Raw genomic sequence first — 287,480 nt, forward strand, 5'->3', positions numbered from 1 at the left:
TTCAGCTCCTCTAAGTGTCTTTTAGGAGAGATTATAGTAAGCTGGCTGACGGCGCTCAACAGGAAGGGATGACGACAGGCGCTCTGCGCCTTAAGAGTGTTGAGAGGGGACCAGCTGCAAATGCAATGACACAATCATTTGGAAAGGCATTTATCCACACAAGAAAATAAATTGCATGAGACAACTTCACATTTTTTCATTTATTGTAAAACACTTTTACATAAAATATATTTTTTTATCAAAATCTGGTTTTAAATCTAGACACAATCGAATTTGTGTTATCATTTGTGATCATGTGTGACATCTCGACATGAAACCAAAGACCCGTATTTACGTATTATTCTTTTGAGCAGAAGCTTACGCTTGAGAAATCGTATATAATGGGATCAGTGAGCCGAGGGCTAAAGCTAAAACTTTGTCCATTGTCACACATTTCGAAAAAAATATCAAAATGTAAATAGATCCGATTCTATTTTTACACACATATGCAACAAACTGTTTCAAAAGTAAATATTGTAAATATTGTTGTAAAAAATAATGGAAGCCAGTGCTGATTTAACTAAACTTTGTTTGGAAAGGTGCTGTATAAATAATAGGGCCGGGACTCGATTAAAAATATGAATCTAATTAGAGGCTTTGTAATTAATTAATCGAAATGAATCGCATTTTAATTGCATAAATATTTGACCTGAGAACAGTGAGAAGTAATTTTTTTCACATGGATTTTTATTTTTGTTCAACCAATTCCAGCAAACAAGTGTGTTGTGTTGTGGATCCCAGCCTGAGAATCTATGAGAATTGATGTTGGATTCAAAAGCATCAACAGGTGTGTGGTGGAACAGTGCAGGGAGATAGCAGGAAGGCTGAAGTGTGGAGGATCCTCAGTTCAAACCTGCTCTCTCAGAAGGAGGGTTTGGTTGCAGTCAGGGCTTCAAACTGTAAACTTTGAAACAGTTTTGAGGTTTAGTAAACAATCCCAAGGTCTTATATGAGAAACGGACACAATGAGGCATGTGCTTGAATAGCACAAGGGAACAACTGAAGGGCTGCAGGCTCCAACCTGCTGTCTGAGGTTGTGGGTTCATGCCCCTTCATGCAGACATCACTTCTGCTTTGAAAGAGTTTTGAGGTTTGAGTAGCAGTCTCAAGGTTAAATACGAGAAACAAAAATTTTGTTTGTGCATGGTGAGGTAGTGCAGCACAAGAGCTCAAGAGCAGAGGAGCTACTGTCCTTACCCTGTAGGTTGTGGGTTCAAGGCCAGTCTTGGGTTTGAGCCTTTGGCTTTACTTCAGGTTTGAGTAGCAATCTCAAGGTTAAATACAACAAACAAAGAGTTCGTTAGTGTGTGGTGAAGTAGCACATCGGAAGAGCTGCTGACATAAGCCCCTGCACTGCACTTGAAGGTTGTGGGTTCAAGCCCAGATGTGGAAATAGGATTTAAAAGAATTTTAAAGTTTAACTCACATGCTCAAGGTTAAATAGGAGAATCAAAGTTGCCAAAATGTGACCAGGACTGGTAGTGTAGGGGTGCAAGCTAGAGCCCAGAAGCCTCTGTGCGCACCGCCAGTGGGTACAAATCCCGCTCGTGCCAAGTCTTGAGCACACTACCGCGGAGGTAGTAGTGGGGGCATTGTCCCCACGGTTGTTTCTGAGAAGTGAACCCTAGGGGTTATGCAAAAACACAAGGCGCGTTCACTTGAGTTATGATGGCATGGTCAAGAATGATGAAGAATCTTTTGCTGATGAATTGAATTTGATGTTAATTGCTTTAGCCTTTTAGCACTTATTAGCCATGCTACGTAGCCTATAGGGTTCCACCTTTTTGACGGGTGAAGATGAGCAGATGTGTCTCATTCAGTGGTGACACTGACATGAAACTTATTACAGCCTCTGAGGGCATTTTTCAAGACAATCACATGTTTGTCTACTTCAGGGCATCCTGTGGACAACCTTAAACTGACAGTCTGGCACTGGGTGTAGATTTGCTTACCCTTTTTAGTGCATCCACCCTCCAATTCTCTGTTACATTCAAATTCAACTCACTTGTGCCTTCACCAATGCAGGAAGGATGAATACCATGGTTGATCCTCCAAGATGCACCAATCCGTCTCTGGGGCAATATCCCATTAGGATTTTTTATAAATGTCAGTTACCCAAAACTAAAAAAGGATTTAGGAAGAGCCACCATGTCCCTTGAGGGTTGAACCCAGATAAGGTTTAAAGTACAGAAATTTAGGGCAATATTGTGAAAAAAAGTCAAAATATGTAGGGTCAAAAAATGTCACAGAAAAGATTTTTTTAAATAATAGGTAAAACATTATTATAAAAAAATATATGTAAGGTCAATATATATATATAATTTATATATATATTATTAGGGCCGGGACTCAATTAAAAATATCTAATTAATTAGAGGCTTTGTAATTAATTAATCAAAATGAATCGCATTTTAATTTCATAAATATTTGACCTGAGAACAGTGAGAAGTAATTTTTTTCACATGGATTTTTATTTTTGTTCAACCAATTCCAGTGTAGAGATGGCATATTTAGAAATATAGTACTTTCAGAAATTCAGGTAGCCTATAGGTAAGTAGACCTTCTGTAAACTATGTTTTTTTTTAAGTAGACCAATACTTTCAAGTACATTCAGAACATTGGTTATTTTGTCAGACGTGGACTTAGTTACCCTGGTCCTTAAACCAGTCATCTGGTGCAGTGTGGGTTGGGTGTGGGTCCTTGTACGTCCACGCTAGCTGCTAATTGTGTTGCGTTGAGGTGATACTTGAGGCTCGATGTGAATTCCTTGTTGCACAGCTTGCACACAACCACGCTCTTATCGACGCTTCCATCCGTGTGTTTATTATAAGAAGATTTCCCATTCACGGGGCCACCCGACACGGTCTCGTCAGCTTCTTCGTTCATGTTCACTGTGGTTTGTTGTTGTCTGAAGTCATGAACGCTAGTTGGTGCTCCAGTATAATCGGTCCTTCCGAAACTCATCCAGTGAGAAACGTTCCGCGGTGCAAAAAATAAGTGTAAGAATGCGTAAAAAATGTGTTATTTTTTGTGTAATTAATGAATCTTAATTCACATTGTAATTAATTAATCATAATTAACACGCTAAAGTCCCGGCCCTAGTATTTACGTATTATTCTTTTGAGCAGAAGCTTACGCTGAAGATGAGAAATCGTATATAATGGGATCAGTGAGCCGACGGCTAAAGCTAAAACTTTGTCCATTGTCACACATTTTGAAAAAAAAATCAAAACATAAATAGATCAGATTCTATGTTTACACATATAAGCAACAAACGGTTAATAAAAAAAGTTATAACTTTTAAAAAGATAAACCAATATATGTGTAGGAAATTATTTTTAGACTTAATGACCTTCAATCCCTGCTCTCCTGTGATTTGGCTGAATATGATGGAACCCGTAAAGTAGCTGAAAGACTTTTGGAGGCCATTGAAAGCAGGACTCATCTGTTCTTGATTTAAATTGTACATTTTGTACATGTTATTAACAAATATGTAAACAATTTATTATAACAGTCTTTGAGGTAAAACATACGAGTTTATTCAGCTCATCTCTTTGGCAGCTGTCTCCCAGGTTCTGGTCCAATCAGGGCGGTGATGTGGTGAAGGTGACGTGTCGTCCCGTGGTTCCAATACAACAATCCAGGGCCTCTTTAAGCCCCACTAACTGGTTCCCTCCAACGCTCAGCTTCGCCCTGGGGACGCAGGCGAGGACATCAATTAGCTACAAGGACAGCACAGAGTAGTGTGCCTGACATATGGAGAGCCTTCCGCTCCTGGTTTGAAGTGGGTGGAAGGATGTGACTCACGATGAAGCAAGTCAAACGGTCTTCCTATCATCACTCCAACCTTGACTCTTGCTCATTTATTCAGAGATATTCAAGAAAAGCCTCTTACTGTTTCTCTGTAGTGACCGACTTGACTTCTACAACATGCCACAATGCATCAGATCTGTACATAACTCGCTGCATGGCTCAATGTCCCTGGAATACAGCCTGAGCCGGATCAGCTGAGCCAGAACAAGCCACAAAAAGCTTTTGTTGGATAGGTGGAGATTTATACTCCATTAAAAAGCCAAATCCTGTTTGTTTCAAGTAATAGCTTCGTATACGCAACAAAACGGTTTTTCACATCACGTCGAATTGTCTTGTGTATAATTGTACAGCTTCCTGAATGAACCTGGGGGACTTCACAGAGACACAATGTGCCAGCTTTGTATGTGCAACACAGAATGTGGACAAAGGAGCTTCTGTGTCAGCTGCAGCTTCCACAAGCCCACGGCCTCAACAGCAGCTATTTGGGAACTCGTTTCTGCAGCTGAATGTCCACATAAAACAAAAAAGGTCAAAACATGTGCATTTGTTAGGTTGTTAGTCACAGGCAAAAGATGGAAATGTCTGTCGCTGTGAGCACCAACACGTTTACAAATTGGCTGCTTTAAGTCCTGGCAGCGGAGACACCGAGGGAGCTTGTTGCTTGTTGGTTTCCTCCTCTGCTTTGTTTCCTTTGGATTGTTATGCAACTTCGGGGCGGAGAGAAGGAGGAAAGAAAGAGGCATTTTTAACTCCGACGGCCCATCCGTTCCCGTCAGTCCACCCCCCCCTTCTTCATCCAGTAGTGCAGCCGTGTGTTTTTACAGTCACAAAGGTCTGCTTTTTTACATACGAACACGCTGCACGGACAGCGGCGCCGCGTGAAAGGCTTCCTGCCAACGTGGTCGCCGTGTTAGAACTATGAACTAAGAGCTTTAAGCTCTCACCGGGAAGGATCTCTGAGCTCAGTGACGCACATGAGTTGCCGGTGACCCGGAACGTCGGTGCACACACACAAAGAGGCGAGGCGGCGCTGCTCCTGGGAGTCACTCAACAGCCTCCATGTGTTTGATGGGACACTAAGGGATATTCCCAGAAGAGAATGATTAGCATGACTCAACCGATCAAGCCAATCGAGTTCTGCTGCTATGGACACATGAATTAACTCCATGGCAACCGACCGGTGACGTTCTCAAACTACTGCTCAACATCAGAAGAAGAGGAAGAACAGTAGGCGAAAATGTGTGTGAGGCTTCCCTATAAAACTCTCAAATGATCATTAGTTTATCTTTTTGTGTTTATAAAGTTACGCACCTAAAAAGACTGACCATCCAGTCATAAATAATAGAATTAAACCTGAGTAATAATATGGAATAGAGGACGAGATGAATGCTTCTCTTCCATTTCTAACAAGACTATAATCAACGTTTTGTTTAATTGCTGAAAGAATTACTCAATGACCCGTGTTAAGCCAGAGCAGTTTCTCTTTGATGTAGCTTCTAAATAAAATAAAAACCAATCAGAAAACAAATTGAACTTAGGTGGCGTTATTCTCTCTACTTTGATTCATGCGTTTGCCCCTGGTCCTTCTCTTTCACGGTTACATTTAACCACGTATGCGTTTTGATATTAGATAAGGCTGAAAGGGTTGGGCGCCATGATAAGGAGCAGGCGATACGCAGGCTGGACGTCACATGCACACAACGTCAGGGAGTTATCAGCTGTGATAACCCAAAGCGAAGCCCTATGGAAATGAGTCGGGCATCGGCCCCTGATGACACGTCCACAGGTGAAAAGAACCCAGCAGCAGCCCCACAAACATGATTATAACCAGCATCACACATGTTCAAATCACATCAGACGTCCCTTGCTGCACATATTCTCGCGTTTATAAATAGCTCTCGGACTTAAAGGTGCACAAGCAGACAGCTGCAAACGGGTTTGGGTTTATTCAATTCTCATCCAGTGAGAAAGAAAAAGGTCAAATCGACATCCTGTATTCAAACACACATCTTTCCCACCTGTATTACCAATCATTTAAGAGTCTACTATACACTCCGTGTGCTTGTGTATGCTGCACATAAATTACTTTGATTAAGATTTTTTCTAGCTTACCTTTTCTGTACTGATTGCTGAATAACTGGTGTTTCCATAAGCAACAGAGAACCCAGCTCCTGGAGAAAGGCCTCCCTCGAGCTTTATATAACTGATGGCATCATACCGCCGCACCAAAATCAAATATTTACCACTACGGATAATGCGCTCACCAAGTAAAGTCCTACATCCCTTCGCAGTGAATGTACCAGATGAAATATTTAGGATCATCTCAGACTCAGCTGATGTCTCTCAGAGGTGCTGTGATAAAAGCTAGAGTGCCCGCAAAGCTCAATAATACAATAATCATTTTAAATGTAACAGCAACCGCAGTACTAAATTAAAATGTGTTTTTAGGTGCCATTCGATCACTTACTGTTAGTAAAGTCAATATCTTTTATGTGGTGATATGTGTGTGACAGTCAGGCCGCTGCACCAAGAGATGACACATAATGACTGGAAAAAACAAATAATCGGTTGAATATATAAGAACTTTGGCTCATTTCCATGGAAGCAGCTGTGTGTTCAACCTTATGTTATGTTTGCAGCAGCAATTTAGCTCCAAAAACATAGTATGATGGACGTGTTCATGTATGAGGGATTTGTCTTATACTGCAAATATCAAAATGGTTGGTGATTAACCTTCCGTATTAAAACTAACCAACAAACAATGATCGTTTCTGCAAAAGTTGTACGGCAACAGTTTGGTAGCATTTGTATCAAGTCAAATATTTGTCTCTAACATTACATTGTATGTACAACTTATATATCTTTAGTTCTGCAAGATAATCTATGAGGAGCAGTAAAGGGAAATCCAGTATTAGGATAATGCCATTAGCCTGGTGAAGTGTCCTGCTGTAATCCGGACGTCACTTGTGACTCTACGTTAACCTCATAAGAATTTAGGAGAGTCCTGTTTAATCTCCATGTTTCAAATAGAGTGCATTTACCTCTAGTTCACACTGCCACTAGAAGTAGTAGTAAGTAAATCTTCTTGTCAATGCAGTAGATTAATTCCATGGAAAAGGCCTTCATTGTTTATGACCACCAAGCAACTGATTTGAGATCCCGGCATTTAAATGTGAGCCTCGCTGTCCCCTTGTGTGATAACTATGGGTTTATTACATTACATAAGTACAAAGCCCTTTGATGGGTGCTGTCCTCGTTTGGAAATGTTGACATGTCCACCATTATCATCAGGGCTCTGCTGGGGGCATCTTCGAGGAGGGCTATTATGACAAAGCAAAGGCTAAGCGGCACATACCTGCACGGCACGCTTCAACACCAGAGTTTGGAGAATAGAGTGAGAAATAAAAGTGTCTCATTCGTGTCAAAGGAATGTCACGGCTATGAGCATAAATCAAACTGAGAGACTACATGACAATTTAAGGGGTTGCTGGAAATATTAATGAATATGCATTTATTCCTAAAAGGACAAAAAGATATCTTGGGATACGTCTTGTATGTTAAAACGTATGGAAAATAAAAAGCACAGACTAAGAAAAAAACATGTCTTCTAAGACAAAGAGAACAAAGAACAAATTACATTAATAAAACCTAAAATAAAATGTACAAATAACCTATTAAAACTAAAGTTGAATGACGGCACCAGAAAATGGATGTTCCGTCTCTCACACACAAAACAAAAGCGAGCACATTGATTCACACGAAGAGATAATTAATGCTCTGGAAGAACAACTTAGATAATTGGAGGTTGACTTGGCATCCCAAGAAACCAGAATGAGCAACACTGGCCCAGGGAGGGCTGAGCGTGAGAGTCAAACATATGGGGTAAACACCATGAGAGACAATAAAGGTGAGAACGTTTACAGGAGCTAAAGAGTGTGGAGGACAGTGGGATTTACTCAGGACGGGAGGAAGCCGAAATAAACCGAGTGTACTGAGTGTTAAAATGAAAGGTTTAGAATAACAACTAACTAAATAATGGAATAAATAAATAGGATAAAAAAACAGGTGAGATTCGAGCTGTGTTGTGAAAGTGAGACAAGAAGACGTTTCTACAACAGAGGTGCTACCGAAGTCATAGCGTAACAGCACTGTGTTCTGTTTCAACCATTATCATTGCTATCTGTGTGTGTGCGTTTTGTGCGCCCTACCTGTAGTCTTGTTGTGAGAAACAATCAAGAAGGTCTTTTGCTGTCAATTTGGAATCCAGGACAACCATCTGAAACACAAAGCACGTGAGCTGGCCGGGGGGAGTTAAAAGAGACAAAGACCACCGCGCTGGAAAAAGGTCAACGGTACTTTAATAAGTGGCACCCAGCTAATTTAATACCAATAACATCATGTCATGGCACCAACCTCGTTAGAGCGGATGAGGCAGAGCAGGGCCGAAACTTCCTCCAAACCAGGGGCTGATGACAATACCCTGAGATGGACAAAAACACACACCATATATTAGAGGGATAGCCTTTGTTCCAGAATATGTAACAAAATGACAACACAGCACTCTCACCATATCCATCCATCACCATAAACCCAACAGGGACGCACAAACACGGGGGGCACAAGGAGCGTAAGGTAGAAATTGTCCCTAAATGATCCCTATTTAATGCCCCTGAGTGAAAATGAGGCCAGGAGACATGTGTTGTATTGAACCCTGTATTCATTATGGTGCAAATTATCTCATTGCACTAAACCAAAGACTCGTTCAGCTTCCTGCTCCTTTGTGATGACCCTTCTGACAGCTGGATGGTTGCAGATCTGTGTGAAATGTAAGCAAGTGCAAATATTTTTGGATGCCACTGCAGGGCCAAAGTTTACACTAGGGAAGCTACTGTAAGTAAAGAGCACTCATGGATACCTTTTAGCATTTCTCGTTTTTTCCAGAAGGCACTGTGAGAAACATGTGAGACACTGTGGAACTGTACTACAGTGTAGAGCTGTCGCGTCGTGGTAAACGTGACTTGGCAAAGCTTGAAGGTCAAGCAGAATAACAACACAAGCCAAATGGGACCTGATAGCTGAGTGTATACAACACACACAGGGAGGAGAAGGCGGGTTAAGAACATGGGAAGGACAGTCTCAGGAGGTTTCTAAGACAAATGTGAGACACATAGGGGAAGGCGTGAGGAGGGATAGGGGTTTAACATCATGTGGGAACAATGACCATATTCAGAGTTGTCACACAAATTCCTGCTCAGAAACGTCTTTCTAGTCTTGAATTATTATTCTCATGGTTTATAGACCAGGCTTTTGCATGATAGATGGAGCTATGCCAGACAAATACAAGTCGTGTATACAAGGCAAAGCTGTATAGAAAATAGTATGTGGAGATGAGACCACTAACATCAAGCAAAACACATTTTTGAACCCTTTCTGCCCATGGTAACTGACTTTCTACACAACACCGACATATTATCTCCTTCCTAGTTAATATTAAAAGAAACTTATGAGTGAGAACTTAACATTCAAACATTGAGGAACCCTATCTTTAATTATAAATCATGTTTCTGTTCACCCACCAAGTCTAAGTCAAATATTCACACTCTTTCTAGCTTACTGTTTGGACACCAACATCTGCTAAAGGGAACTAGGTGGATGTTTGGCAGCTATTTGCGACACTACGCTCACCAGCAACTTGATAACTTTGTGGTGCGTTTTAAGAACTCTTGTAAAACAACAATGATGAGTTCAAAAGTTCAAAATTACGCTCAGTAGAGCACAAGGTGATAACTCTTTTTGGGTTCATCGCCCAAGACGATCATCCTCTCATATACAAGTTGTCATATGATTCATTGTGAAAAATAAAAAGACTGACAAAAGTGACGGACTGACAGCACCGATACGCACGGGCCTGAGATACCTGCTGAAGGCCTGGAGCAGCTGTGAGACCATGGAGGACAGCTTGTGCAAACAGACCACGGCGTCCTGCGGTGGCGGAGGACCTCCGACCGGTGGCGGCCCCCGCATGGTGTGAGGGTCAAAGCCCAGAGCTTTGAACACTTCCAAGCTGAAACATGACAGAAACAAATGACCGTAGGGGGCCGTGGAATTAAATACAAAACCAAATAAACAACCTCTAAAGACACGTCTGTGCTCTCCTCATTTTCTTTCAAAGAGCAAGGCATTTGCTTTGTGAAAATCTGTAAAACAATAACACATCAGCCTCATATGTTCTGTACAGTAGATTCACCCCAGAACATCAGTCAAATCGTTATGACACCCACCTCATTTGAAACACATAAGACCAGATGTTCTCAAACAGGGACCACACTTCCTGGTGAGAGACCTGAGCAGACTTTTCTTCTTCATGATCATTCATGAGAATGTCACAGGCAGGAGGTTCCCACTAAACACACAAACACACACAATGTATCTTTCAAATCCAAAAGGGTGTCATATGAATACGACACTCACTATTGCTTCGGCAATTATTAGCAACTAGTTCAAATCTAATAGAGACTAGATTAGAGAAGAGCTATGTTGATTTAAACACAAAACACAACAGAAAGAGTAGTAGTAAAGAAGTTAAAACTTCTTGAACAGATCAGAAGTTGAATATGTTTGAGCCGTGAGTGCACGTCAATTCAATTCGCCCTTTGCTGACCTGAGCTGGGAGGTTGTTGTAAATGTTTTCCATTTTTGAGATGGCACTGGGAACAAGTGTTGAACTTTTCCCAAATACTGTCACGAGCTCCTTTGCTTCTCGGAGGGCTGCGGATGCGGCGCTACAGTCTGCTGTCCCAGCTGAATAAACACATGAAAAACACATGTGTGCCAGCAGATACACATGAAGATATATACATACATTGAGTTATCAGCTGTTTTCTGCTGATGATGAGTCGGATGAGGATGTTTTGTGTCGGTAACCGTTTGAGAAGAACTGGTGTGAATATGCAGATGTAAAGCAACAAATCCAGAAGCGAGGGACACAGTGACCAAAAACAAGTCGGCTCAGACTCAGACTTGTGTGTGGTTGCGTTTTTATGTCAGACTTTGTTTCCAAGGTACTGAATACCTAAAAGGATGTTGTATGTTCTTTACATTAATTCCCTCATACTTTAAACACAACAGACACATACTTATCAATATTCCTTACCCTCATTGTTAGTTCACAATAAAATAACAACAATCTATGGACTCTTACAGAAGAAATCCCTCTCACTCATCATTTGTGAGCCTTTGACACTTTTTAGGAGGCTGTGGCACAAAGACACTCTTCAGACACCTCTGTGAGCTCAACTGGGCCGTTTCCACAGATCTGAAGTTGTATGCAGTTGAATTTCTTGTATACGGTTATATTGCAAGTAATTGTTTATTTTTTTGTTTTATTCAATTATTATTCACATTTAAATTAATTTGCTTTAAGAAAATTAGTATCAAATGTTTTCAACTACATTGTAGGACTTTATCAAGCATCATCAAATACCAGCGACGGAGGAAATGCTAAAAAAAAAGCTAAAAACTAACCAGGCTTGATTTATTTGTCTAAAAAATGTGGAAAAGATTATTCTTTTTTCACTGAGTTACATATTAACTTTGGTGGTGTCTTAGTCTTTGGAATATGCCCAAGACAGGCAAAACTGTATTTAGGAATATGATAATTAATAGCATACCTTATGTGTTGGCTTTATGTTTTATCAAATCTTTACTAGCCTCTACTGAACAGTAGACATTATTCAGTATAGAGAATTGTTAAGCGGTTTAAAGCCACTGATATACATAAAAGTCCTTCCCCCTCTTTGACCCACATACCTGAGTTGAAGAATTCAATGAGGTTTAAAACAGTTTGAAACTTCTCCCGTGGGACAAATTGCCCAAAGACAGCAATCCAGTGCTTTTTCAAACACTGCAAGACATCTTGAAGGCTCCAGGGGGGTTTTAAGTAAACTATCTGTGAACAGAAGAAAGAACAAGAATTGCCCAAATGCATACAATCAACAATTTTGAACAACAATGTTCCAAATCACAGTCAACCCAGCTCTTCGATAGCCCACGAGAGGAGACAATACAACCACCCAAAACCCATTTTCCAACCAAAACATCTAAATTGAACTAAATTGAATCAAAAACACAAACCAGAGGCTTTGAAATAGTGTTAAGTTAAACCAAATATGCACCTTCAATCGTTTCATAAATACCAGATATTAGTTTGGAATCTTTTAAAACCATTTTCAAAACACTAATTCAAATATAGTCTGAACGATAATGTGAAACTACAATTCACAACGTTACCTCTAGCCAGAGGTCGTCGAAGGCGGCCTTCATCTCCACCTCCAACACATCGGACAGCACCTCTCGCAGGCAGTCCTCTAAGTCACAAATGCTTCTGGGGTTCCATTTTCTCTTCTCTTCCTCTTCTCTTGTGCTCAGTGGCTTGTAATCTGTGTCACATAAACACATACATACTGTAGGTGGATACAACCAATTAACCAATAATGCAGGACAGCAGTTTTTGTTCTCCAAAATATTTTATGCATACATCTGCAGGAGAAGCATAGGGAGCATAGAAGAGCCCAGTATACACACTAGCTAATATTTCAGCTGTTTTGCTAAAATGTCAGCTAACTAAACAATTAATTTAGATGGACTGGACGTGAAGCAAATACAGTGAGGTATGTGCTGTTAACTATTACATCATGATGGAAATTGGCAAGTCCTTTCCTGCTTTGCAAGAAGGTACACATTAATCCTCGGCCCACCTTTCTCTTCCACAGACCAGCCGGTTCTCTCTCGAGTGTGTGGCTGCGCTGGTGTCGAGCTACTGCTCTGCGTTCGTGATGGGAGGTGAGGGTTGGCGCAGGGCATGATTGGAGTATTAATGTTTTGCAGAGGATGAAAGCCATGGCCTGACTTTTTGTTCGCTGCCTCCAAATCATTCATGCTGAGGGCATTCACTCCACTCAGTAGGGCCTTACTGCATAGGTTCTTATCATTACTAGAGAGGAACAAGGAAGGAATGTTAGTTATTTGGCTGGTCTATATAGCAGTGATAACACAAACAACATTAAAATGCATCTTTTTCTAAATCTGCCGAGAGGTTTGTATTATGTAATTCAGAATGATCTGACTTAGGTTAGCTTATCAGCTGTGCAACATTAACCGAATGTCGGCCCAGTAAATTCTTCTGTGATTTGGCGAAATGATCCGTAAGAGTGTTAGGAAATGGTGGCCAGAGAAATAGGTCAAAAGGAAAAAAATGTTGAAACAATACAATGGCCGTCCCTTCTATGCAGGACCTCAACTGAATTCTTCATGCTCAGCACATCTATTCTTTCCCAATTATTCTGTCTGGCCCTCTCTCTCATAAACTGGAACTATCTGGCTGGGCCTAGTCACAGTCACATGCATGTGCATTAGTTGCAGAGGAAAGACACTCTGCAGCAGCAGCACATGCCATCGGGGGAGGAGGTACTCACGTGCATAGAATGACAGCACACTCTGGGTGCAGACTCTGGTACTGCAGGCAGCATTGCAGCACCCTGTCATCATTATTCTCAGCATTAAGACCATCTGGGGACATGTGGGTACAAAGAGAGAGGGGAAGGAGGAGGAGAAACCAAGCGAGAGAGAAAAACAAGTCTGTTAAAGTGACATGTTTAATTCAGTACAATGGGAGCTCATGGTTAGTGTGTTACCACAACAATCAACAGAGTGTCCTTTTCCTTTTTCAGAGATGAAGAGCCCAAGATGAATATTTCAAGAGATGCACTAATTGCTTATATGCTCCTGAATAGTTAACAATATCTCTGCTGAAACAACTTTTTTATCCTTTGGCAGAGATCTTAACACCACTGTTGATCAATATTATATACAGCTAAGATGTGGGTCACCTTATTTAACATGCATTCCATTGATGATGCATTATGAAGAAATAGCTCATTGATAGGGCCACAAAGTATTTGTGAAAAGGGGGTGGGCATGGATACATGGAATATAGTCACCGTAATAAACATAGAAAAGCTCTATATAAGAGCGTAATGCAAAATAGTGTCAATTGTCAAGATATTCATTGGAGAATGCACATGTCAAGCACTGAACCATGCACAATAACACAACTTTAACTGCACTTAAACGACTTTCCATAAATAAACACTCACTGCTGCTCTCAGAGGCCTGCTGCATAGACTGCCCCCTCAGGTGAGGTTCCCGATTCTTCAAAGAGTTGTAGATGTACGAGATGGCAGGAATCGCAAGGTGCGCCACAGAACCGGACGTGCTTCTCCCCCTTTTTAGGGAATCCAGCTCCTGAAGCACCACCCAGGGGATCAGGACTACCGGGACGCCCATGGCTAAAAGTGTGAGGAACAAGTATTTGACATTTTTAATACACAGCATTTTAATATTGCAGCTGAAAATAGATCTTAAAATAAATCGGAAATAAAACTTTCTTAGAGTATGTTTTGTATATATTTACTCAACAAAAATCACATTTTAACTATTTACTGTGTTGATGTTATCTCTCTGAATTGGTGATTTAACGTGAGCTCTTTTTTGCATACTAGGATTACTTTCCTGCTCCTCAAGTGGGATTAATCACTGTATGACGGCTTGACATGTTCATTAGCCCTGAAATATTATTAAATTAATCAAAAGGATGTGGGAAATGTAAGGGAAAGGAATAGACAGTTAAACATGTGAGATGTGTAATAATAACTAAGCCACTGCTGCTAAATAACTTTTAGCATTTGGCTCAAAACTGAACATGGGAGTGAAAACTAACTAGATTTCTATGACTTATTACACCATTTTGACATATGAAGTAACAATAAATCATTCAAAAGAGAACATTAGGTATTAAAATCATTATAAACACCTCTGAGGCCGTGAAATCGCATCTTTTTCACATAGTCCAGGTGACTGAGGAGAATATTAGTGTCCAAAACAAGGATGAGGTCCTGCAGAGGAGGCCGTTCATCTGTAGAAAGCAAGTTCATACATGGTAAAATAGTTGCTAATGACTGTCATTAGTTAACAACATAATAAAGTCAGATCAAATTGGACATAACAATTCCCTTGTATCTTCTGTAGGATTCCTCTTTACCTTCATGCTTTACCCTTCTAAATGTCTTATATCATCTAATTTTTCAACCAAACAATTAAACGAGCAGTGTGTGTCTGCACCTTCCTCTTCTGGAGGGTCTATTTCCATACAGGTAAGTTCCCCATAGCTCTGCTTAATGTCCAGCTCCAATCGCTTCTCGGAGCGGGCGAGGTGAAGCTCCTCAACCACCAGCATCTGCAGAAAAACACATTTTGGAAAACCCAGTAAAATACCAATGCCCCCTTTCCATTTGGAAATGTTTTAACAACATAATAAAGATGTAATTTCAATATTCTAGCTGACAACAGGCTTCCTTTAGAACAGTATAAAATATTTTATTTTCGAGAAAGGAATGTAAGACATTGACTTGTTCAGATTAAATGAGTGATGTGTTTTACTACCTGGTTGACCCACGGCTCGGGGTCGGCTTGAGGCTTAGCTGGAAGTTGGTCTGACAAAAACAAGCCCTTATCTTTCCCTTCAGATGAGGAACTATGTGTAACATCCAAAGGGTCGTGAGTTTGATGGACAGTTTCCCGCACGGCTTTGCTTCTGGGTGACCTGGAGTCTGAAGGCTCAGATCCATGTTTGAGATTTCCGTGTGAAGAACCATCACCATTGTTGTTACTGGTGTTAGTTACTTGTCTTTGTGGAACCTTTTTTAATATCTTAAAGTGAAAAGGCAGAGATGAAGCATGACATCCTATTTGTTGCTTAACAGATGTTGACTCGACTTGCTTCCATGACATCGATGTGAGCTTCCGTGGGATTTTTCCGACCATCACATTTGAGCTACTAACTGAGGTAGTCTGCTGGGATGAAGGGGAGGAATGCTTTGTAGTAGAGACAGGTGAGGGTTTTGCCTCTGTATGGATCTTTTGGGCCTTATTGTCTTGATGCTTCTGGCACATTTTCTTAAAAGTGTCTCTGCTCTTCTCCAATGAAGAAAGAGTGACAGAGGAGGGCTTGTATGGTTCTTTGGTCTTAACCGTGTTGCTTTTATTTTCAGTTCTCTTGCATTTTGCCGTTAGTGCATCCTGCCTCTGATCTATCTGTTCAGCAGAAACCAGAGTGGGACTCATTTTCTGCTTTTTTAATGTGGATGTGCTACTCTGGGAAGATTTGGAATCTGTCGTGCCTTCAGGTATCTTCTCTGTCCTCTGAGGAACTCTACTTGCATTGATTGATAGTTTCAAGCATTTCCTCTCCGCAGTCTTACATGTACTTAACGTATCATCTTTACCCGAAATGTCACTTTTTGGTTTCGAACGTTCTTCTTGCTGATCAACAGGTTTCAGGTTTTTTGTTTGCGTTTTTGCTAGTCTGTAGACAGGTTTTTTTATGCGGCGGGTGCTTCGGGAAACATCTTTGGCGGTACTTGAAGTAGACTCTTCTTGTTTTGCTCCACAACTCCTTGCAGAAAGAAGAAGCAGAAGAAATGTCACATTCAGAGATTCATTCAGAGACAAACAGCAATGAATTAAGTGAATGATAGTCAACTAGATAATATCTAGATGACTTATTTGTTAAAAGGCCTGTATACTGTATCAAACCTCTTCCGACTGTTTCCGTCTTGCTTCTTTCCACTTCTGTCCTTTTTCGTAACATCTTCTTCATTGGATGGCTGAAAACATGGGGAAAGAAGTTTGACAAAGCAGTTGATTTGTACCGTATCAGCTAACCAGAAAACATTCCTGATCTATTGAAAAATTATTAAAAGTTTTTTCCCCACAAATGTGGATATTATATCAGAATATGTAATTATTTTTTGACATTAAATTACATGCAAAACAATAATTTATCCGTACAGACCGCCCATAGTAACAAAACACTATTGAAGACCTTCTTACCTTCACATTTCCTTTTCTTAAAGTTGGTGACTTCTTGCACGTTGACTTTTCACATTTTGCTGCCTGACTTCATGTTGAAGAACAATAGAAGACATTATATTGACAGAAAAAATATATATTTAAGGGAATTAAACCACATTATAGAAACACAACTTTGTTAAAAGTGAAGTATAATGTAACTAACCTCTCCTGACTGTTTACATCTTGCTTCGTCTTTTCACTTTTGTAATTCTTAGCAACCTCTTCTTCCTTGCATGGCTGAAAACATGGGGAAAATAAACATTAATATAGAAGTATTTTCTGACATTTTATAGCCAGAAGGATTAACAGCAAGAATCATTTTCAAATAATTGCAAATGAAATCTGTTTTTTTTACTTTCACACCTACTACCTACTACTACGTCACAGTATTTATTCATAACAGAACATTAAATAACACGCATTGCAACAGAGGATTGTTTTTACTTTCTTACCTTATAAACTTCTTCGCTTGATGACAACATCTTGCGCTTTTGTTTTTTTTTTGACATTTTCCTGTGAATGTAATTTTTTGAAAACGATTAAATGCTCTGTCTTTCAAAACAAACTGGTTTGACCCAGTTTTAATTTCGTAACGTTAGCTAACCCACACCAAGCAGTGTGAACTTCACGTTACCAGTTAACGTTACACGGGAGACGGACTGCAGCTAACATGGTGTAGTTACACAAACATAACGTTAACTTAACTTTTTAAGTTTGGGTCAAATTTACACTCAACCCATATTTAATGTAAAACTATAAAACGGTGAGTAGAGGTTGGAGCTGACATTCACAACACACAAAAACTAAATGAATGTTACCGTAAATATAACACGGCTATAGTTTGACTCAACGCTCACTGAGGAAAAATGAATACACACCTGCTAGCAAATTCTCTTATCTGGCGTCTGAAATGTTCTGGCACACGAACTTATATTTACATACAGCATACGGCCCTTCTATTCGGAGCACACCGCAATATAACGTTACGTTAAATGAACATGTTACGTTTAATCGTAACGTGCTCTTCCGCATCGTTCTTCTTCTGCGGCTACTTCCGGTTCTGGTTGCCACGTTACCGCCGCGGCCCGGAGCGGAGGAGCGATGCGCGCGCCCGCAACCTGTGGCCAGAAACGTGGGGTCTGTTGTAATGTGGTGGACGATTTCCCACATTATACAAGTATGTGAGTCCTTCGAAGACAAACGCATCTGCGAACGGGGAGTACACTGCGCACAAGGTCAGTCGGGAGTCAGTATTGTGACGGAGTGGCTTATCCGGTCTTCCTCACACAAAAAACATTCTTTTCACCACGATTACGAGATATTTTCAGTCTGTTCAGTGGTTAAACAAATAGTTTCCCACTCACCATGTTACCTTGGAGTTCCTTTGAATGAATAAATAAGTAAAACGTGCCAGACATTTTCTTTTCAAAAATTAAACAAAACGAATTAAACTTTGATGCAGTAGTTTAGGTACACGCTCTACGTATACTGAAACAACAATTGCAGTGAAATGCCACAGAGTGACACTGCTACCCCATACAGAAACACTGCCCTCCTTTACTCATGATATGCACACCATAATGAGCCGTAATAAGCATTCGTAATGAGCCACCTTTGGTTTGAGAGACAGCTCTGTCGAAGACAGAGACAGATGAACAGTGAGTATTACCAGCTGCATGGAATAATGCTGGACAACTTCAATAATCTCTGACAGGAATAATAATAACATGTACCGATGGTGACAGAGCAGTTCAATGCATTTCAGTAGATGACACAGTTTGGCTTTAGCTCAGTGACATGTTAAATTTGTTGTATTTGAAGATTAGAAACAGCTTGTCCATTTTGTAATTCATAGCGACTGCTGGGTTTAGTCGGGATTAGATGTGTTTATGTGGTCCACTGTGATGAAGGTCCAGAATTCTGATGTCAAACAAACTGGTTCACAAGATGTGATCATCAGAGGGTAAACATTGGAATAGCTTCCCTTATTATTGCAAATCAAGCATCTCTATTAACATGGAAACCCATTTCACAAATGGAAATCTGTCCCAAAGTTATTCGCTGTGAATAAAAATTGACAGGACAACCCTATCAGCCTCACATGTGACCAACTCACACTGGTGACAGAACCATCAGGCTCTAGTGCTCGAGCCAGCATTTTAGAAAAAGAGTCTTCATCAGTGATCCCAAGATAAATCACAAGGGGTCACAGGATTATGGGAAGAAAAAAAAAATGTATACAAAATTGTGTGATTTTCTCCCCTTTAATTTCAGTCAAAGCCTGTAAAAGTCCTTCAATTGAATCTGAGGGGAAATATTAATATTTGGTTCATAACACCATCGCCTATGATGAGATATCTTTAAAGCTGCAATTTGTCAATAGTCGATCAACCCACTATAGTGAGGTTTTTCAGTTGATTACCACAAAAGTGGCTTTGTGCTCTTTGTCAGGTGGTATTAGTCAAAGCCATGCAAGATACAACCCCCCCCGCCCCCACCACCCTAACCCCCACACACTTTAGGCCCCAGGATAGGTTTTTTCCGTTGGCTAGTGTGATCTTGTTGCAAATTGATCTCTAGATTATTGTCTTTTCATTTTTCAAGCAAGCTGAGGCTCCTCAGATGTGCTGCAGGAAATCATAACGGCCAGATCAGGATATATTCATTTTGAGGGTCAAGCCAAAACGGTTGTAAATCACATTATGTTGATACTAACCAACGCAGTTCTTTCTAAAGTCAAGCCTAGTTAAAACGGCAGGGCCAAAAAAAGTCCTGCCAGTACATACTAAATATTTATGCCTTTCCATTTCCCCTAAATCAAAACGTAGGTGACTCTTTCTACATCTCATGGCCAAAAGGGATGACTCCTCTGCTGTGTTACGAGTTTCTGTAAACAAATACGACTGTAAACCATTTGTCCTAAACATCTTGACTTGGCCCTGGATCTAATAAACCACACTTGGCTCCACCGCCCCTGTTGAAAAGTTACTGGCTCTGTGACAGACACCAACCTCAACACATGCCTCAGGTCTTTCTGCTATGAATAAATGTTCTGTGATTAGTCTGTTCCAATAATTACCAGAGCTAATTCCCAGACATCAAATGGGCATTTTTTTTGTTCAGAATAGTAATTGCACACGAGTGTTGAAACAGAAGCCTGCCGTGCCGCTCCTTCACTGCTTAGCATCTCCTCGTGTTAAATCTATTAGTGTGATTATTAGAAGAACGAGAAGTGGGGATAATTAATGATTATGAAGAGTGGAAGATATAACAAAAAAAAAAGAGTATTCGGTCAAGTCCTGAAAATGTGATAATAAGCCGGTACAACCGAAACCAATATTTGAAAGTGGAACAGCTAAATGGAAATAGGATGTTATTTAATGTTATTTAATCACTTACACCCGTTATCACGTCAGGTAGTGGGTAGAGAGAGAGAGAGAGAGAGAGAGAGAGAGAGTTGACGTTGACCATAACCAATGATGGACAGAAGAGAATAAACAAAAGGATGATGGTCATTGAGCTGGTTTGAGGAAGGAGGGAGTGAGTGAACTCGAAGAGGCCGTCAGCGTGAGAATAAAGACGGATAAAAAAAAGGACCACATAACTCCGCGTGGTGGGAGTGTCCGCGAGAGGAGGGGAAGCCGCTCCACTAAAGAGCACGACGTCAACGAGCCGGACACGAGAAAGGAAACGTCTACCGCGCGACTCAGTTCTTTCCCCCCCCCCCACCACCACCACCACCCCCATTTTTTCCCTCCGTGTCATGTCATTCCGTCGGGCCGCTTTGGTGCTCCTGTGCGCGGGGCTGGCCGTGACTTCGCCGCTGCACGAGGACATCCAGGAGAACACCGGCAGCGCGAGGTGCACGTCCAGGTGCCTCAGTCTGCACGTGACTCAGCTGAGGGCTGCGTTCCAAAACCTCCAGGTACCTGCGACCGACGCTTTCTCTAACAGCGTAACGTTCGAGTTACCAAAAAGCAGGTCTGTTGGCATTAGTTAGTTTGAAACTTCCTCTCGGAAGTGAGTAAACAATAATTACCCTCAAATGTTACTTCAGGTGCCTTTCCGATGTTTATAAAGACCACTTGCTATCACTGCATGCGTTGTTGTGTGTTTTTCTAGTTCTATAGATCAATGGGGTCAGTATTGATATCGTTTGTTTCATTTTTGAGTAATCCTATTTTATAGCTTTAAATAATGAATACGCTTTAATATTCAGACTATATACTATGTACTTTAATATTTCCCCTAACATTTTACAGATGTGGATATTGAAGGGTCAAACTAAGAGGTATGGGGTCAGGCATCAATCAAGACCAGTCAAGTGTCAAATTGACACTAAAGATATCAAAATGTTTTTCAAATTCTGTCTTATATTCCACTGAAACACCTCAGTAAAGCAGAAGCTACAGTGCACTAGCGGCTAAATCTGTTCCCAGTGATGCATTTTCCTATACAGACATTAACACTAAATTCAAATTGCAATTTGACACATTATTCAAACAGCACATAAATAGTCGTATTTATTGGGTCCCACTGATATTGATTCACCTCTGACCCATTATGTAGTCGTTACAAAATATATTTTAAAATTCTTTCCTTTCTGAGGGTCGTTACAGAATGAACGGCCATTCTCTTTCTCACAAGAGAACCAGCACAGAGGAAACAATATTTGAACAAATGTTTTGACATTGCTCAGATTGAAGTTGCCCCGTGTTGGTCCTCAGAGGGCTGGCGCAGTTGACGAGATTACTCATCCCAGTGCAATCGCTGGCCCATGTTCTGCAGCCTTTGTAGTGAGGAATGTGATTAACGGGGGACATTAGGACGTTACTAAGTTTGAAAAGCCACTTATTGTTAACGGCTTCAGCATGTGCATGCTGTGTAGAGGGTGGGAAAGTCATTAACCACAGGGTTCAGCCCCAGTTGCTCTGAGGTGTGTAGAAGAAAGTGTGTATTTATGTGTGTGTGTGTGTGTGTGTGCGTGTGTGTGTTTGGGGGAGTGCAGATGTTCATGTATGAAACAAAAGTTTGGTCTGGTCCCCAACCATCCAGAATAGGGCCATGGCACCTGTGCATCTGGTAATGAGGGTGGCCCCTGGATGACTCTCTGAAGTTTGATGCGTGTGTGCATGTGTGTGTGTCGCACGTGTATGTGTGTGTCGCACGTGTATGTGTGAGGTGTGAGAGAGGGACCATTTGATTTAAACTTTAGGAAGTGAAGTGCAGCAGACCGATGTTCAGCATCAAAACGGCAGCAAACCAACTGAATGGGAGGTAGCAAACGGGCCAGAAAGGAAGTTTCAACTTGAAGAATGTGTTCACATTTGTATCCCAAATCCGGAGAAATGCCCCTCCACGAACTGTCGCTCATTTAATCGTCTTATTATTGTTTTGAGGATGAATTCTAAATGTGGATAGCCTCTTCATTCCTCAATTCAACTTCAGCATCCATTTGGGTTTTCCAGTGGAGCTTGTAGTGTATTGGCCTCGCAGTCCAGATCAACTGGGGGGGGGGGGGGGGGGCATGCAGATGTTTGCAAAGATCCTATGCATGATGCCTCTAATGAGGAAGTTTATGTACTCGCAGATGTGGGGAAAAATTGCCTTTTAGAGAACAGCTCCAGTAACTATAACATCAGTGACGGCAAATAGAGCTTTACTCATCCTACACCACACTCGGCCACAAACACACAAACACACGCATTGCTTCCTGTGGCTTCACTGTGTTTTGGGCTCTCACTCTTTCTCTCAGTGTGTGTGTGTGTGTGTGTGTGTGTGTATGTATGTTTGTGTGTGTGGCCAGTGTGTAGCCACAAGAATGTGAGTCACCAGTTTTTCTATTTACACCTCTTCTCTGGGTTTTCCACTACTTCCCCTCATATGGTGCAATAGTTTAACTATAACTCCTTCTGTGTGTGTGTGTGTGTGTGTGTGTGAGAGTATATATATATTCCCAAATTCCTCCTTGATGTAAACTCCTAAAAATAAGAAAAAAAGCCACAGATCTGTTTTTTTGCACATGCATAGCAGCTCAAACCAGAAGGTTTGTCTCAAACGCTCACAGGTCCGTGGTGCTGAGGAACTGGTTAGCGGTCTCAGCCAGGGACTGGTTCCCAGTGTGAGGCTGAATGAACTGCCTGTGCGTTTATGTTTGTGTGTGTGTGTCTCTCCCAGCTGCTCTGCGGTAGGTAACTCTAATCTACCCAGGAGTCGGTCAGCCAACCAGTCACGCTCGGAAAAAGACCAGAGACAAGGGTCAGGTCAGGTTTCACAGAGGGACAGACGGGGAGATAAGTTCAGGTAGACCGCCGCACTCATGCACGAAGACAGACTGGGGGGGGCGGGGGGGGGGTTAAAAAGACGTGAGGGCGGGCAGGCAGGTGTAACAGACATACAGGCGGACGACCTGACAAGTCAATACACTGGCTCAAGACTGACGTGCAGGCAGACAGGTAAGCAGAGAGACAGGCAGTAGACGGGGGGGGGGGGGACAAAAGGCCTATTTGATTCACCTCAGAGATAAAGCATCTGCCTCTTTCTGCGACTTCGGGGCTGCGCTGTCATTCGATCAGCAGAAGCCGGGTGGGATGGTGATAAAGTGGTAGCATTGTGGGAGGGACTCACCTGAAACCAGGACATTCCAAGACGGTAAATTGCAGGTTCAAATACGTACGCTTCTATGTACAGTGAATATTTAGGACAGAATTGTGACTTTTGGTTTCAGGGTGGCACAAACGGTGGTGTTCTGGGTGGAGGTCCTGTGTGTTATGACCCTTGACCCGCCTCTTCTTACTCGTCTGCACTCAGTCTCCTGTTCTCCTGTGAGTTTCAGGTGAAAGCCTGCAAGTGGTGTTCATCTTCTCATCTAACTCACAGCAAGAAAGCAAATAAACCTTATTTCTTAAAATGTGGAACTTTTTTAGTATTGTTTTTTATTGATGGTATTTTACAATTGTGTGGGGAGTGAACTATAACAGAAAGATAGATGTTGTAATGGTCGAACGAGGCAAAATTCAGGACCGAGTAACAACCACTTTGTTTGTGACTCCAGTTGGTTGCAGGATGTGGGTCACCACAAACACTGAGGTTGACTCGCACACACGCACACACACACACGCACACACACACACTCACACGCGCACGTGTACTCTTCTGTCGGGAATGCTCAGACCTCAACATGAGTTATTTTTGGAAGAACTTCACATTCTGTTTTGGGGAAGTTAGTCAGGATACATTAGCCACTCACACTCGCACAAACACATGCACACAACAAACACACAGCGTGGCCGTGATTGCTTCTGGGTCATCTGGGTGTGATTAGCAGAGTTAATGCATCGTGTTGAATAGACTACTGCGCCACACCACAAATACTGACCACAACACACACACACATAAAATCTACACAAACTTTTGTTTCACACGCACACACACGCACACATACACAGTTGCTTTTTATCACTGCATCTGGCAGGAGTGGGATTTATATCTCACTCTCTTTCAAACACTGAAGGGTGTGTGCGGCCATGCACGTGTTTCTGTGTGTGTGTGTGTGTCCCTGCTTCGTTGCTGCTGTTGCGTCCAGTGCGGTCAGGGTATTATTCTTTAACAACGATCACCTTGGATGCAGCATGTGGAAGTCGTCTAGTGCGAGTGTTTCTTCCTCCGTGGGTTGGTTCTGGTTCTTCACGTCTCTCGTCTCACACTCAGACAAATTTCTCAGGGTGGAAAAAAAGTTTTAAGACCTTGGGTTTTTTTGGGGGGGCGGGGGGGGGGGTTGTGAGATACAGCAATGTGTAAATCGATCATAAAAATGAAACCATATTTTATTGTTTTTTTGCTGTCATACCGTAGATCATAAAATGGGATAAATTGATATTCTATTTATTTTTCACGCAAGGCTTGTTTTGTGTCTCTCTCGCTTTAATATGAACTGATTTTACTATATTAAAAAAAAAGAAATACACGGTTTTATAGTTAAATTCCTAACATAGGTCTTTAAGCATAACCAGGAGTATGGTGCTACATACATGCAGTTAAAATATTTTGATATCGACTGTTGAATTTCTTCAAAAATTGAGTTTTAAAAGTTGGCTACCTAATAATAAAAAAACCCCAGCCAGAAAAAGAGATTTCAGCGGAATTTATTGCATCCGGTCTCTTTAGTTGTATTTTCCCAGCCAGTCTCCTTTCTGCTCCTATTAACTAATATATATTTCCACCTACGCCTTCTTTTGTCTGTATCTCGGCTCTCCTCACCTCCTCCCTCTCTCCCATTTCCTCTCAGTCTCCCAGATCCAACTTGTCTTCTCTTTTCCCCGTCACCTCCATCCGATCTTCCCTTTTTCCCCCCAACTTCGTCTAAAGGTTTTCCTCAACATGTGCAGCTGTTTTGCCACATACACACACACACAGCGAGAATCAACACAACTTCACTCTGACCACTATTTAACAGCCATACGGCACACATCAAAACTGCCTTGATTGGCTCTGACAGCAAATATGTCCCATGAAATTGACTTTGGATCAGTGAGCATATGCGTTAATCCACGTGTACGTGCACTAATGTGTGGGTTGCAGAGGGATCTGAGGTGGAATGACAGAAACAGGGGGATGTTATGGCAAGGAAGACAGAAAAAGAAAGGGAGAGTAAAAAAGATTAAGATCGGGGATGAAGATGTGAGGCCAGCAGCGGGGGGGGGGGGGGGGGGGGAGCAGCTTTACATCTCCCAAGTGAAAGTCTGGAGATGTTTAACTGTCCTCTCTGCTCTTTCAGTAAAGCATCTACATTATGTCAATGTCAGCATTTTTTGTCCTTTCCTGTCATTTCATGTCAGAAGTTGGCAGACATTTGGAGATGCCGGGGCAAAGAGTTTGAGGGTGAAAATGAGAGAAACAAAAATTGACAGAGAGTTCTTCTTTTTCTGCTTCCTTTCTTCCAAAGGGAGACAGAAAGGTGGACAGAATATAGCTCCATCGTTCTGCTGGAAGACAAGAATTGTTTAAGCCACCTTGATTGAGCTTCTAGGAGCAGGAGAGAGCCAAGTTATATTGCAGTTCATATGGCAGTATTTCTAATAAGCTTATTTATTTATTATATATTATAGCAGTGTATAATGTTTTTTTACATGAGATATTGCTTGCGTTATTAATGCGTTAATGTTTCTGAATGTCTTTTAAAGTTTGTCTTTGGCTGCACTTCCAGTGGATTCAGAATATCAGTCAAAAAGGTAGCTGTATCCTTGGCAACACGGCCCGTCTTTATGTTTCATGTAGCTCCTTGGCGGCGTCCGTTTTGCGTAGTCTGAATGCGCTTTGAAGAGAGGAGGAAAGAGGAGAAAGGCGTTTCTGTCTCTGTGGTGATACCATGACAGCCGGTCCTGTGTTTCTCCTTCCATCCCGCTCTCCTTCCCTCCTGCCCTCCCCACAGACGTGTTACTAATATACTCATCAGAGATTTAACCAGTCATTTTGTGCCTTACTGCTTTCTTTTTCTTCTCCCTCCATATCCATGGAGGCTTGTTAAGCAGCAGTCCCAGTATTATTGAACAGATTACTGTTAAACCAGCAGGGTTAAAGACATACTGACATGGGCAAGAAATACACTTTTACATCTTTTATTCAAAGATTATGTTTGACACACAGAATTTCCGTTCATGCATTTTAAATGGTGCAAAGTTGTGGTCGTGTTTGTTCAACATTTTGGTTGCACTCTTGATGTCCTGAGGCCTCTCTGAAAGCTCCCTGACCACCTGGTCACTGCCGCCAACAGCTGGCCGGCCGAGGCCATATTACGCAGCTGCAGCAGTGGCCAAGGCTGAGAGCACCAGAGGAATGAGGCTAACATGATGTGTAGGGAACTTCTCTGCTCTCTGACCATTTTAACACATTTTCTCAATGGCCAGTTTCTGTAGAAATCGGGCGTGACTAATGGTTAGTCAGTACGATTGTGGGAGCCCTCCCCTTGTCTCACAGTTAGAAAAAAGACATCCGGCCAGCTAATTTAACTAATTTAACTCAGGAATAATTACAATAATTACTTGACAAATCCCAGTGGTTTTTACTCATTATTTGTAAATTATTACAACACAAATCTGATAAAAAAAAAATACCTACAACTTGTAGTGACATTATAAATTCCTGAGCTATATAAAGTACATCCCACGTAATAAAATAAACACTTAAAATAACAAAGTGGAGGAGAAACAATGCATAGCCCCGTCACACTGTGCGCAATGTGACTTGGGAACATCATAAAGATCCTCAACTTATCTTGAGGATCTGAGATAACGCATGCTTATGACTCGGACGCCTCTCAAAATGCAGATCTATTCCGACACAATTTCACAGGGCTTATAAGGAGAATAATTTGCTCATTGTCAAACATCAAAGTCCGACTTAGCTCCTTTTAGCAGTTATTTCACAAATGATCCACTAATGGTCAGTATCTAGTTTTTAATGGTGCAAGTGAAGGAGTCAAATCAACATCTTCTGTTCCGTTAAAGCCCTTAACCACTAATCTCTAACCCTTAACCTCTGCACTGTTACCCCAAGTCTAACCCCTTCACCCTCACTACGCCAGAAGCACAAAGGCTACTTAAAAGAGGAAAAGCCCTGAGAGGTGTGTGTGTGTGCAAAGAGATGAGCTTGGTTTAGGCTAAATACAGCCAGCTCAAAAAAGGGTTTGGGAGTCGTTAAGAAGGCTTATCACACACACACACACACACGCACACAATTACACACACTGGGGACTCCTACAATCCCTGTAGGCACACACATGACAATAGACAGTACACAACTGGCACACAAACCAGTATTGTAATAGTTGTTTAGGTGTTGAACGATGACATCATGATTATTCTGAGGATGACAAAACAAAGAGAAGCCGTTGAGTCACACCGACTCAGTCTCCTAAAAACTGCTGACAGGGTTTCCACTGTCATCCAAATCCATTTCAGTACAATGCGTTGAAAGTAATACATACAGAATAACTCAAAGATACTGTGAAACCAAGGCTTTATGGGAAGCAGTGTTTAAATGAAACCGTCAAACAACTTTGTTAAACACCTCACAGATCTGTGCGGCCTTTTGCATTCGTTACCAGGTGAGTCTTGTCTTTAATGGTGTTTTTTTATAAACGTGAAAGGGACCTGAGGACGAGGGATTGGTTAGATTGTTCTGTATTTTTGTCCCCGGGGTGATGAGATGACATCAGCCTGTGTCACGCTCAGAGTTACAGGAGCCATGTTTACTGGTGGTCTTGACTCATTTAGCAGCAACTGTGCAGACGCACACACACACGCACACACACACACACACATGAAAATACATCTCTCCATTTGACGTGGCCTTTGTGTGGTGCAGCAACCACACACACGCAGTGTTTTATGTAATTTTGTGCCCAGAGGATCATTTAGTAAATGGGAGAGGTTGGCGGTGTGTTGGTCAGGTTTACTCTGGTTCTGCTGACAATATTTAGCTTTCTGTCTCTTGGTATGTTGGACCGAGCCTTCGCTCGAATGGGTCAAATGTGGGCGGGTTTATTTCACTCTGTTTATTTCTTTTTCTGTCTTTACAGAGTGACAAAGTTCTGGTTTGGTGTGAGAACCACAGACGCTGCGCGCAGGTAAATACTCACACACTCACACACACATACAACTTTACTCTTAAATATATTTTACTGACGTTCATTCAAATTCCTGAAGGATTACTCAAAAAGGAACTCTCTGTCCTCAGCCCCAACCATAACCCTGTTCTTAAACCAGTTCCAACCCTAAAACCAGTTCTTCAATGTTGCAATGTAAGACCAGACTGTCAAAACCGTAAAAAAAGTTATGTTTTCCTAGTAAAGGAATCATATTATAGATCATCATGTTTTAGCAACAACAGTATATCTTTGTACTACATTACCATCTAATTGTTACCAGTGTAATTGTTTTGAAGCCATCTTGTTTTTTTGGCTGTAGTAAGTGGCCATAAGTATGTTAGCACACAATGAGATGATCCTAACACACCCGACACCACAGCAGGGTCACTCTCCAAGTCTTTCTTTGTCTCCTGTGTGTGTGGATTATTAACTCTGTGCCACACGTCTTCTGTTGTTTTTAGTTCAAATAACATCCCCCCCTTAATATCATCATCATCCATCCAACCTGGAGCAAACATAATCCCCTGTTTATGCACTTAGCACTGCTTGCCAGGAGGATTCACTGTGTGTGTGTGTGTGTGTGTGTGTGTTAGTTCATTGTTTGATTCAAGAGGAGTTTCCATGTGCTGTATATTTAGCTGCCAGTCTCAGCTGCAGGTCCGGCGTCTTACAGCTTACTGGACATTATTGTTGGGTTTTCAGAACCATAGTTTCTTACAGATCATCATGTTTTAATTCAGGAAGGCTACAAGATGAAAATAGCTGACTTAAAAAAAAAAACGAAAATTGCAATTACTAAACAAACAATGTATCAGAAAGTATTTTATGGACTGAAGAATGATGCTGTGTAATCTACAGCCAAAACAATGTCTGTAAAATATCTGTCCACCATGACGGTTCACTTATTGACCTTAACTTGCTCAATATTAATGACTTGTTGAAAGACTCTGTCTGGTTTCTTATTGATGTGCTTTCTGAACTCTCCATCCGTGGTTCAGACCTAAAAGCTTGATCCGAGCTGAAAGCACACCTGAGTCACTTCTTGTAACACGTCCAGGCTTTTCTGTTGGACAGAGGCAAAGAAAAGCAAGAGACAGGCGTGAGAGCGATGTAGTGCGTGCAGCGTGCACATGAGCAGTGCGTGTGCTGATGGAGGTCAGTCGGGGCTAATACAAGCAACAGTCAAGAGCCCCCAGCCCCCCCCCACACCCCCCCTCCAGAACTCCCACCAACAGACCGTTTTTAGTGGATACCGCACTGAGCAAACTCACTGAGCAGACTTCAGCGATACCTAACCCCCGCAATACCTCAAACACACACACACACACACACACAGCTCCTTTGACCTTAGCCAAACATATTGCTATATCTTTTCCTTCCCTCTCTCCCTTCCTTTGTTTCTGTTCCTAATATTTAGATTTCAACAAAAAACACAGGGAGAAATGTTTGAGAAAATATGTTGTACTTCTGCATTTTATTGCTGTGGCTTTGTGTCTTTCTGTTGTACATGTGTGAAATACCAGTGTGGCACTGCCCTGTAACTGCGCTGTGTGAACCACAAGTTTCCCCTCAGACAGGCTGATACTGCACAGACACGCAGTGTCTCTTCTTGCTCCTTTGAATTGCAGTTATTATTTCCTTACCGTTTTTACAGTCTGTTGAAAGTGGACCCAGCCCGATTTGTAATGGTCCTCAGAGCAGGCCAACAAAAATAAATTAGAAGTAACGCAGTCCTCAGCTAATTTCCAAAGATTAATCAAAGTAATGAAATATGAAGCGGAGGATATCCCTCACTGTTTAATGCTCCCCTGGTGTGTATATTTGTTAAAATGATATGTGGGAGATATTTAAGGCGTATGCACTATGGGAGCATTATACAGCAAGCACAGTCCACTGATTCAGTGAATCATTGGCTAATGCTCCTCATTGTACTCTGTTATGTATTCTACATTTGTTCTATTAACAATTTTGTTAAAGGAGTTAAATGACAGATTCCAACAACAACTTATAACAACTTATAACAGACTAAAGAGAGAGAGAGTTTATAAATGTTTGAATCATTCTCTTGGCCATAGGGATTACAATGCGATCCAGTTGGAACAGCTAATACATGTTTTATGTTCTCCTCAGGATGGATTTTCCTCAATGTTTGTGATCTCACAAGTTCTTATCATCATCTATCGTCCCGTCCAAATTTGGCTGGTGACCGATCCAGGGTGTACCCCGCCTCCTGCCTGAAGTTGGCTGGGATAGATTCCAGCGACCCAGTGTGCAGGAGAAGCGGTTTGCAGATGGATGGATGGATGGATGGATGGATGGATGGATGGATAGTGAGCCGCTAGTCTAGAATGCTTGAATGAAAATGAGTCTTGGTAAAACAAAAAATTACCTCTTCTTTTTTTATTATCTCAATTTTAGAAATATAAACAGTAGCCAATGTAATACCAACAAGCATCCAAAATAACTGGACACATTTAATTTGAAATTGAATCATGTCACAAACCAAGGTGCACAGCCACGAAAACCGTGAGGACAAACAACAAATGCTTTATTTATTAAGGCAACAAAAGAGGTCAACTAATGTTGTATGGAGTAGGAACAATGTTCACAAAATTCGCTGAAACGGGGCCCCGTGGTGTTGACAGTGTTGCTGATGAAATCAGGTGTTTCCACTCTGCTGATGAACCTCAGCATTAAACTGCCTCATTGTTCAGAGCCTTTTCTTTAAAGAGCTTTAATGTCAGAATACGTAGGAGACAGTTAAGTAGAGCCGCAGGAAATGTACAATATTCTTAGTTACACAAAGTTAAAGAATTTAAAAAAAGTGGTAGAACTTCTCTAAGGTTACTTTTAAAGCAGTTGGATTGCCTTTATGTAGTACAGTACAAAAGGAAGGGGGTAAAAAAGAGACAGAGGTTAGCATGGTTTCATTGAGGGTGCTTTATCGGTTCCTTTTGTTACGCGAGAGCCCGGAGGCCGTCGATTTGAACACACACCAAGCAGATGTTGCCTCAACACACATGGTTCGTCTCACATCACGAGTCGCCCTTTTTCTCACGGAAATGCACACGGGAGTTCACTAAAACTGAACTACAGCCCTCAATCAATTCCTCAATCTGTCCATCTCCTCCTCCTTTTATCTTGCACGCTCTCTCCCTCGCTGTTACACACATGTAAAGCAGACAGAGTAATGTGTCCCAGGTGTGTGAGGCAGCAGGACGTCCACCAGCAAACAGGTCAGACGCAGAACAAAGAACAGAGCCATCGAGTCACTGTTACTTTGCCTTCTTATCGCCTCTTTATTGTTCATTCCTTGTTAGGAGGGATCACATTACTTGTAATAGCAGAATAGTTCTGGATGCGTAAGTGTCCCGCCATGCTGTACATTAGAGCTCCAGTTGTACTTTTGGTCTTGTGCCTCGGAGGCTGTTTGGTTCTTTAATAAAAAACACTTGTTCTAGCCCACTTCCCCTCTAAAACAGATGGATTTCTGATATATATTTACTTGGGTTATAGGGGCAGTTTTGGCAAAATACCGTTCAAAGTATCGGCTCATGTTCGCCGCGTATTGAGGGAATGTAACATCGGCTCCTGATTGATTCTGTGTTTAGATTCTCAGCCTTTTCATGAGAGAGAGAAAGCGCTCTCAGGGTTTCCTCTGAGGTTATTGTGGGCCCGTGTGGTTTGAGAGGTGAGGAAGTCAACCACTAAACCAACGCAAAGCATTTGTCTCTTTGACTCTACTCCTGATCTGAAGTGAGGTGAAAGCGCACACGGTCTCTCGCGGAAACTGAAAAGGGCAAATTGCACTTTTCCTAGTCAAACATATGCTTCCACACGAGGGTCAAGGCGAAAGTGGGAGTTTCCCAAAAAGAGATGGGAGGGGATGCGTAGCAGGTGCAAACTACGAAGCCAAGGGACGCTGCAAGGATCACAAAATCATTACGCATTACACATTAAGCAGCAATGCAATATTACAGTTACTGATCATTAGGCACAAATATCATCATTGCTACAATTTTTGTTCCCATGCAGTTACACTACTGTCAGCTTGGTGTTTGGGGTTGTCCTCTATGTTTGTCATTATACCTTCAACCTCGACTCTATGTGAGGGAGTCTGCATCCACCACTAAACTGCATGTCACAATGTGTGTCACTAGGTCCGATTTTGAAGGAGTTCTATGTTATGTATTTTTGCAAACTTTTCTATAACTTTCCAGTTATCCTTTAATACGGCGAGTAAGAGAACAACTTAAAGAAGAAACTTCAAACAGAAACCTTGTTTTCATAAGGGATACTTATTAATGCCCAGGAGCAAAAGCGACACGAGGAGTGGACATGCGTTGTAGCTCAGGTTACAATGTCGCTGCATCCATCAAAGCGGGGCCCCGACAGAAAAGGGTTTGGGAACCATGGCTTTAGGGCACGGCTACCTTGTGATTGACAGGTCCTTACCGAGGCGTTGTCGGATCTTAGTTTTCTTGTCTTAGAACTTAAATCCTTTCACAGAGTGTATTCAACTGATGAAATAATTGCATAATTATGGTTTCCTTTAAAATGTCTTATTCAGTGTTTTTGCTTGACTTAGCCCCACCTCTTGCGTCACTTCTGGTTTCTGGTTGAAGACAAAACAAAGGTGTGGACGACCAAAAACGTAAAGCACGGGGATTTCAAACCGTAGCTTACGACCCAACAACAGCTTGTCAAAAGAGAATTTTGGCATCTTTCGTTAGGTGGATGACTGCTTAATGCTTATTGAATTGAATAGCCTTTGAATAACTGAAAACAAGTGGAACACAAAAATGAACAGTTTTCACATTGCAGCCACTGAGCAAACCGGTGACTGTACATGCAGAGTGAGCACATCTGGTCTCAGGCTGTCTTTCTTTGTCTCTGTCTCTCTCTCTCTTTGTTTCTCGCTCCCTTTTCTCTGGAATCGTTTCACTATTTGTCTTTCATCTCCTCTCTACTTTTCAACTGACACTCACCCCCCCCCCCCCCCCCTCCCTCTATCCACTCTGAAACCATATCTCTCCTCCCCTTCCTTGCCTATTTCCTCTCCTCCCTCTCGCTGAGTGCAGCTGTCATCCCTCTATCGTGGCAGTTGAGGCCAGAGGACGGGGCGAGAGACGAGACGTGTGAGCGTGTGTGTGTGTGTTTGTGTGTTTGATTAATCATCATCCTGATCTCAAGCAAACTGTGCACACAAACAGACACGTGCGCGGCAATTAATGAAAGCTCTGTTGTCACAGTGTGGTGGTGTGTTCTCTGGCGGCAACGACCTGTGAGCTCGCTCTCTCTCTCTCACACACATAACTCATCATGTCGCCTTCAAGGCCAGAAGTGTCCCTTTGTCTCTCCGCTCCTCTTACACAAATGTAATGCGTCTACTTTTCAGGGATTTATAACCTCCGACTGATATTTGAGAGAGAGTAATGTGTGTTTTCGGCATTAATCCATCTGCTTCGATTCACCCTTTTCCTCCTCTCTTGCCTTTCCCTCCCTCGAATGTATACTAATATACTTGTGATTATTACTTAAGTAAAAGCAACATAAACTAATTTGTCACATGCAAATGTTTTAGCATTAGTAAAATAACGGATTATAACTATTTCTACCAAAACATAAAGTACTTATTTTGCAGAGCGGCCCTTCACTGTTAAATTAATATATTACTGGAATAAAATTAGGAAATTGAATTAAATGGAATTTCCTTCAGAACAGTTCTTAACTCTTTAAGACCATTTTAAACTTCTATTTCACAAGTTGCTATGTATTAAAATGATAAACAACCAAAAATTAGCCCTGCAGGAAAGAGAGAGCAGATGAAGGATGTCAGGGGAGGTCTTATGTTGAGGCACGGAAGGAGGTAGAGAAAGGCAGTACGCAAGTGATTAGAGGTCAAGGAGAAGCAGAGGGCCGATAATGTGAAGACAGGAGACCAAAAGAACAGAGGATTGTGAGGGGGGAGGGCGGAGGGGAGAAGAACGGGGGAGGGTATGAAAGATTAAACATGTCTGTAACTGATCAAAGCGGTTTGGATGCAGCGTGCGTGCGTATGTGTGCGTGTGTGAGTTTGTGTTCAGTGGATTCCCATTAGCTGACGCCTTAGCGCCCACCTGGAAGGACCAAAAGTAGATACAAACAGTAATGCATACAAAGCATGTAGAACATGACGTAAAACAAACAGCTAAAAATATTACAGACATTAGAAGATTCTAAACATAGTAATAATCAATCATTGACAATGCATATTGTCCAGTGCATCAGTAATCTACAAAGAAGGATCCGATGACAGAATATTACCTGTATGAGTTATATGAGGAGGTAGTAAATTGCACTGATTTATTACATCGTCATTTTGATGAATTCAAATATATATTTAGCGGACATGTGAGTACACACAAGCAATTAAAACGTGAAATAGCTGGCAAACCAGCTTCATTTACCAATTTGTTTACCTGTTCATCAGACTACAAAAGCTGAGAAGTTTATGTTATATAGTCATTAAAAAGAAGACTATCCCTTAAAGATGTGCATTGATTTTCTGGACAAGCATATGGACAACAAAGAAGGTGCTTTTGTCGTTGTTCCCCTTATTTTGAGTTCTAAATTGTCACTTTTGGTGTCCATTATAGCCCACGTAATTCTAAGCTGACTACAGCCCTGTGGAGAATCAATCTGCCACACTTTGAGCCTACACAGTGTTTAATGCTCAGCAGGGAGACCTCGGAGGTGGAGTATCAATTCTAAACCAAACTTTTATGAGCCGACTTGACAACATTAAAGAGCTATCAGGCTTCACGCCCACGTACCCCGGGTGATGAAACCAGCACATGTCGCTTCACGGCCTTTAGCTTGTCGATGCTGAAATTATTCCAGCAACAAGTTACTTTGTAGCGTTTGTCCAATATTTTATACATAAGATGAAATGTTACCTGGTTTTAATGTTGTGTGATGATAACCCTAACGGCATTCAAAGCCATAGGATCTGCAAACGGGTCTATTTGGAGAACACGTTTTCATCCGACAGTAGCTCTCATTGTGTAAAAAATGAGGTTTTATTGCTTTTTGTTGATTCTATTTGTTCCCGGGAATCAGTGAGATGGAATATATTGTAAAAATGATTGAAGCCAGGCACACTGGGAGTGGAGGGAGACAGACGGAGGGAGAGGGGAGAGAGAGGAGGGGGGGGGGAGGAGGTTTGGGGTGAAACCGCAGTTTTTATATGTTGTCTGGATTTAATTTACTAAGAGCCATCATTCACAAGTTCACTGAGGTGGCAAACCAGATGAGTGTGTGCATGTGTCCTCTAGGCCTGTGTATTTCCTCTGTCTTACCTACCTGCTCAAGCACAGAGCTCTGCAATGCTTCACGCCTCAGCTACTTAACAGAATAGACAGTTTTGGAAATATCCTTATTTTAAGGTACACTAAGTTAATTTTGAAGTTAATATGTCTCTGACTATGTTACATTTTGTTTGTTGTCTCTCCACTCCAAATTTAAAAAAAATACAGTACGTGAAGAACATTTTTCTTTTTTTAAAGGATTACATGCGACAGAAAACTTTCTTAAAACAAAGGAATTTATACAAAGTATCTCCTCACAGCAATAAAACCTCCAATCTCATTATTTACATGACATTCATTTCGATTTTATCCAAAGCGACTTACAATAAGTGCATTTCAACCGTAGAGATACAAACTCAGAACAACAAGAAACAAGAAAGTGCAATTTCATCAAATGTATTTCAAATTAAACAAACATAATATGAAAAATGAGTGAGCTCTAGAGGTGCTAGTTGGTGGATTTAGTTTCCATTGGTCAGCGTCGGGTTAGCTGCCTCCAGTCTTTGTGATAAGTTAACTGGTTCCAGTCTGTAACTATATATTAAACAGACAGGCATTCGATTCCCTCAACTAATTTAAACTAAGCAAATAAGTACATACCAATGCGTTTGGTGTTTTTCTTCATTTATCATGTAAAACCCTTTCTTTATTGTGCTGTGAGCTTAATATTTTGTTAATTTTTTATGTTTATGTCCAGTGCCTTCAACCATGCAAAGAACTGTTGGAAACCAGGAAGGTGCTTTCTCCAAAGTCTTGTGAGGTAAGACAGAAAGAGTGTGCATAGTCTACAACGGTGTGTGTGTGTGTGTGTGTGTGTGTGTGTGTGTCTCTTGGTGGCTGTGTCCCTCCTGCACCAGAAAATGACTTTTGTTTTCACCATGAAGCTGCTTCTTGACCATGAATGCCATGACTGAGCATTCCTGTGTCTGTTTATGCAAGCTCCTGTGTGCTATGATTAACATGTTTGTGGTGTTTGAATGTAAATGTGTGAGTTTGCTGCAGTGATAAGTGTACAATGCGTGTCTGGCCCTAAATTATTATTTCTAAAGCCAAGGTCTTCAGATAAGTTTTTCATCACAATAGCTGGAGCGTGTTACCGGCTGGATGGCTGGCTGGTTGGGAACACAGGCTGATTCAGAGCTGTTGTGTTTACATTTTGATGATTTGCAGCCTTGTGCACAGACCCAGCCATACATACACACACACACAGACACACACTCAGACAAGGCTGCCTTCAAAGAGTAAGCAGGACTTTACCAAAGAAACACTTTCACCTCAACTTTGTGTCTTTCTGTGCTTGTGTGTCTTCACATTTATACATTATTTCTGTTGTGTGTGACAACTATAAAAAAATAACAAATCCCCCCCCCCCCCGTTCTCCCTCTCAGAAGCAGACAGAGTGTGTGACGAGCAGAGAGTTTCTGACCTCCCTGAGGTTGTCTCGCCAGGGGGACTGCCCCCCCCCTCAGCGGGCCACTGGATTCGCTGCAGCCTGCGTGGAGAGCTGCTCGCTCGATGGCCACTGTCCGTCCTCCAGGAAATGCTGCCCTAATGGCTGTGGGCACACTTGCCAAGCCCCGGCCAATCTATATAAAGGTACAGGAGGCTGTTTGGGACTTGTTGTAACATCTTGTGGGCTCTATTGTAAGAGGTCGCTGAGAAGTTGTTTTGGATTGTTTCCGTCCGCATGACGTGCCGTGCTGATTAAAAGTACCGTGGCTGGTGTTGATCATTGGTTAACTAAGCTTTTAAAGAAATCTTGGTTAGCTGATGTGTGGTCATTGGCTGCTTGTTACTCATAACACAGAAAATGCTTTTTTTGTGAGGGTTGGCCATCCAATAGTTCAGCCAAAAAAAAAGCCCTAAAAGTCTCAGCCAAATGAAAGCAATGCAATTTGATGTAATGAAGATCCTTAAATATTGCCTGCTTGACTACACCTAAATTCCAGGACGGGCCCACCGTCTTTAAAGGCTCCAGCTTAAGCCTGAGTGGAGCTCTTCAGGAGAACAAACTGCCTGTTTGAAGATTGGTCCGCCATAATAATGGCGAGAAATACTGTAAAGAGAGTAATGTGTGTTTTCGGCTTCGACTCCCTCTTTTCCTCCTCTCTGGCCTTTCTGTCCCTATCGGATGTATACTAATACTTAAAAGTAAAAGCAACATAAACTAATGCCACATGCAAATGGTTTGCATTGAATTGGCCCTATTAGCATTAGTAAAATAACGGATTATAAGCATTAATTGCAACACCACACGCTAAATATATTGCGTATGACATATTTTGTCAACAAACCTTTATTGATTTACTCAACAGTTTTAAAACGAATGACTATTTAATGTGTATCACCTATTCCTCGTGTCACTGAGTTGAAAGTGAAGTCACTTTATTTACATTTCAATCAAAAAATCTGTAAACTAATGTCAACATATCGTCCCATTTTATCCTCAGACGCCTCAAAGTTGTTCCCATTTCTTTCCTTTCCGGCCTTTATGGTTGATTCTTCTGTGATCTCCTCCAGGTGTTCCTCTGAAGCCTCGCAGGGAGATGATCTTTGCCGAGGATTCAGAGGGTCGTGTGAAGGTTGCGTGGGTGTCAAAGTTCAACGTCACCGTGGAGCCCGTCGTTTACATGCTCCAGTCCCGCTGGAACGTCGGGATTCATCCTAGCGAAGACCATGCCTCTCCGTGGACTACCGTTGCCATGGTACCTACTGTAGAGTCTTTATATTGAGGATGGGAATTTTGGTGATATGCAGACATAAAGAAATGTATATTTTGAGTTATTAAAAGAGACCATTGTGTTAATATCTGTGTATAATATATTTAGGTTATTGGGGGATAATAGTTGACAGAGGGAAACTTGTAGCGTGAAAAAAACAAAGAGAACAACATGTCACGTAACTGATTCGAAGAGTCATTGAAACTATACAAATGCTGTGCCTTTAACAATGAAACAGCCACGCAAACTTTATAAGATATCTTTAAATCATAGCTCTAAATCTGCCTCGAGTGATGAAACCTCTCGAATATGGACATGGTTGCTAAACTCCATTTCCACCTCATCAGTCTGCTGCCTTGCTGTCTAAACCTCTCCAACCCTGGCAGTCTCTTACTCTGCCAGGGTAAACCGTACGCCTGTGTGTGTGTGTGTGTGTGTGTGTGTGCGCACCGTGCGTCCGTCTATGTGTGTGGCTGTGTGAGGTTAGGTAAATAAGCAGAGCTTTAAAAGGAACCACAGGCAGCCACAGTCGTTCCACCGGCTGACTCTGAATGACTGAACGCTCATTATAGACTTAAATAGATGGCAGCTTGTGTGTGTGTGTGTGTGTGTGTGTGTGTGTGTGTGGGGGGGGGGGGGGGGGGGGATGAGTTGATTTTGAGTAGTTAATGGAATTTGCACCGTCGAGGAGACAAATCATGTCAATTGTTTGCAATTTCAACGATAATTAGGAAAATATAGTGTTTTTTATTTAAAAAAAAGTTTGGGTGAAAAAATTAAAATATTTAGAATTTTGGGGAAATAAGATGATTACTTTTAATACCATTCTCATGTCTGTATGCTAAATATGAAGCTAGTGGTGCAGGTTAGCTTAGGTAAGCACAAAGACTGGGGACAAGAAAACAGCTGGAACTGTCCAGACATCAGACACCTGCACCTCTCCAGCTTCAATTAACACACAGCATCTAATTTGTAAATGTCCTGCTCACTTCTGTCGGCTGAGCTTTGACAAAAATGAGTCTCCTGGACAGGAGAGTAGTACCATTCTGCAAAAGCTCTCAGCAAGCAACTGTTTAGGTCCTTCCCAAAATATAAAAAATATTCCTTTAAATTTGTGTAATTCCTGAGCTCTTTGAAGAAAAAAAGCATGTTTTATCAATTTTAAGGCCTTTATACACAGATGCAATGACATATATCATGCATGAAAACTTTTCACACCAGCAGCCACCATTTGAAGACTCTTTTAATACAAGTTTTGAATCGATGGGTACATATTGAAATTGTGAGAGAGCATGTACGTGCATGTAAACAGCGTTGGGTCCCGCACCATCTCATTCATTCACATCGCTCTTGAATACTGCTCCCCCCGTGACTCACTCTCAACCAATGAGAACGCTGTGTTATAATGATGGATAGACTTTCTGAACCGTATCCTCAAAGATGGTTGTAATGTCACAGTACACCTTTACATCACTGTAATAACGTAAGAGTTTAAACCACCGGTGGTCAGCAAAAACACATTTTTGGGGGCTTTTGATTTGAAAAGTATTTCACGGCCATGCGCGATGTCATAGTTACATGTGATGTATTTGTATTTGTAGACGCTCTCTGAACAGGTGGTCCTGTTGGATTTGAGACCTCATCGCTGGTACCAGTTCAGAGTAGCAGCCATCAACAGCCACGGCAGCAGAGGCTTCACCACACCCAGCAAACACTACATCTCCACCAAAGGTAGTACAAACGCAGTCTCAACACCTGCTCTCATATTGCTTTTCTCTGAAGACAGGTTTGGAGCCTCGAGGACATTTTCCTTTCTTCTCCTTGCATGTTCTTCATATTTATTTCATTGGATTTGATGGATAAGGTCGGCACTCCCAGCAGAAATGAACAGGCAGTCCACAAAACACGGACAGGAAACACAAAATACGTCATTTCAAATGCACACACACACATATATGTGTCTACATTAAGCCAACCACAACCCCTACTTGTTCAGTCGGTTTAGTGATAAATCCCTGTTGTCGGTCTGCTAGACAACACACACACACACACACACACATGCTCACGCTGTAGGTCTTAGCTCTAATGCTTAGCAGGCTTAGGTCATACTGGTGTTGTGCCAGGATTGGCTAGGGATATGAATCCCCAGCCATGATTGGCTGAAGCATTTGAATAATGACTTCAGGTTGGACCGAGCTTTGGAAAAAAGGGGTCTTTATCAGTTGAGTACTTAAAGGAGATTATGAAGAGGTGTCTTAGCAGTATTTTCCACTGCCCTCAACAAATAAAAAACTAATACATTTCCTCATGTAATAAAGTCAATATACAAAATGAGGAATGTTTTACAGAGATTTTTCTAGCAGCCCCTCGTGGTCCATTAACATTTTAAAGCTAAAATGAAGTGGACATTCTGGTAATTACTTTAGCTTTCTGGCTGAGAGGTGGATTCTCTGGCCTGTATACAAGCTCTTACTAACGGAGGAATTAAGGGTATCTGGGAGCAGTGTTGTGTTTAGCAAACCAGAATTTAAAGAAAAATGTGAAGAAATCAGAAATATATTTCAACCCACTGATGGTGCATTCAAACATTTAATCAATAAAGACTATTTTGATTCAACATCAATTATGAACAATATTTACTTCCGTGAAGATGAATTTACTTGCTTGTGCTCTATTTAAAGATCACAAATGGCAGTAACATTACTATGCTGTCATGTACTTTACTGGGGATGTTTGGTGGATTTGACAGTTTCTCTCCATTTCCAGTCTTTATTCTAATCTCAGCTTACTGGTTGTCGTAACCTGGTTGTAACTCTGAAGAAAGAATTGTATTCCCAAAAATACAATTAATCATCTAAGATTGTGTGTGTGTGTGTGTTGAGGACCAGGGTTAAAGGTTAAAGACACAGACTTCATTATTCAAAAGAGTCCGTCTTGTGTTTCCAGTTCAATGGTTTGATTAGTCGGGGGGCTGGAGGTCAAGGGTCAAATCAGGAAGTTAGCAGATGTCAGCATGGTTTCAGCTCCTCCATTGTGAACTGATGCTAACCAGAAGAGAATAAGAATTCCAAATCCTCCCTTTCCTGTTCAGATATTAGGGCGGCGCTGTACCTGCCTCCAGTGATTCCCAGGGAACGTCTGGTTCAGAAAAGTATTTTTGATGTCTTCATCTAATGGAAAAATGGACTGAAATCCACGCACAGTGAAAGAGGACTCGGTCGGTTTAGGTTCTGTTCCACCGCGGGCGTTGCGCTTATTCCAAACACAAACCACAAACACACACAGGCCAGGTCTTCCAGACTCACTCTGCTGCCTTAACTTTGATCTCTGCGTCGGAGCCCGTGGGAGGCCTGCCATGGGGGATGTAGTTCTAATCACATACATTTTGTTGTTTTAATCAAACACAGGATCGGGGTTGCGTTTCTAATGAGATACAGAGCCAGTGCTGAAAGAGCAGCAGCCTCACGATTTAATCTCGGAGGCCAACAGTGAGTAGTGGAGGTTGCCTTTGGGTTGTGTTGTGGTAGCTACTGAAAAGGGCAGCTTCGGGTTTCTCCAGTATCCCTCAGCTTTGATGCTGTAAATCTAATTGGCTTTGAAGACTTGAATGGGACGACGACAAAGAGGAAATGTTCCTTTTCCCCCCCAAGAATGACATCTCTATTTTGCCGACCTGCAAAGTATTAACATCAAGCTGTTGAACTACATCTGCTTTGTAGGAATCATGAGCTTAACCCCAATTAGACACTGCTAAATATCTGTTTGTCTTTCGTTGCCGTGAGCAACAGATGGCCTCGTATTGGACAGCGAATGTCTCCTCGTCTATTACAGTTTCATTTTGATTTATGGACTGCAGTTTCTCTAAAAGATGCCCTCTCTCTCTCTCTCTCTCTCTCTCTCTCTCTCTCACTGCAGACCCTTCACCTCCAGAACCACCAATTAATGTCAGAGTGAGCAACCAAACTCTGGACAGGACGGCTTCAGAAACAAGCCTGCAGCTCACAAAGAGGTGTGGTAATGAAATTAAATATGATTGTCGGAAGGGTCGAAGGTACTCAATGGTGTTCAATGGTATTTAGCTCGCTGGATCAGTAGCCATGCATCCTTTCAGGGGGTTTTGTGTCACTGCTGCAAGCACAGCTGCATGCAAGATTACCAGCAGTATTCTAATTGAACACCTAATAACAGAGAGGATGATGCATTGCCTGCATGTACACAGAGGGAATTAAAAATACCAACATTAAAGGCAGATGGCAGACTGGCCATGAACGTAACTTCAAAACCCTTTTTCTTATTATCTTGACTTTGTCTTTTTTTCCTGATTCATTATCACACATGTGTTTGCATCCATATTGTGGTGATGTCTGATGACATGTGGTTGTTTCTCCTCAGGTCAGGGGGAAGTGGAGTCACGGTGGCGCTGTTTTTAAGATGGGAGCCCCCGACAGAGGGAGACCTGCCGGTCCACAACTACAGAATCACTTGGATGTCTCGCCACACACACACGGCGCATAAACACACACAAACGCTGCATACAAAAACGCACACTGTGCACAATAAAGTGCACACGCGACATACACACTCACGCACACCAGAACTGAGTAAAAAGGAAAGCAACAGCAGAGTTACTCAAGGGGTAAGGATACATTTTTATAACAATACGTAATCATACTGAGATTGTTTAGGGATTTCACTTTTTATTACTATTTATGACTTTGTCCTCTCTGTGCAGTATATTCCTGTCAGAAACACACATATGGCCACCTTGATTAACTGATGCACATGATATCTCATGCATGTCATGTGCTACTTCATAGCACATAGTGCAACTGCTCATACATACATACGCAGCACAAAACCTGCCTGCCCAGCCCATGGACCAAAGTTTAAAGTTTAAAGCATTCTGGGAAATATGCCCTTTCTTGCCAAGTGTTAAATAAGAAGATTACGGTTCTTATGATAAATTTGAAGGCAGAGCCGGGAGACCATTAGCTTATCTTAAAGATTGGTAGGAGGTGGGAACTTTTTAGGTTGGGAAACGTGCGTACCAGCACCTTCAGAGCTCACGACTCAACAGGTCATATCGCATCTGGAAATCTGTCCAGAAACTGCAACAATGGCCCGTCATGCTTTCACAGGGTTTATATGCTGCTTTCTTTTGCCCAGTAAGATTAACTTTGTGTTGTCTCCAGTGGCAACGTCCCGGTGACAATAAGACTGCAAGAAAAGAGATTTACTCAGTTCATTCTTGTTAATGATGTTAAGGAACATATGAGACTATTTATTTCATACTAACATCGTGTTTTAACCCTAAAACAAGACATTGAAGTGAGTTACACTTCTCAGTTTGTAGGTTTGATTCAAATGAGTCCTTTCAAAGAACAAATTAAAACCACACACACACACACACACACACACACACACACACACTGCACAAGATCTATATAGCTGCACCTGAGACATTTTACAAGGTCTGTAAACCAATTCAGAGAACACTGGTTGTGATTTTCATTAATATTACAATAGCAACTTGTATGTTGTGTGTATTTGAGTTTTGCGTTACATGTATAAATGGGGGGAAAAAAAATATATACTTCAAATATATATAAAAGAATGTCTTATGATCCTTTTGTAGCCATTTATATAAGCCAAATGAGAATTAGGTGGAGGAAGAGTGTAACTGATCAGACATCTGAATTAAAAATGTAAAGAAATATAATGAGCATAGCTTTGATGCACATTGATTTGCACTCTGGAAACTTGACACTTACATTCAACCAGAGTTTATTTAAACTTAAATAGAGAGATCATTTAATTTTTCTCTATGGCTTATGATGTTACCTCATGCATACACACTTTAACTTTTTTACATATGCACTACTTTCTAGTTTATACGTTGTGAGCCTGAACTCAGGGATTGCCCGCTTGCCCCTTACTGTTACAACATATGTTCCTTGTGGATCTGAAAAGGCAATATTTTCTTCAGACAGACATGCTGTTATCTTAATGGGTCATAACTTTGTTAGAGTGCTATGACGACATGCAAGTAGGGGTTCACAGCGTTAAAATAACATGACAATTTTGTCAAATGTAGAGTGACTGACAACACAGAGAAGTGGCTTTCTTGCATTTGGATAACAAGTTTGACTCAAGTCAAAGCATCTGGAAATGTACTGACAACGTGCGAGTCATTGCGGCGCAGAGGCATTAGTGAGTGTGTGTTGAGTTATCGTAGAAGGAAAGCATGAGATGTGTGCAGGGATTGGAGCACATGTCCAGATGAGTGTTACTGTAGCTGCTAGCACAACGTAGGCAAAGACAAAGAGAACCGAGGCTGTGCTCCGTGTTGCTCCATTCAAAGAGGAGCTTCTTAAGAAATACAATAGGTTTCTTTCTGTATTTTTTAAATTATATGTAATGGTGTTTATAACCGTCAAGAGGGTGGATTTTACCATCCTGATTATAGGCGTGATGGTGACGTAATATGTTCACGGTACATGCCAGTCCAGTCAGCAGTGCCAAAGTACCCATAATCACAGTAAACAGCAGCGATATTACAGCTCTGAGGTTATGATTGCCTGTGCAGCCACTGAACATTTCTTCCTTAAATTCGCTGCAACGGGTCCACCAGTTTTAGACGTTCTTAACTGTTCTAATGTGAGTATTCACATCCAGAGTAGAGTAGAAAATTTTAATGCGAGCACACTGGTATGGTCCCTGTCTATCCTGAGTAGTGATGGCAATCCCAGACTGAGCCCCGTGGGGCCATTCATCTCTAGTCTGCTCCTCTAGTGCTGCAGGCAGCAGCATCACAACAGGTAGATAAGGACCACAATAACATTTCTCAGTGAATTAGTTTTCATATCACAGAAAGAAGTGATGTTTTATCAGGAATTTATTCAGCACTGGGGAGATTTAGCAAAAATCCTGAAGTAAAAGGGGAAGTCGCACAAATCGGTGCTTTTAAATATATCGGTCTCTTGCATAAAATATTCACTGACATTATGCACCAAAACAGATATTCGGGATCTCTTGGTTTTACACACACACACACACACACACACACACACACACAGCTGTAAAGGCCATCTGTTTCTTCTATCTTAAGGGTAATGGAATTTGTCTATACGTCACTAAGAAACTGCTTTTGTCTCATTCTGTCTTAAGTGTACACACACACACACACACACACACACAGTTGTTATCATCCAACCATCTCTTTGTTGTGACTAGCTCATATCCGAGCAGACAGACATACCTGATTGACTAAAAGTCTGTTAATGAGCTGTCAGTCAAACAGCAGAGTCATGTGGAACACACCGCTCTGTGAGGATGAAGAGAAGGCAGCAGTATCTCTGTTAGCTAAAAGATTTTGTGTTTGGCATTAAGGACACAGGTTAATGAAAACCATTTATCTTTCATTTGACACCATCTCTATATAAGTCCAGGTCAAACTCTAACAATTGAAAGTGAACGAGGACAGATTGAGATGTATAATAATACAAGTTCTCCGTTGATGTTCCCGTTTATAAATGTGTTATAGGCCCAGTGTGAGCTTTGGCTGCAGGGTTTGCTGCCTGCTACTTCCTACTTCTTGTCTGTCCAGACTGTTGCCTATTGGGGCCAGATGAGGCTGAAAAGTCACAGAGCCCAAATTGTCTTCACCACCATAACTCACACAGGTAAACAAATAAACCACACTTCCCTAATCATTGTGAACTTTGTATATTTGACACAAACTGTATACAACTATATTCGATGATCTCACTCAAGTACACATTTTTCAGTTTAGTTTAACTTGTCATGACAGTAAACGCTGCATGCAGAGTCCACAGCACAGATTTGCTAACAGAGCAATACAGAGCTCCTGAATATAGTGTCTGTCAGCATTATTGGTCTAGCTATGGCTGCACTGTTTAAACTTGCATATGAAGTGGAAAGTGGCTTTTCTTAATGGCGGCAGAGGATTAGAGCCACCTGCAGCTCCATTATCAAGCCACATACCCAAAGTTTTATATGTAACATATTGCCATTAATAATTAGGCTGTATTAATATTTGACCCAGTCCAGTTAGGCCAGATAAAACCAACTTGTGAATCCCCTGGAATGCTAACTACCAGCTTCACTCTTGTTGCCAGTCTATGGTATTCCTGGCACAATATAATATACTTATAAATGACATGTGTTATATAACAGGTTTCATACATCTGGTCAATTCATATATATATTTTTGGAATGTCGCTTGTAATAGAAAAGCTACTCTATAATGCTTACTTTAAATAGTTAGGAAACCACACCTACTTTCAAAGTTTAAATTCTCGGACTGCATAAAAGGTTTACTGTGAAAATGCAAGAAAAAACAGCAGATAATTATGAGCTTGATGTTCAAAATCTTTTGTAACTTTTACTGCACTCTTTAAAAGACAAATCGTCAAATCATCTCCTCTGTTCTCTCCTCCAAAGCTGAAGACTTCTCCAACGAGCTCCCTTTGTCATCTTCATCGTCTCTTCCCTCCTCTCCCTCCCTCTCATCCTCCTCCCCGTCTTCCTCTGACCTTAATCCTGTCCCCCCTGGCAATCTGCGCCTGGAGGTCACTGCCCCTCATTACCATGACAACCAGCTGCAGGTCAAGGTGTTCTGGAAGTGGCCTCACCAGGGTGAGTTCATTTTGAAACTGAGAACAAGTTAATGACCGACAAAAAGCAAGACAAATCTGTAAAAAACCAAAGAAATATGCAAATCTGATTGGAGTTTTAATTCTCTTTTCTCCTATGACATATTTCAACATATCGCTCTGACGGAGAAGCTACCATTTTTACACTCAAATAAGTTCTGGAGGTTGAGTCACATTGTTGCAGTATTTACCCACATGCACATTGAATTAGAACACACCCATCATGCGGTTTAACCAGACGGCTCCTCGAAATCAATCCACCTTCCAGCCAATCAGAATCCATGACTGTCGGTACTCTGCATATACTGAGGCTTGAGATGCAGATTTATGAAAAAATATCAATAAATCAATAAATGAAAAGTTCATTATAAAAGAGAATTACAAGGAATAACACAACTTGAGTGTTGGCGTTCATCCCGTCATACTAACCTGTAAAATTAATAAAAATTAAACACAGGATGTCAACACCTGTCCCCTCGTGTAGTGAATTTGTGTCTCTTTTGCTTCAAAGGCAGGCAGCGGCATCCTGGTCCGTACATATTGCGGTGGCGTCCACATACCTGCAGCACTAACGTGACAAGCACGGAGAGAACAACAACTGTGCAGGTATAATGATACAGGCATATTTTTGTCTTTGTGAAATTGTGTCTTGTTTCTATGAAATTTTGTCCCTCCACCACAATCTTGCACTGCCTAAATTAGTTGTACCATAAGTCTGTTAACTTGCTGAATTATTGGAATATAGGGAGGGGTTTGAAGCCGCAATAGAGATCCTACAAGCAGATCCTAGATCAGGAGGAAACTGGACTCAAAGACATTAGCTCTCTGCCCACTGTTATCTTCAGTCAGCCTTTAAACTTAAGCGATCACAGACTTAGTGGGTTGATGAATTTCAAAGTGCTTTTGGCAGTTTTTCTTAGGCCACAGAGCATAATTTCTGTTCATCGAAGTTCAGTTGGGCCATTCGTCACCATTTGAAGTTGCCAAACTGAAAAGATGCCAAGTGCCGCTTCAAACTACATTGTTTGTTTTAACATGGAGCTAACAAGAGGCTTACGTAATGCAGGTTTGGAAACAATAATAATGAAAGGTGTATATTTGAAGGAAACTTGTAATATGTCAGTTTTTGGATGTTCTCTTCAAAGGGCACCCATTACACCATCAGAGGCCTGCTGTTTTCCTGTAAGTACCGGGTCGCCGTGGTGATGAAGGCTGACCAAGGGTTGGAGGCTGTTGCCTGGGTTACAACACCGCCTTGCTCCTCCATCAATGTCAGACGAGACAAAGCTTTGACCTGCAACACTGAAGGTAAGACTAAGTATATACTGTATATTGTTACTACATTTTAACAGCTTTGCCAAAAAAGCTTTTTTAATGCACACAATGAGCTTGTTTAAATGCACTATTCAGATAACTATCAAAATGCTGAAACTGTGGTCATTAAATCTACTGAGAAAAAAATGTAAAAGCGTGTTCTTTCATAAATGAAGGACATGTGTTGTGTCTTGTTTGTGTCAGAGCGCCTCCTGGCCGGCAGAAAAGTGGTACTGCGTCCAGAACGACTGACTGCAGACTTTCAACAAGTAAATGGCACCCTGCTCATGCAGCTTCGCTGGAGGATATCCCATCATGCACTGGACTCGGCCGCTGTGGAGGGGTTCCAATTCACCTGGACACTGCAATCAGGAGTCAACATGGCAACGAAAGGGCATGAAGACACACTCATCTCCCAGACACAGACCATTGCACCTGTGAGGAACAGAGAGGTTTAGTGTGTGTGTGTGTGTGTGTGTGTGTGTGTGTGTGTGTGTGTGTGTGTGTGTGTGTGTGTGTGTGTGTGTGTGTGTGTGTGTTAATCTTCTTTTTCTTTCTGTTTTTTTTTGTTTTTACTCTGAACTTACCCTGCTTCATCCTCCTCAGTCTCAGCGGTTGGTGATGGTTCAGGGTCTTCAGGCTGACAGTGTTTACCAGCTGCAGCTCCAGGTGTTAACAGCAGAGGGCAGCAACGGGACCTCAGTCTCCAAGACTGTACACACTCCAGCTATCACTGCCTCACTTTGATAGTTAATGGTGATTACACAGGAAAACACTTCTTGTTTTGTGTAGCTGTGGGAAAAATACAAATAGTAACCTTTTCACCATTACATTAAAAATGTGCATAATATGTTTTAGTGAAAAGATAATACCCTTCTTTTTTGTCATATTTCTTCCAGGCCCAATCCCCACAGCGGTCACCGTCTGCCACACGAATCTCATCTTCACAAACATGAACTTCTCCAACCAAATGGTGTACAAATTGTAAAAAATAACTTTACTCATACGTGATGCTTGTTTGAAACACTAAGTATTTACAATTGTCTAACACATGTATCCTTAAACCATATTTGTTCTATTTTTTTTATTATTAAAGCGCAACAATTAAAAAATGACCATGATTGGCATTACTGCCACAGCAATGCAGGACGTGCATGTGCAAAGCAAGACTCCTTGCATATGTTTGTTTGCTGATTAAATGGGAGTAATCAGGTCATTTCTAATCCTCTAACATCACTGAAGCCAAATGTTAGTTCTAAAGAGAATTATAATGCCTTTTGTTTTGAAGTAGAGAATGATATAGCACTGAGCATATGTACAGATAGAAATGTATAGCAACAGGCTAACTGTGTTCATTACAATGCATAATCTGATGCATTATTTTTTAAAGCCAGAGTGTGTGACGTCTTGAATAAAGCTCAAATATATTGTAATAATGTTTTTCATATGTTTAAATGAACAATATCTTCACTTAAATTGTTTTGAATCTTGCAGTTTTGATAGATTTAGTCTTTTCTGCAACATTACTTTGCGTAATAATAAACCCATTACAATACAATATGACATTTAATATAGATAGTCCTGTGTTAAATATTTCTTTGTTTTGCTAAAGCATCAGCACTATTTTCAAATGGCTAATGTCAAGCAACCAGTAATTATCATGTTAATATTGTCTTGTATGTAACCATTTATTTACATTCAGCTAGTGAAAATGTATTTAATCACTTATCTTTTTGACTGTTAGTTTAATTTATTTTTGCCTGTTTTTTTTGTAATTAAATATTACCAAAATACAATGTGTGTTGTCAGTTATTTGTGAGTTAAACATCATGGTAACCGGGACCATACCATGTATATTTAATTATATGTAATTCATCAGTATACAAAACTTGTTATTCAATTAACCACCATCCTTTGTTTTATGTGGCAGCACAGATTCGGTCACACGTTAAGCAAACAGAACGAAAATTAAACAGGAGTAAAGTTGATTGTCTTGCTTTCTCTCATGAAGTTTAAATTCAGGAAAAAATGCCGTAATATTTAACTGGTAAATAGTCGAGGTAGGAGGAAAGAGAGAGATTTGTGGAAGGTAGTTGAGGGGAGCATCCGGACCCAGCTGACGCAAGCAGAGACCGACGCCGTGACGTAATCATAAGGCGACGACGGCTTGAATTGTTTTGTTCAAATCGTGGTCAGATGAAACTTGTGATTTTATAGACAAGGTATTGTAAGAATTTATTATTTTCTACTTCACATCATGCTTTTGTTTTGTACTACATATTGCATCTGAAATTGAGCAGTGCATTACGTCGCCAACTTCCTACAGAAAATGGAGGAAATGTGTGTAGTCGGTGCTTTGTGTTTACGCTTGTATTTTGGCTGCAGTTAGCTAATTTAGCTAGCTTTAAGGGATTACTCATTTGTTCCAAACTTATTAAGCGATTATTAATCGAATTCGTGCATGGTACGTTATGTTCTTAAATCGGTCTCGTATTGATCTAGCAGCCCTGGTTGCAAGTGTCACACTCTCTGAGGTAACGTTAGTTTTTTTTTTAAACTTCCTAACTTAACGTTAATGATTGTATGAATTTCAGCATACGTTTATAAAGATGTAAAGCTGCTAATGGCTCATTTACGTACATTGAATATTTTCAGCTCAAGAATTCTTGTTGCAATGCTCCTCGCATACGTTACGCTGAATGCAACAGTCGTTTCTAAACGAAATAACTTGTCAGTCAATTCACTTACCTAATCAAACTTTAGTCCTTATATACCGCAAAACGTGATTAAAGCTGCAAGCTAAAACAAATGAGCACTTATCCACCTGTTCATTAAAGATTCTATCAGTTCCGTTTTTCAATTGACCCACAAATCAAATAAATGAAAGAGGCATCGAGTAATTTTGAATGAGTCCTGCAATTATTAAATGATACAGCTTATTGAGTCGGGTTTGCTAACATTTATTTAATTTGCACTTCTTTCTCTCTCTGCTCTAATTAAGGGACCATGGTGGTGTTCCTGTTCCGTTTATTCACCGAGGACTATCTTGAATGTGACGTGTTCTAGACTGGGAAAGGCTTGAGAATCCCTTTTCCTCCTACGCATCAAAAGTACTCTCCAGAGGAGGAACGTGGAGGGAACTGTGAGGATAAAAACCAACAGAGGAGCAACATACAATACCTAATATTCACAGGATCAAGAGGAAGGAGAAATAAGTCGTGTGGAGTCTTGGGGATGGGGTTGGAGAGCCAACGGAGGACGTCATGGTTCACAGCGGCTCTGCATTCCCAATGAAAGCATCAACCTCACCTCATTTAACTGTTCCCGCTACGGCCCCTCCTCCTCAGGCTGCTCCTCCTCTTGTGCCTCCTCATGGAAATACCACAGATCAGGACCTGACCCCCGCCGAAGTCCTCGCCACAGACCATACCTCTAACTCCGTCTTAACCCAGCCTTCCACTCTAACCCCCGTTGGCCCAGATGTCCCCTCAACAAAAGCTTCCTCCTGGTCCCACTCACCTACCACCACCACTCTGAGCCAAGTCAATGGCCGAACGTCGGGGAGGAAGAGGACCCCTAAGGCCTGTGACTGTTGTGGCCCCAACAGTACAGGACACAATGTCCCGACCTTGGGCAGATGGAGGGGGAGAGGCAGAGGTAGAGGAAGGGGGGCTGGAAGGGACCTCAAAGACACCCCGAAAAGAAAAGTGCAGGGCCAGCTGACACAAATCAGGTGTTTCGATTTGACTGCGGAGAATGTGGTGGAAGCAAGGGATGAAGATGGCGGCCATGAGAAGGTGCATGCCCCTCCAGTTATGGATGATGCACAGTCCCAAGCGGAAATTGCTCCACCTGTCACAGTCTCCCTGCAGGATACACCACAAAGGAACTATGTTGCTCCAGAGCAAAGGAATACACAAAAAATGGAGAACATGTTGAGAGCAGGGTCAGCGAGTAAAGAAGGAGACAATAGTAGGGATGTGGAGATGATGGTGTCTACAATAGCAGGCCGGGGAGCAAAAGTGGTTAGAGGGAGGGGAATGGTGGGAGCTTTGTCTGCATCAGATACGTATGTAGAAGGTGGAACAGAGAAGGGAGGTTTAGGTGGTGTTGTCTACGGTTTAAAAGTGGACGATGTGTCTCCATTAGTGTTTGTGCAGGGACAAAACAGAGCTGTGGATATGGACCATGGTGGGCAGAATGATCCCACCTCAATTAAATCTTCATTTGGAAATGGAGACACGGTAAACCTGAGTGACACCGAACCTGAAGAAGACACGAAGGGGGGTAACACAATGAAAGAAATGGAAAATGGCCTTCTTTCTATGTGCCGACAGTCTGATGCTTCAAGGTCAGGATCTGCCCAGGACCTGGACCTGGACCTGGACATGCAGGTGGACGGAACTCCTGACGGAACAATCTCGATGTTTCCACTAACTCTGTCCAACGGAGACGTCACCAGTCCAACAAACACCGCCCACTGCTCCACTCTCATGGAGGTGGAAACGTCTCCTCCGACTGTGGTTGCTCCTCCGTTCCCGGGCCCTATTGCAGTTCTCAGCATGCAGTACAGCTGGGCATTAAGAGATCACGGGCTGTACTGTCAACCGGGAACCTGGCTGGGGGTGGCGATGGAGGCAGTATCCGAGAAAACAAACAGACAGGAGCTGGATGGAGAAAAGCAGCACACAGAGAGGCTGGAGCAGCTCACAGATATGATCCACGGTAAGATGTGTTCTCAGCTCTCAGTAAGTCAAAAATGTGCTGAGGCCGGTGCCTTTTCTTATTTGCTAAATAAGGTCAGAATTATAGGGCTAAGACCTAATATGTACGTGTAGGCACTTTTTACAGTGAGTTGCCCATTTCATTCTTCTTTTTTGTCATTGAGTACATAATAAAAAAAGTCCACCAGGCCCTAGAGACATTTTTGTTTTAAGATCAGATTGAAGGTCAACACTGACCCACTAACTTATTTTACATGGTTGAATAAAATGAACATCTGCACATAAGAAATAGGGATGAAATTTTTCTCTTTTACAATTTCAATTCTGTCCTTCAAACGTGTTCTAGGAAAACATGTTGTCGGCATCATTTATTTTTGCATGCGAAGAACTATGCTTAAACTGTTTCAGTGACAAGGGTGAATGAAGTATATCAGCAATGTGCGTTTATATTAATATATTAGAATAACCTACTTGTTAGCTTATAGAGCGTAGGATTCAGTGATAAATATTTCTCCTCTTTCAGAGTTTCTGGAGAGCTTCTACATGAAGTACGGCAGTTTTAATCCTCTCACAGAAAGTGATGTCCTCGAATACCTGAAGAAGAACAGCAACTCTGACCTCAGTAGCAAGTTAGTCTGCACACACACACACACGCACACACACACACACAATCTCGATGTTGACCCTAAACCCTGAACCCTCAGGGCTGCCTGGTAAGTGTGTGAGTCTGTAAGGGTTTGAAATGTTGTAAATGCAAATGGGACAGCACTTTGCTCTCACATATGTCACCATGACAGCGTCAAAAAACACGATGTGCAATTGTGGGTATTTGTTTTATACTTCATACTCCCCGATTTAAAACCCTGAAACACTCAACAATTTGACAGGGGGGACAGCCAACAACCCTCAACGAGTAAACAGGAGCGCGCCTCAAAGTCCATGAGTGCTTGAAGGAGGAGCCGGACTCACTCACTCACTCACTCACTCACTCACTCACTCACTCTGCCTGAATGATTAAGGGTTTATCCGATGGTTCAGTATATCTCAGCCACCTAGTTACTAAAGGCCTATTACAGATGAAATAGTTACAACAATCACAGTGAATCCTCGATTCAGATTTATTTTACAAACAGGACATTGACAACTATCTAAAGACACAATGAACCAAAACATGAATCATTTACATCATCATTTTCATACGATTGCATAACGTTGTACAAGCATAACGTTTCTAGTGCACCCCCCCCCCCCCCCCCTCCTTGTTTTTGCTTTAGGGAGCTGGACATCAGAGGGAAGATGAGCCGTTACAGGGCGGGGCTTGCCTCTGCTCCCATCGCGGGCTTCATGGTGTCGTATAACAAACACACCCTGGGCCTGGAGGACCTTGGCACGCTGGAGGAACAGAACTGGCTTAATGATCAGGTGAAGCTGGATGAAGCTTCGTACAACCTTTTGTTGTCTTTTGTGGCAGAAAGATAGCGTTTGTTGTTTTAGTGATGTCAGATAGTGTTTCATTTTTAGTTTTTTCTTTCTTTCTGCTCAGATTATCAACATGTATGGTGAACTCATCATGGAGGCGACGCAACACAAGGTAAGTGAGGGTCTCATTGTATGCTTAAAAAAAATGTCCGTGTATGAGTTAAATTTTCTATATGGTTTTATTAAGTAAACATAAAATTGATTCATGTATTATTTTCCCTCTCGCAGGTCCACTTTTTCAACAGCTTTTTCCACAAGCAGCTGGTTGCCAAAGGTTATGATGGCGTGAAGAGATGGACTAAAAAAGTAAGGATGGTGAAGCAGTTTGGATTCTCTCTGTAACACTCGTAGTGCTTTTAACTTCAATGTCACTCTTATGTTTCCTTTTTTTAGTTGGCGTTTCAGTACAAGCTTTCTTTCATTGAATCCGCAGTCTAAATTAATTTAGCTAACAATATAAAGTATGTGAGGTATCTTCAGTAATGCGTGAAATCACCACCAATGACCTCGCTGGAATCCGTGCCAGTGAACAAAGTCACAAAGTTCATATGGTGTTTTGGGCTGACTGACTGACTGATTATTTCAGGTGGATCTGTTTTCCAAGTGGCTGCTGCTATTTCCCATCCATTTAGAAATCCACTGGTCTCTCATCACAGTCACCATGGCAACCAAAACCATCAGTTACTACGACAGCCAAGGCATCGTCTTCAGACACACCACCGATGTGAGGGCCTCTGCATGTTGATGTGTTTTGTAGTTCTTTGTTACAGGTCTTTGGTTTCATTTGAATTTTGGAACAAACAAGATCATCAGTAATCAAGTTTTTCATCAAGTTTCGCCTGTGCAAAGGACAGCGTACTGGAATCTGACTTAAATTTAGAGATGTTGACATGTAGTAAACATTTATCAAATCCAAAAAGTACTGTCTCACAGCGGCAAAGTGACGTCTGTGCTCAACATAACTGTGTCTGTCCGAATGTGGCTGCTTCCATGTCAGAACATCATGAAGTATCTTCAGTCTGAAGCCAGGGAGAAGCAACAGGCTGCTTTCCAGAAAGGCTGGAAGATTACCATCATCAAGGTAACTTTAACCCCTGACCTTAATCCTCACGCTGTGCACTTCACCTGAAATCATCTCCGCTGCCTGGCACACTGGATGTCAGTCAAACTCGTTTGAGTTGCCTCGGATTAATGGAAGACTCGGCAACACAAAGTAAATTACAATAGGACTAATTAATGCTAATGAGTGTTGTTGCTTGAGTTGCTTGAGTTGCATTTGAACAGTCCATGACAGGTCTGTTGCCTTCTTCCCCCTCAGGGTATTCCTCAGCAGAAAAACGACAGTGACTGTGGAGTTTTTGTTCTTGAGGTGAGACTTGATCAAATGAAGCTGCCTTTCCTGCCTTTTGCTCATTGGTTTATTATGGACGTCTGCCTGTGGTCATCTTCCCCTCACTGTCTTTTTTTCTCGGTCTGTCAGTACTGCCGGTGTCTCTCTGTGAAGCGGCCTCTTCTCTTCAGCCAGGAGGACATGCCGCTTATCCGAAAGAGAATCCACAAGGAGCTGTGTGACTGCCACCTCAGCGATTGAACCAGTGAACAATGGTCACGTGGACTCGATTCTGCTCGCCTCGCCGTACGGGACCGTCTGTGTTACTGACCCTTTGTGCTCCGGGGGATTCTAACTGCCACTCTGCCGGTTTGACAGCAAGGCAGCGGCTCCTTTTGGACTTTGGAGGACTTTTGGAGTTCATAAGCGGTCTTTGGCTGAGCAGATTTTCTCTTTTTTTTTTTTTTTTTTTACTTGCAAGGAACTACTGACGTGGCCCTCTTCTGACCCGCGGAAGTGCTGGACCCTTACCCCTCAGGTTCCTTTGGTGTTTCACATGTCCCGGTGGATTTCAACCCAACGGACAGAGGGGAAAACCATTGGACCAGCCGGACCTCTCGTCCCAAATGGAGTGGCCTTTTCCAAGAGAGACATTTTTAGCTGTTCGGTGGTGATTGTTCTCCACGGCAGTTTCACAGCTACATGAAAACGGCTGTTTCTTAACATGTTTAAGGGTAGGATGTGTTGATTCAGTGGAGTGAAAACTTGAAGGTTTGTGTTTGGTTTGTTCATGGACTACATATATTTGCACAGTTAAAGCCTATTAGTTGAAGAGTCTAGAATATCCACTGAATGTACTGATCACATATACTTCCTGACTGCCTCGCAGGGTTCAGACTCGCCACCGTACCGGCTAATGGCGCACTAGCAAACAGGGATATCATTTTTCAATGTTTATTTTTTTTGGGAGGGGGGGGGGGAGAATGTAGTTTTATTAAAAATTCCACATTATTTAACTGAATTTTCTCTTTTGTTGTGACCACGTTCTTAAGATACAAGCATTTTCTTTCCCTTTTCAGCCGAAATCCACTTTATGACTATGACCAACAAAAGGCTTCTTTGTAGCTCGTAGCTGCTGATGTGAGGACCAGCGGTTTGATGCATTAACACAGGTGAAGTTCCACCAGCTGTTAACAGAAAAAACAAGTGGACCTCAGCTATTTTGTTTTATTATCTTCTGTCCAACCTAGATTTTGTTTCAGTATTCAGTTGTGTATTTACAGATTGTATTATTGTACTTTTACTGGCCAACTACTGTACATGCTTGCTTTGGCTACAAACCAGTTGTTTCTTGACTATTTTTATTGTTATTAAAAAAAGCCAATGCTGCTGGATATGAGCTTTTTCTCTTCATTTGTTTGTTGGTGACTAGCGTAACTGAACAAAAATGCTGAAACTGAGGCGACGAGATGTACTTACTGGATGGATAATGTCTCTTTCAGCTACGCTTGCAGTGATATTTGAGGTATATTTTCCCTCCCAAAATATCCCCTTCCAACAGATTTCTCTGCACAATATTTCCCGTGCACTGCTTGTTTCTTTTCTTTCTCCTTCATCAGATTGTCTCTCTGAGACCACAACTTCATCTTCAATTTCATCATCTCGAGGGAAAACTAAACACGACAAAGAAAACAACTAAATAACGGATCAAGGCCAATATAAAGCCACACTGCTGAAAACAAATACCAATGCCAAAAGTAAGGATTGGAATTGACTACATTTAGTTGTTATATCTAGGTGATTATAAGGAATATATTGTAAATGATTGATTTATATTTAAGATCCATGTCTGGATTAGTGGGAAATCATCGTCGGTGCTCCTTATCTTATAAATTTTTATCTTGTCTGCACTAAACCATTTTTGGGGTTCAGAAACATAGGCCCCGGGGCTCTGTTGATGTTTACGGAGATGCTGACTTGGTGAAAGAAAAGTCTTCTAATCACTATGCAAGTCTGATGACCTCGGTGCTACATACTTTAACGTCATACTTAGCGTTACACACACCGGAAAATGTGCGGCCTCGCAGGCCAAGTGCTGCAAAGCACTGGTTTATCTCCAATGTGGGTAAACTACAATAAGACGAGCTAATAAGTGTATCTCCCTTTGCGTGAGTGTGGTACTTCACTTTCCCACCATTGAGCTCTGTTGGTCTCCTCCTGTCTCCCTGAGGACTGCGTCTGGAGACCCAGACTTCAGCTTCAATGGAATCCTCCCAAGGGAAAAGTAGACTAAAGTCCCTCTAACGGGACCATGAAAACACACAACTACAAAGTACAGACGGGGGGCAAAATAACGTCACATTGAGGTTTTAAAAGATTTAAAGATTAGAAAGTAAAGAGCTTCAGTGTAAAGAGCCAGGTGTTTGCAGCCACATTAATTTAAGACATTCAAAGTATGTAATGAGTGCCGACAAGTAGGGATGCTTCAGCATCCTGAAGGGAAAGCCATTCATGTTCTGTTTATGTTGGTGCACAGAGAATCTTAAAATGTAACCTGCAATTAAAACTGATCGTAACTTATGAAACTAAAATAGTTTCCAAAAGGAAAACAAAATCAGTGTTTGTTGTCATCTTTGTGTAAAGTGCTGGAAACCTGTGAAATAATTTCTTGCGTTATGGTACAATCAACTTAACAAAAAAAAAAGCACTTGATGTTTTTTTTCCCTCCCCTAGCTGGCTGTCATCCAGTATCGGTGTGATCCATGTCTTATTAACGTTGTTTAATAAAGCCACTGAAGTGACCAGTAAAAGGAATCGTGTTTTCTATGAGGTCCACTAAATTTAAGTTTCAGCAAACTCACAAGGCTGAAAAACTGGTGGTGTTGTAATAAATGTTGAAATAAAAAAAAAGGAAAGGATCTCATGGGATTCCTCGTGATATTTGTATCATTTTCTGATTTAGAGAAAACAAGTATTGATAGAAGTGTTACCTATTGTGATGTCTCTATGCCCCCCCCCCCCCCCCCCCAAAAAAGCAGGCCTTTAAGAAGCACACGATGCCTGTCTTGGGAGCTGAAAGAACCAAATGTGGAGTATTACTCTGAAAAAGGAGTGTTATCAATTACTCGGACTGATTAGCGAGTGCTTCGTTTCCTTGTTTGACTGAAACTGTTCTGCAGGAGAGGAAAGAGAGGGGGAGGAGTGGGAGATGAGTCATGGGGTTAAGATGGTATGAAAAGAGGGATTTATGTGGAGGAAATGAGAGGCACGGCAGAAAGAGGGCATGAAGCTAAAGAAAGTCTTAAAAAGCACAACGAGATGGAAATGGTGAGCAGTGCAGGAGGCGGATTGAGGACGCTTTGGAGGATCTGTTGAGGTCGGCGCTGCTGCAGGGGTCGCAGATACAAGTCAGAAAGTCAAATGCGGATTAGAAGCTTTGCGAGTAGTTATTTAAAACTGTTATAAGACAAATATAAAGTCTGAACTCACACATGTCATTTCCACGGAAAAACTAACCGGCAAAAAAGTAAAAGGGAGAGTTTCATAATAAAAATGTAACGTTCCGAGGCATTAATATAGCAGCAAACTTTTTTTCAATGTAAATATACAGAGTGATGCCATCCTAAGGTCACCCCCCGTCTATGTGTGTTGTGTTACTTCTGTTATCCAGTCGGGGGTTAATGTGGTGAACATCACACACACCCAGTTGTATTTTCTTTCCACACCCTTTAATGAATACTGCAGGTTGACTCAATCCCTTCTTACACGGCGTTTTATGACAAGGTGGAATGGGCTAATCAATTATCTCTTTGACCCATTTAAGAGACATTTAGACAATTCAGGCATCAGACCAAATCTGCACGCTGATCCGAGCTGACTGCTCCATAATGGATGAACGTCTTAATCTCTATTTACCATCCCCTCCTCCGGCAACCTTTATATCACCGTAGTGGCTGCGCTGTTAACCAGAGTCAGGAGATGGATGCAGACGTACACACACATTTAAATAAGCACATTTTGAAGCATTGGTTAAGCAGCTTTTGCATATATTTGCTTATATGAATGCTTCTTCCCCCTCCACACAGACCATACAAGGAGCCCAGGGGTTCAAGCACAGTGTAGATAAACAAACACATGCATGTTTGTTCTGTATTTGTAAGAGCCGTCATTGACATGATACATTTTCTAACTTTAAATTGAAAGGAATAGTTTGAAACTGTGGGAACGCTGATCATTTATTTTCTTGCTGAAAGTTGTGAGTCGTTCAGTGTGTAGCAGTGTGTAACCCTCACAGCAACGTCAACAGCTTGTTGAACTATTTGGGTTCTACAAGCGGGTTCTATGCCTCACTATTAGGCCGAGACCAATGACTAATTAATACTATACATGTCTCACGTATTTCCACTGCTAATCCAAGAAAGCGGTCTCCTGCAAGACACAACACAACACAACACTATTGATTACGTAATCTAACTCCAGGCAAGCAAGCAAAAGAGCCTTTTTCTTGGGACTAAGTCTAAAAAAACATCCCACTGCCCTTTGAACTCCTGAAGACGGGCCGAATATATCCTCACTATTCAAGTATTTTTTCTCCTATCGTCATCCTTTAGCCAACTACGCTGCTGTTTTGCTCTTCGAAACACTTAATTGAAGGATATTCAACAAAGGAAACCTCACTGCACCAAGGGAAACACTGCATCAGTCAAAACTCTCGACTGATTTGCAGAGGACTCTTTTAACTCCAGCACCTCAGAATGTGTTATTACAACAACACTCTCAGTGCTTTTTCTCCACATGAGAAGTGTCTCTGGGTCTCTTCAGAGTTGCCTCTGCTTCATGTGACTGTGTGAGAGGAGACAGACAATGAACACGAATAGAATAACACGGCAGTGTTTTGAGCCAGAGAAAAAGATTATGATGCTTTCTGCCAACCCGTTTTTCCTTCTGATTGAAGGGAAATCCTGAGCCTGTGTTTCATCACTCACTGGAAGACAAAGACATTGTGTTACGTTCCCACCTAGGTTGGAACTCGTTTTACAGGTGGGGGAACGTAAAAACCGGTGCTGGCGCCCCCTGTATAATCAGCAGTGGACAGTGAAGTAGTGTGGGGGGGGGGGGGGGGGTGCAGCTGAAACAAATTAGGCCTGACACGTAAAATTTGTGTTTGGTCCCTGTGGGACATTTACTAGGTGACACAAACAAACAACAACAAAACAAAAGGTACACACATCACCAAATCAGGGAGGAGAAGGGGATTGTGGGGATTGGGGTCAAAGTAAGGAAATAAACAAAAGGTCCCTTTTGTTCTACACCCCTTTCCCTGCCTAACACAATCTATCCCTAACCAGCTCACCTCTCTATTGCAAAAACTACAGGGGTGACCCCACCCAGCTAACTTAGTGTGTGTAACAAAGGTTTACCTACGTGATGGAAAATGTACACCCATGGGCAGAACTACCTGACCCTTCTCCAGAACAGAGGTAGAGTACCATTGGGTCTCACTCGACCAGATCCCATACAAAACAAGGTCAGCCAGGCCATACAACAAAACACAGCCTCTCCTTTCGCTTTCTCTCTCTCCTCTGTTCCTCAACCAGGCTGGTTATATAGGCCACCAGCTCGTTAGCTGATTGCTCCCCAGGTTTTATACGGCCACGCCTCCTCGCCAACAGCCAACCAGCACTGCACACCTGTAAGCCATGACAAAAAAACAAAACACTACCCCCACTCACAGTTAAAGGCAGAGACACAAAACATGGGGACATGTAACACACTGAAACAACTGAAACAGTACTTATTACAGTGTTATTTGCTCTCACAAACCAACGAATCCCACGAAGCAATTAAAAGCAGCCTTATTAACAATATACTGCGAGTCATTTACTTCACAACATTTTGTAATTTCTGTAATCTTCCATTGCAACAGACGTGCAGTTGATCCTACTCAGTTTGTTAAACTACCACCAGTCTCCAGAGACTGAAAACACATTCTCAGATCAGTCCAGGTTCATTGCAGTCATTGTATACTTCATGAACAACAATAGAGATGTCAGATGCATTAACTAATTGGGTAAATTTGGGCAGTTATTCATAAAAGGAAGATGATCTTTTAACCATCAGCAGAAAAACATACTGCGTGTAAGAATGTCCCCCAAAACGTTTAAAATGAAATCCTTTGTATGAACTCAAACAGCACACTCCTTTTTCTCCTAACGTGCTTTCTTATGTCTTGAAGCCTTTGCTGAAGACAAAAAGAAAAACAGCAGTGCAATTTATCAATTTCTCAGCACACATAAGGTTTTTCCTGTCTCTCTTTGTCACAGTGGTGTCTGACACTGAAGAAACACCCTCCAGAGACACTCTGTGGGACACTGAAAAACAGGAAAATAAATAGAAATACTCTGCTGCAAATATCTCAGCATTTATTCCCCCTGGTTATTCCCGTAATGGATCTAAATGTGTGTGCGTGTATTTGTGTGTGTGGTAGAGGGAGGGGGGCGGATGGAGGGGGGTTAACGATTTGAGCAAAAACACGTGGCCGTTGGAACGTGCAATGAAAGCATGTCCTTACGTGTGTGTGACTGGTTGAACGTGGCTGTAGGAAGAAGGTCATGTGTTTTCTTTGTCTGTTCCACTGAGCTGCTCATGTGCAGCTGAACCTGTCCACACGTTTTCCACAGACATATAATAATAATTACAAAGTCCACCTGCAGGATGCTCTCTCTCTCGCTGTCTGATTGCATAATGGTTGAACCAGCGTGACACACAAAGGCAGCAGGTCAACTCTGCATTGCATATCTATTTCTAGATGCATTTATATGAATTCTTGGATTGTTCTTCTAAATGGATTCCGCAGACTTAACATACTCCTAAGAAACCAGTGTATGTGCAAAGATCGTATTTTTATTTTCAGACTCAACACCAGTGGTAAGAGACTCGTGGGGGAAAAGCCCTTTAAGCAAAGACTGATGAAATGAACACACACATGATTTGTAAATGGAATCATACTCTGTCCAGCCTTTTATCTGAAAATAAGACGTGAATGCTTGCTTCATGGTTATGGATATCACTTGTCTTTGTGTCAAAGTATTTCTTCATGCTTTGAGAACCTCCAACTACTGCATAGTTTCAGAAGCTTGTCCTTTTTGCATGCACCGGTTATAGATCTATCTTCTTGTCTTAGTTGTGTAAGTTTCTGTATGTGTGCAAACTTGTCCAAATTGCAACGGTTTAATTAAACATGATTAATGGTTGATGGAGGGGCCACGGCTTCACAATACGTGGGTAAAAGGTGTAAAGGTAAATGAGGATGAATGAACTGCGCCTCTGCATTCTTTGCTCAGCGTGTGTGTGTGTGTGTGTGTCTGTGTGACGCAGTGTCATGCTGGTGAGATCATGCTGTGAGGACTGTGAAGCAGGTTAAACTTGCAAAGAGGAGAGTGAGACAGCACACTGTGTGGGAAAAACCTCTCAGCACGCCTCGCTCAGCGTACATGGGATGTGCAAAGTAGGTAGAAGCTTTCCCAACCAGTGATTCGCATGTGAGTGTGTGTGTGTGTGTGTGTGTGTGTGTGGTGTGGGGGGGGGGGGGGGGGGGGGGGTGGTCAGTGGGCAGGTTGTCGAATGGCTTTGTCGTGAATGTCATGATCTGAAAATAACACAAACTGTGCCTATTCCAAATTAACAAGACCTCATGAGACCAAAGACACCCGCTAACGTCCACGAGCTGCAGCTTTGAACAATGGACACAGAAAGAAAGCAGTGTACCAGTGGGGCCACACAATTAAAACAAAGATAGAGTGCAACATACATGACCAATAGTACAGGCTATGATTTGCTCGTTACATGCTGCTTTGATCAGTGAGATTGAATAACTTTAATTAGTTGATCTCCTCGATTGTGAAGAACATGAAAAATGAAATGATATTCCTTTCCACGTATACATTTATCCTAGTATTTAAATGAAAGAGACAAATGTACAACGACAATAGTGTTTCATTTGACCCTCTCCTACAACCTTCCTTCCATGCCGCTGTAATCAGATGCAGCCCAGAGGGAGAGGACCAATGACAACCAGAAGCTGGTGACTGGAAACCGTACAACAGATGGAAAGAGTTCTTTCAAGTTATCTAAACATCATATGAAATGGTTTGATAGTCATAAACGCAGCAGTGACAGAATGGAGGAGGTTTTTCTGAGTGGAAAGTGAACATTCAGCGCCTTGTAAGAACATGAGAGCGAGTGTGTAGACTTCCTCTCAGTTATAGGAGGATGCGGAAGGGAACAGAGCTGTTGTTGTCTATTAGAATTATTTATTACACGCCAAAAGGTGAATGTTTGTATACATGTGTCCCAGACTACCAGATGGCAATGTCTCCTAATCACGTTTGTGTAACTTAAGTAGAAACACCACACACACTCTGCTCTCTGCCAGTTTGTGTACATGAATAGACACACGTCACTGCATGCACTAAAGTGCACGCACATCATTAATTCAACTTAAAATAAAAAAAAACTCAATGGAATTTGTGGGGAATTAACGAAAAAAAAAAGTCTCCGCATCTGTTCTCAAATATACAAAATGCAGTGTTATAGAAACTGAGACTGAAAGAATTGCCCACCCACAGTGGGATCATCTCTCACCAACTCAGAGAAGACCGGATCTCCTCTGGCTTGGACTCCAGAGAAGAATTACGTCATTACGGTGCCAATGCGTGATTTAAAATAAAGGTCGTATCATGGCAGTGGTCTTATTTTAATCTCTGTAGCCACACAGCCTCAAGCTCTGCTTTGTAGATTAGGATTTAGAGACGTTTTAGTTTAATACATATATATGCAAATATGGCTCTATGCTGTGGAAGGCATTGAATTGATTTTAATTCAGAAGCATCACTTCTGTTTGGTTCCCTCTGAATCCAATGTCCTCCTTTGTTTTTCCTCTTGTTTCTAGTATGCAAGTTAAGCTGAACTGCATTTTATTTGCCACCAAAGAGGGACCGATAACAACTAACAAATAAAAAAGGAAAATACCGCTCAGCTTTGGGAATACAAATGGACCTAAATAGATCTCAATCTGTTCTCACGTAGAGCTGGTGTTTACGTCCTGGCAGATAGATGTTTATGTCCTGATAACATATCTATTCATCCTATGACTGTATTAAAAGCAGTATGACAGATGAGCATCTCACCGTGGTGGCGGTGTTGCATAAACCATGAGTGTGTGTGTGTGTGTGTGTGTTGTGTGTGTTGTGTGTTTACAATCCTCACCTCCACAAAGCAAAGGGGAATCAGATGTTTGCCCACCGATGGCGGGGCCTCTCCCTGCACCTCTCTTCTCTTACCCATGAACTTTATTATGGAACAAACTGAGAGCACCTTTTCAATATCTGTAAAGCCCTGAGGGAGCAGCAAGCAAGTGGTTTGAATAGCTTTGTCCGTGCAGCTGTGTGTGTGTGTGTGTGTAGACGCTGAAAAGAATTGTGTGTGTATGTATTCGTTGGAGAGTGCCCACAGGCTCGTAGAGGAAAGAAGAGAGATTGTAAGTCTTCAGGGTCTCTGCATCCTAGGAAAACAAACCAAACGCACCACATGCTCAGAGGCTTCAAGGAGATATTTCCCTTTTTGTACAAACTGAGATGTTCTGTACGTTGCTGTCAGTTCCACAGCTCTGAGCATAATATATTCCATTTTAAACAAAGGGGGGGTTTTGCGGGTAAAAATAGAAAAGTTCTATGTTATTTTCCCCGCTGGACGACCTCCTCGTCTCCAAATCCCGTTCACAAGGCTCTTGTTGTCTCAGTTGTTGAACATCAGACCAATTGAAAAGAATGAATTTATGCTGCAGAATCGGGAAAAATACTTTTCCACTGATCGCAGATCCGAAAAAATGCTGAGCAAGTAGACGAGGCTGATTCAACTGAATTAAACACCTTCCCCCAAAGGCCTTTGGCACCTCGGTCCGACTAATGTGACTTAGAACCGGTAGATGCAGCATACGAGTCTCGCTGTAGACGTTACTGCAGAGAGATCACACCTCGCGTGGTGAATAATAAAAAGATCTAATGGTTGACTCAATCAAAATCTATTTATAAGCAAAAGAAAGCAGAAGCAGCAGCTGTGGTAATGATAGCCAACAGAGGACCAGATGCCCTGCAACACACACTGTGTACAATAGGGTTTTGCAACACAATGGAAGGATTTAAAAATGGGCCTGTCCTCTTTGTAACATGTGACTGCCTAATGTCTTGAAATGTGAATCCCTGAATATTATGTTTACATAATAATACATGTTTACAATGCTCTCATCGGAGATCCTGTTCTCTTACATAAAAATAGACTTTATACTCGATACAACAGGTTGAAGAGGTCAACTGTGCATTGTTCCCAAATCCTAATTTCAGCAGAAACCTGCTGTTGCAGTTGCTTGAGCAGATTAGACATGTTATGTGTTGACAGAAAGACAAGGGATTAAAAAAAATCTAATTCCCTGTGTGAGTGAGGAAGAAGGATCGCTGTGATGAACTCATTTGTTTGTAAAAATGTCATCACACAGTTAGTTCCAGTCTTTGTTCAAATTGGACTAAAAACTGAACTAATGAAGTGAAGAATGATTTTGCAGATATGTTTTTTTTAGGGAGGCTTTGGGTTGCTGAAATCTACATGTTCTGGTGGAATGAAATGACTCACAACTCCTGTCCGTGGATATTACATAAGTAGAACTTTTTTTGTCAGAAAGAGGATTACAGAATATTTGAGGCTGACAGTTATATTTACTGTCAGGTTGTTTACATTCAGGTGTTAAATTTGAGTTACATTATGAATCACTACTTTTTTGTTAGATGCAGTGAAGGAAGTGACACATAACACACAAAACATGGCACTTAGAAATGGGTGGCAACTGTTTGTTTCCACCGACACAATGTTGTTTTTTTTAATTATAACCAAAGCCATAACCGTGTGGTTATTATTGTAGCGATGAACATAAAGGTTACCTTACAACATACATTTCAAACCCAAACCAAGTCATTATTGTGTGTGTGTGTAAAACGTGTAAAATGATGTCACATTGACCGTGTTCCTGAGATGTCTTCTGAAAGGAACATGCCAACGTGCCAGACCTTTCTTGTGATACCACGTGTACCTCAGGAGGCGATGGTCCCTGCAGTGGTCAGTCGGCCCTAGACTCCAGAATCTGGACCTTCAGGTAGCTGTGCCGTAGCAACCTAAATACCCAGCAAGTTTCCGCTGTGTGGCCATACCTTATACATCCCACTTCTTTTATAACTGATGCCTGTACATATCGACCCAGTAGTGGAGTTGAAATCCCCCCCCCATGTGTTTCTTTGGAGCAGGTGGTCAGGCATTCCACAATTCACCTTTAAAGAGTAAAGCAACTGGAATTGAAGATGTGGGAAACACGCAATTTTCTTCGGGTGTAAGTCTCTTAACCACCACAACCAGGTGCAAAGGTCCCAATGTAGGCTATAGTCTACGTCATCGGTGCCCATTACGTCGATCGCAAAGGCATTGTGGGTAGATTGCATGGCATTGAAAAAAAAGTTGGCGCTAGCCTATCATCAGTCCCCACAATGACATCTGACCTGACCTTTCTCTGACACACGCGTCACTGCGCATGCGCAATACAACTGCGCTAAGTGCCGCAAAACTCTAGCAAGCTAGCGCGTAAGAAAGGAGATAAAAATGAGTGGAAAACCTGGACCAAGTAAAAAGCCGAAGACCTACCACTACCATACGGAGTCATTTTACATTACATTTACATTTTAAAGTGCGTTTGCCTCGGCTGTCAGTCTACAATTGCTTTACCGAAGAAGGGAAATGTGGAGCGCCACTTTCGGACTGTTCATATGTCAACTATGACACCGAGTTCCCTCCGAAAAGCGAGCTGAGAAGGAGAAAGGTGAAGGAACTAAAGTCCCAGCTGTCCGGACAGCAGTCATTTTTCACACCGCTGACTTCAAAGGCAAGGGCGGCCACCGAAGCGTCGTTCCGGGTGAGTCACTTCATCGTTAAAAACAAGACATCCTTGATGGCTGAGGCTTTGACCCAGCAACTTTGGAAGAACATCGCAGATTGATGAAAAAAAATGTACAGAGTTGTATTGTGCGATATAGGTTGATGCAGTAATGCAAGGTACACCAGCGTATACTATATACAATAATGTGTTTGCATTTTTAGTGGGCGGTAGATCATTTTGACTCGGTCATGTCATAAGTAGCTCTCTCAGGTTGAAAAAGTGTGTGCACCCCTGGTCTACGTCATTTCAGTGTAACCCCAGATGTGCTTTCATTCTGCAGGGTTTAGTCTAGTTGGCAGCCCCCCCCCCCCCCCCGTGGAAAGTAAATCCTTCAATACACAACACTATGTTCCAATAAAATATTTGTAATCAACACACAAAAATGGTATGCTTTATTAATTGGCTTAGCTAAAACACTTTTGTTGTCTATTGTTCTGTCTAATTGCATCAATTTTCATTTTTAAAACATTATGGATTATACATTATTATATCGATTTCCTATCATTGATATATTAGACAGTGTTCAGGTACAAAGTGTACATTTAAAGTATGAATGTGATCATATTGAGATATCAGTGTACTGAGGTTAATATGTATGTATATATATAGAGAGAGAGAGAGACGAAAAAGACAATACGGTATTTATTTATTTATCAAGCTCAAAAAACATGTTTTCTTGAGCTCACAGATGCACTCATGTCTGTACTCCTGTTTCACCATCAAACCAAGAAGCATCCTTCTAATAACGACACGGGCGTTAAACGCGCTCCTCGGGGGTCTCGTTCCCGTCCACGCCGCTCAGCGCTTCCCGGTCCCACGCGCGTCCTGCTGCCTCTCTACCGGTTTCCGTGTGCTCGGGTGGAGGGAAGGAGGGAGGCAGGGATGCAGGAGGGGGGGAGGGATGGGGGGGATCACCGAGTTTCACATGCGGTTGATGCGCGAAAGCCTTTAAAAAGAAACCCAAACGCGAGCAGCTCGGCGCGCAGGGAGCTCGCGAACAACGAAGCGGACAAACAAAGCGGGACGGACCGGGATAAGTTTGATTAACGAGACTGTTTTTTTGTTTGTTTTTTTTGTTCACTTTTAATCTCGGCTAAAACATTTTTCTTTTTTTTCTTTAAAAAAAAAAAAAGGATCATGTGCACAGCAGCAGCTGTGTGGATGTCCCTGCTCGTCGGGGGCAGCTGTGCAGTAAACCCACACCAGCAGAGGACGGCGAAGACACGCGCCCAGGCGGAATAACACGTCTTTCCCCGTTTCGGACAGCTGCGGTTTCCCCGTCAGAAAAAAAACCCACGCGTAAAGACGCGTCGGGATTCCCTTTGTCTCCACGTGTGTGGAGGCTGCCGCGGAGAAGGTAACGTGGATCAAACAGCGTTTGGTTGTCACGTGGTGGTTTGTGTTAGTCAGGCGGGGTTGTGTTTTTATCATAAGAAGAATAAGGCCGAGTGAAGAGGGGGGGAATTTTTGGGAGATGTTGAGAAGGTTTCTGTTGGCTTCGTTTAGCTCCTGTCATCGCCAAGTTCACCCCCCCCCCCCCCACCCTCTTTTTATTAGACAGGCTGCCTCCTTTCAAAGGAGGGAAAACTTGAGCAGTATTCCTGTAACACCCATTCCATGCCTTTATCGTTTGGGCTACTCCATTATGTAACCTTTCATTTTTAATTGTGCGTTGGATGAGAATATCATTATTTTCCATGTGGTTTTCTCAGCCATCGATTGTTATTAAACATGGTGGTGACATTTCCATCAGCAAAAAGAAACTGTTTACAGATGTCATGAGTCCGGTGGGCAGAGACACGCGGGGTCAGTCCCAGTGTTGATTTCCAGTTTTGCAGAAAACGGCAGCTTCCCTGTGAAGGGTCGCTTCACATCATCTCATGACAAGACTGTCCTGGCGTGTCCGACTTCTCTTACCACATAATTAGCATTTTCTCTTCTTTTTTTTCTTCTTCTCTTCAGGCCACAAACAAGAGCATGTTTGTGTATTCAGATGCTGAACTAAAACGTCGGTTTAGTTTGGGGAACTCCCCCGCAGGCCGGAAAAGCCAGCGTGAGGATTCCCGGTGGTGACTGACAGAGTATCGACGGATTTCTTTCCTCCGGCAGATCTCCCTCTCCCTGATTTGGGCTTTTCATATACCCTCTGATTCTTCCTCACGAGGCCCTCTGCTCACACATCCCACGTCTCCTTCAACTCTTTCGTTTGCCTCAGTCGCACACTAGACCAATCGCCAAGATCAACTTGTGCTATTTACGAACACTTAATTGGTTTGATTAGGCGGCTGAGGGCGCTGTATGATTTGCTCACTCTCATCGCACACAAATAATGTGTGTGTGTGCGATGATTTATGCACTCGCTCCAAACATTTAGGACACTCGGAGAGCAGTAATCGTACATCCCGATGAGGCCTCTTAGAATGGTGTGCTGTTCATTCACACAGTAAGTGGGCCCTCTGCGGGATCACAACGCATCATTGCTATTCCACGGGAATATCACCACTGGAAATAAATATCAGGCTTCAGACGCTGATGAAAAGCTGCTAGTGCTTCCTCTCTGTTGCCACTAACATGTTTTATTCATATATTGATATATTCTAAAGAGAGAATGCCCCCATCCACTCACCTTTTTTGCATTTATTATGGTGGTGAGAGGGACATGGCAGCAGTAGCAGGATTTAACCTGGAGTAAGTCAGTGAGTGACGGTGCACATATTCTAACTCTTTGCTTACCTCCGGGCAGCAAAGGTCCTTCTGGGACCAGCTGACCTGTCATGACTCACCTTCCGTGAACCCCCCCAAAAGCAGCCAGACTTCACCTTTTGAGCTACCTTCTCCACGAGAGATTTAAGAAGCGCTTTAGCTGGACTTATTCACGTTAGAACGAATGTTGAGTGCTTTTTTGCAAACTGCTGTTTTGACTCATGTAGGTGTTGCTTTTTCCAATCGCGTGGTTCTCTTTTTTCGTTATAAGGGAAAGAAATAAGGAAGAGAACCAGGGGCTTTGAGATTCATGGTCGGCGACTGAATCCAGAAGAGCGCTACAGCCCAATATATATTCATCACTGCAACTCACCTGTTTCATTTCTTAAGCTTTGAAAATCTTGTGCAAACTCCGTTGACGTCTCATTTAGGGCTTGCCAACAACCCGTTACCGTTGCTTTTTGGGAGTACACACGTTGAGGATATTAGATTTTTATTCATGTGTACACAAATCTGCGGTGGCTTGTGTTTTGTTACCTTTGCGTAGCTGCTGTCGGCAAGAGTCTCTGTTGTTTTTCCCTGAAGGTGTTGTGTCAAAGCTGTCAATGATATGCCTCAAATATTTATATTTGTTGGTTTTTATGGTGATTAAAAAGCTGCTGTGTATGAAATGCCGCTAATATCACGTGATTGAGGCGGATTCACGTTCCCACTTTGACTTAAGAAGACGTGATCCTTTGTCTTTTCCACCATCAAATTTGAGGTTAACAGCAGAACATTGCTCTTCTTCTTCCTGTAGTAGCAATTTATAAATCTCCACATCCACCCATCCATCATTGTACCATCTTCTCTGCCTTTTAAAGCGGGCTTCCTCTTTTGTGGTCGATGGAGAGATGGCAGGATAACGCCCACAGCTCTATTGGCCAAATGGCATTGTTATGGTATGTGAACAGTGAATTCGCAGGAGAAGCAGAGAAAATATATGAGAAAAATATCGAAAACAAATTGTAGGTTGTCAGCCAACTGTGTTTAAAACATTGACAGTCAGAGCATGTTTCCTGAGAGTCTGGTTTTGGAGTGGAAGGAAGTATTCCCATTAGTCACTAACGCAACATCTGCACACTTCTATTCTCCTTTTTGACGTAATAGTAGCTGGGAAGTTAGTATTTTATGTCTACTGAGCTCAGATAAAACATGGCTCTGTATTCATTCCCATTCATCACCCTTGAATACAATTGTCGAGCGGTAAAAACAACACCAACCCAAGGTCCACGAAGTGGTTATTATAGTTTTAATCAGACCCTTTGGAGATGAAGATCATCCAGTAGAAGTGTCCTGCACACTGTTCTCTCTCTCTCCGAGGTTTGGTGGAGGCTGCTGCTGCTGCTGGGAGATTGCTTCTTATTCCTGTTATTTAAATCCTGCTTTTATGTTATTGTAAATGCTCGTCTTTTGGATCTAGTATGTAAGGTAAGAAATTCTTTACTAAGTGACACAACACAGATTGTTCATACCAAATATTAATCACTGCATTTTCAGAATATAGTCTCCTTACACACAATGCACATACATCTAGACCAAAAACAACAGAGCAAAGCTATTTATTTTCATACCAGACACACATTCATCTTCTTAGAAACCTTTTTATTCCAACGTGAGCTCTGCGGCACTCGGGGCCGTTACAATTTCTTTGTGAACTTGCTGCACTTCCAAACAAATAATAACCTCAGGCAGAATGAATGCAAGGTGGGCACAAAGGGCTCTGTCTTTGCACGTTCACCCTACTTTCTGTTAAAATAGTTCGAATCAATGGGGTAATAGGTTTATAGGGTAGATTATAGGAATTTTTAATTATCATATGTCAAGAAACGTTTAGCTGGATACTCTGAAAACAGACAGATAAAATGGAGTTTAATGATTATAGTATTAATGTATGTCATATTGATATTTATTATTATTATCTATTGGGACGGGCTCCTGCCTCTCTGGCCAGCTGCGATCCACACCTCAATCACACAGAACTGTAATTGACGCTATGAACTACACCAGGTTGTTTTACTGCTGTGAAAAGGAACATTATTTTTATGTTGGGAAGGTCCTCAGTTCATCGAGGCGAGCCAATTAATGTTGACTTTTTGCTAATGAAATGCCTTGGCAATCAATGCTTTGGTGAATTGCAGCAGATTTCACAGCCTCCAACCAAACTGTTATTTAACCCGTCCCGACTGACACGGCGATGTAAGAGAAACGCATGTTTTCCCGGTGTCATCTGAACACGTCGAAGGCCGACCCGACCCCGCTCGCCTTTGGTGCAGAACTCGCAGTTCTTTAATCAGTTTAGGATTAATGCAAAGTCACAGGGTTTTTCGGAGAGAAATGATAGGATTATCCTGCCAATCTCCAGGCCGAGCCAACCAGATCTCTGGTTACAGTCGGGCTTCGGTTTAGAGGTTCATGTTTAATATGTTTGTGTGAACTAGGTTGTAAAATGATGAGAGGCTCATTATGAAGACGCTTCATACAATGTATGTAGAAGGAAATGCATCCAGGAGTCGCACTGCATCAGCAGCTCTTTTCAGCAATGCGTCCTGTTTGTACATTTTCTCTGTTGAGTTCTGGACGAGCGGATTAACCCATGAGAGCCTTTTGGTTATTGGGTCAACACAAGTTGAGCCCATGAACATAATTCCCGTGTCCAACAGATTTTGTGAAAAAGTAATACTTAGCAGTGGAAATGATGCAGAGCAAGTTCCAACATTATATTATTATGTTTGGGATTTTTATTTTGTTTCATTTGAGTTTCATTTTGCTGTTTGGAACTTTGGGAAATGAGATCCAAAAACCCACTTGCAATGAGCACAGTAGTTGTGGCCAAAGAAGTAAACAGAGATCTTTGCAATTTCAACTTCAATGCAATTAAATCCATAATCGTAAGTCTAAAAAAGGGAAATTTGTAATTTATTCTTTCAAAGTGTTCCTTCATGTGCACTGCACCTCAATAATTAGAGCCACTTTCTCCCAACAAGCATACAGTCATGTCTATCTGCTTGTAATTTAGCCTTGTTTTAAAGAAGTATTTAATGAACATAATCTGTATGAAGTGCCAATAGAGAGAGAGGTTTTTTTTTTTTGCAGATTGATTGCAGCCCTTCATCACAATGACACTGCTTGAGGGAGCAAATAAATGAGGAACGCTAATCAAGTTTTTAAGGGTCTTGATTTGTTTGTGTGTAAGAGATGGCAACGTTCCCACCAGGGTGTGAAAATGGAGAGAAGAGTGTTTGATAGAGAACGACAGAAGAAAAGAGTATTATTAGGGATGTCCCTGAGCTGCTCCGTCACATATATGTTACATTACATTACATTATGTCATACTGTCATACATTACCACATATATGTCATAGTGATGGTCTCTGTGAGGAGGAGAGGAGAGAATTGGTCTTTCAACAGCTGGTTCAAGACCTAGAACCTGCATGTAGGGAGTTAAGAAATGGGTCTTAAAAGTAAGTGTTTTAAAGTCAACTGTTATGTTGCTGGAACCCTTATTTTTTTTAGGCTCAAACCTCGACCAAGGTGAAAAACCACAGTTGAAAAAAAGTCAGCATTCGAGCTATGAATCTATTTCTACTGCTCTTACTTGTGATCGTGGATTTTCTCCTCCACTCGTTTCTCATGTGGGAGGCTTTCAGAAATAGTAGCATGCAAAGTCATGCTATAATACAGTTTCATAAATCCCTCTTCAGTGTGTCACGAAACGTGGCCAAAGAAAAGATAAGCAGTTATAATTTGGCCTATTTCATTCTTTCCTTTGTTTTAGCAGGTTTTAGCTTGTTTTAGGCTCTGATGTTGTGTTTGTAGCCAAATGGAATGAAGCTAAAACATATTGCTGCATATATACAACATTTCCTGATAAATTACACTATGTTTACATTCATATAATATAATGTAATTTGTATTGACTTGTATTATGTAAAAACAGGAAGGGAATTTTCTAATTTAATTTAGCAAACCGCGATGATATCACTTAAGCTTTTTAAAGCACCCTTTGCTGGTTATCTGAGTGCTTTAATGCTAGGTAAAGACATATATTGCTAATATCAATTATAGAAGGTATACAAGATAACTCTCTGATTCATTTCATATTGCTTTTTCTTCATACAGAACGGTGCCGTTATGTTTTATTACATAATTGAATGTAGCACAGCAACAGCGTGAGCTACAATGGGTAAATCAGTATTTCATGCGGCCACTGAAACTTATGTAAAATAAAAACAGACGTATACCGTTAAAGACGTGACGAAAAGCTGCTGAGGTGCTACGTGTCAGCTTGAGACTGAGAAGAGTCAATAACACTTTTCATGAAGCTTCATACGCGATAAAAGATCGATTCATTTACATACCATCAATTTAATAATACAGAATTTAAATGTGTGCATGGTTAATGTATGCAAAAATCAGCACGTCGACAACTCAAACATTTAGAGAGAAAAGAGAGGAAAAAGATAACAAGTCTGTTACTCATTTAGAATAATAATTATTCAAGTGTTGAATTCATTTGTTAGTGGTGTTTTGAACGTGTAGAACTTCAATGTAATTTGTAACTTTGTAGCTGATTTTAAAGATGGGATTTGATCAGATCTGACCTTTGTTCTCAGAGGCTTTACAGATTTTAGAGTGGCACCACATGATTCTCGGCCCACTCCTCAAAAAGAACACGCGCTGTCCAGTGGACCAGAAGCCCCAATATGTGTGACACAACTCCAGACGCTTTACTCGCCCCTCGTTCAAAATGACCAACCTCCACTCTCCTTGGTAATTCTCCAACCCTTTTTGCGACTCTACAGAAAAGAGAACGGAAAATGAGGACCAGAGACAGCCGGCTGCTGGGGTTCTGCATCCTCTCGTCTCGTCTGGTGTCCCACGGCGCCAGTCACTCAGCAGGAGAGTGAGGCGTGGAGCTCGTTAGCTGCGCTGTTTTTGGGCTGATACACGACGTGCTCTATTGTAGCCAGTCACGCTGTTTCTATGTGAACCCAAGCGTGTGTGTGTGTCTGTGTGTGTGCGTGTGTGTGAGCTACACAATCAGATGCGACGGAACATCATGCAGCATTTTGTCTCATTTTGCCATGACATGTGCTGGTTTTATGCGCTCTCCAATGTAAAAATGATTTGGAGAAATAAATGAAACTACCCTTTTTTAATTATAACATTAAACCCTAATGAATATTTTCACAATGGCGAATCAGCGGATATTGGCATAATTACTATTCCATGATCAAATGAATGTATTTCTTTGAGGTGTGGGTTTGTGGTGAAGCTGCTCTGGTTCTGTAGACCTTTTAGAAGTGGGTTTGAAAAGCTGACGGCGCCAACTCTCTCGCTCTCACTCAGTTCCACTGCGAGTGAAAGGCGAGGCCATGTTCCCCATGTGAGAAAACACCCTCATGTGTGTATTATCATTCAGGGGGCATGCATGACTTATCTTGATTGCTCCAGCACTGTCTGCCCTAATGTTCTCAATGAGGCGGAGGTAACGCAGGCACACGCCACTCTCCTTGTTAGTGGCGCTGTGCGTCATCCCAGGAGTAACAACAGCTCTTTATCTTTGCTTTCTAGATGTGTGATAGCGGGCGCAATTTTCATATGTGCTCCGAAACACAAATGTCCCTTTTTTACCTGCTAATTATCCTCTAATGGTGATAGCTGGAATGCATTGTCATCCACACAAAGAAGCCTGGTCTCTGATTATTGCCTCTGTGAAATTGATATTCAAGTCGTTTTTTTCTTACAGAATTGCCTTTCACTAGAACCGAACATGATTGGGAGGCACAACCACCTGCAGCTTGTACATGCTTTTGTATATATATACATATACGTTTACCCTTTGATAGATAGTTTGGGAACTATGCAATCCGCCTTCGTCCGAATTTTCCAAATCCTTCTAAAAGCTTCTTTCTTTAACCTCAAACATTCATTTCCATAAATCCTCTTTGACCTGCTTGTGTTTAGTTCTCTATCTTATTGTCACCTTCTCAACTCCTCCTCTTGTAATGTGGTCTGATTTTCCCTCTTTACCCCGTCGTGCCCACTCTCCGCACTACTTTCTCTCCACCACTGATGCTCACTGCTCCCTCTCCTTGATGTTGAAGGAAACGAGAGAGAAACCATCATGGGGCAGAAAGGAAGGGCTTTTAGTGACTGCCTGAATTGGCTCATTAGAGAGATGCTCATTGACTGTGGAGTCAATCTTGTCTGCTGCTTTTGAATTATGCGCATGAGCCAGTTGTGCTGCTCCAGGGTTCATTATGTGTCATTGAGAGGAATAATTGCAAAAGTGACCATTTTGTTCGAGCAAAGTGCGAAAAACGAACGAGGATTAGCGAGATGGATGGATTATTAGATAAAGAGCAGAGGGACTCGTGATGTTAATCACTTAGTTCATGTGTGCTTATGTTTGATACGTGCCTTCATTTAGATTCATGCTCACTTGTGTGTTTAGATCCAGCCCATTGCTCTACATTCTGTAAACACAAGGTACAGGTAAACCTGTACTGATTCCTATAGATCATTATGCTGTTATACTATATTGGTTATTTATCATCATGTACTAGTTTCAGTGTTGCTATGCACGCAGTTTTATAGTTAGAAGCGACAATTGCTAGATATCATTATTGTACGAGGGATTAAACTAATAATTGTTTACATTATCTGTTAATCTAGCAATTACAAATTGCCTATCACAGCTTGCAACAGAACAAGTGGATGTTCTAACATATCTTTGGTATTCACTTAACTCTGGACAGATGACATATATTTGAGAAGCAACGCAATGTCTCAGTTATGTGTATTAGCTGAAGTAATACTAATAGATATATGTATACACTAAATGCAATTTTCTATCTTCATTTCTTTCCCTTTAAGAAGATGCTGCAACGTGCTCTCCTGTTGTCAAATTGATTCGTTCACAATGATTTTACTCAGAAAAACAACCCAGACTGAAATATTTCCGTTCAATAATCACAAAATTGTACACAATCGTCCCTAAAATCCTTGTTTCAGTCACCAGTGATGAATGTGTTTTTCAGTTGTCCTGTGTTTTTAAAAATGTGACTCTTGTGTGTGCACATTTAACACACATTTAAAAAGGTGGCAACACAAAATTAATAGTAATAAATGTGTCTTTAACTCTAAAATCCTCTGCGGCAGCTTCTCTAATTTGTGGATTGACGGTGTCTATATTCTTGTAATTAGACCATTTTGATGTTTGGGCTTTTGAATTGACAAAACAAGAAATTTGATATTTTCAACTCTGGGAACTCTGCGAAAATCAATTCATTTTCTGCAGAATTATCAAAAAAGGAAGTAATTGTTATTTGCCACCCTACATTTCTTTATATTGCAGGACAAATATTCAGCTGCTAGACATCACATCACATTCAGAACTAAGAGCTGTTCTCCCTGACAGAGAGGCATCAGCAACATATTTCAGAAACCATTTCTATTACTGAAGATAACGTATCAACAGCAACGTCCACGTTCTCACAGCAGCTTGTTCTAAAAGCACATTTGTCTGTTTGTGTTTCCAGGAGTTCATTTTGAAGCTGCGATCCGACAGCGAGGGAGATACTCGAGGAAAGATGAGGAAAAGCCGAAGTGTTCTCACGGTGTCTCTCAACAGTGTAAGTCAGCGTGTCTCAGATGCATCTCAACAGTTACATAACGGGCAGATCAAACAGCCCCATTCTGATGATGGCTCTCATTGCACGCTGAGGATTTAATTGTTCTGTCTGCTGTGACCTAAGAGCCCTCATTAGTGTTCAGGGTGCACGGCTAACACAAACGCATTCCTTGTTCAAGGTATAATTCAGCATGTTCAGCAAAACAGACTGAGAAAAGAGGTGCAGGCGTAAATCTCTGGCTGAGAGACACCGATTTGTTTTTGTAGCAGTTTTGATCACGTACAACTTTGAAGAATTTCGGAGTTTGGTATCTAGAAAGAAGAAAAACACAGAGATGAGAAGTCCTCCACATCCACAGAGAATACAGGATGGTACACTTTCCTTGCAATGCACTCAATCTTCTGTGTCTTTGTTGCTAACCCGTGTTTGGAAAGCCCTTTTCCGCCTCTCTCCTCCTCCATCATATCTCTCTTGCACGAAGCTTCTTTTTTTTTTTTTTACATCCGATGTTCTCCCTGCTCTGTTTTCCTCCTTTCCTGATGTCTGTATGACTCACAGGTGTTGTACATGTAGGCACTGCTGTTTGCACATGTTGTGTGCAGTCTTTTGCAGCTCAGCACCCACGTCTTGGTGTGATCTTCCACCGATCAATGCCACCAGCTTAAATATGTTTTACTAACACATTATAATCGTGTGTCAACGTTCTTTTTCAGCAAAATCGCATTGCCCTTTTCATTAAAACAATGTTCTTACTGACAATATATCAAAAGAATTTACACGTTCAATATACAGTATTGTTCACCCAGCCCAGTCTCACATAATCCTCTGGGAACAGTGGCCTTGTAATAAGGCCTATTTATCTTTTCATAAGAATCACATTCACAACAGACAGTCTTTCTGCTGTTTATTTTGCCGTCGTAGCTGCTGCCTTCGTTGTCCCTCCCCTCTTTCGGCCTGTCAAGGAATGGGGTCATAGAGGTAGGCTGACGAACCAATCAAAGAGCTGGAATTAACAGGCTAATCTGTGGTTGTTTGACTGCACATGATGCATTGTGTGTACTCATTTGTCAATTGTCACTTGGTAAATGTAATGGAGAGCATGTATATGGGGCTGAGTCCCGATTCCATGTATAAGATAATCCAAAGGTTGAGTACTTTTCACAGCCATCAACTGCCTTGAATTTCACAACTAACAGAACACACACACCACGATTTCCTCTGCAAATGAATTGCATTCACTAGAAGAAAAGGAGCAGAACGAGGGATCGCTGTGGATGATTGGTAACATTCCTGAAAACAGTGCTGAAGGTGTTGGTGTGCGATCATCATCATCTCTCTCTCTTTTTCTCTCCGTTGGAACGCTTTTCTTCTTGAGTTTGAGTACGTTCTTTCTCCCACTTGAGAAGCTCACCAGTGTTTCCACCCCCTCCCACTAACTTTATATTCTCTCGACCCGTTTCCCACCTTTTCTTCAGCCGAATTGCTTTCATTGGAGCGACTCCTCGGTTTGCGTTTCAACCCCTGGATGGAACATGTGAAGTGAAAGGCAGCCCGTGACGAGGGCAGCGGCCCGGCCTCCACGGCGCCGAGATCACACAAACACAGCTGGGCTCAGCTTTGGCAGTCGGAGGGGGGGGTCGACACCCGTCACTGTAATGGTCAGCGGCAGCCTGCGGGAGGGGCATCATATGAGCACGACATGCTGTGTGTAGGGGTCTTGATGGGGATAATGATGAAAGTAACAATAATAAACATACCTACTTAATGTAATTGATGGTTATGGAAGCGATCAGTGGGTCAAATGGAGGAGGGGTGTTGGATTGAATAACAGGTGGATGGGCTGGCTATCTGCTCTCAGCTTTGACAGGGGCAGATTCTGACTCTGACGTGGTGGCTGGTGTTACCCGTCCTACACGTCAGTGAGGCTATGACAGCACCACTGGCTTCGTTGTCTCCAGGGACAGCGGAGGGAGGCTTATTTGTCCTTGACATCAAGAATGTCCGCTTCAGATTGAGACTGCTATGTGTATGCATTATAGACTCAGAGGAATAGTTAATAATCATATTGGTTGATGTGCTTTGTTTCTTTGCCTTTACCAACATCTCTACAGCAGTCTAATTAACATACACCTTTATATATCTCTGCTTCCAGTCTTTACACAACGCTAAGCTAATTCCCTTCCCCACTGTAGCTCCATGAATATATTAAAATGTATTAAAAAGTCAAATTCCTTTTGAAAGGTACACAAGTGGCTCAGCATACAGTGTAGCTAAATGCTCCTATGATGTTTGTGAACAGAGGAGCCAATGAAGAATGATCACTTTGTTTGTTGATTGATTGGGCATCTAAGCATGCACAAGGAAAGCAGTGTATTTACAGTGTTAAAGTGTTTCCTGAATGAATGACTGAGGCGTTGTTATTGGCGTTGAGCTCTAACAGAAGGGATGTGGTTCAGATGCTCGGCAGGGATTAGATTTGAGTGATGTAGTGTACATGTGTTAATGATTTAACCCGTCATCACAATGTGTTTGTGAGCATTGAGACGTGTATGTTTAAGTGATTTATGATTCAATATTCACATGAATTGGATCTCTATGGATTCATATCATTGGTGTTGGTCTGAGGTGTCCTGAGCAGTGCACAGATTAAAAGTGAATGACCTCATTCCCATGCAGATCAACTCTCTCTCTCCGTCTCTAGCTCTCTGTAAATGTTGTTCAATTCACCAAAAACACACTATTTCTACATTTACCAGACAGTGTTTGGACGGTCCAAATCAAATGAGGGAATAGTTTGATGTACTTATTTCCACCTTTCCTAATACCTACCATGTGTTTTTCTAAACGTATATGGAACACACAGACATTAGTGTAATCTCTCTTGCGGCTTTTTTTTTCTTACCTTCGCTCTACCCTTTCCCCTCTACAGCTCTATCTCTGTGGCCTTTGAGTTTGTATTTGGGCGCCTCAATCTGAACAGCTGCTCCTTCTCAAATTAGAGCGACTGGAAGCTCAAGGTTAAGACTTTATTTTGCCCTTGTGGCCCCCCTTTGCTCCGTCTTGGTCCCCTTCACTCTTCTCTCCCTTCATTGACATCTGTCTCACCTCCTTCCACTCTCCATGTATCTGGCATAACAAATTCTGTAATCCGCCGCCGCTCCAAAACATGGACAAATCAGGCAAAATGATCCTTTGGAAAGAGGGCAGGGATTGATTCTTGGGAAAAAATGAACTGGGTGACAGCATGGATTCAGTCTGGATCCCAATCTGCTTCTCAAGATTTGTTACATCCCCAGAAAAGCGTCCATGCATGCTGGATAAAGGAAACTGGGTAAATGAAACTGGAAATTGCTTTGAAAATGGCCTTCAGCAGATGATGTTTTCTTGTGCTCTAACCTCGGACGACACACACATCACATGTTACTATTGAGAGGGAAAGGCAGCAGTCAATCAATTTCTTATTTGAGACACGTTTATCGGCCAATTTCTCAGTGAAAAGCAGGAAAGGAGACGTAACGAATCCCCAGTGTTTTATTAATAACCTGCTTCTTTTTAACCTCAGGGCAATATTTTATCATTTTTAGGAGCCGTAGATACATTTTATTAGTCCTGCAATTTCTGTTTATTCAAGAGCGAGCACCCTATTTCTATTGTAGAATGCAAAGATGTGTATTGTTGTAAAAAATACAAACCGTAAAAGAAAAATCTTCTCTAAATCTGAATTATTTTCAAAGCGTTGACGTAGTTGGAGCCATCAGCAATAACAAAAGAATGCATCATCACACATATATCAACCTATTTGTTTCATTCATCTGTTGAACATCCCTTTAGCTAGTTATGCTGCACACGTATATAGATTATATGTATGTCTGTATGCATGCACGTGTGTGTGTGTGTGTGTGTGGAAAATGCACAATATGTTGTTGTTTGCATGTGCACAGTGCTAAAAGCTATGCTCAGCTCTAGAGGAATATTTCTCATTTCATACATACTAATCAGTCTCTTTCAGTTTCTCCCCCTGTGCCTCCCCGTCTTCTCGCTCCCGCTCTCACTCATCTTCCTTTTGCTCTCCTCTCGCAAGCAGTTCCCCTCCCTTTCTTACTCATTCTTAGCTTTACTCCCCCATTATGCAAAGATTTCTCATGCCCTGCCCCAGCTGTTTGCCCTTTTCTTGCCGTTATCCTCTCCCATATTCTGTGTTTTCCCCTCCCGTTCCTTACTTACAGCCCTCCCTGCCTCTCCTCTCCCTCTCTCCATACCCCCCCCCCCCCCCTCCTCCCTCCATAACACATCGAAAGCAGGTGTTGTTTTCTTATCTCATCTCCTCATTTCCTCCCTGTTGTGTTGTTGCCTTTGTGTCAAAACGGCGAGAGTGCAGAGGGGTTTGTGTGTTTGAGAAATGGGAAAGCGACCAGTAAAGGCTGCTCTGACATACCTTCATCACAGAGAAAAAAATCCCAAACACACTACAAATAGTTGTCTAAAGAATGAAATAGTTTAAAGACTGGATGGTTTCCAATATATCAACATAAATCAAGTGATGCATCTACATAAAACTGATGCAATCCAAATAACAAAGTAGAAATGGGCTAATGACTCAAATTCTAGTTATTTCCTTACAAACTGTATCCATGACTGACTTTACCTTCTTTTTTTTTGAACATATTATGTGATTAAATTCTTGACAGCCTTATGTCCTTGTGAGCACATACTCCAGTGTCTTTTTTTCAAAGGCAACCGAATGTTACGCGTCCTCACAAGTCTTTGAGGAGGAGAAAGAAGAAGAGAGATCTTCCTTTAGTCGATCATGAAGTCCTTCAGAGTAACATTCACGTCTCCGCTGTCATGTGATAATGGGAAAGCAAGAAGTTTATTTATTAAAAGCATCAAAGATCAAACTCATGACTCATTTGATGGAATAAGGCTATATGATATGTGATTGACACTTAGTATTGAGCTTCGTTAAACAATTTGTGATTGTGTTTTTTTTTTCTTTCTCTTCTAATATCACAAACCTTGATCTTTCTTCCTTCTTCTTTTACCTTCTCCCCTCAGTGGAGTCGTCATTCTCACTTCTACATGTCCTCTCTATCTCCTCTCTGAGCTATCATAGAAAGGTTTTTTCCTTTACTTCTTTACTAATGACTTTCCGTCTCTCAAAACAAGTGTCTGTTTAGACCAGTCAAAAACAATACTTTCAATTTTTTCATTTTTTATACTTTACCCAAGTTCCATTTCAGAAATATATAACATATCATCGTTCCTCCGCTCGTTAATGGTTGCTTTTAATCATACTATTCTAAACTGCAGTGCCTTCGGCTTCTCTGTACGGCTAAATAGAAGAAGATTAAAGAGGTCTCACGCTGTGAAATACAACTGAAGTCTCTATTCAGTACACGTAAAAGAGTGAGTATTGAGCTTTTAAGAAAAAAGAATCCGTACAATATTATTTGGTCATTCTTCTCTGCACAGGGAAGTTCCTCAGTCATTTACTGTTATTTGACTAAAGACAATTGTTTCCATTATCAATAATAAAAACCTCAGACCTGTCTCTCCAAGGACCTTGCTCTCGTGCAGGTCAATGTAGGTCAATTCATGTTATTGATTCATGTTGTGGGCTTGACTCCATGTGTCGTTGTCTCTCACCAGTTGTCAGCTGGGATTGGCACCGGCTGCGCAGCAATCCTCAAGGGTCTATTTTGTAGTTTATGAATAATTGCTGCGGGAAGCCCTGGATTTCAGGACTATTAACGCTAGATGAACAGAATCAAATATTTGCTATTCCCATCAGAATTGCATGTCAATTTTACTGTGCAACAGAAAGATAAAGGTGTAAGTTATGCCTTGCAACAGCTACAGAGGGAACAAACTAATAAAATAAATTAGGCCAGCAAACAAGGTAGAAGAAAAGAGTCTTTTGAAGGATATGTGTGAAGGGCTGTGAAGGCTGTCAAAAGTTGGCATGACGTGTGTCCCACATTTCCATATGAAGTTGTGCAAGAAATTAGGTTGTGAGCAGAGGTAGTCAAGCTGGTGACGTTTTTTGTAATGCTTTACCGGCGCCTCCTCAACAGAAACAGGCCTGTGGCGCCCCCTAGTGGGCAACTAACGCATGAGCAGGAAAAATAAGCTGTGTAATTAAACCATTTTTCTTTGGATTGAAGGGAAGACTGATTTGATTATGTTTCTCATTGTTCCTTTACTCTTGATTCTCTTTGACTCCTGGTGAATATCAAAAGTGTTTTTTTTATTTTTTTTTATTTAATCAACTCCCTCCTTCATTTCTTTATCCTCTCAGGACTGCAAAGAGCCTCAAGATTGCTGCCTCAGTGAGTCTTTGATTTCGCCGTCCTGCACGCTGGGGGTCGACCTGCGCCATGGCAGGCGCCGTTTCTCGGGCAACCTGCAGCTACCACCGCTGTCATGGCGACAGGGGGAGAAGTCGCGGACGCCTGATGAAGAAATCATGCCCAGGCCAACGTCCCTGCCCTTCGGCGCCCCTCCTAGGATAGACATCACGCCAGTTGACCCTGAAAGGTACGTGAAGAGTCAAATAGACAGCGGAACACAGACCTCCTCGATGGAAACACGACACGCTTGTTGTTTATGACCCGACGTGACACACCCGGAGTAATCAATCCAAACAGTGGGCCACTTAGTTCATGAGAATTCAACACTGTGGAGGCGAGAGCTGTTCATATGTACTAATTAAAGTACACAGGCAGCACTGCTGACACATTAGATAGGTACACGATACTTCTATACTACCAGTAGAGGGGGTGTACAGCCTGCATAGTGTCACTGGATAGTGACGCGCTTTGCCTGGGGGGGGGGGGGGGGGGGATATTGGGTGTCTGGGGTAGATCAGATAGAGATAGCACTCACTGATGATTGAAGGTGAGGCTTTTTGCAGTGCTGTCATGTATCACACAGGTTGAATAGAATTTGGACATCTTATCATTGGATTCTAGTTATTTCATAGCAAACCACAGGGTTTTCCACAGTCATATTGAGCGGACTGGGCTCAGAAAATCTTGTTGTGATCCACGTTTTCACCAGTGACTCATCTGTCATCTTGCATTCAGCCTGTTGAAGATGACACTGCCTTGTCTCATTATATTTGTACTATGCCTTCAGACAAAAAGATACGCTCACTCAGTCGCATGCAGAGACAGGTACAGTGTGCAGATTCAAATAACCACTTATTGGCGGGCAGCCAGGTGTCCAGTCGTGTCAAATGCAGATATGCTTGGCCCTGAGCTCCAGGTGTGTGTGTGTGTGTGTGTGTGCGTCTCAGTGAGCGGCTAAAGATTAATTAAAGACTGATTTTCCCATCTCAGATTGTTGTTTGAGAAACCCATTTTTTCACTTGTCCTATTTAGCGAGTTGTGACTCAGGAAGGAAAACTGTTCAAGTTGACTAGTTTCATTATAAAAGGGGTCAAAGGCCACGACTTAAAGTTATTAAGGAATAATTCAATATTAAAAAATCTAAATACTTATCTTTTACATTCTTGTTTTTATTCCCTGAACCAAAAATGATATGTTCAAATAGCTTGTTTCCCCAAAAGCTGAAAATGAAAACTTCTCCATGGCATCACTTTAATGTGTTTTGTTCTTACCTCGATGTCCGTTTGAGGAAACCAAACCACACAATATCTATAAATAACGTACACAAAAGGCCAATAAGGCATTTTTTTTAAGGGTTTCAGGTATGGTTCATTCCAAGGACATCTGGATAAAACACCCACAAACAGTCAATGATACATTAAAGTACAAAGAGAACACACGTGTGCCTTCCCCACCCTGCCTTACAAGCACCATGTCTCCTTCAGGCATCACTGCTGCTACAGTGCAGCTCCAGGGTCAGAGGAGCTGTCCTGAAGGTCTGATTATTCTCTTCCCCGGTGAAGTCTAGCGCTGATAGACACGTGTGTGTGCGTGTGTGTGCGTGTTATGTGTGTGTCAAACTATTGAAAAGCCTGTGGTCAGCAAAAGTCCTCATCTCCTCTCAATCCCACCTGTTTCTTGGACTTAGTGCTTTCAGCAATTTTCCTGAGCACGGAGTGGAAGCCATTAGTTACATTGGCATTCAGGTTATTTTGGGATTCAATTATTTTTCCTGCTGATGTACACAGTTGTTTCAGAGTGCCTCGTGGATTGTGTGTGTGTGGTGGTTTCTTCTGACTGATGCCAATGACGTGCAGGGGAAAAACATCGTGAGTATCTTTTGTAAGAGTTGATTAAGACAAACAAAACGAACAAGATGAGCGGCAGACAATATTAAACTGATGTTTTGATGTTTCGCTTAACTTTGCACTGATGTCCTTCACGTGCAGGATTAATTATGTTCAATCGCCTGAGCTTGTGCAGATTGAGCCCACACACACACACACACACACACACCCCCCCACACACACACTGGTGATTGGCTGAATGCACTCCATGGTGGTCCAACGGTGTCTAATGATTTATGAATGGCTGTGTGTCAGCGAACAAGCAAAAACCTTATGGTGCCTTTACGCCACGTGAATGCCTCCCATTCATTTCTATGTGGAACAGGGAGGGACACGTTTGCCTCCAGTTTGCAAATTGGATTCCTTCGCTTCGTGCACAGTTAAATTTTATTGAGCTTTGACAAGTGCCATAGTGAGGCTTTCCAGTGGTTTTTATAGTATAATATCGTCCTGCTAACTAAATACAAACTTTGTGCATTTATCTTTCCAGAATTCTTCTGCTTATAAACACGTATCTGTGTTGGTGTTCTCTGTGGTGCGTAACGATATCATTTCTCACTATGATCCCTCTCCAAACTTGATCCGGGACGTGTTCCTCAGCCCGGGTCGAGATGACACTGGTCAGATTCTGGCTTGTCTGCACTCTTTGTGCTCTCTTTGTGGGCTTTGTTGTTGAGCCCTGGCCTCTCTGCTGGTGTTTCCAAGACATTTCCCACACAACCAGCAAGCAGAAATAGGTTCTCCAACATGTTTTTGTTTCCCACCCCGTCTCTTCAACTTTGAATATCAGCAGATTAACATATTGTGGACATGGGTCAACAGAAAAAGCATCATTTTTGATGAATAGTTGGGGCAGTTGGTGCAACTCATTTCCCAATCTATTGGCAGGGAAAACGCTGCCGCGATCATCGGCAACAAGGAAGAAAAAGTCAATATGCATCTAATATGTTTCAGCATCGTTTTGCATAATTTTACAGCCTAACCAGTGGAACATTGGATGGCCTAATAGGATTTAGTTTCATGCCAAATCCTGGGAAAGAGATAACGTGTCCTCCGCAGTTTCACAGCTTTGGAATAGTTGTGGTTAAGAGGAATAATGTTTGATCCGTGTTTACCGCTGCAACTCGGTCCGTACGGCACGGCAATCCTCTCATGTGAGTGTGAATCAAACCTCCGAGTAAGGCGTCTTAATAGGATAACTGTCGTCATGCTACAATATAGTCAAACATCCCAGGGGGACGATTGCTGCACACGTCGCTCTTTTCTAAGGAACAATTATTGCCACGGTCACCTTCATCCTGATGCACCAGTTTGATTAGGATTTCTCCACATACAACCTGTAATCTCTCTGCTATTGTTCTTTGTTCAACAGCTGCTACCCTTCTTTGAGCCTTTATTTATATTTAATATTTGATTGCGTTGAATTCATTCGAACAGACAAATAGTTATCCCGAACAGCCAAACACACACTCCCAATGACCTCCATCAGGCCCACGAGTCAAAGAGTGTAGAGGCTTCTTTCTTGCATGTACTTTATGGAAAGTGACAGGTGGGGCTTGGCGGTACAGCGATGCTTATATAACATTTAACCCTGTACATGTTTAACAAAGTGGAGAAATGACAACCTTTATAAGTACGTTTATGCAGCTACAACCAGTCACCACAGCCTGTAAGCAGCAAAGCAAGACAAAAGATTCATGGATATTTAATCTCATTAATCTTCTACATTGATCAGTAAAAGGTGAAACACACACTCTTCAAGGTACCCCTGAACCTAACAAGACACAATTTTAAATTTGACTTAATTTCCGGTGATAAAAAGAAAAGGCACCAAACTCTCACACTTAAGAAGGCAAAACAGCATTTCTATCCATCAAAATGCAGTGCAAGGTGTGAAAGGTTAGCCTGCAGAACACTATCGGTGAACTAATCTATGAGATTAGAGAGAGCAGAGGACAAGTTCAACGTGTGATCAGGTGCCTAAAGAATGCAGCATTCAGCCTCCATTTGGATAAATACTAACATCGAGGTCCTTGATCACCAAGAACACAGCAAAGGCTGCTAGAGCTCCTTCCCAGTTGGCTGCAGGGCCCATTGTATGTCTCTGTCCATTCTTCCTGTACTGTGACTCAGCACTATATGCTTTCATTAAAGCACTCAAGGGTGCAAAAACTCGCAGTTGCTCTGTAATTCAGCCTCTTTCAATCTTTCGTCACTCTCTCCACCCTCTCATTTGTGCTTTGTCATTGGTTTTTTTTGTCATCTACCTTTTCAGTACAGATTTTTAAAATGTGCAAGGGCCATCATAGATATTTTCAGTAGTAAGCGGGTGTCATTGGTTGATTCTTTTATTTTTTTCTGTATATCTTTATATTACTGCATCACCACCCGCTACAATGGGGTCTATTCATCCATCTAATAGGTCAGGTAGATTGAGAGACTGCGAAAATAGTCTTTATTTTTCAATTCTATAAGGAGCTTTTTTCCCATGGACTGCGATGTATGAAACATGTACACTATTTCTAGGCTAATTGCTTTACAATTTGTGCAGCAATCAGACGTCTTGTGTGTTGTCTCTTGCAGCTTCCGGGCCCCGGATTCACTGATTGCTTACACGGAGTTCTGTTATCCCAGAATAATCCAGATCTCTTATTTCCTTTGCCCCCTGCTGGGAAGGAGTCTGTCACTCGCTTTTCGGCAGAAAAGCTTGTCTTAAGGTTTGAATGGAACTCACTGATCGGGCAATTGTTTAGTCAGTATTTAGAACTAGTTATTATTATTATGAACTAGTTTACTGAATGTGATGGTTTAACTTGAAGAAGTTCATAAAACCAATTTCTCATTTACAGAGAAAGAAAGTTACAGTGGGCCCCTGTATTTATCTACACATTTCAGTCGGATGATGCATCATCATTTGGAGTTTAAACAACGGCCGGTCTTCATTGTGTTGAAGCTGGCCAAATCTCACTTTCAGAATCTCTATATCTATTTCCACAGTTGTGTCCTTTAACTATTCGTCACAATTAACTCAATTTAAATAGGAAAAAATATGCCTTTAGAATACTTTCACCCCTTAATCCACTCACTCCACTCCAATCACCCATTGTGCGTGGGACCAGTAAACATCCATGGAAGTTGCAGCAGATGGTAACCAACCTTGTCCTTAACCCTTGACCTTTGGTAGAGACATCACCGTAGGTGGAAAAGAAGATATACGATACGATAGGAAACGATACAACAACAAATGCCAAGGGTACCTTGGCTTATCCCATTCTTGTTTTTACTAGACACGGTGATCCTTGTTTCCCCCAACAGCATTTTTATCTTTGGCCTTCTTTGTCAATGCAAGTTCAAATATTAGTTTAACAGGTTAAAGTTTGACGAATTGTGCTATAAAATATACATGCGTTGAAGGAGCCAGGGGATGCTCCCAGGATGCATCATATTACTACGAGTGTTTTCTTCTTCATTTTCCCACTTGGTAAGTCTATTTTCAAAGGTTTTTTTTGGCCCGCATTTAGAGAGAAAGCAGACCATGCTTCGATGGCTCCGAATCATCAGTGAGTCACAACCAAAACAAATCAGTCGACAAAGCAGGCAAGCAAGTGCTCACATTTTCAATACTTGCAACCCTGCCATCCGGGATGTTCCCTCTGGATTTGTCTCCCTCATCTTCCTCGTCTCTCTGCCTTCAGGGCATTGCCCCCTTTCTGTTTTCTCTCTCCACTTTCCATCACTCAGAGTAGCCCTTTGTGTGTATGGGTGTATACCCGAGTGTGTGTGTGTGTGTGAATGAGTGTATCTATCAATTCTTTCTTTCTTTTCCCCTCACACGCTGTGGCAATTGCTGGATCGCTTCCATGCAGACGGAATTATGGATGTGTGTGTGTGTGTGTGTGTGTGTAGGGGAGAGAGAGAGAGAGAGAGAGAGTTTTGATCTGCATGGGAATGAGGTCATTAGGTCTGTTGCTGCTGGCTTTTATGTTCGGTTCAGTGTGTTAATCTGAACCAGTTGACCTTTGGTGCAGTGCTGTACGTCCATCGAGCTATTTGCTTTCTCATCTCGATTCCGATTGGCCGTTCCTCTCTCTTGGCGTGCGCTCACCGTCTCTAAAGGTTGCAACATCATCAGCAACGTTGCCACAAATCCTGGCTAAACAAAATAAATAAATCAGACAACCTGTTACTGTGCCTGCCCGTTTGTCGTCACAGCCCCCGCCAGCCAATCCTTTCCAGGGGGGGGGTGTGGCTTGCACCCGCTACGTGCGTGCTCCGAGATCCTTGTGTATATTCTGAATGAAACGGCAAGTGAAGCATTTGCCTGCGTGCTGTGCTCTGCTCCGCTTTTCCGGGCTCTCACTTTGCCAGTTGGGGGAAATCTGACTCGAGGCTCGTCATAGTGGCTCCGTGCCACACCGGGAGTGCCTTTTTAGGAGAAGTGGGGGTTATTTGCAGAGAGGGGAGGTGAGTCAAGCAGTCCACGATGGAGGGTAGAGCAAGACCGGAGGAGGCAGAGAGCAGTTTCAGTCCTTCTGAATCTTTCATAAGGGAAATCCTCCAACGTCAAGCTGCCCGGATGGACTGAGAGCATGAGTTTATTCTGAGGTGTGTGCATATTGAGGCAGAGAAGGGAAACCGAGGGATAGAGCAGGGAGGGGGGGAAATGTGAGTGTTGAGAAGAGGAATTGATCCTGATGTCCTTGAAGGAGCGATATGTGACCCTGCTGTTGGGAAAGCTCCGCTAGGAACCCCCCCATGAACAGAAGACCAGCGGGAAAAACCTGGTGCATCAGCCAGAGGTAAACCGTGAAGAAGGAGGAGAGGGACAGGAAGAACAGAAGCAACCCAAACAACAACAACAACAACAACAGGTGAAATGCCTTTTCCTGTGTGACTGCTCCGGTGTGAGGAAGCCTCAGTCCTTCTGCTTCGGCACTTCAACTCCGCACAAACTTCTGGAAGAGGAGGCGGGATGTCCTCCAACGACCTAAACGTCGATATGGACTCCTGTATCCGGACGTTCAAGGAGCACATGCACCTGGAGCTGGAGCCGCCCAAAGTCCCCGGTGTGGGGGGAGGAAAGAGGGGCGCCACGTCCCCCAAGCTGTCGCCCAGAAGCTCCCCGCGTCTTTTCCGCAAGTTGATGGTCAACAAGAGCATCCGACAGAGGCGACGCTTCACCGTAGCTCACACCTGGTAAGGCCCGGGATGGGGAGGGGAAGCAGTGAAAACACAAAGGAGGGGGTCGAGACACAAAGGAAAGCGGCGCGTCAGGGTCGAGGGTCGTGACGGAGGATTAGCCAAAGGGGAGAGAGGAGGCGGAGCGGGGAAGGGCATGGATGAGGAAACTGAAGAGATAAAAATGGGGTTGAATCGCTGAGGGAGATGAGATGGCCACATTGGGTGCTGCTGGGGAAAGGAAGGACAATGGGGTGTGAGCCAATAGATGGGCCTGTAAGAGGAGAGCTTGGGGGGTAAATCAGACACGTCTCTAAGGAAGAGAAAGAGCAGGTACAGAAAATGAAGTGAAAAATGAGGATGCTTGATCCCTCATGAAAAGAAAATTGTTTTCTGAAGAGTTGAAGAGATGCCAAACACGCTGTCTGGTGATTTGTCATTGGCTTAGATGATTACATAATGGAATGAAATCACATTCACCAGAATTCCCGGTCCTCCATTTTGATGAAGTGGATCCCTGCCCTGTACCTGGGTGAGATGTGTGTGTGTGTGTGTGTGTGTGTGTGTGTGTGTGAGAGGATCAGTCCTCGTTTTGGATGGCTGCATTGTAGAAGGAGTGTTACTGTAGGTGCGTAATGCAACCTGCTGGTCCTTAACCTTCACACAACCCCAATAAACAAGTCAACGGAACGCCACAAAAGATCAACATGAAGTGACAAATGCGTTGCATCATCACGCAACAATCTGGTTCCTGTCACATTTTATTTGTGTTTTGGACATTTTGTACCCCACCCCCCCCACCCTCTCCCCGAGTCTACCTTCTTACATTTTGGGGCATTTAGGCATTAGAGTTGATGGGATGGGAGAGCTTGCTATGTTACGCAAGGTATGGATTAGAGGCTCAAAGGAAAAGAGCTGCTGGGATTTGACTACAAAGGCTCAAGGTGACTTTTGTCCCTCATAAAAACAGCAGTTACAGTTAATTTCTTTAGATCAGGCAGCAGCTGTCATGAGGTCTGTGAAGGTTAAAATCCTAATTTGGAAAAAACAATATATTACAAATATCTTTATATAGCTTGTGTGTGTTTACAATTTTGGGTCACGTGACAAAGCTTGGCTTGCCACTGCTTTTGGGGAGCAAAGGAAAATCGTAATATAGATCTGCTTTTGCGTGTTACTTTATGTTGTATATTTTATGGAAAGAACATAATATTTGTGCTTCCCTCTGTGTGTATGCATGCATGTTCTCTGATCCCCATATGCCAGTAAGCAAGCTTTGTAAATGTAATGGATGTTTTCACAGTCAGAACGGTGGCTCGTACATTGCTTCTCTTTCATTGGAGCCTATTTCTGAGCCGACGGAGAGATTTGTGGGGGGTGGGTAGGTGCGCGGGGGGGGGTGGGTGGGGGGGGTTAAATGGCTTCATTTAGAAATCATCCGAGATGTCAGCAGTGTCATTTGCCTTGTTTGACAACAGTACACGAGCTCGATCCAGGGTCATTACAACACCCATCATAACCATTAATGCCAGTCAGAGCGATTAAAAGCTGAATCATGAAAGGGGCCCTGCAGCGAGATGCCGAGGTTCTGCTCACTCACTGTAAGACGGGTAAGAAGCTCAAAATGGGAGTGGGGTAGAAAAAGAAGAGGCAGCAAGAAAGGGCTCAAAGGGAAAAATCCATGAGGACAGAGAAGATAACTTTAGGGAATAAGGACACTTGTCATCTAGTACCTGGTGTTTTAAACATATTTTTACGATATCGGTATTTTATTGGGCTTACAGTAAGTAAGCAAGTAAGTAAGGAATACACAATTAATCAAAGTACTACGCTGTATACAATGACATGAAATACACTGTGCACTGCCTTAAAATATCATTAAAAGAAAATAATGAGCTGTCCTGGGAATCCTTCGGGGTAATAACTCTCACTCACCTGTGGCAGACGTAAAGAAAGTTATCAAAAAACAAAATAATGAAGGACTCTTTTGTGTCATGGAGGCCTTGCCACGGTCGGATAAGCAAGAATTATGCAATTATGTAATCCTGTTCATATGTATTATCCAACATTTACCACTGCATAAATTAACAGTGATTAACATTTTTATTATTAAATAGAGATAAAGAAACACTTGTGAACCACTGAAGTATTTAATGGAAGTATGACACTATTCTTGCAGTACATATGGAGCTCTTTATACCATTTTAAATGGCTGTCACATTACTTAATAGTTGTTGTGTTTAGAGGTAATACAGTTATATATTTTCATCATATCAGTGAATCAGACAGTATTAGACAATTGTGTTTTATATTTTTATTGTGTTTCAGCTCAATTTTTTGAGTTCACTCTCAACGCTCTGCTTCTTAGCAGCTGTTATTCTGCTCAACAATAAACACACAGAAACTAGGTGATTATAGCGGAGTCTTTAGCAGCTAAAGATTAAAATATTTCTTCGACTCACGACTCGGTGGAGAGCAAAGCAGCTGAAAGAGTAAATTAGGAACTTAAATTTAAAGAAACATGACGCATTCATTGTTGCTAAATGTAAGTGATGTCACAGCTGAGTTTTCAACTTGTTCCTACAGAGAATAATTTCTTGATGTTATTTCACTGAACATAATCAAGTCCTTTCTCTGGATCAACCTTCACCTGTAGCGCTGTCACGTATTGAGATAGATCTGTTTGTGTGTCTTTTAAATCTGGCCTCAAGAGAAAATGGACAGTATTTGAAGGAGATCAATGTTTTGTTTTTTTATCAGCCCCTTAGATTGATCATTGCCCGGATTGGACTGGTTTAGAGGGATTCTTTTTTTAAATGACACAGTCAGAAACCTGTATCTCGCCTCAAATAAAGAGCTTACAAGCTGATTTCGAGAGAGATTTTAATTACAGCAATAGAGAGAAATTTCAAAGACGCATTATCGGATTTATTATCTGCCCTCAAACCTCAAATATTCTCACTCCACAAGTGCGACACGCATGCCAACAATCACAGACACGCACCTTTTATCTAGCTAGACACACCGCCTTTCTCTAGTCATCCATCGTTGTCTCTACATCCTTATCTCAGGGCCTGGATATTGACTTGATGAAGCACTGCCTGGAGTTTTAAATGTGTTGCCAATCCTGAATCAGCGGCACGTTTTTTTCCAAACTCTTGTATAGATCCCCCCCCCCCCCCCGTTGGTCCAGTGGCTGATGACCTCCTGACCTACTGGCACTCAGACGGTGATTCTTCTGTTTGAGCTTATCTCTTTAGTGGTCTGTTTTTTGTCTCCTTCGTGTGTCTTTGTCCCCCCGATGACGTCCGCATTGTCTTGTCTCTATTTTTTTTTTCCTGTTATCTTTTGTTTGAATCTATTTCCCTTTCTTTCTTTCTTCTGCGTGGTCTTTCTTCTCTTTTGCTCTCCAAAACGCCACATGGTGTTAGATCTTTGATGGCCGGCGAAAGGCTTCTGACCTCTTTGTTTTCCACGAGCACAATAAGCACATTGAGGAGAGATTAGAGGGAAGTGAACAACTGCCATGGGAATAAGAAGATGGGAGAGGCAGGCAACATGTGAAACTAAACAGGAAATGTGGATATTTATGATCCATTTGAATACACGTTCATGTATTGCATGTAGCTAAACATTAGCTGACATCTAACTGAAGACAATTACACCTAATTATACGCGAAATGTGAACATTTTCAGGCAGTTTTTCTGTCTCGTGCTACAATGGAAAACGAGTATGCAATTAAATCACATCCTCCTGTGTGTTGACGTCGCTCAGATGAAAGATACCGGAGACGACTGCGGGGACAGATAAGAGGGGAGGGAAGGAACGGCACATGTTGTGTGTGTGTGTGTGTATATATAGAAAGAGGGAGTCAGAAAAACAGATCTAATTTTCCACAGAGAAAATACAACAAGGTCGCTCTACACAGAGAGTTATTCTTTTTAACTTAAAAATGTCCACTTAAATATCCATCTTTATCCCGTCTATCTTTATCCCGTCTAGCAATCTGGCTGCTGTTGACTTGTTTCTTTCTCCATCCTCCTCCGTGACGTGCCCCCAAATCATCGTCGGGGAAGGCTTGACGTGGTCATTGCTTCTGCTCCACTCAGTGTCTTTTGGCCAACTGCTCACTTGAGGAAGAGGCGGCTGGGAGGACAAAAGAGAGACAATTTTTTATCACCAAGTAAATGGCTAAAACATCGATGCCATTGATATGTGCTAAAAAAAGTCTACGGGTACCCTCATCTCTTTCTACGCTACCATGTGGTGTTTTTTTGCTTCATATAGTGGGAATGGTGGCCACTGTGACTGGTAGTTGTTTCCTGCTGTCTCTATCCGCGTGTTGTGACAGAAACAACGAAGCGGCCTTCTTCAATTAAAACAAACGCGGACCCTGTTTAATCTACACACACCAGCTAGTGGGATTCTGTTCCCCGGGTGCTCCTCAAAGATTTGGACTCCTACGGCGGAGAATGAAGAAAAACGACATGGATAAAGCCAACCTTCTTGTAGACGGTCTTGTTATTGAAGTCTTATACAGTATTAAATATATCGACTGTTTCCCAAACAGTTCAGTTTGGTTGTGGCTGGATCAGACTTTTGCCGATGAGCTGTGCACAGCGACGTAAAAAAAGTCCTCGGTACGCGTTGATTTTTATTTAACGTTTTAATTTAAAAAAATCGCAAAATGCATACAGCGCAGCGAACAGCAAGTTTTCCAAATTTAGTAATTTACATTGGCCGCCTTGTAACGTCCGCTTGCATTGGTCCGGTCCACAAAGGTTCTAATTGGCTCTGTTGGTTTTTCCGAGCAGAAAAAAAAAAAAACATTCACAAGATCAACATCCTTCCTACTTGAGTCGCTGACGAATTCGGTCACATGGGCAGTGATTCAGACATCAGCCTGCCTACCTCCCCTTCCTCTTCCCCCCCCCCCCCCCCTCCTCTCACACTGCATGACTCGCTTCGCCATCCTCCATCTCGCCCTCCAATCTCCGTGTACCAAACCAGTCGAGCAGAAAGTTATCTATTACTGATGGGTGGAGGAGGAGGGGGATGATGACTGATGGTCTTGTGTGTGTGTGTGTGTGCTTTCCTCTGTACTCATATGGTTATCTTGGCCAGTGCTTGATTAGCACAGGCAGTTTTTAAGTTAGCACACATGTGTGTGTGTATTGGGCTGATGGGATGGTAAGCGCTTGCACCCCTGGGATGTCTTAGTGGTGGTTTAAGCTACTGTAAAGAACATACTGTACCATAATCACACGGCTGTCGGTTTAAATTTAGCTGATGAGGTGTACTTCCTTCCCTTTTCCCCTCTTCACATTGCTCTTTGGTCAAAGCAGCCATGTGATACTTTTACAGTGACCAGAACAAGTCATGATGAAGACCAACAATCCTGTATTACTCCATTTGTTCTCTTGTAATCCAAAGAAGATATAGGATGTTAGAAACTGTTAAAATGAAAATGTCAAATTCAAATCACAAGAGAAAGACTAACATCTTCATGGGATTCTTAAGTACATTTTTCTTTTTTTCCTTTTCTGTATTAATACTGGTGAGAATTATTGTTGGGATTGGCAGTATTGTAGCAACCTTTTAGGGAGTCACAATCAATCACCAGTACAGACCCCAGTCCTGTTTGATGAAATCAAGCAGGTCATTTGTCATCTTCACCTGTGCTGTCTCTGTGCTATGATGGACTCTAAATCAGGATGGAAAATCCTCCAAATACTTTTATGCAACTACCTCTTTCTCAAAGACTTTAGTTAGGTGTGGCTTCCAGCATTACAGGAAACAAACAAAATGTGTCTTAATGGATTATTAATGTCCTAATTAGTGTCATGCACATCATTCTTTAATACCTTCATCTTTCCAGGAGGTACTACAGCTGTGTCACTGTCCTATGGCTCTTGACTGTGTGTGTGTGTGTGTGTGTGTGTGTGTGCGCGTTAGGTATATATAAACTCTTTTCAGCCCATTCAGAAGGTCACAATAAAAGCTGCATTTGTAAGCCGCAGAAAGCAACAATACATTCCCTCTCGGCCTCTTTTCTCTGTGGCTGCATCCTTTTTTTTCGGCTGGCTACGATGTGCAGCGATGCAGAAGTGGGCTGGAGCTGCTTTGTGCATCATCCTGTCAAACGAGCACCGCCCAGCTGCATCTGGAGACTAGTTATTCTCACCCAACGCATCAGCTAGTTGTTTTGCTTGAATTATCACACAACACACAAAAAAATGAGTCACCTGCATATAACCTAATGCATATTACATTTAGCTAGTACATTCAATATATTTTTTTAATATTTTGTGATATTTGACCTTTCCAACACTAGAACCAATGCAGTCTACACTCCATCCTACCTTTTAGATGTTGTTGTTTCTGGAGGGGTTTCACAGAGTGGTTGGTTTTTAACTGTGTGGCGGCTGTAACTTGTGCTGGGGAATTGTATTGTGTTAATAATTTATTTATTCCTAATTCACACGGAAATCTGAAAGGGTTGATCCCCAATGACTACTTTTTAAAATCTGTAAAAAAAATTAAAAAAAAGTCACTCGGGGGGCGTTTTTTTAATCCCAATTGAAAACATGAAAACACTTAGCTTTAATGCTAAAAATACCAAAATAATGTGCCGATGTGATTTGTTGTAAAGTTAACACCCCTATGATGGAAACATTTCCACAGAGTTCACCAAATTGTCTGTTGTCTGTCTGATTCCAGTCTGAATAACAGATCTGTTACGCTGCTGTCTGATCATTGTCGCGTTATAACGGCCGTCATTTGTGTCGTGATCGTCTCCTGCCTCTTTTTAATCCATGTGGTGCATATTATTGTCGTCATTGCTCATTCCATCAGTGTTCTGTGCGTACACCAGTACAAAGTGAGTGCAGGACAGAGTGTAGACTTTTTTAGCAGAAGAGTCTGTGACTTGATGCCTGTACAGTATGTCCATCTGGGTTTGTGTGTGTGTGTGTGTGTGTGCACGTCCCTGTCTCCTTGACTCATTGTCACCACAGGCCTGTGGGGAAACCACCACCCACACACACTTTCTGAAATGCAGTCGGAGAAGCGGAGTGTGTGTGTGTGCGTGTGCACTGATGTGAATAAAAGTGGACTTGTAGGAAGGCTGAATGGTTTAGTGTTAGTTTGTGCTCAGGGATAAAAGGATTTGTGTGGATTGTTTGTGTCTGGGACGGGGACACAGTAAACTAGAGGGATTATATGGAGGAGGAAGAGGAAATGGAGAAACACATACTCATGTTATTAAGACGACTTTTTTATTGTTTTAAGTTAATGTACTAGTTTAGTGAAACCTTTTATTTACACTCTGGTGTCTTTCATTGACATCCACGGACACATTTGACACCAGTGTGTTGTACTTAGTGTTTTTGTGCTGAAAGGTGTCTTAAAGAAATCCTATATTCTCCTCAAATGACCATTTCTAACTATTCTATTACTCTTTTCTTAAAGGTATTTAGTGATTTAGATTCTGCAATCAGTTCACTGCCAAAAGAGCCATTGCTTAATGGTTGGAATAACACTAATAATGTGTATTGTACATTGTTTGGACATTTAGCATAATCATTTAAGTTTACATATATATGTATTGTTATCATTTGAAAGGCAACACATTTAATTAATTTCTCCTTATCACAGTAGTAATTGGTTGCCTCCACCAGGATGTCTTTGAAATGAGTCCAGTGTCTCTCACACCTTTCACTGGCAGCCCGCTGATCCCCGTCCACCAGGGAGGACGCGGCTTTTGGTGTTTTGAAAGGTGTGTTTGGCTATGAGCTAACAGCTGATGAAACTAAGTGAGTAGCTCTCATACGCTGCCCTGCGACCAGAGACACAGTGGGGGGGGGGGAAACAGTTTGAGCCAATGTGTTTGGCTAACAGCTAACTAGTGGAAGTAAGTGCACACACCTCCATATACACAGGACACAATGGAAGTATGGAGGTCACGGAGTGGCTGGTGTCCACGCCGTGATATTGGATATATATATATATGTGGATATTTGAATATTATCTCCTAAGTGACCGAACTGTTTAAATGTAATCAGTTGATGCATGATCATACCAGTGCGATTGCTCTGTAGACTAATCTAAATTTTAGAGGAACAACTGCTTGTAAAATATCATTTTAGGGCTAGGATTTTGGGGTAGTGACTTCGGAAGGGGAACAAGTACACTGGTTTCACGCCATTTTAATGATACAAGAGTGTTAAACTGTTAAGATGGACATGAAGAAAAAATAATTGAACCCAGGTGTGCTCTATTTATGCTTGTTTTTTCTTTCACGCTATTATATGAAGGAAATGAAATGTATATACTCTCTCTCCGTCGTGTCTGTCTCAGGGTTTAGACTCAGTTTGCCTTCAGTCCGTTTCTGTTCATTATCCCTGCTCTCCAGCAGCGTTTGTTTAGTCAGTGTCACATTGATTTATGCACACACAAACTGTGAGAGGCCCTTTCAGAACCGGGTCAGACTTCCTTAATGATTCTGGTTCCATACTCCCAGACTGTTAGTTCAGTGGGTATATATCCACTTTTGACCTTACACATTTCTCCGTCGCATATAGTAACAGAATAAAACAAAATACAACAATATGAAAACCCATTTATTGGTCTGCTGTGCTATCCTTACTCTTTATAGTAAAATTGAAGCATAGCCTTATTTTTTGTATTGTTGTGTATACCTTTTTTTCCATTTGTATGTGTATTCTATTTTTATTAATCTATTCTTTACCTTTGTTACTTTATGCTTTCTAAGTCACTACTGTTGCTTTAAGAGTATTTTCCATCTATCAATCAGATTTGATATAATTAACCTTTGATTTGCAGGAGCCCTTTTATTTGATTTCTAATTGTGACAAATGCAACATTTCTCATAGCAGACTTTTTAGAGAAAAAGCCACAGTATGCTGCAGGATTTCCAGTTAACTAATTGGCTTCATAATATACTCCCATTTTATCTTTAGAGTCAAAGCTCTATGTCAATAGTTGTCGAGTTCCCCTGCTCCCTCGAGGGCAACTGTAGCGCACAGCATTACACTTCTTGCATGTTTTAATTAATACAACCAATGCTGCTATACAGCTATTATTTCTCAACACAACAACTGGACTATTGACCAGCCCCAACCCTGGCCACCTATTAGGCAGTCTGTGGTCTGTGGACTAAGTGCTTACTTAGGGCAGCTCTGACGCACACATACATCAACAGACTCATTGGTCAGTAGAGTGTACTGCACATCAGTAGGTGTTTGTACAAATTTGCAAAATATATATCTTCATGTGGAAAGTAACGAGAACAAACACTAGCTCTACTGTGACCAGCAGCAGCTGTACAACCCCACAGCAGCATTGAAACGTTACAGTGTGTGTGTGTGTGTGTGTGTGCGTGTGTGTGTGGATTGTGACATTCCCTCATTCCCTAAACCTTAATGTCAACGTTGGCGACAAAGTGGCAAAATCACAGATCAATAGATATGAAGGAGAGAAGGAGCGTTACCAGTGGCGTATGTGTGCACCTCTGATTATTGATTGTATGCTTTGAGTTCTGTAGTGTCCTCCTCTTACTGGTTTTAGATACACGTCATGGTTTTCATTTTGTGTGTTTAATATTCTATACTCTCTCTCTCTCTCTCTCTCTCCCCCTCTTCAATTGTTGTCATGTGTCTACTGTCACTATCTATTTATGCATTCAAGATACCACCTAACACCAAACAAAACAAGATAAGATAAGCAAGGCAGGAAAACCTATTTCACAAATTGCCAAGCGATGCCTTTAAAGAAGCTTTCCTTCCCCGTTTTCTATTCCCAGTCTGTTTATAATTGTCTTATAACAATTTGACACTGATAGTGATGCTTAATTGTTTATTAAACACTTTTTTTTACAAGACTGATTTTTTTTCTTCTTCTCAAGCTATCAGTGTCTTGCTTTTTATGTGTGCATGTTCTTTTGTCATTTATCATTAAGCTAAATTAATTAAGCGTGTACACCTGTCCTTCGGCCCTTTTTCTCACCCTGATGCTTCATTGCAGTCAACTCACTCCTTATTCCTCTGCTGCTCATGTGTCACACGCAGCAGAGTTGAGTCTGCATTGTAGTCATTACTAATTCAATGCCAAAAATGGGCTTTTATTTCCCCCTCTCATGCATGATGCATCCATTATTCACATGTCTTCACAAAAATATTTCTCATCGCAGGCGTGATCACACGTCATGGCCACAAGGAGGAAATCTGTATTGTGCACATGGCTGTTTATAAGATAAAAAAACTTTTGTTGTTATTATCAAGAACATGATATTTGCTTTTAACTCGACATGCAAGTCTTATCAGACGAAGATCTTGGATTTATTTATAAATGCACTTTATAAGACAGCAGTTATGTGTAAAACAAACAATCCATAGACGACATTATGAGATTTAAAAGAGCCGGATTTAATCCCTTCTTTCATTTCACTGTCGTCGTTTTTGAAATAAATTGTCAATCTCACCACAAAATTGCCTGCTGCTACATTGCGGGGGAGCTATCGGGAAATTTCAGCCACCATCTTTCTCTTTCTCACTCTATTTCCTCCTATTTCCACCTCTGGCCCCCTCAGCAACAATGGGCTCCCCTCAGCATTAATACTTTCCACTCGAATCCATCAGTGCTCTAAATTTGCTCAACCGTTTCATTGACTTCATGTTGTGCACGCTGGCTAATAACAGCTATCTTAATTGAAATCAATCGAGGGATGTATAATTGACAGTGGCCAGGAGGGACTGGGCGCTGGTGGCAGTTGATGTATTTCTCAGTGGAAAAGCCTGCTTTCCTGCCCACCCAAAAGTCCCATTGCGCTTGTTTTTCTCTCTGTGGCTCTGCCGTCTACGGCAGTCGTTGACAGAGACAGACAGGAAAGATGGGAGGGAGGCGTAACGACATGTGACATGCCAGATTGGCGGGTACACAGTCTGTGCCTGAGTCATATGAGCTGCCACGACACCATCAAGCCCCACAGTTTATGGCACTTGCTCCAGTTGCAAGAGGATTTATTCAGGACATTCTGAAGATATGTGGAAGGATTGTGGCTTGTCTTTTATCACAGCCATTTTCATGAATAATCCATAGAGCAGTTTTCACAAATGTTTGGCTGACCTCTTTTTACACAAAGGGTGGTTTGATTTGATGTTCATGTAAAATTAGAGGCTGCTTTTTAGCATTTTTGTGATGAGGGAAGATGACAATCCCTTACTGTCTGGGCATAAACAGTTATAAAACAATAAACCCAAAACCTGAGTTACATTTTCAGTCAGTATTAACTTAGTTTAGTCAGTAGGTTAGTCCAACAAAGGTAATACAGTAAAAAAAAGAGCAGCAAACAGTGTATGTTTTTGTGTTATTAAAGAAAAAACAACCTCGAAATGCCGAGAAATAAATCCGATCCATTGAACCACTTGAAGACCATCTCCAGTCTCGCATTTAGAAAATCTCAAATGTTCTGCTGAAATTCCAACTCAACCAATGAACCGGAGGGAGAAATCATCCTGTTGATAAACCAGGGATAATGTTGCTTTCCATTAATTTGCAAATGACTTATTGTTGTTTCTATTCTATTTTGGTTCATCTTGAACCAGCATGAATAAGTCTGTGTGTCTTTTTAAAGGTCTACGATCCCCAAACTGAAGTGTGATATGTGGAGGCCCTGTAATGCAGCTAATCAACAGTCCAGTATTTGGCTTTTTATTCATGAGCAGCGGGATACGACGTCGACTTGAGTAAATACATGAGCAAATGGGCTGGACGATATCAGGTTTGTAAAAGGTAACCCGTAAGGACAAGCAAGGTCATTTAGAGCCTGTTGCCTGATAGAAGGTGTCAGTGGCAAACAGCTGGAAACGAGGAAAGCAGAGTGGGCATAATGTGCTGCAAAGTCTAAGAAAGCACAGAATAAAAACATGTTTTTTTCTCTTTTCAGAGCTGCTTTAAGCGAGCTCACCTTCACATTCAAACAGTCTAGTGTGTGTGTGTGTGTGTGTGTATAGTAGGATAATATTAATCTGAATAATTTCAGGATCTTTCCTGAAATGATTGGGCTCTTGCCCAATTGACATGTGTGACTGAACCACGATGCCCCTGTTGGTTGGTGTGGAGCGGTGGGAGTGGGTGAGGTGCACGTACCGCTGCATTATAAAAAACACAGTAAATGCGTCTCATTTATTAAATAAATGAATGATTTGTGTGTGTTTCACATGTGTTCCCAAATGACTTGTGACAGAAAATTAACAGCACAATCTCCTGGCAGTTTGTGAAACAGTCACAAAAACACACCCGGCTAATCACACGATACAAAAACACTTAGTAAATTCCAACAAATTGGAGTCAATTTTCCATAACAGAAAAATAAAATATTTTGAGAGGCCCCACTTTCTTTGCCCTTCTGCAAACGAAACACACAACCCCCCCCCCCCATTTTTCCACACACTGTCTGTCAGTATGAAGGATGATGCATGGTCACCAAGGAGGCAACAATGGGATGAAGCTGAGAATACGCATGGTTTCCACTGTGTCATCTTGTCACCCTGGTGAACCCTCTTCCCCCCCCCCCCCCGAGGGAGTCATCTCTGCACAATATCATTGTGTGGATCAGCTCTGCTGGGTTTCTGTGTCTGTCAGGTCAACACACGTGGATAAATTTGTGTGCGTGTGTGTGTGTGTGTGTGTGTGTGTGTGAGACGGCGACTGCTCGGTCCCCATGGTAACAACATGAGCAGCGACCATGGGGTCCAGCATCATGTGTGTGTATTCGGGGGAATTGGGGTGAGATGGACGGAGGGTTAATGTATCATGATTACAAATTGGCATATAGAGTGTTTCATGGCTTCTAGGAGGTCTATCTTTGGTCTGCTGTTTTTACAAGTTAACTGATATGAGCACAATTTAAACATTTCAAATTCCAATTTCAGATTTTAATTTAAGTTGAACTAATTGTTACGTCTGTATTGTTATTGGATTGGTGGAATACCTTTGCAGACGAGGCATCATCGCATCAAACTGTATTTCACTTCATTGATGAAACCATTTAAAGTCGAGCTTGGAATTGACATAATTAGGCTAATTTCCTTTCAGAACTCATCTAAAAGCCCCTTCACTCAGTCAACAGGTGTAACTGCTGCTCTGGCCTTAAACATTGAAGTGAAAACCATTCTAGCAACAAATCCACCAAATCCCACCAAATCTCCACGGTGCAATGTTCTGCTTTTCAAACCCCGGGCTACTAGAAGTCCAGTATTTTCTCTCAGTCAGGATGCATTAACTCAATCATCTGAATCTTTCCCCCCCGTTCTCTGTGTGTGTTTTAGCTTTTGTAAATCACTCTGTGTGAATATACTCGGTTGAAGGGCCGAGTTTAGTGGGATTTATGTGTGTGCACTCTGCAGAACTCTCTTTCTGTGCATGTGTAACTTTTTTGGTCCCACTTATATTTTAGTTGCCTGTTTGTTACTAAGCAGAAAAAGAAGTTTGTTGATTAGTCCATTGATTTGTTTGTACAGCTTTGATTTCACTCCAGACGTTGTAAACAAACGTTGATAATATGAACATGAATGAACATGAACAGCAAACCAACCGACTGTTGATACAAATCTAGGAAGAGAATTCCTAATGAATTGGATTCCAAATACATCTCGCTAAGGTATTCTTTTTCTAGTCAAAGCTGCACACACACACACACACACACACACACACACACACACTTCCGCCCCTCAGGAGCAAGATTCTGAATCTTTGATGACCAAGAAGTTTAATTAGCTCTTTGTTGTTTGGTTCCAATGCAACAAAGTGAGTAAAGAAATCTCAGATTTTAAGGTTTTACATTTAAAAAAAACATATTTCCTAGAAATAGTAAAGTAAGATTTGGAGGTACTGAAATATATCACAATAATAATAAATATATCATAATAATCATAAACAATAATCCAATATACGATTTTACGATATAACTCTCTTTAAAGGAGCCCATTCAGGACAATTAATACTTTTTTTAGATTTAAGTTATAATTATGTGATTTAATACATTAAAGTATATTAGAAATTATTCCACCAATAACTTGTTGGAGCTATTCCTGATACAGTGGTTCTGTCGAGCCCCCCTATGATGATGTAGGAACATTAAATGCCCCCCAACCCCAGGGGCAGATAAGCCTCGTTACATTTTTATCCTTTTCCCTTTTTTGGGTTGTTATGTGGTTACAGACTATCATCCCCGTCTTAAGTGGATTTATGTTCTATTGTTGTACTTTTATGCTTTACAGATGTGTGTCTTTGTGTTTGTTCCTGTGTGTGTGGGGGTTGTTGATGAAGTTGCGCCCCCCCCTCCTGTAGTTGCACTGCTTTTTGTGTCACGCTGGCTAACTAAGTGCTGTTACTGCATGCACATTATGACAAAGGAAAAACAAAGTTACTTCTGACAAGGCTTTCATTTTCATGAAAATAAACCCAAAAGTAAGAGACAAAAAAGGAAAAAAGAAGAACAGAGTGAAAAACACACCCAAGACAGGGATCATCACTATTAATTGAGAGTCTAAGGAATATACTTATGAGTTTTCCTCATTTTGTTGGCACATCGTTCTCGCTCCATTCACACCGTGGGGGATCCCACACTGCTTTTTTAAATTTATTTTTACAACCAATTGGCCTAAAAATGTCACACCAGGCCCAAAATGAATTATAACACAGCAAGTCTTGGCTACCCTACAATCTGGGCTCCGTGTCTGTGTGTGTGTGTGTGTGTGTGTGTGTGTACTAACCATTGTGTGCCTGCATGTATTTATAAGTGCTCCAGCACTGTGTTTCAGGGTCACCTGGGTGCCAGCACCTTTTGTCAAGTGTGTGTGTGTGTGTGGCCTGCTGTGCCCGGTTGCGTCCTGTTGGTTCTCCTTGTGAGGAGCGTCGTGCAAAAACAAACGGACCCCTCTGGAACACAAACACAGACTTTTCTCACGCCTCTTCTCTCATCAGAATTCAGCGACTGTTGAGGGTGACGCAGCTGGAGAGGAGGCAGATGACGGAGGCCATTGACTCCGAGCCACCTTAATGGGTGCAATGAAGGTTAATAATGACAGTAAAAGTAATTATTTGAGGTAATTGGCGAGGGTCATTGTGGTGAGTAATGATGCCAACCGCAGCAATAATGAGATTATCCCAGAGGATCATTTTTTTTTTTTTACACAGTTGGAGAGTTTCTAATCAAACTCACTTCCTCGTGAAGTTTAAACTCAACTTGCGACACTGTAGCCCCACATCACGACAACAGAAAACCATGGCTGATAGGCAGTAAAGAATCACGCAGGAACTGATCTGAGGCGCAGCAAATTTAGAACAGCGCTTGATGTAATAGGAATCAAAGACTTCCTCTCATCTGCTATAAATAGCTGGAAATGTTATTGGCTCCGTAGCTCTCAGAGTAAATCATCCTGACTTCCTGCCACGAGCGAGACAAAAAGAGATAAGCTTTTAATTACAGACTTGTTTGCTGTTGTCATTTTCATCACCTAAATATGTCCCACAAGGGGTTATGCGCCCCTCTCTCTCTCTCTCTCTCTCTTTCATCACAAGCCACTGGACCAGGCCGGGTGCTGGATTCACGGCAGGCAGGAGTGCATCCGCTTGTCCCCTTGCTCGTTTTTGCTGAAATCATACCGCCTAAAAGAGGGACATGTACTTGGAACTGGCAAGCAGTTGAGATGGCACGCAGTCAGACCGCCTGTGGTGGCGGTGTCCGTACTTCTTATGCTCCAACACCAGCGGGGGAACATTGCGAGATCAAGTTTCTGTCTTGTCTGATTTTCACGTGCAAAAGGGAGCCCGCCGACCACCTGCAGCCGCAGCGTCGTCTTGGTCATGTTCACCAAAGACTTGGTTGACATAATGTGCCGTTTATAAATCTCTTTCTACGTGAATTGATCCATACTTCAGATTAGATGTGATAATTATGCACTCATACATGTGTTAGGATAAACACTGAATCTTGGTCAGATGGCAACTACCTGAATGTTGCAAGAGTGAAGGCCGTTGTACATAAGGACCTTTCTACACGTGTTCCTGCTCATCTTATTGCACTTAAACCATTATTTTTGACAGAATTGAAGACAAAAACTTCAAGTAAAATCCAGAAAGCAAACACAATGTTTCAATTTATCCCTAATTTAATGAATGTAATGTGCCCATGGCTTCAGAAGCGCATACACTCTGTTGTGAGGCTGAGCTCAACGTATTGGAGTCGGCAGCTCCTCGTGTGAAGATGCCACCAACGTGTTTCCAGCCCCAGCAGTGTCATGTCAGCGTTCTTATCTACAGTTTATGATTTTCTTCGTCTACAGTCTTCTTATTTTTGTCAGTTGTATTCCATAACTTAACTCGCAACACAATCCTGACGTGTAGTTTGCCTCAGTTCAACCCAAGGTTACGTTCTCTAAGCTAACAGCTCTGATTTACTCCACTTTTCCTCCAACAAGCTACCTTCCCCATGTTACCGCCGTTATTACATTTCTTGCTGTTAAATCTGATTTAGTGCTGATGGACCTTTTTCCTCCGCTGGTGAAAGCCCACCTTTCAGGGGGTCCACATTTAGATAATCAGATCAAACACCCCCAGCAGCAGAGGAAAACCATTTTTGACCTAAGGTCCCTTTTCCTCTCGCCCCTGACTTTGTGGACACCGGTGACGATCAGATAGTGGCGGTTTTCAGCTTCCCAACAGCGGTACATTACTCACATCGTTTTCTTAATACATCCCCTTTTTATTCATTCCATGCGACACAGTTTTCGATCCGTCCCAGAAAACCCAAACATGTTTTTGGTCCCTCCTGATCCGCCTTAAGAGCACTCCTGCAATTTTATTTAGTGGTCCCGCCTCTTCCATTTGCTTAAGTGTAACAAACCAAGCGTGAATAGGGCTTGATTTGGAGTGTTTGGGCATGGTAGGCGGTGCCCGCTGTAGTTACGTGGGTTTTAATGTGGAGTGTTGATTTTCTTACACGCTGCAAGTCCCTCGTGAGACGTTTTGTGGTTTGGGTCGTTAACGAAGCACTAGATTAACTCCTCGGCTCATTACGTCTCAGAGGCTACTCGCAGTAACAGTCGTTCCATTTGCTTTTTGTGTGACGAAGTCCGCTGCACAGCACTGGTCTGAGAATGACGTGGCGCTGTCTGCCCCACTGGACCGTGGATGTAACGCAGCAGCCAGCGCATACATTCAGCCTCCTTAAGGATGTCAAGTGCTGCTGTAGGTACCACAGTCACTGAGTGGCTGGGTTATTCCTTAAAGGCCATGACATCATTACATGATGAGTGAAAAGTCATGTTATCGCTGACAGTGTTTGTAATCTCTTAGTTCTTCTACTGTGATCCATGTGCTATGAAACATAATTGAGTAGTCGATTACTGAAGACATTTCATGTGCTTATTACTGTGTAAATAACTTCAAAGTTTGTGTACAAGCTCAGAAACGCTCCCCGGTCGGTTCTCCTCCGACACACTGCTGCAGCATTAGCATGAGGCATTAGCATGAGGCATTAGCATGAGGCATTAGCATGAGGCATTAGCATGAGGCATTAGCATGAGGCATTAGCATGAGGCATTAGCATGTGTATGAAGTGTGGCTTGTTAGGCAGCGGTGGAGGTGTGAGCCTCACAGCTGCTGTAGTGACTGTGCTCGTTTGATCATTTATCAGAGCCCGCGCTGTGAAACGAATGCAAGGCGGACCAGAGGTGGCTCGATTCTGAGGTCGCTCAGCAGTGTTTGACTCAGCTGAACGAGTTGTACGGAGGACATGGTCCTTTTTCCTTTGCTTCTTTTAACTATCTGCCTATTATCACCTTCCAGCTCTGTGCATCCATCCCCTCTCGTCTCGCTCATCGCTATATGTCCCTCCCGTCCCCCTTTTCTTGTCGCCTCCCTTCAGACCACTAATTCCTTGCTGCGTAGGCGCTTTGCTGTTTCAGGGTGCTTTTTGTCAGAAGGCTGTGGAGATGCTTTCGCAGTTACAGACTTACAGACTTACTGTGAGGCGGCGGCAACAGGGTGAAACAATCCTTGCCTGCATTGAGCGGCTCTCTCGTCTTGAGGATGACTGGGTGTGAATGCCGACTTGCCATATGGTGGGGACACCTGCGACATGCCGCACTGTGAGCAAACAATGGTTGGGGCCAGTGATTCATGAAAGTGAGTTTTTGTGAGGGTAAATGCATTCTCTTGATCCGTTTCTCTCGGCCGTTAGTGGTACGTCAGCTTGTTCTTCCCGGGGCGTAGCGCCACTTAGACGTAGAGCACTCTGACCTATTCAATAATACAGTAGGAGAAATCCTGGATGGTAAGGTGAGAGGACAGGTGGATGATGCAGGGACGGAGAGAGAAGAGTGGATGAGAGTGCAGAGAGAGAGAGAGAGAGAACGGGACACGGAGAGGTGGAGGACGAGCACAGATCGGCCCGAGGAAGAGAAAGACTGGCCTGTCTGACGCAGGTTTCCCTCCGACCTGCTCCCGTGTGGTGCTATTTTCATATCAATTGTATGGCACTCTGTCAATGCGTCTCGGGGCCTAAGCGTGAGAAGGAGGCCCCTGTGTGCGGTTGACAGTGAGAGACTTTGTAAGTGAGCGCGTTTGGAATCTGATTCCTGCACTCGGGTTGCAGACGCTACTGTTTTTCTGAGCACCTGCAAGGGTGTGAATGGGATGCCACCGTCACCCCCTCGACGCTATGTGGGAGAGGGCTACACAAGGGTTGGATAGAAAGATGAGCCCTCCACCCCTAGACCACGGCACACATTGGCCTCGTGAAACGTTCTTAGCGAGACGGTACGATGCTGAAACATTTGTGATCTCTGAGAGAGACGTTAAAGCTAAACTCAGAATATTTGCTTTTAAAGCTTAAACTATTATTTCTGAGTCTAGCAGGAGGCCTGGTGGAGGGGGGAGGTAAATTGTATTAATTTGGGCATGTGGATGCTTGGAGTTGAAGCCGTTGTGGTGGAAGAAGAATGTCAGGTAGAAGTCCTGAAGGATTGGAAATATTTAAGAGGCCCTGAAGGACTTCAGCTCCAATAAATTGTCAGATCTCTAAATGACATGCAGATGTGAATGTGTACTTTATTGATTCACCCTTCATAAGAATGCGACCAGCCTCTTACCCAATGCATTTCACCCTGCGATAAGCTGCTCTATAGAAAATGATGGAGGGATATTTGAATAGAGAGCTTTAAAGGAGAGCTAAAATTACAGGATGATGTGAAAATTAAGAATGCGAGTTGTGATGTTTTAGATCATTGATGCACAAAGTGCTGCTCATCCTTTCAATATAGACAGAATAAAAAAACACCTCAAAGATAGAAGTCAGGAGAAGGAAACAATGTCCCAAGTGGCTCCTTTTAGCTGTTGTTATTTGTGGTAAACAAAGTCAGAGAGGACAAAAATAGGCCCTGTTTATAAACCATTATATGATACGCTGCTCATCTCTAAAACACAAAGAAAGACAAACATACACAGAAACAGAAGGACAGATATGGATGATGAAGAAAAAGAGATGAAAGAAGAAAAGGAGTAAAGACCTGAAGAAGAGGAGGGTACACAGACATAGAGGAAGCTGCTGGGAGCGTCGGCAATGGCAACCAGGCCGTGACGTTGGAGGGTAAATATCTGCTTCACACTGTCGCGGACTGACGTGTACACAATTTGTGAGGAGAAACGCACACACACTTGTTCTCCTGTACGCGTACAAACACACACACACACACACACACACATACACGTCGAGATGGCATATGTAAGGTAAAGCAGCGAAACACACATACGGAGCCCTTGTAATTATGTTGTAAACGTTTATGAGTCGTTGGGTTGTCTGGGGCGGGCTTTGTGTTGGACATTTTTTGTGTGTCATGGACACAATGCATCCGAGATCATAATACTTATACACACTTCTTAATGAGATGGCCAAAATGACAGATGTAATATGATACTGAAAGAAAATGTATATGGTGATTCTTTTAATAATGACTGCCACTTAATAGTCCTGACCTCCATTGGAATTATGTGCTGGATACAGATGTCTCTGTAATTAGAATTAATGTCTATATTTTACCTCTCTTTTAAACAGAATAAGTAAAAGCATTTGTATGTAACAACCCAGTGTCGACACCAGCTTGGATGATGTCATCCTTAACAAAGGCGGGAGGAATAAGAGGCTTGTCGTATTAAAGGAGTTATCCTCTTATTTTTCCTCACCTGCTCTGCTCACCATCCATACGTGTTCAGCCAATTAGTCATTCGTCCAAATGATCCCCTCCGCAGCTCCCTCGCATCTAATCCCGTATCACAACACGCTACGTCACTAGATCCTACCGACTCTCAAATGTGGCTTAATGTGAAGTCAATTCAGCTGCTTTGGGTCTCTTTTAATAATTAATTTACTAAATGCATATTTATATACACACACACAGATACAATTACGAATTCATTTTGAAGTCCCGATCTGGGCACCAGGGTGGTTCAGGTGTCTGAATGTTATTGGATTTTGAAGAGGCACAATACTGATCAGCATGTTACTTCCTTTGTTGAGAGGAAAACAGAATATGCTTAATATGCTTGTAACACAATCCACGGGCACTTCAGTCGGTGACATACAATAAAAGAAAATCAAATGAATAAAGTATCAGGAAACTATCACAGTAACACAATCATAGCCTAAGGTGTATTATGAATTCCTTGGCTTACTATAAGGTCACAGCTCCTTCGTAGAGTCAGGCTTACAGATGGGGTTGCCATGGAAATGTCTCTCACCTCAGTGCTTTTGTCTCTCTCGTTTCCTCTCTCTCATGTTTGTTTCTTTGAAGAACTTTCCAGCTAAGGAGTATTTCAAGTGAGTGTATTTTTTCTTCGGAAAACTGTGTGGTTGTAAAATATTCAGGATGAGTAAATTTCCGGCATTACCTTGTCTTTGTTTCGGGATGAATTATTGCCTAAATATGAGACTGTGTGCGTGTGTATGTGTGTGAATACGAGTTGAACAAAAGACGGGTGCGGGGAAATACAGTGTTTGATTTTTAGAAAGTCTGATTTCATGTCAGTTTGTTAACATTGCATCTGCACGAGAAGGAATTCCGGTTCATATGAAAACTCTTTGAAACATGGTCCTGTACCTAGGTAATAAGTTGCTGTAGCATGGAATGGATTTTGCCAGAGTAGACACCCTGTAGACACAGAACAACATCTCGTGGTCAACAGACCAATAATTCCCCTCGGCTCCTGGGTGTCACGCACATGCGTCGTAACGCAAGATGTCAAGAGGCGGATCGAGGGCCCTCTGTCGTCTCTCAGTATCTGCACAGTATGTCTGATACCTGTCTGTCAACATCACCGTAGTTAAAAACGGTGCATGCAAAGGGCCCATGTGCGGGGCCTGTGGAAACAGCAATGGAAGAATGTGTGTTCGGCGTGAGACAGAACTTCACACACGTGGACCGTTTCAGCTGAAACATGCATGAAGTTACTCATCGGCCGTGTGTCTTCTGGACCTTTCTACTGAATCACAATCTGCCTCATCGGTCACTCTGGCTGACGCGTACATGGAATCTTTTTTCCTTTAATCTCCTCATAGAATGTTATAAAAATATAAAAAACGAGGTAGATCAATGCAAAAAGTAAAATAGGTAAAGATATAAACATTAAACAGTTATAAGCTATATCTTCTATCCATCAATTTATCTACAGTTGCAGAATGACAGATTAAACATAAGGGAGACGGCGTGTAGGAAGAAGCGGTTTCCGTGGCGTACAGGGCTCAGTGGCGCCTACCAGAGGGGAGGAGATGTAACGCCTTGTGTGACGGGTGTGACGGGTCTGCAGGGATCTTTCCTGCCTCTGGAGGTTTCCGGGTCCAGGATGGAAGGCAGGCTGGAGCCTATGATTCTCTGCGTAGACACATCGCTGTGGTCCGTTCCGGTCCTGGTTGGTGTCCAAATCCAAACACAGTGACGGGAGAACGGAGAACAGACTGGATGATGGAGGAGTGGAACAGGAAGCCAAAGAGACAAGACGTTGATTTGAAGTTAACATGCTTCTATTTGGAGCTATGGAATTAGGGCAGATAGCGGATATTCAAGGATCTGACGTCAAGATCAAGCGTTTGTTTTTCCTGTGTGTGTGGGTGAAATCTGTCTTTCCTCAAATAGACATTTTCAGGATTTGTTTTTCTTCCAGCTACAAATTACCAAGAAAGGGAGAGAGAGAGAGAGAGAGAGGAGGGCCAACATGAAGCAGACGGCAATGAGCCTGGGTCAACGTGGTCATAGAGCTTTTCTAAGCTGTCACGTTACATCCTGTCTAACGCTTACTTCAGCCATACATCTGGTAGCGAGATGTCCTTTGATCCAAGCAATGGAATGAAGACCATTCCCATTTATTCAGACTGTAAGGGTTCAAAATCAGACGCTGCCCATTCTACCAAGGAGTTTATGGATGATTTGACGCAGACGAAGGGAGATCAATAAGAAAACCTCCCCTTTGTATTACTGAATGTTAATATTAATCATCAATATAAATCATACTTGATCCATCAGTCAGTTCATCAAACAGAAAGCTTTCCTGATTAATTCAAATGTTAATTTCCCGAGCCCACCCTACAGAAAAAAAACAACTTTCAAAGCATACAATGGCCACACCGAGCACAGAGCCATCAATCAAGGGGTTTCAAACCGACTTGTTGCCGGGCAGTTTCACGTACTGTTTTATACAGGCACTTTGAAGGGACTATTATTTTTGGGGACCAGTCTAACAACAGATCTTGTATTCATGGGCAGTTTGCTGAATGCCATTTGATACACGCAGTCTCGAGTGTCACGCTGCACATGGCTCAGCAGCGTCGGCCTGTTGAAACTTTGCAGCTCGCGATGCGTGTTGCTTTAAAAAAAAAAAAAAAAAAAACACGGGATGGTGTGTCTCCCTGCCGGTTACAGTTGTTGCAGTAGTCCTGAACCATCGTCTTGTACCGTGTGCTGCCGTTCCCTGTCATCAGGCCCCATGCCGTGAGACAGACATGTGCGTTGGGACACACACAGAGTGCTATGAAGGTGCTCGGGTAACACGAGCCGGGGAACCAACATGGATACGACTCATCTCGCACGTTGTTGCCAAAGAGGGTGTTATTTTAATGAAATTAACTTATGTGAATTATTTTAAATTTCAAAAAAAGTTAAACTAGCACCATATGAATAGGAGAGACGTTTTGGCCCGAGATGGCCAGATTGCCGTCTTGGTCCATGCAAACATCGTCCTTGGTTACCGCGTGCTGGAGGACCAAAGATTGCATACATGAAACGTGACCTGTACGTGGTCCAGCAGACCCGAACTGCAGCGGGGACTAGAAAGTGGAACGGCATCGTTTTCAGCAGGGAGGGGGGGGTCGGGCCGAGACGTGATGCATGTCTCTGGACACTGAAAACTGACGTGATCCACCCCCCCGATCAAAGGACTACAAGTATTTTCGTGATGGATGAAGTCACATTTTTGTCTGATTGAAGAATTTGACTGCAACTCGCTTTTTGTTTCTTTCTAATTTTCTTTATCGTCTGACCTGCAGTAACTATGAGGTGACTGGGATGATCGTTGTGGGTGTTATTCTGAGGCCCGTCTGCGTTGCCACCCTCTGTTTTTCCTTTGCAAGCCGAGAGGAAGTTCTCAAGTGACCGCTGATGTTGTCCCGATGAATTTCTGAAACCATCCTGGAAAAGATCCACAGCGAGACTCCAGGATGCAGCGCCTGTGCGCTGGCCAATCTGGAGCAGGTTCAATAATGCTGTCCTAGACGTCCATCATCTATGAATCAAATCAAGAAAGTTATGGATTTGAGGCTTATAAAACAAACAAGAAACAAGTGGATTTTTATGGGAACAAAGACAATGACAGCGGCTTCAACCAGTCCGGATTTTCCCATCAGCTCATTTGGCTTCCGTCGCCACTCCTGGGTTTGGTATGTGCAATGTGAAGGGATGTGGCTGAGTTAGAGTAACTTAGAGTCAAATCGCATTGTATTGCTGGTCAAGTTGCGGAGACAAACCTGTTGTTGGTCTGGATTATGTTTGAAGGAATGTGTTTAATGTATTTATAAACTGCACTGGATTCCTTTCAATCAAATTCAAATGTATTTATTCATCACATCATATCCCGTCGGACCCCTTTTCACAGAGAGCATGTTGGCCGAAGGATGGGAGTCACACTAAAGTACAGCACTTTGACAAAAGAGGGTCCCTGAGTCCGTTGTTTAGGCGACAAAACACATTTGGATAAGTTGTAGGAAAGTTTATAATGTTAAAAAACACATTGTGACTAAATCTAGACCGAGATGATTTTTCCCAAACCGGAATCAACAGAAATGTCATTGAACATTTATCAATATCATCAGCATATCAACAACATGCCAAGGACATTAATTTACTCTTATATTAATCCTAACAACAATTAATATTAACACAATGTAATCCTACCGCTCGTTGTGCTTTATATATGCTGTAATTCTTTATTGACAGTGTGTATATGTGTGTGTGTGTGTCTTTTGAATGGGACTGTAATTGCTATGTTAGGGAGGAGAGTGTCATTCTTGTTACACTCAGTCACGTTGTAGTGGATGCTTAAAGGTGTGCAGATTGCTGTTGAAAATTGCTGATGATGATTTTAACTGCAAGAAAATCAGCTGGCTGCGTAAGAGGAGCGTTAGGGTGGAAAAACTGCCCCATTTCAATTTTTCTCTTTTTCCTCTTTTCACCTGCTAAGCAGAAATTTCCACTGATGTCAGCTCACTTATGCACATGTGTACTTTAATCATCAATTTTCTCCACACATGTTTCAAAGAGCCAAATGGAGTTTTAAATACTTAGCTTAAAACGTGTGCTTGGTTTGTCTGGATAATCTTTAAACCGGCCTAAACTCAGAGTCAGTGCTTCTCTGGTGAAATGCTATGTCAGGATTTCATTAACAGGAAAATACAGAAGGTTTCAGTGAAACTTACTCTCCATGTTTCCTATCCTGTACATTTTCCAGGACCTTTCACCCTCAACACTATCCACCATGTTCAGGGTATATTCTGTAGGAGTCAATAGTTTCCATACTGTCCTAAGAAATCTTAAAATGTATTGAAATGTATTTTCCGACTCAATAATGACTTCAATAATGAAATCCTTTTGGTTACAGACATGAGGCTTATTACGACACGCTCCCAGCCCCAGCTGTGAAGACGTTGCTCCAGCTGTTGGTCTGTGAGATGCTGGTCGGCCTTTGTACTGTGACATTTTTTTGTTCTGCTCTTTGTTATTTTTTAAAGCCACAGATGATCGACATGGAGTAGACGAGACCATCAACTCAAAAAATGGCAGTATAGTTTTTCTAGATGCCAGTAGCAAACGGCTCCTGAGTCGTATTCCACCCAAGAGCAGAGGAAATATCGCAGGTTCACCAGAAACTTCTTCAGCTTTGACCACAATTCAATTTCAAATCACATGGCAGTATCACGTGCATCCTCGTTGTTCTTTCAGTCAAGCTAGGGTGCACTTCTACAGCTTTTCTGGCTTTTGCTGGTAAATTTTTTGTTGCGATTTGAAGTCGTACTCTGCCTAAAATACGCACTGGTTATCGCAGCGTGGTACGGTGTTGGCCCTGGAAGGAGCTCTGCTCGCGATCAGGGGATTAGGTTAATCACAGAGCAACCCACTGCAGTGCCCTCTTTCTCAGAGAGGGGGATTTGATTCATACACAGAGAGAGAGGGGGGGGGGGGGGGGGGGGGAGATCAGGACGGAAGGATGTTGTGGTGAGACCAGCAGGACAGAAACCCTCCTCAGATCTGGAAATCGGATGTGTGTGGATAAGGGCTTATTAGCTTTCCCTTTCTTTTCTCTTCTGGCAGTTTGAATTGAGGCCACTGGAAACTATGAGTAATATGTCAAGTGCAAATATTGGATGATTGAAGTTTTGGCTGGGATCCTCTTGCTGAACAGACCTCACCTGCATGATGCCAAAGTGAACATAAATGAATATCAACATAGTCTTTAACTTTAACAATAACAAAAATCACACCGGCGCCAGATAGCAGGATTCATTTGAACACTGGGATGATTAATCATGTTGTCACCAACATGACATGAAGACCGAAGAGTCTCCCCAAAACTGCACAAAGTGTCACTCCACATTAAGTCACACTGGCATCTGTGCAGGACTCTCCTCTGCTAAGTGGAGGGTTAGATTAACACATGATTCAATTGATCAAGGTTGACATGTTTTAATAGAATATATATATATATAGATGTACAAAGTCAAGTTCTCTACAGTGGCGCTGCATGTTGTACAGAATGAACTTTCTCTCCCCCCTTGTTTAGATTTAGACTCGTGTGCTGGCAGCCCACAGTGACCAAATGAATGTAAAGTGATAGGTGAAAGACTACATTTATTTTTTAACATTAATAAAAAAGCTGTCACAGTTGTCGATTGCGACCTCTGACCAATACTCACTTTGCGTCATAATGTCAGTATCTGCCGAGAATAATGCAGGCACAACATTTGTGTAAAATCCTCTTTCTACATGTCATCACAGCTGCAAGCTTCTGTTTTGGCTTTTTTGTGTTTAATAATCTCACCCCTTTCTGAATCTGGTTTTGAGAGGTTTAACATTAAGATGTTTGTTATATTGTCATATCCTTCACAGGAGTGCGACTCTGTCTTGTCCGACCCTCTCACGCCCGTCTTCAATTTTTAGCATTTATATTTAGATAGCTCTTAGGGATCATGTCTGCTGTTTGATCTTGATTTATTGTGAAGCTTGCTTTTTTTTTTTATGACAGAGACAGCTTTCACGTCAAAGGTGATGTTGTGCCTGTCTGGTTCTGTCAAATATATTTACGATTCCATTTGTAACCTTTTGTTTATGGTAGTTCTGATGAAATGTCGTATTGTTTTGTTCGTCTCATCTGCAGTGGGACATTGATTTAAATCACAAGGAGTAGCCAGAGCAGCCGACGCGACAGGCTACTCTTAAGCCACTAAACGGAGGTCTGATCCATGTTTGTTTGTTTTTTTCTGTCTTCACCCTGTTAAACCTGCGGATTAAAAAAAAGAAATGTCACGCGCTGATGCACATTTACAAGCTTATTTTTTTTAGTGTTTAGTGCACACAAGTTACAGAGATCCATGATCCTGTGAATGTCAGGCTTTAAGTGGAAGTTGTAGCAGATGGTCACACACTGCCATCTAGTGGAAGCGGGCTGACATTTCAGTGGAAAGAAATGATGCCCTCTGCTGTTCACGGAGGGGTCCTGCATCCTTTTGCTTCATTCAGTGCATAGTTGTGTCCACATAAACGTTTGTTTGTAGCACAGCAGGACTGAACAGACTGGAATGCGGTGCAGGTGCCCTGCCCACGTGCATAGTTTCAATGAGTGACCTGTGTTTTGGTTTCGTCAACAGATTTGATAATCTAAACATAGAACAGGTGGTTTATGTGGGAAGTGTGTCATGTCACCAATGGTTTGTTTATTATAATGCCTTTCTATGTTTGAATTAAATGTATTTTGACCTGATTGTTTTAATGAATTACAGCAGCACCACGCCTTATAAACACCATCATCCTTTTTGCACATTTATTATGTAGTGCACTATTAATTCAGCTGAAACTACGGATAACAGTGCAGGCTACGTTCATTCCATACATGTAAAAGTGTTAAATTGATTAAAGCTTTTGTGTCTATTCACACATTCACAGCCATGATCAGATTTAAGTCACTGTTATCACAATCTGTAGCAGTGTGATGTCCATCTGGTTCTATCTATCTTCTTCATTGGTTAACCCGTTGAGCGCATAAGGGAGGAATGTCGTTATCATTGTTGAACAAGATACACATAGCCCTGGGGCGTCCACACCTTCCACCTCTCCCATTACCCATCTCTGTGTTTAATGTGGAGCACTGGGACCAGCTGCAGTGTGGGAAACGACCTGCACTAGTTATTCAGGTTTGGCTCCTCCCATTGAATGGTTTGATAACGACCAGGATGGAAATCACAAAAACCGTGTCACCTTGTCATCTAAACATTTAAACATTCAGTTCAGGGATCAAAGAAAAAATATTGTCCATTCCTGGAAAAGAACTAGAAAATATTAGATGGTGGTCATTATGATTAATATTAGTGTAGTAACCAGTATTGGACATCTGAAGAAGAAGCACTGGTTGTTTTATGGACAATGTCCTATCTATATAAAATGTCTAATTGTAATGTGGGGTTTAGATGTGAGTGGACTTTGTGGTATTGGACATAGTCCCCCTGAGAGAGCACCAGATTTCACTTATTTCCCTTCACAGACAGTTAAAGTGGATCAGAGAGAGACGCATAGCACTGGTTGTTCAATAAATGGGTTTCTAGTTCAGCAACTTAAGTTATTTATTTTACTTTATAGAGGATGAACGCTTTCACTTTACTAGTCCTCCCGTTTAGCATAGAGAGTTGTTTATAACACCCTAAAAGGACATATTTACTGTCACCAATTTGGCATTTAAGCGTCTGTGTACACTGTGTATTTGTTCATGCTATGTGCTGAAGAACTGTGTTTTTTTCCATTGCTGTCATGCACACAACTCTGCATGACATTACAAGACATTTTACATTTGTGCTAATTAGCTGTGTGTCTGTGCGTATGTGCGTCCTTTGCGTTCTCCACACATATCGTGCCAATTCAAGTCATCGAGGCTGTGAGTGATAGATGACTCCACTCCAGCACTCCACTCCAGGACTTTGGTGTTCCTCCTTAATCTGCTGGGCCGTGCTGAAGGGAACAGATCTCCATACTCGCTCATACTACACACACACACACACACACACACACACACACACACACACCGCGGGGAGGAAGCATAGCCTGTGACGTAAAGAAGAGTCCGCAAAGAGAGAGCAGAGAGGGTAGAGAGTGTGAACCAGGGCTCAAAACAGCTCGGTGATGTGAGGGACCACTGCTCACCGTTCTGCTGCTGCTGCTGTGTGTGTGTGTGTGTGTGTGATTGAGATCAAAAGTGTGGATACCTGTTTGCTGCGTTAGTTTGTGCCCAGGAGGTCGAGGCTGATGACTAACCTGCTGAGTAACTTTTTAAATAGAGGCTTTCTAACTGTCATGCACTGTGTTGTGTGTCAATGTGTGTTACTCTAATGGTTTTTATTTTCGGTTGTGTGTTTAAGAGTTTTGTCTATCTATAGTTTGTTTTGTGTATGTGTGCTACTGTGTAGTTCTAACTAAGCTGAATGTGTGGAGGCTGGATTCTGGCTCTGTGTGTTCACACTCGGTGTGTTTCAGTCAATTTATTTCGGTGTTTGTGGTTGTGATGCTATGCGCTGCGTAGTGTGTGCATGAGTGTGTGTGTGTCTGCGTGTGCGTGTGTGTGTCGGGGCAATGTACCGGCGTTCACCCTGTGCAAGAGCAAGGGTTCATTTTGACTTCAGTGAGGAAGTCATCAGGAAACTTCACACCACCAACCATCGCCATGGTCACAGGTCAGGACTCACACACACACACACACACACACACACCTACTTCTCTCTGTTCAGACATCTTTCCGGTGTCATTTCCAGCTTCTTTCTTGCCTCCGAAGCCAATAGCTGAACATTTTATTTCATGTAAAGTTGTCCTATATAAGAATAAATCCCTATGTTCCTAAAGTCTTTAACTCCTCCTATTTCTCTTAGGTGTAGTCATGCTTCCTATTTCCCACAAACCAGCGTGTTTCTCATCATTAAAGGAGTCTTCAGGTTGCATGTATGTCATTAAAACATGTTGGACTTTAAATAGTAGTAGACTTGTAGTAGACTTTCAGGGTTTGTGGGACAACAAACTAGAGTGATGTGTTCAATAGAGTCTATTCGGATTAGTTTTTATTGTTTTAATTATTTCCGCTCTGTGAAAACAAAACCTTTGATGAACCACATCAGGTCACAGTCAGCTGCTTTATGTTTTAAACACCAGTGACATCTCTGATATATGCCGACCAGCACATAGTTAAAATAGTGTTTGCTAGTGAATCACGTTTTTTATTTGTGACATTTGAAAGAATGTGAGAAGTGAACATCTCTCTTCTCTTGTACGGCGTAATTGCTGCTTGGCTATAAAATATCACAAACCCAAAAGGTCGTGAGCTGATGACTTAAATCATTAATTTCATCTATCATGTTTAGTGTCAGTTGACTTCAAGAAATATTTGTTAAATGTGACGTTTTATGTATCTTCCGTAGACACACCCATGCAGCTCAATGCCATGTGTTGGATAAAAAACATGTTTGCTGTTATTGTCCTTTAAGCAGCATACAGCAGACCATCATTGGAGAATATACATCGAAAAAGGGTGTCATTTGGGAAAGAAGGACCACTTTAGTGGACTAGCCGATCGTGTTGTGTCACAGATTTAACAATGTAAAGAGCCGGGTCTGGTTATAGTAGTTTATTTTTCCTGCCTGAATAATACAAAAACTTGTGCCATAATTGAAAGGATTACTGTGTAGTGTCTAGGAGAACTATCACAAATTGAAAATAACATGTATTAGGTCTTCATTCATGTCTAATCATACTACAAACTGTTTGTGTTTCAGTTAGCTTTGATTGAGTCTTTTTTTAGTAGCCAAGAACCAACGAAACAAACAGGGCTCTGCTGAGAGCCTTTAAGCATTTTCAACTTACTTGAAGGCCCCTCTATTTCGCTTCGTCTTACAAAATGTTTTTTATTTTTTTATCCGTACATGAAACCCAGTGCTTTGGGTTCCTCCAATTTGGTATTTTTACATTTGTTTCTTATAAAATTGCACAAATAAACAACAAAACTGATGGTGATTTTGAGCACAGCTCTGAGTGCAGGATAATAAGCCAGTGTGAACAACTAGGTTGGGTCTCACCCCAGGAGCACTGTGGGTATTCTGGCTCAGCTGGAGACGCGTCATACAGCTCACTGCAAATGTTTAGTGGTCATGTGATCTATGCAATAGTTAATTACCACAAAAGAATTGCCGAATGTGTTTTTCTTATGAAAGTTGAGCTGGATTTGCATCTTGGTGTGCTGAGCTCTGGAGACATCCACCTCTGGTCACCTCTTTGATTGAGGGTTTCCTGTGGAAAGTACTGGACTGGTGTGCTGTACTGTGAGTGTTTGGATCATTAGAGAGGTATGCGAGCGCCACGTGAGCACCTGAGGGTAAAAGACTCCATTCAAGCTCCATGTGCTTTTGTTTGAGCAAAGCCTGTGACATGGTTAGATGCGTAAATGCAGGATACATTAGTGCGCATGAATGATCGTACATATGTGTGTGTGTGTGTGTGTGTGTGTGTGTGCCTGGGAGGGTTTCTTACATTTTCAGCTGGGACAGGGCTTAACTAAATGTTTTATAACAAAGATCAGAACCCCTTTAATCCACGCAGTCATTCACTACTAGTTGTACTTTACACTAGGAAGTCTTTCAGAGCAGTGCAGAGGAGCAGTGTTCCCCCTAAGATGGCTGTAACGGGTTCATTAAGTCACAGCTGTTTGGAATACACAGGGTCCATAGCTGTCTGAGACTGACCCCGTTAACAGTGATGCACTTAATGAAAGACTATTTTTCATCCTTCATCTCGTACTTCGCTACATGTTCAATGGTTTTTCAGCGCTTCACTTCACTTTGTTGACCCGTTTATTTTGTTGTGCTTGCTTGCTCCCGCACTGTGTTTTAGACCTTCAGGTTTGGCACTATTTTGTTTGCAGTGCATTGGCCCGGACTCGTTTTGGACTCCGCTGCGGCCCATGCGGTTGCGTGCTTTCCATTCCTGGGTGAATCAGTGTCTGCGTGGTGGGTTTGATGTTGATAATGAGGATCATCGCAACGAGGACAACGCCAATGGGATACGAGAGCGTGTTGCTGGGATGGGCGCAAGAATCAAGAAGATGGTGAAGTGGCCGTGATGAGGACTGAGGGCAGGATGGTTGGAGCTACAGTACGACACATTCACAATGTGTTGCATTACATACAAAACGTTTTCAGGGTAAACTTGTTTGGGCTGCTGAAAATTGCTTTTTGTGACTCACTTATTATTTTTCCTCATAATAATACTATTCAATAGTTGTAGCAGGATCCTCCGCAGACCAGGGAATGTAATGTTTATTTCAGTTGCCCTTTTTAAGGTCTGCAGCACCCCCTGTTCTATCATCATCCCTATTATTAACATTTCCTCTCATCTTTTGGCCAGTTCTGCTTTGCGTTTCCTGATCTCTTGTGTATTTAGGCGGTAAATCTCTTTGAAATGAGACCCTCTCCGAGATGACCACGTACCTGCATGTGCGTGTGTGACGACTCAGTGCAAGTCGCAAATAGCTTAGTGGCCTAATTTCTATTAATAATTGCGGCGTCCACTTGGATTCCGCAGTTTTCATCCTTTTTATTGGTTGCAGATTAAAAAAAAGGCCAGAGACATATTTGACACATTTGATTCTCAGCGTGGTTTTAATTTGATGGAATGATCGAGGTTAATTCTTACGATCATGTATGGGTTTTTTTTTATAGTGTGGTTAAACGTTCCCATGATAAATAAAGGAAAACACACTCGTGGGATGGGGGAATATATCAGTGTTTGACAATGAGACGAATGTCCCTCAATGTTTACCTGTTTTTGTAACCTTGGTTACTTAAGTGAAACCCTTTGCTCCAAAGATCTAAGCTCACACGTCTAAACACGCTGTGCCTGAGCATCTGCATGCTTCGTGCCTTTGGACTAGCTCGGGTTATTACACTATTTTTAGAAACGTCTGCTGCAGATTCACGTCCGGGGATATTGCTGAGATCTTTTGGACCGTAACATTTCAGTTGCTATTTTTTGCTTCTTCAGTCCGCTCCTTGTCCTTCTGGGGCAATTTGAAGCTTTGGAGCGCTTCTCAGCTGTTTCGGTGGCAGACATCTCTCTGCAATCGAGCTGCAACGTTAGCAAAATGCTCACAAAATATCTGAACAAACTCCCACTGAATAAAGTATACTTTAAACATCTGCTGGGGGATAAGCAGGAGGTGTTACCGTGGCATCTGGTTTCACAACCCAACAGACAAAGCGTGACATGCTTCCCCCCCACCGTCACACACAGGAAGAAGGGATTCATTTCACGTAAAGGAAAACGCTGCCTCTCCGTGTCTGCGAGAACTAGTTTGTGTTTCTTCTCACACTCGGCGTGAGGTTGTAGTTTCCTGTTTTGTGTTTGACTCCGGTTGAGCAGTGACAGATGTCTACGGGGAGGGGGACAACTCACCGGTTTCAGGGTAGAAGACAGAAAATCCCAGTTAATGCTGACTTTTGGATTCGCCAGGGTAAAAGACACCGTTCTGTCTCATCCACCAGCAACACACAGGATGCTGTGCTAACAGTAAATGAGACCGAAGGCGGGAGGAAACGGCACCATTGTCTTAAGAGTCGGCCATCTGAGTCATTTCCACAAAGAAAATGTGTATCAGAGACGACACCGGTGTTTAAAACATAAACCGATGTGGTTCAAGCAGCTGACTGTGACTGTGGTTCATCAAATCCTCCAAATCCCAAAGTGCTGTCTTCCCTTTTCATCAGTCACTGGATGTTTTGACTTGATTCTCTTCTCTAGCTGACTCCTGACTGCCAAAACCTAAATGAAGACTCTTTATTAGAAGAGAAAGTGTGCATGCAGGACATGTGTTAGTGTCAGAGAATGTGACCCTTGTTGTCTGCTTCATCAAGCACAGTTATGTGGTGATCAGTGACTTAAATGAGTTTAATTTTGCCTTGTGAGTCTCAGCTCACTCAAAACTCTTAAGTGTAGTCTTCGAAGCACGTCATGATTAAATTTCCCAGTTCATCTCTGGTTTGTCATATAGTAAAGGTCTGGGTCAAATGGAGAAACTGCAATTGGCCTGAAAAAAGGATCCAGATCTTGCAAAGAACATAAACTTTCAACAGGGCTTCTGTAGAAGTTACCAATGAATAGAAAATAAAAGTAAAAGTAAAGAATTGGTGACTCATCTTCCGGTCTGATGCTGTTCTCTGAGAATGATCTGGACCTTTGGAAAAGTCCATCCCGTTCAGGCTGGTAAATCATTCCTGACGAGGAGCTTTGCCTTCACAGATGAGTCAGACGTTTTCATGACATCTCCCAGGAATCCCGTGCCGGGTAGTTCTTTAGAATGCATATAGATGACATGCCCCCCTAACCCAAAAACACATAAACGCGCGTCATCGAACCCCCTTTGCTCCTTTTCGTGCGGGTTTGACAGATTATTCCCCCCCCCCCCGTCGGAGGAAGCTGATTCTGGTTCTCCTTATCGCTCAGCGAGCCCTGTTCTCTTTGAGCAGACGCCATGCCGTGGTGGTGGGATGGGTGGGACACAAACACCCCCCCCCCCCCCCCCATAGAAAAGGGTCTTTGTGTCATACCTCTCCTTTGTCCTGTTTAGCACAGACTAAATGAGCTAAATGTTCCTATTGTTCTACAGTCGTGATCGGCCTGTTTTTGTTCATGTACTGAGGTAATTAAAGCCATTAATTAAATGCTGTACAGAAAAGCTTCACCGGTTCAACATTGGCTTTCCAAATTCTAACTTATTTAGCTTTATTTTCCATGGGAAATGAGGGGAGTTTAATACCCACTGGGGTGCAGTCAGAGGCACCCTGGGGGAGTTGGCTGGTGTTTAGTGTTTAAAATCCACTGGAGATGGCTGGTTCGTCTGAATTGATCTCTTATAAGCTTCAGGTTTGAAGTTGAAGTTGCAGTAAATTAACTAAATTGAATTATGACTTTTGGCCTTACCCTACCGCCCTGTGCAGTGTTGTGCCTGAACGCGTTCATGTACTGAACTGAAGGTACTGTATTAACGCGTTCATTCTGGTGTCTGTGAACGGCGCGTTCTTTCAGGTTAACATCGTTCATTGGGGGGTGCCAGATTTCTATAGAAAACACACGGTAAACGCGCCTTAATAAGTAGCGGAAAAAACACCCGATCTGGCAACACCAGCCATTATATATTAGATATGAAGATTAAATCTGATGCATAGCTTCAGTGTTATAATAATTGCTGTCTGTGGTTCTGGGCTGTGGCAATAATTTTGAAAAATAATAGCTTGCAGCAACTTATTGGGAAAAAAAGAACTGAACTAGTTGGAACTGTGAACTTAGTTCAAATATTTTGAAGTTTGAACTGTTCATTTTAAAATTTGTGAACTGAACTTTGAACTAGTTTATGTAGAAAGTGAACTTTCCCAACACCGGCCCTGTGGCCCCTCCGGCACGTTTGCTCGGTCAGCGTTTTTACTCTTAGTGCGGTTAGTGATGAGCTGCTGGCTCGTCGGCATGCTGAGAGGCGACTTTCACCTTTAACCAAGATGCCGCTTCACTATTCTGAAAATGTGCATCAAAGTAAAGTAAAACACATTTCCTAACCAAGGTAAAGCTTTTTTTTACCCATCACATCCCTTTCATAACTGTAAATTATGAAACAAACTGTTCATCACAGACGACCATCGCACCACACACAAAGTCATCTAGTCCTTCGCTCAGTGTTTCCAAACAAACTTCTGCTGGGAGTGTGTGTGTGTGTTTGTGTGTTTCATCCCATTCGGCCTCCTGTAGCAGCATAAAGCTTCATGATAACACCGGTGCCCGGCTGTTACCGTCCTACACGGGACACCTGAGGGACACCTGAGGACACCAGGACGGGACTCGGGACTCGTGTGTTGTTCCTGACTCGTTTACATCACGTATGACGGCGCTGCAGGCGGCCTCTCGCCGTGCTTACTCTAGTATCGCAACGTCTCAGAGAGGAATATCATTATTCTTTTGTGTCACACTGGATGGAAATGATTGATTATTAAGTGGAGGCAGTTCAATGGCTTTGTTTACACTCAGGCTTCTGGTTTAATAATTACATAATTATGCCACATTATTACAAACAATAATCCATGACAGATCATTCACAGGGGCCATTCGTTCTGCATTTAGGAATACTAAGTACATCTTTCTGATATTACTACCAATCATCTTCATGTAGAAGGTAAATGTGATGCTGTTTAGCGCTTATGGAGCCCAAGAGGCGGGTACCAGACAGGTGTTAGCCGTGCGTGTTGGGGATGACCAGGCTGCACTGACTCCAGAATTAGTCTCCTCCAAAATCTGCTAAATAAACGCTTGCACAAATTGTTGCTCCACGTCATATTCTCTCAGAAAAAGGAGGAGAGCTGAATCCAGTGTTATCCAAGCCGTTTCTCTGTGAATCTGGTCATTTAGCATATGAACCTTCTGTAAAATGACAGTTTCCCTTCTGCTTTCTATTATTTCTGACTCATCTCTGCCTCCAGGTCATGATTCAAACACGTGGTTTTTTGTTGCATGGCACACAAAATACACAAATATGTGCCTTGCAGTGTAGACACTGTATGACCAGAAAAGCTCTCACTGTATCCTGGGTTTTTTCTGTCATGTTTACGTGTTACTCATTTTTTCACTTTATCACAATACATATGTAGAGGTTGAGCAGCTTTCATCCCTGATATTGTTATAATTAAAAGAAGTGGGGAGTGGGTTTGGAGCAGTGATAGAAAACCAATAAAATAGACGTTTTACTGTAACTATTCAATTTTTTAAAGATTCATTGCTCGAACTCAGATTCAAAGTCCAGAGAATCCTCTACCCTTCTGCACACAGGCAAGAACACTCTTTTATCAATCTACTCCATAAAGATCCAACATCAAAAATGAAGCAACAATGAGACCACATAGTTTGGGCTGGGGGAGGAGGCGTGTGTTTACTACACAGAAGAGGAAGTGGTGGTGTAATGTAATGTAATAATGTAATAATGTAATGTGGCCATCAAGGCTCAACAATAAAGAGCGCGAGCTGCAAACCGACAAAATGCTGTCAACGCACCTCAGAGTTCGTCCCTCCGAAAAAATGTCCCACAAGCGACGTCTCCTCCTCTCTCTTTTCTCCTTTGATGATGTTTTAATGAGATCCTTCCCCCCCCCCCCTCCCTCCCCCTCCTCACGGAGGCCCGGAGCATCGCTCTTACTAATGTCCATCGGTGACTGGACAGCGTGCACTCACGCGTGTCACTCTGCCCTCTCTCCCCCTGCGCGGTCATGTCACGTCCACCCGTGAACCGTGTTTCCACCGTTTTCTGGTCACGTGAGAGTGAGTCCCTGCGCCTCTCAAGGGAATGTTGGTGATGTGCACGTGAATGAATTACTCTCTGTTTTCCTCATGCTCGGTTGTTTTTGGATTCAGTTTAAGGTTCAGAAAAGGAGCGTCTTAGAGCGGTTTCAACCTGAAGACCTACACCAGGTTGCTGTGCATCCTTAAGTCCAGCATCTCTTGGAAAAAAAACACATCTCTCTCTGCTTACTGTTCCACACATCATCATTCAGTTAAGTCTATAATGACGCATGCATATATATATTGAGAGCCGTGTGTTTCTGTTTTCAGTTTCGATGTGGAGAACGGTCCGTCGGTGGGCTGCAGCCCTCTGGACCCCCAGGCCTCCCCGGGCTCTGGGCTGGTCCTTCACACTAACTTCCCCGGGCACAACCAGCGGCGCGAGTCCTTCCTCTACCGCTCCGACAGCGACTATGATCTGTCACCCAAGTCCATGTCACGGAACTCCTCCATCGCCTCTGAACTGTACGTATAGAAAAACACACAAAGTCGCGCCAACAAAGCCCAAGCAGGCGCATTCCTACCTGTTAAACAACATGTTAAACAAACAGGAACATCATCATTAGGATACAGCACATTGTTGTTGTAACTTGTGATGTGCAGTTCTAGCATCCTTTAGGAAAATATATTAACTTTGAGTAAAGATATACATTTTTTTACACTGAAAAAATCATTTAAATCGCTGTGAGTAGTGTTTGCGGGTGAATCGGTTTGAAGCTGGATGCTCCTCAAACAACATCACCTGTGACGCCCGAGGCTGTCTGTGTGACATCACGTAACATTACAGTCATTTAAATCTCGCATAAGTGTAAGTCGGTTTCTTTTCCTGTGTTATTTTACGAAGATTGGTCACTGTGAGATGGTTACATAACATCAGCACTCCTGGTTTGACCCGGGAACATTTTCCCATAGTCCTCTCCCTCCACTCCTTCAGTTTATTAGAGTAATGAGGCTTGCTGGTAATAGTGCTTCGCTTGTTGTTACTTACTTAGCATCTTTGCTTTTAAAAGCCATGCGAAATTGGCAGAAATCCCATAGGCAGTGTTATGCAACTGCCTGTGGGATATTTTCTTCTGACCACTGTCTCTATTGCATATGTTTTCAGACATGGTGATGACCTGATTGTAACGCCTTTTGCTCAGGTAAATATCTTACTGTCTGTAACCCCGAATGAGCCTGCTGTCAACATTCTCATGATTCCCATAAAGCAGAAGTGGCTCTTATAGAAGCCCATTTGGGAAATGAAACAGACACAAAACTAAACACCATCAAGAAAAAAATACAAATTATTTGGAATACATTGTCTAAATCATAAAAGATCATAATAATAACCTTTCCCTGTATGCTTTTCCAGGTTCTGGCAAGCCTTCGTAGTGTGAGGAATAACTTCACTGCACTGACCAATGTCCAGTGTGCCTCCAGCAAGTAAGTGCTAACATCCCAAACATGTTTTACATGTTATTCCTTTCAGTTAAATACTTCAATGACGTGCTTTGTCTAAAAAAAATATATAGTGAGTCGCCACTTGAGAATAAAACATTTGATTTATGTTTTGGGGACCTTGAAATAGAGTTGTAAATCAAGTTGAAGCCAATTTTAAACAAACTCTTGGAAAACATTCATTGGATTCCCTTGGGGCAGAGTACAGATTGAAACAAAAAAAACAACTATTAAACATTGTAAACAGTATGCAGTAGAAATGACAATATATCACATTTAGCCACAGCACAGCTAAAATCCCCCCAAAAAGTCAAGGGCTTATCACTTATAGACAGCATTTGCAGACTGCAGTTCTACCTTATTGCCACAGGGGGGCAGTATCGAGCTGCAAAAAAGACTGATCGACGACATCTGAAGCTACGGTTGTTCTCAGTGCCCAAAGTCAAGAAGTTCAAGCAGTTTAAGAACAACCACAGATTTGATTAGATAGCAAACTGAATGAAACATATACATTAAATAAAACAAAAGTGAGGTTCTTATATTCTAATATAATCAATCATTTCTATTGCATTAATATCTTTAAGGACTTTTTCTACTACTACTCCCACACGTTGAATGCCTCATTGTGCCTTTAAATTATTTGTTATTTTTTGCCTTGTATTTATTTTCCACTGCATCATAATTGTATCTCACAATTACGCTTGATAGAGACATGCCTCACAGAAAAGAACTATTACCACTAATTCTAGAAGAGGTACAGAGTTTGCTCTTTAAAACATTGCTCAAACCAGTGAACTTTAAAATTTTTAACTATTTGTGATTAAATGAGTTTACAATAATGAAAAGAAATCACTTCCCAAACATCAGAGGTTTGTCAGTTTACAAAGTATAAGTAACAGAGTTTTTCTATAACTAACCTTTTATGAAAATCTCTCCAGCATTTCATGGTTCTGATCTAAGGCCTCATCTAATGATCCTAATCAATGTGTAATTCTGTTGTGTTTCAGTTATTTTAAAATCAAATAGTTTCAGTTTACAATAATATAAAACAGCGGCAAATCCATCAGCTACAAATGAACAGTAGACTGCAGATGCAGATCCACCATGTATTTAGGGCACATCCCCTCTATTCGTCAGGTTTGCATGTGTGTGTGTGTGTGTGTGTGTGTGTGTGTGTGTGTGTGTGTGTGTGTGATCCCCTCTCGGTGATTGATAGACACTCAGATAGCTGCATTCTTGTCTGACCTACATTTTGCTCTGAGTCTCATACACAGACAAAAGCAGAAGCTGAATCCTGCACACATGTATCCAGACTGCAGCATCAAATGAATACGGACACATTTAAACCTGATGACACAAATAAGATTACACCACATCAGTGAACCATTGTGTAAAGGAAATCTATCACAGTGACTTGTTTTCCAATTGTCAGTGTGCACATATGTGACTGAAACATTGGACTGTGAAACAACATTTGTGTCCTCTTAAACTCGCACAAAGCTCCATTACTAAACAAATGCCATAGAAAACAAACCAATAGAAGCCATGTGATGACCTGTGAGTATTGATCTCATTTCAGGAACTTCAACTTAAGCATAAAATGACCCAAATAATGATTCATTGTATTTTCCGTGGTTGGGGGGGTGACCCCAAGTTAACCTAACACAGTTAAAAGAATTTTGGAAATATGCTTTCAATTTTTTTCTTGGAATAATGGATAATCAAAGCTTTTTTCCAATCTTCCTCACTACAACATCAAGTTTTCTTCCCCATTTAGAGTTTTTTACTCTTACACCTACGTAAGAGAAATTTCTCTTTTCTTCAGAATCCTTTGTGTATCAATCGAATATGTAAATAAGAAATGTACTCGATGCAGACAACTCTTTAAACTGGTTATTTAGGGATACATTTATCTTTATTGTCTACCTACCTAACCGTGCTATATTCTATATCCTAACATTGAGCCAGCTCATAATATGATGATACGTTTCTTACCGTTGGTCAGCTGTCATGATGGTGACGCACATACTTTCATAACATTTCATAACATTTCGTAACATTGGTGTTGATGCTCATGAGAGGAACTTCTTGCCCTTTATCAACATGTTTTTCATAAAGAATCTATAAAAAATCGTTGTAGTTTAATGCTTCACCTTGTATACGTATAACCTCATACACGCAAACAGAGGATTCTTTTTTCCTGTCAAAATGTTGCATTAAATGACCTCAGGATTCCTTCCCATCAGCAATGTGCTTTTTAAGGCAACTAATGTTACCTGAACAAAACGCATCAAATGTGAAAAAATGTTATAAGTCGTAAGGGAAATATAAGGCCAGATATGAAAGTGGTATTAATTGTTTCATCTAACTCTTTTCAAGAATGAAAACCAAAATGTTGCATTAGTCCTTTAACGCAAATGTCTGAGCTTTTTAAGCTCTGGGAGAACATTTCATTCAGTATTTGGATTTAAATCACATAGAATAACGAGTAAATTAGTGTATGTATTCTTTCTGATATTGTAACTTCTTTCTAACATTGTTCTTTCCTTTTGCCCCCCCCCCCCCCCCCCCCCCCACCTTCTTTCAGGAGGTCACCTGCAGCACCCACCCAGCCTCCGATCACCAGAGTCTGTCTCCCAGGTAAGAGGCTCAGAGGAAGATCCTGTCTAACGTCTGCAAAGCTGGGTTATCGAACCTTCTTCTGCCACATTTTTTATTCTCTCCTCCTCCTCCTCTTCCTCCTCCTCCTCCACCTCCTCCTCCTCCTCCTCCGTCTCTTCCTTTGCGGATGTACTTTCGCTTTTCTTTGCCATTTGTCATCAACTCCGACGTTGTGGTCCAGACTATTTTTTGGATCGAGTTTATTAACCGTCTCAATGAGCGTGATAACCACTATCTCTACCTTTATCTTTGAAGGGGGGCTCCACAGAAGCCATGCTTCATGCCCAGCATTGAAAACAATGGCATATGTGGCCATTTAGTGAGTGAGACGTTGTTGAGAAACAAGGAAACTGAGACCAGTGAGAATAGTTGACGCACTCGTCTGTGTGACATTAAAGAAGAACGAGAAAATGAACCCTCGGTCAGTAACACGGATGTTTTACCAGTGTCTTTTGCAGAAGTGATCAAAGAATCAAGCCAACTCAACTCAGATTCTTGTTTGCTCACTGGTTAAATGGCCGAAATATGTGAGTTAATGTGTTTGAAAAGGAAGCAGCAAGTTACTCAGTTGTAACTTTGAGTGTTTATTTACTGTGTGTGTGTGTGTGTGTGTGTGTGTGTGTGTGTGTGTGTGTGTGTCTGTGTGTGTGTGTGTGTGTGTTTGTGAACAAACGACTATCAAAACGAGCGTTTCAGGCTTTAATGGTCGTTTTTTAGTGCTTTTGACACTTGACACCTTCAATGTTAGATTTGTAAGGTGTATGATTTGAGTGTTTGTTCTTGCATATATTCATAACCGAGAGTAATGTGTGTGTGTGCGTGTGCGTGTGTGTGTGTGCGTGTGTGTGGTGTGGGGAGGTGTTCCTGTGGCTCTTATTGACGTCAGCATGCGTATGCGGCTTATGTTGACTTCCTGTCAAAGCAGATGGACTGAGTTTTCACTTCCTTCTTCACAACCGCAGCTCATCAGGTGCTCTGAGTGTGTGTGTGTGTGTGTGTGTGTGTGTGTGTGTGTGTGTGTGTGTGTGTGTGTGTGTGTGTGATGAACCAGCTTCAGTATGTGCATTATGACCAACCTCTGTGAGGGCAAACAAGGTCATCTGAGACAAATAAGAAGTAATATTTTATTTAATGTATGAATAGTATGTACAGTATTGGTTGACATTAACATTTCAAAATGGCAGAATTCAGGTAATTGAATACCTTTAAACATTTCCTAAATGCGATGAAACCTTTCATTGTTGTTTTTGGGTCTCTTCAGGGGATTTGCTGATAATAATGAAAATATAAAGTTACACTAGTGCATGAAGTGTTTTTTTTTTTACTTTTAGAATTTTGCATTGATTTCACTGTTAAATGCTTCATGCCAAATGCTTGTGATTTTGCCAAGAACAGGATTTCCACACTTTCTCTGTCCTGATGTCTTGGTGGTCTGCAGGTTGGTCCTCAGACCACCAACCATCAAATAAAGACCCGTCTGTCTCTTCCTCTGGCGCCTGACCCTTTAAAGCTTACTCACGCACTGCCTCGGTTCAGCCTCTTATTTTGTATTTGGCCTTTTTCACATCACATCTTTTTATTGACACTGGAGGAGGAGGAGGAGGAGGAGGAGGAGGGGTTAAAGGCAGGAAGTGTGAGGCAGGAAGAGAAGATCACATTGTTCCTGTTTTGTTGTCTCTAAACTGTTGTAACTTGACGGAAGCCAGTAGCAACTGTGTGTAGCTGAGGTGTGTGTGTGTGTGTGTACGTTTGAGTGTGTGTCAGTGTGTGTGAATCTCTGACAGCCCGCAGGAGAAAAGTAGGATGCAGTGAGACAAAAGGCCATTGTCTGTGCCCGCACACTCACACAATGATCCAAAGAGCAAATACCTGCTGCTACAGTGCTGCACATTCACAGCGTGTCTGACGCAGGTGAAATGTTGTCACGTGTTGGGAGGTCGACGTTCATCAGGGGAAGAGAATAGCCTCAAACGTTTGGGACTTGGTAAACGACACGGCTCAGATGTATTTAGTGTACTGGAACTTCCTGTGTGGCCCACTTTCCCAATAAAAGTAACTAATGCATCCGATTGGACCATATTGATGAATGAAGTTATGCGGTGAGGTGAAAAATTGTCGTTACAACAACCTTATCTTGATTCATATTTAATCAGAACTGCCTTGTGTGTATAACTCAAATATTTAACAACAATGTTTTTGACTTTTCCGACCTTTAGTCCTCATCTTTGGTGTCTTTCATCACTCAGGGGGCTCTGCCTGCGCGTGTGTCTCAAATAATTTCAACACAACAGAAAGCAGCCGTTATGTGTAACGGTGTCATAAAGGAGGCAGGAGACATTCTGTCCCATTCCCACGACATTTAGCTGGCAGGACCACAGAAAGGTGTGATCAGAATTCCTGGTCGAGTTGACCTCTGTGATGAAACGCTGTCATACAGGATACGTGTGGGGCAAAGGGCTCCTGAACACCCCCCCCCCCCCCCGACCCCGCTCACACACATGCACTGTGGGCTGCTCGGTCGTGTGGAAAAATGTCAACAAGTTGACTTTTTAATTCCCATTGTGCCGTTCCATTGTGTTGGTGTTTTCATATGAGGCGAGCAGCCCCCCCCCACCCTCCCCCCCTGTGACATTCTCCCAAAAAGAAGCCTGGCATGTTTTTTTTTTTAAGTTGGGAAATGGTGTTTGGTCATCACTCACAACAATGAGTCGGAGTTCACCCTATAGGTGAAAGGTATTTGGACAATGAGGGCCTCTTGTGCAAAATGGTAAAATAAACACACTGCACATGTGCCTGCTGTAAATGGCACGGTGCACACATGGGTGCTTCTGTGTTAGTCTTAGTCTTACCAGAAAATTATTACGCTTTTGCTCTTGATTATGACTAAATACCTGTAAAACAAATTACCTTTCCATTAGTGTGTTTCTGCTCATTAGCATGTTAGCATGCAGGCGAGATAAACTAGGCACATGGCAGACATTCCAACTAAACATAATCTAATACCTATGTAATCATTTTTACTATCAGCTTGCATATCTCTAGAGGAGATTTAAAGTCTATAAAAATCTATTCAGATTTGTCTAACCTTTAAATTTAAATCTCATTGGGGATGTTATTCCATGAGAGTCTTAGACAACTCTGCGCTCCATGCACCGAGCAGAGGCCCCGTGTGTGCAGGAATCCGACATGCGAGACAGAACAGGAGGAAGGATGAAAGGAGGAGACGAGGAGTGATGAGGTGAGAGGACAGGAGACATAAGGTCCGTCTTGAGAAGGGAGGAAGACCGAGCGAGGAAAGTGCCTGAGAAGATATCATGCTAAGAAACTGTGAGGAGCTGGAAGGTCTGAGGAGACTTTGTGACTTCTCACCGAGTTCACCTGGTCTTTGCAGTGTCAGTTTATCAGTTTTATTTTGCTAACATATAAACTCCAATCTTGCAGGGCTGCAACACCTACAAGTGCTGTAACCACAGAGCCTCCGAGCTGCTGGGATTTACCGCTGCATAAAGAGCCGGAAACATTGAGTGAATCGGTGGTTAATTGTTGTTCTGATTTCTAGTTGTTGTTTTTTTTAACTTTGCAGAGTTTCCAACGCATGACCCCACAGGTTTTGATCATCACGCATGCTTCAGGCAACGTGTGCATCGCGCACGCATATGCTGCACCGCTGCTCTTCTATTTGCTTTTCTATGTGCATCTATTAAACACACAAACACAGAGGCTATTTCTATGCAGGCATTTATTCACCAGGACCTCATAGGATGGCCTTAATGGAACCCACCCAGCTAAAGCCAAAGGCTCCAGTAGCAATAAATCCTTCACAGTGGTGCACCTGTCTTGGGCTTCTCACTGACCCAGTACACTTATATTCGGCATAATGCTTATTTTTGAGCATTTGATGCACAATAAATTACAATTCATTATTGAAATACCATGCAACAGTCAAAAGAGCCGGCACTTTGGAAGCTGTTTACCAAGTGAATCTTCTAGGATTGGATGGATAGGATTTCACTAATGCTTTCATTTAAAATCTGGAATCCCATGTCAGAAACCAATCATCAACATTCCCTCCAGGGCGACAGACCGCCCTCGGCTGGTGAGGTAATGGTAGACGACTTCCAGGCTCGCGCTCTTGTTGTGGCGTCTTTTCAATCAGTGATTTTATGGCGGAGCTAAATGTCACATACACTATCTGCCAAGCTGTCGCTCTGTCACTCACCTTCCTCTCTGCCATGCACGTCCACCAAATGCCAAACGTGAGCTGTTGCCATGACAGCGACTCCGTCCTTTTTCCTCCCACCTCCACTCTATTCCGGTCAAAGCAGCGGCCTACGGCCCCCCCCTCCACAACTCTCTCTGTTTCTCCTTGACCTCACAGGTGTTCAAGTATTAGCTTATAAGTCTCAGTATTAATGTTCCAGGGCGTCTTATGTTACCTGCCCTCTTAACCATTTCCCGCTCCCGGTTATTTAAATGCCCCCGGGGGGGGGGGGGGGGGGGGTGGCTCCCAGATTGGTCAGATTACTGCGCAAACCCCCAAATATTAGGTGGTGCTGCAACCTCCTCTTGTGGTGTGTATTACAGGTTATAAGGTTAGATTTTAGGCCAAAACAAAAAAAAAACGAAAACCCCACTCAAACAGCCAGAGAGAGCGAGAGAGAGAGAGAGAGAGAGAGAGCAGTCACTGGGCAGCAGTGGGGAGGGGGAACCTTAGAGAAAGAACTTTGGGGATGGTGAGAGGGTTTGGGTTTCTCTGACTGGAACTGTTTACAGTAGACAGCTGACAGGAAAGGCTGTGCTATCTGGAGAATCATTTTCCCCACTGATTTACTGCAACTGCTTTTCAAGATAAACAAACAGAGTTGACGTGTGTCCAGACGGTGTGTTTTGTTTGTCCCCGCCTGACTGGAAATGGTCCTCGTGGTGTTACAGCCTTACACAGCAAGCATATGTATTGCTATTGGAAGGAGAGGGTAATGAATGGTTCTTATGTGGCATTGTTAATATGAGCCAAGATGGCTGCTGTCATCACATGGCATCAGCAGTAGTGGGTATGTGTACGATCACACGTGATCACTCTATTTTGATCAAAAATGAATTGTTTCCTACTATGTAAAACAAATGCAATCGAAAATACACAAATGTCCTATAATACATCTCAGCTTCATGACCGTTTCTGTTGATTAGTTTTAGATCTGTTTCACCACCGGAGGCTGTAATCCGTGGTTTGTTTTGAAGGTGAGGCTGGATGAGGACTTCTTTCACTCTGCTGTGTGTGCTGGGGCACAGTGTGCAGTGAATGCACGACAAATAAAGGAGGGTTAGTGTAAGTGTAAGAAAGTGAGTGTGTGTGTTCTACTCCCACAGACACCTTTCTCTCCATAGAAGGACGTACAGCAGGTCGGGATCGTGTCACTCTAATGAGGAAATAGGCCACTGTGATAACATTACTTCCTCATGCTCACACATTACAGATGTACATATTCTGTCGGGTGTTTAGAAACCGCCTTCGGGCTTTTATAAGGGGGCCTGAAACAATTCATCCCTCTTTCTTGAGGCACAGATGAGTTTGTTTGCCGTGGAAGCAGACAAAGAGCAGACAGTGTCTGTCTGACCTGCAGCATGAAGCCCTGCACGAAAACTCTGTTATTACTCAGCTCACAACTCATACATGACCTTGCAGGCAGGTTTTAACACATTGGAAATCCAAGTCTACTTTGCGCATCCATACATGGTAAATATGAGCATATTAGCACTGTTTTTTTGGGGCATGTTAGAAAGTCGTTGTTAGCAATTAGCTACTCACAAAGCAGCTAGCTTGTTTAAAGAGTTTTATATAGGAAGTTGTTATTTTGCACAGACATCCACCTAATGATGAAATTGTTAGAATTCGGTGGCCAAAAACTGACCTTTGGACCAAACCCAGGAGCTAATATGCTGAATATGAAAGATCCCAACGTCAAATTGGCCACCAAACCACATCGGACCACTGACAAACATTGATTCCTAAGTTTCATTTCCTCAATAAAACGATAATTCTGTAAAAAAAAAAAAAAAATCCTCAGCCAATCAAATCTCAATATATGTCTGACGGGCTTGTTTTTCAGGATTGTAAGACCACTTTCATTCCCCAGTGTCTCTTCATTTTTATTTGCATGAGGCCACATCTGCAGCTTGGTGGAATTACGTTTAGGTTTATTGTTTACATGGGAAAGTTTATTTAGAAGCAAAGGCAGAAGAACTCTGGCGTGATGTTGTCATAACGCCACAAAGAGAGGAAGGTCAGGGGTTGGGGACAGTAAAGCCTGGGACTTTCACAGAGGCCGTTCCTACATGATCGATGCAGGGGGCTTTTCACCATTTCCAAAACCATTGTAGTAGTGCATATACAAATGATATCGGATATCTCCACACGATCCTTTTTAAAAGACAGTTGTAGAAGTATGTTTAAGCTATTTCCATCCACGATTAACCTTCTGAGCAGCCCGTCCAAGCATTATTATTATTATTATTATTACTGTCGTCTCCAATATGTGTCACACGTAGAGAAATGCTCTGGCAACGTTTCCGGAGTTCAGAAGAAGAGCGTGAAGAGCGCCTGCCCAGCAATAAACCACATCCATCAGAGTGTCCCCTTTCTCCCCCTACGTTGAAAAATGCACGTCCCACGGTGTGTTCACGTCCACAAGTGTGTGTGTGTGTGTGTGTGTGTTGTGTGCGATAAATGAATCCCTGTCTGTCCACCTTGCATCATCAGGTGAGCCTCCTTGTATGGGACTAGAGCCTCCCATCACCGTGTCTGCGGGTGACACAGCTGTACGTTTGCTCTCAGCAGACAGCGGGCGAGGAATATCACAGCTTTCCTCCAGAGCGCTCCGCTCTCCCACTGGTCTTCAGATGTGACCGTTGTTTATGCCATGTGACTCTTTGGAGACAAGGTGGCGTCATAAATAATCATGTCCCAGTGCGTCTGTGTCATAGACGTTAGAAGAAGTCTTGTTGAGTGTGTGACAGTGTGAGCTGGCTTCAATGCCAACCCTCTTTCTCACAGATCACTGTTGGCCGTTTCAGAAAGAAAAAAAAGCTTGTTTTTGATTGTTGTGGAGACCAACTACTTGGTGGTTGATTTACCTGAGAAATACCGAACATTTAAAGACGTTTCTTTACAAATATACTAAATATACTTCATCGATTTGGTGAAACGAGTGTGTTGGAAACCCGGAGGAAGGTTTTTTGTTTTCCAACGTTGCTATTCAGCTGAAAGGGGGATTTAAGTTTCCAAAAAAGAAACATGCCCCTCCGTCCTTTGTGCTTTTCCAGGAATTGACTTCTTTGTCTTCTGTTCGTAGCTGGTGATCGATGACCCTCAGAGAGCGGGACAAAAGAGAGGGAGAGAAAGAGAAGGATGGCAGCGGGGCAGCGGATTTGTAGACTTATTTTTACACTGAAGCATTATTATTTTTTTGCTTCTCTGTTGGCAGCCTCTATTTACCTTTGTTACATGAGATGAGAAGGTAAATTAAATGAGCCTGAATTTATTATCTCTTTACCCAACAAATACTCCTGACTAAGCAGTTTTACAGTGTTAATTTGTCGACAAAAACTACGACGAAAAATGTTCGTTAACGACCTTTTTTCCCACGAATAAGACATGACGAAAACGGATCTTCGGTCACTGTGGGGGCCGCGGTGGGGGCCGCGGTGGTTCTGGTCACCGTTACGGACCGCGACGTTGGATTAAAATGACTGTGACTAAAATGAATTTGCATTTTCGTCTAAATACTATGAATAAGACTAAATAAAAAATAGCTGTCAAAATGTGTTAATTGGTTGCTAGGAAACATCTTTTGTATGATTGAATCAAGCAGCCAGTTAGCATGAAGTTACTGTAGCAAAACAAACTGTGACATAAATAAAAACATTAGAAGCTTAAAGGTAGGTATTAAATAAGGTATTAACCTCAATGTCCAATGCCCTGTTCGTGGTTCATGAATATTCTGCAACTATAAAAAACATTTCTTTTAGAGTTTAGGTTTTTCATGCAGTTTAGAAGGACGAGGAAACAACCAATTGCGCGTACTAACCTAATTTTAAGTTGTGTGACATTGCAAAAACGAGGTGATAGGAACATATACATCATATACGTTTTAAACAAAAAATCTCCACATGTGTGACTTATTTTGTTAATGTAGTTTTGTGAGTGGGTCTGTGTGTGTGCGTGCATGTCTACAGCTGTGTCGACTCAAATAAGATCTAAAAAGCTGCCAGCATCAGATCCCATTTCACTGTATCCGTGCCCTCAAACTCTCAGGTGTTGGGATTCGGATCGGATTCCCCTCAGAGGGTGAAAGAGGGTTGGAGGTTTCTATGCAGATGGCTTCTGGTGGCTTACAGAATTGATGGCGCACCCATCTACTGGGGTCCTACTGAACAACCACGGGGAAAAAGGGGACTTACTTGTGTTCTCTCTTTGTCCTCAAAGGGTTTTTAAATGCAAGCTGTGGTTAAATAAAGAGTAACCCTGGTGCTGAAAAGCCTGTGACACGTCTACTGAGTCCCAGAGAAGCTGCACTTCCTCACATTCACTCTGCTCGGACCGGTCCATACCCGCTGGCTCCAAGCCTGGGGTTTGGGAAAAGACCCGCTTGCTTCTGTGTGTTTGTGTTTGTGTGAGTGTGAAAAGAGACCCGATTAAGGGGTGGTTGACTCACTCTGATGTTATTTGTTATTCCACTTAACATTGTATTCTACTTGTTGATTGGGTTCCTTATCAGTTGTTAGAAACATATAGTACTATTTATTATTTATTATTTAGCTATCTTAAAATGTTCGGTCGGTGGCATTTTCCAACTTGTAAGTAAATCTTTCAACAATCTCTCTGATTGTTTCACTGAGTTCGAAGCCAACGAGAGAAACATAAAGACCACATATCAGTCCGAAAAACCCCAAAACATATCATTGTGTGCGTGCGCGCGCATTCACTTGTAGACACTGAAAATGACAGAACCACTAACACACGTCACACAAAATCAGTGTCACTTCCCTTTTTCAGTAAGAGGGAATCGCTCCTCTCAGAAGGGGGTTGAATTTACTTCATTTTGGTTGTCGGCTTCCTTTTTTTTACTTACATAAAAAAACACACACACACACACAGACTTTCAATTGTACCTTTTTCTCTTGAATCAGTTAAAGTATCAACGGTATCGGTTATCAAAGTATCGGTTAGCAACTACACAACACATTTCCAAAGTCATGTCCATCCGTCACAGGCCTTTTTGACGACTTGAAGGGCCGAGTGCCAGGTGACTCCCTTCCAGCCGTTGGCGTTTCATTCAGTCCGGTTCCAGGTCGGGTTTTAGCTGAGGCCTGCCACAGAGTGTGAGTGTAGGTTCAGAAAGCTGGAAGCGTGCACCCTGCAAGTATTTGAATTATGCCATTGACGTCAGCACAGCCATAAAGCAGACGGCTGCCCTTCCCCTCAAGTGCTCCCTTGCCAGCAGGCCTGTTCAGCCCAGCGCAGACGGATTCTCGACTGGCTCTTTTGTTTGAGTATTTGGACCCGCAAGCCCCCCCCCCCCCCTCGTTTTGGAACAGGATACAAAATATTATTTCAATAATTATTGTGTAGTGAAATACACCCACCTAGTGTAAGCTAAAATCATCCTGATCATTATCGGCAAAAACAAGGAAACAGGCAAACCACGGCTCGCCTGTTTCCTTGTTGTTGCCTATTTGAATGTGACTTGGCGTCCACTTGTATTTGATATTGATTCAATCAGGACGTTTTATTATTCCAATATGGTCAAAAAAAATAAAATCTCTTTGTGCCTGCTCACCAGTCCCAATATTCTTTATTGGCTTAATTGTATTTAGTGGGTTTAGTCTGAAATGCAGACACACAAACACACACATACATATTATGCCTTTTAAGGTTGTTTGATTTTTTTTTTTTTTTCAGCTGGTATTCATATGTCACAGGAGACAGATTCTTTTGTCGCACGCAAACTCTCTGCTCATAGAAAGTCTCATCAGGCCTACTGCCTCCTCATCAGGTCCACCATGGCTGAACAGGGTCAAGAGAAGGTGAATAAGACCATGATTTTCACCAGTGTAAAAGTGTTGAGACCCAAATGGTTTGTTGCGTGAGCTCAATAAAATGTCACTCCATAAATCAAAGCCCAAATTAACCAGAGGACAAACGGCCTGTACATCTGGCTTGTCTAGTTGCACATGATGTTGTTTACTTCCTGATGGTTAGACATGAAATCTTTTAAAGGCCTTGGTTGAAAGAAGAAGCGTTTTCTTCCACATTGTAAGGATGTAAAATATGTCCTTCCTGCCTGAAACTTTGAAAAAGTAATCTGATTATTCACTACTGATTACTCCTTCAAAAGGCAACTTAGTTACTTTACAGATTACTTGATTTTAAAAGTAACTAAGTTAGATTACAAGTTACTTTACTAGTTACATTCAGCAGCAGCTGCCTCAACCTAAAAATGACAACTGGTTATGCCAACCTTATCTAGTCGAGAGGGGCAGATGGTTGGGTTTGGGGGGGGGGGGGGGGGCTGCTGCTGACCCGACGGGTCGTTGACCCAAGAAATCAAATATATGTTTTACTATTAATGACGTAACGCACAGTGACATCACTGGTTTGGACACAATAAGGCTTTAGATTACTCTTTACTGAAGGTGGTCAGATTAGAGGCATCACTGCTTTTGACATGTAGGACATTATCCTTCATTATAAAATGAAGTGGGTCAACAGTGTAGGTTCGGCTGTCTTTAAGTTTTTTAAAGTGAGACCAAATAAGTTTTTTTCAGCCTAGTCAGCGGTTCTTGTTTCAGAATTGGTGGTTTTTCAATTTAAAGGAGTGCGCCATTTTTGGAAATAAGCATGTAACCTTTGATGTAAAATAGTTCCAATAGTGTTGACGGTGAGTTTTGTAGATTATCAAGAGAAGCAGGAACATGTTTTTTTTTCATGATCAGAAATCAGATGCCCCCCCGTCCCCCCCGTCCCCCCCGTCCCCACACCAACAGCAGACCTGTGTGATGGTAGCTCTACGCAGCACTTTGTCTAACTGGGCTCATGGCCTCTCTGATCTATGCTAATCAGCCCAAGGGGCAAAAGCCAGCCAGCAGGACAATGAGGCCTATTCAGCCCAGCCAGTGCTGTTGCTCCCAAAGTGAGAGTTCAACTCAGGTAACACCGACAAAGCTTGGTCTGTTGCAGGGTGTCTGACTGTACACGTCGGAGATTAGGGAAGCTGACAGCAGGAGGGCGAGCGGAAAGGTGGGAGAAGAATACGTGAGAGTTTGAGAGTGCAGCAGCCAAAACCCACGAGGAGAATGATGGAGAGTGCAGCTCAAGGACAGGACGGTGTTCCACTCACAGGTCCACGGAGCCGCTGATAGGAGGGACAAACGGCCTCGATGACGTCCATCCTTATTATCAGAGGGAGGCAGAGAGATGTTGACAGGAAAACATTTAGACTGTTTACACCACACGATGACGAGCAGTCAGATAACAGTACTGATGCAGACACACCGCTAGCCTTTAGGCCCCTTGCTCCAGATCAGTCCTTAGAATTTTAATCTTGTTTTTTTTTTTGCCTGTTGTAAAGCAAAACCAAACACATGAAGACCTCACCTTTGGCTGTAGGAAACCGCATGATATAAAATCACAATTGGGTTTGCCACATATGTGGGTTTTTATTAGCATGAACTCCTGTACCATACCTTTTTTTCTTGCTATACTTGGATTTCAACATTTTGCTTAATAAGGCAATTCTTTTCTGCTGTTTTTCCAAAGACTGCAGAGGATCTGGAATCAGTGTCCACCTTTTTGGCAGGTTGACTTTTTGCTTTCTGAGCTACTTGATATTGTTCATGTGACAGGAATGTGAACCTGTGAACAGGGCAGTGTGTTTGTGTAAGTGAAGGCACCCCGGTGTCCATTCAGAAGGATCGGACAACAGTCAGCCAGAACCATGCAGGGGTCGGACATGCACATCAGCACACATCTGCGGGTGTCTGATCAACTCCAGTCAAAGCCCAAGCAGAGGGGTCTCCAGTGAACAGTTACATGAACGTACATGAGTGCACTCTCAATCTTCTCGTTGCACTTTCAGCAAGGAATCAAACAGGTGTATTTTTCCAACGTGTCAAACTGTTCTGTTACTCAGATAACCTCATTTTCAGTCTGGTGACATTCAAGGGAGCCCGGGCCAAGGTGACATCTCAAAGGGTGGTAGACAAAGCTATACAGACTTAGTCAAAACAACAGTAAAACACACAGCAACACTGGAAACGTTGACCTGAGCAAAGCGCCGCAACAAATACTGAACTTAAATGGCCCTCTGAGGCCCTCTAAGACTCAGAGTAAGAGCCCGAGAAACGTTGTCTGTGACCAACCAGGAGATGTACGCAAACCTGAAGCATCTCACACATCCGCTTTTTTTAAATCATCGAGTCCGTGTTTTTAATGCGTTCCTGCGGCTCCTGGGCTTCCACCACACGAAAAAAGGCAGCAGTATGTTTCAGCCGCGGCGCGTTCCAGAGCGACACACGCCTCCGGCGAAGGTGAAAATTCACAAGAGGTGAAGCATGCGTAAATCCTTGATTGCTGCAATGTGTTTACAATTTAAAACCACAGGGCAACACCGTCTATTGAGACATTATATGTTTTCCGCTCCTTGTAAATGAGAAAAATGAGCTCTAATAAATTATTTTTTTTAAAAAGCAGTCATGATGTTATTTCCTCTCACAACCCGGACTTACAGAAATGTTTCAATCGACAAACTATTCTAACCACGTAACGGGCCCCTGAAGCCACAACCAGCTCCAGCTTCTTCCCCGTTTTTCGCAATGCTCCCACTCTCAAGTACATTTTGCAACGCTGTACATGTGAAGTCATAATTCGGCTTGTAAGAAGGGAGACAGCCCCCCCCCCCCTCCCCCCACTCTGCTCTTTGATAGGAAGTGTTGCGTAACGCCGCAGAGGGTTTCAGGTCGACTTGAAACTCTGTTTCTGGTAAAGTAATAGATGTCACACCAGAATGTCTCACCGTCTGACTCCGACGTCATGGTCTGGTTTCTCTCGGTGTGTTTGTCTTTTCACCGCCGGCTCAAGGAAAATGTGGCATGAGATAACATCATAAATACTCACGCAATAATTTATAAAACAGAAATGATTATGAAAGGATGACTTCACATCCTGTCCGCGGTGCCCATGGATGCTTTGTCTGCTGATGATGAGCAGCAGCCCTTCTACTCCCCTGCAGCTAGTTTAACATCACAGGAAAGAAACTAACTGTGCACACAAGGGGACGGCAGGTGCAGCTGTCTCATACACACACACTTTATTAATTCCTCTGGTCGGACATATGCCGCACGCTGTCCGTCCACTAGGTTTTGGGTGTGAGCGTGCACTGCTTCTGCAATGAAGTAGTTATCTCCCATAAAGTCCTCCTTCAATAAATCGACGGGGCCACAGACTTTTACAAAATCTCTGTGGTGGAAACCCTATGGATACTGAAGGATATAACGCACTGTTTTCAAACATCCTATTGGGATTCATACTGAAAAAAACCAGTAAGTTTGCTATTAGGTTTGGTCTTTCGTTGTTATAGGTGGTACTGTTACCTAATAAATCTTATTATAAGGCTTAAACTGAACTGAATATGTACCTGACCTCATATGGTCATACCCCTGACTCCTCAGACTATTGGCCCTGCCTCCCCCAGCTGGAAAGTTCATGTTTGATGTAAAAGCTTTAGGTCAAAGCTGGTGCACTGGTGTGTGTCGGACTGGATTGTTCATGTGTAAACGCGTGTTTTCCTGTCTGCTGCTGTGGGACAGACTGTAGGTCTCTGAGCGCTGATCAGAAAGGTCCGTATGTTTGGGTGGGAGCGCTGGAAATCCCCTCTGACATTGTGCTGCTAGTGTGTGTGTGTGTGTGTGTGTGTGTGTGTGTTGGCTTTTGAACGGTATTTCCCTTCGTCCATCCGAGGCCGTGAGATTACAAACTTTTTACTAATTACTAAGTATTTACTAATATACGGCAAACCTTCATGCTTCTTCTGTTGAAAACAAGTGAGAAAATCAAAAGGTCTGCTAATTTCTATATCTGCTAAAGTACATATTTACAGTTTAGACTTGTGTGGAAGGTAGAAACCCTTTATTGTGGTTTATAGCATCAATGTCTAATAAAGTTTGTAAAGTTTGAAAGTTTTGAGATTCAGCTTTTTTTAGTTGTCCTTTACAAGCTTTTTTTTTAATGAATATTTTTTATTGTTTTCTCCGCATTACACAAACATGCAAGGAACAAAACAAAGACAAGGCACACATCTTAAAGTGCATATGATCAACTATAAATATCAGTGGTGAGATTTGTTGTTGGCCGTTATACGGACTGTTTCTCAGCAGGCACAAAAAAGAAATATGCTGATATGTGCCGAAACTAGAATGCTCCCCAGACTGTACCGGCTTCAGGGTTACAACAAAGTCTTCTCCCTCCAGGAATTTCATAAATGAGCTCCAAAGATGTTATATATCCCTTATATATCCTATACTGTATATGTAAGTTCCTCTGCAGTAGAAGTAGAAGTTGTTTGCTCAGTCTGTGAACAGATATCCAAGCAATTGCAATTTTATATATTTAGCTTCATGAAGACAAAGTAGCACCATCTTCTTTTATGCCATTGTTCAGAGTACATTTTGCTGGGAAACACCTGAAAAGACCTAGTTTTGAACATAATGGAAGTTGTTGTTTGATACAGACGGATACTATTGTAACGATCTCTTTCTAGAAACCTTGAAGATGGGAGCATTCCCAGAGGATGTTCACCACATTTAACACGATCATCTGGTGTAACACGCGGTGCAGTGACTCTGGAGGAATGTGTGTTCTCATCACTCATTTACACTGGAGGAGGTTAAATCTTGAGTTCAGTGTTTGGACTTGACACTGTAGGCATATGCCCCGACACTCTTCTACGTGTTCATGTAGGTGTAGAACACCAAGATAGTCTTTTGTCATCTGGGGAAAACTTTGAAATCAGACCGGTTGACCCACAGAGTTATCTTCTCTAAAGAATTTACAGGGAGGAAAGTTACAGAGTTCTGTGTCTTTTGTTATGAAGCTTCTTATCTGAAGATGCTTTTCAAAAAAATGCATTCATTAAAACTTAAGTATGGGTTTCATAATCACACAAGTCTGAAATCTTTCCGATGCCTCTGTCTGCCCATAACTTCACAACCAGGCTTCAAGTTTCTGTTTCCCCAAATGGTTGATATTGGGATAGAAGAGTTCTTTTCCCCAAGATATCTCACACCTCGTGCCATACTATAAGCGCATTGTTAACGAAAGGGTTTGCAGGATGTTTTTTTACTTGTAAGTTTGCTGAGTAGAGGTAGAGATCTAAGGGGGTGCAGTGTTGTTCCAGATGTATTGTACAAAAAAGCTGATTCATTTTAGTTAAGAAATCTGGAGCATTTTCAGGCGTTTCTATTGTTTCAATAATCTTTTCTAGCGTGGAGCGTGGACACGTTTTCATGGGATTATTTTTCAATTAAGATTAAGGTTAACTCAGGGACAGCGGAGCAAGTTAATGTCCGGAAAGGATTTTGGAGATTTATCTGTCTTTTTATCTGCGGAATAAAAACAGAGCCTGGGTTGTGTTTCCTTTATGGTCATGTACACCCTACTCCCCTCTGAAGTAAGGTGTTTGAAGCATTGGCTTGATTATATTTGATCATAATGGTAGTGAGAAATAACTGAGCGAATTTCAAATGCTTCCGTGCTTAGAACATTACTCTTTGTTTTTTTTTCCCATTTGAACTGCACCGAGGAGAAGACTGACTGTTCTGGGCTTTGTTTGCTCACTGGCCAGCGATCAGAGGAACGCTGTTATACAAGTGCCATCGTTAAGTTAAGTGGATCTGGCACCTACCCAGACAATGGCCTTCGTATGCGGGGACCCACGAGAAGTGGGCCATGCGACCGGCTCGATGTCCCCCGGACTCACCGAACCAGATCTTTGTAGGTTCTGAAACAAAAGTTCCGAACGCGGTTGAGAGCCTTTTGAGTTTGAACCCTGAACGCAGCGTCCAACACCGAGCACAGAAACACACGTGATGCCAAACCCAAATTGTTGTTGGTCCCATCAGCAGCCTCGAGCCGTAACACAATCTCTTTTTTGGAAAATACATTACAACTTAAATTCGGGTTTGTGTGTGCTTGGTATGCTAAATGGCTCTAAAGAATACAATCAGACTTAGTTCTTATTGCAAAGAGCTGCAGAGCAGTATATGAGGTTTAAATAGCATCGAATGCTTTCCTTCCTCGGAGATGTTTATTCTAAACGTATGTGTTGTGTACATCCATGTCGTCTATTTTGCCCACTTTCCTGCAATTGATGCCTTTCTTTCTTGCCACATTACCCACACCAACAAATCTACATCTGTTGATCATCAGCACAGCTGCTGCTTACAAGCGTGCACTTGCATGAAGGGAAAAACTAGTGCAAGAACAAAGAAACCTGTATCGTCTCTAGTTGTAGTCAACCGGTCTTCTTCTTGTCTTCATGTCTGATCAAAGAATGAAATGCTTTAAACACACAAGTGCCCATCTGATGAACTAATTATTCTTGTAAATGTAGACATAATATTCTATAATTATTTATTTATTATAACTCCACCACTTTACTCAATAACAATTTGATCCACATACATATTGAACAACAAAAACCTAGATAATTAGACGTTTTTGGAATTGGTTTTTACAATTATTGCATGTAAATATAATAGCGTGAGTCCATCAACAAATCAGGACCACATTTCACTTGCAGCCTGAGCACAGTTTAATAGTTCAAAGGGAAAAACAACTTTTCCGTCCTCTTCAAAGACACAAACCACCTCAAACGTGTTGACAATATGGGGAAGAAACATCTCAAAAGAGCGTAAGCCGTTTTCACATCAGAAGCTTGCCGGCTAAACTAAACAAACCCGTCACTTTCTCCCCCCCCCCCCCCCCCCCCGGCGCCTCCTCGCTGTGGAGGAAGCCTGTGGGCCAAGCGCCAGGTGCCTCGTGTTTGGGAGAGCAAACAGGCTCGCGTCTTTGACGGCGAGGAGATCAGAGCAAGGCACACATTCCACGTGACCACGCTAAGGTCGCCACAGCGCACACCCTGCTGCCATGTTGTGCCCCGCAGCTAGGAGACCCGCAGTACACACGGTGCAGCCGCAGTGTGTGTCTGTGTGTGTGTGTGTGTGTGTGTGTGTGTGTGTGTGTGTGTGTGCCTGTCACTTTAGGCCCACTGGTCATCTCTTCCCACACCCCCCCCCCCCCTGCTTCCCAACCTTGACTTACAGTTGTAGTTATCTGAAGAAAAAAAAAAGAGGTTAACCACGGGATCAGGGTTGGAATATTGACTTCATGCAACACACGGTTGTTTTTCTCCACATCTGGTCAAAGACAAGTTCATTGTTAATTATAAACAGACTTTATTTGGTGATGGAGAGGTTATGGAGTTTATGCGAGCAACACGAACATAGCAAAGGTAGAGAGAACATTTATATTTAAAAAGCCAGCGGCACGACGATAAGCTAAAGATGTCATTGTGGCGTCGGGCTGTTGGATCGATGACGCCTATGACACAAGGAAATACCAAGTGAGCATGTATGAGACAAGAGGATGTTTTACTTCATTTCAATTCAAAGCTAAAGTCCCTTGTAGGCCATTGGTTTTATTTAATAATGTATTGTGTACATTTAGCGCTCTACAATGTTGTTTTATTGGTACGGATCATAATCATAACCATTTTGATTATCTATTAACGTCTGTACTTTAAATATATCCTATTCTGACATTTTATTTACTTTACAGTCATAAAGTAACTTTTGGTTGTTCCGTTCTGGTAAATTTGAAGTATAATTTCCTGTAATTTTTTCTTTTATCTGGTTACGTTTGTATCATGGTGGTGGTTACGCCTTTGACCTACTATGTCCTCACTGCAAAGCAGTAACCACACATTTCTTTGCAACACTTTGTCACTGTTTATGCACCAGACATTTAGGACTAATACTCAAAACCCTGCATGGACTCATTCAAACACAATGTGGGGCGCAACCTGCGTCTCAACCACTGTTCGGACCAAGCAGCGTCCCAATTTGTGGGGCTCATGAATCAGTTGCTTTAAGTCAAAGTACGTATTTGCCTACATTTAGATGTGATGGAAGCTTTACGTGTGCGTGCTCGACATACAGGTGTCTGTTTTGCTTCCTGTGAGGAGGGTGCAGTGCGTTCTGTCACACACAGGCGGCCCGGAGACAAGACTCGAGTGTGTGACTTAGCGGGTTCCTTTCCTTTTGAAAGCTGGGAGTCCCGCCGCCCTCTTCACAGCAACACCTCCTCCCGATGAGAGGAGCGCTGCAGCCGGGTACCACCTCTGGCCCTTCCCCTCCCTCAGCAGCAGCAGCAGCAGCAGCAGCAGCCCGGGCAGGACCCGTGGGTGGGAGTTGGCTGGTAGCTCCCCGTGCGCCCCGTGTTCTGACAGCGTGTCTCTGTGTGCCCGGCCGCTTGTTGACAGATGAGGCGTTCCAGAAGCTGGCCATGGAGACGATGGAGGAGTTGGACTGGTGTCTGGACCAGCTGGAGACCATCCAGACCTACCGCTCCGTCAGCGACATGGCCTCTAACAAGGTAGGAGAGGCTGTTTGCAATTCTGATACTTCCATTCTTCTTCTTCATTAGTGTGGGAAATGTTCAGTGGCATAATAAACAAATCAATGACAGTGACACGGAAGCTGTAAAACAAGAGTGAACTTACCATGAACTTTTAAAGACGAATTAAATGCACAGGAACCAAGAGGTTGGTTTGTTGGAAGGCGCATTGGGCACTGTCAGGTTGAAAAGACTTGATGACACTCATCAGCTGATTAAAACATCACCAAACTGTTTTAATTTTCTCTTTGTGAAAAAAAGTTGGGGCAAATGGAGGAAATGTGTCCCCTCATTACTAAAAAAACAACCATTTCTGTCCAGTCTCTCCTACTGTGATGCAGGGTACAAGGATGATATGAACAAATGTTCTATTTGTGGCACTATTGCATTTCTAAATGCAATAGTGGTAAATTGGACACAATGGTTTCCCGTCTGTAGTGATTGTTCGGATCCTCTTTTTCTCTGTCCACTGGCTATTTCTTCTGTTTCAAAGTTCCTGCTTCCTTTAAAAAAAAAAAAAACGTTTACTCTGGCAAAGTTTGAAAAATGTAAATTATTCATGGACTATGAAGAAATGTAAAGTACAAAAGTAATAATTCATTTTTTTTCTTGCAAAAACGATGCTTTGTGCTAGACGGCATCGTGCTAGATGTGTTCAAGTGGCCACTCGTGGTACTGCAGCGCTAAAATCCCCCGTGGCCCCCGCAGCTCGATTTCAGAGTCATAAAGGTCCGCGGGCCCAAAGCAGGGGGGCCGAGGCAGAAGAAAACCAAGGAGAAGCTTTTTTTTTAGCTTTTGCACTGTGCGAACAATTCTCGTTCATGTTGCTGAATGCCACGTCTCGTATACCGCTCTGATATATTTGATTCAATTGAATTAATTTTATTTTTGTATAGGCCAAAATCGCAAATTACAAATTTGCCTCAGAGGGCTTTAAAGTCTATACACATGCAACATCCTTCTGTTCCGAAACCCTCAATAGAACAATTTCGTCTGTTAATGTAACACGTACATTTCGGCCATGCAATTGAATTTCCAACGTTGTTACACAAACGTGAGACTAGATGCAGGACCATCTAGATCACATTGGAAATCACACCTTGGACCGCTGCAGACGAGCGCTGGATTATAAAAAATTACAGATTACACCTTTTTTGCTGACTCCAAACTTCCAATAGTCTGAACTATGCAGGATTTGCTCCTGGCAGTAAAACTGACATAAATCTGGGGTGAGGGGCAGCTGTGTGTAAGAGAGCCTGGATAACGTTCGCCAAGCCGGCCAAGGGGATAAGCTTGTTATTTCTCAAAAAAATTGGACAACAGGATGTGAGGGATCTCGCAGTGGGTCAGAAACAATAAACTGCAGAGGAAGAGAGGGAACTGTGTGTGTGTGTGTGAGGGATCCATGCAGACCCTCTGGGCAGAGTGACTCTCTTTTCCTGTCTCCTTCCTGGTCCCCCCCCCCCCCCTACCGCTCTCCCTCCAGACGACAATAGAGGTCCCATCATGTCCGTTTGGATGCTTGATGGTTGTGTTTATTTTTCCCATTGCTGTCGTCATTTGGACACACGGTGAGCACAAACAGCCATGCTGGACTGGTTTCAACTGAATAACTACTATAAGCCATTTAGAACATTCACACACAGACAGTGAAAAGTCGACAGAATGACTCATTAAGAGGAAACACACCGTGGAAGTTGCAACGGATTGAGTCTAGAGTTTACTAAATGATTAAAAGTTGTTTGTTCATGTTAACCCTACATTTGGACACATCATGCCATATAATAGCATCATTTAAGCACCTAAAAAAAGCAGTTTGATAAAAAATGGGAAGATTGAGCCAGAGGTTTTCTGCAGGTGTGATGAGACATTCCAAAATGCTCCATCTATGAATAATAAAAGGACTTTTATCCACATGAACCCTGTCAGTAGATGAGGGCAGTTTGAAACATTTATGGTTCTACTTAGTTGGCAGAATATCTCACACTGTTGACTTTGAAGAATGATATATTTTCCGATGTGTTTCTTTTCAAGATGAAGCCAGTAATGAGTTTTTGTTTAGAGAGTTTAAGAGTGAGATATTTTCCGTTGATCACATTAGGCACAATCTCTCCCTGATTCGATTGTGTCCTGACTCCATCAGATAAGGACTCCTCTTAAGTATGTCCTTCTTAAATGCATGAGCTGTTTGAGTGCGTGTTTGAGTGCGTATGTGCGCACATTGACTAAAGCTATGTTGCACCCAGCGTTGTTTTTTGCAGCAAACTAAAACGTCACACCACTGCCGCCTCTGGGCCATGTGACTCAACCTGGCTGACGAGAACAGCCATTGGGACCACTCAACTTCTTTTTGTTTTTAGGATGGAAAAACTGTAATTCAAGCTGTGTCAGACTAAGAAATATAAGTGCGAGCAAGGGGAAATGTGAGAGTGTGATGCTAACAGGTGAAGTGGTGGCTGTCCCTCCTGAGAGGTTACAGGACGTCACTGTCCTCCCTCTTACGTACGGCTGAAAGAGCTGCAAGGCCAGTCGGAATATTCTAGTCCATGCAGTTGCTGCTGATGTAGATTTTTGGCTTTTTGTCTATTTTATCTCATTTAATGATATATATTTATATCTATATATTTAGGATTTTTTAAAACTTTTTGATTACATGTTGCATCTTGGTATGTTACGTTTCCCTTCTATAAACTAGTCAAAAATGATAAGCAATGATCAGTGGAAATATTGCAATTTTGGACTGTTGGAAAATAACAAGAGTCTGAGTTACATGTTTCCGCATAACTCAGTGTACCAACGCAATAAAGCAGTTGTTGTGTTCAAGGAAATCCACTGTGTTCAACAAATAAGGAAGTGTCCTATCAACCAGATTGATCAGCGTGGTATTTTCAGTGTAAACCTCAGAGCTGTGACTCCAGCAAGCAAACAGGCGCAAGAGGCGGGACTAACCCCCCCTCCCCTCTCCCCCAAGAGGGAGTGTGTATGATGCAGAGTTGTCTCTCTCAAACGCACACACACACACACACATTCTCAGTCATTGCTCCACATACTGAAGGTGTGAGGTAAAGCCTCGTCAGACACCGAAGCTCAAAGTGAGTCACTGCAGCGTCAGAGAGCGCCGGCTCGGCCCTCTTCACTCGCGCTGCAGTCCGACGGAGACGCACACGTTCACCGCTCTGCGCCGCACCGTCCACACAGCAACATGGGAGCCTGCTGCTTTGACAAGAAAGAGAGGAAGTTAGGGAAACTAAATGGTTGGAGAAAGGTGAGTTGTCTTTGATTTGTTCTGTAGTTGGTTTTTGGGCATCTTGATGGACTGTGGGATTCTGTTGTGTTTGGACTTGGAGTGCTAAACTTTCCTCGGTTTGAATTTCACAAGCTGTGGTTATAGTTTTTGTAAACACAGTTTTAGTTGCTCCTTTTTGCCTTTTGGTGTTCTTTAAAGATGTCCTCGTCAGAAGGAATTTAAGGAATTGCCGTGGATTCTTAAAGTGAGTTTTAGGATTTTTTGATGTTTTTTATGTTAAAAGCTCAGGCTTTTTGTTGTATTTTTACTTTGTTATTCTGATTCATGCAAGAGGCAGAGGTGCCTGTATTCCGCTTTTGAGCATGTGACCCTGAATTAAGATTTGTGGCTGTATTTTAATACGCTGACCACAGACCTCTTGTCATCGTTTGCCATGTATATCAAACTTTAATTCAGTACAGATCCTTGATGGAAAGTTCTGGATTTTGTATTTCTGTCCAGTTACTACTTTAGTTTGTGAAATTACCAAAACTGGTATCCTTTAGAGATTAAAGGGAAATATGCACATAAACGGTATAAATTGCAGTTGCTGTTATGTTCTCTTTGGGACAATATTAAGCTGATTTCATCCCAGGTTAGAAGGTCCCCTGAAGGCGCAAGCAGTCGGTACTTAGTTGAAATGTGTAGCTAGTGCTCTAAAGCAGGCCTTGAGAGCTAAAAGCATCCTAAGAAAAATCAGCATGTGTCTGTTTCTAGTGTTGTCAAAGGAGATTTTAGTCACCTGGTTGTTTCTAGTATTTGCACGAGTGAGCGAAACTGTCATGCGTGGGAAAATAACAAAAACATTTTTTTTTAGAAAGTGGGGGGGGGGGTGAGCCCCCTGGTACTGTAGTTACTTGTATCTTCATCTAACGGACGCTCCGTGGTCAATAGGTTCCCTGATATTTACAGGTATATTTGCCATTGCATTGATGTTACCAGCCTGGTACATATGACTCTTAATGAATTGCTATAACGTTGATGTAACCTTGTAGTGTAATTGCTTTGTTCTTTCATTCGTTAAGACTCACTACTGTGATGTGTTTGCCTTTGTCGGTAAAGTTGGACTTAATCACGTTTATTCGTGAGTTAAGTTGTGCATTGCTGTTGCTGCAGGGTTGAGAGGGCAATGATCAGGCTGAGCTAGAGCAGAGTGCACCCACTGGTGGCTGAAAGGCACAACTTCAAAAAGATGGAAGTTGTTTAAGCAAAGAATTTGTTGTGCTGTACTTTCATTCAGGTCCTAGTTTAATGAGTGTTTAAATTTCAAAGCATTACCAACAATGGTGAAAATCTACCACATCAAAAAGGGTCAAATGCTTTATGCAGAGCAAAAAACAGAAGAGACACTTGGGGATGGGAAGAAGGATTCCCCTCTGCCCCCCCCAATGAAGAATAAATCCATCAACAGCAATGACGCAATCACACAGAAACAAAGGGGCTGGATGGTGTTAAACGTGCAGGTGACTAGTCCGCATCACCTGTCCTCAAATCTTGATAATAGCATTCGTAGGTTGCTGTGCTTCTGTGTGTGTGTGTGTGTGTGTGGGGGGGGGGGGGGGGGGGCATTTCTTCGGGGAACCACAGCTCTTCAGCACATTGCAGAGAGAGACGTCCCCCGCTGTTATTTCGGGTTTCTTTATATATTATTCAGTGAGCTATTATATAAAGAGTTGCTTCCTCGGTTTCTCTTCTTTTTCTTTTTTTTTTCTTCATTTCCTGCATCCCGCCTCCCTGCTTCTGGTTCTTTCCCTTCAGTGGGAGGATAATCCGGGATCCTCGCAGGGACGCTTTGATCTCCCCCTCATCCTTCCCAACATGTATGCGCGCACAAACACATGTGACTCAGAGGATCTCTGGGAACTTCTGTTTACAATTTCCCACGGATCGCCTCTGAAGCGACATGGACCATGGGTACGTTTTCTCATTAGCGATGCGTTGCAGCCATCCCTCGAAGGGGGGCACAATGAAAAGTCGTGACAAAATCAACAAGAATAGGAACAGGGCGCCATCGCAGTTGGCCGTTGGTACTTATGTAACGGCACATTCCAGTCGGGTACGGGGCGCAGCCCGGTACACTGGAGCGGTATCAACACAGCACAGACACACAGAGAGATTGATGACTCTGTTGGCAAGTGGCGGCTGAGATAGAAATTGACATGTAAGTGGTGGAGAGTGAGGGAGAGATGGAGGGGGGGAGGGGGGGGCGGCGGGGGGAGTGCTGGATGCGAGCAGGCGATATGTGTGGTGTGTCCTCGTGACAGCTCAGCATCTACACCACATGACTGGCTGGGAAGGGAAAGGGGAAGCCTCTCCTCCCTTTTTATCCCATCTTCTCATTTCAAAACAGCCCTGATGCTGTTGCCATGGCGTTGGGGTGTTCCTTTAATTGGGGTATGCAGAGAAAACCCTGAGCTGTTGTTACATACATGGGGGAAAGATGCAATTGTCTGCCATATTTCTCTTTCCTTTTGACTCCGTTACATTCTGCCTGGGCTGTTAAAAGTACCATCCACAGACACCCTGATAACATTTATTATTATCATGATGGGATCCAGATAAGGAACAGGCTTATGAGTTCTGCAGCGTTTGGGCAGAAAAGAGGGGGAGGATGATATTAGAGATAATGGGGATATGCAGTTGATATGCACTAAAACGGCCCCCCTTCCGTCTATCCACCTTCATTATTTTACTGTAGAGGGAGTGCATAGCTACGGCTCCATGAAATTCCTTCACAATGGCTGACTTCATAAAAAACAAATGCCCTTGAGGGGGAATTTTAGGAGCTGGGAGAATATTCAGGGGTTGTAAAGCTAAAAAACATGAAAGGAGGAATTGTTCTGAAGGTATGGATATTATTTGTATGCATATATGTATACATATTATATGTCATCAAGTCCTCCACATCCTCATGTATATGGCGAGCTGTGAGTAGGGCTCCCCCCCCGTCTCCCTACGTTCTGTCAAATCATGTGTTCTGAATAAAGCGTGTTGCTGGGGTCGGCAGACTACAGCAGAGGAAAGAGAGAGAAAAATTGAGAAAGAGAGAAGCAGGTTAGGAGGGGGGGGGGGGGGGCTACAGCAGTGAGAGCAGCAAAGCTGTGGAGGAACCCCCCCTCCAGTCAGATGAACATCGATGCCTCATTCCCTCCTCCTTCTCCTCCTGTCTCCATCGTTGTCATCCTCCTCCCTTCCTCACTCCTCTATAATCCATCGGTGCACGGAGAGTGCCCGGCTCCAGTTGTCCCAGCGAGCCGCGCGGGTCTCCTCCTCTTCTTTCCTGCATCTTTCATCTTTCCATCGACCCTCACACTCATCCGCGAGCATGGCGACTCGGAGCTGGCCCTTTTCCGCGTGCCGAGAGGGAGAGTGAGCCATTGTCGAGCTGCTCTCTTAGCTGCTGAGAGGGGAATCACGAGAGGAGAGAAGAAGAAGGGATCTTTTGTCCTTTTTCGACGCTGAGAGAATACCGTTCGCATCCCTCTCTTTTTTTTTTTTGCTCGTTGGATTACAGTTCTGGCTTTGTGTAGGAACGAGAGAAAGGGTTCCAAAATGCCTGAAGCCAATTACCTGCTGTCGGTGTCTTGGGGTTACATTAAGGTGTGTGGCTCTTATCTACATGGCACCCTTTTCATTGTATTGTACCGCTCTGTGCTGTATGTGTGTGTGTTGCATCCGGGGGCTGTTTCATCGAAATTGAACATTGCAAATATCAATTGTGAAAAGTGGGGCTTTTCAGATTTCTGTGCTACCCTATCTGCACCAAAGGTTCTCTCGATCATGATGAGGCTGGTCTGACAGAATGGTGTTTTGGTGCTCAGGCTCCATCTTGAGCCCTCTGCAGAGCTCTGTGTGTCTGTATAAGCGTGTGTGTGTGTGTGTGTGTGTGTGTGTGCGTGTGTGTGTGCACGCGCATGCATCAGTCTGTCGTAAACAGCTGCTGCTGCAGTGCCCGGGTCTCCGTGTACTGTTAAATACACCAGCCTCAAAGAAGTGAAACGGTTCCTATTGATTCAAACTACATGAAAATTGTCAGATGTTGTTAAAAAAAAAAACATTTTCCTGTGGACATCATTGATTCTTGCACACTGACGCCAATGAAACAGCTAAATAGTCCCCATTAAATGGGACTCAGGGTAATACAACTGGAAAATTGGTTGCCGAGGTGGATTGAGAAGTATAAAAAGATGATGGATTTCCCACTGGTAGAGATAATAATAATCTGCACACTAATATGAGCGAATGTGTGCCCCACAGACATCTTCCTGTTATTAAATAGTATTCGGAAGCTGGTAGTATGAACGGGATTATACTGTGTTTTCCATGAAATATTTCTTCCAGGTCTTCCCTCAGTGTTAACTGACGACATCTCCCCCCCCCCCCCCTTCCTCTTTCTCTCTTGCAGTTCAAGAGAATGTTGAATCGGGAGTTGACGCACCTATCTGAGATGAGTCGATCTGGGAATCAGGTTTCTGAATTCATCTCCAACACCTTCCTAGGTAAATGAAAGTCTTGTGTACACTCACTCACTCACTGATAATTCCACCAATTTGCTTTTAATAACGCACACTTAACCACAGGCTATAATTTGATCAGAGAAATTAAATCGAAAAAAAGCACATAAACAATCAATATTTAGTGGCTCATACAGATCCTCCGGCTCAGCACATGATGTTGCTGTGCAAGTTGTTCTTGCAGGCTGATCTGTGGGGGCGTTCCATAAAACACTGCGCCACGAAGCGTCGTCAGACCTTTGTGGCATTGGGCTCAAAATCAGCATCAAATTGAAGTAAAAAATGTGCAGAAAGGTGTCTTTAAATAGTTTGAATACTGTAAAAAGTGACATTTGAAATGAGATTTGGGCTTGTTGGCCAGAATCAGAGTAGGTGGACTGGACCTGGATGCTGTGGACATGAGTTACACTTTGTGGAGTCATATAAGTGTTAATATTTGTATTTAGAGGCATTGCTTCTTGTTGCCCATCGGCACAGAAATGTTCATGACTCTGCTTTAAGTCAATGAAGGTGTAAATAATATAAACCATCATTAGCGAGACAACCAATACCTACTAATGGGTTAAAGGTTTGGCTTTGGATAGATGTGTTGTTTTCACGGAACCACAACGTCGTCTCCATGACAGACGCACAAAGTTGATGGACAAGTCAATGGGTTTGAATGAAATATATAGATTGAAACACAGCGGATACTGGAAGGCCGACAGGATGCACTTAGAGGTACGAAGGACTATTTATAGACCAATCGATTGGCACCCTGATTGAATGTAAGACTGCTGGCGGATCCCTCACAGTGCAAGAGGAGGAGGGTGAGGAGAGCCAGAAGAAGCAAGCCAGGGAGTCGCTGACTGCAGTTTGGGAGAAGATAGAGGTGGACACAGAGGAACCCCCCTTTTGCTGGCACTGAGATGATATCGGCAGGCCTGGTGACTCACATCTGACTTAACACATGTGGGAGCAGGGACGCCTCGTTGTTCCTCCACCGCTCGCTCCCCATCCCGCTGCCCCACGAGTCCCGGCGGAGATGACTATCGCTTTGATAGAGGAATCAGGAATAACCTGCTGGCATTTATAAAAAAACAACAACAAGTGAACATTAATGAGGAGTTGGGGGGGTGGCCTACTTCGGCCTCAGCTGAGCAGAGTTCTGTTCCATCCTTCCATCTGTTAAGATTAGTGTCCAAAAAGGATCCATTCTGGTGTCCTGGCGTATGCCTGGTTCTGCAGAGGTCAACCCTAGATCCAAATCACACATCACTTTATTCTTGTAGACTATCTGGGTTTGATTGGTGACATTGTGACCGTGGAACCTGGAATCATTCTCTGGATGAATGAAGATCCCATAATTCCTCACAGGGCGATTTCAGACCAGGTTTTCTGACTCCCCTTTAAGGATTGTTGACCGACAGAATGCTGTCTACTGACATGTGCCTCTCCCCCAGCACAGCTGTCCTAGCGAGTTATTATGTCATAATTCCCTTTTTTTAGGCCAGAAGCAATACACTGAGGGGAAAAAATGGCCCCAATCAGCCCCCACCCTCCCTACTGCACCTGCGTCTCTCACAGAAGGGCATGTGGAGGAGGATGAAAAATAAACCCAAATAAGCGTGGGAGGGGACAGACTTGCAGGAAAGAGAATGGATTTTTCCTTCACCTGCTTATTATACTTTTCGTAAATCAGTGTGTACAAAGAGAAGAAATGAAACTATAATATGAGCAAAATGTGAGACAAGGAGAGAAAGAAAGAACGATTATATAAAAAGGATCGTCCATAACACTGGTCGACACATTGCAAGCCAAAATAAAACATTAATAACACGATCATGTTAACTGTGCTAGAAACTAGTTCATATCAAATCAACTGTGGAATGGAGTACAGTATTTTTACAACTACCTAAGTAACTGTAAATGTTATCTGATCTCCCACAGGTCATAAACACACACAAACAGCAGTGGTGGTAATGATGGCTTGTAATAAATCAGGGGGGGCAATATATACTTCTCCTTGTTTTCCACACGGCACATGTCTGAGAGCGCCTAATTGCCCATTCTCAATTAGCACTGGAGGACTGAGGAGAGCGAGAGACAGCGACAGAAAAGCGGAGAAAAGCAGTGAGAGAGGGGGAGTGCGTTAGAGTGAAAGTGATTATTTGAATTACAGCTGGTAATTGAATAACCCTCCACAGGGGAAGGCTGATAGGCCCACAATGAGCTGAGTCAAGGCATGACAGATGAGTGCCCAGTTCACATTTGTGCCGATAGCCAGTCCCTGCAGGGCTTCATTCGATTCTCCTGGGATTGCAGTGAACTCCACGCCACGTCGTTTCCTGTGTTTATTTTTAGATCATTTGTATTTAAACCTCCTTTGGAATGGAGCACTACCTGATGGTTTGCTGTGTATTGTTGGACTTCTTACTCATTTCGTTTGTGTCCAGAACAATTGTGTGTTTGAACACAATTATAAATGCAATAAACGCCCCGCACAAAGTGATCTGATGGAGCTATGAAAGATGCGGCCGCTTTTTGAATGGCATTCTTTGTGGAAGTGCCTTAACTGTGTGGGAGCCCCAGCTCTCAGTCTGTCAATTAGAGGGAAAAGAACAGGAGATGAAATGTGAGCCTACTGCTGAGATGCGAGTGTTTGTGCGGTGGGTTGGGGGGGGGCGGGGGGGACAGTAAGAGAGACTGCCGGTGGAAGACAGGGCAGCATGAAGCAACTGAATCCATAAACCCATCAGGAGCGAGGCTGCAGGTGTTTCTACAGTTCAATTATTAGACCATATGAAGTCTAACGAAAATGGCAACCGCTTCTTTCCCGATAGCGACGTCATTTTATTTTTCATTCTTTTGTCTTTGCGCTCCCTCAGACAAACAGAATGAGGTGGAGATCCCGTCGCCGACATCCAAGACGCGAGAGAAGAAGAAGCAGCAGCTGATGACGCAGATCAGCGGAGTCAAGAAGGTCTCCCATGGGCCCTCGCTCTCCGGCAGCAGCATCTCCCGCTTCGGTGTCAAGACCGACAAGGAGGAGCTGCTGTCCAAGGAGCTGGAGGACCTCAACAAGTGGGGTCTGAACATCTTCACCGTTTCCGAGTACTCCCACAACCGGCCTCTGACCTGCATCATGTACGCCATCTTCCAGGTGACTGGGACTCCACTTTGTTCTTCTTCTTACTTAAATGTTGTGTCGTCGCTATAAAAACGATGCCCGCATGACGCTCAGTAAATAACGGCGTTGTTTTTGGGGTTTTTTTTTCCAGGAGCGAGACCTGTTAAAGACATTTCAGATCCCAGTGGATACATTCGTGGCCTACATGATGACCTTGGAGGACCACTACCATTCAGACGTGGCCTACCACAACAGCCTGCATGCTGCCGACGTGGCCCAGTCCACACACATCCTGCTCTCCACTCCGGCCCTGGATGTAAGTTGTTTCAGAGAGAGTATCAAGTCATTGTGTCACTGTGGTGGTTTACAATCTTTTTAAGTCTGAAAAAAAGATCCCCACCTCTTACTTTGGGGCCCGAGTGTGCATCCACAGAAATTCAATTGAAGTTGAGATGTGAGCTCTTAAATTACACCCCACGTCCCGGACCACGGCTTTGAAGAGCTTATTTCTGTTGACCTCCCTCCGCCCCACTCTAGGAACTTCCCCTATTTCCTTGAATGCCTGTTGCTGTTCTAGTAGCTGATGAGACATTCAGGTCAGAACGCCCCAGCCTCCCGATCAGGATTTACTCTTCTCTGTCTTTTAGTCCACGGAAGCCAGCAGACGTTCTACAAAAAGGCAGACAGCATGTGATTTGGTTGAGGAAAAAACAGGAACAGAAACGTCTTCTCTCTATTTTCTTGATAAAATAAAATAAATATATATTTCTATTTAATTAGATATTACCTGCAATTGTAGCCTGGAAGCTTGGAAGGTTGCTATGTAAAGCTTTGGGTTGTACGTTCCGGTGCTCTTATGATGCCATGAAAATCTTCTAAGTAGTTAAATGGCCTTTTTTTTTTCTCTCTCCCTCTCCCTCTCTCTCTCTCTCTCTCTCTCTCTCTCTCTCTCTCTCTCTCTCTCATAGGCGGTCTTTACAGATCTTGAGATCTTAGCAGCTATCTTTGCTGCAGCTATCCATGATGTTGACCATCCTGGAGTATCAAACCAATTTTTAATCAATACCAGTAAGTCGAACCACCACTTAACCGTTGTCGAGTACTGTTGAATAAGTCATGTGAACATTCCCGACCTTTTTGATCTCCTTCCCAAAAAATGAATAATGTCACGACAAAGAATAAAATACTAAAAAATCTCTTTTTATTGCCTCTGCAGACTCTGAGCTGGCGCTGATGTACAACGACGAGTCTGTGCTGGAGAACCATCACTTAGCTGTGGGATTCAAGCTCCTGCAGGAAGACAACTGTGACATCTTCCAGAACCTCACAAAGAAGCAGCGGCAGTCCCTCCGCAAGATGGCCATCGACATGGTAAGAGATCCTGACTCACGTTCTTTGCTCCTCTCATGTTTTCTTCATTTAAATCACAACCTGTCCAAATGATCCTGATTCTTAGGATGTTTTTGTTTTTTTCTTCTGTTGTTCTATTCAGGTTTTGGCCACTGACATGTCCAAACACATGAGCCTGCTGGCGGATCTGAAGACCATGGTGGAGACCAAGAAAGTGACGAGCTCCGGAGTGCTTCTGCTGGACAATTACACCGACAGGATACAGGTAGGTGTTGGCTAAACAACATCTTTAAAAAAAAAAGCCCCGACATGAAACACAACATCAACAGCACAGTTTTTTAAATTGTATGTGGCCTTGGTTTGTGGTGGAACATACTGTGAGCCCTCCGACTCTCTATCCCCAGCTTTTAATAGCTCTGATCAATAGACAGTGCTGGCAGAGGGTACATTAGCTGGCCTCCTGCATAGCTGACCTTTGTCCCCCACTGTCAATCCTGTTTGCACGCCTCCCATCTTTTTTTGTTCCCCTTAAGTGCTCCCTCTGAACTTCCACTCTGATGCTACCGTTTGTTCTATCAGACTTTTGTGTAGTAGGATAGAAATGATCATTTAAGCTGTTTTTCCCGTTAGCCAATTTTCCCTTTTCACCTGTAAATAAACACTGATACATTTGCAGATTTCTTAGGGAAATTACGCAGGAGACCCAGAGGGGATGTTCGCGTTCCATGATTTTAAATGCAAGTTTCATTTGTAGGTGCTGCGTAACATGGTGCACTGTGCTGACCTGAGTAACCCCACCAAGTCCCTGGAGCTGTATCGTCAGTGGACCGACCGGATAATGGAGGAATTCTTCCACCAGGGAGACAGGGAGAGGGAGAGGGGAATGGAGATCAGCCCTATGTGTGATAAACACACGGCATCAGTTGAGAAGAGCCAGGTATGCGAAAAAGGCCATAGACAGAAATACGTGGATTAATATATTCATAATTCACAGTTCTAAGCTTGGTCCTTACTTATTTGCAGGTGGGTTTCATCGACTACATCGTGCACCCTCTGTGGGAGACATGGGCCGATCTGGTTCACCCTGACGCTCAGGACATTTTGGACACGCTGGAGGACAACAGGAACTGGTACCAAAGCATGATCCCCCAGAGTCCTTCCCCGCCTTTCTTTGACCAGTGCACGCACGGACACGGTGGAGGGACCGGAGGGCAGGGCGGCGGGGAAAAGTTCCAGTTCGAGCTCACCTTGGAGGAGGAGGACTTGGACGGAACAGAGAAAGACGGCGACAGGGAGGAGGAGGAAGACGACGAAGATGAAGAGTTGGAGGAGGAGGAGGAGGAGGAGGAGGACAGTCTGGGAGATTCTCGCTCTCCTCCCCCGGACTACTCGGACGGTCGGGAGCTCGAGGGAGGCGGCGTGATGGAGCCAGCAATAGAGATCGTGACGCATGAGGCGTCGCCCACAGACACATAGGGCTCCCGTCACCGCGCTCGCGTTGTGATTCGAAAGTTTTCTCTTTCCCGCAAAAGAGGGTGGATCCTCTTGCAGCTGTGCTTTTTGACAAGCCAATAGAAGCAAGGGCTTAGTTAGGTCCCGCACGGGGAGGGGGGGGGGGCGTCTTGCACTCGGGTGTTGGAAGCGAGACACGGACGGACAGTTTCGGCGAGGCGGCTTCAGAGTTCTCAGGAAATAATACTGCGAACATTTCAGTCTTGACAGGCGAGACTAAGGGTGGAACTTGAAGGACTTTGGCCAGTTTAGAAGACGGTTACTTTTCTTTTCTGGACTGGCATTAAATGGACAATTGACACTACTGAGAGAAGTTTTGTACCTTAAGGCTTTTTTTTACATATATGATATGATCTAGAGGTAGCATAGATGACCTACGGATGGGGACACATTTGTATAGCAGGAGAAAGTGTTTACTTTTTTTCTGTACCATTTGTCAAAGGACTTTCGTGTGCCTTTTTTACTATTGTCTTTATAATAGTTTTTTATTTATTGAACACTCTAGTATGTCTGTGAAATGTTGTTTTTTTTCTTATTTGAAAGAGCAAAATCTTTTTTGTAAGTTAAAAAGAGAACAGTCTTCCACGTATTGGGCAATAGAGAAATCCAAACAAACGTCGACAAACAACTCTTGGACAAATTGATCTGAATAGAGAAAACTTAACAAACAAACAACAACTATATGCACATTCTGTCACATCAGTTTTTTCGAGCACAGTGTTTTACATGAGGATTTGAATTGCTTTTGTTCACTCATGGTCCATGTTACATGTTGCTTTCAGTTTCAGATCCCACTGAAATATACCATATACTTTCATTCTCCACCTCTTTATACAGGTTCCACAGTCAAACTTTTCATTCAATACAAAGCTTTTAATCTAGAATTCAGTGTAAAATCATTGGGGCATCCGGTAGATACGATTTGTAATGTATACCAGACACAATCAGCAGAAACATAAGTTGCCCAAATCTGTAATAAAGTCTGGAAGGAAGTCTGCCAAGGAAAAAACGCACACCAGTGCTGAATCTATTTATATCCCATAGGTGTGTTGCAGTCTTAATAATCCTGTTATATGGAACACATCCTGACCCAGGACCCGTCTGAAGCCTTACTGCCCCTCTGCAATCAGGCCAGATGATTAAAGGTCCTCTCACAGATCGGACCCTCATCAGCAGCACCATTCACACGGTTTACAAACCCTTCTGGGGTCCACCTAGGGGACACATCCCAAAACAATCAGGCCAGCTATTTTGTCCTCACCAAAAAAAAAAAAAAAAATCCCTTGAGTGCTGCCTCAACTCATTGACGTCAATTTCATTTTCTCCCCTCCCACTTGACCATGTCTGGTTTCGAGGACAGTCGGGTTATCAGGAAGTCGTGGAATTGCTGGATTCAGCGTGGCAGACTTTAGGCTTCATGAAAAAAAAGAGGAATAATTAGGTGCTCTAGTTTTAAATCAAACAAAATAAGAAATATTACTGGTGCTGAGAAATGGTGTGCAGACCTCATATTCACTCATAACTATTTTTTAGGGATGTTTTAGTTGCATCAATAATCACCCCCTCAATTTTCATATTGGTTTACTGATATACTCAAAGGTACTTCATCTAGTTTCACTCCAGCATGCTTAAGTGGCAATCGTTTGTGTGCAGTATGTATGTCTGTATGGGAGGTTTTGTATTGGTGTGTGCGTTTGGATGTGTTGACTTTGTCATCGAGCCTTACCCCCATCACTCCACTGTCTCTACTGTTTGTTGCTAGGAGCTCAAGTTGGTCCTTTTTGCTGTTTATAACAGTGTGTATTTATTCTATACCTTAAGTTTAAGTGTAAATAAGAAGTACTGGCTCAGTGTAAAATCTATTTTAATTTATATGCACTTACATTACCTGAAAGTGGTGGTGTCTAATGCATAGAAGGCTCTGGGTTAGAGTCTTTTTATATATGTAAATATATTCTTTTATATATATAAAAGAATATATAGAAATAAATATATCTAAGTATATATCCGCACAATGTTTTGAATGCCCAGCAGAGCAGCAGCTAAAGAGAGGTGGTGTTGTTGTCACATTAGAATCTTGTAACTCCAAAACAGCCTTTTTTATTTTCAATTTAATTTATTTTGAGCTCATTATGCAAGAATATTAAACCAAAAATGATATTACATTGGCATCACTTTGAAATCTTAATTAATATCCCACATTATTATGTCCATTTCAGCTTTACACTTCTTAGTTAATAGCCAGGAATTTAGAAATGTTTGAATTTTTGAAGCTACAAGATTTCCATCGGACAGCAGCGATCTGGTGACCCAGAGGCGACATAGATGACATGTTAAACTGCATAGGCTTGGATATCGGTTACATGCAAGCTAGCTAAGTAACACAAGACCTTATCAAGGCTTGGTGTCAAAGTTCACAAATGGCTTTCTCTCTCTCGGAGGCTTGTCCCAACCTAAGCTTCTCCATCCAGCACTCGAATGCAGATGGCTGACATTTGAGGCCGGATAGATACAGGCTTGACGGTTGAACACAAAAAGCACCCTTTTTTACACTTAAAGCACTTCATGCAAAAGTAGATAACACAGGGACGGTATTGGTAGCATGCTACAATACGCCTGGCACTGACGTGAATCGTTCTGAATTTAACAACTAAACATGATCGTACGTAACTGATTGTGCTAATGTGTGAAGTCTTTCTGACCAAACTTGGTTAGCAGTTTTGAAATTCAAATGTGTCAGTATTAACAATGTTTATCTATGTTCAAGCTTTTTTTGGTCCTAGTTGTGTCCAAATGGTTAGCCAGATTTAGCACTATCTGCATGAGAAATGTTTTTTATTTTTACTGTCAATAATATGTTTAAGTCTGCCAGTTGGTGGATTATTCAATGTTTCACACAATGTTTGGTATTTTACTGTATATTGTGTTCAAAAATGAATCTGAAATACCTTTTCTATTAAGTCATTAAAGTAAAGCATGAAAATATTGCTTCTGTTTCTGCTTTATTTTTCTCCCTCATAGCACAGTCCAAATTACTGCCGTCAATTTAGGTTTAAATAAATACTGTCAACACAAAATAAACTTTAAATCACAGCAATGTCAGCTCCACTGCATATGTGAAGACTACTCTTAAGTTTCTGTGAAATTTGGCATTTGCATAGAAATGTAAGTAGTGGAATGTAAATTCCAATTCAAATCTAACAGTGGTAGGAGAGCAGAGGTCATTTGTAAATGCTCTATTGCCATTGCAAGCCTTGTAGCTATGAATGTGGCTGCGGGCTCTCATTCCCTCGAAAGTCACTTGGCGCCAAAGATGACATGACCGCAGAGTAACCGAGTTACCCTGATCTTTGGACAATCTTCTGCGTCCCTCGGCACGTCAAGCAATCGCAATATCCTTTCCTTTAACGCTGACTCCAAGCCCTCAGTCTCAGGCTTATTCTGGCTCATTCACATGAACGGCGTCAGAAAATGATTTGATTCAGCTCAGGAGCGACGCCATTTAACAGCGTTACGAGCTTGTGTTGTCACTTAAGTAACTAACAACAATTGCCATTTTCCTTCGACCCAATCGATTTTAAAGTGGTGCAGCACACGCAACCATGTGGCCATTTATAAAGCAGTCTGGACACTGTAAACTGCTGTCTCAAAGGAATCATTCAACTTAATCTAAAAGATCTTAATGGCTTAGATACCAATGCTCGTGTCCTTTCAATCCATTGCCATCTAGTTCATTCATTTTTCTAATTTAAAGGGCCACCCTGATGTAAGAGCCTCGTGAGTGTTAAGTAATCAGATGTTTTTCAACCCTCCATCTCTATGTCCTACTCTCTATGTCTCTCCTCATCTTGCCTCTACTGGACAATGACATTACCTTGTAAGAGCAAACGATTTAATTGGAGGAAACTACTTGCGTGCACTGGACGAAAATAGAAGGACGGAACACGTAGACAGAGGGAGGAGCGGCTGCTATATGGGACGGGTGGCCTCCCCCGTCGCTCCTTTACAGAGGCATGTAGGTCCATTGGGATGTCTAAGTTACACAATGAAACCAAAAACAGAGCAAGGCCTTTCCCACTGCTCAAGGAAAAGGACACGAGTTAACTCCTCCCATGTGTTACACAGATTTGTGACATTTTGAGTCACGCAAAGCAAATGGTTTGCTTGGGAGACTGTGTGTTTTTATGTTTTTGATGTCAAGTTCATAGGCGTGCAAACCAAGAAAGGTCCTGAATCCACATTCCTAAGGGGACACCTTGCACTGAGGTTTAAATTGAGGAATCCGAAGAAAAGTGAGAAATCACACTAGCCTACATTTAATCTTCAGTATCCAATAATTATCCGTGTAGGTTTAGTGTAACATCTTTCATTACTTTTTGACACAAATGATTATTCATTCACTCTTTGAATGCACATTATACGGCTTCAGCTTTTGCGTCATTGGGCTTTTTTTAGCCAACTGTTACGGGCCAGCTGGGTCAAATAGTTGAGCTGCTCTTCCCGGAGGAATACAGTCTTTCGAAATGACAAAGCTGCCAACTTTTCATTAGGAGTTATTAAGCTGTCTCAAGAGACAGATCATTTTGTCACTTTTACAATGAGAACGCATGTGATCATGAGTAAGACATAAAACGGTTGATGCAGTGGCCTCCAGGTTTAAGACAACATGACGCCCCTCGGTCCAAATAGGCTGTATCGAGTAAATTTGTCCTGTGACGGGTACTTGTGGATATTTATATCCCTTTTTCCCAATTACAGGATAGGTGATGAAGAGGCTGGCGGTGCAGAGAAACACCATTAACAGGCTGCTTAAAGAACCATGGCGTCATCTTTATTGCGAAAGCAGTGGTTTCCTTTTTTCCTGCTTCTTCTTCCACAGCTGTGTCCCAAAGCCCTTTGGTAGCAAAACTCATTTGTTGTTCTCACGCACTCTTCCCAAACCATAAAGGTCTGCTGCATATGAGAACAATCCTTTGACTTGCGTGCTGGCTTGTGATGACACACATGCATGTGTCTTTCACTTGTTCTCAGAATCTCCTGTAATTCACAACATTTATTTTTGTTAAAACCACACACAGGACACAGAACATCATGAATGATATGTACAATGGTTTTTAAAGGTAGTTATAACCAATAAAGCAAGGGTCAATCCTGGATGCAGGTCACAGCATGAAGTGGAAGATGCAAGGTAGAAACAGCAATAAGTAAAAGACTCCACTCCAAAGGACATATGGACTACAAAATAAACAAATGATGTTAAAAATTGTACCTGTTTAAAATATGTGCAGAGTGAGGACACACGAGCGAGAGAGAGAGAGAGAGAGAGAGAGAGAGAGGGAGAGGGAGAGAGAGAGAGAGAGAGGGGGAGAGAGAGAGGATAGCAGATGATACGTAGATACAGCTTCTATAATCATGACGGAGGCTCGGTAGTTTTACTGAACTTTGTTGTTCAGGTTTATTGAACAAAACACAGCGGCAAATAACAACTTTTTCTGATTTACATTTTTTGTTAAGATGGCGACATGAAAACTAGAACAGATCCTGTTTTTCACCCTTCACAATAAAACACTTCCGTTTCTTCAAATTAAAACCATATGGCACCTTTTTACCATACCTTGTAATTTGGAAATACGGTTGTACCTATGTTACAATTAATAATCAATGCTTAATGTCTAGAACTGTAAATAAGTCACAACAGCAGACAGGAGAGAGTGAGTTGGGTCTGTGACAGTGTTTTTACTCTCACATCCTATCACAGGGATGACCAAGTTGCCTCTGTCAAACCGGTTGCCATAGCAACTGTGGTTGAGAAGAATACTGAGAAACACTCTCAAGGCATTTCCCATGGGATAATATTGTCACATGCATGCAACGTTTTGTACAGCAGACAAAGATACTCACATACACACTCAGACACACAATTTCAAATGTTGATAAAGAGTATAGCCTAAATACAGTAGGTACTCACTCATATTCCTATTACTGCACTCAAGGTACCCAGGAATAAATAGTATGTTATCAGGCCTATGACTGTTTTGGCAGCACAATCCAAAAAGACCATATGTAATCAGGACTTAAACGATAAGCTAGATGAGTTGTAATTCAGACAATTCAACATCAGCTCATTTAATCACACTTTTTAGTGTTTTAAAAAAACATTATATGAAGTGCTTCAAATGTATTTAATTCAATGTTAGTTTTGTGGATGGATTGACGAGCATTTGACCGTTAATATTATGTCACTTCCGGCGTCCATCTTCATTGGCTGAGCAAATCAGTCACAACCTTTGGATACTATTTTAAAAGATTCTTAATTTAGCAGAAGACGGAAGATCGTCGCCTTAACCTGAACATATTCGCGGTAAGAGTAGTTATTACATTTTGAACGTTAGGTTAAAATAGCCACGTCCCTGAAATACTGTATGAAATATCATAACAGTAGCTGCTGGCGTTAGCTTAAATGGGCTAATGTTAAACACCACTGTGAGCTAACCGAAAACAATTTGAGTAATTTAACCACACTTTTACTGCTGTACAAGGCTTGTTTTGTATTGATTCATTTAGCTGTAATTGTAGTGGGTAACGGGCAGGTGTTGGCTTATTTAGCACAGTTAAATGATTGCTAGACATACAGCAGTGATCCACTGTGGTTAAGGTGGTGCGGTATCCGTGGCTGTACTCGTATTCATGTCCGAGGTTACGTAGATTCATTCTTTTTTTTTTTTAGTTAAACGTCAACATAAAAGACGGTGTAATGTTACATTTGATGTTCGAATAAACTAAGGCTGAGGTTAGAAAACCAATTTAGGAGCTGAAATCACGTTTGTTCTATGGGAATGTACTCTGTGTGGCATTTTATTAGCAATATTCCCGTTACCATGGAGACCCCGCGGAAAACAGTTTACATCTTGGAAATCCTATCATGGTCTCTGATCCATTTTCTGGGCCTTTATTGAAACTCAAGGCAGGGCTTTTGGGTATACAAGTCCCCATTAGTCATGGCCTCAATACATGCAACTCTTGACAATCCCCAAAACACATGCAACTGTGTTACATTACATGTCATTTTTTGTTTTTTTTCTCCAGCCAATTCATTTAGTTTGATAGGAAAAGTTTATTGCATCTTGACGTTTGGCACCATGGAAAAATAATTACCAGATGTTTGTGACATGAATAATCAATTTGAATAATTATAATATAAATATGCCTTCAATGAACTGTGGCATGGGAGCCTCGGGAGGGTTGGTTCAAAGTACAGTTGTGTCTCACCAAAATGTTGTCAACTAATTGTGTAAGTTGAATCAAACCTGTGTTTTTGCATGTGGTGATTCACATGAACTACTCTTGAGTTGTGGCTGTTTTCCATTGCCACATTTCCATCATGTATCAGCGGTGGTCCTGGCACGGACCAGCCACAGTCTGAGCATTCAGCACATGCTTGTTTAATTTACTATAGCACATTTTGCTGAACCACCCGTGTGTTGTTTGTAAATTCAGCCTTGAACCATGAGAGGCCAATGCTGACATAGAGTCTACTGGTTGCGACTCATCTGAAATTGTGTCACCCAGCAAGACGCATCCACTATGCCCCAAATCTTCCCTGAAATGTTTGAGTAAATACAAATACATTTCTTTGTAAGAATCTATCCTTAGCCCCCTTGTGTGTTATTCATGCTGATGGAGACTGGGTGAGTCATTCATGCTGCTTGTTTTGACTTGGATTGTTCATGGGGGAAGCCTCACGTGTGCTAACGAGGAGGAGTATCCGTCATCAAGGCCTGTCTGCATCATCAGGAATAACAAAAATTGGCCAGCCAACTTTATGTTTTTTTCTTTTTTTTTCTACTAAACATTATAAACATGTGACCTTTTTCAAGCATCCAGTTAGCCCGGTATCTGGTCAACGTGAAGAAAACAGAATCTTATAGGCATTCAGAGTAGCTATTAACTGCTTTTCTTTTCAGTCATTAGATGTGATTGCGCAATAGTTGAGAGGCGAGGAAGCTGACTGCTAAAACTTCATACCAGTAAGATCCATTTTAAGGTGTTACAGGTTACAGATGGATACATCTAGCTAAAGGTCCACAACCAACAGGGCAGAACATCTTGGGACCACAATTTCCTTCATCAGCGTGCATCAATATTTTAGTTTTCTTTGAGGTAGGTGTGATAAGAAAATAAATATGTAGTTCGCAAATCTAAAAAAAGAATGAAAGTGCCGTTGGATATTTTTCTGTCTGTCGGCATCATTCATGTTGCTGATTTTGTGTGAGGGATTTCGGTGAGCAGCATGTACGTGGGTGAGCTGCAGCTTTCTGTGAGGGGAAGGGAATACAACACTGAGGAGATTGTGTGGATTAAGTCAGCAATGAGTTACAAAGGACCAGGCATGTTGTGCATTATGGCTAGAAGGTCTACTTGTATGTAAATGTAAAGGCACATTGCTATCAGAGTTTACAGTTGGATGTATATTTGTATTCATTTCCTGCAAAGAGTCAGCTCCGGCAAGGGGAGAAGGTCTTTGATGAGTCGGCTCCAATGTTTTGTGGGTGTACATATGTGGGCCTGCCCTAACATACACCTACTACCAAGTGGATTCTCTTAGTACACCTCAACATTATGTATGTTTTTGTGTATGTGTATCCAGTGTGTATTAAGAGTGGCAATGAAGTATGGTAATATTTGCATTTTTCCCATAACTAACTTGCGAATAGTATTCATCTTAAGTGAGGTACTTGGAAATTACAGTAAAACCTTGGCAAAAATATGCTTAAAGATTAATTGTCTACTTCAACACCCTTTAACTTCCAGACATAACTTAACTTTAACTTACACTCATTTATGCAAAAATAAATTCACATTTTTTGCTATCACGGAAGGTTTCCTGTTGCTGATCCTCCAACTCATGACTCAGGGGGTGTGGTTTATGTACAAATTGCACCTGCCCTTATTTGGATTCACAACATTTGGTTTAGAAGCCTGAAAAGAGAGGGAGAACAGTAACTATGAACTAAGTGGAACTGGTAAACCATGATCACCAATTACTTTGTGATCCACAGTATGACAACCTCTACATCCCACAACGTGACTTGAATGTGCCTCACGAGCTGCTACATTATGTCGGAGGCAGCTTCATTGTTCCCACTGCTTTCAGAGCAGATCTTAAAAAATCAACACCACTATTTTAAGATGCCTCATGAATTATGGGTTCAGCATTGCATGCGTCATTGGGAGGCCTATCTGGGCTCCTACTGGCTTGTCATTGCACATACACACAAGCAAGTTATTCTCCTTTTATTTGGCAAAACAAGCTACAAACAGTTCTCTGTTCCCACCTTAGCAGAGAAGTCGTTGAGTTAAATCTTTTCTTTATGGTGTTTACCGGGGGAAAAAAAGAGTTAACCTTCCCCTTAAAAAAGTATCACAATCAACATTTCCTCACGATGAAAAGCTGTGTTTGAAATATCCCAAAATGCCATTTGGCACTGTTGATCTCATGGCTGTGCTATTTGTGTTGTCTTTAGAATCCTCCTTTTGAAACTCCCTGCAGTGAGTTCATCTGGCTCCATCATCTCAGCCATGCTGTCCCAGCCAAAGCCGGTACTCTTGGGAATGGCCTAATTTAAACTTCTCCACTGTTTATAGATCTAAGCTGATTGTATAGAAGGTTAGAGCTCTGTTTATTTAGGCTTTGGACCTGTGTGGAAATGGTAATTGATGTGAGTAAGAGGGACTTATTGGACGTGACGACATCCTGGAGATCATTAGGGAGACCACAAACCAGACCGGCCCAGTATCGGAGGGATGAGCTCATCTTTTCCATCCTGAAGGACCTGGGTTTATTTTATTTTTTTTAGTACAGGGTTGGCCTTTGAACTGGGTTTGGGGTCAGAGGTTAGTCCAGCTTGACTGTATTTGTTATTAAACGGGTGCTACAGGGCAGGGACAAACTAGGACATGTGAATGTAGTCAAAGAATATTATTTCAAGTCTCTAAGTTGATGAAGTCTAAACGGACTAGTTTAAAGAGGTTCTTGATGGTTGGTTCCAAGTCTCACTAAATATGTTCCAATGTGACCTATATGGCGTGCTACTGCAATCCTTAATAACTAACTGACCCCCTGCTTCTGCCTGATCTCGCACCTGAAGTACAACACAGCAGGACTATTTGCCGCGATAATGTTCCTTTCAACTTCCATCTCTTGCTCTGAGAACATAAAGCTGTGAATCAAAATAATCCACTCAGTGGAGTCCAAGTAAATCCAAATCCACCTCTAAGCAGGCAGCCAGCCAGCCTCCTCGGCTGCATCAAGTAATTAGGAAGTGTGTGCTAATTACAGAGAGAACCTTGATGCTTGATGTAGTGAGTGTATGTGTGTCTGCCCCCCCCCCCCCCCCCTCACCCCTTGGGCAGAGCAGCTACTCTGGTAATAACAGAGCAGTTTCTCTGCCCGGCAATACCAGTGGAGTGTAATGAGTGGCTGGATGGCACGTAGGCTCTCTCCACATGGCACCCTGCCACCACCACTCCTTATCGCCCCCATCAATTCCCCCGCCGCCGAGCCCAGAGTGACTTGTTATTAGTTTGACTTGCGCTCACCGCCGGCTATTCTGTGGGTGGCTGTTTGTCTACACTTAATGACTGATGCTTAATCAGTGTCCCTCATCAAGGCACTTTGGGGGTGGAGACAATGGGAGCCGGGTGGGGTCTACGTAGACGTTGCTTCACCAGTTTACAGGAAATTGGTATGAAGTGCTAAGACGTGAGACGTGACCCGTGCGGCATGAGGCGAGGGACGTCCCAAATAGTGTCCGGCCTTGAGGCCGAAAACCTTAAATTAGTTATCTTTTAAAGCGGCAACATCTTCATGTCGAAATATTTTAATCAGATAATTAATCATGTGTCACAGTCAGTCAGAAGCCATGATCTATACTGCTTATCCGTACAGGGTTGCGGTCCGGCTGGAGTCCATCCCAGCTAACATCACGCAAGGGACGGGGTATCCACAGGACTGACATGGAGACAAACCACCACCCACTCTCACGTTCACACACACCTACGGGAACTTTAGAATCACCAATTAATCTAATCCCCAGAGTCTTTGCACTGTGGCAGGACCTGGTGTTCTGGACCTGCAAACCGATGCAGGAAATCATTATGGAAGAATTGCCAGCATGGAGCAACACTGCACCCCATAGGCGACCGGCATGAGCAGGGTGGGAGATGGGGAACTATTTGATACATTATCAGGGTCTCAAGTGTCGGTTTAAATGCCACAGAGACTGCACTGCTTTTTAGTGGAGAGTGTTTCACCGAGTCTAAGCTGATATTATGGGGGGGCAAAGGGCTTGAATGGTACAAGTGATGGTGTGACTGCAGGTCTGGTGCTGGTAGTGTAATAACCCGACTGCCGTGTTGTAGACTGGGATTTGTATTTCACTGAACCAGAATGTTGTACATATTGTAAAGCTCTTCTGTGGCAAGTTTTTAATGTCCTATATCTGGCTCCTCAAATGGATGAAGCTAAAATGTTTCCTACCTGGCTGTTCAGTGAGTACGAGTTTGTGTCTATGCGAGCTCGCTCATGCTTGTGACCGTGTGTTTTACTTATCCAACCCGGCTGATGAAAAGGGTACTGTGTAGAGGATGAATGCACCAGAGAGGGTAGAGGGATGGGAGAGTTACACCATGCAGCAGTTAAAAATACGCTTTGTTAAACAAAACAGTAGATGGCGCCAACAGCATGTAATACATTAACCTCTTGACAGTCAGTACAGTATAGCAACTTCTCTGGATTGAGAACGTATATTGTCAGCCTCCTCCGCAATACGGGGTATAGGTCACTTTATTTATTCTTTTTGTGTTTGTGTATAGACTTTTACTGTATGGAGTATGTTTGAGTACTTTTGGCGGCATACACTACATGCAGCATTTGCGTTTGCATGGTTACTGTGGAATGTATCTTCTCAAAAGGTACATCAGTGGACATTCTAATACTGTACTGTCAATTAGATAGAACAAGAGAAAGGGAGACCGACCTTTTTAGGGAGGACCAGCCACCAGCTAGAAAGATTAAGGGACATAATGGATTCAATCCCATGGCATTCACATACACTTTAGAATTGAGCCTCTGCGTGTTTATGTCATTCAAATCTTTGCCTTGCTGATTTATCTGATACAGCAACATTGTGAGGATCATTTTGGCTCCATTCTGCTGATTATTCCATAATTCATGACTCGCAATAGCTTGTTATATGAAGCCTCATACAAAAAATAATTTCTATTCTCAACTCAATTTGAAAAATATGCTCTCATAAAGAGCAAAGAAGGACTCAGGAATGGTAAACTAAATTTAACTGTTTTTCTTTATAAACCTGAAACTATATGTAACAAGATTCACTTAAAACAATGGCTGAATATCACCGTATGTTTCTTAGATGTTAACTTTGTGTATGTTGAAAGCTTTTAAGCATTTTGTGGTGCTTTCACATTTATTTTGTAGTATTTGTAAATATTATTGGATTTCTGCAATTTTGACAGAATCGGCATGCATAGGTACACATGTTCTCTTAAAGAGAATTACCTTAAACCTCTCATTAATGTGGTCATCTCTCTCTCTTGCATGTAGAAAAAGCCATCTTCCCCACAGTACTGTGGTGAGGGTCTAACTGTCCCAATCCTGCATAGTAAACTACATAAGTGTGTCTTTACTCATGCAGCTCCAAAACGGAGCTTATAGGGCATTAGGCTTTATATCTCAAATCCCCCTCCCACCCTCCCCCTTTATTCTACACTAGCTGGCATCATGTGGCATGGCAGCATCTGTCAGCAGCAGAATCAATACACAGATGGTCAAATATCAGCCAAGTTGCCACAGACCAGATCTGACTCACGCCCAGTACCGTATATTGATGGTATTACAGTACACTGAGCAAATGTCTGCAATATATTAACTTGAGACCAGTACAATGGTGAATAGATTTTATGATTCTCAGTGAACACCAGACGGCAGTGCAGAAGCAGATGCTTGACTCACAGCCAACGGACTGAGTAGACAAGATGGTGTACAATTTAGGGGAGGAAAAGTGATGTTAAATAGAGCTGTGGAGGGAACAAATACGATTAGTTAGTTAAGGAGACAAAAGATTTCCAAAAGAGAAGAGTGTTGGGAAGTCACAAGATACCGCTTTGGAGTGACAGAGGAGAGGCATGGACAAAGGGGAAGGGAGTTAAAGCAGCAGCAGCAGGGAGGGTGGGGTTCCCTCTCTTTAGGGAGCATCTGCTGGGTGCTAAAACCGAGGTGCTGGCCAAGGGGAGACTGAGGCTGAAAAGGGGGAGAAGGCAAGTGACAGGATGAGTCACGGAAAGGTAGCTTGACAAGAAAAAACAGAAATCTGAAAAGAAATTGGCACTTGAAAACATACACAGTGATTAATGAGAAAAACCGAGATTTGGAGGAAAGAAGTCTCCATCACATGGTGTTGAGCATAACTGTGAGGTTTCATTGAGCATGGAGAGTCACACGGCTGGCTTCCATTTGAATGTTCACCCAACTTTTGGCACGAGCACACCTACAAATATTGATACCCTAGTGAGGCCTCCAGTCTCCCTCATCAGAAAGGGATACACAACTATGACCTGAATGCTATTCAATATTTTAATCGTTTAACAGCATATATATATAATATTTAGTATTATATTAGTTTAGTATTTAGTTATATTTTTACTTAAACTTCATGATCTCCGCCTAAACTTGCAAAACAAAAGAATATATTGTATTTCTATGTATGAGTAAATGTTATTCTTAATACATATTCATTACTTCAAATAATTGTAAACTACTCTAGAAATCCATACAGCGGTGAGGGTCTTATATTAAGATAAAATCAAAATGGTCAATAAGGTTCGCCTAATTGTCTATCTCCTCAGCTTTTTAGTTTCTTAACATAAACATTCCCTCCTTCCCTCTCTTTCTCCCCCTCGCGCCTCGTAGAAAATTAATCACCACACGCACGCAGGCACGCATGCGCACGCCCACACGGATCACCGCAGGCTGTTCTGTCATCGGTCCTTCCTGCTCGTTGGTTGCAGTCGCAGGCTGCGTTGCCATGACGTCACGCTGATCGACCCTGTCAGTGGGAAGGGACAGAGAAAAAAAGGGGGAAACGCACTGGCAAGGGCGCAGGGAAGGTGGGAGGGTGCGCGAGAGACCGCACCTTATTCCAGGGAGGCCGGAACACAGACGGCACAGAAATAGTCACTCTGCAGGGAGGGCACACGGCGAAACATTTTGTGCTGTGGTGTTTTGTTACAGAGTATGTGTATGTCCTCAGCATGGGTTGTCACTTGGCTCACACGTGCACGCGACTTTTCTCCTCGAACAAATACGTAGTGTCACTGAGCAGACTCGACTAACGCTGCACGCATATGAGGTAGGGTGCCATGGAGGGGTGCCGTGCCGTGTTGTGTGGTGTGGCTGTGTTTAGTAGATTCATCTACCCGCTATATATGTCCGGTGGCCCTGTCTGGGCCTCTTACATGGATGTGCTAACATGTATTCGTCGAGCAAGAGCGGTTATTAATGTAGCGTTGTCTCGATAGCCACAGTGTAAGGAGATTCAAGCCGTAAGCCACGTGACCACGAAGAGCTGCAGGGATTGGCTGAGACAATCTCTGACCTCAGCACGCGAACTCCGCCTCTCCTCGAAACTACCACCTCTCCCTGCCAAACACACACACACACATACACACAACCCTCAGTCTCACTCCCAGCCTCTATATCTACTCTGCCCCTTTAATTTTTTATTTTGTAGCAGTTGGCTTTGCTTTACGCACTTCTCAGCATCCTCCGCTGAATGTGTAGGTTAGAGCTGCAGCACCAGCATCCACGGCTTAAGCCCCCAGCTCTGATCGGCAACTAGCCCAGCCCCTACCCCTTCTCTCTCTCTCTCTGTTTCTCTCTCTCTCTCTCTCTCTCTCTTATATATATATATTCCTGGGCTAGTTGACAGGCGACGTCTGGGGGTGTCGGAGGCTCACAGTTAGCTAGGGCGTTAGCCACATGCAGACGGCAGCTCTGCCCATCATTTCTATTCTATCGCTCTGGTAACCCGGGCTTCTTGTCTTCCCCACGCCTCCTATTTTGATTTCAGGCTCTTTGGAGATAGAGGAATGCAAATCTGCAACCATGATGGAAGGTAAGATGATTTTATTTTATTTTCTCCGCTGTTCCTCTTTTTGCTGTTATTTAGGGTAATCCCCCTCCGTGTCCTTGTCCTGCAGTGCTTCAGCCACTGGCAAGCGTTTGTGTCTTTGGGAGGTTCAAATGTCATAAGCTGCCCTGCTATTTTGAGTGCATGCATTCTGGTGACTTGCATGTTATTCTTAGGATAAGGCCACAGACACTGAATGTCTACTACAGACTTGACAATGGCGAGGCTAATTGAACTGTGTGTACCTTTTGTGAGTGTGTGTATATGTTTGAGACCCCCCTTTTCCTGCTTCCCGTGGTAAAGGATTATTTGGATTTATTGTGCAGGAGGGCTTATGTGCCCAGCTGGCTCACTTGTATAAATTCTCTTTGTATTGTGTTCCCTGAAACACATGCACTGACACACACATTCACGGTACTGTATGACTGCGCTGTGTATCTGCTCACACTACATTGCCATTTTCACTCTTGTGTGGATCGTGTATTTGTACTAGTGGGATCATGCGCACATTTACACCCACCCATAGCTGGATGGATTCTCTGTTGGGTTGAGCCTGGAGAAAAGAGAACTGATGATTGTTTTAATTTCATGTCCCTTTAATTGATGACATCATCAGGGGGGGAGGCCAGTGGGATGAATCCCTACAGTTTTACAGCTGGCACACCAAAGCCTCCATCCATTCATTCATCTGTTTCATATGATATCTATTATTTTGTATCTTTAATGTTGTTCAGGCATCTCATGCAATGACCACTTGCCATTTGTTTGAGCAGAACAACAATATGTTGACTCGCACGGAATCAACCTTGGATTATGTAAGCTCCGATAGCTTGTGATACACAGGCAACGTTCTGACACAACCAACACCGGGAAACGTGTAGCTCATTATTGCTTACAATGTTCACTTCCTGCAGTTCTCTTCTTTTATTCTAAGTAAATGGTTTTTCGTCCATGCTCCAAAAAATGTTTCTCTTGGCCTGTTTGTTCTGGTGAATTTAGCAAATGAACTGAATGCCAGGTTTTCTGTTGGCTGCTATGGAAGAATCACATTAGCTCAAACGTGTGTGTGTGTGTGTGTGTGTGTGTGTGTGTGTGTGTGTGTGTGTGTGTGTGTGTGTGTGTGTGTGTGTGTGTGTGTGTGTGTGTGTGTGTGTGTGTGTGTGTGTGTGTGTGTGTGTGTGTGTGTGTGTGTGTGTGTGTGTGTGTGTGTGTGTGTGTCATTGTTGCCCAGCCATGTGTTATTGGCTCTTAGTGATATCTCACCAGAGAATGTCATGTCATCATGACATAGTACCATGTCACTAAGTTAAGAGGTGGCAGCTCTCTGATAAAGTTTCTAGCGCTGAATAATTAAGATTCATTTTGTTTAATTCAAATGTTGAGCCTATTGGCTTGACGCAGTTTGCCTGTTTCTGTAAAGATATCATGGACGGGAATGTGATCTTTTTTTTGGTCCAGTTTTTTGAAACATCTCCCAGTTGTACAGAACTGGCTGTAATATCTCTACTACCATGCCAGCTAGCGGAGGAGTGTAGGCCATCACACAAGTCTCATTATTTTATTGTGGATTGGACAGCATGACTTGGGCCATATTTCATGTCTGTTCCAGTCGTTAACTGCGCAAGCCTGCTAGATACTGGCCTGCGATAACTTTAATCAGTTGAAGGGGTTGATGCAATATGGTTTGATGACAGAATATAACTCTCATGCTACTATATTTTGAAAAGGCAACCATCTGTGACAAGTTGAAATGACTGAAACCATAAAAGCATTGTTTGTTACAAACAAGTTATTGTACAAACTATAAACTGCTCAGAAGGTCATAATTTAGATTATAACTGACCAGGATACAACTGGCTACATCCTCGCTGCCAAACTGTATTAGTAGGCTGCAGCGACTGTATCCACAATATCTAATAAACTTAAACTGACTGTGCAAGTATAGATGCACCCAAGATAAATATGAATTAATGACTAACCCAATGTGATTCATTGTTCATCCTTTGGTATTTGGTTTATGCACACTATGTGCCTGATGGCAGAGTTTAGCTGCATGCAAAGAGTTGATCAGGAATATAAACAGTTGCCTGGGCGAACTATTGTGTCAATTGGTAATCCGGAAAGTCTTGCATTATGATACAAAATCAAAGCCGTAGAGTAACGGTAATATCCCGGACTGAACCCAAAATAAAAACCAAATTCAGTGTTACATTTTCAATAGAGACGTAAGCATCACCTCTACTGCTTGCCCTCTGCTGAAAGTGTGGTGTCCTGTCATTCACAGCGTTTGCCATGAGCCAAGTTGTTGGGTAACAGTTCAGAAGAAAACAAATAGATGGGAAGCAAACCGCTTCCCGTCTATTTGCATGGCTAGCACAGGCTTAGCATGGACTGTGTGAGCGCAGGATTACTTTCAGGTGATAAAATTGGATGCTAATCCTTGTCAGCTCTGCTTTTTAAAGCCCCGTTTCATGACTAGCATGGCAGTGCCTGGGTAACACACCAAAGAAAGAGACACAGGGTTCATTTGTCATTTGAGTTCAAATGGAGAGCGGCAGTATTAGTGTTTCTGATGACAACCCCCTTCACTATGGACACAGGGAATGAAAACTGTTGGTGAACTGTGACCTCCGAACTATGATCACAATGAGGCAAAACTTTTTTTTTTTTTTTTTAATTGCACATTTTTTCAGGGTGGCCCCCCTTTTATAATAGTATGGGAATTTCTTCAAGGTAATCACACGGGTGCAGGATGGGATTCCAGATCCCTTTTGACTTTAGGGGGACGATGCTCTATGGAGGCACAGATATTATCAAGACAAAGAGGTTAATGAACAAAATGTCTTGATCGTATAAAAGTAGAATCTCCTTTTTAAACGGAAATAAAATGACAGTTGACACTTTCTTAATGTCCAGTATCGCATTGGTGACATTGTATCCAGCCCCTTATCATCCAGTTTCCCTTTGCATAGCATTTTGGACATTACCTCTGTGTATTCCTTTAGGCCAAATTATAGGCACGGCTATTTCATTTGTATAGCACATTTCAACAAGCAATTTAAAGTGCTTCACATAAAACCATTCAAACATAAAGCAAGGAAATTTACAGTTAAGAAACGTAAGAGATTGAAAGATAAAATTTGATGAAAATTGCACTTTCTTGGTTCTTTTTGAGTTTGTGTCCTTATGGTTGAAATGCACTTATAGTGAGTGACTTTGGATAAAAGCATCAGCTAAATTACATGTAATTTTAAAAGATGAAAATATACACTATTGGAACTGAAGAAACAAACGCTGATGCTCCCCAAAAAGCGCTTTTGACATATCTTGCAGCACCGTTGTGAGGATAAAGTTATCCTCTTTGTCCCGACAGTGACAAAGCTCTAGGAATGGTCTGTCTCACCTCGTGAAAAAAACAAAAAAAACATCCCAACATAAAAGCTCATATCATTTAGAAGAGTTGTAATGAAAGCTGACATGTTGTGATATTGTTTAAATCCCTGGAGTGTACCAGCGTTATAGGTACAATGCCAGCACTTGGGACAACATCACTAGTCTCAACTGGGCCTGCTTGCTTTAGGTATAATAAATAGGATTGGGGTTCATAGTCATATCTTTAAAAAGCCATAAATAAGTTGCATCAAATGAATGCTTTTTCTGCAACACAAGACTCACTCAAATGAAAATCTATAACGTGATACATTTTTAGATTCTACAAAAAAATCAACTTTTAATCTATGGCTTTGAGAAGTGTGAGAGAAAGAGCAGTGACTTCAAATTGTCGTAAACCGTTGCATCCAATTGGCTCGCGACTCTTCTGCCATATGGTTTCCCAGGTAACAGTCACAAGACTGACTCATCTCTTTATTGATGGTGATCTAGGAAGAGGTGCACATTTTCATTGATTTGGTAATAGTTATTTTTAGTGGGTTGATGTGTGTACAGAATCCTGTTGTTGCACCAGTACTGCACATATTTTTTTGAAAAAAAAAGTCTTGCTAATGGTATTCCTGTTGAAGACCTCTGCAAGGATAGCTTTGCTGCTGCCGTTGCAGATCCAAATGAGTAATCTAATGTCTTGCCATTGGCCCTATCACATAACTCATGTGGGCTGATGCGTTGCACACAGCCTTTTCTGGTCTTGCCGAAATCTCTGGCTGCAACGAAACAAAAGCAGAGCAGAATTCGAAATGCTTCCCCTGTATGGTTTCAGGGTTTAAACAAAAGCCATAGTTAAAAATGCATCGTTTAACATGAGAAAAAAGGTGCGTCCCTAGGACGCATGGATAGTGAATTTACTGCGTCCTTTCAGATTTGAATGCGTCAGGGACGCAGGACGCGTACCTAGCAACATCACTGCATATATAACTACTCACACTTTACAGTAAAACCAGCACATTTACCACATAAACACAGATACAGAAATAAAACCAACACATAAAACAGAGTGTACAACTGTCCTAGTAAGTAGATATTTTTAAATCCTACCGCATACAGTTGGGCTGTGATTGTCTGCCAGGCTTTTTACTTTTTTCAACAGTAGTCCAAACAGTAGTGTGTGCGAGGTGATGAAGGTCGACGAGGATAGTGGCACTTGTTTTAAACTTTCTATCAATCTACTGTGAAGAGTAATGATTGACAAAAACTGTCAATGCCTTCATGTTTTTTAGCTGTGCACAAACTAATGTGAGACTGTTGGTTGAAATGCACAGAAAGGAGGGAGCAGTGATAGACGAGCCCACGTTGGACGTTAGTTTGTATTACTGACGTCTCCTGATAATGACATTAGTCTGTTCACAGGTGGTAACGCGGCATCAGGTGGGTGGATGCCTATTCAGTTGACAAAGTGCGTGTTTTTAGTGCATATTTTCAGGGAGAATGGGTGCATTGTAACTGCTTGAAAAGAGTTCAATGTAGACCCAAAGGAACTTTGCCACAACAAAGACATGCAGCGACAGTGAGACGGAAGGAGGAGACGTATTAGAAGTACAGCACCTCACATCTAGTGCTGGGCAGTATGGCCAAAAATCCATATCACGGTATTTAGAAAGATTCTGACGGTATCCTGTAGGTCAGTGTTTCTCAACTGATGGGTCGTGACTTTGAGTTAGCGTGTTAGCTTGTTAGCTTGTTGTGGCTGCTAATGTTGCCACCAGAGGCCCGACAGACTTTGCAATAAATCGTTTTCGGATCCCAAAAACCATCCAAACAGACACAGCTCCTCTCTTGGGCACAAGTTGTGTTGGTGCATCTCCGGTCTGCAAATCGGTGGGGCGATTTGTATAAATGTACAATTATTAGTGTTACAACGCTTGTTGTGGTGTTTTACCCTGTTAAAGAGTGTTTATTGTGGGTTATTCATTGTTCTAACTGTATTACCATGACCCAATCTCCACACACGTAAGACAAGTAGCTCTGACCGCTGGGTGCTCCTCGATGACGTATAAAATTAAATTCTACCGCCCGCCAAACTGCAACGCAACACTGGTATGAACCGCACGTGAGAAATTCATACCGAACGGCCCTACTCCCAACATCCGTCCGGACACACACACACACACACACACACACACACAGCTAATCTTATGTAATGAGGTCCAAGATTCAAAGCCAGATCAAGAGACATGCTGGTGTAATCTAGTGGCAGCTGGGGGAAGATGAGGGCCTCGAACACTGTAATCAAACAGCTTCCTTGAACGACGAGTTTGTCCAGACGTCAAACTGTATTAGTCAACAACGCCGTGTCATGCTTCTATGATGTAGCGAAACGAAAACTTAAAAGCACTGTGTAATAGACTTTTATTTCTTTGGGTCATAATTTTCCTTGACTTTTTTGTTTTGTACATTTTTCTCCATGCAGCAGTTGCTTTCTGTTATCCCATCGTTGCCCACTGGTTTGTTTCAATTGAAATGTTACACAATAATCTGGAAGTAGCACTGTTGACTAACAGACTGGGGATGCAGTTTTCATCCTGACGGCGCCTACGCAGACATTAGAGGAGCATGCTGTCATAACAGTAGGTGATTTGCTGTCAGACATGTGTGGTCTAATTTAAACAGTGGCTCTCGTTTTAACATAGAAGACAGACTTGGGTTGTGGCTGGTTTACTGATTCATCCTCTGTGTGTCCGTTGGCACACACCACAATGATGAATTCAGGTCATAGCCTCGATTGTCTGGGAGCTGAACTTTGAGTATTAGAAGGTCTCCCTGCTTTGCTCTCCAAGACCTGAAGCACATGAACATTAGGGGGGAAAAAAAGAATTGTAGAGTACCCAATTAGTGGAGACCGACAAAAGAGAGGAAGACGAGCTAGGAGAAAGAAATGGAGATGGAAGAACCCTCTAGAAATCCGTTATCTGGAAGAAGGGACGGGTGGACATGGAAAAGGGGATGAAGTGAGTGAAAATGTCCAAGTAGGATAGCGTGAGAGGAGGAGATGCACAGAGCAGCAATGTGTGTCACGGCCCTGGAGTGAGCGGGCAGGACACTACAATCCTAGGGAAAGGCTTGTGTTCAGTCACTTCCTCCATTTTGATGTTTGATAAGCTCAAGCGGCTGCAATGGGGATTAAGAAATGATTAAATACGGCTGGGTTGACTTGATGTCTTGTTTATTTGTTGTGGGAATGCTTTGCTGATGCAGAGTTGTGTCCTGGTTTTCAGGTACAAGCACCTTCGCACGCATGAGGGTGTACGATGCCACATGAATCCGTTGAACCGTCACACAGCATCCTTCCATCTTCGGTCTCACGCCACCCTACTTTACATGAGTACCCCTCCCTCCTAAAAGTTCCTAATCCCATGGGTATCTCTCATGTCTCATCCGTCTCTCTACCTGGACCTTGTCTTCCAGCACTTTGTTATACATTAAGGAAGGCGGGTGGCAGGGAAACCCCAGAGGGAAGTTGAATTTATTTGCCCATATAATATTAATGTCGTTCGCTGGCAATGCATTCAGCTCCCAAGATGGTTGTTAGTGCTTTGCCCAATCTCATTCAACTCCATGTGATTAAGGAATTAACATAAATGTCTTATTAATATGGCTAATATATCTATGGTTTATTTTCTTCTTTATTGGAGAGAAAAATTTCAACACGAGACAAGGAGATGCCTTGTCCTGTTTTTTGGAGTACCTACTTACTTACACAGAAATTGGATTCACATTATTTTATGTAGGTAATTGGTTAACCTAAATATATTTATCTAATTCGGTTTTACTCCCAAAATGATGTTCATTACAAAATGAGATGTAACCGTAATTAATATCCAATGTATAAATACGTATACAACATAGGCCATGGAATACAAGATAGGCTGCTAACATTGTTTCTTGTTAGGCATCAGTCTCTGTCTCTATGTCCCTTCCCTACTTCCGCTCCCCTTCCATTTCGTAAATATTATCTTTCAGCACTAGTTTTGATAGGAAATGGCCATTTATTTGGCCATGTAAATGCAACAAACCCCGTCTTTGCCGTATCTCAGATATGTTGATGTGGCTACAAGCCAGACCAGTGCAAACAGATGTCAGTTTAAATCAGCGGAGAATGCACTCGCACAGTGACGCAGAGACCCGGCAACAGGAAGAGATTAGCAGCGTTTGGATTCGCACTGGACGGGTTGAAAGACGTTGTCATGGCGAGGGTAGGGAGGGGAGGAAATGTTGGAGAGGGAGAGAGAGAGAGAGAGAGAGAGAGAGGGAGCAAAAACTGTGATGTAGGTATTAATGGATTCATCAAAGAGGGATGCACTGAGTGTTCAGAAGATGTGATTAATGAGAGAAACGCAGCAGTTGTTGACATCCCTCCCCAGCTGTGTGTAGCATGTTCCGAGGCTCGCACTGTTTGTTTTGTGGAAGTCGTTTCATACTCTTGAATTTGCTCTGTTAACATGCACCTATTTGTGTGACTGTTTACGTTAAGGCCGTTGTTGTTGACCTTTTAAGACATAGATGTCCCCTGTCCTTTTTATGTGCAGAGTATTCCGCAGTCATTTGGAGTGCATGTGGGTCGGGTCTGCCCCGACTGGTAAACGGGAAAGGAAACCCCCTGATGCCTCACCAGAGTAGGCATATGCCATTGCAGATCTGAATCAATCCTAACTCCCTTTTTGGGGATTTTTTGAGAAATTGATTCTGGCAAAAGCCAATATATTTGTCAATATTAAAGAGATATATTGGTTCATATTTGCCAATAAGTAGTATTGCAGTACACAAGTTGGGGATTTTAAAACAAAAGCCATTGTTAAAAATGTATCGTTTTCCATGGGGAAAAATGAGGTAGTGATGGATAGTGAATTTACTGCGTCCTGAGCAACATCACTGCTTTATAACAACAATGAATAACCCACAAGAAACTCTCTAACAGTCTAAATCACCACAACACAACAGCTTGTGACACATTTTATAATACTAATAATTGTACATTTTATAAAATGGGTACAGCTCACAACAAGAAGTAACTCTGTTGCTACATGAAAACAGCGATGCAGGAGGAACAACGAGAGACCAGAGATGCACCAACACAACTTTTGCTGGTTTTGGTAAATCCAACATGAGTTACGATAGATCAGAAAAGGATTTATTGCAAAGTCTGTTGAGCCTCTGGTGGCAACACTAGCAGCCAAAACAAGCTAACACGCTAACGAGCTAACGAGCCGGCCAGTTGCGAGCAAGTTGGGCAGCCAACAGCTGTTCGGGTAGCGGCCGTTTTTGGGCTCAATGAATTAATGTGTTTACTTGAAAAAGCAATACCGAGATATACCGAGATACCGTCAGAATGTTTCTTAATACCGGGATATGGATTTTTCGCCATACCGCCCTAATGGTGGTTCCCACAGCCAGATGAGTGGAGAGCCACTACTCTAAACTTCCGGGTCAGTAGTCACCAGGACGTTTATAGAACATTATTTTTGTCTGTTCAAATAAAGCTTATTTTATTCATTTAAAAACATTGTTAGTGTTTCTTAAAAAAAAATATAGCTCTACATGTTCTCTTGCACAAAGCCCCTCGCTATTGTTTGAGCTATTTTTGACTACAGACCCGCTATTGACAATCAGGGTCTTTTGCTGTTCATTTAATGTGTGCAGTTTAATTGGAATATGACCCCGATTATCATGGCTTACTTCTGCACACAACACATTTCTGTTGACGTGAATGGATCTGTCCATTAATATGTGTGCGTGTGAGAGAGATCATACATAAAGCTATCTGATGGTTAATATTTCATTAGCAGGCCTCCCACAGAATAGAGGGTCCATTGATTTTATTTAAATTTTATTTTTTTTACCCCCCCCACACCGCATCAGCAGGGCGACATGGGAGTTTGAGGTCCAGAGAGAAATGGGAAACTAAACCACATGGCACCTGTAATCTGTGGTCCCACTGGCAGACATTACTTAAACTACTGAACTCTGTCGCAAAGTATTTTTGATGTTCTTAGTCATTTTTTCAGCAAATCGTTAAAGTACAACAGGCAGGCCTAGAGTGGGGCAAACTGTTGCTCTAATGGAGTCCACCTTGTATTCCCTGCGGCCTGGAAGCTTCAGTAGATGAATATGTGTTAACATTTGTATTCCTTCATCATTTCTTGTTATTTTGGAAATAGCTGCATCATCATCGGGTTTTGGATGCAGTCTGTTGTCAACCATTTTTCTATAAGATTTTCTACAGCACCAGTTTGAAGGCCACTATGGGAACACTGGAATGGATGGTGTGTTCTCTCAAAGCGGTTCCAGATCTTGTGGTTCGCTGTGTTACTCGACTCTCTCTCTCTTCCTGCCGCCTGTTTCACTGTCACCTTCTTTACTCTTCTTCTCCTTGTAGAGAAAAAGGCCTCTGCCTTTCTACGATGTAGTTCTTTGATCGAGGGCTTTGACTGTGAAAGTACAGAGGCAAAGGTTTAATAAACCCATAGACATTTGGGACATTCCTTTGGCAACCGAAAGCGGACAAAACCTATAATCTGGGTGTGAAGTGGGAAGGGGTGGAGCCAGCGGCCTGCCTAAACCAGAATGAACTGAGATTAGATTTTTGGAAGTAAATAAGGCTGATGTAATCCACAGGAATCCCAACCACGTTTTTTTGGGGGGGGATCCTACTTGAATCGGAGGAACAAGAGATGGAGGCAAAGAGCGTTGGTTGCTGATCTCGTCCATTTTTAGGAAAGACTCGTCACTTCTGTGTCCTCGTAGTGTGCAGTTGACACAGTTTTATGTACGTTTCTTCTGTCATCACCTCCTCCTTTTTCTGTCCTCATTTTCATAATTGTTTTTCTTTCTTCAAACAAAGTCATTTCCTGTGCTCCCCGAGGGACATGGAAGCAGGACGTGACCAAGCTGCATCTGAGCTCCTGATACATATCAACTTTCTGTCAAGAATCATCCGGATAAAAGCACACATAATTGGGGCAAATGATGTACAGGGCAGAAAGGACGGGGCAGAGCCTGCGATTGGCAGCCTTGACCTGGATCGCATTTTCTTTGTTGGACTCGTGCTGGCAGTCGACGGAATGGCCTCGTGGTCTTCCGCAGCTTATTGTCTTTCACGTGCGAGACGTCTATCCGCCTTTGCCATGGCGTTTTTGTCTGTAAATCTACGGTAGCGCGTGTGATGGAAGCCAGCATCCTCGGGAATATTTTCAAACTCCACATCAACGCGGTGTTTGAAGTTCTCAGCCACGGCCCAAGACTCACCCTTCAACCCGGGCCACTTTTCCAGGCTTGTCCTGTGTATGTATTCCATCATGTAGTGGTGAAATAATTTACCTCCTCATGCTTGACTGAAGTAATATGCATATAACAATGTTTGCTTATCGATTGATTAAGACACTTTGGAGCTGGAATCATTTAGTCTAAAGTCTAGAAGACTTTCCGAGGTTCACCTTGTAGCCTAATGTGATTTAGTAAGTATGGAAATCATAGAAGTATCCAACTGTGACATGAAGGGGAGCGACTTGAGCACCAGCAACTGGCCCATGGATCCCAAATCTGCCTCTTGATCCATCAGTCTTGTCAATAAATGGACAGACTGGCGGGAAAGACATCTTCTCCTTTTGTCTTTGTGCCAGAAATCCATGTTAAAAGCCACTTTGCTGGCTTGGCAGCATGGTCATTTGCCACTGAGGCCTTGGTGGGTGCTATTTGGAGCTGGCTGTTTATAGAGACAGGAGTGAGGGAAGGTGAGATGAAACGCAACGGTGGGGCCGAGGAAGAAGAGAGTGCAGCTTAAAATTGACAGATGCTATAATATGTCGTATCATTTAAATAATTGGGTGACTATGGCACAATTCTGGAATTCTATCGATAGTTATCAATCCAAAAATGCACTATTTAAAGCTGGGCTGGCTACAATAAGCTACTTTTTTAAATTATCACTACGATAGCTTGGAAAAAAGAGCAAATAGTCTCATTTCACTTTAAAATGGGGTTTATGTATTGTGTAGTATGGTTTCATAATTATTTATTCAATAACTTAACAATAACCTTTTTCCAACAGACTATCTTTGTCAGAAAAATTCAATACTTTTCAATTGTCGGATTGGGTTCTGTGAATCTGTGGAGGCTGCTATCTACTATTTCCATTTCACAGGCTGTATAATTCATTAATTAATCAAATATATATTGTATTGTCGTCTACAGTTGAAGAAAAGTTATTTTTTTGTCAATAAAAAAAGCTGAAATGCATGAAATATTAGGTCCAGAATTGATGCAACACCATCATTTTGGCATTCTCCAACATCTTTTGTTCATGCTGCACTGCCGGCACGCTGCTACATGGTTTTTGGCTCTGACCCACTTTCCTTAGAGGACGGTGACGTCACTTAATAAAACATAGCTTTTTTTTTTTTTTTTCTCTTTCCAAAGGGTGCATCTGTGCAATACAACAGATACGTACCATCTAAATTGTTGTGTGTGTGTGTGTGTGTGTGTGTGTGCGCGCAATGGGTACTTTGTTACACTTGATAGCTCACAGTGCAGCCACCTGGACAGTAGAGTCGAGGCCTAATTTTAGCATCCGCAAGTACAAAGGCAAACTGACACCGTCCCTTTGTCTCTTCTCTGCCACACTGAGGCAGGTTCTTTCACTGAAACGGTACGGGCCGCCCGGGTAATGACACAGACGGCCTCTCAGCCTCTTCTTCCTTCATCTTTAGGTTAGGCACAGGGAGGTTGGAGAAGTGGTGACTAGCATATCTGTTCTATGACTTTCTCCCTTCCTGTGCCAGCCCGAGGTGTGTTGCAACCAGCAAAGGGAAACTGTTCTGATCCCTCATCGCCTCGTTTGTGTTCTAGCTTCCATGGAGCTCTCCTTGTGTTGAAGCAATTTGTTGACTATTTACATGAAAGAAATCCTAAGACAAGCTGCCTCACATTGAAAGGCTGGCTCGGAGTGTGTGTGTGTGTGTGTGTGTGTGTGTGTGTGTGTGTGTCAGTCACAGTAGCTGCTGTTTAGGAGCATACATGCGTTTCTTTGGCCGCACTTTCTGAGTAAATCACAATATCAGGCCGTCTCCTCGTCTCTGCTTCTTTTAACAAAACCCTTCAGTGTTGAGACGTGGATGTTTTCAGCTCCAGCAGGGTTTGTAATGAGCATAAGATGGAGGCTGCATTCACATAGCTGCACATCACGTGTTTCCTCGTGAAATCGCAGCATTTTTCGGTCTCTACGTCATTGCAGCATTGCGAGGTAATTGTTGGTGCAGCTTCGCAGTGCTCACCTGCCTCCACCTCCTGCCTCTTAGCGCCAGCAGTATGGGGGAATCGTTACGAATAAAGTATTTCAAACCTTGTGTTTGCGATATGCCTGTCTAACTCTCTGTCTCCGGGATGTCAGCTAGCTTGTCTCCCCGTCTAGTACTGTTTTTTTAATCTGCTTGTTTATGTGGCCGCCAGCCTTCGTCCTGCTCTAATAATTACTTGTCTGCGTCGGTGGGTCCAGATGTTTCTCCTTGAGATCGGTCAGCAGTCTGACTCAATACTATATAATATATGAGCCCATCGCACCCTCCTCCCGCCTTTTATTCTCTCATGCTGGTCGCCCACCTGACAACACAAGGTTTATTCATCCACTTTTGGAGTGAATGTCTTTGTGTCCATATCATGGTGTCCCCTTTCGGTTCTGTGACTTGGAGGCCAATGTACCACCTACCCCGACAGGAGCAGACCGAGGCGAGACCAAAGGAAGTCACTAGATGTTGTAATGTATTTTCTTAATAGCATTGTAATCAGGAGTGCATTATAAGTAATATATAGTGCATATATATATTAATAATGGGGGAAATCTAGGTCTTTTGTTATTAAAGGCCAACCCTGCCTTTATTTGCGCCAACGTCTCTGTAGGTTGAACCTCTCTGAGCTGTAAGAATAACACTGCTGCTTTATGTGATATTGCTCCTGTCTGTTGTTACTTCATAGGACCCTTTCTAGAGTTAGCTCCAACATTATCCTCAACTCAGTGTTTTTTTTTTAGGTTCAGCTGTGTTCCCTCTTGTTTTGCTTTATGTCAGTCAGGCTTGTCCTAGAATCACATTACTGTGTCATGAGAAGAGACCACTAATTATGTTAGCACTTGTGCTAGCATCCCTCTCACCGGAAGCCATTAAGTCATTAAACAGTGCGTGCCACTTGCTGTTTGTTCCTTCTCCGTAAATGAACCCTAGCCAGATGCATTCATGTCACTTTTCACATCAACGTCCTGCTCTACTTCAAATTATTGTAATCTAGGATAGTAATTAATTATGTTATCTGGTTATTACGCTTGTCGGTTCATGTGTAATAATACGTGTACAGTACCAGTCAAAGGTTTGGACGATATTTCCATCCGTGGTAAGCTTTGTTCTTTGAATTTTGTAAAAAGAAAAAAAAGTTGTATTGTAAAAGTTCTCAAAAACTAAAAATCACTAAGAAACTGCTTAATAATCCAGAATTTTGACCATGACTGTGGACAATTTGCAAACAGAATTGGATATTTGTGATCATGCACAGTATACACTTTATTTGTATCTTTTTCACCCTTTTTTCTTGTATACAATTTAGTCTATTTTTTTATAGAAACGGGGGCTGGTCATCTAGGGTCCAATGAATATTCATCACAGTCCGTTTCTCTGCATATGCTTTGAAAATGGCTGCAGGGACATTTGCGCTTTCGTGTGGGAACGGAACGGTCAGCCGTCATTCTGTTGGCATATTTCTATGTATGTATATATTTATGACAACAGCGTCTAACGGATGCAAGATGGAATAAGTAAGCGGTGTTAATGAAAGGATAGTTCTGTGTGAGACTCCCCACGGCCAGCAGGCCCCTCCGGATCGATTCAACACTCGGCTGCTGCTGCCATGCTGACGCAAATATTAAAGAAGTAAAGAAAATGCATTGAATGTCAGAAAGAATGACATTGGTCATTAATTGATGAGGTGAAGTTCGTGGTGTTGACACTTTGGAAATAGGATCTAGATACTGCGTGCGTGCGCGCTAGCAAGATGTAGCATCAGGTTACTGCTCTGAGGCTCAGCGTGGACCTGCATGTGCATTCAGGAAGAGATGGTCTGATGTGATGGCTTCACAGCGAGACGAAGAAGAATGAGAGTCGAGGAATTATCAGAAAATAAATGGAGGGGTACAACTGGGCTTTCATATGGGGTAAGAAATAAGCCGAGAGTATTTGGGTTGTGTTCCTTTGGGGTGAATGTGGAGTACGATTGATCAAATGGAGCCAAGTAAATCTGTATAAAAGCTAGAACCGTTAGCCCTTTGGTTTTATCCAGTAGTTAATTGTTCACAGTAAACCACTGTCAATGATATGATAATGATAATGTCACACAATCCAAATCTGTGGATCGTTGGGTAAAATAATTTTGTTTCAGTTTGTTTGAAAATAAGAAGTGGTTATGGTTTTCTTAATTTAGAAAGAAAACTTCTCTTTTTTCTTTTTATACCAGTGCAGATGGCCCACTTTGCTCACGGGATACATTTGTGGTTTCTAAATGTTCAGATTGTTCCATTTGAGACTTTCTTAAAGCTACAACACACTCTCCCACTTGTTGCTTTAACAACACAGTCGTCATTTGAATGGTAGGTCATTGAGTAGCTCCACTAGAGCAGCTCCATGAGAGCGGCTCTTGACCCGTTGCCTTGGTGAGCATTGTTGATCAGGAGCTGAATCAGGTCATACGGGATCCACACTTTGTGTAGAATTACAGAAGTTTTGTGTATTATCAGCTGAGTGACCGTTAGCGGATCTCTTAAAATATTCTTGTGAAAGTTTTGGTGCATTGATTTTTAAAGTGCCATTGATTTATTCATTCATAATGACGCCTTGAGGATTGGCTGTCTGTCCATGTGTGATGACCATGAAGACATCAGATTAGAAAGACAGTGTGTGCCTTCACGCCATGCAGCCACTCACTGAAATAATACATAAAACTGTGGTCTTAAATCTCCCGGATCTACACCCCCCTACACCCACACCCACATTGCCGTTATGCCTTTCATTTGTGTTCTTAATTTGCCATTGTTCTTTTCCTCAGGATTGAAAAAACGTACCAGGAAGGCCTTTGGGATACGGAAGAAAGAGAAGGACAATGACTCCACGTAAGTCCTGATCCGCCATTGCAAAAATGTTAAACATCATGCAAATACAGCAAGACTTAAATGTTCAGTTCGATCACTCAAGTAATGGGTGTGCTTACTCAATCTCTCTGGTATCGTGATAGATGTTTACCCGCTTTGTAACTGCATGAGTCACTTTCCATGAAAAAGGTTTTTGTGCTTCGACACATGAGTGAATGAACGTGTCGGCATGGTAGCACGCCGTGGAAAGGATTTCTTTATCAATATTTTGGCTCCATGTATTAGCAAACCACTTGATTTGAAATGAAGAGTTAATATGTTAAATGAATGTCATTCTGTTTTCTCTCTGCTTATTTAAATCCTCACAGGGGGTCCCCAGACAGAGACAGCGGTGTAAGTAACATACAATATTTAATATCAGCCAGTTCTTTCATTTATTAAATTACTTTTCAATATTCTTGTGTATAACTGGATGAAATCCAGACTGCTGATATGGAGTTCATTTTTATTTTCTGTGTCCTTTTTACCTGCAAGGAACCCCAAGAGGTTGAATCGGTACTGGCCTGTAACTTCTAGTCCTTTTTAGAGAAGATTAAACTAGAATTTAGTTTAACGTCTAGAGCTTAGACTGGTAATAGACATCACAGTACGATCTTCAACTCACCAGTCACCCCCCGGTGTTGCTGTCCCAGCTGTAGTTTCGTTAGCAGTCTCTCCAAGGAGGCGCAGAGGGGGCACAGGATATCCCCCTCAGTCCTTTGGAGATTCTTGACAAGATTTAAATCTTGAAATATTATCCAGCACAGTTGGATGATTAGCAACATGTTGGGATAATAACCCATGGTGAAAAAAAACAGAACAAATAGTGGTCTCTTGGAGGAAAATAGGGACGTGTGACAGTAGCTACAATAGAAATCCATCCAGTGATAGAACAGAATAAGGCATCGTCACTGTCTGGTGGGATTTTAATCAAAGTGTCTCTCTCGCTAGTCTCAGAAGAAGACCAACGGGGCCCCTAATGGCTTCTATGAAGATATCGACTGGGAAAGATATGTAAGTGATACGATTATTTTGTACTGATTTAAAAAATGTATTCACTACTATGTATTCACTAACATCTGTGTGCTGTTGACACATTAGTGAGCAAAAGTTTTAAAATGAAGTTTGTATAACTTATCTTTTACAACATTAAACTGTATTAAACAGCAATCCTACCATTTGATTGGATGTTATGGCACAATTGATCAACATCTTTTTGTCTGTTAGCATTACTTTTGTATACAGCTTATATCACACATTCAGAGAGCTTCATACAGTGTCTTTGTGTTTCAGAACTCTCCTGAGGTGGATGATGAAGGCTACAGCGTTCGACCTGATGAGGAGTCAGAAGAGGGAGATATCCTCGGAACAGCATGATTTCTTTTGAAAGTTAGCATGGCTCTCCAAACATAGATTACTTCCAAATCCAGTTATGGATTGAAATTAGATAAGTTTGTATGTGATGTCATTCACATGGGAAAACATCTCATTCCCCCTCAAATTTAGCCGAGTCTGCCCAATCTGTGCAAAAACATTTGTCATTACATTAACACCTAAAAAGCCAACCCAGGTTAAAATAATTGTCTACAAAATATCAGATTTAGAGATCTAAATAAATGTCATGATGCTGCTTGTCTTTATCACTTTGCAATTTCCTCCTAATCATCCTGAGAATGGGCATGCAGTAAACTTCTTAAGTTCTACAAATCCTGGATGACCTTCATTTAAGGGTTGCATCTTTTTCCTTGACGCCACACTACCGCCTACCATCAAGAAAGCCCACTTCTTTTCCTCTGATGAGTCAGAAGGAGAGGAGGACCACAAGAAGAAGTTCAAAATCAAGATCAAGCCACTGCCGTCGGATCGCGTGGCCTCGGTGCCCTCGGTGGACGAGCTCAAAGCCTCCATAGGCAACATCGCCCTGTCCCCGTCTCCGATGGTGAGTGTCCCTTCATTCCCTTCGACAGTCGGATGCGTGTTAGTGCTGAGGTGGTTCTAATGTGCATGTGTGAGTCACTCGGTTTCTTTCGTCACACTCTTGAATGGCCCATTCAAAGAATAGAGAGATTTAGTGCACGGATATGGCTGTGCATGTGTGTTGTGAACGTTTTTATTTTTTTCCCTAGCCAAGATGCTGCTTGATGTTGTGTGCCGCTTTCTTTCTCTACAATATGTCTCCCACTTTATCTCACTGTTTTGTTTTAGGCAAGGATGGGTCACTATTTACACACTTTAAAAAAAAAATTAAACTAGAACTTCATAGAACTAAGTTGTTTTAATGAGGCAGAATGCGACAGTACCCTACACATTTATTAGTGAGGTCAGCACATTCATGATAGTTTGAATTTGTTCATTCATGAAGCTTGGGATAGTGTCAGTGACCCCAGTGTTTTCCCACTTAGTCCAGTGTTGTTTAATTAACAAAAGACAGCCGTGCCGCCACGGCAGAGACCACAGACCAGGGAGCTGCTGTGTGTGTGAAGCTCCTTTTTGAGGGGAAGCAGCTTAGTTAATGAGTCCAAATTCAAGCCCACATTCTCTTTACCTGGTCTGTTCTCAACAGGGGAACCCTGGAACAGGCTTCCCCTGCCTGTAATTCTTTTCATCTACAGCGAGCACAGTTAGTTCGGTTGCACATTTAAATAATTCAGGTAGGAAAGTAGGCACAAAGTTTGTTGTTATTTGAGCTTCCGGATTTAGAGTAATCCAATCCAGGCTCTGTGTTTTTACCCACTGGCTTTGTCTAAGTGATCAGGCGTTGATAATGGCTAAATAGATAATGGTTGTGTTCATGTGTGTAGTAGATGGGAGATTTGCTTGTTTCTTAAAAATTAATCAAATACCTTTTCCAATTAAGTCATTGTTGAAATGTTTGAGGGGAGGCCGGTGGGGACTGCCAATAGAAAGTTAAATTTGAGAATTTGCTTCTTTACTCTTCTTTACTTATTGGATCTTAGTTGAGAATGTTGAATGGACAAAATAAGTACTTTAAAAAAATCACATTGGGCTCATCAAAAATTGTGAAGGCCATTTTCCCCCGTTGTTATTGGCATTTTATTGGAAGGATTAATCCATTAAACAGAAATATGATGAACAGATCAATTGAAAATGAATACATTTTGGTTGCAGCCCTGTTAAAATTTTCACTTTTAGGGCTGTTATGAACCGTTACTTAACCCAATACAGGACAAACTAAATGAAGTTCCACATAATGTCTGAAATTCATCTAATGCAATAAAGTAATCTCAACTCAAAAATCCTGACGTTGTCATTTCTGGCCTGTGGTTGAACAACTGCCCGTCTACCAGTTCAAATTAGCCTCACGTTTGCCTAGCTAGAGGCTTTCCCTCACAAATAAATGACACAAGTCACACAACCCCTCCCAGTCCCAGAGTCCCAGAGTCGATGTTTGAGCCCCACTTCGGGCCCTGTGAGATTGTGGATCCCAGAAACCTGAAGGTCTCGACAGCAGACACAGTGTTGTTGAGTATGATGGGGGGGGGGGGAAGTGGTGGGGGGGCTCTTCCTAAAGTCCGCTGTCATCTCCACAGTTTTGAGCTTGCTCAGCTCCAGGTAGTTCTGACCACACACACATATATTATGCATGTATGCATCATCATGTGATAGGGACACATAACGTTGGTTAAGAGCTCATTTCACATGAAACCTTGGTGTTCACATCGTGTTGGGAGGAGTAGTCGGTGAAGTCGATGCAGGAAGGGAGCCATGGTACTACTCAAACTCCATCTGTCGTTATTAGCTTCCCACATTGCGCAAAGATGATGTGCTATTCTGTCTTCTAACTATCCCACCCCTCCCTTCTTTTTATTTCTCTCATTCTTTGGCTGTCTCTAATGATGCGAACCTCTGTAGAGGAGTCCGGTAAGCCTTTGCTTTGCATGCTGTTGTGGTCTAAGAATGTTCTCACACCAAATTGTCTCCGTGTTGCTGAGAATAGGCTGACTGCAAAGGGCTTGTTTCAAGTACTTGTAGGCGTTATTATCAGCCTGGCATGAATAGGGAAATGTTATGTGTTGGTGGGAGTCTGTTTCCTCATGGTGATGTATTCATGCAGTATACTGTTTGGCACATGTTGATTTTTCTGCCTTGGTACTTTAAGTGCAAGTGTGCTCAGCCCAAATGAACTACTTCATACACTTCAGGAGGCAAAAAAAGGGTCAGAAATGGAGTCACTTTTATAAATTATTCCGTGTATCGTAAAATATGTGCCGTTGCCGGTGGAGTCAGTTCTACACAAAGTCCCCTCCGTCAACTGCCAGCTATTCAGATATGATCTGGCTCTGTAACTGCACTTTTCATTTTTAGTGGGGCTTTATTGAATTTTAAAAATGAAATAAAAGAAGTCTTGTTTCATTTTCGGATTGCAAATACAGCAGAGAAGATGATTGGTTAAGCAACAGTGTTGCGCTGTGTCCCCCACCAACTTACCCAATAGACTGGATCCTTTCCACCAGCATGTCCCACCCCCTTGCTGCATTGCGTTAATCACTCATGGCTCACTGCACAACTGGAATAAGCGAAAGAGTGAGGCATAGAGGGAGGACTGGTGGAGGGCAGATGGAGGCTTCATATGAGACAGAGGGGACAGATTTTATCAGACATTAAAGAGGCCGACAGGGGGCAGATGCCATGACAGGGGACTATGAGCGAAAAGGCTTTTTTATATAATAAAGAGATGGGTAGATAAATAAATATTAACAATGAAGCAAGGGGAAAAGTTCATAGATAACATTTGAGATGCAGGCCAATATTCCTATTCATTTGAAGGCCTCACCGCACAAGGAATTTCAGACCAAATGATTATGAACCCCGACTCTGAGTTGTTCTTCTCCTCATGTGTAGGATGTCTGCTTTACTGATTTGTCACTCTCTGACCAGGTGTCTCTTCTCTCTTCCTTTTTGCTGGTCACAGAGACGTAGCCCGGTAAGTGTCCTTTTCTTTCCGTCTTCCTGGGTTCAGGCTCAAAAATATGTCCCATGCTTCTTGTACCCTTTTGTTCCTCACGTTGTCTTTGGAGTTGGTTGAGTTAAACCAAGGCTGTAGGCAACGGGTCACAGCTGTTTACGGATTTGTTTCAACATTCATGTCAAAACGTATAGATATATTATATTACTTTCCAGCTCTAGTGTGCTTGTTTTTCATCTTTAATAGCTTCATGCTTGCTCTCTGGAGTGTAGTTGAGGTACCCCTCTCATCATCTTCCCTCTGCCTTTCTTGGCCTCACGTGTCCATCATATGGGGAATTCCCACATGTGTTTGCACAGAAGGGGTGTCACGGCTGGAGAGGCAATAGTATGGGGCTGTTGTCTCTTCAACAACAGAATGATTTCTCTCTCTTAACCTTCTTACTCGTTATCAGGCTCAAACCTTCTCTGGTACCAGCGCTGGCTTCTTAAGACTTCAAAGGCTTTAATACTTCAAACCAATGCTGGCAGCAGTGGTAATTTTCTTAAGTGACACTAGCGATATTACTGTTATGGACTTTTTATCATCTTATTGGGGTCTCCTTAACTTATACTGCATCCTTAGCGACACCTATATCCACACGGTGTACAGCCTGTGACCCATTCCCTCTCTCTCCTCATATCCTCGTATGTCTCTTCTGTCTAATAAAGGCAAACCTCTTCCTGCAGCAGAACCCTTTTCTGTACTGCAGTGTTTGTGTGTTTTTTCGTAATGCCTTCTCTGATGTAGCTTGTAGCCGGACAGGCTGTTCCACGAGTCTCTTCAGATTAACTCAAACCGAGGCCGCAGTTAGTCTCCTGACCTTCACCACTGTACAGCCTACATCAGCGTTCTGTAGGAACCACTTTGCTTTCAGCAATGAAATGAATGGTGGATCATCTTGGACTGCCATTCTATATGCTACGGTTTGATGTGTTTGCACCTGTGTTTACATAAAGGGCCTCTGCAGGATTTTAGTTACATGGACTAATGTTGCTTTAATTGATGTAATATTTCAGTTGTTCGTGACACTGTTTTTACATTTTCTTGTCATCTTGTCCTGTTGCAGGGTTTGAAAAGGAACCCTTCCAGTGAGTATCATTCTTGGGCCACTTTAATAATTGTGAATTGAATTTAATGCAATGCAAGGGTCACACAAGCTAAATTGATATAATTATGCTTCCAGATGAGGAGATTGCCAGACCGAGACGTGTCGTCCCTACTTTACCCACAGTGGCCCCCACACCAGCTCCAGCACTACCACCCCCCAGGTATGCACCTCACTGTTCCCTGGCAAGGGACAGGCTTAATGTTAAGGTGTATATGTGTCTCATAGGGCATGGGTCACTGCTGATCCCTCAATGTCATTGTGCTGCATATACTGCACATTAGAGCCACCAAGCCGTGACATATTCGGTCATGGTTGGATAGGCTTGGCATTATTGACCCATTTAGCGAGGAGTATTATGCTTTAAATACATCTGCATTTGTTTTTGTACATTACAAAAGGGAGGCCTTTGTTCAAGGGATGAAATATAGTTTAATCACATTCCAAGTGAGATATGTAGAAATTTAGATGGGATGAAAAAGAAATGTGGCCTCACTTAAAATGTTCTAACCTTTGCATAGTAGGATTATAGAATCTATACCTCATATATGCTGTTCCCTGTAGCTGTCGCGTCACACATCGCTTTTTCTCATATTTACCATTTTGGCTGTTGCAGCACTCAGAAAACAGCAGCCTCTGAAGACCGCACAGACTTATTTGGGCCTCCACTGGAAACCGCCTTTGGAGAACCAAAGACTGAAGGTAACCCTCCTCTCTGTGCTTTTTTTCTCTCTACAGATGTCTCTGTGTAGGATCTGTTTGTGTTAACAATTGTTGTGTTTTTGTACAATTTTGGTAGCAACACAAGGAACGGGGCTTACTGTCTTTTTAAGGCTGCCACCAAAGCCCTGCTCTTTCTCTTCCCTCCCTCTCACCTATTGCTCATCATTGTTGTTCTTCCTGGCTTACTGTCCAGATGTGGACTCACTCCAACTGTCTTTGCTGAGGTCAAAGTTAAAATTGATCATGTGCACTCTGCAGCTTGTTAATATGCAGACTGTGCTCTCACTAGCTCTGAGCCAATCCAGAAGGATTTAGTGGTACAGGCTGCTGGAGAGCGCCTTGCTGTTATGCAACTACCAAGTCAGGCATAACTCGCACAAAGTCCCTCTGTAAATCTAATAAATCTTCACGGAAAGTTTGGAGACTGATCAGTTTTTTAATGAAGACAGACTGGGATTTGAATATTTCTGTCTAGTTCATTTGTATAAGAGATATATGCATTATCATTTGCTAGTTTATTAGGTTGTTAATACACCCTATAATGTTCAGTTGTTCTTGAAATGAGTTTTAGAGAGATTTTGAGTCCACTATTGGTTCATTTTGAAGGATGTACTTTGAAGGGAGCCTTTACAGCACGCGAAGGTGCCCCTCTGTGTACCAAATAAATAGGCTTTAATCCGCCTGTTCTGTCCCCTCCTGAACATAGTGGGTGTCTCTGAGTCTGATCCTTGGGGGGCTCCTCTGTCAGAGCCTGAATCCTCTTTGACAAGATCTTTCCCCACAGGAAGTAAGTTTTCTTAATTTCGGGCATTTTTTTCGGTGCCTCTTGCCCTCGGAATGACTGCACAGATCCAGCATCTCCCTGCATGATCATCATCATCATCATCATCATCATCTAACCAACAGACCTGATCAAACACTTGTGTGACGATAACAATATGCTTTTTATTACAAACAGACAGGTGTATCCTCTTTCATGTCATCAGCCATTTCACACCCCAAATGGTTCATACTGTTGGTTTATTACGGGGGGGGGGGTTCAGTACCTGTCTGCCATTCCGCACTGATCCATCCTGTCTCGCCTCCTCCTTGCATCTGGAATGGCAGAGACTGAATGTGCTTTGTTGCATGGTTGATGATTTGTGGGAAGTTCTTTTTGTTGGGTTTAGCGGGTGTGGTAAAACCTCCTGTTTTGATCCAAACTTTTAATGCTTTTGTTGCAAAAAGGTGAGTTTTAGGCTTATCTATGTTGCATGAAGCGCACCATAAATTGTAGTGATAAATGTCTCCGACAAAATGAATTGTACAATCAATCCAAATTAAAGATTGTGGATGTTCATTCCGTTATCATTTTATTTCAGCTCCACCTCCACTTCCCCCCAAGAACGTTGCAACTTCCCCCCCATCGACTGGCTCTCCGTCTGCAGATGGCACCGGTAAGAGTATATTATATATATATATATATATATATATATATATTACACCATCACTTTGGGGTAAAAAGCTTTCCATTTGATCTCAACAGCGCGTTTATCTCCAACTTCCTGGCTCTATCTCTGCCATTCTTGCCCTGTGCGTGTGTGTGAACTGATCATCTCTTCAAACTCAGCCTTTGATTGGTCCCTGGTTGTCTTGGTTTCAGATGAGGTAACAGAAGTTGACCGTTCCACCAGGAAGCCCTCAATTGCTGACTTGGATAACATTTTTGGACCAGAAGAGCCTCCCCCTGCTGGCGAGGAGAAGGGTGACACGTGGGTCTGCTTCAGTGCTGAATCTTCCAAGCAGCCACAACTACCAGAGGAATCAACACCTCCCCTACCAGCCTCCCCGCCTCCACCTCAATCTCCTGCCCCACCGTTACCTACATTACCCCCTCCTTCAGAAGACCATGCACCAGCGCTCCCTGAATCACCTCCCCCAAAGGAAGAACCTCTGCCTACTCTCCCAACCTCCCCGTCTTCCTCAGAGGAGCCAACTGCCCCCCCTGCCCATTCATATTCTCCTACCCCAGAAGTCCAAAGTCCTCTCTCACTTGCCACTTCTCCTCCCTATGCACCTCCAAAAGAACTTGCCTCTCCTCCCGCTTCTTCACCCCCTCCAATTGACTCCTCCTCCAGCGTCCCACTGGCCCCTGCTCCAAAAGCGAGCACCCCTCCCACCGATGGACCATCAAAATGCTCCACCCCTCCGCCTCATGTCCCGTCTAAGGAGGAGCAGCCCAAGAACTCAGACTTCACCCTAGCCAAAGAGGATGGAAGTGAAACTGTCCCCTTGCCCAAAGAGGCCAGCCAGGCTAGCCGGAGTACACCTCCTCCACCTCCCCCCCCCACATATCGCGCAGTGGTGTCGTCACCGGGTCCCACATCTGGAGCAGGTGGCTCAAATAGTGGTGAGTAGTCCGTCATGACTCTAACTAGAATATGAGGGAAGGCTTTTTAGAGCTTGGATTGACTCTCACTTGTACACAAATGGAATTATGAAAGCTAAGAAAGAGACAACGTCCTGGTCATCACACCAGCTAAATACAATCCATACAAATAAACAACTGTGACGGGATTGACAGGAGTTGAGACTGGATTGTACGCCACTATTGCACCATGTTTAAATTTCCTGTCAGGGGCTCGAACCATCCTAGTTGTCAAACTTCCATACAGTGAATCGCAAATCTACATTTGTATTGATCCCTGGAAAAGGGGTCATGTTTTGGCCCAGTTAGATGCGACCATTCTGCTGCTAAATTGTTGTGTCAGCACAGATTGTTCTGAATTGCCTCGTATTTAAAGGTCAGACTTCACTCATGAATAATTTTAGTTGAATTTTCACTGCCTATTGAGTGTATTCTTGTTTGCAACTTTCCTAAGGATGGACATTTCAAGTGTCTATTATTGCAGCACACACATGGAATAATTGTGTGAGCAGGGATCCAAACAAACAAGTAAATTCTGAAAAGAACTAAGCTTTTAAAGCAGGAGGTTGTTCTTAATCCTTTATAGAGGTGTGCATCTGTTTACAGTAGAATAATATGCGCTACAGTTGCATTGTTCGCATGGAAGTATATTTCCCAAACAATATTGAAAATATGCTGTCCACTGTGTCTGATCCTATTCAGCCCAAATTTATTCTGCATTTATACTGCAGCTGTTTCCAAATGAGTGAGTGTCTTATAATTGTTGTTATGTAATCTGTTACTTTTCTGTCCTGCAGGTTCCTCCTCGCCGGTGCGACCCGCCACTCCTTCTTCAGTCAACCCAACCCCACCACAGCCTCCTCCTCGCCCTCCTTCACGGCCCAAACTTCCTCCAGGGAAACCAGCTGCAGGAGATGCAGTGGGTGTTCCATTTTATAGTTTAACTACTGATTCACATGTTTGTGTTGTGGTATTTTGCAAACTATTTGGTGCTGATTTACTAATATTGAACTGTGTGACAACAAGTTGTGGTCAATTAAGATCTGGTGACTTCTCTTATAAACTATTGCTCTTACCATCCTTGCATGGTTTAGCAGGAGACCTCCATTGCAACGCCAACTCCCTCAAATACAACAGTACAACTTGCTTTTGGTAAAACTAGGTTTGACGAAAGCTTTCAGGGAACAATAAGAGCTTAATAAAAATTCTTTCAAATCCCTTTTGATTGTTAAATATCTTTACCAATGCCAAGCAATGGTAACATGCTTGATTCTCTCATGCCTTTATTTTTTTTTTTTTTCCAGTCTAAATTGACTTTGCTAAACCAACAATGTTTCCTTCTGTTCAGAATCGTCCGTTCAGCCCGCCGGTCCACTCTGCCAGCCCCCCTCCCGTCGCCCCGTTGGCGCGGGCCGAGAGCACCTCCTCCGTCTCCTCCACCAACTCCCTGAGTGCCGCTACCACGCCCACCGTCAATAAAGAGCTCTCCGTGTCCGTGTCAGGTGTGTGAGCCTTCAACCGTCATTGAGCCTGTCCAACATTAAAAGTTCACTATTGATTTTATGCACTGGCCCTGTCCTTCCTTCCACTCTTGCATGCAGTTGTGTCCGTATTTACCCTTGTTTTTTTTCTGGAAACCATGACAGTTTCTTGGAAATGATAATCTACTAAATGAAGTCAGTAATAAGCACCAACATTTGTTGTGGCATATGACCACCCATCCATTTCAGCAGCTTCTCTCTGGAGATTGATTCTGTAAATCGCGACTGCAACTATTTACTTTTTGTTTTCCATTCACTCATTTGAAATAAGAATAAATAACTCCTAAAGATAATTTGAATACAAGGAATTGTTATCCTTTACATAAACATTGTCTAGTCCGACCATAACTATACCGTCACAGATTGTGTGCACAAACAAAAATGAATACACACCAACTGTGGATGGATAATAGCCAACTATGATGGATAATCATAGTAGATTTAAGAAAGAACACACTCATGAGGCACCAAGATAAAAGTGAAAATAGTCTGTGGTTGGAGGTTTCTTTTTTTTAAATGATCAGAGACGAAAAGTAAATATATATTCAGTTTCAGTGCTTTTTGACATTTTCATCTTGTTTTTGTTTAAAAATGCACTTTTTTTCACGTTCTTTTCAGAATTTTTCTTATGATTGATTTTTCCTTGGTTTGATTTGCTTTTTTTTCTGTTTTGCTGTTTGTTTGTCTCTTTATTTGTCCTTTGGCTTGTCAGAAGACGATGCTTATGTAGACAAACTGCCCACCTTTGAGAGACACTTTGATACGTTTGCAGGTATAGTAAAGATCTCCTCAGGGAGAGAAAGGGGGAAGGGTTGGGGAGGAGAGATTCTGCCTCAGTGTTTTATCTGTTTGATATGTTTATGCATAGTGCACTTAGCGTAGATGGACCCCCCCCCCCCTCCCCCCCACACTCTGAGTGTTGTCGTGCTTCCTCAAGTCAGTCCAAGTGTTCAGGATTCTGGACAGTGAGGTGATTTGTACTTTTTTTTCCCCCACATTCTGTTACAGTTCCATTATTCGTGTAAAAAATATATTTGATCTTTTAATTATCTTTTAATACCTATTTCACACGTCTGCATCAGGTTTAGCTTGCAGAGCAGGAAGGTGTTCATTTTATTCTTTTCATAGTCATTAAAACAGTTTTTCTTCACTGTTTTCCCCTTTCCAACTCTTACCTTTCATCACATATTTAAGTATAAGTATTTAATAGATATGATGGCATCTCTTTTGGAGCTCTCTTTTACCTCTTTTGTTACCCGCGGACAAAATCTGCAAAAGCAGTATTGACACAAAAAGCTGCATCTATTGCATAACATGTTGTCATTTGTTTTTCTATAAGAGTGCCCTCCCCTTTTCCCATCTGCCTGCTCATCAGACTTTTCTCTCTGTTTTATGACTGTGCAGCAGGGGCTGTTTCGCCATGTCACCATGACAACCATGCGTCTTTTATATTTTGTTTGTGTGTATAGTGCAGTGCATTTCCTCCCAGATACCTTTAACGTTCAGTCTGCATCACCAGAGTGTTTGCGTGCCTGAAGAGCTCCTTATCTGTGGTCCCTTGAGATCCATATTGCTAGTTATTCTCTCTCACACACACACACACACACACACACACACACACACACACACACACACACACACACACTCTCACGCATACTGTCAGATTCAGAGCTGCTGCTCACAGAGTTGTTTGAAGTCTGGCATGAGAATTAGGCTGAATTAGACAAGCGGCGGCTGTTTGGTATTCATGCCACCTTCTCTCTGCCGCTGGAGTAGCACGGCGCAGCCTCAACTTCCACCAATCGCCACTACTTGACCCCCTGGCGCACACCTGTCACTCATGCACTCTCAAGCTGGAGAAAATGACAACCCCCCTAACCCCGCCCTCTCCATCTGAACACCTGCCCTTTTGTTCTCTCCACGAAGCGCTGCATCGCTCCATCATCCACCAGCTCTGTCAGTCCATGGACTCAACAACACACTTTCACTGCTGGGACTCTCCGTCACACGGGATACACACACAAGAACAAGCCCACACTGCTATGTGTTACACTTCAAGGCACAGATTTAACATTTGTAAAGTATACGTATGTTTCCTTTCTGCTTGAATTTTTATTTGTTCTTTTGTCATGTTTTAAATACGGTCAAACATAGTGGTGCTTGTTCCAGTCAAACTTCACCTGCACCCCTGGTAGAACCTTAATGTCCTCACTAGGAAAAAACGGGTGGAAACTATTTTTACTTTCTGGGCAATAACAATCTTAAAATAATAGAGATGGCTTAATCCGATTAAGTTAGGCTCAATTTATTTTTCAAAAAAGTATTGACTCAAAATATATTTTTTTTACATATAAAAATAATCATTCAAGGTTATTAAGAAAAGAATGTTTTGTAGAGGAAATATGTATTTTGATTGTGTCCTATCAAGTTGTGTTGTTTATTATTAATATACATTTCCAACTTTTGCTGGCGGGAAATATCTTTGCGATAAACTTTAAAGTTAACCATGACTTTCTGAAAGTGCTTGGTTGTTGTCGCTGTGAGGCTCTGCATGGACTGTGTTCCCCGGGGGATCCAGCCCCTCAAACTGGGATGCGGGGTTTCTCTCCCTATGCACCACGGCCCCCTCCTCCCCAGCCCACTGGTCTTGGTCTCATGGCTGACCCCTGCAGCATAAAATAGATAACGGTAATACGAGCAACCCGACTTAGAGAGAAGCGGCAGTTTTAAATCGCCAGAAATGGGTCTTGAATTTGTTCATGTTGCGTAATGGAGAAAACATGAACTGAAAGGTGCTAAACATGTCGTTTGTAATGGCCCACGTGGAGCAGGCTCACACCCAGGCTTCAGGCCACCAGGCTCCCGTCCTTCCTCATGCACGAAACCACCCGCGGAAACAACCATCCTCTGAGCCCCCTGCCTCGGCTTGTCCCTCTTCGGCCCCCACCTCCACGTTTCACCCCACTGTGACGTGTGATAGACCTGCCATGCGAGACTCACGCTACTGTCCTTCTCTCCCCCTCTCCCCCCCTCTCACACCTCCTCACCCACTGCCCTCCCTTTCATCCCTCTTCCCCTCCCCCCCCACCCCACCTTCGTCCACCTTATCCCCGGAACCCACCTCCCTCCCTTCGTTCCTCCACCCCCTCAATCCCACACAGAAAATGACCAGCCATCCCTTGTATGGTTTGACAGAGGGAAGTTTTATTTAACCTTTGAAGGTAAGTTCTCTCTGCACCAGGGGTAGCGTGCGCACCCCCCCTTGTGAGGCTCATTTGTGCAAGCTTCACGCCCCCTCCCCTAAACTGGCCCTCCTCTTCCCTGTCCTTCCTTTTCCTCCTCTCTATAATCCCTCCCTCAGCCTATCCCACGCCATGCTAACTCCCCCCCCCCCCCCCCCCCCCCGTCATATCTTCCTCTGCCTTTTCTCCCTGACATTGTTCCTTCTCATTTCATCTGCGTTGAGCGCCTCCTCCTTCCTGTACTTTACTAATCTCTCTGTCGTTACTTTTGGTTTTTGGGCTTTTGTTTGATCTTTAAAGCTCTCTGATCCTGTCAGAATAACTCTGCTTTGACAGCATGTCTGGAATAAGCACGCACATCTCTCTCTCTCTCTCTTTCTTTCCTCTCTCCTGTAGCTCTGCTTATTCAATAAAAAGTCAAAGTGTAGCATACTGTGTGAGTAATCATAGAAGAGGGTTTTGTTTGTGTTTAAATGTGTTAAATTCTTCACAGTCAAAGAACAGAGAAATGGTTATCTTCCTCACCAATAACCTGCTGTTTTCATGACACCATACTAACACAATTATTGTTTTCATTTCAATTTTCATATCAAAGTTTTATTTTCATTCCACTGTGTCCATTTCTCACTTCATCCTCACACTACTGGTTGGGGAGAGTAGAGAGAAGGTGGTGGAGTCCTGGTTCGGGAGGTGGGATTAGCATCTACTGCTCTCGGCTTCCGTTGACTGTTGAATACTTGGTTGAAGCTACTATACAGTGACGTTTCATGTAGCCCTGACTTTTGCCAGAACAACCATGAAAGATAGCAAAGAATTCAGCTCATGGGTTGTTTGGAACAGTTGAGTGTGTGTCTTGCCATGTGGAGACTATTTAATGTGCGTTTGTGTGTGTGTGTGTGTGTGTGTTTGTGTGTCTGTGTGTGTGCTGCCTTCAGGCTGCTCCAGAGGGCCCAGTCCTCTCACCATGGGGGCTCAGGACACTCTTCCTGTGGCAGCCGCCTTCACCGAGACGGTCAACGCCTTCTTTAAAGGAGCTGACCCGAGCAAGTAGGTCAACTAACGGCTCCACATATCGATTGACTTATCAAAGTATTGTGACTGAATTCAACTTATTCAGCAGTACTTCAATGATGATGCTGGAGTTAGTAATACTTTAGTGAATCATTTTAGAACCCCAAATTTACATTTATAGGAAGAAGATTTGATTCATTGTTTAAGTAACGCAGTTATTTGGTGGTAAATACACATTGCCACAATTCTAACTTTTCTTATAAAGCATCTGTAGGGTAAACTCTTTTTGAATGACCGTTATGATGGTGTTACAAAACTACAATCAATGTGTTATTAAGCTGTTAACAGTTTACATACACTGTATGATATATTATTCTTTTTATTTAACATTATGGATGATAGTCTTTATTTGATTATTTTGTGTATGTATTCAATATTGGATGCTTTTTTTGTATTGTATTGTAAACTGCTGAAATTGGCTGTTTTCATGTATTGATTATAAATTGTTATTCTCTTTATATGCTGTTAGATGCTTTTAAAGGAGAAGTTGCACTGTAGCGGTTAACAAACACGTTAACTTGCACTTAACATTTTCTTATCTGCTGCTAGGTGTTTTAAATAAACGGTTGTAATGTTAACAATATTACATTTATGTGAAACTAATGTTTTATTTTTCCAATAAAATGTGTACTGTAGAGTTTCTGTGTCTCTAACACATGCGTTGTCTTCCTCCCAGGTGTGTTGTGAAGGTCATAGGTGAGATGGTTTTGTCGTTTCCGGCGGGCATCACGCGACACTTTGCCAATAACCCGTCCCCCGCCGTGCTAACTTTCAGCATAACCAACTACAGCCGACTGGAGCATGTGCTGCCTAACCCCCAGCTCCTCTGCTGGTAATGACCCCACCATCAGCTCACCACCTCACTCTCCAAACAAATAGTACATTCACAATTTGTGAATTTTCCGTTGTAATTTCAAACTTTTATGAATGTTAATAATCTACTAAACTTCATTAAAACCAAAGCACATTTAATTTGTATTAATATCACCAAAATAGCATGTTTACAGCTATCAAAATAATCACCCTCTTGTGTAAATATTTGTTAATGACCACTCTAATCAACTTTTTGTGTGACTCACCAAATAACATTTGAATATATTTGTTTGCACACAACAAATCCTTATCGCACTTCCAGTATGTCATGATGTGTTTTATCAATATGAAATTAATAATGTACAGCATGAACTGATTAACATCATGATTAACACAATAAAAAAACATCAAAAGGTACAATTGTAAGTTTAAAATAATATGCATATAGTCAACAGTTTCACTGAAAATGACTTGCGTTGATTAATAACAAAATGAAAAACATCCAAATCTTTTATTTTTATTTTTTATAACTGGTCTTTTCTAAAATGCTTTACTCAAATCCTTAAAATCGGCGTAAAGCCCGACCTCTTGTGGCTCACTGTGAGATGAAAATGCTTAGCAAATTTTGTAAAACTCGATTTTTTTTTCTTTTCTTTTTAAACTAAGACTCTCTGTGCTGTACTTTGATTTTACGAAATACGAAGACGTCAGATTTCTCAGCTAATTGTGTGCTCACCAGACCATACACAAACTCACAATCCTGCTTTCCTACCAGCGACGCCACCACGCAGGCCAAGGCCGACGCCAAGGACTTCTGGGTGAACATGCCAAACCTGATTTCCCATTTAAAGAAGGTGTCCGAGCAGAAGCCTCAGGCGACCTACTACAACGTGGACATGCTCAAGTATCAGGTCTGCTCTCCCCCCTGGGGAGTTATAGCTTGACGTCTGTAACGTACACCGCTGCTTTGACAAACATGCTTTTTTTTGTTTAGGTGTCAACGGAGGGGCACCAGTCGATTCCCTTGAATCTAGCGGTGAGCTGGAGGTGTGACCCCGCCAGCACTGACCTGAGGATAGACTACAAGTACAACGGGAAGGCCATGACGACGCCGATGGCCCTCAACAACGTCCAGTTCCTCGTCCCGGTCAACGGAGGGGTTTCAAAACTACAGGCTGTTTTACCTCCTGCTGCATGGTACAGATTAGTGTGTCTGCTGATGTGGTGGATAGATATTAATAATTACAGGAACATTATACATGGTAGGGTCTCTACATCGTTCCCTAACAAAGGATTTACTGTTCATATTTGTATGTAGGTTTTGATTTAAAGACTTTATCTCTCATTTGGTCACATGGTCAAAGTAGCTTTCCGAATGTGTTCATACATCCTCTTGTAATTTTTTACAGGAATGCTGAGCAGCAACGAATTCTATGGAAAATTCCTGATATCTCACAGAAATCTGAAAATGGAGGTACGTACAGAATAATACAAGTTTAGTGATATTCTTTACAAAACAGGCTGTGTCTATAGGTTAAATTTGGAAGAATTTAAATGTTTTTTTAAGAGTTTTGTTTAAAATGTATGTGGATAAATGTGGAGTGTTTAACTCATTGGTGATTTGTGCATCTGTCCTGAAACACACTTCATTGGATGCACTTTAAATGGCCTAATGCTTGTTTTATGTTACAAAACAGAATGCCCAGTCTAACTTGATCAGTTTAGCTGGTAGAACTCTATCTGTCTAAAGGGTTGTCGTCATCTTGACCAATCAATTGTTTCAAATGCTTTTTACTCCTAAACCTTTCACTGTATAAAATAGTGGAAACGCTCTCTCTAAAGTCACCATCTTCCCTCAGGCGTGGGCTCGCTGTTGGCGCGCTTTCAGCTCACCGAAGGCCCCAGTAAACCGGCTGCCCTCGCACTGCAGTTCACCAGCGAGGGCAGCACCCTGTCGGGCTGCGACATTGAACTGGCTGGGCCAGGATATCGCTTCTCCCTCATCAAGAAGAGGTTCGCCGCAGGTCAGTTTAGCAGCAGAAACAACCACCAACCTATGTATCCATTTATATATTGTATTTATTAACGGCGTTAGTGTTGAATGACAGCTGGACTTAATCAGCAGATTAAACCCTTTCTAAATCTCCACTGTTGTCAGAAAAAGTAAAGTAATGAATTACTAACTATCACCGCTAGACAATCTGCCTGTTTTTTTTTGTTTTTTTAATCAGTTGGATACATTCAGTTTTTATTTACTGTTAAAACGTGTGTATTGTCTACTATTCGGATTGAGGTTCTGTCGGGTTGCTCGGCACATTTTTTAAGTGGTCATTTCATCGGAATTCAGTTGCTGCAATAAATTACAGATTTGTTGCTGCAAAACTGCTGGTTGACAATAAAAAAAATACCACATAACAAAACGTATTAAAATAAAATGTGCTATGTCTAGTTGTCCTATAGTCAGTGTAGCCCAATACGATTTGAATGATTTCAGTCTTCTGTACCACTTTATTTTTAGTTTCATTACCATTATGTCATCATGCCGTGTGACTGAACCAACAACAGTTCTGTTAATTCACTGAAACGTGTCAATTTGTCGATGCTTTTCAGGAAAATACCTGGCCGACAACTAATCCCTACTCCTGCAAACAGCACTGTACGAAAGCGTCTCAGCGGACTGGGGTTGACACAGAGGACACCACGACTTTCCATTCATTGTTTAACCTTTCCTGAAGCCCCCTGACAGGTCCGCAGCCTCGCCAGCAGTATTGTAGAACTTGCATATAGCATCGTGGAAACTGTTCTAGGTCATGTGATGATGGTATTTGTTTTCATTTCATAACATCTGTATTGCTGCATAGAGACACCTGGGTTACTCCACCCTCTGAAAGCCTGTGCCTCCGTCCCAATCCTCCTCCGCTCAGTGTGTGGTGGTGGTGGTGTTTTAAAGTTTCACTGCAGCTGCCTGACATAAGACGGACAGGTGGAGTTCTAGGCCAGATCTTGAAGTCCGGGTTGACCGGCTGCTTGTCGTCAAAAAAATACCCATTTCACCCCAAAACAACATCTTGTGTGTTCAGACACTCACCTCGACCTCTGACACGAAGTCTGACTTCCCAAAGTAAATTAAAAAGACACACTTAAAGCTAGTTTAAGTGGAAGCATGGCTTAGGATAATGCTTTGTAAGCCCTACACGTTCATTAGCAGAGACTGCAGTCCCAAGTGGCTCACTCTGAAGTTGGCCTTCTGTGTGTCTTTAGCCATAAATTAAATTAATTTACTGATGCATATCGACCCACGCTGACACAGTTGTCTAAAGCTGCCGGTACTACAGGGTCCCACGACTTTTTAATTTAAATGCACTGATCAGTCAATCAAACTGTTATTTTTATTCCTCTGGAATACACACGCATGCAGAGATTTTTACCTTGTTAGGCAGCTGCAATGATGGATCAATTTACTGGTTGAAGAGTAAAATCACTGGTTTTCCTATCGGAACAAAAGAAGTGTACAAAGTGTCATTTTAAATCAATAATATATATCTTAAAGGGCGTTTGGTGTTTTCCTCGTATTGTCAGATAGCCTCTCTGTTGTTCCCAGGACAGCAGTGATAGACTCCAGAGTACATCACAGCATTCTATTTTTATTTATTGATGACAATGATTTGTTGTATAAAACGTGATTCTGTGTACGAATAAAATTTAAATGGTATCACACATCTCAGAACCACTAAAGGTAAAAATGTTGGAAATCTCTTTTGTTATTGGTGAAGTTGGGTAACCTGTGTACAGTAAAAAAAGTATAATTTTTGAATTCATTTCAGATATAATTTTTTTTAACTCGAGTGCATCTGAAGATTCCAGATATTTACGGGTGATGGAGGTCATTTAAAGAAAAAGATAAATAACTTCCAGGATGTTGTGCTTATGCTTTGTGAAAGCAGTGTTAATGTAGAGTTCGTTATACCATGGGCAAGGGTCTCACTTTAAAGAGACTGTGGGACATTTTGGGGATTATTGGTTTGCTTATTTCAAGAGTTGATGCCACTCATATTTGCCTGTTCAGTATGAGGTTGGAGCCAGGATTTTGTTCCCTTGGCACGAACACTGGAAACGGCTCGGGGCGCGTTTATCAAGATGCAACCTTCTTTTCTGGCTTTGGCGGTTCCTGCGCTGTTCCTGTAGCACATCAAATATTCTGGACCATGACTACCCGTGTGGTCGTTTCCATCGGCCTCGTTTGCAGCGGTCAACCTGCTAAACTAAGGTGATGTTACGTTGTTCCAGCTGTACAACAGCGCATTTCAGAGGAGAAAGTTCGTATTGAGCTTAAAGCGCTGCGGTTAGCGTGTCTTGTTTTGGACAAGGCGGGACGAACTGCTTTCCCCGGTGTCAGGTCTTCATGCCGAGCTAAGCCGACCATCTTGTTACTGCAGCTTTTCATTTTACAGACCCCAACTGTTTAACTTCTCCTTTTTAATAAGGTAAAGATAATTACAAAAGAAATCAGTTTTCTTCATGTCATCAACTGGGATGACATCTGTGGTACCAGTACAGGGAAAGGTTTTCTTTACTGGGACCAGCACTTTTTATTTTTCAAACCTCATTAGAAACGCTTTTATTAATAAATTCTAATTTCCCACGTCTACACGTCCAGTTATTCCTCAACGTTTCCCTTCACCCCCCCCCCCCCCCCCCCCCCCCCCACCCCCCATCTTCCAAACAACGCTTGAATCCATGGCTTTATTTTGCATTATTGTAATGGTCTCTGTGAGATGACATGAGTTGAATGAGGTTGTGGAGCGAGGTTAAGTTGACCAAAATGCTTTGTTTTTTTTGTATTTCATGTGCGTGTACCCTGGACAGTCTGTCCTCAGTTAAGAATAAGTTGAATATTTTTTAAACAGATAAAAATGAAAAAATATATTGTTCGATGTGTAACACTGTGCTGATGATGTTGAACTTCCTAAACGCTCTGACACGAAGAACAAAAAGGTGTGTGACGTGAAGCCGAAGATCTCCCTACTGTACTTACTGTATGTCGACATTCTGCTGAACGCAGCCAATCACGGTCCTTTCAGAGCCCACCTAGAAGCATTTAAGGCTAATTTAGAACAAGAGGGCTATTGGCAACATGTCAGTACAATTCAAAGCGATAGATTAGATCGAGCTTTTGAAATGATCGGATTTCTCCCCCTTGTTGATCAGACTTGTTCCTCCAAAAGAGCATTGTGGTTTTTTTTCTGACTTTGCATTTAATCCAGCAACGCAAGGTGACCGTGATTGGTGCCCTTAGCTCCTGCATTGTTTTTGGTGACCGTTGGCTCGGTCATCTCAGTCCATCTGGTTGAGTGGGCCGACGGGGAGCTGTAACCTGGGTGAAACTTGACGCTGTCAGTGCAACCGTCACTACAGAATAATCTACAGAGGCCCAGGTAACCCTCCCACCATCTGTTCTGAAACACTACACCACAACCAACATGCCTGTGCATCTGTTAAAAGATGAATTAAGGATGCAAGGTTTTTCCGATCTTTATCTTTGTCCTGCAGTAATGAATTATTGCATGCAGATCGTGGAGTAAACGTTGGGGCATCCATGATGACTGATGGTACTGTATTGGCGTGTTGTGCCGAGTGTCGGTAACCCGTATTAATGTTGAGAAGCGCGTAGGGAGTGTGTTTATGTTGTGCTATAAGCCAGAATGCTTTTTGGTTCTGTCCCGTTCACCTCAAAACATGTGTGCAAGCTGTTTGTACGATACATAACGATGCTAAGATGAACTGAGAAACTTAGTTTGCTTCTTTCCAAATCCAATAAAAAGTTATAACTGGAACCATGTTTGCGCTTTGTATTCTTCAGTCTTGCGCTTGAATACATACAGAGAAGCAGCTCTGACATGATCTATATGTCTGTTTGAGGACGCGGGACATTAGTATGTTCACTGTTATGTGTTTGATCGCCGTGACCTTTGATGCAGACATTCTTGACCCCACCCAGAGGATGAAGCTTAGGTTTCATGTAGGGCTCCCAATGAGTCCAGTTCACATATTTGATTAAATGACTTGACACAAACGTACACTAACGTTTGACCCGACATTCACGTCTCCTGGTTGATGCATCACGGGGGGACTGGTGAACTAGTGGCATGTAGGTTTATTCATATCACAATAGAACACGTCTGTGTGGCTGCATGTGACCTCCACATGGGGCTCAGAGACCGACGTGATCCACACATTCACGCCTACAATCACAAGTTAAAGTAACAACTCACCAAACATCATTTTTAAAAGCAATTAGAGACAGGGTTGTATGGGTTGGAGCATTACTTTAAATACAATACAGTGATCATGTGTTTTCAAGCCTTCAGCATTGAGAATCAGATCAATCTCTGGGGGGGATATTGGAGAGAGAAGTCATTGGATGGGGGGGGGTCAGCCTCAGCAGAGGAAGGTGAGGTCGCTCTTCCTGCAGCCCACCTGGCAGCACACCGTGGTCAGTATGTTGTTAATATCTCGTCTGCTCATCTGGGAGCCTGGGGTGGTGCTCTCCAAACTGCTCTGCTCCCCTGTGGGCAAACCTGGAACAACAAAATGCAACTAAAGCTACAGGGATGCTTCTTTTTAATTCATTCCACTAGCTCGTAAACACTTTTACCCAAATGTACATTGCTAGAACTCGTAATCGTTTCCAACCGAGTAAAGAAGAGCCGTTTTAATATCGATCTTCGAGTGTTTTTTGTCTTCTCCAGTGTCACTCTTCTCTTTTCTAATCACCGTGACTGATGACTGCCCAACTGTGTTGGAGGGAGGGAGAGAGGCTGTTGTGTGGGCTCCTGAACTCTGATATGTTTAAACCACAGACAAATCTCTCTGCATGGGGGGGGGGGGGGGGGGGGGGCAGCTGTCTGCTTGTACTCCTACAGAAAGGCTCAATTAACAGTGTTCAGCACGTGCGATCACGGGGGTGGGGAGCCGTGCGTGGTTTTTACAAACGTGGAAAATGTCCCTCTGTCCCTTTTGAAGAAGGTCTCAGCACTCAGCATCATATCACGTGAACATATGAGAAATATTGTAAAGAAAACCTTTAGCGGTTATGGGTCCAAATCAGTAGAAAACTGTCTATATCATCTAGTTTGAAGAAAAAATGAATTTGAAAAAAAATCCTATTTTATATATTACTCGTTCTGATGATGTTGGGGCCTTCTAAGGTACTTTGTAGATGCACAAAGTATTCCAAGTGAGAGCCTTTTTATGTATGAAAATCTTGTATATATCTTAAATATATAAAGAGGACTTCCTACTGAAAAGGAGACCTGGGGAGACGTCCGTTTGAGTTGGCAAACTCCGATAGCTTCAGACAGAATTTTATTTATTTTTTTCAACTGGAGGGAGTGCCGCATCTTTCAATGGCAGATATGAACCAAGGGAATAATTACAACCATCAACACCTGTTTATGGTCAACTAATGCCTCAATGTATATAAGGCTACAGCTTCAGAAATACAACTATGTTATTCTGCATTAGTCCCCCTTTTGTACACACGTGTAACAACAAGTGTCATCCCCCAACTGAGGAGAGGGAAATTTAGTCTGACACAAAAAAGACTTCAACAATAAAAACCGAATTTGCCTCACCATCCGTGTCCGACTCGACGGGGAATCTCCTCCAACGGGATCCTCCGCAGGTGTAAACGACGGCCCTCAGGAACTCCCGCCCACATAGCTTCACCGCCTTCACCTCTGCTCCCACCTGGACCACACACACCGCTGCACACAACAGCAGGGGGAACACCACCAGGGCCCGCATGCTGGATGCCTCTGTTGATCCGGTTTGTTCCAGAAACTTCTGGCCTGTTTCCAGTTGGTTATCTGAGATCTTCTCGACTGTCGTTGAATCTTCCTTCTGGATCCGATGCTTCTCTCTCAATGTGTTATATACCGTCCACCTTTCAGCTCCTCAATGCTGGGTGTCCTTCCGCCTCCTCCCTCTAGCTCTCTCTCCAGCCCATCCCAATCACTCACTCACACACACACACACACACACACACACACACACAGACAATCGTTGCTCTGTCATGACAGTCGAGTCATTTTATGTTTCCGCTTGTTTTCAACATCCTCATTTTTAACCATCAACGGCAGAGTGACAACTATCAGCCTTTTACAACCTTCATTTAAGAGTCACATGAGAGGAGTGCAGCCTCTTCTGTGATTATGTGATGCACTTACTTCACCACATGGCTAATTACGTGATGAGAAGTCATTGCCAAACAGATGTTTGGCACCGTTGTCGTTGTCTTTACAGCAGTTTGAGTGATTTGAGAGGTAAAAAGTCAATGTTGACAGCATCATTATGCAGGTCATTATGGTGCTGTTGATGGTGTGCTGCGATACTTAGCGTGACATTTCAGTATGATCATTAAAGTCCCATCCCAGGATGTCAATCATGTTATATCCACAATATAAAAATAGAACAGAATGGAAAGAAGTGAAACGGGGACATGAATAGTAATAATTAAACAATTATTTGCTAAACTTCATGACGACTTTTGGAATATGCTTTCTTGGTTTTGCCCTTTTGATGGTTACTACTACTGCATCTACAGCAACATTAACTGCAAGCTTCTCATGTTCCTTAATGTGCGTGTGGCTCATTGAAGAAAAGTCCGCCAGGTTCCATCTCTGGCTCAGCGACTCCATGCCGACGTGTCCTTGGGCAAGGCACGTAACCCCAAAGGGCTTCCGTAGTCGTGGCTGCGGTGTGTGTGAAGGGTATGAATGTTGGTGCCTGATGGGCACGTCACACTGTGTGCTACCTCCTATCCTCAGTGCACGAATGGCTGAATGATGACGCCTTGTGTTTAAACATTACCGTAAGTCAACTAAGTGCTTTTGGATGAAATTATAACTGCGGAGCTTCATTTCCATCATGGTACACGAGCAAGTCAATAAGCGGACCTTAAATCCAGACTAAACATGCTTATGGTCTTCTTTTCAGGTGAGATTATCATGACCGTATCAGCAGACATTGTTTTATTCATTTAGCCTGGCTGTGATGACGAACATGTTTTCTGGCTTTGGGATACTTGCTCCTCGTCTTTGTGTTATCCCTGAAAACTACAAAGAGAGTGCAAAATAAAAAAAAAACTTTAAAAGAGATACAAGCATGTGTCTGTTTCATGAACTTTTCATGAGTCATTTGTTTCAGCTGCAATGGAGTAGAAAATACTCCCCCACGTTATGATGGGGGGTTGTTAGCTGTTATCTAATTACAACATGTGTTCAGAGGCCATAATGTCAAGACCAAATTTAACAATTGACACTGCAAGGAGAAGCTTTAAAGGTGATGTAAAAAGAGGATATTTTAATAAAAACAAACAAATCAAAAAGAAGTGCAGTTTGAAGATGTTTGACAACAGTGAAGATCAAGATTCATAGAAGAGGCCCAGGGAACCGATGAAGACTGTTTGTGTGGAAGAAATGTTTTAATCGTTTGACTAATATATATACACACATTTTATGGAAACCTTGAACTTTTGGTAATACAAAGAGACAAAAATGAGGTTTGCAGATAAGAGCTGTTGTACTGAAATTGTTCTTATCTCCAGGAGACATCCAGTCTCTGAAAAACATCGTACAACAGGATGCTTTATATAAATGAACGAAACGGGCACAAACCCAATTGTCTCAGGAATACGTCAGTGTACGTGTGCGTTTGTGTGAGTGAGACATCTTGTTTGTGTGTAAGTGTAACGGTCGACTGAGCGATTTCCCTCGTGTCCACCTGAGAGAGAAGAGGCAGAAGGACACTCTGTTTGCAGTGGGAGCTAACTGCTTTGTGTCATTGACTCACCGAAGGAATAATGGTTTCAAATTGCTGACATAATGTGCTATAAAGCCAGAAGAAGTGAACAAACACACACCGCTTACAGTTAAGTGTTCAATAAAAACTCCTTAATTGTACCAAACACTGCACTTTATTCAATTTGATTTTCCACAAACTTTTTCTATCCAAAAGGCACTTTTCTTATTTCTATAAAACAATCAACTTGTTATGTGTCCTTTTTTTCTTCTATATTTTGCACTGTTCCATTTATTTTACCCTCAATGTTAATTAATGACCAACTGTGTACTCCTTCTTTAGTCTTACGTTGCTGGACTCTCCAACAAAGTGTTTGTCAACTGATTGTGTTAATCTATCACTGTCCCCTTCCAGGAAGGCGTTTGTCTCTGTAGTAAATATAAAAGATATAAAAGTCAACATTGGAACTCATGGCAGCACCATTTTAACATAGAAATACCAATCGAGGCCTGAGCTCTTTATGCTGAATATAGAAATAACTATTTTGCAGTGAACTGGGATTGAGTTTTCATTTTCTGGATATAAACAATAGCATGGACAATTAACAACTCAACCTAAAGCCTGTATACCAAAAAGAAAACGCTCCTGATGCCCGTTGCCAGGTGGCAAGAGAAGTTATCTCAGTGAAGCTACTTTTTGGACTGTCAAGGATGCATTTTTATGTGGAGCGATTGTAAACTCGCTATATAATGTACAGCAGTACAATAATGCCATACAATACAACTGTTTCCCATTAAATGCAATTTTATGAAACCCATAATCACACTTTGCAGGAGTTTATATTTGTCATTGAGTTGAGTGAGTGATAATTTGTTGCGTTTCACTGATCTGAGTTCATTCACCCTGCCTCTGCGTGGCTCTCCCTCCACACCCACAGGGGGCGCTGTGGCGGCGCGGCGACCCCCCCGGACAGGGGACGTGAGCTGATGAGGACACCGCGGTGCAGGTTGTCCACTTCATTTGAAATGTCCCTATTTGCTCATCTTCTCAAATAATCTACTCGGAACAGCCAGACAGCCGAACCCGGGGTGAGTGTTGTTTACTTGTTACTTAACTACGTCGTGTTGTGCTAACTGAGGAAGTTCAGCTAACGTTAGCTAAAGGATGTCGTTATTTGTAACGTTACTATAACTTAAACTAACTGTTTCCGTGCTGAGGACACTGCAAACAGCCGTAAGTCGCTTCTACTTTCACTTCCGATGCTCTGCATGTGCTCAATGCATCTGTAGCTTGTTGCATGGATTGCGGTGTTGACGACCTTGACTTCCGCTGTAAAGTCTATTTTTGCAGTAATGTCCTCTAACGCACACTTGGATCACATATCTCACATTTATTTGATTAAGTAAATAAAGTTGGGATCAATGTCTTAATAACGCCGCTGATTGGTCGCTTTTTGGTTTCACCAAGAGATTAATGAGGCAATATCTGTAATCAGTTGATACATAATTATTTATTTGTTTTACTCTCAATCTGAGCCAGCAAAATAACTATCGATCGCTTAATTAATCTGAGAGACAAATGTAGTGAAGTAAAAAGTGATATTTTCCCCTTTAAAATGTTAGGAATTGATGAGTAACAAATGAAAGTTGGATAAAATCTGAAAAATAGTGAATTGCAAATACCTCAAACAAAACTACTTGATTACTGCACTTTGTTACAACTGTGTCTTCTTTTGTATGATCAACAGACTTTTGGGTTTTTTGTTGAACAACTTGTAACCACGGAATATTTGGCTTCTTCATTTGATAAATGACTCAATTCATTCATTTTAAGAAGCGTATTTATTTTTCTATGAGCTGAGCTTCAGTGCTTACGGGTTCGTCTCATCTTCTAGGTCCGGATCTACCATGGAGCTCGCCAATCTCATTCGGCAGCGGGTCTTCCAGCGACTCTGTAGAGCCCAAGTGCTTCCCAGGAGCAACCATTCGGGATGCGCCCAGCATGCCACTGGTCCGGCCGTCCCCAATTCCAAACGCATCCGACCCACGCTTCTGGTGTCCCGCTTGTACCAGCCCTCAAACCTGCGTGATGTCGGCCAGGACGTTCGGCTGCAAGGAGAGGTGACTTGTAAGAGCCAAAGGCTCATGCAGCAGGCCGGGCTCATCCATCCGTCTAGTCCTGGGTGTTACTACTACCTTCCTGGCATTGTGCGCTCCATGGAGAAGCTGGTGAGACTTGCTTATGTGTTACAGAATTAAACACATTGTGGTTATACATGCAAAGAAGACTTAGTCTGGTTCTGTCACGTCCACAAACTTGAATATACATATAGTTTAGTTGGATCTCTTCCTGTTCTCTTCTCTCAATACTTACAGCGTATTGTTATGCACAATAAACACAAAACAATACATGATTGATATTTCCCTTTTTGTTTACTATTCATTACAAAAAACAAAATATTAGAGCAAAAACCACTGTGGAAGTAAAGTTTGAGTATTATTGTATGAACGTATAATAACTTGAGTCTTAAATCCACAGGTGAGATTAATTGACCAAGAGATGCAAGGAATCGGTGGGCAGAAGCTGGACATGCCCAGTTTATGCTCCGCAGACCTCTGGAAGACCAGCGAGCGCTGGGACTTGATGGGAAAGGAGCTGTTCCGTCTGAAGGACCGCCATGGAGCCGATTACTGCTTGGGTCCCACACATGAGGAGGCAGTGACGACTCTGGTCGCTCACCAGACGACTCTCTCCTACCGACAACTCCCTCTGCTTCTCTATCAGGTAGCCTTTAGGCCTCTTGCTACTTGTGTATTTGTCGTAATAATATTGTAATTTATTAATGTTTTATTTATTTTTTTAACTACAGATCACCCGTAAATTCAGAGATGAACCCAAGCCAAAGTTGGGTCTGCTTCGGGGGAGAGAGTTCTACATGAAAGACATGTACTCGTACGATGTGAGTGAAGAAGCAGCTTATGAGACCTATGACTCTGTGCGCCAGGCGTACAACAGACTCTTTGCCCGGCTGGGTCTGCGGTGCGTTCAGGTGCAGGCGGACACGGGCAACATTGGTGGTAAACTCTCCCACGAGTTCCAGCTGCCGGCAGAGATAGGTGAGGACCGGCTTCTGGTCTGTGGAAGCTGCTCCTTCTCTGCTAATGTGGAGACCATGTCATCAGACAGCACTGACTGTCCGCAGTGCAAAACTGGTACACTGGTGGAGTCAAAGGGTATAGAGGTCGGCCACACCTTTTACCTGGGTAAGAAGTACTCTCATATATTCAATGCCACCTTCAGCAATGCACAAAACAAGCCTAGTGTTGCAGAGATGGGCTGCTTTGGTCTTGGGGTAACGCGTATTCTCGCAGCAGCCATTGAGGTTTTGTCAACAGAAGAGGGCATTCGCTGGCCAGGCCTTCTTGCCCCTTACCAGGTGTGTGTTTTACCCCCAAAGAAAGGCAGTAAGGTGGATGACGCGTCAGTACTGGCTACGGATCTGGTTCACACTTTGGGGGAGACCGTGCCTCATTTGAGAGGTGAAGTTGTTCTTGATGACCGCACACAGATGACCATTGGAAAGAGGCTGAAGGATGCCAACAGACTCGGTTACCCATATGTCATTGTAGTGGGACAGGGAGCTCTGGAGGAAACACCCAGATTTGAAGTGATTTGTCAGCAGACAGGTGAGACAATGCTTCTCAGTGAAGATGGGCTGTTAGATCTTTTGGGAAGAGTGGAAACTGTATGAATAAAAACAATGAATGTGGAAATTAATGTTTTGTTTAATCTTAATGTGTTCAAAGACATATGTGGGGGAATTTTATAATTTTAATTTTCTTTTATCCAAAGCGACTTACAATAATAATTTCAACCTTTACAAGAGACACAAACTCAGAAGAACAAGAAACAAGTGCAAGTGCAATTTTATCAAATTAGCTGATTTACAACTTGTTACAGATAAGAGCCATTATAAGTACAGTTTATTTTTGTAGTGTTTTTAGTCGAGGTTTAGTCTGAAGAGGTGTGCCTTTAGTTTGCGGCAGAAGATGTTCGGGCTCTCTGTGGTCCTGATTTCCATCGATAACATACAACTGACCAGTTTGTGTAAATCAATGGTAGCATTTTGTAAATAATGTAAAACAAGTCAGGGAAAACTTGTAAAATAAAATGACCATTTCCAGCGGTGAAAGAAGAACTTTCTTTCTGTAAGCAAAATACCGCATTATGCAGATATTGTAAATACTTCATTACAGGTGAAAATGTGGAATGTCAGAGATAAGGGTGTGCAGGCTATGCACGTGTGGAAGAGGAATGTGTAATTTATTTGTTCCGAAGAAAGCAACATTTTATACATACAGTACTATACTAAATAGAACAAACTTACTACAATATGTTTTTGTTGTTGATATTCGGTTGATGGCGGAACTAAAGTTCCGGCTGGTACTGTGTTTCCGCACGGACGTTATTCGAGTAGTACCGCCGAGGCACATGTGTAAACAAGAAGTTGGCTAACTTCTAGAAGAGGTAACGTCAACATAGCTGATGAGCTAGTCATACTAATCACATTTTACAGTGAATAGAAATATTTCTAAACCACAAAATAGCGCTTCACACAGAATTCTTTAGCCAAAATGGCGTCAAATGAGGTGCAAGATGACGACGACGGAATGGACGAGTTCATGGACAAATTCAAGACCCAGAATTATAAAAATGCGTTTAGTGAAGACAACTGGGAAGAGGTAACTTACGGTAACATGTAACGCGGACGGTTAATAACATTAGAAAAGAAAGATGATTCTACGTAAGGTTAAATGAGCGGTGTCATTTTGCTGTATGCCAGAAACCAAACGTTAAATGCAAACCTTTGTTCAAAGATTCTGTTTTTGTCTCATTCAGGAGTTTGATAGGATACCCATGTTCATGAAAAAAGCCCCTGAAGAAATTGACCCACAAAAATACCCAGAACTAGCTTGTCTGCAGGCCATTCTACACGATGAGGACAGACCCCCTGAAGGTCGGTGTGTGGGTCCCTCAAGCTTTTGAAACACCTGCCGGAGTTGATGAGATTTTAGCATTTCGATTCGTGTCCCCAGAGCAAGCAAAGAGCCTGAAAGATGAGGGGAATGCTTACTTCAAGGAGAAGAACTACGAGAAGGCCATACTGTCCTACACAGCGGGTTTGAAGAAGAAATGTGGAGACCAGGAGCTCGACACGGTCCTCCTCACCAACCGGGCTGCAGCGCACTTTCACCTGGGTACGGATCTCTGGTTTTCCTCTTATGTGGATCCATACGGATTGTTGTGCATGATCCCGGTAAGGTTGGTTTTCAAAGAATAAGTTAAAGCTATTAATTGTTATATGCAAAACAATAAAAAGTGAAGCAGTTGTTGCCAATGAATATCTTGGTTAAACATACTCCCTTCAATATTGCTCATATGAAATGTATTAAAAAGAAGTTAAGTAAGAAAAACATAAGTGAGCCTCAAGGAATTCTGTCGTGTAGACTGCAGACCAGCTCATTCTGGTTTACATCTCTCAGGTAACATGCGCTCTGCGTTCAACGATGCTGCAGCTGCAAAGAAGATTAAACCTGACCACCTTAAAGCCTTGATCAGAGGTAAGAAATATAAGTCTGCCTAGTCCTAGAACCTCCCCATAGAAATGTTGAGAAATTGATAATTATAGCAGAATAACAATGTGTAGTAAGCATAAAAAAAAGCAAAACACGTGTTTGTTTCTGCAGGTGCTCAGAGTTGCATAGAGCTGCGTAACTTTGCAGACGCCATCCAGTGGTGTGACGAGGGGCTCAAAGCTCATCCCACGGACAAGAAGCTGCAGGAGCTGAGAGCAGCAGCAGATAAACACAAGGTACAACAATACATTACTTCAAATCAACTTTGGGGGGAGGCTTCAAAGGATATCTGTATTACATTTTGTCTCTTTAGTGCTGAAAACCACAAATCCTTTAGAAAAAAATGTTGTGCCACAGAGAGCAAAGGAAAGAGATTCCAGGAAGGCCAAGATCAAACAAAAAAAGCTGCTTGCTGAGAAAGAAGCTCTTCTGACTGCTATAAAGGTAAGCATGATATTTTAAACTGAGTATGTGCTCTCTGTGCATCGAGCATGTGGGAATGAAATGAATTATATTGATTATAATACTGTCTAATCCGACATTAATTCTATATACAATAAAGCCTGATTAAATACTTATTATCAGATCATTTATTCTGTGCTTTCTGCAGAATCGAGGCATCAAGCTCCTCCAGTCTGTGAAGCCTCGTCCGAGCAGTTCAAACAGTGAGGATGAGGATGAAGGCTCCTCAGCAGCGATCTCACAGCTCAGCTTGGATGGACTTGGCTCTCAGGAGGCCACAGGCGCTCAGGTCTTTCTGGACGAGCAGGGCTCCCTGCACTGGCCCGTTCTCTTCCTCTACCCTGAGCACCAGCAGACTGATTTCATATCTGCCTTCTCAGAGAAAGACTGGTGAGCTCCTCTTGTCCTTAAAATATCTCCATGTGGTGTATTTCTCTTTGCCATTTGACTAAATGAACTTCAACATTCTAAGTGTTAATTAGAAACACAATTTGCCTGGTTCAGTTTCTTAGATCACGTGGCAATTATGTTCGGAGAAGAACTTCCACCGTGGGACGTGGACAGAAAATACCATCCAAAGGATTTGCAGGTTTGTTTGTTTTACCAAAATGTTATTAGTCATTTATTCCCCAGACAGTAGAGCTGTGCTTCTGTTCTGCAGCCTTGAAGTTACAAAACTGTATTTTTCTTACAAACTTAACCAGAGCCACACACACCAATGTTGTCTGTTACATATTGCTGGGCAATTATTCAATATAGTGATGTATCTCATGACAATGGAATCTTTTTGTGATGAAACCATACATTGAGACCCACAATTCCCTTGTTAAATTCAAAGATAAGAAGCATCAAACATCAAATTAAGTGTTTTTATTCTTATTTCCTTAATGTGATTACTGTATTTTTCTGAATAAATTTAAACATAGTATCTCTTTTGTCACTTTAAACTTCCTTTGCGCTTACGGTTTCAATTAAACTACCATTTGTCAAGTATTTTATTCACACAAGAGTATATCAAAATATGCTGTACCACGTAGTTTTTTCATCAATGAATATTGAATGACCAGAGAACAGTTAACCGTGACGACATCTCCTCACTTTCTAGCTGTACTTTGAAGATGAGGAGAAGGACACGCTCTACCAAGTGAACCAGGAGACGTCACTTTTGAAAGTGTTGACGCATAAACGGTACATCCATTGCGACAGGTTTTCCACCCGTGATTTCATCTGAATTTTTGTCACAAAGAATTTTCCTTTGTGATTAACTGCCAGGTGTTCATTACTTTCTTGTAACTGATATTTAAACCTGAACTTTGCGAGTGATTATATGCTAACGCAACTTGGCATGCTTGCATTGTACAAATTATAGTTGCCATGGCTGAAATGTGTCCTTGGCGTTTAGTGACATTTGAGTTTTTGGAACAATTGTATTGCTTGAAAAAAATCCTGCTGTCATTTTCTTGGTGTTTCCTCCTTGATCAAGTTACAAGTGATACTTTAATTCACTACACAAGAGTTGGATCCTCCTTCTCAAAGATCCTTTGTTTATGTTGAGAAATATTTGTTCCATGCATTTCTCAACTTACTTCCTTGATACTCATTTGCTGACTCACCGTCTTCTGTTTTTTCTTAACAGGTTTTTTGTTAAGTCAGGAAGTCCAAGCTTCATTGTTCTGGTTAAGAACTCATCATTCTCAAAGCAGTTTTTTACAGGAAAAACAATACGGAGTTTGTAAAAACATCGTCCTTCAAATCTTGGGACTTTATTACACTAAACTTGATATTAAACTCCAGTGGACTGAGTTTTCCCTTGAAATACTTAATACATGTCTGTTGTGGTAAAGAAGAGAAGGATACATTGTTTGACATCAAATATGATTAATAAATGAATATGATACACATGGTAATCTCCAAAAGCAGTCCATGGTGATTCTTCTTTGTGCAAAAAGATAAACTGCAAACTAGAAGCAAAACTGATTCAAGATTAATTATATAGAATAATTTCAAACAAAATGACCGATGATTTGCTCAGAACCCAGATCATCAGCCCTCAACTCTGAAAATCCCTCTGAAGCAAAGTTTGACTTAATTTGTGATATTGGGCTATATAAATAAATGTAAGTTATGTTGTTAGCATTTACACTACATAACAAAGTTACACACAACAAGATAAAGAAATATCTCAAATTTAAATTTATTTTCCAAAAAGAAAATGTATTGGACATCATTAGTAAACTAATGTGAGTGAGAAGTCAAAAGTGAGACGTGAAAGCTAGATGTTTACTGTTGGAATACATTCGTCAGGGAACCAGTTTTTCTTCTTCATCTGCCAAAATTCTCTGCAGCAGTGGATGAGCTCAGTGTAGTGAGAGTAACATCATTATGACTGTGTTGCTTCAGTTCGTAGCATCTAATGGCGTGTCCCATACCATCATACGGTAGCCTTTTGTCAATTTTGCTGCGTTCCACACGTTTTTCCACTTAAGGACAAACCGAACCGTCTTTGGACAAACACCACAGAAACGTTTTGGATAAATTTACGAATGAGGATTTAAAAAATAAATGCAGAGATCTTTTGTCTAAAATTGAAATAACTTTAGTCGCTAGTCAACAATATGAGTTATTAATGATCTTTAATCATCACCTGCAAATACATAGTATTAGTATTTCAGTTTAACTAAATAATCAACCTTATCTAAGCTATGAAAACACACCAGACTAATGAGGCCACAAAGCTCAGTTTGAGATAGTAACTGTACCTGGATAGTTCACAAATCCGGCTTGGGGAGGGTAAGCAGCCATCATTACTGGAGCGGGCTGCATTTGGAAAACAGTTGGTTGCTGCACAGTGACAACAACAGGAGCCTTTTTGCGATGCTTTATCTCCCGATGCATCTGACACCAGGAGCACCATCCGCAGCAACAGGAAATGGCAATGTCCTTACAGATAGATCCCTGCAGGAAACGTGAATAAAGGTGTAAATCAACTTTGCCTTACTTTCATTTAACTTTGTGTAAAATCCCGTACATCATACCTTGATCCCATATCTGTTTCGCATGGCAACCCTCATAGTCAGGACGGCAGGAGGCACAAACAGAGGTATCCCACAGGCTGCCAACACGGCCGGGCTGCACACGTCACATAGTGGGAGACAACGATTCTCTCCAAATTGTCCCGAAACCGTGCCAGCAAGGCATGGGCAGCACCAGAAGCCATAGCAACCTAGAACGCACACACAGTAGATACAATAATAGAGGGGGGGAACTTTAAGGGGAGTTGCTAAAGGCTCTACAATACATATGAGACGGACAGCTTTCAATCCTAACACAATAAAACATGTTAAAGTTGTGGATTTGTCTCTTACAGGTACTTGCGTCCTCAAAGCAGTCACAGAATCCACTGTCCCAGTCTACCAAGGGTTGTGTCGACATTTCTCACAGGAAACGACAGGCAGTAAACAATGAATCTATTAATGTACAGAAATAAGAGATCAGCAAAGGGCTTAACACAGAAACAACTGCTAATAACTTATCATACATATCGTACATCTTTTTGTTTAACATTTTATAACAATTTGTTTTAAATTAATTCCGTTATTGCATACACTAAGAGGCCATTGATTCATTCATAAATTCTATGCTGTAACCTAACTATGGTAATTCTGATGGCATTATATGCTTTCACTTAAAAAACATGTTATACTAAACTTACTTTTATATGGTATCCTATACTGTGGCATTCTAAAGTCAGTCTGTTACGTAAAAACAAAAGTCAAAGTCAGTACATCAGTGTCACGGTTTGGGTCCTCTTCCTGTCTTATTTTGTAGTTTTCTTGTCTCTCGTGTCTCTGGGTGAGCTTCACTTCCTGTCCTGTGATTGCCTGAGTGTTCCCACCTGTGTCCAATCACCTGCACCTCCCTTGTGTATTTAAGCCCTGTGTGCCTGTTGTCCCTTGTTGCGTCATTGTCTTAGTCAGTCACCGTTGGTGCACGTCCTTTGGCTTCTGTTTATTTTTTGTGGTAAAATAAATAGCACCTTCTGGAAAACTTGTATCCTGCGTTTGAGTCCTGCCTGCAACCTGCACCGACGCCCCTCTGACAATCAGGTCATGAAAAAAGACTATAGTATATTAGAAATGAGCCAATTACATGCTTTGTAAACTGTCTCAATTAAATACTTTTCAATACTAAGTAATATGCTGCAAAATGCAAAAAAACTATTATCAGTACAGATTTTTTAAAGTCATTAAAGAATACAAAATTATCATAATCAAAAAAGACATTTGTAAAGTCTGTGTCTAATTTTGTTAGCAATACCTTTTTCAGTGCCAAAACTATTTCCTTAAATATATTTCAGAAAAACTAATGATTGCTGATTCAGTTCAGGAATAGTTTGAATGATGCATAGCAAAGTTTGTCTACTGTCGTTGTTTTAATTCAAATCAAAATTCAAAAAAACCCATCAGATGGGGTCATTTAGTTCCAAGCCCATATTCATGTTTTTTGTTTACATTCAAATTACTTAAGAATAAACTTAAAAATCATACAAATTATAATACAGAGCTTGATTTAAAAAATAATGCATTACTATAAATTTACAGTTATGCTTTTTCACTACAGATGCAAATCAATTTCCCACAAAAAAGTTTTCAGCAATATAAGGTGTCACTAGAATGTAAAATAATACTTCAATGCACAGGTTTTCATGTTTCTATAGATATTCAAAATGATAAGAATTCACTATTATCCTCTCATAGTTTAGTCAATAGGAATAGAATCCTGCAGTATATTTACCTATGATCTAACACAGTAGTCTCTTAAAGTAGTCTAACTGATAACATTTCAACGATTTTAATATATATTGTCAAAACCAGCTACATGTTACTTAAGATGTATTTTATGTTAAGGTCTTACCTGATGCAAGTGGACACTTCTGAAGCTGTGAACCAATGAAAAGTTATTCACTGGATCTAGTTCTTATGAATGTAATCCGAGCAGAAGGAAACGAAACTGCAACGTGATCTACCTGATGGTTGGATGTGTTGGATGAGCTTTATACTGATGACTCTCTGTCGTGTGCTTGTTTGAACAAACACACAATGCTGCGAAACCTGAATCGTTTCATGACAACAAATTAAATCCAGATCACGCGGTATGTTCTGCTTCTTTTGATTACAATGTATTGCATGTGTTCAGTTGTTCCATTTTTAAATAAAGGTAAGGCCAATTGGCTTTATTTGTATTCATAATTCATAATAATTTCCAGTTGTCATTCGATTGGTCAGTTAAATACAATGTATTGATGAAGAATAATTCATAGAGGAATGGTCTTTACTCTATTTGGGAAATGTAAAGACTTCTTCCTTTGGACTCTCCACACAGACAGCAGCGAAAAAGACAAAGGAGGGTGTTTTCCAGAAGTAAATGAAGGAAAAAGTCAACAGTAGAAAAGCATCCACAAGACTGCGGTAGGGGCTGACATATTTAAATTAGGGCCGGGACTTTAGCGCGTAAATTACGATTAATTAATTACACAAAAAATAACACATTAAACATTTTTAATGCATTTTTACACTTATTTTTTGCACCGCGGAACGTTTCTCAATGGATGAGTTTCGGAGGACCGATTATACTGGAGCACCAACTAGCGTTCATGACTTCAGACAACAACAAACCACAGTGAACATGAACGAAGAAGCTAACGAGACCGTGTCGGGTGGCTCCGTGAATGGGAAATCTTATAATAATAAACACACGGATGGAAGCGTCGATAAGAGCGTGGTTGTGTGCAAGCTGTGCAACAAGGAATTCACATCGAGCCTCAAGTATCACCGCAACGCAAAACAATTAGCAGCTAGCGTGGACGTTACAAGGACCCACACCCAACCCACACTGCACCAGTTTAAGGACCAGGGTAACTAAGTCCACGTCTGACAAAATAACCAATGTTCTGAATGTACTTGAAAGTATTGGTCTACTTTAAAAAAAACATAGTTTACAGAAGGTCTACTTACCTATAGGCTACCTGAATTTCTGAAAGTACTATATTTCTAAATATGCTATCTCTACACTGGAATTGGTTGAACAAAAATAAAAATCCATGTGAAAAAAATTACTTCTCACTGTTTTCAGGTCAAATATTTATGCAATAAAATGCAATTAATTTTGATTAATTATTAAAAAGCCTCTAATTAATTAGATTAATATTTTTAATCGAGTCCCGGCCCTAATAATATATATATTATATAATATATATATTGACCTTACATATATTTTTTTATAATAATTTCTTTACCTATTATTTTAAAAAATATTTTCTTTTTTGACCCTACATATTTTGACTTTTTTCCCAATATTCTTTTCCCATGACATGACTGGAATGATCTTAGATGGAGCAACCTACACGTCCCTGTCACTAATGCCAAATGCCCCAAATTTCTGTACTTTAAACCTTATCTGGGTTCAACCCTCAAGGGAGATGGTGGCTCTTCCTAAATCCTTTTTTAGTTTTGAGTAACTGACATTTATAAAAAATCCTAATGGGATAATGCCCCAGAGACGGAATGGTGCATCTTGGAGGATCAACCATGCTATTCATCCTTCCTGCATTGGTAAAGGCACAAGTGAGTTGAATTTGAATGTAACAGAGAATTGGAGGGTGGATGCACTAAAAAGGGTAAGCAAATCTACACCCTGTGCCAGACTGTCAGTTTAAGGTTGTCCACAGGATGCCCTGAAGTAGACAAACATGTGATTGTCTTGAAAAATGCCCTCAGAGGCTGTAATAAGTTTCATGTCAGTGTGACCACTGAATGAGACACATCTGCTCATCTTCACCCGTCAAAAAGGTGGAACCCTATAGGCTACGTAGCATGGCTAATAAGTGCTAAAAGGCTAAAGCAAAGCAATTAACATCAAATTCAATTCATCAGCAAAAGATTCTTCATCATTCTTGACCATGCCATCATAACTCAAGTGAACGCGCCTTGTGTTTCTGCATAACCCCTAGGGTTCACTTCTCCGAAACAACCGTGGGGACAATGCCCCCACTACTACCTCCGCGGCAGTGCGCTCAAGACTTGGCACGAGCGGGATTTGAACCCACTGGCGGTGCGCACAGAGGCTTCTGGGCTCTAGCTTGCACCCCTACACTACCAGTCCTGGTCACATTTTGGCAACTTTGATTCTCCTATTTAACCTTGAGCATGTGAGTTAAACTTTAAAATTCTTTTAAATGCAATTTCCACATCTGGGCTTGAACCCACAACCTTCAGGTGCAGTGCAGGGGCTTATGTCAGCAGCTCTTCCAATGTGCTACTTCACCACACACAAATCAGACCTTTGTTTGTTGTATTTAACCTTGAGATTGCTACTCAAACCTGAAGTAAAGCCGAAGGCTAAAAAACTAAGACTGGGCTTGAACCCACAACCTTCAAATGCAGTGCAGGCTTGTGGCAGCAGCTCTTCCACTGTGCTACTTCACCACACACTAACCAACCCTTTGTTTGTTGTATTTAACCTTGAGATTGCTACTCAAACCTGAAGTAAAGCCAAAGGCTTAAAACCAAGACTGGGCTTGAACCCACAACCTTCAAATGCAGTGCAGCCTTGTGGCAGCAGCTCTTCCACTGTGCTACTTCACCACACCCTAACCAACCCTTTGTTTGTTGTATTTAACCTTGAGATTGCTACTCAAACCTGAAGTAAAGCCAAAGGCTCAAAACCAAGACTGGGCTTGAACCCACAACCTTCAAATGCAGTGCAGGCTTGTGGCAGCAGCTCTTCCGCTGTGCTACTTCACCACACACAAATAAAAGCAAAAAAACGTGTATGAGGAGCGGCTCAACATCAATAATGCTGCATAACCTGAGCCTACAGAGCAGATGGAGGTAAAAAACCAACAGAGCACATTAGACGTGTGCTCCTTGTTATTCAGTTATGACCTGTATATTGCAGATGACCTGTATAGTACAGTTAGATGGTTTGCTGAGGGTTTGAGGAGACTTGGTGAGAACGGGACTTTAGTTTGGTTTAATTTGTATCTATTTAAGCTTAAAGCCCTGTTGTGGGTGAGATGTCGGCAAGATTGACTGCAAAAGCGAAAACATTTTCGTCCCATCAAACCATTCAGAGACCTCTTGTGCACAGAATTCAACAGTTGCTGTTTTAAAGTCACACTGTAAAAAAAAACGTAAAAAGGTCGAATGACTGGCAGCAGCGGCTGCCAAACCAAAACTGTAAGATTAAGGTAAAATAACTTAATTCAAATGAAGTGTGAAAAACCATATATCTACAGGAATTTTCCCTTCAACATTTATTTTAAAGTTTTTTTAAGAAAGCAGTAAAATACTCTAAAAATATATACAGTATATTTTTCTGTAAAAAAATTGAATTTGTCATTATTAGCATAGCACTTAAATTTACAGTTGGATTGTTAATTTGCAGATAATATCTATTTATTTTGTGTTTTGTACAAACAGAAAAATTACTGTAAACATTTAAAGTTATTTTTCGTAAAAGTAGGATCTTTTTTTAAAGTGCAGTTAATTGTAGTTGAAGACCAAAGATCACATTTTGATGGATTCAAAAACGTGTCTTAACAAAAAACAGAATGTTTCCTTAAGCAGGCAAAATGTTAAGAACTTACATCTCCATCTGCTAGTCATTAGGGATAGAGCATTGAGGTGTCCCAATGAATAATCAGAATTGGCTTCATCAAAATCAGAATCGGCCCCATGTATATACAAACATACTCCGGTTACACATTGCTCTCAGATATATATGGAAGCCCATTTCCGCCATGCAAAAAAAAGGGTTAGAAAGTGGAAATTATTACTTAAAAAGTTGATATTATGACTTAAGATGTCGTTGTTTGGTAGATATACTTTACAAACCCTCTTAGCGACTTTTTTTTCAAAAGCAGCCACCAAAGAATCCAGCGACCTTATCTGGTTTTATTGGAGACTTTTGTGGAGACTATATACTATATTGATAAGTGCCGATACCACGATATTGGTACGTCGCGATATCGGCGATGTGCGGATGTATCACGATATTGATATGCCTCTATCGCGATACAATGGGATGCGCTGTGAATGAACGTGCAGACTTTAATAACGGAGGGAAACACTGACTTAAATAAGAACAGTAGATGGCTAGCTAGCCGCTGTAGCTACACAAGCGCTAGGCTATCGTTAGCTGCTGCAAGGACGCTGTCTTCAGTGTGTAAATAAAGTTTTCGGCTCAGGAACCGAAATCAAGTACCGAAATCTGCGTTGCGTTTCGGTACGGTAGCTACAAACACTGGCCCTCACTGTTCTGGCTCTCAATTGGTAACTAGTCCTAACACGTCAACACAAATATACAGATACCAATTTCCAACTAAGCTACCAAAACCCTTAATGAATTATCCCAGCCAAAATTCCTCTTGAATAAGAAGCTGTAACCTGCAAATATTGTCATCGGAACAATTTGTCCACTGGAAAAGTAAATTGTTGTGTGTGTGCTTTCAGGAGTTGAAGTGCTCAATCTGCTCTTTGCTGAATAGTGAAGCAGTGCTGGCCTGTAAGGGAACTTTAGTGAAATGGCCTATCTTACTTACAGGACTTATGGGAGGAAAGGATTGAATCGTTCACGAACGACACATCTCTAGCCACTGAGGCCTTGGTGGGTGCAGAGAGCTGCCAGCAGCCTGGCCTCATCCTGAAAGGCCTGTCCAGCGTCAACGTGACAATCAGGATTTAATATGTTATTCTTACTGGAGCAACTCAAACTTTTGTTGATTCTACTTGTCTCAGCCAAACATTCCTAAACAGTCTGTAGTCCTTGTACAGAACGTGGTGTTTCTGAAAGCAGTTTTTACAGGAAAAACAATACGGAGTTTGAACAGTTCCTCAAATCTTGGGACGCTAAACTTGATATTAAACTCCAGTGGACTGAGTTTGCCCTTGAAATAGACGTAATGGAAGATGCATGTCTGTTGTGGTGAAGAGAAGGATACATTGTTTGACATCAAATACGATTAATAAATGAATGTAATACAAATGAAAATCACAAAGACCACAATCTTCCCTCTCCCGGGCCACATCTACCAACTCTGACTGGGGGATCCCAAGGCATTCCCAGGCCAGTCCTGGGTCTTCCCCAGGGCCTCTTCCCAGCTGGACGTGCCTAGAACACCTCCCAAGGGAGGCGTCCAGGGGGCATCCTTACCAGATGCCCAAACCACCTCAACTGGCTCCTTTCAACGCAAAGGAGCAGCGGCTCTACGTCGAGCTCCTCGCGAATGGCTGAGCTTCTCACCCTAGATGCCAGCCACTCTGCTGAGGAAACCCATTTCGGCAACTTGTTCCCCGTGACCTCTAGTTCTTTCGGTCATGACTCATCCTTCATGACCATAGGTGAGGAATGAAGATTGACCAGTAGATCGAGAGCTCAGCTCCCTTTTCGTCACAGCGGTGCGGTAAAGCGAGTGCAATACCGCCCCCGCTGCTCCGATTCTCCGGCCAAGCTCACACTCCATCTTCCCCTCACTCGTGAACAAGACCCCGAGGTACTTGAACTCCTTCACTTGGGGTCAGGACACATTCCATTCCTGGAGTATTTCTATTTCATTTTCCAAAAAGAAAATGTATTGGACATCGTTAGTGAACTAATGTGAGACGTGAAAGCAAGATGTTTACTGTTGGAATACATTCGTCAGTGAACCAGTTTTTCCTTCATCTGCTCAAATTCTCTGCAACAGTGGATGAGCTCAGTATAGTGAGAGTGAAAAACTTTGTAGCATTTAATGGCACGTCCCAGACAGCCATACGGTGGCCTGTTGTCAATTTTCCTGCGTTCAACAAGTTTGTCCACTAAGGATTTTGTTGAACCGTCTTCGGATAAACTTCACAGAAACATTTTGGGTAAATCCACGAATGAGGATTTAAAAAATGAAGTCGCTAGTCAACAATATGAGTTAATAATATCTTTAATCATCAGGTGTAAATGCATTAGTATTAGTATTTCAGTTGAACTAAATAATCAACCTTATCTAAGCTATGAAAACACACCAGACTAATGAGGCCACAAAGCTCAGTTTGAGATAGTAACTGTCCCTGGATAGTTCACGAAGCCGGCTTGGGGAGGGTAAGCAGCCATCATTACTGGAGCGGGCTGCATTTGCAAAACAGTTGGTTGCTGCACAGTGACAACAACAGGAGCCTTTTTGCGATGCTTTATCTCACGATGCATCTGACACCAGGAGCACCATGCGCAGCAACAGGAAATGGCAAAGTCCTTACAGATAGATCCCTGCAGGAAACGTGAATAAAGGTGTAAATCAACTTTGCTTCACTTTCATTTAACTTTGTTTAAAATCCCGTACATCATACCTTGATCCCATATTTGTTTCGCATGGCAACCCTCATAGTCAGGACGGCAGGAGGCACAAACAGAGGTATCCCACAGGCTGCTAACACGACCGGGCTGCACACGTCACATAGTGGGAGACAACGATTCTCTCCAAATTGTCCCGAAACCGTGCTGGCAAGAAATGGGCAGCACCAGAAGCCATAGCAACCTAGAACGCACACACAGTAGATAGACAATAATAGAGGGGGGAAACTTTAAGGGGAGTTGCTAAAGGCTCTACAATACATACGAGACGCACAGCTTTCAATCCTAACACAATAAAACATGTTAAAGTTGTGGATTTGTCTCTTACAGGTACTTGCGTCCTCAAAGCAATCACAGAATCCACTGTCCCAGTCTACCAAGGGTTGTGTCGACATTTCTCACAGGAAACGACAGGCAGTAAACAATGAATCTATTAATGTACAGAAATAAGAGATCAGCAAAGGGCTTAACACAGAACTGGTAATGTCTTATACATCTTGTTTAACCACTAATTTGTAATTGAAACATATCTGAAAATGTCCTTACAGCACTTTTACATTCTAAACTATGTTTAATGACGACATTTTACTGGCATTTTTAAAAAAAATGAATTTCTTTATTGCATATACTAATGTCTTATGCTATTGATTCATTCTATACTGTAACTTAACGATAGTATTTCTAATGGCATTATATGCTTTCACTTAAAAGAAACATGTTATAAACTTTTAAATGGCATCCTATAATGTGGCATTCCAAAGTCATCGTATATTATGTAGAAACAAGTCAAAGTCAGCGGACATAACTGCAAACAATAAAACAGCAAATATCTAAAAGTGTAAAGAACGAAAAAATATATTTTATTTATTGTGACTATATGTTGCATTTTTCAATCTTCAAGACGAAAACCAACTTTAGGTTGATTTTCAAAATGATTCCAACTTTTGGCTCCACATTCCCTTCAGAGTGGTACCAGGCCCTTTTAAGGCCTGCAGTATAATGTCATACAATCCCAAAATGCCTTCATCTTGGAATGAGGCAGTAATCTGTTATCCACCAAGACAAAACAGATAATGTGGAAGGTGTTGTATGTAAACTACAAATTATACACAACCAAAAAGATGCTTCCTCAACTTTTACACAACGACCAGACTTTTCACGAAGACATCAAGCGATTGCTGCACACATCGCACCATGTATCCAACAGAATTAACTTGAAGCCTACCTAGTCAGTCTGGCTGCTCGGGAGGTCGTTGATTCAGTGAGTTGGCCTTGAAAGTCCTTGAAAGATTTGGTATGCACCACAATTATTCATACACTATGTGCTAAACCATTGGCTTGGACAAAAATAAATGTCTGTCTCTCAGAGAACCATAACAGTAGAATGCGGAACAAGACAGAGGTGCCCAGTCTCCTCCTCATGCGGAATGTATAATTCAGACAGAACAGACATTTGTATAAACAAATCAGGATGCAGGATATAAACTTGATCTTCAAAAAACACAAATCTTGACTTTTAACTTTACACCTCCTAAAACCATGAGAAAGGTCAAACAAAATCTACAACAGATAAAATACACACCCCCCCTCTCAAAGGGAAGAAAGTTAGATTGAATTCCAAGCATGGCGTCCAGATCAATACTTGTTTAGCTTTTAAATAAGTCTGCAAAAAAGCGCCCACAAGGCCCTGGTTGCTTCATGCGCACCTTTTACCCTGGACACGAGTACAGGATCACTTTTACCCTTTGCCTTCAGATGGACGCTCGGTGGGATACATAAAACCCAGTCCCAGTCTCCCACCGTCTGATGCTTTATAACTAATATTTTTCTTTTGACACTTTCACAAATTCTACCAAGTTAGCTCATTAACCGTCTATGCCATTTATGTTGGTTTGAATGTACACTTTGTAAACAAAGAACCTAATTATAAATTAATGTGATAATCCAAAAAGACAATTACTGCATGGCGGATCTGGTCAGCTCACAAGCCCGAAAGTGTATTAAAGCCACATATGCAAACATTGCTTTATGCAAATGTTGCTTTATGCAAACGAGAAAGACCGAGCCTTTGGCCTCTTCTTGTTATGTTTAGGCACCACAGTTTCCAGCAGCCTCCTCACGATGTCCAGCCGGCCAGTTCTGATCAGAGCCCTCGATAACTCTGTGACCTCTGGTTCTTTCGGTCATGACTCATCCTTCATGACCATAGGTGAGGAATGAGGATTGACTGGTAGATCGAAACCTTTTCCTTTCGGCTCAGCTCTCTTTTTGTCACAGCGGTGCGGTAAAGCGAGTGCAACACCGCCCCCGCTGCTCCGATTCTCCGGCCAAGCTCACACTCCATCTTCCCCTCACTTTTAAACAAGACCCCAAGGTACTTAAACTCCTTCACTTGGGGTAAGGACACGTTCCATTCCTGGAGTATTTCTATTTCATTTTCCAAAAAGAAAATGCATTGGACATCGTTAGTGAACTAATGTGAGTGAGAAGTCCAAAGTGAGACATGAAGCAAGATGTTTACTGTTGGAATACATTCGTCAGGGAACCAGTTTTTCTTCTTCATCTGCCAAAATTCTCTGTAACAGGGGAACAACTCAGGGTAGTGAGAGTGACATCATCATGACTGCATTGCTTTATGAAGACAGTTCGTAGAATCGAATGACGTGTCCCATACCATCATGCAGTGGCCTTTTGTCAATTTAGCGCCGTTCAACAAGTTTGTCCACTTAAGGATATTTGATGATCCACGTTTGGAGAAACCTCAAACTCAGATAAATGCAGAGATCTTTAATCTAAATTTGAAAGAACTTGAGTCACTAGTCAACAATATGAGTTAATAATGATCTTTAATCATCACTTGTAAATGCATAGTATTCGTATTCGTTAGTATTCATTCAGTTCAACTAAAAATCAACCTTATCTAAGCTATGAAAACACACCAGACTAATGAGGCCACAAAGCTCAGTTTGAGAGAGTAACTGTCCCTGGATAGTTCACAAATCCGGCTTGGGGAGGGTAAGCAGCCATCATTACTGGAGCGGGCTGCATTTGCAAAACAGTTGGTTGCTGCACAGTGACAACAACAGGAGCCTTTTTGCGATGCTTTATCTCACGATGCATCTGACACCAGGAGCACCATCCGCAGAAACAGGAAATGGCAATGTCCTTACAGATAGATCCCTGCAAAACACCAAGAAAACGTGAATAAAGATCTACATCAACTTTGCCTTACTTTCATTTAACTTTGTGTAAAATCCCGTACATCATACCTTGATCCCATATCTGTTTCGCATGGCAACCCTCATAGTCAGGACGGCAGGAGGCACAAACAGAGGTATCCCACAGGCTGCCAACACGGCCGGGCTGCACACGTCACATAGTGGGAGACAACGATTCTCTCCAAATTGTCCCGAAACCGTGCCAGCAAGGCATGGGCAGCACCAGAAGCCATAGCAACCTAGAACGCACACACAGTAGATACAATAATAGAGGGGGGGAACTTTAAGGGGGGTTGCTAAAGGCTCTACAATACATATGAGACGCACAGCTTTCAATCCTAACACAATAAAACATGTTAAAGTTGTGGATTTGTCTCTTACAGGTACTTGCGCTCTCAAAGCAATCACAGAATCCACTGTCCCAGTCTACCAAGGGTTGTGTCGACATTTCTCACAGGAAACGACAGGCAGTAAACAATGAATCTATTAATGTACAGAAATAAGAGATCAGCAAAGGGCTTAACACAGAAACAACTGCTAATAACTTATCATACATATCGTACATCTTGTTATTTAACCATATATTTTATAATTGAAACACATATCTGAAAATGTCCTTCCTACATTCTATAATATGTTTTATGACATTTTATTTGCATTTGTTTTAAATTAATTACATTATTGCATACAGTAATATGTATTTTTATGCCATTGATTCATTCATAAATTCTATGCTGTAACCTAACTATGGTAATTCTAAAGGCATTACATGCTTTCTACTGTCATTGTTTTAATTCAAATCAAAATTCAAAAAGACCAATCAGATGGGGTCATTTAGTTCCAAGCCCATGTTCATGTTTTTTGTTTACATTCAAATTACTTAAGAATAAACTTAAAAATCATACAAATTATAATACAGAGCTTGATTTAAAAAATAATGCATTACTATAAATTTACAGTTGTGCTTTTTCACTACAGATGCAAATCAATTTCCCACAAAAAAGTTTTCAGCAATATAAGGTGTCACTAGAATGTAAAATAATACTTCAATACACAGATATTCAAAATGATAAGAATTATGAAAATCACTATTATCCTCTCATAGTTTAGTCAATAGGAATAAAATCCTGCAGTATATTTACCTATGATCTAACACAGTAGTCTCTTAAAGTAGTCCAACTGATAACATTTCAAAAACATTTTTTTTGACAATTTTAATATATTGTCAAAAACAGCTACATGTTACTTAAGATGTATTTTATGTTAAGGTCTTACCTGATGCAAGTGGACACTTCTGAAGCTGTGAACCAATGAAAAGTTATTCACTGGATCTAGTTCTTATGAATGAAATCAGAGCAGAAGGAAACAAAACTACAACGTGATCTACCTGATGGTTGGATGTGTTGGATGAGCTTTATACTGATGACTCTCAACCTGCAAATAACAGAGAATGTGTCTTGTTGTCAGGAGTGGTGTCGTGTCCTTGTTTGAACAAACACACAATGCTGCGAAACCGGAATCGTTTCATCACAACAAATTAAATCTAGATCACACGCTAAGGGCGGAATGTTCTGCTTCTTTTAATTACAATCATTTCATGTGTTGAGTAGTTCTAGATAAATAAAAGGTCAAGTGGTGGACATGGGCCGTAGGCCTTTGTTAGTTTGAACTCTGACAGTTATTATAATTAAGGGATTAAATAAGGAATTGTCTGTTTTGGGTGTTTCCCAGAAGTGAATGAAGGAAAAAGTCAACAGTAGAAAAGCATCCATCAAGCAAGGAGGTTTTTTGTCTCTGTACCCGTGTTGGACATCTGATGACAGTTAGGGCCTTACAGACTGTGGGAGGGGCTGCTGGTTCCATACCATGAGGCACACTGGGTAGGTGCTCAGCAGGATCCAGGGGGCACTGGACGCATTTACAAACCTTATGGAGCTGGACACCTTCCTGGTGACTCTGCGGGTGTGAAGGGAGGAAAGGATTTATCTGGTATTAGGAGCGCAAGGGGGTGGAGGGGGGGGGTATTTATTTATTTAAATTCTTCCTTTTGTTCATTGAAACACAGAAACACACATGCAGGTAGGATATATCCATTGCTCAGTTAAAGAAGGGGAATTGACCAAGCAGAATCATTTTCATGATGTTATATTTTATATCTTAAACTCAGGTGGAGAAAGTTAATCTGTGAATATATATGTATAGCAAAAAAAACATCAATGCTTTATTAGAAAATATTAATTTTACTGTTAGAGTATTGCGTGTGGCGAACATCAATTAAATGCATGCATAGTCCCACAGGCTTGTGGCGTAAAGCAGCTGAATGCCATAGCCTTGTCATTCAGTCATTGACCTCAATTCCCATTTTTGTTCCCACAGCAATAGACCCAGAAGGAGCAGCAAGGATATTTCATGTTTTCATAAAACACTAAGAAACAGTAACCTGCTTTAAATTCACACAGTAAGATACCGAATCCAACAAGTGTTTTTGTAGGATTAGTAGGTCTTGTCAAAGAGGGGTGCTTTCGTGTCGCCATTTCAGACAACAGGACGAGAGCCAAATACTTTTCTTAAACTGCTTCCTGTGAGCTTCTGACATGTAAGATAACATCATCTCGATCTTTAAAATAAAGATAGCATTCAGTCCAGGATCAAGAATGCTGCGTGACCTGAGCCTACAGAGCAGACGGAGGTTAAAAAAACAAAACAACGGAGCACGTCACCAGTGACCTCCTTGTTCTTCAGGTGAGAACATTGTGGTAAACCAGTCAGACCAGATCTTTAACTCACAGTTTTTATGTATTGGTGGTGTTTTCTTTTTAAACAAAATATTACAATTCTATCTCAGATACACTGCAAAAGAGTAGGATTGTTTTAAATATTGTTGAACTAAGTGAAGACACCACATATTTACTTAAATCCGAAAAATATGGCAAGAATGTAAAATAAAAAATGTAAAACGTTTTTGCCCACAAGAAAATCTTTGCATTAAAACATAATTTCAAGATATTTCAAGAAGTTTGAGGACTTGGTAAGAACGGGACTTTTTACAATACCTTTAGTTTAATTGGTATCTGTTTAGAGATAGACATCTCATCATTAAAGCGCTGTGACACCATCTCAGGAAATGTGTCTTCATCTGGCAAGGCCGATACATTCCTTCACAAGAAGACAAGAAAAAAAAGCAGCTTGTCATGGTGCCCCTGTCAGACTCCTCCCCCTCCAGCTCTGCTCCTCTACTCCTGATTTCCACCAGCTGCAGTCACTCATCCTCATCACCTCATCTCCTCTTAAGGAGCTGCAAAGCCTCTAGCCGAGGTCAGTTCGTTGCCCTTCAACGGTGACTCGCCGGGGTCTCAGTCATGCTCTTCCTTGCTCTCAAACTGAAACTAATTATTGTTCTCGTGCCTCAGGAAACCCCTTCAGGAGTGACGCCAGTGTGGACCTTCTGCTAAGCAGCATCAGGAAGCCTGCAGCCTCTGTCGCTAACCGCGTTAGCACCTCCAGCCACGCCACCAGCCATCCTCAAGGCCGGACCTCGTCTAAGCCAAGTCCCAGTCTTCCACGGAGAAACAATAAACCTTTACTCACCTACAACTTACCTGTCATTACTCTGGGTTCCAGCGCCTGGGTTCGCTCCGCCTGAATATCATGACACAGCTTCACGTCCTCAGCAGTTTCAGCGCAGCCCGTGTGACATGACATGACAGTTTTTCCTTAACAAAATATTACAATTAACTAACTCGGATACGGTGCAAATTAGTAGAATTGTTTGAAATACTGTTAAAACATGTGAAGACACCTATATTTACTTAAATCTGAACTTACAAAATGACAATGTATAATGAAAAATGTAAAATCTTTGTGTTAAAACATCATTTCAAAATGGTTTGAGGAGTCTTTGTAAGAACGGGACTTTGATACAATGAGTTTAGTTTAATTTGTATCTGTATAGCGATAGATCATTAACACGTTGTGACGCATGATTAAGCTTAAAGCCCTGTAGTGGATTGTGGTTAAGATTCATTGCAAAAGCCAAAACATATTGATTCCATCAAACTATTCGGTTATAGTAAAAAAAAACAGAACGTTTCATTAAGCAGGCAAAATGTTAAGAGCTTACATCTCCATCTGTTGGTCATTAGTGATAGAGCAGTGACATGACACGGTTTCTAAAACTATACGTTATAATCAAGATGAATAGCAAAATGCTTTTGAAAACCACAACTAAAGAGCGAGCAACAGGTAAGCAAATTCCTTAATTCCCTCAACCTCCCTGTTTAATCAGAAGAACACAGTTAGATATCAACAGCAGCAATAAAACAGAACTCAACAGCTCCGTCTCTCGGCTTAAAGGCCCCCGTTACAGATGGCCTTCCCTTATGGGTCCTGATGAGTGAAAAACTCACTCATGGTTACACGCTCCTCTCAGTTGATGCCCCGCCCCCCAACGCCAGATTGGGGCCAAATGTCTGAATGTGAAAACAAATACGATTCGAAAGTGAAAAACTTGAAAGATTTTAATGTGAAGTTGGGGGGGTTGCAACTACAACCAAAAAAACAATACAGCAAATATCAAAAGGTTTATATAGGTAAAGAATGAAAAAATATATTTTATTTAAAAAAAACTGGAGAACTAAGTCAAAACTATATCCAACCCAAAAATACTTTTTGTCCACTTATTTTTATTGTTAATACATTGTTGTATTTTTCAATGTTCGAGACCAAAACTTTAACTTCCAGGTTGATTTGTTTTTCAAATGATTCAAACTTTTGGCCTGGATTTGGCTCCATATCCCCATCAGAGTGGTACAAGGCATTTCGATCTGACCCCATAGAACTATTACCAGGCCCTTTTAAGGCCTGCAGTATAACTTTACACGATGACAAAATGCCTCCATCTTGGAATGAGGCAGTGATCTCTGTTATCCACAAAGAAGAAACAGATAATGTGGAAGCTGTCGTATGTCAACAACAAATTATACACAGCCATCCTTGCCAATAGACTGGAAAAGATGCTCCCTTCCACGCACTACACCATGTGTCCAACACAATGAACTTGAAGCCTATCTAGAACGTCAGGATGCTCAGAAGGCTTTTGATTCAGTGAGTTGGCCTTTTCTTGTAAAAAAGTCCTTGAAAGATTTGACACGGACAACAATTATTCAATAAATGTCTCAGAAACCATAACAGTAGAATGCGGAACAAGACAGTGGTGCCCAGTCTCCTCCTGTGCAAAACACAGAAAGACACATCAACGGCATTTGTATAAGTGAAAGAAATCAGGATGCAGGAGATAAACTTGATCTTCAAGAAACAAAAATCTTGACTTTTAACTTTACACCTCCTAAAAACATTAGAGAGAAATATCACCATTTTCCTGAAAATCAAGTAAACTTCTTGCATGAAAGCTGCAATAACAACGAGCAGATTGCACATTATACATTACTTAAATATACAGAGACAAAATATAACCCCCCTCTTTACAAAAATGCATTGATGGAACTCTTCCTTCCTCGGACACAGAAATCAGTCTGTAAAAATTAAAATATGATGTCTGTTATAATTTCAAGCAATTCCTATAGACATTCCCCCGAAACAAAACGCCTGATTATCACTGACCTGTTTCTGCCATTTTCAATTCCAAACAAGGCGTCCAGATGGATACTGTTTAGCTTTTAATTAACAACCCACAAAAAAGCGCTCAAAAAGGCTCTGGTTGCTTCATGCGCGCCTTGTGGAGCGATATAAACAACGTCTATGTAATGGAAAGGATCACTTTTACCCTTTGCCTTCAGATGAAGGTTGTGAGAGTGTCAAAAGAAAAATATTAGTAATAAAAACATCAGACGGAGGGAGACTGGGATTGCGCCCAATGTGGCCTGCTCAGCTAAAGCAGCGTTACTGTCACGGTTTGGTTCTGCTTCTTGTCTTATTTTGTAGTTTTCATGTCTCTTGTGTTCCTGGGTAACTTCACTTCCTGCCTTGTCCTGTCTTCCCCTGTGATTGTCTGCCGTGCCTGATCGTTTCCACCTGTGTCCAATCACCTGCACCTTGTGTATTTAAGCCCTGTGAGTCTCTTGGCTTGTGTGGCGTCATTACATGTCGATGTTCTTTTCAAGTCTGTTCGCAGTTTTAAGTCCAGGTCCCTGTTTTTGTCTGTTTTGGTTTTGCCTCCTTCCTCCCCTTTTTTGGTTGGAGTGATTTTGAGTTTTTTTGACTATTAAAGTCCTTTTATTTTTCATTTACTCTGAGTCCTCCCTCCTTGCGCTCGCACCCGCGTCCTGACAGGTACAGGGTCATTTAATTCCTTATTCCACAAAATGTGTTCATAAGGGTTTTATGTATTCCACCTAATATTTTTATTTTCACACTCTCACAAATTGTACCCAATTTTATTTAAACTGTATATCGAAATCATCGATTTCCCATCTTGTGTTGGTTTGAATGTAAAAAGAAAACGTAAAAATAAATAAATGTGAAAAACTAAAAAAAAAACATTAATTACTGCACGGCTGATCTGGTCAGCTCACAAGCCCAAACGTGTATTAAAGCCACATAAGCAAATACTGCTTTATGCAAACGAGAAGGACCGAGCCATTGGCCTCTTCTTGTTATGTTTAGGCACCACGGTTTCCAGCAGCCTCCTCACGATGTCCAGCCGGCCGGTTCTGATCAGAGCCCTCGATAACTCTGTGACCTCTGCCGTGCGAGTCCTGTAGAGACACCTCAGCACGAACTTCACGGTGTCCTCGGGGTACCTCTCCTCTGCCTTTTGCACCCACAGCTCGAGTTGGCTGATCGCGAGGCTTTGGTCGGGGCCTCCCTGCGTGAACAGAGTCAAGAGGACCTGCAGGAGGCAGCGCAGGGCTGTTGGGTCCGTGCCGCCGGGCCTCTCGGACTCCACTGCCCGTTTGAAGCAGTCTGCAGCGTTCTGCTCCTCGCCCTTCAGCAGGAGGCAGCGTCCTCTGAGCGAGTGGAGGTCCGGCAGGCTGTCGCCCGGCTCGAACTGCAGGGCGCGGGACAGACTCACCAATGCACTGTTCACTGCCCCCTCGTCCACCAGAAGGCTCTCCTGGAGCGCGTCTACGCCCATGTAGTAGAACACCTGAAGGGAAGGAGCTGAAGAGCTGAGCATCCTGTTCCTTTAAAACATCCGTTCAAATGGCCTACTGGTAACTTGTGTTTTTACCTGAGCCATTTCCAGGTGAGTCCGCAGACACTGACGCACACTCAGGACCTTGTCCAAGTCTTTTCTGGCCTCAGTTAGTTTCTGCCGGTCTGGGACTCCACCGTGTCCACGTTTGACCTTCTCCAGGTCCCTGATGTAGAGCATCATATTGATCTAAAAGGAATAATATACACACATCTTATTTTATCAACCGTATGGACATCATCACTTTACGTAAGGTAAAGTATAAAGGTTGCCTTCCCGTCATAAAGACTCAGGCAGAGAATCTGCATTGCACAAATAACCATTTATAGTTCACATCATCTAAATTGCACGTATGTTTGAATTTTGCGCAATTTTCAGCTAGTTTTTAAAAATTGTAATGATGAAGTACTCAAAGCATTTCACATGCCTCCTTAGCGCCTGCATTCAATTGATCGGCTGCAGTACCTTTGCTCGGGTGCAGTAAGCCTGCCAGTTGAGCTCCGGGTCTGGTAGAACGTTTAGGGCCATGTTGCAGATCCCTGTTGCCATCTCATGTTTTCCCAGCAGAAAGAAGAGCTTCGCCAGAAGGTTCAGGGTGAATGCATCATCACTGGCCAGGTTTATGGCCTGCGGACACACACAGTTGTATGTCATGGGGAGTAGTTAAAGGTGCCCAGTTATGGCAAAGTGCTCAAGGAACTCTTTTTCCTTTTTGTGTTGACTCACACTTTCTCATTGGTGACTCATTCTCATTGTTTTTGATACTTGTTTTAGCTGAAAGCCGACACAACTAAACTCACTGCTGATTAGTGATTCATTAGAGATCTGTGAGTTACATTTTAGTAGATAGTAGAACATATTTTATGGGTAAACGTTGAGCTGATTCAGTACATTAATCAACACTTATTAGAACACAATATTTGAACGTTTTCTTTCTTGATATGTGTTGACATGTCTCTGTGTGTGTTAACTTACAGTTCCATAGCAGGATAAAGGATCAGTAGCCGAGTAGCCACAGTCATGTACGGACATGGGCACGGTGGTGAACTCTTCCTTTCTCTCCAACATGATGCCGATGTAACACCAAGTAAGAGCTGAGAGGAAGGAGCAGAATCAGGATGTTTACAATGATCTACTAAAAGCAATGTGTTGTTTCTATCCCTCCCATTAAAGAAGTGATTGTAACTACTTATGTGACAACATCTGAAATTACATTGCAGTTGTTGTTGTTGCTGCTAAAACAAAGTTCTCTACAATGTAAAATCGGAGTGCACGTTCAACATAATGCAGAGAAAACATACTGTAACATGTTTACCTTTGAGTTGCGTTTTCTCCAACTCTAGTGCTTCTTTGAGAAGCTTCAGTCCTTTGTTATAGTGAGAAAGTCTGGAGTATTCAGAGTCTGCTTCGGTCTTTACTATGTCGTCCAGCCTGCAGAGTGAAATGCCTAATATATATTACACAATAAGTGGTGTACTGATTTAAAAAAGGATTGTTATCTACCTTATATAGATGGTTGCCATTTTAAAATACCAGCTTCGTTTTTCCTCTTTTTGTACCTGAAAATCAACAGTATTCTTTAGTCCTCTTTGGTAGTCATTGACCAACAAAGTTGTTTATTATGCAAAAATAAATATTCTCGTCTTCACGTGCATGTCCTATATATACATATATATATGTATATATGTGAGATATGTGTGATCATTCAGGATTATCCACACTGTATGGATAAAAAAAAAGAAATGAAAATATTATAATGATGCATGTTGAGTGCTGATCACTGGAAGAACCCCAAACTCTTTACCAGACGTGTACAGCTTTGGTGTCACTGCGTGTTGTGCGTCTCACCAGCTGACCCCCGTGGCTCAGGGCTCTGTTGTAAAGTGTCAGCGCCGCAGTGAGTCTCTCCCTGAGGTCGTCCTCGCTGTCCAGCTCCACGTCGTGCGGATGGACGTACGCCTGCTCAGCGAGGCAGCGCGCTGCCAGCAGCCTGGCCTCCTCCTGGAAGGCCTCGCCAGCGCCCAACCCCATGAGGTGGGACACTTTCTCCACACACTCCCCTGCATCCAGCTCCCTCCCCAGCTTGTCGTACACGTAGCCCAGGTTGGCCCAGGCGTTGAGGTTACCGGGGTCTTCTTTGCAAATGCTTCTGAAAGGTCAAGAGTCACAGTGAGAGGAGGGTTTGAAAAACATCCTGCCAGTCTTAAACACAAGTGTTCCGTGATGTTACATTTTTTATCTAGCGCCAACATCTAGTTGTCTGTTGTCATGTTAAATGTTATCACAACAGCTAAGAAGAAGTACATAATAAGCAATAAGATGGCAAGTGGAGATGGAATAGGTAAAATACTATTTAAATAGTATCAGACGCACATTATGAGCATCTATACTATATGGGGAATTAGAATAGAAAATACTACAGCTAGAAAAAGTAAATTATAAAGTTTACCGGTAAATCAGAGGGCTATTACAGTGCAATAATTACTGCAACATTGTAGTATATTATGAGTGTAAGTGAGTAGAACATTAAGTCTTGTATCTATGGAGTATCGCAACATGACACTTTTCATATTATATTTCATATGTTATTCTTACTGGAGAAGCTCAAACTACTTGTCTCAGCCAAACATTCCTAATTGGTGTGGACTCCTTGTGTCACAGTGGGTGCTGGAGCAGGTTGCAGGCAGGACTCAAATGCAGGCTTCTCAAAGACTGTGCTCTTTATTTAAATAACCAAAACAGGACGTGCTCCAACGACGGGTAACATGGACAACGACGCGACAAAGGGACAACAGGCACACAGGGCTTAAATACACTAGGGAGGTGCAGGTGATTGGACACAGGAGGAAACAATCAGGCAATCACAAGACAAGGCAGGAAGTGAAGTTCACCCAGAGACACGAGAGACAAGAAAACTACAAAATAAGACAGGAAGAGGACCCAAACCGTGACACCTTGCACAGAATTTGGTGTTTATGACCCAGCGAATCTGTCAGTAATGCATAACATTGTTGTGAATTTGTTACAGGCGACCTTCACGTTGCTGGCTGTTCGACTGAAGCTTGTTAAAGGTCAGTTGTCAGTTGAGTCTGTTGTTGGGGCGGTTTGTGGTTTTCTCACATCATCTAACATCTAATCTAACCTCTGTAGTGTTTCTGTTTAAGTACCTTGCTACCCAAGATCTCTTGTGAATTCATTCATCAACAATGTCTTAAAACAATATTTTGTGAATACTTTGAGTACTGTGCCTTTAAAAAAAGGTCATCACCTGAATATTTCCTCAGCCGTGTCCAGGTGTTCCAAGTGAAAAGCCAGCAAACCCAACAGATTTCGGACAGCATACTGTAAACATCCCACTTCAGCCTCAAGCTCGCCTTGCAGGCTCTCTTGTTTTAGGTAAATGTCCCTGAGTCTTAGCCTCAAAGGCCCGACAGGTTCACAGTTGAGTTTGAGGTCCAGGTGGAAGTGTCCGGGTAAGTAGTCCATGTCCTCCATGAGGGACTCAATGTCCTCTGTGCCGACTGCCTCCATGGCCTTCTGCTTTCCTCCTTCTCTACTTCCTATTAGAACTAGAGACATGAGATGTTGTGAAAACACCACTTTTTAGTGTTTTGACCCAAGATCCTGAACAGGAAAACACCTCTTTCCTCCTCAGTCTACGGTTTAGTCTACTTCGACAGAATTCAGAAACCCTCTTGTAACCGTGCGGTTCAGACAGGTCAAACAGGTTGGGCTTGGGAGTGACCCAGGTTGAGCTGTGGGAAGTGACACAACTATGTTGTTGTGTGTGTGGAAATCTGCTTTAGCTGTCGATACTCAGATATTACGTGTGTTTCTCTGACACTTCAACTGCTCCTTCTCAGTCTAATCCAATAATAAACCAATCTCACTCATTTATTTGCCAAAAAGGAGATTACATAACACGGTTTTGCTCTTTTTTTAATTTGGTTCTTTAACATTACATCTACATCAAGTACCAACAGACAATCCTTGCATTTTATTCTGACAGCATAATAATATTAAGTGCAGAGTTATTTAAAACATGTTTTGAACTGCTGTTCAGTTCGCCCTCTTTGTCCATCCAGCATCAGCTGTAGGCAACCAAAGAATGTGACCCGTCAGGATCAGTGTGACTGGTGCAGCACTGAAGGAAACTCAATGAAACTTCATGTTAGAAACATACGTGACCTTTCATATCATTCAACAAATAAGTGACAATAAATAACTGCTGCAGCTGTTAAATATTTTTCACACTGTTCTGTTAATATTCTCCCTAAACATATCTTGACATATTTCTAATCACTCCTTGTTCTTTCTATTCATCACCACAATAGATAGGCCCGTGTATTACTGTGCACTTGATTGTGTTTTATAATCCTGATTAAATACTAAAAAAAAACACTGTCTCAGTACACGCCCGCAATGACAATAGATTCTGACCTAATGCAGCTGTACAACTGTTGACAGAACATGTTGCCAGCTGAAAGAGATTTGCAGATATTCCGCAAACGATTATCTAGTCAATAAAAACTACGTTGGGAAAATTAGACAAACCCATGATAAGATTTTATTTGGTCTCAGAATGCTTGGGCACACACATCCAATCTCTTCCACTAGAGGGTAAACTTGCATTATAGCAGAACATACCGGGGATCTTAGTTAAGTTAAGTGTTTCAAACCCCCCTATAACGTGCACATTGCATCAATTTCTAAATGGTTAGTCTCCAGAAAGTTGATTAGCTATAGGTCTACCGGTTTCATTCTACGAGTAGCCTATCGGTAAATGTATTATAATTTACTTTATCTCTTTAAAGCCTCACTCTATTGTCAAGGCACAGTAGCTCTCCTGCCTTATTAGAGAGTGTATATGACACAACACTATTCCAAATGTGGTCTTTTTCCCTGTTTCAAGCGATTGTTATTCAAGGCAAATGTCCAACAACCTTTCTACCTTTCAACCTTTCTTCCGATTCATCCCCTTTTCCCTTGAGACCCACTTGTATATGTAACTAATGCATATAGCTGGAAGGCCTCTGCCTCTCTAAGCCACCCATCCACTGTTGACTATGACTGACTTTCCATCCTTCGTCAGCTTGTCTCTGGCAGCCTGAGGGAACGTTTGCAGTGAAAAGCAACTCCTCAGCTCTCCAGAGGCCTTCTCTGACTGCAGATTACACCACTCCAAATCTCCCCTTGTTCTGTCATTATATGTATTAGATTTACATTAGCATCCACCGTTTTCAGGGAATCTCAGCAGAGGAATTTAAAAAATCATTGGACAAAGGTATTGCTTTTCATCTTTTCCCTCATGCATAAGAACTGGGATGCAGAGGCAGCCGCAGTACTCATCGATGCACGTGAGGAGATCCAGGACTTTCAATGACATTTTTGCCTGTTTTTAGTCTCAAAGAAAGTTTTCATCTTTTATATTGGTAGTCCAAATTATTCCAACGTGTTCCTTTATACGCGTTTTATTTTGAAAGTCCTACAGGAAGCGACATGATGTAATTGCAGCTGATTTCGCAGTCTGGCAGTCTCCTCTCCTCTCTCACTCTGCGGCTGCTGGTCGCTGTCATCATGCAGGTGGAATCTGCGCAATGGAGCTCAGCGTAGGGATGCAGCGCCGTGCAGAGAACCACAGACACCGGGACTATTAGTATTATTGCGTCTGCTTTAACTTTGCTATGATATACGGACCTCAGCTGTTTGACACCAATGCCAATGCAGCTAAACTTGGAGTTTGCTTAAAGGCTTGTGGTTGAGCGGTGCTGATGCTGTCAGCTGCTGTCCGGGTGTCCTGGCGCAGTCTAACTCAGCTGGCATCGCAGAGGATGCGGGTCGTCCCCGTGGGAAGTGACTCTCACGGTTTGAAAGGCGACACTTTACAAGAAACGAAAAAGACGTAATCCTGCGGATTGCTTTTGCCCGTTGAAACGCGCGAACGCGATGGATGAGTGCACCGCCGACGAGACCATCCCGGACCTGAAAGACATCGAGGGGAAAATCGGAAGGAAGACCCCCGAAGCTTTGCTCAGGGGGATGCGGGAAGAGGCGCCTTCTCTCCGGGGAGAAGCCAAGCAGACCCACGGTCCGAGTGAAGGGACCGGAAAGAAGGGTTTGGATGAAAAGATCAGGATATTGAAGATGGAGATGGTAAGAATGCTGTTGCGTGTCTGTGTGTGGGGGTCTGTCTGTGTGTGCGTGCGTGTACGTGCGCGTGCGAGAGGGCCGAACGTGTGACTCTTGTTGTTCAGGATGTGTCATTCCTTCTTTTTTACGGTGTATGCTGACATTTCTCTGCTCCACTGTACTTGTTAATATTAAACTATTATCGGCAGGTAAATCTACTGGGGTCGAAAAGCACTAAGATGAATTCTTTTTTGAGCTTATTTTTGTTTCATTGATGTGAGTGGTCTCTGGTGGACAATGGTGGCACTGCTTCTACTGGAGATCACCTTAAACCTAGTTGGTCCTAGTTTCACACACCAGCCGATAGAACAACTCTCAAATTCTTGCAACCTTCAGAGTCTCGAACAATATTTCTGTTGAACGTCTAGAAACTCGTTGTTTTGAGAGCAGTGAAATAAAGATTCTAATCGCTCTATGTCTCTAATCAGTGATCCGTGGTACCATTCAGCTACCAGCTCTGTGAGAACACCAGCTGTTATTGATTCTCTGTTGATGATCAAACTAGTCATTTCACGGGGAGGTCTGTCAATTATTAGACAAACAAAATGACAATGGTTGAATATGAATTCAGAAACTCATTCAAATCAATTCCAGCAGTTTGGATTCAGAATTCAGAAAGCAGATCTGTCGAGATCAGAGTGACACTGATTTGTTAGAAGTTGTTGCCATTATTTAGGTGTGCTGCAGAGGAGGTGATCAAGAGCCTCATTCTGACTGAAGAGGGGACTTCTCTCTCTGTCCAGCTGTGTGTGTGTGTGTGTGTGGCTGCTTAATTCATCTTGGAGAGTGGTGTGGTGTAATGTGAGAGCAGAAAACGATATCTGAGCACTGCGCTTCTCTCAGAATCTGCTTAGTAAGATTTACTGTGACGCATGTGCAGAGTGAATCAGAGTAATGCTCAATGAAAAAGCTTACACGTGCACACACCTGTGCACGTGTACTTTATCTGGATGTTTTCTCGCTGTTCACTGAAAGTCAATTGTTGTCTCTCCTATGGATTATAATCTTATACGGTCCACATCCAAACACACACACACACCATGGGAAGTATTAGGCAGCAGGTGTGTCACAGTCATCTGTATCTGTGTGTGTGGAGCTTGTTGTCACCGTGTCACCACCAGTAAAGGAAGGTGACTGCGCCTCTTGTTTACTGTCCGTGTGCTCTTTAGAATGTATTGAAACAAACACGCTGCCTTTAACGTCTATCTGTTTAAAATCCGTCATGAAACCTAATATTTGTCTTTCTTTACTAGATTGATATGTTTTAATCACCAATTTGGCAATTTTCAGTTCATAGTTTAGCCTATAATGCTAGAAAATTAACGTTTATTTTGTTTGACTACTGGTGTCATCTTATACTTATACCTTACTGACCAAAGGAAGCAGCAAATCGTCATGTTTCACCAGATGATGCTGTAATGGCTGAAACAGTTGATTGATTATCACAAATGTTTCTGATTAGATTTCTGTCATTGATTCATCCACAAATGTTCTGACCCTTTGGTTGTTGGATTTCATGTCAACTGGCTACAGCCTACACGTCATTGCTAATGAATGTTTTACATGCTCTATGTCTGTGGCAGCCGTTTCGAAGCTTCTGTCTGCATTTGTCGGCAGCTGTCTAATGGAAGACACACTCTCCTCTGATCCAAACAGATCTACTGTAGACAGAGACACTGCTGCCAGCCACACACACACACACACACACACACACACACACACGCTTAAGACAGAATGCTGTGTTGGGGCTTGGGTACACAGCTTTCAGCGTTGAACACAGACAGACGGCGCAGTTGGAGGTACATGGAGAGACCGCGGGGACTCTGCAAGGACGTTGTATGTCAGATGGTGAAGGTGAAACGTCAGACAGTGACACAAGGGGACATGTGAGTGTGTGTTTGTGCTGTCCCTGCTGGCAGTGATTCAGCACTCTGTTTGTATCCGCGTGACTTTGGGAGAGGCTGCGTCACCGATCGGGCTGTGCACACGTCATCGCGGCGCACTGCCTCATGAGTATTCTGATAAAAGAAAGGAGCGTCTGACTGGCTTTACCTTGCTGATTCATGGTGGCATATTGATGGGAGGAAATTAGATTAGATTCAATTAATCAAAAAATCAGGTCATCATAATATCTCAAATGTTCCATTGAGGAAAATTTTGTTTTATTACAAGTTGGATGTTATTTTAATGACGTTTAGTTGTTATAATAACCCACCACTATAACCGATGAGTTCATTGCAATGAAAACAAGAACCCAGAGTGGTCAGCCAAATAAAACATTATAAAGCATTCAAAGTACACGACAAATACACAATAAAGCAAATAAATGGCCCTATAAAGAACCATTTCAGACTGAAAGATGGTATCTCCAAATCATGACTTGCAATGTTCATTTAAAAAGTCAGACATTTGACTTCTGCTGTAACAAAATACCTCCTGAGTCATCCAGTGGAGCACAGAGGCATCAGTAATTGTTAAAACAACATGTAAGGGATGTCTTTCTCAATATACAGAATCATTGTTAATTTGGTCATTTTTCTCTATCCTATACACTTACACATGGCATATTTTAAATTGTCCATTTAAAATATGCCAATTATCTATCATCACTGGAGAGACTCTTCCTTCCTTCTTAGTACCCTAGTACTCTGCTCTCATGCTGAATGGTGAATTCGGGACTATTCGATAAATCATTTGATCTTTAAAACGTCCGAACAAAATGCTGATCCCACTGTAGCATCTGAGCGTCGTGCCACCTCGGCGCTGACAGGCGTGGAGCGTGGCGTTTACTGCCAAAAAAACATAAACCTCAAGCCTGAACCCCGCCCCATATGTCTGACTGTGCCAGGTTTACACACACACACACATTCACAGAAAGCTGTGGTCCCTGGTTCTCTTTGTCTGGCACTCGTCCCTGCAGTGCGTGCTTTTATTTTTAGTTCAAGTCAAAAAAAAAAAAGTGAAGGAATAACCAGATGGAGATATTCATAATTCATTTACTATATTTCCTCGTCCTCCATGATGTCAGAGCTGTTTCTGCCAGTTTGGATTTATCTGAACAGTGTGAGTCAGCTACCATCAGATCCACACAGCATTCATCCCACTGCTTATTTACATTCTGCTTCATCTCAGCTGTCCTCCATCCTCAATAATGTTGTTTTTTTCTATATTCATCTATTTGGAGGCAATCGTTTACACTTTACAGTACAGTGTGTAGCCTGACTCAGTGAGATTCAGACAAAACCTTTTCCCCACAAACTTAACCATCCATGTGTTTTGGGGGGGGAGTAAGGGTTGGGCTTTTGGGCATTTAGTGGTCATGGTTTAGGTTCGGTGAGTCAATGTTCTCACAAGTCACATAAACAACCCATTTAAAAGGTTTCAATGCATTCAGCCAAAGTGTGTTTGAGCCCATATGGCAAAGCCACGGGTAACATAGAGGGCTCTAATAGTTCATATATAAAAAACATGAGGATGAAGTATTTGAACATATAGTTCCCAACTTTCTGTTTCTTCCTTGAAATTACACCTCAAATGTCTTTTTCCTTTTCTGATTCTCTGAATTTATGCCACGAGGGGCTTTGTCTTGATCCTTTTCACATTGTGCTGCTGATAATTTTAGGTGAGAAATAAATCAAAATATTCAATCAATGCTAAAATATAATTTTGGCTTTAAACAGATTAGTTAAAAAAAGACCTCTGCAGATGTTATATGGAGAGGAATTTTCCAAAACCGCAGCCATGTTGTTCCTCATTTTCATCGTTTAGCTTTTTTTAAACTCACTCGCGCGCACACACACACACACACACACACACACACACACATGCGACATTTTTTAGAGCATGCAGAGTTCTTTTTAGAGATTTTCTTTTCTGATTTATTTTTTCCGAATGTTTCATACTTTCCACTGTACCACATTTCCAAATTCTCCTGAAGAGTTGTCGATGGTTACATGTCCATTTTGTCATTTTTTTCTGTTTTATTTTATTTGCCATCTCTTTTTCTGTTGGAGCTTTACCATAGTTGTTTACTCAGTGGTTGCTGTGCGCCCACGGGCTTCTGGGATGTTGTACTTCCAGCTATGGTAACCTGCAAAAGTTTACACTTTTTGTAATGATGTTTGCTATTTAAGGCTGGATGCTTAAACATCTGCACAGTCATGGTTGTTATAGTTTGTCTGCTTCCTCTATTTAACGCTTTTTTGTTCAAAACATCAACTCAATGAAAATAATTGATCTACATCTCCTTTTTTTTTTATTTCTCCGCAGGTTCACTTGCGCTCGGTCGACGTGAAGCTCTTACATCAGCTGCTGGCGGTCCACGAAGGCATCGAGGCGCTGAAGTGGCTGCTGGAGGAGCGCAGCACTCTGACGAGCCGCTGCAGCAGTCTGACCAGCAGCCAGTACAGCCTGGGCGAGGGCCTGGACACCTCCTGGAGAGGCTCCTGGAGCAGCCTGCAAGACCCCAACGACAAGCTGGATAACATCTCCGTTGGCAGCTACCTGGACACGCTGGCGGATGACATGGATGAGTACTGCCCCTCCGGGTCGGAGTCTGTCATCTGCTCCACCGCGCTCTTTCCAGAGGCCGCCGCTGGAGGCCGGACAGCGGGAGGCCCCGGGGGCGCGGCTGGGGTAGGGGTGAGTGGGACGAAGGGCAAAGGGGGCGCAGGGGTCCCGGGTGTCTCAGGGGATGCTGTGGCGGCAGATGGAAAACCAGCCGTCGCTGTCAGCTCCGCGCCGGCCAAGTCCGAGGGCCCCAAGCAGCACATCTGGACAACGCCTTCGGAGGGCGTCGAAGGAAGCCCCGTCCTCAAGGAGAAAACCCGGGCGCAAGTGGTTAAAGCCAATGGTGCGCAGGAGAAGACGGTCACGCACTCAGGCAGCCCGACGCGCGCCATCGACGAGAAGCGGCAAAGCGGTCCGACCCCCAAACTCAAACCTTACAAAAATGGAATGATTGACCTCGATACCTGCAAAATGAACGGAAAAATGCACCTGGAGTACGACGCACACTGGCGGTGGGTTCAGTCGCAAGAAGATGTGACCTTTTTGTAAGAAGGACGACGAGAGATGAGACTCAAGCCAGCGTTAAGCAATGCCTCTGTCGACCTCTAAGACTGGATCAATGGTGGACTGAAAAAGTGAGGCCTGTTGTGAAATGCAAATAGTGAGACTCTTCTTGTCGAAAGACACAGGGTTCGACTAACAAGGAGTCACATGTTTTGTCCTGTCTTTGCTTCCTGTGAATGCACTAACTTATTTACTTGCTATAAAACATTGATGTCAGTATTAAGATGGATGCAAACTTCAGGATTTTGACCATATATAGCCAGATTTGGCTAAGCGTATTCAAAAAGCCTTTTTCATTGTTTTTCTTTTTGTTCCCTGATATCCTTTCTTTTCTAAAGCACAGTAAGACGATCCGTCGGAGAGACGAAGATAAGTTTGCTTTACTTTAACTTTAACGCCCTAGCTATGAATCAAACCCAGGGACAAATCAAAGAATATTGTTAATAACTCTACACGCCCTGCAGTGAACCTTTATTAAGGCCACTACTGGAAGTTAGTTAGTGAGACCCCATCAACACATTATGTTTGATTCACAAATGGATAATATACGGTATGAACTCTTTGTTTTAAACAATTTAACTGAAATCTTGATGGTTGTAGACAGTGCTACTTGATCAAATATTAACAAAATATAAGTATTGTCATAGCTGGCTCAAGCTATGCCAAAACATTAGGAGCAGGAGACAGTTTACAAGATGAAAGGAATACATGTTTATTAAATTATAACCCTAACAGAAAGAACTTCAATAATAAACTGAAATCATATATCCAAAAGCCATAAGGATCCTATGAGGTGGGTAGTCAGTAAGTCAGTGTTGTAAGTGTGGATGTGTGACAAAATGGTGTGGTGCGTGTATGCATGAAGAGAATAATTCAACACAACTCAAAACGCATGGAGAATACTGCCGGAGCGAAGGCCGGGGCTGCCTCCTCTCGAGTCCCCCCCTCCAACTGGCAGGAGCCTGGCATATATAGACCTCAGGAGAGACACCGGGCCCAGGTGCTCTCCATTAGCCATCAGGACAATGCCCCACCCAGGCTCACCTGTAGGGAGACAGTTAGGTAGGCACCATCCACACACACTCGTTATGTGTGTGGGGCATCACACCCCCCCCCTTAAAGTCGTGGTCTCACTACGAACCACAGTTCCCCACTCAATACTAACAAAAATACCGGAGTGATCACTTCTATTAACATAAAATTAAAAAATAACCAATTAAGTGCACATCCATCAAATTTACAATGTTAACATTACCTCATACTAAGTTTTGACTAAATCTTAAAATACTTTTAGACGTTCCTAGAAGTTTAACCCTCAGAGTGTAACCACTCTTAGCCCTGCACCACCTGGACTCTCCTCCCCCCTTGACAGCTGGATCCTGATGTTTCAGCTAGCAATAAGGCTGTCAGGAGAAGAACAGGCCAGGGGCCACACCGCCAGTCTCTACAAAAAACAAACAAACAAAAGAACAGAGATTAGATAGGGCTCTAAACAGGAGCACGAGACAATGCATCTGCCACCACATTATCCCTCCCTTCAATGTGCCTGATATCCAGAGCAAAGGACTGCAGAAGCAAAGACCACCTAATAAGCCTTTGGTTCGGACACTTAAGTGAATTGAGAAATGTAAGTGGGTTGTGATCTGTATAAACTATAACTGGTACCCCAGACCCAACATACACACTAAAATGCCCCAAAGCCCACACCAGTGCCAATGCTTCCTTCTCAATCACAGAATAATTAAGCTGATGCTTATTAAACTTTTTGGAAAAAAAACAGACCGGCCTGTCCACCCCTCCACCGTCAGCCTGCAACAGTACTGCACCTGCTCCAAAGTGACTCGCATCAACCTGCAGCTTGAACTGTCGATCCATGCGAGGAGCTGCCAACACTGGAGCAGAACACAACAAGATCTTAGCATTTTGGAACGCTTGCTGACAGCGGGAGGACCAGACAAACTTGACCTTGTCCTTTAGAAGATCAGTAAGAGGACAGACAACAGACGAAAAGTTTTTGCAGAAACTTCTATAGTATCCAATTAACCCCAAGAAGCGCATAAGTTCCCTCTTAGTAGTAGGACGAGGGTAAGACTCCACAGCAGCGACCTTTGCCTGTACCGGCCGGACCTCACCCTGACCGACCACATGGCCAAGGTATGTGACTGTTGCACGAGCAAATTCACATTTTGCCAGATTCACTGTCAACCGCGCTTCAGCCAACCGCTGAAAGAGAGCGCGCACACGAGCAATGTGACACTCCCAGGTGTCACTGAAAACTACACAATCATCCAAATAAACGGCCACGCCCTCCAGGTCACCCACGACCCTATTCATGAGGCGTTGAAATGTTGCCGGTGCATTTCTCAACCCAAATGGCATAACTTTATACGAATAAAGACCAGATGGAATAATAAATGATGCAATCTCACGAGCTCTCTTTGAAAGCGGGACTTGCCAATATCCTTTCAACAAATCAAACTTGCTGACAAATCTGGCCGACCCAACCTGATCAATACAATCATCCATTCTAGGCAACGGAAAGGCATCTGGTCGTGTCACGTTGTTAACTTTCCGAAAATCTGTACAGAACCGAAACGACCCATCAGGCTTAGGAACCAAAATGCATGGCGAAGCCCAGCTAGATATTGTCGGCTCCGCAATACCATTCTCCAACATATATCGGCACTCTGCATCCAAAACCCGCTGTTTGTCTACAGAGACCCGATAAAAACGCTGTCGAATGGGTTTTGAATCAGTCAATGCAATATCATGCTCTATGAGATGAGTTTGCGAAGGTGCATCACTAAATAAGGTTGGGAATTCCGCAATCAAATCAACCAACTCTATGCGTTGCGACATGGAGAGATGACACAACAGGTTATCTAACCTGCCCAGGGTCTCAGTGTTTTTCAAACGCCCATACACCAATGTGTCATCAAATGTGGTGGTGTCCTTGCCCTCACCAACCACTTTAGAGACAGGACCCATGCTGGCTGCCAAACACACAGGCAGAATTTCCTCAGACTCACGACCATAGTATGGCTTTAACAGGTTCACATGAAATAAATGAGAAGGTTTACGACGGTTAGGAGTTGCAATGAGATAATTTTCATCTGAAAGTTTCTCAACCACAGTATGTGGACCTGTAAACTTTGCTTGAAATGGTGAGTTGATAATTGGCAAAAGAGCCAGAACCTGATCACCCGGACTGAAGTCCCTTCGTTCAGCCCGCTGATCATAAGAGCGCTTCATTTTCACTTGAGCCCTTGCCAGGTTCTCTTTAGCCATTGAACCCGCCACATACAACTTCTGCCTGAACCCATTGACAAAGTCAATCAGATTTTTGGGAGGGTCGGGCGCCTTAAAATTGTCATGAAGCAGTGCAAGCGGCCCACGAACTAAATGACCAAAGACCAACTGATTTGGACTAAACCCGGTACTCTCCTGCACTACTTCACGAGCAGCCAGCATTAACCATGGCAAGCCATCCCCCCAATCTTTTCCCAACTCTGTACAATATGCCCGCAGCAACGATTTCAAGGTCTGGTGAAACCTCTCTAGCGCCCCCTGACTTTGAGCATGATACGCCGAGGACTTGGCATGTCTTACCCGGAGTTGTTTCAAAATCTGGGCAAACATGTGAGAAGTGAAATTTGAACCCCTGTCGCTCTGGAGAACCCGCGGAATGCCAAATATGGAGATGAACTGTGACAGAGCTTTAACCACAGCTCTAGTTGTAATGGAACGCAACGGATAGGCAGAAGGATACCTAGTCGCCTTTGGGGGGAGTGGGTTTCTAGAGTGGGAGGGGGCGTCTGGTTGGTTCGACGACTTCGGCCTCTGCGTACAAGTGGAGGACTGTTGGTCAGCTCGCCAACTTCGTCCAAGAACTCCCGTTTCGCAATGGTTGTCCTCCTGAAGCCCCAGGACTTTTTAACCTGAGACATGGTCGGCCTAGCACTAGATTCTGCCTCTTCCGACTGGCTCTGCTGGTCCTCCTCATTGCAGCCATCTGAGAGGCGATTAGCTTCCGTTGGATCCATTTAGGCATCCAAAGGTAACAACGCTTGAATCGTAATGATTATTTTCCGGTTAATAAAGGATTCGCTCAGCTAGCCAGCTAGGTATGCTAGCACAGTCTTCCATTTTCTCGGCATCGTTCTGCCTTTTCGTAATCTCGCGAGAATGATGCCCCACACACATAATGAGTGTGTGTGGATGGTGCCTACCTAACTGTCTCCCTACAGGTGAGCCTGGGTGGGGCATTGTCCTGATGGCTAATGGAGAGCACCTGGGCCCGGTGTCTCTCCTGAGGTCTATATATGCCAGGCTCCTGCCAGTTGGAGGGGGGGACTCGAGAGGAGGCAGCCCCGGCCTTCGCTCCGGCAGTATTCTCCATGCGTTTTGAGTTGTGTTGAATTATTCTCTTCATGCATACACGCACCACACCATTTTGTCACACATCCACACTTACAACACTGACTTACTGACTACCCACCTCATAGGATCCTTATGGCTTTTGGATATATGATTTCAGTTTATTATTGAAGTTCTTTCTGTTAGGGTTATAATTTAATAAACATGTATTCCTTTCATCTTGTAAACTGTCTCCTGCTCCTGATGTTTTGGCATAGCTTGAGCCAGCTATGACAAATGGGGGCTCGTCCAGAATCAGTAAGTATCACATTTTCAAGTTTTGAATTTCAGTTAAGCAATGTGATGCTGTTCAAAAGATTCAAATTGTTTGGCGTTGCGTGCGGGTTTCCGTTGCCGTTATTATAACTTAGACTTTTCATTGGTTGAGTTAATTGGATGGATCAATTAAGTTTGATGACACATCGATGTTAAGTTATTGAGTATTTAAATAAGTACGGGAGCTACTCTTTGTCCCAGGTCAGGCAGAGCCACGTTAGTTTTTTAAACTTTCGTGGATAATTTTTTTTTTTTTGATAGTGTTGGGGGAACGCAGTAGTAGCAGTTGTCTCGGGAGCACAGTACGTGGCTGACAGCGTGATGTTTAAAAGTTGCGTTGTCCCCAGCGTATATTCAGTGCATAATTACCCCTGCCGAACCCCATGAAGAGCTAGGGTTGAGTTAGTGAAGATTTGGTTAGGCAGATAGGGGACACTCCTTTGTTTAAAGTTGCATCGGTGTGTCAAAGCGGTGTCCAATTATCCAACCAATTAATGATGGCTCATATTGATGAGTTTGTGGCATCACCATCAGTTGATCTTTTAAATAACAGTACAAAGGATCAGTTGCTGGAAATCGCGGACCATTACCACATTGACATTGGGGACAGGAGACGTAAATTACCAACACTAAAGATGATTTTAGTTGCTAATTTGGAAGAATTAAATGTTTTGCCGTCCCTGGAGGAAACGCCGGGAGGTGGGGTGGCTGCTGCGGAGCCATTAAGCCTACCTATTAAAGGTGTAAAAACAAATCCAGGGTTAACATTTGACCAACAGAAAGAGCTTATGCTTATTACATTGGAGATGGATAGGGTAAGGTATCAAACTGAAATGGAGCGAGAGAAAGTTGTGCTAGAAAAAGAGAGACTTGAAAATGAAAAACTGAATATTAAGTTGCAGAGAGAGAAATTAGAACTCGTGAAAGTGGGAAAAATGGATCAGAGGTTCTTGGGTGGTGAAGGTGGAGCTTCAAATTCAGAGAACAAGCATTTTGATTTGGTGGGAAATTTGCGCTTGATACCAAAGTTCAATGAGAGAGAGCCGGAAACGTTTTTTTCATTGTTCGAACGATTGGCGGATGCAAGAGGTTGGCCTGATGCTGATCGGACTGTCATGCTGCAATGCGTCCTTACTGGGAAGGCGCAAGAGGCTTATTCAGCGTTATCGGTAACTGATAGTTTAAGTTATACCACCGTTAAAGCTGCTGTTCTTAAAATGTATGAAATGGTGCCCGAGAGCTACCGTCAGCGTTTTAGAGATAGCAGAAAAGACCTAAAACAAACGTACTTGGAGTTTTCACGGGACTTGGTGCTCAACTTTAACCGTTGGCGAGGCGCTGCAGGTGGAACGACATATGAGACGTTATGTGACTTGGTGCTGTTAGAACAGTTTAAAAACGCTATTCCACATCGCATAGCAACGTTTCTCACCGAACAGCAGGTTAAAACTGTTCGGGAGGCGGCCGCCTTGGCTGATCAATATGCTTTGACTCACCGAGATTGGGTACCGCGAGGTGCGCAAAATACGCACCGGGGGGACACTGCACCCAGCCAATATAGTGCACCCAGCTATAATAATAACGCACCGTTCACCAGTAGGGTTAAAACGGAGGATGAGAAAGGTTGGGCTGCTCGTGACAGGGGAAAAACGTGTCATTTCTGTGGGAAGAAAGGTCATATCAAAACTGATTGTTATGCACTCCAACAGAGAAATAAAACAAACGTGAAATCGGCAGCATTTGTGGCACCTGCTGTGGCTGATGTCGGTTCTGGGGGTCCGTTACAGGTGAGCGATAGTAGTCTTGGTGGGGTAGATGTGGCTTACCGACCATTTGTGGAGAGGGGCTTTGTCTCTCTTGTCGGGTCCGGAGAAAAGGTGCCTGTGAACATCCTGCGAGACACGGCGGCGTTGGGCACATATGTTCTGCAGTCTATTCTGCCGTTTTCATCTAAATCAGCGACGGGGGATGCTATGTTGAGCCGTGGGATGGGCATGTCCATAATCTCTTCTCCTACACACAAAATTGAGCTAAACTGTGGCTTGGTCCATGGTGAGGTGGAGGTGGCATTGCGCAAGGAGTTTCCGATGGCGGGCATTGATGTACTCCTGGGAAATATGCATGCTGGTGGCCTCGTGTGGGCTAATGTGCCCCCAGCACCACTGGTGAGTCCTTGTCCAGTTGTCGGCAATGGTCCAGATGAGAGCGAGCGGAATTTTCCGCAGGTTTTTGCGGCAGCGGCTGTGACGCGCGCCAGGGCTCGTGAAATTGAGCGTAATGAAGTTGATACAGGTTCAAAATTTTCTTGGTCTGATGTGCCTATTTCTGTGTCGCGGGAAGAGCTGGTTGCAGAGCAGCTCTCCGATCCATCCATCAACAGCCTGTTTGAAGGAATTCTGACAGGTAGTGAGGTGCAGGATAGTGCTAATGGGTACTTTCTTGATAATGGGTTGCTGGTGAGGAAGTGGGTGCCTTGCGGAGATTATGGGGTGGGGGAACCGGTGTTTCAGGTGGTGGTGCCAGCTAAATACAGGGATTTGGTTTTGAAACTTTCACATGACCAGTCAGGGCATTTAGGCGTAAGGAAAACATACTACTGCATTTTGCAATATTTTTTTTGGCCTAGGCTAAGACGGGATGTTGCAGCATATATTAAAACGTGTCACATCTGTCAAATGACGGGTAAACCAAATCAAGCGATTAAGCCTGCCCCATTACACCCCATACCTGCTATCGGACAGCCATTTGAACATATCATAATTGATTGTGTTGGTCCTCTTCCTCCATCGGCGTCTGGTGCTAAGTATCTGCTAACTGTGATGTGCCAGGCTCCTGCCAGTTGGAGGGGGGGACTCGAGAGGAGGCAGCCCCGGTCTTCGCTCCGGCAGTATTCTCCATGCGTTTTGAGTTGTGTTGAATTATTCTCTTCATGCATACACGCACCACACCATTTTGTCACACATCCACACTTACAACACTGACTTACTGACTACCCACCTCATAGGATCCTTATGGCTTTTGGATATATGATTTCAGTTTATTATTGAAGTTCTTTCTGTTAGGGTTATAATTTAATAAACATGTATTCCTTTCATCTTGTAAACTGTCTCCTGCTCCTAATGTTTTGGCATAGCTTGAGCCAGCTATGACAGTATGAATCACATTTTTCTAAAACACGTGTACGTGTTTCTCCCCAAACTTGCGCCTGGACAAAAAGTAGCAGATATTAGAAAACAAAATAAACCACTACTAAGGTTAGTAAACGGTTTCTCTCGATGACAAATGATTTAGCCTTTTAGCATCTGTGCCTGTGTGGAGGGAAACACCTCCAGTGCTTAACCAACCTGCGATATTGTACAGTCACTAAATCCCATTACAGCCACTCTGTGCGTCAGGTATAAGTTGTGACTTCTAGGCAAATATGGAATATATCAAAATATTTTTTTGCTTCTTTTAACTGTCATGGTATCGTACGTTTTTCTAAACAGATGTTGTGCCTGACGTCTCTTCTCAGACGACTCCACTGCGATGATCTCACTATATTGTTAGAATGTTTGCCTCCACCTGATTTGCTTGCATCATTTAGGAATAGACAAACCGGTCTATGTGAGTCTTGAGCGGTAAATGTATTGGCTGGGTGTATGTTGCATGCTCTATTCTGAGAGATGTATTACATTATCGGAAATGCTTGGAACAATCAGAGAGAAGAAACCACACTCCCCTTACTCCCCACAATCTAATATTGTCGGATCTTCCGGCGTTTCAGTGACTACTGACAGGAAATGTTTTTCCCTTTGAGAGAGAGAAAGAGAGACTTCCTGCCTCAGTGCAGTCCGCCTATCGGAGAATAGAAGCGTCCCAAAGGTTTTAAAGCGTTTTCTGCCCCATCATCACAGTGTTGCTGCCTCTCCTACCAGCCTCCAGTTTGTGCTGTTGTTAATGTGTTAAATCTGTGGGGATGAAGCAACACGTTGAATGAATGCAAGGGAGCATACTACAAAATAGTTACATAACCTTTTATGCAACAGTAAGCGATACCTTGTCAAAAGAAAACCTTGTAAAAAGCAATCAGTACCCTTCCTGTTCATTATGGTTCACACCTTTTTAATACAGTGAAGATTATGTACCAAAAAACACCGATGTTTTCGATACATTTAGTACATATTAAAGTCAGTACCATAAAAGTAAACGTGTTGATCCTAAAAGTTCTGAGCGTAGTGTTTTATACATTTCATGCACTGTAAAAAAATATATTTATATTTATTTAAAATATATTTTTAACCAAACAGCTCAAGTGATTGTTTGAGATGCCCCAGGCCCATGTTGCCATCCCTGTAACAGTTTTTGTCCTTGCAAACATGTAGTTAATCATTTTATTTTTAATATTTGAAGAACAATCTGACTATATATGATATTGTGCCCAAATGAGTATTGGGCTAAAGCTGCATGTTGCAGACAGGGAGAAAAAAACAGGATCAGTGTTGACCTTTGCAAAAATAAGAACTGAAATAAAATAGGGTTTCCATACCCGTCCATACCCCTCAACATATAGCCTAATGATATGCAAACTCTTTGCCTTTGAAGTGTAAGCCTACTGTGAACTAGTTGACTCAACACTTGCCCCGTCCTGGCTCTTTCACTTCATATAAAGACCTAACTTCCTATAAAATACATTTTGACTGTAAGTCAACTAAAGCCGGTTCATCTTTGATCAATCCACTTCCTGCCAGGAACCAACTATAAAGAATCTTTACAGGCAGCTACAGTGAGATGTTAAACTCAGCATCTCCATTTGTTTCAGCCAATTCCTCTCTCCTCCTCCTCCTCCGCCTCCTCCTCTTCCTTCTTTTCTTTTCATTCTTTTTCCACCACACTGGTCCGACGGAAAAGCTCAGCCTATGCCAACACACACACACATCATGCACACACAATGCCCTCTCACTTTGAGACAGCACCATGAAGCCAGCACCATGGAAACAGGCACTGTGGGCCGATCCTGAAGACAGGGAGGGAAAACTCAAAGCTCAAACTGAACCCTGGAACATTGTAAAAATCATATTATTTACATTTGAATGCTTTTAAGGCCAAAAGAACAGCATATATCTATTGCTGGGCGTCTGTTTCAACCCTAGTACATCATCTAACCACAGAAATTAGGTCATTTGAACCTCCTTCCCTTTTTAACATATGTGTTGGCTGTAACGTAGCATTGCATGCCAAAAAGACTGTCTGCTTGGCTAGTTTGGGTTTTATTTCAAAATTTGCAGAAACATATGGTGAAAAAAAAGTAATGCCAGGAACCAACCTGTAAAACACAGTGTATAGTGTGTCTCTTTGAAGCCATGCACTAGCCCAAGTTTAATTTATTTCCATTGGGCATTAATTAAAAAATGATTCGATAGTGCTGACAGCTTAGGTGCCACCATGAGTCCCTTGTAGCCAGATTGTATCTGAAGAAGAGATAATGGGTGCTGTGTGTACATGGATAAGGACAAAATTGTTACTAACTGGAAAGCTGGTGGAAAATAAAAAGTTTCATGTTAATGTAAAAGTATGACGTCAACATGACCCTAAGCTCCTTCTGTCCAATCCTTTTGCAATGTCCAGGATTTATCAGATGCCCAATGCGTGGTGTGTTTTCCTTGGCTTCAGGCCCCCTCCAGCTATTCTGGGCAGCAAGACAAACAGCACGGTTACACAGAGGAGTGGATATCCGCAAGGTTGCCATGACAACGAGAGCGAGCGAGCTTCAACTCTAGTGGAAACATAAAACAATGTTAATGTGAGATGAAAGAGATGAGATAACTGCCTTTTTAACACGTGGGTCTGAATAATGAGCTCGTTTTGCTGTTCATAGGCGATTTGAAACCTGACTACTTTTAGAAAAAAGGTTGTAAGTTTTGTGATCTTAATAATGATTAATTTACTAATGAAAAAAACGTATCGTGGTAGATACATTTTTTTCAATTGCAGTATTTTAAGACTTTTATGACTGATCTATAGATATAACAATATATTGATTGATTTAAGACAGGCAATGCCATTATACAGCTTTATATGAAAAATAATGTATTGCTTCAAAATTGAACTAACTAAAATGACATATTTCTTATTACTTTAGAGAGCTCAGTTTGTAATAATCAATGGTCCAATTTCTTTTTTGGACAGATTCAGTGCAGAAAATCTGCGTTTGTGATATCTGCTTCAAGGGCTCAACACTGTTAATCGTTCCTTCTAAACTTTCGATTTTCCCGTATCCATGCAAAAGAAGATACGGGCCCAAAACATATTATTTTCAATGTCATAATACAGCGAAGGGGAGAAATTAACCATTTTGAGAGTCCTTGAGAGGCAGATATCCAAATGAAAAATTCAGTAAATTCATTTCCATTGCAGCAATATGCACAGTAACTCACTATGAAGCAATTTTGCTTTCCTCTTCTCACATTCCCCACTGCTCTGTTCTGCATTAGCACTCAGCTCTGCCACTCTTTCTATTAGCCAGCTGTAATGCTGTCAAGAGCCTTTTTTTTCTAGTAAAAGAGAGACTTGCTGTGTTTCCCTGGAAGCAGAATAGAGGGGAAACAGTAAGCTGAGAGGCGGTGCACACAGCTCGCAGGAAAAAGCAAGCTTCCACTACCGGCCTCTTTCTGTTTTAGTTTTTCTTTTTATGCATTCACAAATATGCACAAGCGCTTTTTATCCCAGGACTGACGTGAGTCTCTTGGTACCTGACAAGTCCTTAAAGAGACACCATTGAGCCTTTCCCTTCCTTCAATCTTATTCATCCTTGTGTCTATGTTTTTTTTTTCCACATCCCCAACTGCTCAATGACATGGAAGTGAATTGAAATAAACCCCACTGAGTGCACACTGGGCTTTGAACTGGGTCAAGAACTTTACTTAAACCACACACAGCTTGGAGGATTTAAAGATAAAAGCCAGAGAGACTAACTGCTGTTTGCTGGATCAGTCTAATCAATATCCTGCTTAAGTGAGTGGAACGTCTTACATTTCCATCATGAATATTTTATTATGCGCTGTATCCAGAGAGTTCTTCGTTTGTGAAGTACAAGTATCTGATTATGTTAATTAACATGGGTAATTATATTATGCAGTATGTAATTTATATGAGCTTATCTGATGATTAAAGATATTTAATGTTGTGCTTGTGTTTTTATTCCTTTATACGTGTACATTTGGTCTAAATCAACATTCAAAGTTGCTATAAATCACATGAACAATTAGGTTCTGTTGAAACTCTTAGGCCGCTTTTTAAGAACTCATCAAAGTGGTAGAAAGGCAGGACACTGGTGAAACTAAAATGTGGTTGAGTGAGGAGTGCAAAGTGTGTTGTCTCCTTTCTTCCACTTGAGTTGTTGTTTCATCTCGGTGCTCAGTTAGTGCAACTGATTAAATAATGAATAAAAACTCTCAGCTGGATAAAAAGGTCAATAGGCTACTGTTAGGTGAAATGGGAAAAATCCACCATCTTGCTTTTGACAATGGATGCAGTGGAGAAACACCACAGGCATCTTAGCACCAATGATGCTGAAAAAACATGTGAATATATTTTAATTATATAGCCCATTAACCACTTCTTCCACAAGTAATACAGTATACTCGTAACCCTCTCCCTCAGCCTCTAGGAAATCTTAAGCAGTACGGACAATTTGCAGCTGTGTTGACAAGATGAACGGCTTTGTTTTAACGATGGTGTCAGTGTCAGCCATTGATTTTTACTCTCCAGGATGGTAATGCACACCTGGGCTAATTGAGGCAGGCTAAATGTTTGTGGCTGTTGTTGGATGCGTGTGTCAGCAGACTCTAATTTCACCAAGCAGCGACCACAGGCAGCCATGAGACCAACTCAGCGCGATTGTAGAGCAGCAGTTAATTGATAGATTATACAAATAAAACAGCTTCAACCTGCATTCATTTCATTTCTGTTTTTTACCACAGTGGGTGGTGAGTGAATGGAGTGCACGTGAACAGTGTGGACAGGCTGTAAATGCACAGTTAAACAGTGGGAAGGTTTCCTGCTTACAAGACAGGGTGGAGGACACAGCAAAAACACAGGACAGGGTGATGAAAAGAAATTATTTCAAAAATAAGTGTGCTCATGTAGTTGCATCTAACTATGTACAAAATCATTTGTTGATTTATTAGAAAATATTCTATCCACGTGCTCTTGAAAAATATTTACTTTTTCTTTTACTTTTAAAGTAAAAGAATATGGAAGATGTTCCTTGGCCCAGTAATATTCATAATAAATATTTAGTGAGAACTGATATCAATTACACCACATCACAGCAAAGATGCACATACACTATTGATGTAAACACACCATAAACACATGGCCACTTGGTGTTGATTCAGTGTGAAGACATCTACTCCTTCAGACCTTCGAGGTTCTGTCAGCCATTGAATCAGGTTGAGTGTAATGGTTATAATGAGCTACAGACACACAGTACCACTAATCTCCTCAAGTACCCCGCAATGTCATGATAAACCATTCAAAATAGTTAGTCAGCCTCAGTGTGGTTTGAGGGGAATCTATCTATGGGTGTTTTAAACCTCACCACTGAGGGAACAAATATTTTTTGTATTATTGGATCAGCTGTTAAAAGCATGATTCAGATTCTGGTTTTCCTTTTTTGTATTGAGTGGACAGAAGAAGCTTTAGCCAAAAAAGGAAGAGTATGAGCTTTATTATAAATTAAACAAACAGTGAGACTGTGAATCATCGTGAGTTCTGGTGTCTCTAGTGGAATCGAAGCTGACCTTCCTGAATCACATTTGGGATTTGATTCTCTCTCCTCAAGGTGCCGTGTGTCAAACGTGTTTATTTCTTCCGGGATTTATTCTCCACTCAGCTGAGGAGGACCCTCAGACTGGTTTAGCTCCATAGGGGAGTCGGTATGGATCCTCTCAATTCACACGCGGGCATCAGCACACATGTCGAAAAAAGTGAAATAAGGATCACAGCATAAAAGTAGTGAAATCAACTAGGGCTTTATTAGGGCATTATATGACTTTACTTGACCTGCAATTCTATTATAACGGTATGGAACGGTTGTGGATTCCAGCCTGAGAATCTATGAGAATTGAGGTTGGATTCAAAAGCATCAACAGGTGTGTGGTGGAACAGTGCAGGGAGATAGCAGGAAGGCTGAAGTGTGGAGAATCCTGAGTTCAAACCTGCTCTCTCAGAAGGAGGGTTTGGTTGCAGTCAGGGCTTCAAACTGTAAACTTTGAAACAGTTTTGAGGTTTTGTAAACAATCCCAAGGTCTAATATGAGAAACGGACACAATGAGGCATGTGCTTGAATAGCACAAGGGAACAACTGAAGGGCTGCAGGCTCCAACCTGCTGTCTGAGGTTGTGGGTTCATGCCCCTTCATGCAGACATCACTTCTGCTTTGAAAGAGTTTTGAGGTTTGAGTAGCAGTCTCAAGGTTAAATACGAGAAACCAAAATTTTGTTTGTGCATGGTGAGGTAGTGCAGCACAAGAGAACAAGAGCAGAGGAGCTACTGTCCTTACCCTGTAGGTTGTGGGTTCAAGCCCAGTCTTGGCCTTTGGGTATCCTTCAGGTTTGAGTAGCAATCTCAAGGTTAAATACAACAAACAAAGTGTTGGTTAGTGTGTGGTGAAGTAGCACAGCGGAAGAGCTGCTGCCACAAGCCTGCACTGCATTTGAAGGTTTTGGGTTCGAGCCTTTGGCTTTACTTCAGGTGTGAGTAGCAATCTCAAGGTTAAATACAACAAACAAAGTGTTGGTTAGTGTGTGGTGAAGTAGCACAGCGGAAGAGCTGCTGCCACAAGCCTGCAATGCATTTGAAGGTTTTGGGTTCAAGCCCAGTCTTGGTTTTGAGCCTTTGGCTTTACTGCAGGTGTGAGTAGCAATCTCAAGGTTAAATACAACAAACAAAGTGTTGGTTAGTGTGTGGTGAAGTAGCACAGCGGAAGAGCTGCTGCCACAAGCCTGCACTGCATTTGAAGGTTTTGGGTTCAAGCCCAGTCTTGGTTTTGAGCCTTTGGCTTTACTTCAGGTGTGAGTAGCAATCTCAAGGTTAAATACAACAAACAAATCATTGGTTAGTGTGTGGTGAAGTAGCACAGTGGAAGAGCTGCTGCCACCAGCCTGCACTGCATTTGAAGGTTGCGGGTTCAAGCCCACTCTTGGTTTTGAGCCTTTGGCTTTACTTCAGGTTTGAGTAGCAATCTCAAGGTTAAATACAACAAACAAATCATCAGTTAGTGTGTGGTGAAGTAGCACATTGGAAGAGCTGCTGACATAAGCCCCTGCACTGCACTTGAAGGTTGTGGGTTCAAGCCCAGATGTGAAAATAGCATTTAAAAGAGTTTTAAAGTTTAACTCACATGCTCAAGGTTAAATAGGAGAATCAAAGCTGCCAAAATGTGACCAGGACTGGTAGTGTAGGGGTGCAAGCTAGAGCCCAGAAGCCTCTGTGCGCACCGCCAGTGGGTTCAAATCCCGCTCGTGCCAAGTCTTGAGCACACTGCCGCGGAGGTAGTAGTGGGGGCATTGTCCCCACGGTTGTTTCGGAGAAGTGAACCCCAGGGGTTATGCAGAAACACAAGGCGCGTTCACTTGAGTTATGATGGCATCGTCAAGAATGATGAAGAATCTTTTGCTAATGAATTGAATTTGATGTTAATTGCTTTGCTTTAGCCTTTTAGCACTTATTAGCAGAGGTGGGATCAAGTCACTGTTAGGCAAGTCATTGCCCTCGAGTCCCGAGTCAAGTCGAGTCAAAGACGAAGCAAGTCCCAAGTCGAGTCACAAGTCAAAGCCAACAAGTCTCAAGTCGAGTCACAAGTCGTACCATTTTAGTTTCGAGTCATTTCGAGTCCTTTTATTATAGTGGGGACGGGGAACCCTGGGTGATGGTGGACTTATTAGCCATGCTACGTAGCCTATAGGGTTCCACCTTTTTGACGGGAGAGAAGGCCGGATGAGTCAGTAAAGATGAGCAGATGTGTCTCATTGAGTGGTCACACTGACATGAAACTTATTACAGCCTCTGAGGGCATTTTTCAAGACAATCACATGTTTGTCTACTTCAGGGCATCCTGTGGACAACCTTAAACTGACAGTCTGGCACAGGGTGTAGATTTGTTTACCCTTTTTAGTGCATCCACCCTCCAATTCTCTGTTACATTCAAATTCAACTCACTTGTGCCTTTACCAATGCAGGAAGGATGAATATTGATGATTTCCCATTCACGGGGCCACCCGACACGGTCTCGTCAGCTTCTCCGTTCATGTTCACTGTGGTTTGTTGTTGTCTGAAGTCATGAACGCTAGTTGGTGCTCCAGTATAATCGGTCCTTCCGAAACTCATCCAGTGAGAAACGTTCCGCGGTGCAAAAAATAAGTGTAAAAATGCGTACAAAATGTTTAATGTGTTATTTTTTGTGTAATCAATTAATCTTAATTCACATTGTAATTAAGTCCCGGCCCTAATTATAATCTTTTTGGTCTGTGAAAAGAGCGGCCTCAGTATACTATAACAAAGAACAAACAGCTATGATTCAAGAATTAAGGTCAAAAGAGACAAAGCGCAACGCAGTTGTTTCCTGTCAATTTTGAAGAACTGCACATTTAAAATGTTAACTTCTTACTGTGTGCTACTGTAAGAGCTGTTTATGTTTTCTCATCCTCCCCCTCACACATTGACGACTACTCGGATCATGTGGCAGTTTATGAGGACGTTCCCAGACGGACAAATGGGACACAAGCGAGCTGCTACTGTCTCGTGCCTTTTACTCCAGAGGCTCCCGGGACTCTGTGCGACTCGGGGAAATACACAAAGGGGCAGAAGGAGGCCGTGGGGTTCCCACAGAGTGACGTGAGCAAACGTGGGTCAAGGTCAGCAGAGGCCAGAGATGTTGGGAGTTTCCAAAGGTCACACAGAGATGTTAGTAACTCATAACATTGTTGAAGACGGAACCATCTGTTTTGTGTTAGCGTTTGCATGTGTGTGTGTGTGTGTGTGTGTGTGTGTGGGGGGGGGGGGTTAGTTTCCCAACAGGATTACCACAGCTGCAGCATTCAAGAGGGTCGTTGAGGCAATTTTGTGTTCACTATTTGGAAGATTAAAATGCATTGTGTCTAAACAGCAAATTGTGAAAGATACATGCAATTATCAAATATTACAATTTGGGGAAGAAATGTATAAAGCTGACTGTTCTAATCAAGGTTATGTCACTTCAACTTGAAGTTCAAACAAACCTGCTAAAGAGTATTGCAATGGTGGGTTTGAAGAGTAGAATGAATCACTATTTGTTATATTAAGTTTAAAAAGGGTCTTTTCAATCAAAATAAGAAAACCTAAATAAGTTAGTGGTCTGCTTGACAAAACCCACTACAACTTTGACCTTAGTAGGTCTTTTTATTTCACTGCTCAGCCTGGGGCACAACAGTGAAACATGACGGTGCAACATGGCAGACGCTGTGCAGAGGACCTGCTCCTTTTAGCTTAGCTAGCAAAGCGTATCCACTAATGACAACTAGATATTATATTCATTTTATTGTCCAGGATCTGTAAAGTGAACTATGGACTGTTTTGAAAAGGCTCACCTTAATTCACCTCAATAAACAAACACTAAGAAGTTTAACTCCTATATATTTTTGTACATTCATGGTTCATCATTTTCATCATCATGGTTCATCTGATGTACTGTGCCTCATCTGTCTTGTGGAACCAGACATTGTGTCACAATCAACAAACAGTAAGTAAATCTCACTAATTAGTTAATTTGAGAGTTGTTATGAACACATTGCAATCCTAAAACCTCAGATTGGAGGTTTACTTTTCGTTATCTGTCCTAATACAACGTGTGTCTGAGAGGCAATGCTTTTAACCGATGAAGCAGTTTTAAGCTGAAGATCTAAAGTGTATACGGACAGTGCTGCCAGTAGTTTAAGAGGTAATCACTACGTGGCTGAATGGATCTTTGGAGAGAGCCTGCTGGTAATGCATTAAAAAGAGTACAGCACAAAGCACAGAGAGGCTCTTCTAGACTGCTGACACAGCTCATTGAAATGTCTCACACACGTGCAACGTAAGCACAAAAACATATTGCATTAGGATCGGCACTTCACTGCATGCTTCTCTTCTGTAACACTCCTACATCTGTGGGTTAATTCAACTCTAAATATGTCCGAGTAATTGTCTATAAGGGGTGTTCATGTTCAAAGACAAAATAGGCTTTTAACCCATTTGCTTCAACCTACTTTGACAGTTCAAAGATCAAAGGAATACTTCCAGACAGAGAATAGGGAACAAGTGCTCAGGAGCCTGGGGTGTCGCCATGCCACATGCCTGTTTTGGACCTCAAACCAATTAGGCCTTAATTGAGTGTCAGAGTGAAAGGGGGCCATTCAGCTGAACCTCTTACACCCCGTTAGCCAGAGACAATCGTACTTTGGAACATACGTACTGGCTGGTCTGAAGGCATTTTGTCCATCCCCCCCTCCCCCCCCTCCGGGTCTCTTCCCACAAACACAAATGGGTTTTCATAGTGGTTTTGGTCTGGAATCTGGGCTAATGGTTCCCTCTCTCTCTCTCTCTCTCTCTAACCAGCAGAACAATGCGAAACAAAGGACATGCTGTTAGATGGCATCTTTAAGTACCATAAGCTTGGAATTTTTGTTTGTCACCATCAAGTTCAAATGACTCAGTACTCCAACTTAACTTCAGTCAAATTATTATTTGAGTGTTTTTGTGAGATGGCACAAGCTGGAACGAGACATCTAGACTTTGTTGAACGTACTGTTGCATCTGAGGTGAGTTTGCAGATGTTTGGCAACTAATTTAGTTCAGTCAGATGAAGAAACACATAAAAAATGAAAATGTTTTCATCAGACAGTTGGATACTAAGAGCAGCTGCTCCCTAACAGACGTTAGGTTGGACATGGACTACACCCCCCTGATTCAGGCATCAAAATATCACTGCTTGTTGAATACAGCATTTCTGCTGGAGAAGAGTTAAAGTCAAACTCCAATGAGGATCACATATTAGAAACCACTCCTATTGTTTCTTTCTCTCCATCATCTTTTTTCACAATATGAAAATCAAATATAAGTATTTATTGAGTCACATCACTGGAAAATCCTTGCTCTGAAAGGAAATATTTCCATGTGTCTGTTGATATGAATCATCCAACAGGTATCACGTAGCTCAGATATTCACAACTCTGTCAAACAGCAATAGGGTGAGAGAGTGATACGCTCATCTCCCTAAATCTAACCTTTACCCCAGATGTCAGAGGCCTTCAAAGCCAACGTGGATAAACATCAGTAGCTAAAGCCCTTCCCGATTGCTGCACAAATTAATGCCAGGCGATCAATGAGGGATTAACAATGTCAAGCTGGTAAATCTCACTCCTGATTGATGGTAAGAGCCAAAGAATGCACAGTAACACTGTTACTGACCCAGCACGCAGAGATCCCACACAGGACACCAACTAGTGATTCAAGTGATTTTAATGCTCAGCTTAAAAGTCGGGGTATGGCAACTCGGTGCAAAGTCCAAATGGAGACGTCAGACTGGTTGGGGTGACAGGCAGCACCGCAGGGAAGGACCAGGTGGGTAGGCGGATCTGTAGCAGAAGAACAGAGGTCAGACAACACAGACAATAGATTAATAGAGCTACTGGTGGCGGTCTTTGTAGTGCGAGCCGTCGTATGGCGCCAACGTTACCACGTGGTGGAATTCAACGATCTGGCGCTGGAGAGGTGAGCAGCCCGGGTCTAAATGCTGTCGGGGTGATTGCCGGATGAGGTTCAGCTGTGCAGCCTGGCAGGCCACGCCTCTTGCAGGTGGAGCATAGACAGACACACAGGGCAAAGGGGAAATGGAAACACGCAGGATGGGGGAAAAAGGCAGCTGACCCACAACAGTTACACACACACACTTCTCTTTTAGAAGGTCTTCAAGAATGCCACTATTTAGCATAAGTAGTTTCTCATAAACAGGCGCATTTCTTTACAGAGCGTTATTGAACGGTTTTAATTTATTTACATCCAACTGAGCGATTTCAGAACTTGTGGTTCAACTCAATTAAATTTGCTTACTCTAATAATTGTGTTTTGGAAGAGTGGAGAGGATTTGGGTAAATTCTACACCCATACAGAATCGATTGCTGATTCCAGCTCGATCTCTATTAAAGCATCATCGCAGCGTCCTTGCAAGACGTGGCCCTATGGAGGAGAAGTATGTAGGATGTAGGAGGATTTATTGGGTGATTTGGTGATTCATGTATGAATAATTGATACTCTCATGTAATAACAAGTAAAATACATCCAAATACCAAGATGAAAGTATGTGATAAGTGTATGATGCAAATGCTAAACCGTGCAAAGCCTGTAGAGTTAGAGGTTTACCTGATAGACTCTCAGCGGGGCCAAGCTGCAGGTCAGCATTTACTTTTGAGTCTTTTTCCAGACTGTCCTCTTTGCCTCCTCGCTGGTTTTCTCTTTGTTTTTTCAAAATCCAGATGTGATCCAATCCTTCCCAGATGCGTCCAGCTCAAAGATAAATCAGTCACTATATTTATTTTTGTTAAAAGTTGCAACACCGGACACATAAATCTCCTGGCAGGAAAGGTTCTGTGGAAGTGTTTGTGTTTAATTGATGGATTAAGGGACAAGAAAGATGTCAAAAATATCAACAATCCATGAAACTAGTAAACTCTCAGCCAGCAGGCTGAGAAATATGAATAGTCAAACATATATTTATAATAAAAATAATGATTGCTTTTGTTCATCAGCATCAGTGTTGTCTTAAAAAAGTAAAAAAAGCAAACTGAACTTTTATTACCATGAATATTCACGCGACTGTATCAAGTTTGAGATGCCAATTATGGATTATTTAAGACTATAAAAACAGTTTTTACTAAAGATAACATCCTAATTGACCACTCGGAAATATTATTTTGCAAAAACATTTTGTGTTTTGTGTTTGTGAGGATTTCTCGTTTACAATATAAATCTCATGACATGAAGTTCACGACCTTTGTGAAAAAACATTTTCACCAAGATTAATCAACACCGTATTACCCTTCAAAGGGAACATTTAAGTTCATGTGCGTAATCTTTCACCGGAGTCATTCACCACTAATGAAAAAAAGCTCCAAACAGATTACTGCAAAAATACGTAATCTGATTACATCACCTCATTGGCAAAGCGTTTGGTTTGATGCTCAATCTTCTCCTTGGTGACGCTAATCTGTCACAGCGGAGCGATGAGTAGAAAGAACTTTCACATGCGCAGCATATCTCCCGTTTTATGTCACGACCCCATGTCAAGCTGCTACATTCGAAGGAAGCAAGTCCTGTAGGTCTCTTACTACACAGCGTCACTCTGGACCCTTGTTGTTCTGTTTTTTTTTGATGGAGTGGGTTGTAATTTAGTCTGCATCTTATCTTAAAACACCTGTGTGATGGCTTTCAGGTTGGTATCCTCGAAGTGATGATTGCCTTACAGAAGAACTGCACACGCTTTAAATAGTGGGCACCTACAGGATGTGGCCTCTCTCTCTCTCTCTCTCTCTCTCTCTCTGTAACAGCATCACACAGCTGTCCTTTCAATCCTCTCTGCTAAAGTCATGAGCTCTCTGCACCACCGTGGCCTTCTGTGGCTAAAAGAGAAAAATCACACCAAGATCCATGTCCATCGTGGTGCTTTTCTGTCCCCCTGTGGCTGTAACATGTAAACACATGAACAGGTTGATGTGATTTGATAACAGGATAGGAGTCATGTGAAGTTTTTTGTATCTTATTCTCCATTATTTCTTTCCTCCTCTGTCCAATCACCTGCACCTTCCCACTGTACCCCCCCCCCCCCAGCTGTTGTACCAATTACCCAATTATGACACAAGGCTAAATGAAACTACACAAAGGACTGACCAGGTTGAAACTGGCAGTATTTATTGTTAAACTCTATATAACCAATCAAGGCTTTAATCACACCTCTGAATACCTTTGCAGCTCAAAGAGTGTCTGAAGTTCTCTTTTGCACACGTTTGCACTGTTAAACTCCACAATAAACACTTTATTTTAACTATGAAAAATAGACAGAATATTTCAATATGCAATTAGTTTGAAGCCATATTTCAGATCCTCTTGTTCCACAAATATTCTTTTGTCTTTTTTTGTAAACACCAGACAGTAAACTTGTATATGAACGGCCAAACTCAGAATAAGATAATCACATGTCACATACCCTTACAAACTGTACATTTCAAATACATTACCAGCACAAAGTACAAAAGACATTCTTGGTGGTGGTATCGTACAAGCAGATGTTGTTGCACAAACTGATTGCAGATCCTGAAATTGCCTGCAGTTACACACATGTGTGTGTGTGTGTGTGTGTCTGTTTTGAACCTCTTCCATGTGACACCTGAAATGAAGCTGGACTAATGCAGCAGAGAATGAAAGACAGCAGACTTTTTCTTTTACATTACATTGGCTGAAGAGTCCCACATCTTTTCCAAATGAATCAACGGCATTCCCACTCCCGTGCGAAAAGCTGTTTTTATGCATCTAAAATGTTTGAAACCCCAAAAAGGTTTCTACTTCCCACCTCTATACAATGCACGGGTTGTACAGCCTGCTCCTGTCTGTAAGGACTCTGTACATTACTCCATTGAAAGGTTTAACTTTGCTTCTGGTTCACTTACTGAGTGCAGAGGAGCAGTGTGGCACAGTAAAAGATGTCATCTACAGATGAGAATTATGAGGTCTTCACCCACAGAACATAATAGCAGCACTGATGAACACCCAAAGTCAATCGCACATTAGACGTGGTGTTTTTTACCATTTTTCCGCTGCACACCTCACTGAGTGTGAAGGAACGTGCGCAAAACCACTTTGGTGAATGCTGTATCGTGAGGCTTTCGATGACACGACTGATCCAAAGATACACGTTTGCATTTAAAAGCAGTCTGTGTGAGAGTCGCAGATTTGCGGCTGAGCTTTGAGTTGCATCGTACACTGAGCTCCCGTGAACTGGGGCCGGTAAAGCAGAGGAAAGCTTTGCGTCGACGCTGACGGGCCTGCGGACTCGAGCGACTCCACAGGTTCCCCCTCTCTGTTAAAATCTACATTTCTGATCAGCTTAACATTGGTCTTTTCTTCCATCTGTCCCTCATCTTCCCCGCTTTCCTCCTCCGCTGCTGGATAGTCCATGGGTACACAGCACAGGTCTTTCTCCTCTCTCACCTTCTCTGCTCCATCTTCTTGCTCTGATGTCTTAGGAAGCTCCTCCGCGGAGTCGTTGGAGCAGGAACGTCGCGGGACGTCCATTTCTCCTGCTGGGCAGCAGTCCAGCTCCCACAGACCGCCGGGGAAAGATCCAGAAAGGTTGGAGTTGTTGGCAGAGAAATTGCCCTCGTCGCTGGAGCTGCTGCTGCTCCAGTCTTTGAAGTGGAGATGAAGGGGCTGTTGCTCGTGCTTCTGGTCAGAGATGAGCACAGTGGCGTATGTGACCGAAGACTGAGCAGAGCTGTCATTGAGATCTGCTGGTGGATGTTGAGGCTGTAACTGATCCATTGTTTGACTTGAACCGACTAAAACATCCAGATAAGAATGAGCTCCAACTAGGAGGCCCTCACCCTCCATGGCTGACACATGGGCTACGTTGGATGATAGGGAGACCAGTGGGCCTTTGACCAAAGCTGCAGACAGAGCTGGGAGATCAATCCTGTCGACTATTGTGACTTTGGAAATGTGCTCAGACGGCAGGTGCAGCTGCGATGTGAGAGACGGACCTTCTGGAAGTTGGAACAACTGGTCAAAGATGTCAGCCTAGAAAGATGAGCAAAACAGATGCAAAATAAGAAATAATATGAGAAAAAAAAAAAACAGATTGCATTTATGAAAACTTCTCACACCTTGGTAGAAAGATATATTTTTTACCTACAGCAATGCAAGGGTAAATGTGCATTAAAGAATGTGGATACATTTGTTTGTATTTATAAAAGTGATAAGATGAAGAAGAAAAGTCAAACCTGGTTTAAAAAGTTTGGTCAATCTACAGTCTTGGAGTAGCATGATGTGTAACATGTCTATGACACAGGTGTCGGTGTTTAAAAAAGATTCTGAATGCATATAAACATTCTTTAACACTAAAATAACAGCAGTTTCATTATATTTTATTTACCTTTTTTAAGTCTAGTCCTTTGGCCCAGGAGCACTTCTTTGGGTTGGGCACATCCTTCCACACACGCCTTTTCATTCTGAAAAGAGACGGCATCCATCTCTGTGGTGAAAGGCTCTCATCCCCCCCCCCCCCCCCCCCCCACATCTACCTCCAGCTAGCATGAGTGTGATTACACCTTTGTGACCCGGGAAATGTCACACTGCTTCAGCTTTTAGTGATCAGTCTGCTAATTAGACTTCCATGGTTAATCACTTCTCTCATGGTGCTTTGGTAAATGACCAATTTGACCCACGGTGATGCCGTATGATTAATACCACGCACAAGATTAAAGATGAAGATTCTGCACATTCTGCATGCACAGTGTGCTTTGTGAGATTTGATTGTCGTTGCAGCATTGGAACCCCCCCAAACGGATTTTCAAATCACAACTTTTACATTTTGAATTTCTTGTTGTACAGTAAGATACTGTTAATTTGTCTTTTCAAAAGAAGAACAGGAGCCTCTTACTGTTTTTGGGAGACAATCATGGTGACAATCAGGACAAAGGAGAGGAAAGAGATTATCGCCAACATGGTGTAAGCTGCAGGGTCTCGTCTGGTGGCTGAAACACACAAAAAAAACAGGCTTAATAAACTATTAACTTAACAAAAGTGCTGCATTGTGTCATCCTATGATGCTACAATAACCAAAAAGGGTGCATACCTAAAGCGTACATTGGCACCCCCTCTCGATCAGCAAACACTGGGTACAAGTAGAAGCCGGACTGCTCACAGCCTAAGAAATCTCCTGAAATAATGCATTACAATCATTTTGGCTGACTTTTTTCAAAGTAGGACACACTGTTAAGAGATACACTATAAATACACGACAATAAGAGATCCCATCACCTCTCACATAGATGGGGGAGTCTGTGTAGGGGACTCTGACCCATGTTTTCCCACTGCGGCCCCTGTGATGATCAGAGTCCTCTTGCCTTGGAGACCACGTGACCACCATGGACAGAGGGACAGAGACGTTGTCGAACAGACTCCAGGACAGAGACACACAGGTGCTGTTGATGAGTGACACGGCGAACGAACGCACAGAGCGGCCTGCAGGGGAGGGAACGAAACGAGTGAACGCCATTCCTACAGAGGACTTGTGTTACCAACATGGATCTCAATTAAAGTTTTTCAAATCTTTACTGGACAATGACATGTTTGCTGTTTGAATCTGCTCCTGGTGTTGTATAGAGTTACAGATCATTTGGATTTTCAGGAGCAATCCACCCTGATGTAATTACTTAATTAGGTTTCTTAAATATACATATTGTCAATACGTTGTCTCTCTGGTAAACTCCTTGATTGGAAGCGATTTTGCTCACTTTGTTCCTTCCGCCGGGCGAGCGTCCCGTCTCACTCACGTTTTGGTTGTCTCTCCAGCGTCATGTTGATATTGTTGGTGGAGCTCCCCAGATCGTTGTAGGCCTCCACAGTCACAGCCAGGAGCTCCTGGTCCCACTGGAAGCTGTAGGAGGACGCCGTGTCGATCTTCTCCCTCCTGATCACAGAGCCACTCGAAGCCTGGAACTGGACCACGAATCCGTCTACGCAAAAAGAGCGCCCCGCCATGTGGAGGTGCTACGCACAGAAGAAGCAAACGTTTTTTGTTGTTGTGGTTATTCATGTGTCCATTGCGAGGCCGACAATCTCTATGCATTTTCAGTTTGCGTACCTCAAATAGCAGAGTAACATTAGTGTGGTGTCTGTGTGGGTCGTCTTGAAGGACTCTCCAGAAATCAGGGCCGTGCTTAGGAGCTGACAGGGAGACCGAAAAATGGCATCACATTAGCTCGCACACCAAAGGGTTTTATGGTGGAGGAGATGGTGTGATGCGAAGCGCACGGCTTTCTCTCTAAAATCAGACGGTCAGGAGTGAAGTAGAAGGTAACATCAGGCGGCTGCAAGTTGTATCTTTTGAGGATGAATGTTATTTGAATTCTTGAGGGGAGAAAAGTAACGCTGTAGTGCTCTACCTCTGCTGTTCTGCGGCGTGGAGTAGACCGGATCGCTCCATTCGCTCCAATAGCCTTTGCCGTTGATGCGCATGCAGCGGACTTGCACCACGTGCACGTGGCACATGTCCGACACGGCGACCTCCAGCCACGAAACCCGCACTGGACTCTGGATCTGCAAGCATGACATCTTTTTTAGAGCTTGTTGTGGATGAAGGAAATGGTTGAGTCAGGGTTTGTTTCATCCATCTATCTTTTTCATCTTTTAA

At 42.3% G+C, this 287,480-nt stretch overlaps 14 protein-coding genes across 24 annotated transcripts in view; 7 read left to right on the forward strand and 7 right to left on the reverse strand.

Annotated features, from left to right (window-relative positions):
• Positions 1-1,583: 1,583 nt before the first annotated feature.
• Positions 1,584-17,885, reverse strand: swt1 (SWT1 RNA endoribonuclease homolog). 4 transcript variants are annotated; one of them, XR_005120169.2, is made up of 20 exons: positions 17,700-17,884; positions 17,274-17,334; positions 16,985-17,058; positions 16,801-16,867; positions 16,504-16,574; positions 15,352-16,363; positions 15,031-15,145; positions 14,723-14,824; positions 14,007-14,198; positions 13,326-13,419; positions 12,609-12,844; positions 12,142-12,290; positions 11,662-11,800; positions 10,514-10,653; positions 10,134-10,255; positions 9,770-9,916; positions 8,266-8,332; positions 8,061-8,128; positions 3,573-3,732; positions 1,584-1,663 (listed from the first exon to the last, which is right to left on the reverse strand). XR_005120169.2 is itself a non-coding variant. In XM_037470016.2 (19 exons), exons 2-19 carry the CDS (start codon positions 17,328-17,330, stop codon positions 3,624-3,626), a joined length of 2,961 nt encoding a protein of 986 aa, XP_037325913.2. In that variant the 5' UTR covers positions 17,331-17,334; positions 17,700-17,884; the 3' UTR covers positions 2,384-3,623. The 4 variants fall into 4 exon arrangements, 2 of the variants coding, with proteins under 2 accessions (XP_037325913.2, XP_062419621.1); XM_037470016.2 differs by lacking the exon at positions 1,584-1,663 and having other exon boundaries at positions 2,384-3,732; XR_005120170.2 differs by lacking the exon at positions 1,584-1,663 and having other exon boundaries at positions 3,663-3,732; positions 9,757-9,916.
• Positions 17,886-20,584: 2,699 nt separating this feature from the next.
• anos1b (anosmin 1b) lies at positions 20,585-50,281 on the forward strand. Its single transcript, XM_037468586.2, has 15 exons — positions 20,585-20,746; positions 28,400-28,447; positions 36,515-36,577; positions 37,206-37,413; positions 38,338-38,522; positions 40,139-40,268; positions 42,453-42,546; positions 42,930-43,173; positions 46,081-46,219; positions 47,001-47,195; positions 47,724-47,818; positions 48,358-48,520; positions 48,731-48,963; positions 49,133-49,282; positions 49,426-50,281. Exons 1-14 carry the CDS (start codon positions 20,585-20,587, stop codon positions 49,271-49,273), a joined length of 2,100 nt encoding a protein of 699 aa, XP_037324483.2. The 3' UTR covers positions 49,274-49,282; positions 49,426-50,281.
• Positions 50,282-50,612: 331 nt separating this feature from the next.
• On the forward strand, positions 50,613-57,453 carry LOC119216977 (uncharacterized). Its single transcript, XM_037470251.2, has 10 exons — positions 50,613-50,748; positions 51,528-53,251; positions 53,774-53,879; positions 54,525-54,672; positions 54,794-54,841; positions 54,958-55,035; positions 55,316-55,453; positions 55,727-55,810; positions 56,048-56,098; positions 56,210-57,453. Exons 2-10 carry the CDS (start codon positions 51,790-51,792, stop codon positions 56,318-56,320), a joined length of 2,226 nt encoding a protein of 741 aa, XP_037326148.2. The 5' UTR covers positions 50,613-50,748; positions 51,528-51,789; the 3' UTR covers positions 56,321-57,453.
• Positions 57,454-69,014: 11,561 nt separating this feature from the next.
• On the forward strand, positions 69,015-168,715 carry pde4ba (phosphodiesterase 4B, cAMP-specific a). Of its 4 annotated transcripts, XM_037468793.2 has the most exons (16): positions 69,015-69,450; positions 78,383-78,475; positions 84,774-85,012; positions 129,399-129,593; positions 130,234-130,270; positions 130,483-130,553; positions 133,156-133,208; positions 151,823-151,935; positions 159,648-159,741; positions 162,624-162,898; positions 163,017-163,181; positions 163,834-163,933; positions 164,082-164,236; positions 164,358-164,480; positions 164,970-165,152; positions 165,239-168,715. In XM_037468793.2, exons 2-16 carry the CDS (start codon positions 78,434-78,436, stop codon positions 165,689-165,691), a joined length of 2,298 nt encoding a protein of 765 aa, XP_037324690.2. In that variant the 5' UTR covers positions 69,015-69,450; positions 78,383-78,433; the 3' UTR covers positions 165,692-168,715. The 4 variants fall into 4 exon arrangements, with proteins under 4 accessions (XP_037324690.2, XP_037324691.2, XP_037324692.2 ...); XM_037468794.2 differs by lacking the exons at positions 69,015-69,450; positions 78,383-78,475; positions 84,774-85,012 and adding an exon at positions 91,396-91,907; XM_037468795.2 differs by lacking the exons at positions 69,015-69,450; positions 78,383-78,475; positions 84,774-85,012 and adding an exon at positions 120,829-121,447.
• Positions 168,716-173,803: 5,088 nt separating this feature from the next.
• Positions 173,804-217,063, forward strand: sgip1a (SH3GL interacting endocytic adaptor 1a). Of its 5 annotated transcripts, none has more exons than XM_062563271.1 (24): positions 173,804-173,887; positions 180,880-180,924; positions 196,465-196,528; positions 196,876-196,900; positions 197,498-197,560; positions 197,840-197,903; positions 198,307-198,485; positions 201,480-201,491; positions 202,582-202,603; positions 202,699-202,783; positions 203,237-203,322; positions 204,050-204,130; positions 204,705-204,779; positions 204,986-205,732; positions 206,548-206,669; positions 207,099-207,252; positions 210,453-210,512; positions 211,469-211,580; positions 212,281-212,436; positions 213,193-213,328; positions 213,412-213,614; positions 213,827-213,891; positions 214,277-214,441; positions 215,028-217,063. In XM_062563271.1, the coding sequence occupies exons 2-24, from the start codon at positions 180,915-180,917 to the stop codon at positions 215,048-215,050; spliced, it is 2,709 nt and encodes a 902-aa protein (XP_062419255.1). In that variant the 5' UTR covers positions 173,804-173,887; positions 180,880-180,914; the 3' UTR covers positions 215,051-217,063. The 5 variants fall into 5 exon arrangements, with proteins under 5 accessions (XP_062419255.1, XP_062419254.1, XP_062419253.1 ...); XM_062563270.1 differs by lacking the exon at positions 173,804-173,887 and adding an exon at positions 179,826-180,042; XM_062563269.1 differs by lacking the exon at positions 173,804-173,887 and adding an exon at positions 180,029-180,159.
• Positions 217,064-218,574: 1,511 nt separating this feature from the next.
• Positions 218,575-220,388, reverse strand: insl5a (insulin-like 5a). The gene is made up of 2 exons (XM_037470000.2): positions 220,052-220,388; positions 218,575-218,995 (listed from the first exon to the last, which is right to left on the reverse strand). Exons 1-2 carry the CDS (start codon positions 220,221-220,223, stop codon positions 218,856-218,858), a joined length of 312 nt encoding a protein of 103 aa, XP_037325897.1. The 5' UTR covers positions 220,224-220,388; the 3' UTR covers positions 218,575-218,855.
• Positions 220,389-223,163: 2,775 nt separating this feature from the next.
• Positions 223,164-226,614, forward strand: pars2 (prolyl-tRNA synthetase 2, mitochondrial). The gene is made up of 4 exons (XM_037469964.2): positions 223,164-223,306; positions 224,113-224,446; positions 224,757-225,002; positions 225,088-226,614. The coding sequence occupies exons 2-4, from the start codon at positions 224,126-224,128 to the stop codon at positions 225,967-225,969; spliced, it is 1,449 nt and encodes a 482-aa protein (XP_037325861.2). The 5' UTR covers positions 223,164-223,306; positions 224,113-224,125; the 3' UTR covers positions 225,970-226,614.
• A 75-nt stretch (positions 226,615-226,689) lies between these two features.
• Positions 226,690-230,219, forward strand: ttc4 (tetratricopeptide repeat domain 4). Its single transcript, XM_037469965.2, has 10 exons — positions 226,690-226,960; positions 227,118-227,235; positions 227,315-227,476; positions 227,762-227,839; positions 227,966-228,090; positions 228,212-228,298; positions 228,465-228,706; positions 228,821-228,905; positions 229,422-229,504; positions 229,953-230,219. Exons 1-10 carry the CDS (start codon positions 226,853-226,855, stop codon positions 230,050-230,052), a joined length of 1,188 nt encoding a protein of 395 aa, XP_037325862.2. The 5' UTR covers positions 226,690-226,852; the 3' UTR covers positions 230,053-230,219.
• A 161-nt stretch (positions 230,220-230,380) lies between these two features.
• LOC119216822 (placenta-specific gene 8 protein-like) lies at positions 230,381-233,375 on the reverse strand. The gene is made up of 4 exons (XM_037469968.2): positions 233,231-233,375; positions 231,682-231,783; positions 231,352-231,539; positions 230,381-231,271 (listed from the first exon to the last, which is right to left on the reverse strand). Exons 2-4 carry the CDS (start codon positions 231,746-231,748, stop codon positions 231,053-231,055), a joined length of 474 nt encoding a protein of 157 aa, XP_037325865.2. The 5' UTR covers positions 231,749-231,783; positions 233,231-233,375; the 3' UTR covers positions 230,381-231,052.
• Positions 233,376-239,334: 5,959 nt separating this feature from the next.
• Positions 239,335-240,127, reverse strand: LOC119216823 (placenta-specific gene 8 protein-like). The gene is made up of 3 exons (XM_037469971.2): positions 240,024-240,127; positions 239,692-239,879; positions 239,335-239,611 (listed from the first exon to the last, which is right to left on the reverse strand). The coding sequence occupies exons 1-3, from the start codon at positions 240,088-240,090 to the stop codon at positions 239,393-239,395; spliced, it is 474 nt and encodes a 157-aa protein (XP_037325868.1). The 5' UTR covers positions 240,091-240,127; the 3' UTR covers positions 239,335-239,392.
• Positions 240,128-242,524: 2,397 nt separating this feature from the next.
• Positions 242,525-244,313, reverse strand: LOC119216821 (placenta-specific gene 8 protein-like). Its single transcript, XM_037469966.2, has 4 exons — positions 244,189-244,313; positions 243,295-243,396; positions 242,965-243,152; positions 242,525-242,875 (listed from the first exon to the last, which is right to left on the reverse strand). The coding sequence occupies exons 2-4, from the start codon at positions 243,359-243,361 to the stop codon at positions 242,657-242,659; spliced, it is 474 nt and encodes a 157-aa protein (XP_037325863.1). The 5' UTR covers positions 243,362-243,396; positions 244,189-244,313; the 3' UTR covers positions 242,525-242,656.
• A 3,101-nt stretch (positions 244,314-247,414) lies between these two features.
• Positions 247,415-253,727, reverse strand: ttc22 (tetratricopeptide repeat domain 22). Its single transcript, XM_037468598.2, has 8 exons — positions 253,335-253,727; positions 251,915-252,215; positions 251,570-251,625; positions 251,382-251,497; positions 251,042-251,160; positions 250,532-250,693; positions 250,103-250,255; positions 247,415-250,018 (listed from the first exon to the last, which is right to left on the reverse strand). The coding sequence occupies exons 1-8, from the start codon at positions 253,643-253,645 to the stop codon at positions 249,485-249,487; spliced, it is 1,752 nt and encodes a 583-aa protein (XP_037324495.1). The 5' UTR covers positions 253,646-253,727; the 3' UTR covers positions 247,415-249,484.
• A 1,833-nt stretch (positions 253,728-255,560) lies between these two features.
• lurap1 (leucine rich adaptor protein 1) lies at positions 255,561-261,986 on the forward strand. Its single transcript, XM_037469959.2, has 2 exons — positions 255,561-256,219; positions 260,525-261,986. The coding sequence occupies exons 1-2, from the start codon at positions 256,013-256,015 to the stop codon at positions 261,311-261,313; spliced, it is 996 nt and encodes a 331-aa protein (XP_037325856.2). The 5' UTR covers positions 255,561-256,012; the 3' UTR covers positions 261,314-261,986.
• Positions 261,987-283,033: 21,047 nt separating this feature from the next.
• The window catches only part of lepr (leptin receptor), a 14,895-nt gene continuing 10,448 nt past the window's right edge, over positions 283,034-287,480 (reverse strand). Inside the window, exons 13-20 of the mRNA XM_037470379.2 lie at positions 287,233-287,386; positions 286,932-287,014; positions 286,621-286,837; positions 286,106-286,309; positions 285,921-286,004; positions 285,726-285,819; positions 285,219-285,294; positions 283,034-284,863 (exon numbers count right to left, since the gene is read on the reverse strand). Coding sequence (XP_037326276.2) covers positions 283,991-284,863; positions 285,219-285,294; positions 285,726-285,819; positions 285,921-286,004; positions 286,106-286,309; positions 286,621-286,837; positions 286,932-287,014; positions 287,233-287,386 — 1,785 coding nt within the window. The 3' untranslated portion in view covers positions 283,034-283,990. The remainder of the gene's footprint in view (positions 284,864-285,218; positions 285,295-285,725; positions 285,820-285,920; positions 286,005-286,105; positions 286,310-286,620; positions 286,838-286,931; positions 287,015-287,232; positions 287,387-287,480) is intronic.

The sequence above is a fragment of the Pungitius pungitius genome, chromosome 7 (assembly GCF_949316345.1).
Source record: "Pungitius pungitius chromosome 7, fPunPun2.1, whole genome shotgun sequence".
Classification (NCBI taxonomy): Eukaryota; Metazoa; Chordata; class Actinopteri; order Perciformes; family Gasterosteidae; genus Pungitius; species Pungitius pungitius.

Bases quoted from the DNA above. Each gene is read 5' to 3' on its own strand.
- swt1 (XM_037470016.2), bottom strand. From the start codon at position 17,330: ATGTCAAAAAAAAAACAAAAGCGCAAGATGTTGTCATCAAGCGAAGAA. The intron at 14,825-15,030 runs GTGCAGACACAC...TGCTTTCTACAG, and splicing joins AGACCCTCCAGAAGAGGAAG to ATGAACGGCCTCCTCTGCAG. The intron at 11,801-12,141 runs GTAACGTTGTGA...TTCTGTTCACAG, and splicing joins TCGACGACCTCTGGCTAGAG to ATAGTTTACTTAAAACCCCC.
- anos1b (XM_037468586.2), top strand. From the start codon at position 20,585: ATGTCATTCCGTCGGGCCGCTTTGGTGCTCCTGTGCGCGGGGCTGGCC. The intron at 38,523-40,138 runs GTACCTACTGTA...TTGTATTTGTAG, and splicing joins CGTGGACTACCGTTGCCATG to ACGCTCTCTGAACAGGTGGT. The intron at 42,547-42,929 runs GTGTGGTAATGA...GTTTCTCCTCAG, and splicing joins AGCCTGCAGCTCACAAAGAG to GTCAGGGGGAAGTGGAGTCA.
- LOC119216977 (XM_037470251.2), top strand. From the start codon at position 51,790: ATGGTTCACAGCGGCTCTGCATTCCCAATGAAAGCATCAACCTCACCT. The intron at 55,036-55,315 runs GTAAGGATGGTG...TGATTATTTCAG, and splicing joins TGAAGAGATGGACTAAAAAA to GTGGATCTGTTTTCCAAGTG. The intron at 56,099-56,209 runs GTGAGACTTGAT...TCGGTCTGTCAG, and splicing joins GTGGAGTTTTTGTTCTTGAG to TACTGCCGGTGTCTCTCTGT.
- pde4ba (XM_037468793.2), top strand. From the start codon at position 78,434: ATGAGGAAAAGCCGAAGTGTTCTCACGGTGTCTCTCAACAGT. The intron at 85,013-129,398 runs GTACGTGAAGAG...TTCTGTTTTCAG, and splicing joins ACGCCAGTTGACCCTGAAAG to TTTCGATGTGGAGAACGGTC. The intron at 130,554-133,155 runs GTAAGTGCTAAC...ACCTTCTTTCAG, and splicing joins GTCCAGTGTGCCTCCAGCAA to GAGGTCACCTGCAGCACCCA.
- sgip1a (XM_062563273.1), top strand. The intron at 196,901-197,497 runs GTAAGTAACATA...CTCTCTCGCTAG, and splicing joins CCCCAGACAGAGACAGCGGT to TCTCAGAAGAAGACCAACGG. The intron at 202,604-202,698 runs GTGAGTATCATT...TTATGCTTCCAG, and splicing joins TTTGAAAAGGAACCCTTCCA to ATGAGGAGATTGCCAGACCG.
- insl5a (XM_037470000.2), bottom strand. From the start codon at position 220,223: ATGCGGGCCCTGGTGGTGTTCCCCCTGCTGTTGTGTGCAGCGGTGTGT. The intron at 218,996-220,051 runs GTGAGGCAAATT...TTGTTGTTCCAG, and splicing joins CGTCGAGTCGGACACGGATG to GTTTGCCCACAGGGGAGCAG.
- pars2 (XM_037469964.2), top strand. From the start codon at position 224,126: ATGGAGCTCGCCAATCTCATTCGGCAGCGGGTCTTCCAGCGACTCTGT. The intron at 224,447-224,756 runs GTGAGACTTGCT...TTAAATCCACAG, and splicing joins TGCGCTCCATGGAGAAGCTG to GTGAGATTAATTGACCAAGA. The intron at 225,003-225,087 runs GTAGCCTTTAGG...TTTTAACTACAG, and splicing joins TCCCTCTGCTTCTCTATCAG to ATCACCCGTAAATTCAGAGA.
- ttc4 (XM_037469965.2), top strand. From the start codon at position 226,853: ATGGCGTCAAATGAGGTGCAAGATGACGACGACGGAATGGACGAGTTC. The intron at 228,707-228,820 runs GTGAGCTCCTCT...TGCCTGGTTCAG, and splicing joins GCCTTCTCAGAGAAAGACTG to TTTCTTAGATCACGTGGCAA. The intron at 229,505-229,952 runs GTACATCCATTG...TTTTCTTAACAG, and splicing joins AAAGTGTTGACGCATAAACG to GTTTTTTGTTAAGTCAGGAA.
- LOC119216822 (XM_037469968.2), bottom strand. From the start codon at position 231,748: ATGTCGACACAACCCTTGGTAGACTGGGACAGTGGATTCTGTGACTGC. The intron at 231,540-231,681 runs GTAAGAGACAAA...TGTGCGTTCTAG, and splicing joins CTTTGAGGACGCAAGTACCT to GTTGCTATGGCTTCTGGTGC. The intron at 231,272-231,351 runs GTATGATGTACG...CGTTTCCTGCAG, and splicing joins GAAACAGATATGGGATCAAG to GGATCTATCTGTAAGGACAT.
- LOC119216823 (XM_037469971.2), bottom strand. From the start codon at position 240,090: ATGTCGACACAACCCTTGGTAGACTGGGACAGTGGATTCTGTGATTGC. The intron at 239,880-240,023 runs GTAAGAGACAAA...TGTGCGTTCTAG, and splicing joins CTTTGAGGACGCAAGTACCT to GTTGCTATGGCTTCTGGTGC. The intron at 239,612-239,691 runs GTATGATGTACG...CGTTTCCTGCAG, and splicing joins GAAACAAATATGGGATCAAG to GGATCTATCTGTAAGGACTT.
- LOC119216821 (XM_037469966.2), bottom strand. From the start codon at position 243,361: ATGTCGACACAACCCTTGGTAGACTGGGACAGTGGATTCTGTGATTGC. The intron at 243,153-243,294 runs GTAAGAGACAAA...TGTGCGTTCTAG, and splicing joins CTTTGAGAGCGCAAGTACCT to GTTGCTATGGCTTCTGGTGC. The intron at 242,876-242,964 runs GTATGATGTACG...GGTGTTTTGCAG, and splicing joins GAAACAGATATGGGATCAAG to GGATCTATCTGTAAGGACAT.
- ttc22 (XM_037468598.2), bottom strand. From the start codon at position 253,645: ATGTCTCTAGTTCTAATAGGAAGTAGAGAAGGAGGAAAGCAGAAGGCC. The intron at 250,256-250,531 runs GTACTGCAGCCG...TATTCCTTTTAG, and splicing joins CTTACTGCACCCGAGCAAAG to ATCAATATGATGCTCTACAT. The intron at 250,019-250,102 runs GTAAAAACACAA...CCTTCCCTTCAG, and splicing joins CTCACCTGGAAATGGCTCAG to GTGTTCTACTACATGGGCGT.
- lurap1 (XM_037469959.2), top strand. From the start codon at position 256,013: ATGGATGAGTGCACCGCCGACGAGACCATCCCGGACCTGAAAGACATC. The intron at 256,220-260,524 runs GTAAGAATGCTG...ATTTCTCCGCAG, and splicing joins GGATATTGAAGATGGAGATG to GTTCACTTGCGCTCGGTCGA.